The sequence below is a fragment of the Lepisma saccharinum genome, chromosome 5 (genome assembly GCF_977018435.1).
Source record: "Lepisma saccharinum chromosome 5, izLepSacc3.1, whole genome shotgun sequence".
Lineage (NCBI taxonomy): Eukaryota > Metazoa > Arthropoda > Insecta > Zygentoma > Lepismatidae > Lepisma > Lepisma saccharinum.
In genome coordinates, this window is record NC_139233.1 from 77378604 (window position 1) to 77666961 (window position 288358).

At 37.6% G+C, this 288358-nt stretch overlaps 3 protein-coding genes and 1 non-coding gene across 4 annotated transcripts; 2 read left to right on the top strand and 2 right to left on the bottom strand.

Annotated features, from left to right (window-relative positions):
* Window positions 1-13430: 13430 nt before the first annotated feature.
* On the bottom strand, window positions 13431-148429 carry LOC145988087 (peroxisomal ATPase PEX1-like). The gene is made up of 11 exons (XM_083122921.1): window positions 148235-148429; window positions 146382-146553; window positions 141854-142050; window positions 135945-136079; window positions 125552-125616; window positions 114105-114164; window positions 110909-111095; window positions 100058-100235; window positions 97699-97766; window positions 18565-18707; window positions 13431-14141 (listed from the first exon to the last, which is right to left on the bottom strand). The coding sequence occupies exons 1-11, from the start codon at window positions 148427-148429 to the stop codon at window positions 14060-14062; spliced, it is 1482 nt and encodes a 493-aa protein (XP_082979047.1). The 3' UTR covers window positions 13431-14059.
* On the top strand, window positions 140337-140407 carry TRNAT-GGU (transfer RNA threonine (anticodon GGU)). The gene has a single exon. It is a non-coding gene; the product is annotated as a tRNA-Thr (tRNA).
* A 2380-nt stretch (window positions 148430-150809) lies between the features above and the next one.
* On the bottom strand, window positions 150810-199906 carry LOC145988088 (peroxisomal ATPase PEX1-like). Its single transcript, XM_083122922.1, has 9 exons — window positions 199879-199906; window positions 195815-195941; window positions 184439-184666; window positions 181437-181551; window positions 174735-175630; window positions 160643-160950; window positions 155120-155241; window positions 153936-154043; window positions 150810-150973 (listed from the first exon to the last, which is right to left on the bottom strand). The coding sequence occupies exons 2-9, from the start codon at window positions 195914-195916 to the stop codon at window positions 150810-150812; spliced, it is 2043 nt and encodes a 680-aa protein (XP_082979048.1). The 5' UTR covers window positions 195917-195941; window positions 199879-199906.
* Window positions 199907-217565: 17659 nt separating this feature from the next.
* On the top strand, window positions 217566-260174 carry CycB3 (cyclin B3). The gene is made up of 8 exons (XM_083122688.1): window positions 217566-217766; window positions 219105-219487; window positions 222223-222424; window positions 227319-227549; window positions 244644-244799; window positions 247215-247389; window positions 255135-255240; window positions 258696-260174. The coding sequence occupies exons 1-8, from the start codon at window positions 217566-217568 to the stop codon at window positions 258763-258765; spliced, it is 1524 nt and encodes a 507-aa protein (XP_082978814.1). The 3' UTR covers window positions 258766-260174.
* Window positions 260175-288358: the final 28184 nt, after the last annotated feature.

Here is a 288358-nt window from a genome sequence, read left to right on the forward strand (position 1 = left end):
TACTAGAAAATCGATTTACTTTCTTTCAGAGAGCAATTTGTCATTTGCGATATAATACTGATATTTCTAATATTTTTTATGTACATAATACTTGGTGTTATTCCTTTCGCACATTTCAAACATCTCTTGTGCATATGGCAACACTGAAATTCAGCCTAACTCTACACGCAACCCACCCACCTCTTGTGTAAGTTGGGTTGCCTAGTATAAAATGTTGCTGTCTTAAGACTTTTGAGAGCCACTGTACAAATAAAAACTGAATTTTTCTACATTCCATGATGCGCAAAGATAATACAAAACATAACTGATTTCAGCTTCATATATAAATATGTATTTACATATAAATCCGTTCACTGATCATGATACATGTAAGGTAAGATAAACTGCGTATGGAGCAGTAAGCTAAATGTAAAATAATGCACATACAGATACAAAAAATACACAAAATTAGATGCATACCAAAGAAAAAGTGTAACTACTAATACAAAAGACAATAGTAGTAGTAGTAGTAGTAATAATAATAATAATAATAATAATAATAATAATAATAATAATAATAATAATAATAATACAATCTTCGATGTCAGTCGAAGAGAATTTATTTTTTTGTTCAACTGATCGCTGATTCGTTGTTTCCCAGTCGTCAGTTGGAAGTGCGATCAGTACATTTTTTAGAGAAAATTAACACTTTTTTTGGATGAGGCATTCACCAAAAGGAATAACAGCCAGTTTGCAACACGTTCTGGGAGTTTAAGTAATGGTAATTGAGTTTTTTGTAGCAGAGTAACTGTAATTCAGTTTCTTTTGAAAAGTAACTTTTCAAAACCTGATACCAATATATCGTTCCTTCGCTACGCCAAAATAACAAACTGAAGCTTCGCGTCTAAACTTTCCGGCATCTTGAGATGAATATTCGATACATATTCTGGAGGGAAAATTTCATAAGAACCCGTGTAATAAGGAAGATTTTGCAAGAAATGTTCCCTGAAGAAGAGGTAGAAGAGGAGAGGGATGCATTTCTCGCTCCATGAAACCGAAAAGAAGCGAAGGCAAACTTTAGTCGTTCATAATTTCACCCGCCATTACCAGCTTCCCGATGCTCCGCTCTGTCGGTCGCTCTTGTGGAGTTCGTTACGGAATTTTGATAACTTGTCTAACCTAATTAGTTTCTTTAATGGGACCCCGCTTGCACTCCATTACACTGCGGCGGGCGAACTCAAAATTAGCAAAATAGGCTCATTTATTAAGTCAGTGTTTTCCGGATCCAGGCTGGTTAAGATTACGGTATTGGATGAAATATCGAGTTAGGGCGGGAAAATTATTAGCCTCCGGATCTCTTCCGTTCTCACTCTGTGTCCGTGCATGTTGGTGGCCAAATACCACAGAATCTTTATTTGACTTTAAGATATATTTGTGTGGTTGTTTAACATGGTATTTCTTTCGGTATAGGTTCATCTATAAGGTGGTCATAACAGGGCCTCCTCGATGACGAAGTGGTAGCGTCGTCGCCTTGTAATCAAGGGGTCCCGGGTTCGATACCAAGTGGAGGCTCATAGTGATTCGGATCCCACTTTAAACTGTAGGTCCAGTCCCGATTAGCATAAAGTAGACTTAAAACACCAACTTCATCAATCAAACAAGGTGGTTATAAGATCTGAAACCAATGGTGGACGTTCTTATATTTATAACCCCTATTAAAACAAGACCTGTATGTGCCACAGAAGAATAAGCAACCAATGCCCTCAGATCAACCTGCTTAAGACAAACAAGACTATTTTTTTCAAATAGCAACCGCACGAATTCCAAACCAAAAAGTATTATACTTAATAGTAACCAACCCAATACAAGGAAAAACATGCATAAGACGATACCCATCCAGCCTTAATGAAACCACCGCCAAAATTATAGTATCACTTACTGTAACTTCTGATTACAGGTAAGTTATGGCACTGACGAAAAACGAGATAACTGTATTGGGAGAAAGAGCTCTGTGCAATGGGAGACACGATTACCTGACCTCAACCACATGGGAGATTTTTTTAAATCCGAGATACGTGCTGTAAAATTTCAGGATCTGGATCATCTCCGGGAAAGGATAGCTACTGCAACGGATGCTCTGCATTTCACATTTTGAATAGAATTAAAGCAAATATATTGAATTATCTGAGAAGGTGTGCTGAGACTGGAGGCAAACATGTGGGGGTGTTGTGCATTATCAATTCCCAACGAGTATGTGAGCGATGCTCGTTGACCAAGATTTTCGTTCGTTGAGCAGACAGATCATTTTCTTGACGGTGTTGGCCCATTGATCAAAATATCGGTGCCTTTGAATAATCTGTGATCAATGTGGCTGCGTCGAATGATCAACATTTCAGTCATTTTGACAAGCTGTTAATTATGGAAATGGTTGATGTGGACAAAACTCGATTTTCCTTTTCACAACTTTCCAAAACTTTCATTTTAATACAATTACAAAATGTGGAATATTATATTGCCTTCGGTTACTTGAACTTCCTCTGTAGTTACGTTATATCGCAATCCGTTAGTCACAAATACTTCTTCAATAGCGGCCTTCTTCACACAATTTTCCTCATCTTATTCTTTGTCTCACGAGATCGAAACATAAAAACGATATATTCTGTGCCTTAAACCTGTGGCAAGCGAGGTTCACGTTCGCTCAGTGAGCAGTGTTCGTTGAGCAACGCTTATTTAGCCGTCAAGTAGCTGAGCGATCACGTTGCTTGCGGAGCGCTCCGATACTTGACGCGCCCGAGGTTTCAGACTCGATGATAGACATAAGTTATTCTGTTATTCAAACACATCATTTTAACTCAAAATAGTTCATGTATAAAAGTAGTTTGCTTTATATGCAGGTGTTTAATTTGACCTTTTACCTATTCTATACCTATCTGTATAATTTAAGTTGGTTCTATTCTCTACTTTTTTCTCTCGCGGTGAGCTCTGTAGTGAAGTGTCGAGTGGAGCTATTGCCTCCGAAGGCTGATGCAGAGGAAAATGATGGTGGCCTTTTCTTGCTGCTGTAGCGAGAAGGGTCAAGAAGGGTGTGAGGTACATTAGAGAATTGGCAGCTATTGCTGACATGTAGAAAAGAAGAGGTGTTCGACTACGCAGTGGCCTATATGAAAGGCAGAGGTAAAATGACGTCATGCTCCTATAAATATTCCTGTTGATCTTTCAGTTGAATATAATGATGGTAGTTCCGTGTTAATTCTTCTTGAGATCAATGATATTCAAAATTTGACCCTCTCCCTTTCTTTTTAGTAAGATACCTCAGTGCGATGAATGGAGTACACCTTTAGGTACTCGTACGTGGAAGACGTCCGGAAGGTGGGAGGGAAAGTAGGACCACGCACCCCCATTTGAAAATGAAAATCAACCAAAGATTATATATTTCACACATAACAATCAGTAATAAATGATAATGATTGTAAGAGCGTTCCAGGGACATGGTAAGTTTGAACTGAAGCCTTCCTTTCTTTTTTTGGAGGAGACAACACTATTATGGGGGAAATGTGCCTCGCTTGTCCCACCGCCATTAGAAGAAATTCTGCGGACGTCCATGGTTGGGGTACGTTGACCTTTCTTGGTATCGTCCACTGCGTTTAATTGCTCTTTAGTCTTTCTCTGTAGCAGGGTTGGTATCGAGAAGAGACTTGGCAGACTATCGTATCTTGCATAAGAATGTATAATTTTTTTTTACTCATCCCGATTTATTAACACCCCCTCGTTTTCGTATTGATATACATAATATATACACATATACAGCGTGTCACTGGACTAACTTTTGCAGCGTGTGGAAACCATTAATTAAAGAAAACATTTTTTTAAAATTCACGCCTTGTTCCAACGTTACGAAGGCTTGAAAACAGAATTTTACCATGAATGCATACAACTACGATGCACAGGTTCACAGTTACCACGGATGGAGTTGCAATTAAGATACAACTAAATATATTACCTGTTGATAAATAATCAGGCAGGTACCAGATAGGTATGCTCGAATAAATCACTCAATAGAGTAATTTTGGTTTAGGTCAATTTTCAATGTAGTTCTTCGAGGTGGTAGTCCTTGGCCTCTGTGCTTCTGGAGACGAAATAGTTTGCTTAGTTTTGTGCCGTTTAGTTCTATTTCAGAACTTCTCAGGACGCAACGAAAACATTTTGTGAATGTCCTGGCACCCTCAAAAGATTTGCAAACGGGTGATGATTCTTCCCTAATTCATCCAATGTACTTTCTTCCTTTCCATCTCGTCCTCCTCTTCATGTGTTGACACTCAAATTAAAAATCAGAACCATACACGTCGTCTCTTTCTGAAGTCACACACAAAAGTTTGTGTTAAGTTTATGTGGACTCGGAACTTTATCTAGTTTAAAATGGAATCCGAAATACTACGTACCCCCCCCCCCCCGGTCTCTCCCACTTGAGGTCGAAACCGGAACCACCTGTTATGTTACCACTACACGTTCGAGGAAGCACTCCAAAACTATGTGCAACTGATGGCGTGATTCAACATTAATATTTACTCGCATTACCTGCACGGTAGGCAAGCTGCTTCACTGTTGACCAAGTTGGGTTGTCTACATAGTGGGGGAAAATTACCGGAAATTCTTCCTCATCACACCATGTTACATATCCTGTACACACTGATTACAAAACCGACCAATCTCAATAGTCATCCACACCGATTTTGTTTGTTGCATTAAGATACATTTTCAACACTATTTTCACCTAAATACCTAAACCAATTAAAAAAGATATACATAAATTCTGTTTCCCGCAGACTTTGTACTGAACTGTATAGTGTATTTAGGCCTATGCCCTTTAAATACACCATAAGAAACGTGTTTTGTTGCTATAAACGCAGTTTTAATGCACATTCTACTGTTCTTTTAGGTTATTTCGGTTAATCCGGACTTTCGTTAAACCGGTCAACTTATCCCCTCCCCATTTGTCCGGATTAACGAGGTTTTACTGTATATGGATCAGCCAACACAGCTAGTATGGGGTGGCCACAATCAAAGTTGCCTTACTCAGAGCCCTCAGGAACCTGTTCGAAGCAACAGATTAAGCTGAAACTTGGTATAGAGGCTATGGAGACTATGGGGAAGCTAATGCTGACGGAAAAAAAAGGTTCAAATTTTCACCACCAAGTTTCAGCGTAATCCGTTGCTTCGAACTGGCTCCAGAAGGCTTTGAATAGCAGGCACGTATGTATTTCAGAGGGAGTCCGAACCAATGTCTCAGAAATAATAATAATAATAAAATGATACTTAAAATAATTATATTAAATTAAAATATTAAAAGTATGAAAAAATAATTAATATTGTATTGTTATTATAGCATCAATAGGTATAAGAATATATATATAATAGCTCACGTCGTCAAAATTTGTATAAAAACAACTGCCGTGGCAAGGATATTAATGTCAAATAGATAAAGAATTGAATATTTTGTGAATAACAAAAAAAAAAAAGGATGTTAGATTCAGTTGGCGAAAAGTAAAGTTCCCGATTAATATTTTATGCATATTATCACTAGTGCATAAATCTTTTTAGTACTGCCCTTCAAAGCCTACGATCCCAATATAATCCAGGAAATAAATAAGCATCGATTATACAACAAATGTTATTAAAAGGACATTTTCATGATTTAATTTATGTACTTTTTAAGTATTTCGGGAGGGTCCGGATCCCCTGGACCCTCCCCCTAAAAACGTCCTTGCTGCGTAGGGTTACATACTTTAATTGTAGCCACCAAGTGTTAAAGATAAATCTATCACCGCACACTGCCACGTGCCATGAAGGCATATGGGGAGATTCATAACCTCTGCCATTGTGGAGGTGATGTGATCAGCACCATACACTGGCTGTCTTTAAACTCGCCGCCAGGTATCAATTTATTAAGGCTGGCTGAACCCCAGAGCTGCTCCATGCTGGGAGAAAGAAAAACTCCCACCTAAGTTATTACAGCCTGGTCTCCTGCATGGAAGTCAGACACCCTGCTGACTGTGCCACTGTGACTCAACAAGGGTTAGTGTTAGTGCACAGTGGTTGGAAATAATGTAACTTCAAAAATTTGTGTTTAGATGCAGGCGAATTAAGGGGGATGCCTGTAAGAGCAATCACCCCCCCCTCCCCTGAAATGTCTAAAACTAGCTGTAAATCGTCAGTGAACATGAATAAATGGCGATCTTACCCTTGTAACATCTAAAAAATCATTCCTCTCGACTCTCAAATTTAAGCAATAATCCTGTAGTACGTATATCTAATACTAACAATACATTGTCAATAATGGGTAATTAGACATTCCCTGCCCTCCTCCATCTAAAAACGAACCAAGATTTACACAGCAACTGGTAAGCCATAAATGAACTTAGTAGCATCAACGAAATGAATATGCTACCACAGATAAACATTGCTTATCTGTGACGCTACTGTTCAGTAAATACTATAATATGAATTCACAGGGTTGCTAGGTTCTTATAAAATATGTACACACTTTCAGCGTTATACAAAAACCATTAAACAGAAAACAGACGGGCTTTATGCTTAGTACGAGAGAAGTGAGATGAAAGTTTTTATGAATGTAGTTGTTTGTGACGCAGCATCATATGAGCAAACATTGCATTAGCTATGCAAAATGTTCACTACTCAACATTAGATGAAAAGTACACGAACACACTGTGCATATATGGGGCCGGAACAGAACACCCAAGAGAATTGGATAAACAAGTGTGGGATTTACTGAAAATGTATTTTATGCTGTATCTCATACAAAGGTACAGTATTACAACAATTGAAAGAATATACATTAACGTGCATAATGAGTTGATGCTCTCAACTCCAAGACAATGAACGCTTCATTTTCAACCTAGATGGAGCTCTATACCACTGGCACAGGTAAATTTGAAATTACATGATGAAAATCTGCCTCAACGTTGCATTGGCCACTCAATGACTGACACCGACATGTTGGCCACAAAGAAGTCTGGATCTAACGCCTTTTGCATTTTTCCTGGAGGGTTATATCATAGTTCTTGTAAGTATAAACAGTCAAAAAGAACACAATGCCGTAGTTGTTGCAACTGTTGACAAGAACATACTCTGGTGCATTTGCACTGAATTTAATTATCATATTGATATCTGCTGTGTGGGAAAACACAAGCACATTAGAACATCTCTAAGTTAGTCATACAAACAATGGAAGTCTTATGACAACTTCAATAATACTTTGGTTTTTAAACATGTTGAAAGTGTCTATTTCTTGTAGTAAATATGCAGGTGGGGATGCTTTTCATCATGCATAAATGCTACATGATTCTCAAGAAAACTTCAACAATATTTTGTTACACACACGTTCATTATTCATACTAACATTATGTACACAACATGCAATAAAAGAAAAATACGTATGTTTAGAAACAAAGTTTTTTTTATTTAAACCTTTAAAACAACATACAAAAATTATATCCCAAAAAGTATTTTTCTTTTTACTGAATACCCGCAATTTGAGTTAGTGCCAAATAACCATTTTGGACTTCAAACAAATGTCATTTACCATCTTTAATACAATCGTGAAAACAACCTGAATATTTTTTATTCTCCTATTCGCACTAAAAATATTACAAATGCCAGCAGTCAGTATCTACAGGCTGCCTGAAAGGTCCATAACCATAGGCCAAAGGTAAGCCACTGCACTAGGCCAGGGGATATGCAAGACTGGCTGGATATCACGTTTCTGAAACACTGGATTCATCACAGAGAATATGTTGAATGGGGCTCCACACTCGTCAAATTTCAATCCATTGAACTCTGCATTTTCGGAGAAATCCCTGATGCACAACACAAACATTTGCATTCTGGTCGACATCTGCAACAGGATGCAGGGATAATTCCACACCATAGCTCCAGAATATGTTCTCCATGTCGTCAACAACCTATGATTCCACCTACAGACTCGATTGAGGACATGACATATTGAACAAATCCTGAGATTTAGCTTATGTAGATTGGTTTTTCAGACAACCTGCATATGCACATTTCTTTACAAATAGTTTCTACTAAAACTGACTAAATTAGTTATTAAGTAGAAGACAATTCTTTCTTTTCATTATTGAAAAAATAATGTTCTGAGAAATGATCTAGCCTAGCCCCAAGGAGTACGGATATAGAACCAACCTCTTCTGAATATTTATGCAAAAACACGTTCTGAATTTTTGTCAGTATCATATTACATGAATGGCAGACTGCATTGAAGTCAGTGTCAAGAAAAACTAATTAGTGGTTGTTGATATGGTCCATAAAAGTTTCCATACTAGGTTTTCAGTACTGTTTTCTGTAATTACTAAGTCTGAGTTTATGTTTTAAGTCCATTTTATGCACAGATAGGCTAATTGGGACTGGACCTACAATTTAAAGTGTGTTCTGAACCAGTATATGTCTCCTTCAGGAATCGAATCTGGGACTCCTTGCTTGCAAGCCAACTACGTTACCACTATGCCATTGAGGAGATCTTTCTGTTATTATTGTCAAATATATACAAATATATGACATAACAACATATTTATAAACATAAACAAATTTGAAGCAGGGGTCTTTGGTTGTGTTTGTTCCTCATAAATGTCATTGATTCACCATTCAACCTAAAGAGGTGGAAATGGAAAGTAAAATAACAAAATATGTACATATAAATACATATATAAACAAATTTATCTTTACAATGCAAGATTAACCATGTATGTGAGTTCTTGCTTGCGCTGTTTTACCTGTGGGGTTAAACACAGGTAAAACAACGCTCTGTTAGTGATAGAATCTCCCAGTGTATAAATGTATGTTAACTTACAATTTGGCACACACAGGAAGACTCGAAAAGGCAGGTAAAACGGTGCAAGCGAAAAGTCACGCAAGGTTCAAGTCCTAGTCCACTCTGCATTTATTACTTAAATTTCCTGTGCATGTCACATCATAAAGCAACCATTTATATGTAACAAGTGCACTCACGGTCCCCGAAATGACGTGTCAATCATACCCCGGCACGGGGCCAAACGTCGTTATGTGTACGGGAGACCGGTCGTGACTCTCGTTACATTTGGCGCCGCGAACATGGGACGGCAACTTTTGTCATGTCTTTCCAGGAAAGCCAGGTTGCGAGAGCGGTAGAAATTTCATTGTTGTATACGTCACGCATAAAATTCTTGTGTTAGGTTCCTGGTTATTTGTGTGTTTTTCGTTTTGTATTTCGAGGGTTATTTTGATGTATTTGTCGTAGGTTCACGTGTAAGGACACGTTATTGGGCGTAATTGGTAACAATAGGGCAGATATTTTTTTCGGCAAAAGCAGCAAGGGCAGCTGCATAGGGCATTTTTTATGTACTTTTTGTGTACTTTTTTTTGGTTTTTGGCGTAATTTATGGCATCAGGCTGAGTTGCGGGATAAAGGATTCCCGACGGACCTCCTTTTTCTTTTTATGTATCGATTTGTAATTCACATTTTGTGTGAGCTCGCGTAAGTTTGCGTAACTGTTCCAAAGTGCGACAGAAAATCGAGCAGATATTTAGCGAAAGGCCTTCATGAGATTAAGAAATCGTCGTATAGACTGTTTGAACAAGAGTGACGTCATGATGGTTTGCGAGGCTTGTGGAAAGGAATTTGCTGATTTCGAAATCGACAGCGAGGGGGCCAGACCGGTTTGTCCCCAGTGCAAGGGGCCGTTGGAAATGGAAAGAGAGATACCAAGTGCCCAAGGGTGTACATCGTCACGTGCGGACAGCGACCACAGCAAGGAACAAGATGACGTAGGAAGTAGCAGTGTTGCCAACCAATTCCAGCTGATCCTCCAGGTGCTCCAAGGAATGCAGACCGAGATGCAGACCATGTTCCAAGGAATGGAAACCAGGATGCAAACCATGTTCCAGGGATTGCAGACCGAGACGCAGACCAACATCCAGGGGTTGGAAACCAGGATGCAGACCGACGTACGAGGGATGGGAGAACGCCTCCAAGGAACAGTTCGCGCCTCCGGAGAAGAAATGACGCAACAACTCCTCCCAACGATCCAAGAATCCGAGGCTCAAATCAAACCCAGGACCGAGGAGACCGACGCTCGCATCATGGATCAAGGAGCCAAGGTGGCAACACTGGCGCAGAGCGTACGTGAACGAGAAGGAGCCTTGCAACACATCGGCCAGCAAGGTGCACAGCTGGAGTTCCTTTGCAATCGGAGCAACGATGCCCTCGAGCGACAAGTGCGGCGAGCAGCGAACCCAGCCGAAGGGAATCCCGAGAAGATAAAGGGAATCGAGGAAAAACTACAACAATTGAACGTAGCCGACGTTCCGGGATCACCGCGAGAGCCGACAGCTATGACGTCATCGCAGCCAGCTGAAGTTCCTTCGCCTTCAAGGAGCACGAGTGACGTAAGACCGACTAAATGTGTCAGCCGAGGAAGCGAAGTGGAATCGGGACTACATCTTCCATCGCCGCGACCGTTCGAAGCCCAAACTTCAAGCCAGGACGACATACGGCCTGAACCACCGTCCGCGGGGAGAGCTTTGTTCCTGCCCGAATATGAGAAAAACTTCAAGAAGTTCTCCGGGGACGTCAGGATATCGCCGTCTGCCCTCGTCGAGGAATTCGAAGCCACAGCCCGGGAGTTAGGACTGGCGGATGGAGAGCGATTGCTTGTACTGAAAGGCTGGGTGCAAGATCGAGCACAGAACAGGCTGGATCAGAATGAGACACTTTCATTCGTACTCGGCGTTTAGTGAAGCCTTCCTGACGCACTTTCTACGCTCTATGCAAGTGAAGGGAAAGATCAAGAAGCTGTTTTTCATGTACGACGGGCCGTATTTTTGCAGAGAACTGCAAAAGGTGGAACTGCTCCGACGAAAAGCGCCAAGAGTGGTTAGCGCGATATAAAAGCACAAGCGAGTCTTTGGTTTAAATTCTGATAAGGATGTGAGGTATATTTATCCAATTTTTGTGTAAATTATTGAGTGTATAATATGCATATTTATTATGAAAATTGGAGGTATCATTTATATCATGTGTGTTGTGTTATCGAACTGGTTGACTTTTCCTGTACAGGGTGTTAAAAAATTTGTAGTCAAAATTTCATGCCCCAGAGTAGTAAAACATTTTATTCGCCTACAGAATCTTTTGATCGGAAGGAGGGCGAGATGTCACGATATCTAGTGACATGTGAAACGCAGTTCGATGTAAATTATTTTTTGTTTATTGATTCATTTTATGCACAAACATGAAAGTGTGAGGTTTGATTTATTTTGTGAATCAACTTGTATCCGAGCCAGACGTCGGGAGTTGGGGACGAGCTTTTCTTGAGTGACAGCCGCCGCTTAGAACATGACATATTTGCACCAATACGGAGATAAGGAAAGATTATTTTCGCCGCTACCGGGCTCGAGTCGCAGCAGGCGTTCGAACCCATGTTCACGGATGACCAGGAAAATCAGCTGGAGCCCAAGCTTGCAAGGATCGACGACGCGCACTTGACCGCGTTTCAAGACAATGGAGAGAGGTCATTTCCATCCCTCTGAAACAGAAGCCAAGCCACTAGAGCGTCCTTTTCAACGGAAGAATTCGAATCTCTTATATATAGGCAGTACTATGATTCCAGACACAGTTTTTACCCGGATTTCATAGAGAGAGCATCTCCGCGCTACACTCTCGCGTGATCATTGTTTTGCGTCCGTGGACTTCGTTTTCTCACGTACCGTGAACGAATCGCAGATAGAGAGTTACCAGTGTGCGCCTTATTTTGGTGAAGATTGCGCGGTGATTTGTTTTTTGCCAAGCGTTAACTACATAATCATGGGCGGCTAAAGGAGATTGAGAAGGGAGTCTGTCGACTTCCCTGACCCCGCAACGATGCATCGCCATCTTCCGATGAAGCCAGTCAGTCAACGCCAAAGACGACATCAAAACCAAACACTGCCCAAAGCCCGAAGGACGTCTTCAGAACGACGCCGATCGAAGCCCGTCACCAGAGAGAGAGATTGAAGGACGACTCCAGAACGACGCCGAATCGAAGCCCGTCACCAGAGAGATTCCGAACCGACGCGTGACCACGTACACCCGACGCTAGTGACAAGAGGAAGTTCTGAGGAGGTGCAAGTACACCATATCGTCGCAATTATTCTTCGTCGCGATCGACCTCGGAAGACAATTTCGCCACAAAGGAACCGTGTAAAAGTCCCGCGTCCAGGAGAGATGAATGACCACGCCATGTAGCAGAGTCTGGTACAGTTTACTTCAGAGGGTCTCATGTCCATGTAAACGTGCGTCGTCAGTATCAACACCGTACAGTTAACGCCGAAGTCTCACTTATTCGCAAAGTTACTCAGGAAACATTTTTGGTATTGTTATAAAAAAGAGTTATTTCATGTTCAGATGTGCTAATTTAATTGTCTGCATTCAGGGTTAGAAGCTCCATTTCATTTCTTTAATATTTAGTATAAATTGTCAAAGTGTCCTCCATTTTTTGTGTAACCGACCGCCCCGTCGCGCCATTTGATTTGTCAATACTTGACTGATGAGTCCCTTTTAATTGTGGAAAGTGTAAATTTTATTGCAAGGTCGTGCGCATGACGTAGTATTATTTGTTGCATAGTGGTTTTTAAGGCAATTTTTGCTTGCGCCGACGATTGATTAGTGTATTCCGGCAGCTGGAGCCAATTAAGTTTTTGCATCCCTATGTAATTGTGTAGTTGTTCTCATTGGACGAGAGAGGCTTATGTGTAATACCCCCGTCCGAGAAACTTGTATAATGTCGTGCTTACGACTCGATGCATACGTTCATTCGAACGAAAGATTTAACCACGCCGACCCAATTGTCTTAGTTAACCGCTTTCCGAGGGCTGGCACTTAAGTTAATTTAAAAGAGCACAGGAGCTGGCAGACAAATGCCCTAAATTCACATTAAGGTTTAAAACTAAAGAGAAATGATGTGTTAATGAGATCCGTGATTTGTATCTATACTTCACATGTAAAAATACCTCATGTGTGTGAAAGAGAGATAGAGTGAATGTTGTGAGAGTGAGGAGGCTTTGTAAACAGTTGTTGATTGCAATATTTTTTTGTTGTTACAATATATATTCACTTTTTACCGTTCGTCAGTGTTGTTATTTGACGTTTTTCAGGTACCAGATATTATGCTATTAGTGTTTTATGATTGTTCGAATCTACATATCAAAGGTAAACAAAACAGTGTAACTTTTCAAGGTATTAATCTCCGCCTCGCAATAGTATGACAATAAACGACCGTCTCAGTACCGAACTTGATAACTGGACCGTGAGTCACGACCGGTTTCCCGCACACATAACGACGTTTGGCCCCGTGCCGGGGTATGATTGACACGTCATTTCGGGGACCGTGAGTGCACTCGTTACAAAGATCACAATAGGTGTTGCAAAAGGTGGTCACACACATCGATGTCCTCCGTAGCATTTGTGGAATTATGGAGAATATTGTTGTTGAAACTGTATCCATTCAGTTAGTGATCACATGGAGATTATCTCTATACATTCTCTCTTTCAAATAATCTCACAAATATAATACAAATAATACAATCATCACCAAAGCCAGTTAACGTATTTCCTTGGTTTGGTGTGGGCAGACCACTTGATATACAGCGTCCTTCATAGGTGCCGACTTTGAGGGGGAAGGCACTTTTGCCCCCCCCCAATTTATTTTAAGTTGGCGCCTCTGGTGTCCTTTCAAGGTGTCGGAAGATCTGGTTGTTCTTACTGCATTATCTCCACATGGGTGTTATGTGATATGCATTGAATATACACTTCTGGTGTAAATGCATCACTGTCAAATTGGCACACATTTGCTCAATGACACAATACACACAGAACTTTTGGAGGATACTCCCTACTTGTGAATTATAGCCAGATCAACAACTTTAAAAAACATACATCTGCTATGTAATTATCACAGATTTGCCTTCAATCTTAAGAATTTCTAGTTTAAGAAGTCCTCTACCCAAATTCTACATGACTACTTTATAGCAATTATCAAGCAAGTGTTGCTCTTTGTCCTGTAAGATCATCAGGATCATTAAAATTTCCTCCTCTGGACTTCACAAAGTGTTCATATCTGAAAATAAAAGAAATGGAAATATATTTATTGGATGCTTATCAGATTACTGATACATCAATAAAATACTTGGTAGAGAATTGTGAGAAATCGGGTTTTGTTTTTGAGGTGAACAAATCAGGTTCTCATGAGAGGTGAAAATTTGAAATCACTTGTTCATCAAAGTTGGAACAGTAACGTAATTTTAATTCTACACAAAAAATCTTCTTCAGAAGGTGAATAGGAAATTTCTAAAGTACGTATAATAGGGTCATTCCACGCCACATATTGACAGCTCCCAACACGACCATCTCAGATTTTCGTAGAATTTGGTAGCCTGGTAGAGGACATGAAGTAACTTACATGTGTAAAATTTTAGCCCTCAGTCATACACAAGTGTTTGTACAGCAGGGTTGCCAAATTCATAAAAAATGTCAAATTTATGCTTACAAGGTAAACAAAAAAATCATAACTTTTCTTCTAATTATGGTATAACTTTCATTTTGGGCTTATTTTGAAGCATACAGCATACAGCATAGTTTTCATACAAAATAGTCTCACATGAAAATATTTTAATTTTAATTTCAAAGTCACGTCATGTGACCTTTGGCCTTGAATACCTAAAACAACGTATCTTCAATGTTTGTGGAAATAAGGCATGATATACAGTTAAATGTACACTTTGTTTGGTGTAAGTTTCATTTTGGGATGGCTTTGGGAACAGGAATAAGAAAAATCTGACAATTATATGCTATGCTACTTTCAGTGAACACCTTACAGTCTAGTAAAGTAATGTCATTTTAGGAACTAATTACAACAGAAATGAAACCAACTGCCTTTATAGTAAAAAAATATATGAAGAATCCGATTTGGAAGAGTTTATCACTCTCTGACCTTTAGGATCGCCGCCATCTTGAAAAACTGGCGCCAAAATTCACCTTCAAAATTAAAAGAAATAATATCTCGAAAACAATTAATTGTACAAAAAAGTGAAGATAATCGAAATGTTCCAGCAGATTTGCTAAAATATGGCTTTGATTGATTACCTTGAATCCTAATTGAATTGGAAATCTCCAATTATTTACTTAATATTTAGAATTGGCGTAAAAGTGGGTTTCTGACACAAATAACAGCAAATACGTAACAAACTATGTGATTACGTCCCAAAGTCACTGGACCAAATTCATAGCTCATGATTTTCTCCAGAAAATGGTTATTGTTTCATGCCAGTAGTCATGAGCTTCGATGAAATTCCGAAGATTATCTAATATTGCTTCAACTCTGAAAGATAACAGGATAGTGCTGCTCTTGGGTTTCAAAACATTAGGGTGCTCGATATTCTTCAAAAACCGAGCGTATTTGGAAGTAGATTTTCATCTGCGATCAGTTACGGATATACTTCCCTTTTTAAGTGCACGTCTGTATGTACAGGAAATGATGAAACCCATCTTGTAATCAATCATCAGCCATGTATGAAAAATCTGCGACGTGGCCCGTTTTGTGCTGGCCTGGCAACTGATCTTGTTATAGAACCGTGTTTCACAGTATCATATTAGTTAAATATTGTGCATATATTTCGAAACAACAAAAAGAGCAGCCAACAAACTCAAGTGAAAGACACACTGCAGAAAAAATACATTACATTCTCACCAACAACGCAATAAATGGAACACGTCAAGCATAGGGAAACACATGACACTGTTTTAAACTACGCATCTCCTCAACCCCTGACTCTACCGGCACAAAACAATAACCATGTTCTAGAGAAAATCATGAGCTATGAATTTGGTTCAGTGACTATAGGACGTAATCACATAATTTGTTACATATTTGACGTTATTTGTGTCAGAAACCCACTTTTACGCCAATTCTAAATATTAAGTAAATAATTGGAGATTTCCAATTCAATTAGGATTCAAGGTAATCAATCAAAGTCATAATTTAGCAATTATGCTGTAACATTTCGATTATCTTCACTTTTTGTGTACAATTCATTGTTTTCGGGATATTACTCCTTTTAATTTTCAAAGTGAATTTTGTGCCATTTTTTCAAGATGGCGGCGATTCTAAAGGTCAGAGAGTGATAAACTCTTCCAAATCGGATTCTTCATATTTTTTTTACTATAAAGGCAGTTGGTTTCATTTCTGTTGCAATTAGTTCCTAAAATGACATTACTTTACTAGACTGTAAGGTGTTCACTGAAAGTAGCATAGCATATAATTGTCAGATTTTTCTTATTCCTGTTCCCAAAGCCATCCCAAAATGAAACTTACACCAAACAAAGTGTACATTTAACTGTATATCATGCCTTATTTCCACAAACATTGAAGATACGTTGTTTTAGGTATTCAAGGTCAAAGGTCACATCACGTGACTTGGAAATTAAAATTAAAATATTTTCATGTGAGAATATTTTGTATGAAAACCTTATATGCTAAGGGAGCATATTTTGTATGCCCCCTTAGCTTCAAAATAAGCCCAAAATGAAAGTTATACCATAATTAGAAGAAAAGTTATGATTTTTTTTTTATTACCTTGTAAGCATAAATTTGACAATTTTTGTGAAGTTGGCAACCCTACTGTACGAACACTGTGTATCACTGAGGACTAAAATTTTACGCATGTAAGTTACTTTATGTCCTCTACCATCCTCCCAAATTTCACGAAAATCTGAGATGGTCGGGTTGAAAGCTTCATTTTTTTGTGATGATTTGGCATGGAATGACCCAGTACTGTTGCGAGTCTACATCTGTGTAATGTTAAGTTGAAAATCGTTTGACAGTTCATTAAAAAAAATAAACTGCATTACACAATACTAAAAAATAACAGGATGGTGAGAACAATAACTTCTTGTAAGGTCGCCAGGTTATCTAATTAAGTGTACTTGAAAACAGATCTTTTTTTTAAGAAAACCACCCAAACCAGATGAAACTTTAACATATAGTTTTGTAAATGATGGTTAAGATGTCACAACAACCAATTTTAATAAAAGGATGTCTCGAAAATAAAACCTCTGGGGTCCGGGTGGACCCTACATTAAAATATTAAGGTTTAAAGGTAAAATACAATAATACAGTATTGTTTGTATGTAGGATATTAATTACGAGCAGTTTGTTTGCTAACAAAAAATAATCTAGTTCTCCATCATATTACTAAAATTAAATTTTACTTTACTTGCGTTACTTTGCTCACTGTTCAATTTATTCATAACAAAAACTGAACTGTTCCAAAATTTACACTTGTGGTTTTACTTTCTCAGAGATCAATAGCTTCGTGACTGAAATAAAGTGAACATACACAGGGGTGTGCAGCATATTTATATATACACCCAGCATCTCCACCGTGTTAAGGTTTTCTCATTTCAGCATTTTTCTCGTCCAATATTATTCAAAAGCTCTTAATTATTACCACTGCATGAAATGCTCGAAAAGTAGCTGTTGTACAGCCACGCAAATTCTAGAGAAAACCAAGCTACACTCACCTCATCAAAGCTCCTAGCACAACCACTTCACTGTCGATAAAGAAGAGTGAATTTTATCTTCAATTCTAGCCTCACACTTTCTTCTCTCAGAGTAATTTATTGACCCTACTTCTGCTTACCTTACAGAATTTCCAAGCTTATCTATAAGGAACCAATACAAGAGGGCACCTGCATAGCCAAGTTGCTTTTGGTGCGGTCCTGGGTTCGATTCCCTGCGGGAGCCCCAAAATTTCGGCGTTGACCCAGCATCGTGAGAACAATTGGGAAACCACTTGAAAATAAGAAGTTGTGGGCTCCGGTCATGAAAGCCAGAAAACAGCGGCGATGGGATCTGATTCGCTGATCACACGTCACCCAATGAGAAAGCAGCTCTGGCAGGCCCTGGCTCTTCGAGGGCTGTTCCGGCACGGAGTTCAGTTTTAGTTTTAGAACCAATACAAGTTGCATCGCAAGTAGAGAATACCTTACTTGCCTGCTGGTTGCTATGAACTTCATGAGGATAACATTGGTTATCTTGCCCAAGTCATTCATGCCCTTACAATGGTTCAAATGAAATTGTAATGTCTACACTACATGACAAAGTAAGACTAACATATCAGTGTTAATTTATTGCATAACTTTCCAATCTCTGGTTTCCAGAAACAATATCTGACATTGGGATTGTAAATCTGTACAAACCACTAGGATAATAAATTGTTAGAAAAATTGGTGTTTGCTATTCTGGATTATTTTTTCCTATCAGTACAGGTCTATGACGAAACACCAAGTGGATTCATCCTTAATTCCACAATTTTTGAATTTCCTGATAATTACAAAACATAGAACACAGTCCATGCCTTCCATACTAAAGCAAATAGAATACCCAGAAGAAAATAATATAGCATTTTTTTTAACAACTACAAAGTAACACTTTAATAACACATAACTTCTGGAAGAAAAGTTAAGTAACATGTAAGTCTTACATTCGTTGATACTTCTTTTTCTCTTCTGCTGATAAGGAAGGCCTGGTATCCTCCAACGCTGCCAAGAGATGAGACTGAGTTAAAACCACCTCCAACTTTTCAACATTCTTTTCTTCCAGTTCTGAATTGGCACTTGTGTCATTCTGAAACACAGATTTTTTTTCAACATATGTGTATGTACATATAAATGAATTATGGATTAACACATGCACATATGCAGTAGCATGCTTCAATACTGTCCTGAAACTGTGAAGATTAATATTTGACACGTTTGGACCTACAAGGAAACAAAAGTGATGCCAATATAAATTTACAGATACTAATAACCATTATGTGTCCGCTCTGATACAAGAACTGAAAATGTCCCAGACCATAAACGTAACATCCTTATTTATTGTATGTAAAAAAATAATTGCAGTACGTTTTTCTTACAAAAACAAAATACAGTACATATTTTGATATTTATTTTACAAAACCAGTGTGTAGGAATTATTTTTAAAAATGACAGAATTTTGCACTAAATTACAAACTATATTTATGGGTATATCCGATCGGCAATTTTAATGATAAACTGATATGACTATATCGACCAATACTGATATAAAGTACTGATTAATGTGTCCCAGCTGTAATATTTGGTAAGTTGCTGTGGTTGAAAGACGTCACAGGTGGGCATTATGACTGGTATTTCTGTACATTTCCTGACACACCTAAGGAGAATGCTAGTATGGTACCTTTAATGGTACATTTCCCATCCATCAACCTCTCACTTTCATTGTAATTCAAATAATTGCACAAATAAGCAATATTAAATAAATCAACCAAAAGACTATTGTGGAAATGGTTACAAACTGATGGTAACTGATCACTATCATTATTTTTTATTAACTCGTATAAAAGCAGTATTGGGATATTTAGACAATAGGTTCTGATTATGAGCCACTATAACAATTTACTCTATAAATAATGTACCAGACTACTATCGGGTGATTCCCTCGCTAGAGGCCCCAAACTTTTGTCTATAAAACTGCCATTTACTTAAAGTTTGTCTTGAAATTTTGTGTACACATACCTTCAACAATGTAAAACAAGATCTAACCCCTCGCAATAGGTTTGGACTGTTCCAGTGACCTTAATTTCTTTTGTTCCGTGACATTGCATCTCGGTAGTGTTGGTGTTGGCTCGAATGTATAGGGATTACAATCAGGGGGTGCTCGTTCGGCGGCGCAGATCGTATGCGCAGTTGTCCGTGGTTGCATTACGTCATCGTCGAGAAGCTCGGCACGGAAAACGCTGGTTCCTTATGCAAATATTGAGATATTTGACTACGAATATCTTCTAAAATATAGTAGCAGGGGAAAAGTTACAACTTTTACTGTTAAGATTCATCCTTTCTAATCAATTTATCACAAAGTTGATTCAAATGTGTAAAATGCTTTTCAAGAAATCGTGTTACGAAGGAACCCCTGTTTTGTTCTCTCCAGGCTTCCAATGTAAGGGAGTTTTAACTAAAGCGCGTTGGGTTTCTTTTTGCTGTATGTTTTAAAATAAGATTATTTTGTTCTTGTCATCTTAATTCGTGCCTAAATGTTATGGAAAGCTGTGAAAACTATTATCAGAAAACTAACGGAAGAAATCTAAAATATCTCAGCCTTTCCAGTCGGTAATTGCGTAAGTAAACGAAAAGACAAGATTGTTATAAAAAATGCGGGATTGCCCATTTTTGTGAAAAAGGCATTGTGCGAGATCTAAAAAGCAGAAAATTTTAATATTGTATGTAAATGTAAGGATTTATAATAGAATAAAGCGAGAAGTTAACCGCACGTTTAGAAGTAAAAAAAGAGATTACTTGAAAAGCAAAATTAACGAAATTGAAACAAACAGCAAAAATAAAAATATCAGAGATTTATATAAAGGTGTAAATGAGTTTAGAAGGGGGTGGCAACCTAAAGTAAACTTGATAAAAGATAAAGACGGTGATTTTCTAGCCGACCCAAGAGATATTCTAAATAGATGGAAGAACTACTTAAATGACCTTTTACATGTTCATGTAGGAGATAAATCAGAAGTAAATGAAGTCCACACAGCAGAACCTTAAGTTCCAGAACCTAACTTGACTGAAGTTAAAGATGCTATTAAAAGGCTAAATAATAACAAAGCACCTGGCATTGATTTAATACCAGCTGAGTTAATTAAATATGGTGGAAATTCATTAATATGTCAAATTCATAAATTAATTTGTTTAATATGGAATAAAGAAGAAATCCCTCAACAGTGGAAGAATCCATAATTGTTCCTGTGTTTAAAAAAGGTGATAAAATGAACTGCAATAATTACCGTGGAATTTCTCTACTCTCAACAACATATAAAATATTATCTAACATTCTTTTAACAAGACTAACCACATATGCTATGAAATTATAGGTGATTATCAATGTGGATTTAAACGTAACAGATCAACTACAGATCAAATTTTTCACATCAGACAGACACTTGAATATAATCAAAATGTCCATCAGCTATTCATTGATTTCAAAAAAGCATATGATTCGGTCAAAAGAGATAAATTATATAATATATTAGTAGAGTTTGGAATACCTAAGAAGCTTGTTAGTATGATAAAAATATGCACCAGTGAAACAGAAAGTAAAATTCGTGTGGGTATTAATATGTCTGACAAATTTACAATTCATGATGGGTTAAAACAGGGAGATGCGTTATCTCCATTGCTCTTTAATTTTGCCTTAGAATATGCTGTTAGGAAGGTAAAAGAAACTAAAGAAGGACTAAAATTAAATGGTGTGACTCAGTTGTTAGCATATGCAGATGATGTAGACTTACTGGGGGATGATGTGAATACAATTAAGAATAATGCTAAAATATTTTTCAAAACTGCTAAACAAATAGGTTTGGAAGTTAATAAAGAGAAAACTAAATATATGCTTACAGGCCGAAACCAAGTGTTAGGTAATAATCAAAATCTAATTATTGATAACAACTCGTTTGAACCAGTTTCCAAATTCAAATACTTAGGAGTAATATTAACAAATGAAAATTATATCAAAGAGGAAATAAAAAGTAGGCTTAATTCAGGAAATGCATGTTACTTCTCTCTTCATAAATTTTTGTCTTCTCATTTAATATCTAAGAAACTAAAAGTTAAAATATACAAAACAGTAATTTTGCCTGTAGTATTATATGGATGTGAAACTTGGTCCCTTACATTGAAAGAGGAACATAAATTGAGAGTATTTGAAAATAAGATCCTTAGGAAAATCTTTGGACCTAAAAGGGATGAGGAGACAGGTGAGTGGAGAAGGTTACATAATTTAGAACTACATAATTTGTATTCATGTCCAGATATTATTAGAATAATGAAATCAAGAAGACTTAGGTGGGCAGGCCATGTGGCACGAATGGGAGAGGAAAGAGGAGTTTACAGGATTCTTGTTGGGAAACCTGATGGTAAGAGACCTGTAGGAAGGCCAAGTCGAAGATGGAGGGACAACGTTGAGATGGACCTAAAGGAAATCGGTAGGGATGGAAAAGAGTATATAGAACTTGCTCAAGATAGGGAAAGATGGAAGGCCTGTGTTGCTGCATCCATGAACCTTCGGGTTTAAGAAGGCTAGGGAGTTAGTTAGTTAAATGTAAGGATGTAATAAACGTGACTGCTTCCCGTAAAATATCACTGCACTCTCCACGTTTCTCTTCTGTTTTTTCTTTGGCGCCGTCAATAGCTTCAACACGTTGTTTTTTTTATACACATTTGTTTTAATTAGTATTCTGCTCGTTCCGCCACCTGAACCAGCAGCTAGGGCTCAAAGGGCAGTGTAGTTACACCGGAAGAAGGCTCGGAAATGGCAGGCTTCAGAAGTTAACTCATCCAAATTAAATTAAACAGATATGTGCTCTCTCTAAATTTACATCATAGTTCACAAATAATTTGATTAAAAGTTTTAAAAGTATCTGTTTTATTTAATAACATATTAATTGGTGCATTCTTCTCCAGCATAGCTACAGGCAGTGACCACACTACAAGGGGGGAGAGCAGCACAATTTCTCTCTCTCTCTCTCTTATCTGCCACCAGTATAAGGACAAAAATAAATAAATTAATGAATGCTCTTTTAGCCAAAATATGTATTTTTGTGTCGTATGTAACGGAATAATAAACATGATTGCCCCGGGAAAATATGATTTACACCTCCATCTTTTCTATTGCGCCGTTACTAGCTACAACGTATTTTGATTTCTATAAAAAGGTAAAAGTAAAGTGCTCCCCTGTGCATAGCACCACGCCATGAAGGCGTATAGGGGTGTGGGGGTAACGCCCCACACTTTCTTGATCCGGTCGTGAGTGGGATTGATGTGATCAGCATCACGCCCCTGACCGCCTTTACCCTCCAGGGTTTCCCCCAGGTACCCATGTTATTCGACGGTTTTGATTTCTATTGTTCCCGCATATGTATTTTAATTTTAGTATTGTGAATCATATTCCACTGTGTTACCTCACGTAGCCACCCCCCCCCCCCCACACACACGCATACGATATCAGTTGTAAGTTTTAGACTAAGCTTGCCAAATGTCCACTTATATCTTTGTATTCTTGAGCCATTTAAAAAGAAACATTTCGCCTCTTCTTCTGGACCATGTTTTCCCACTGGAAGCCACTTTGCAGATCGAGATCCGAGGCTATAGCCTTCCCAAGCCACCGTCCCCTCCAAATACTGTCCTGGCCTCATGAAAGAAAAATATATGTGTATTTATACGAAATATTAATTTGACTTGGCAGTTTCTTTTTTCGAACAGGAATAAGTTTTAAATTTTAATAGCTTATAAATGTACACTAGCAATTTTGAGTAAAGGTTTTGCGTAACCCTAAAAGTACATTTCGAGACTGCAAGGTCAACTCTCGATATTTCAGATAAATTAATAATTTTCATCACAACGTCTAGTAATAATTATTTGTTACTTCAATAACCTCCTCGCAAATATTTCTCGCATATTAAAACATAGATGCCATATGATTGTCATTTTCTGTTTATTTCCTTGTAATGCTGACCTCCGTGGCGAAGTGGTTAGCAAAACGCTTTACGATGCCAAGGGCCCCCAGTTTCGAATCCCCGCCCGGGCATGGGTCTACTTTCCTTTCATCAATTTCATCAAATCATCACGCATCCTCATATTTGCGATTAGCCATATGTGACAGATAAGCGAAGTAAAATAAACTAAGAATATTAATCCATAATTTTTTTAAAACTCTTTTATTTCATGCCACGTTTTTGTTAAAATTATATTACGATTTGTAAAATGACGAAATTCTAAAGGAGAACACGCAACTTTCTTTGTAGCGCATCGGTCAGAAAGTTTCAGGAACATGTATTTTCAAAATACATTTTTCACATGTACTTTGCCCCCTTTTAAAAGTAGCGCGTTTTCAATTATGTTACTAATCATTAAAAGGATGCCTCAATACCATCTTGGAGGATGACAATTAATATTTCCCCCCTCCTAAAACTAATAATATACTTTCGCTCTCTGAATCTCCCATATAAATGCTAGGGACCGTCTGCTTCAGCCGAGCTCACTCCCTCTCTGGTGACGTCACGCGTTCGTGCAAGATCGGCAATCTTCGGATGGCTTTACCTAATCTCTATCTACCTTGATTACAATGTGTGTTCCTCGTTCGTAAATACTGACAAACTGGTTGATTTAAAGCATTTCAAAGGGCATTCCAGACTGAATTTCGTGTGAGACGTGTACCTTCAAAGTGTTGTATCCAGAAATTGGTAAGAAAGTTAGAGACAATGGGAAGTCTTGTCACACAGCATTCAAGAGGCCGCAAAATGTGTGAAGAGACAAAACAAGATGCAAAGGAGCGATTACTGGCATCACCATCAAAATCATTGCGAAGACTTTCCCAAGAAACTAATCTCCCATATTCCACGTGTCAAAAAGCTGCAAAAAAATCAAAACTACACGCTTACTGTGTGTCATGTGTTCAAGAATTGCAACCGACAGACCATGAAAAACGTGTGCGGTTTTGTTTATGGTTTCAAAATTTTCTTACTCGAATCCTGGGATTTTAGACAGATGAAGCATGGTTTCATCTGAGTGGCTATATAAACTCTCAAAACAAGCGTATATGGGCAGAAGAAAATCCTCGTGCAATACACGAACAGCCTTTGCATTCTTAGAATATTGGAGTGTGGTGTGGAGTGTCTCGTAGGCGAATTATAGGCCCTATTCTTTTTGAACAAACGGTTAACACGGAAGTCTACCTGGGAATATTCACTGAGTTTGTCAATCAGTTAACAGGTGATGAACTAACTGATGATCAACACACTTCAAATGTCAGCATGAGAGAAATTAAAAGTTTTTTTGGAGACCGAATTATCTCAAAAAATCTTTGGCCACCAAGATCTCCCGATCTCACACCACCCGACTTCTTTCTTTGTGGCTTATTGAAGAGAAAAGTATACAGAAATAAACCCCGAACAATCGCAGCCCTGAAAGAAGCTATACGTCAAGAGATTGAAGTCATTACCGACACCACTTTAAGAAAAGTATTCCAGAATTTGGAGAGACTTGTACAAGAGTGCTTGCATGTGGAAGGAGACCATTTGTATGTGCATACAAATTTTCAATACAATTTTCATCAGTGACAATTGTAAGCCTCTGCTGTGTGGTTGCATATATTCAGGATAAAATTACATTTTTCGACGGGACGAAGGGTCAAAAGAGGCATCAAACAAAGAAAAGCTGTTTTTCTTAATGACCTCTTCATGACCATATTATGTTACTCATTGTATTAATGTGTTTTTACGTAAACAAAATAAACATAAAAACTTTGAAAGGTTTGCCTAGAATGGCAGTTTTAATGCGTAGTTGCATACACACGATAGAAAACTTTTTTCGAATAATCTTGGCGCTGAACCGATGCTTCAGCAACGGTCGTTTGGCTACTTTTGGCTTATTGCTATGATATGAAATTGAAAGAAACACTCATGCCCAGACCGGGGTTTCGACCCTCACTTTCAGTGATGAGATAGTCAGCTGATCATCTAACGGAAATAAAGATCTCCATTCCTCATTTGAAAGATATCCGATTTTGCTCTGGTGACTAAGTTGGCCATTTCTGAATGCGAACGCAAGTCAAGTTACTCGATACTAATCCAATTCAGTAGCGGCTCTGACGGTCATGCTAGTCATCATCTATTTTACAGCAAAATAAAACGTATTTGTGCTTATTAACATGGAAATATAAAATCCATATACTATGACATCCTTTTTGGCCTTATTTTACCTTCGAATTCTTCATTTTTCTCAGGCGCACGGCACAGTCATGCTCCTCGTTAGAAGCAGTACTTTTGCAATGGGATCATCGACTGCTGCAGAAGCTCCCGTCGCTTCGCGTTACGTGGGAAGTCATGCCATTCTCCTTAGGCCGTACTTTTCTCTGATTGGTCGAGACTTTGACAGCATCTACGCTGACACATGCGTCACCACAGTGGTTCGAAAAGGGCACGCGCGCAAGCGATTTGGGTCTGCTGCGGTTCTTCTCCCGAGATCCAAGTAGTGGTGTTAGTAGTAGAGGAATACGCTAGTGGCAAATAGTGCACGGGCGTTAATTAATTTGCATATAATTAAGAACTAATTTGCATAATTTGAATAAATTTGCATATCATTAGAATAATTTATATTTATGTATCTGCATATCATTAAGAACTAATTTGCATAATTTGAATAAATTTGCATATTATCAATAATTAATTTGCATAATTTGAATAAATTTGCGTATTATTAGAATACTCTACATTTATGTATTTGCTTATTTATAACTTTTATCAATATATAATTATTTATTTTATGAAAAATACGTATATAGACGGTAATTAGTGGAACTAAATGCTATGCATACGGTTTTATGTTAATTACTGTAAAGTATGTAATGTTTGAAACGATAATATTAATGTTTATAGTATTAAAAATTGGAATTTAGGGTTTATTCAACACTATTGCGTAATAGTAAAGTTCCAATTATGATTTAGGATGGTCCCGGTACTCGAACCAACGATATGTAACGGTAATAATTATAGTTCACTAAGGAATAATAATAAATGGCATGTAAGACATTGAGCGGAGACGAACTATGTATAACGTGTGAGCTGAGTCTGATGCCAGACAGAAGACTGTGAACTCCGCGCAGGTAGAGGAGAAAGGAATTTGGGGGATGTGCGGTCAAGGTCAAATGACGTCAGAACGCCAGAACAAAGAAAGAACCCGATTGGCCAATCAGAACCGGTTTTTCCAAGGTTAATTAGAATGCAAGAACAGGTGAAAGGTATGCAACGCCGTAGGGCATGGGAAGGGATTGATCCAGACAACAAAGGATGTCAGGGACTGCGCGATCTAAGTCAAATCTCTGAAGCTATGCGTTGCTTGTAGAACCGGTTTCCGCCGCCAATTAATATTCCGCTCAGGTTTGCCTCTAAGGCACAGGACGCTTTAGCGCAGATTTTATGGTAGAACGCTTGCATGTTAGAACAGGTTTCTGTCAAAGTAGCCCAAGGTTACCGAGAACACAAGAAAAAAGGATTTTGGGATACCCAATTAGATTGGAGCGAGAATTTTACCCTGAACAAGGAGAACGAAGCGTAAGGGTTTTATATCTGTACTAGGAAGAAGTGAAAGCTATCAGGGACTGGGCCTACAGTTTTCACTATTTGCTTTTATCACGGGGTATCGAACCTAGGACCCTTTGATTATTGATTTAGGTAGTAAATTTATGTTACTGTGTGCTATTTAACATAATATTGAGTTTATTTTTTTACCAAACTTTGACTTTATGTCAAACATTTTCCCAGCTTATCCTTATTTTTTCTCAAATAACACAATTTAAACGATTCTAGCAAGAGTTTTTATTATATTTTCAACACAAAAACTGTGAGTTTTCAACTTTTAATTCTTTACTTTTCAAGTTTTGGACAAACAAAGTGTATTTTGCCCACCTTTAAATTACTTTTTTACCAAAATAACACTATTGATACTATTCAGGCAATATTTTTTATTAAATTTTGGACTCACAAAGATATTTTTACAACTTTTTAACTTATTATTTTACAACTTTATATCTATTTTTACCAAAATAACAATATTTATACTATTCAGGAAAGACTTTTAGTTACATTTTCGACACACAAAGTGTGTGTTCTCAACTTCTATCTTTTTATTTCACAAGTTTAGGCTTATTATTACTCAAAGAACACAATTTAATCTGTTCAGGAAAGATTTTTAGTTACATTTTCGACACACAAAGTGTGTGTTTTCAACTTTTATCTGTTTATTTCACAAATTTATACCTATTTTTACCAAAATAACACTATTTATACTATTCAGGAAAGACTTTTAGTTATATTTTCGACACACAAAATGTGTGTTCTCAATTTTTATTTGTTTATTTCACAAATTTAGCCTAATATTTACTCAAATAACACGATTTGAACGTGTTTTTTATTACATTATAGACTCACAAAGATATTTTTACAACTTTTTAATTTATTATTTTACAATTTTAAACCTATTTTTACCAAAATAACACTATTTATATTATTCAGGCATCATTTTTTATTAAATTTTGGACTCACAAAGACATTTTTTCAACTTTGAACTTATTATTTTAAAAGTTTATTTCAATGTTATTTACTCAAATAACACAATTTAAGCTATTCAGACAGAAGTGTTTATTTCATTGTGCATTTACAAAGAGAGATTTTTAATTTTTAACTTATTATTTACAAGTTCAGGCTTATTTTTTACTCTAATAACACAATTTTATCTATTCAGGCAACATTTTTTATTAAATTTTGGACTAGCAGACATTTTTTTATTTGTAACTTATTATTTTACAACTTTGTTAATTTTTTACCAAAATAACACTATTTATACTATTCAGGCAAAATGTTTTTATTACATTTTGGACTCGCAAAGACACACACACACATCCACACACACACACACACACACACCATCACACACACACACACACACACACACACACACACACACACACACAGAGAGAGAGAGAGAGAGAAATATTTTTTCCAAGTTTACAGGATTATTCTCTAGTTTACTCAAATAAAACAATTTAGATGTGTTTTGAATTAAATTTTGTACACATGAAGTGTGTTTCGTCAAGTTTTACCCTTTTATTTTACAAGTTTAGGCTTAATATTACTCAAATAACACAATTTAATCCAGTCAGGAAGGATTTGTTATTATATTTTGGATGCACAAAGAGATGTTTTCAACTTTTTTACTGATTTTTTGCAGGGTATGTATTAATTTTTATTTATTTTGTTTTGAATTATATATACATTTAAAAATTTTTAACTTAGAGTTTAGTATTTATTTAAATCTTTTCAAAAACACTAAATAAAAAGTACTTTTAGCTAAAATGTAAGCCACAGAATATATTATTATTATTATTATTATTATTAGGGTTTACTGATTTCCACTATGCTATTTTTGGTTCTGAATTTCTATATGTATTTATTTAGGTCAGGTTACGCCTGCTACGTAGGAAAGTTTGTTTATTTTAGAGTTTGCTGAGTATTTTGTTACTTTTACACTAGGTAAAGTTTCCTAAATATATCAGGTAGGGCTCCATCTATATACTTTTGTTTTTGCTGTTTGGAGATGATGCGATCAGCATCACTCTTCATCTGCTTTTTATTTTATGTACCCAATATTATTTTGAGGCTTAGTGAATTCTAGAGCCTATTTATGCAGGAGAGAGGGCTTGAAAATTTTGATCTCAGATATCCCACAACTATTTGTCAGAGTATTTTAAAGGATATTTTATATTTATTAGGTGCCACTAGAATATCAAAGCTTGCTTAATTTTTATGTCTGTAACGCTGTTATTGTATCTCTAGCTAAGGCTTACTGGATAAAGTACACGAAATGTTCATCATTTCGACTATTTACCTTTATACGAGGCCAAATTTTTAGTGTAACGAAAATTATTGTGTGTCTATAAAGACTGAAATTCCTTTACCGATGGGTCCATAACTGCACGCTTACCAACATTGTTCCTTTTTTTTTAGAAAAAAATATAACCATTTATCAATATATTGACAATTCACAGGACAAGACGAAGTTCACAGAAGACTGACTATATGGACCATAGGTCCACTTGCTAAACTTTTTCTATGCTAGAAGAATAACTTAGCGTTATAGCCTTTTTCAAGGTATTTTTGAAGTATTACTGGTTTTTTGGATGCATCAACACTTGGGTTATTTCCATTTGGTTTAATATACGAGGCTACAATCACTATTTGAACACTGAAATCCTCTGATTGAAACTAAAAGCTTAGGCTGTAACTAGGGACTTAGTATGTATATCGACAATTTATAGGACAACACGAACCTTACAAAGGATTATAGTTGACGTAGGACCACACGCCAGAGCTTTGTTAATCTGCAAGAAGCACTTACAGCTAATATTACGAGGAAATGAGGTTGATTTTTACTGTTTCACAAGAATGCTATCTTTTATACACCCAATATTTGCTTTTTCAAGTAACTACTTGTACCAGAAGCACTTACAGGCCAACTCTAACTAGACTTCGACTTATTCTATATCAGGTGCTAAATTTATAAAGAACTATGATTGTGTATATTTCTGAGGAAGTACGCAAAAGCAGATTACCCGATTAAAGTATGTGAAAAACAGATTCTTCTATGCAAGTATATTTTTATTGACTGGATTATTTAACAGATCAAACAGGAAGACTGCAAAATTCATTAAATGTAGTTCTATAGTATAGGTGGTTTCAGAGATATAAAAAGAACAAATATAAGATTTCGCTTTTTTTTGCTTCTGAGGCTAATCGCGACGCTAAGGGTAAATGGCGAGGAAATGTAACGGAGGAGAAACACTCCCAAAAGTTATGGGCTGCATGTAAGTTAATACCACAGAGATATTACAGTAGGTGTAGGTTCTACCATCAGAACTTTTCTATCATAATAATACTGGTTATGCTGTACTGGTAGCTAAAGATGCTGATATTTGAGAAACTTAAAAGCTTATTTGCAAAATTTTGGATAAATAATAATCTGTTAGACTGTAAACATATTTTATATCCATTCTGCAAAAGATCCGATGACAAAATTTAAAAATTGTAATCGCCCAGACAGGGACTCGAACCCTGGACAGATAGGTTAAAAGCCTAACGCTATACCAACTAAGCTATCTGGGCACAAGGTATTCTTTTCTTGAAAAGTTAGTTATGTTAAGTAATATATTTAAACACTTGAGAACACTCTTGGTCTGGTTCGACTGAGAAGGAGACAACATTTCCAAATTTTTACAGACTGGGTGTATAATGCAAAGTTGACAGTTTTCGTACAATGCATTGTACATTTGTTATATTCTCTACTTACAATCCAAATATTATGCTTATTTAATGTATAACTAACTAACTCTCTAGCCTTTTTAAACCATAATGTTCATGGCTGCAGCAACACATGCCTTTCATCTGTCCCTGTCCTGAGCAAGATCTATATACTCCTTTCCTTCACTACCAATTTCCTTTAGGTCCATCTCTACATTATCCCTCCATCTTTGTTTTGGTCTTCCTATTGGTCTTTTACCATCAGGTTTCCCAACAAGAATCCTGTATACTCTTCTTTCCTCTCCCATTCGTACCACATGATCTACACACCTAAGTCTTTTTGATTTAATCATTCTAATAATATCTGGATATGAATACAAATTATGTACTTCTAAATTATGTAACCTTCTCCACTCATCTGTCTTCTCATCTGTTTTAGGCCCAAATATTTTCCTAAGGATCTTATTTTCAAATACTTTCAATTTGTTCCTTTTTCAATGTAAGGGACCAGGTCTGTATTTAACTTTTATTTTTTTGTAATTAACAAAAATTAAAAGCTTATACTGTAGTTATTATATCTTTTTCTATCAGCTTATTTTGAAATTAATATTATTAGGTATAGTCTTTGATTTATAAGTATTTTACTTCTTTATCAATTTATCTAAGAGTACACGCAGACAAACACATGTGTACACACTTTTATGTAAATAGATATGCCTTTTTTTTCAATATTTTAGTATGAAGATTGCACTTTAGCTATTTAAGCAAGGGTAGGAAAGATAGGATTTCTGAGAATTTGTTGCAGGATTTTGTTGTCCAAGTATAGATGAGAACTGAACTGGTAGACTGTTTTGAACCTTTTCATGAGAGTTTGCATGTGAACTGTATGCAAATTGAGCACTATTGACTGTGCATGCTTCTAAGTTTTGCTGTTATTTCACATCAACTCTGTGAGACTGTAGACAGTTTTCCCATTTCAAGTAGTTTTTATTGATTGTATTTGTATATGTTTTGGGAACTTAGCAGTTTTATGTTATGAGGCAGTTTGTTGTAGAATATTTTTACCGGATTGTTTTGATATATTGAGTGTCTGCTGTTTTACTTGTAATTATTTTCCTTCTTGTGTTGTGTATTTGACTATATTTTGTCCAAGTTCGTAGAATTCAAAGTACATTGTTAAAGTCAAAGTCAATTTTTAAAACTTTAATCTTGAAAAATTGATTTTTAATTACTTTAATTTTACATTAACTAACAAATTTTACATTAACAACAAAATAATTTGCCCTAGTGTAAAAACATCTACTAACAGAAATGTACTATTATAACTTTTAATTTTAGAAAATTGTATTTTTAAAACTTTAACTTTAACAATTATTCTAAATTCTACGAACTTGGACAAAATATAGTCAAATACACAACACAAGAAGGAAAATAATTACAAGTAAAACAGCAGACACTCAATATATCAAAACAATCCGGTAAAAATATTCTACAACAAACTGCCTCATAACATAAAACTGCTAAGTCCCCAAAACATATACAAATACAATCAATAAAAACTACTTGAAATGGGAAAACTGTCTACAGTCTCACAGAGTTGATGTGAAATAACAGCAAAACTTAGAAGCATGCACAGTCAATAGTGCTCAATTTGCATACAGTTCACATGCAAACTCTCATGAAAAGGTTCAAAACAGTCTACCAGTTCAGTTCTCATCTATACTTGGACAACAAAATCCTGCAACAAATTCTCAGAAATCCTATCTTTCCTACCCTTGCTTAAATAGCTAAAGTGCAATCTTCATACTAAAATATTGAAAAAAAGGCATATCTATTTACATAAAAGTGTGTACACATGTGTCTGTCCACGTGTACTCTTCGATAAATTGATAAAAAAGCAAAATACTTATAAATCAAAGACTATACCTAATAATATTAATTTCAAAATAAGCTGATAGAAAAAGATATAATAACTACAGTATAAGCTTTTAATTTTTGTTAATTACAAAAAATAAAAGTTAAATACAGTAAATAAACCTGGTCCCTTACATTAAAAAAGGAACATAAATTGAAAGTATTTGAAAATAAAATCCTTAGGAAAATATTTGGGCCTAAAACAGATGAGAAGACAGATGAGTGGAGAAGGTTACATAATTTAGAAGTACATAATTTGTATTCATGTCCAGATATTATTAGAATGATTAAATCAAAAAGACTTAGGTGTGTAGATCATGTGGTACGAATGGGAGAGGAAAGAAGAGTATACAGGATTCTTGTTGGGAAACCTGATGGTAAAAGACCAATAGGAAGACCAAAACAAAGATGGAGGGATAATGTAGAGATGGACCTAAAGGAAATTGGTAGTGAAGGAAAGGAGTATATAGATTTTGCTCAGGACAGGGACAGATGAAAGGCATGTGTTGCTGCAGCCATGAACATTATGGTTTAAAAAGGCTAGAGAGTTAGTTAGTTATACATTAAATAAGCATAATATTTGGATTGTAAGTAGAGAATATAACAAATGTACAATGCATTGTACGAAAACTGTCAACTTTGCATTATAAGCAGAAAATTAAACCAGTTTGCCCTAGAAATACATTTTAAAAATAGCCCAAAATAGCATGCGTAATAGAAAATTAAGAAAACTTTCTGATGCATAAAGGTACTGACTAGTGCTGAATGATTCAATTACTGTAAAATATTATTCTCTGATTCAAATGATTTAACTGTAAACATTATCTTTTGTGTGTAAAATATAATTGTTAGTTGAACTGTTAAGTACAAATATTAACTTTATACGCCTTCATACACTCTAAATAACATAACTTTGATATATAAATTAGTAACAATTTGTTAAAATTAAGTTAAACTGTAGAATTGTTTTCTTAAATAAAGTAGTAAAAAATACTAAACAAATAATTCCTTCTTTTCCTATTTAACGCAAGTGTTGATGCACCCAAAAAACCAGTAATACTTCAAAAATACCTTGAAAAAGGCTATAACGCTAAGTTATTCTTCTAGCATAGAAAAAGTTTAGCAAGTGGACCTATGGTCCATATAGTCAGTCTTCTGTGAACTTCGTCTTGTCCTGTGAATTGTCAATATATTGATAAATGGTTATATTTGTTTTTTTAAAAAAGGAACAATGTTGGTAAGCATCCAGTTATGGACCCATCGGTAAAGGAATTTCAGTCTTTATAGACACACAATAATTTTCGTTACACTAAAAATTTGGCCTCGTATAAAGGTAAATAGTCGAAATGATGAACATTTCGTGTACGTTATCCAGTAAGCCTTAGCTAGAAATACAATAACAGCGTTACAGACATAAAAATTAAGCAAGCTTTGATATTCTAGTGGCACCTAATAAATATAAAATATCCTTTAAAATACTCTGACAAATAGTTGTGGGTTATCTGAGATCAAAATTTTCAAGCCCTCTCTCCTGCATAAATAGGCTCTAGAATTCACTAAGCCTCAAAATAATATTGGGTACATAAAATAAAAAGCAGATGAAGAGTGATGCTGATCGCATCATCTCCAAACAGCAAAAACAAAAGTATATAGATGGAGCCCTACCTGATATATTTAGGAAACTTTACCTAGTGTAAAAGTAACAAAATACTCAGCAAACTCTAAAATAAACAAACTTTCCTACGTAGCAGGCGTAACCTGACCTAAATAAATACATATAGAAATTCAGAACCAAAAATAGCATAGTGGAAATCAGTAAACCCTAATAATAATAATAATAATAATAATAATAATAATATATTCTGTGGCTTACATTTTAGCTAAAAGTACTTTTTATTTAGTGTTTTTGAAAAGATTTAAATAAATACTAAACTCTAAGTTAAAAATTTTTAAATGTATATATAATTCAAAACAAAATAAATAAAAATTAATACATACCCTGCAAAAAATCAGTAAAAAAGTTGAAAACATCTCTTTGTGCATCCAAAATATAATAACAAATCCTTCCTGACTGGATTAAATTGTGTTATTTGAGTAATATTAAGCCTAAACTTGTAAAATAAAAGGGTAAAACTTGACGAAACACACTTCATGTGTACAAAATTTAATTCAAAACACATTTAAATTGTTTTATTTGAGTAAACTAGAGAATAATCCTGTAAACTTGGAAAAAATATTTCTCTCTCTCTCTCTCTCTCTCTCTCTGTGTGTGTGTGTGTGTGTGTGTGTGTGTGTGGGTGGGTGGGTGTGTGGGTGTGTGTGTGTGTGTGTGTGTGTGTGTGTGTGTGTGTGTGGATGTGTGTGTGTGTCTTTGCGAGTCCAAAATGTAATAAAAACATTTTGCCTGAATAGTATAAATACTGTTATTTCGGTAAAAAATTAACATAAAGTTGTAAAATAATAAGTTACAAATAAAAAAATGTCTGCTAGTCCAAAATTTAATAAAAAATGTTGCCTGAATAGATAAAATTGTGTTATTAGAGTAAAAAATAAGCCTGAACTTGTAAATAATAAGTTAAAAATTAAAAATCTCTCTTTGTAAATGCACAATGAAATAAACACTTCTGTCTGAATAGCTTAAATTGTGTTATTTGAGTAAATAACATTGAAATAAACTTTTAAATTAATAAGTTCAAAGTTGAAAAAATGTCTCAGTGAGTCCAAAATTTAATAAAAAAATGATGCCTGAATAATATAAATAGTGTTATTTTGGTAAAAATAGGTATAAAATTGTAAAATAATAAATTAAAAAGTTGTAAAAATATCTTTGTGAGTCTAAAATGTAATAAAAAACACGTTCAAATCGTGTTATTTGAGTAAATATTAGGCTAAATTTGTGAAATAAACAAATAAAAATTGAGAACACACATTTTGTGTGTCGAAAATATAACTAAAAGTCTTTCCTGAATAGTATAAATAGTGTTATTTTGGTAAAAATAGGTATAAATTTGTGAAATAAACAGATAAAAGTTGAAAACACACACTTTGTGTGTCGAAAATGTAACTAAAAATCTTTCCTGAACAGATTAAATTGTGTTCTTTGAGTAATAATAAGCCTAAACTTGTGAAATAAAAAGATAGAAGTTGAGAACACACACTTTGTGTGTCGAAAATGTAACTAAAAGTCTTTCCTGAATAGTATAAATAGTGTTATTTTGGTAAAAATAGATATAAAGTTGTAAAATAATAAGTTAAAAAGTTGTAAAAATATCTTTGTGAGTCCAAAATTTAATAAAAAATATTGCCTGAATAGTATCAATAGTGTTATTTTGGTAAAAAAGTAATTTAAAGGTGGGCAAAATACACTTTGTTTGTCCAAAACTTGAAAAGTAAAGAATTAAAAGTTGAAAACTCACAGTTTTTGTGTTGAAAATATAATAAAAACTCTTGCTAGAATCGTTTAAATTGTGTTATTTGAGAAAAAATAAGGATAAGCTGGGAAAATGTTTGACATAAAGTCAAAGTTTGGTAAAAAATAAACTCAATATTATGTTAAATAGCACACAGTAACATAAATTTACTACCTAAATCAATAATCAAAGGGTCCTAGGTTCGATACCCCGTGATAAAAGCAAATAGTGAAAACTGTAGGCCCAGTCCCTGATAGCTTTCACTTCTTCCTAGTACAGATATAAAACCCTTACGCTTCGTTCTCCTTGTTCAGGGTAAAATTCTCGCTCCAATCTAATTGGGTATCCCAAAATCCTTTTTTCTTGTGTTCTCGGTAACCTTGGGCTACTTTGACAGAAACCTGTTCTAACATGCAAGCGTTCTACCATAAAATCTGCGCTAAAGCGTCCTGTGCCTTAGAGGCAAACCTGAGCGGAATATTAATTGGCGGCGGAAACCGGTTCTACAAGCAACGCATAGCTTCAGAGATTTGACTTAGATCGCGCAGTCCCTGACATCCTTTGTTGTCTGGATCAATCCCTTCCCATGCCCTACGGCGTTGCATACCTTTCACCTGTTCTTGCATTCTAATTAACCTTGGAAAAACCGGTTCTGATTGGCCAATCGGGTTCTTTCTTTGTTCTGGCGTTCTGACGTCATTTGACCTTGACCGCACATCCCCCAAATTCCTTTCTCCTCTACCTGCGCGGAGTTCACAGTCTTCTGTCTGGCATCAGACTCAGCTCACACGTTATACATAGTTCGTCTCCGCTCAATGTCTTACATGCCATTTATTATTATTCCTTAGTGAACTATAATTATTACCGTTACATATCGTTGGTTCGAGTACCGGGACCATCCTAAATCATAATTGGAACTTTACTATTACGCAATAGCGTTGAATAAACCCTAAATTCAAATTTTTAATACTATAAACATTAATATTATCGTTTCAAACATTACATACTTTACAGTAATTAACATAAAACCGTATGCATAGCATTTAGTTCCACTAATTACCGTCTATATACGTATTTTTCATAAAATAAATAATTATATATTGATAAAAGTTATAAATAAGCAAATACATAAATGTAGAGTATTCTAATAATACGCAAATTTATTCAAATTATGCAAATTAATTATTGATAATATGCAAATTTATTCAAATTATGCAAATTAGTTCTTAATGATATGCAGATACATAAATATAAATTATTCTAATGATATGCAAATTTATTCAAATTATGCAAATTAGTTCTTAATTATATGCAAATTAATTAACGCCCGTGCACTAATTGCCGCTAGCGTATTCCTCTACTACTGGTGTTAACATAATTTATGTGTCTGTCTCAACACGATTACGAAATTCAAGCGTTCTGAGGACTGCGTTCTGCTAATTGGTGAGCATGACCATATTGATTTCTTTCCAGCCGCCACTGATCCAATTACCCACAAATTAACATGTTACTTGCGCTTTGTTGTCAAAACTCAAACATCAAGAACGGTAATGTATTTTTCTTTATTTGCGTTGCTTCTCTCCCACTTTTGGCCAATCGCGTGAGGATGAGGATGAACTACTACAATTATGTACATGGAACTGATAAAGGGACATGCACAAAGGAATGCATATGCCAGGACATTTCTCCGCTGATGTGTTTGGGGGGCAGGGAGCATATAATTTAACTTGGCTTATAAATTATATAATGAATAATTGATAATATTCCAACCACACACATAACATGTATGTGTTACATTAAGTTTTCATTAATATATAGTAGTAGTTTTTAATATACAATATATATTGTATTTGAGTGTTTGATTCAAGTCCACTTTATGCACAGATACGCTAATCGGTACTGGACCTAGAGTTTAAAGTGGGATCCCAATTATTATATGCCTCCACCGGGTATTGAACCTGCCACCCCTTGAATTACAAGTCGACGACGTTGTATATACATTTGTATTTTGCATTTATATTTAACTTGGTCTATATCCCAACAAGCTCAAAAACTAAAAACATGGAACTAGTTGCGTTGCACATGCAGGTTGTTTATTTATTTTTTTTTTATTTTTAACCCTCCGATGGTATACGTGTGAGCGCGGCGCTCACCCTGGGATATAACTGTAAGTTTTTCAGGCCCAGATAATGATATCACTTTCTGGTCTTGTGTAGCTGTAATTTGTAATGTATATGTCAGTCTGCGCAGACACATAATTTTGATCACAGTCCGCGTTTTGTGAGAGCCGCGCTCATAGGTATACCAACCGCGTAAACATTTTTTGCAAACATATTTTATTTCTGTGTTCACTGAATTCGTGTTGTCACTGTTTTCTGTTTCGATTCTTCGGTAATTATTTTATTTTACTCCCTTCACTTATTACGGCTACTATTTCTGGCAAAATGAACTTTGAAATCTGATATTCGCTACGCGAATGAACAACAGCAGTTCGGGGCAGGCTTACTGAATTAAATTATGAGAAAAGAAAAAAACTTTGGTAGAATGTACATATCTCTTGTCAACAAGTAATATATTATTGAATTTATTACTAATGCTTTGAAAATTAGTAAATATCAAAAGTAAGTTCTTAATAAAATTACAAGCATTGTTATGTTTCTCTTGATAAATTGTCTCTCGTAATAGGTAATCAGTAATATTACAATATAATAATATAATTTTGTTACTATACAAAAAATTTAGATAAATAGATATACATGTTATGTATGTTAGGCAATACATGTTTATAAATTATTTTTAACATGATTAATGTAAAAAAGATATTCGAAAAAAATGACAAAAAATAATACCAACCGTGTTACTCTGGAAGATGTATACCAACGAAGGGTTAATAAGGGAAAATTTCCTTTAAGCAATGGAAAATTTTAGGGAGCCACGAGAAAGTTAACGACGTTAGAGACATGGGATTTGAACCTGAAACAAAACAAAAACTGCTATTGATCATCTTTATTGCAAAGTTAGTCTGTTAGTGGCAATTGTGAGCTTTTGCAGCTTGGTTGCACACATTCGGGATGAAATTGCGTTCGTAGCATCGAAACGGGTCCTTAAAAGTTGTTTGCTTTAATGATCTCTAGATGACGTGAGATTTTGTGTTGACGCAAGACGATATTGAGGCTCGATCCTAAAAAATCGAGACCGAGACTGTGTAGAAATCAAAGCGAGACCGACTTCCACACACATACGCGAGACGAGCATTTCGATTTTTAATTGTTTCAATTTTTTGTTATTTAGCGTTGCTTTTCTAACTTTTTTTTTATAAGCGCGACGATGAGGATTAGTGACATGACGGTACTGATGAAGACACATTCACAAAGAACATCAATCCTCAGGTCGGGATTCGAACCCACGACACCTGACGTCGTAGCGCGCTGTGCTAACCATTTCGCCATGGGCTCGAACATCTCGAGATCAACCTTACGTCGAATCATGAAGTTAGTTTGATTGCCATCCCCCGCCTTTGTAGTGAATCAAGAATCATATTTTCTCACAATCGTACCAAGAAACTTGAAACCGGTACGTGCTAACTGATAAGGTAGGCGAAAGAAAGAATGGGAAAAGAAGCCACGCACATTTCCGACGAGGGACAAAAAAAAAAGGAAAAGAAAAACTCCAGCAGCCTTATCAGCCCCTAAACCCCATCGCAAAGGAGAGCTTTTCCCTTTTCTTAGGAGCCGCGAGCGATGGCAATATATTAACATCTCGGAATAATCTCAGGCTCTCTCTCTCTCTCTCTCTTTCCGAGGGAAAAAGATTTAACGATTTAATTACAAATTTAAAACCATTCTCAAGCGTTATTGGGGCTCCGTTATATTTCCTCTTTCAATTAAGTTCAGTTTTAATTACCCCCACGAGCCGGTAATGGTGGTTTGATATTGTGGATATATAAAGTCTCATTTGAGCGAAACGCCGAGTAATGACACTTGTACGATTAAAATGAAGAACCCTCCCAAGCGGCTCGCTCTCGAATTGTATTAAAACACTATGGTAACCCAAATTGGCGAGCTTCATTAACGAGGGGGAAAGCTCAGAAGGGGATAATTCCACCCCCTCCCTCCTCGGGGGGGGGGGGCTTTGTGCAGACTCCCGCTGAGGGTTATTACGAGTTCGAACTATTCTAATTACGGGCATCGCAAGTCTCGGTACGAAGAGCTCATTTCCGAACAATAAAACTGGCGAAGAAATTGCCGAGAAATGTATTCTCGCACACTTAGCCCCCCTCCGCCCAACCCCCACACAGAAGACGCCGCGCGCAGAAAGCTATTACCCCCCGTTCACGGTTTTCCTGTAGTGTTTTCTTTTCGCAGTCAAAAAGCCCGCTCGCTCAGACAGGAAGACATTTCGTGCATGCGGACGTGGTAAAATGGCGGCGAGCGGTGAAAAGGATGAAAAAAACAAAACGCGCGTTTTCTCTAATCAGAAGAAAGAATGAGAAAAAAATACCGGAGTTTGCGGCAATTACCGGTTTCTTAGAACCTCAATGCCACAGGCTTCTCACAACCTTTTTATGTTCGCGATTATTTCTTTCGACATTGTTGTTCGTGGCTGCTGAAGGAATCCAATCTTCGCAAATTGCACGGGCAACAATTGAACAAGTTTTGCACTCTTTTTATTGTTATTTCACGCAAGGATATTTTGTAACACATTCGTTTTGAAACGGTTTGATTGGGTTCGCTTTCCAATTTCAAACCGAGAAAGCCATTACCGATAGAATGACGTTAATTTAACTTCAAACAGTACAAGAAAATTTGTCAGAAAGGTTACCTCAAGCAGTGGACGACCTCCCCCAAAAGAGCGTAAAAACACGTTTGTTCCCAAATTGAACTAATGTACTTTGGTTACGTGGAATCAATCACAAGACATCAGGGCCCAACGCAATATTTTCTCTATCAGTGGCGTGCCTAGGAATTTTTAACCCGCAGGACGCGAGCTCTCCGCTAGGACAACAAGACGTGATCTAGGTAAAAAAATACCCAGAAGAAAATTGCTTCTTAAGTCCGAATTTTAATTCATTCAGAGCATGTAAATAATAATACCTTCAATGATTAACCTAATTTTATTAAGTTTGAACACTTTTATTTCATTACGCAAAGATACAGTTGAGAAAGAACGAGAAAGAAAACACTTTATGAAGAGCATTTTCTGCTACAACGTCGCTCTGGGTAAGAAATACCTAGAAGAAAAACTACATCTTAAGTCCGAATTTGAATTGTTTTAAAGCATGTAAATAGTAATACCTTCATTGATTAATCTAATTTTATCAATTTTGAACATTTGAATTGAATCACACAACTGATAAAAACTAGAAAAAAAAGAACATGTTGAAATACCAAACTGAAACATATGAAATATGAAATATGGTGAAATATACTCAGGTATAGTCGACGCGCTAGCTACGTTAACGACCGGCTGGCTTTGCAGTCCATGGAGCGCGCCCACTAGCTGCAACAATCACATTCAACGCAAAGTGTTGCCACACTCTCTACATCTGCTCTTCGCCACCTTGTCCCTCCGCGCACAATCACCTTCCCGGAAGTGATCGAAAAATATATTTCAAAATCGACTGGGTAATTTTTACCCACACGCTCGTCCTTAAGATACGATCTAGGCTGTGAATTCATTTTCTTCAAAGGAGACATTTGGCAGTCCCCTTTTATGCAAGCGTTTTTGCGGTCGACGGCACAACGACAAAAGTTGTTGCGTTTAGCGGGTTCAACTTAGGTAAGCCGCTTTTGCCTTTCATAAGAAAACCTTGGTAGCAGGGGTAGTCCAATATTTTCTCGCATATAGCGGAAGCTTTAATTTATGTATCGGTAAGTTGTTGAGAAAAGACGGAAAGATGGGATGTTCAACCCATTTGTAGATGAGGCATTTCAGAAGCTCTACGGAAAGTTAATTTATATATTTTATGTTCACAAACTTCGGTATGAGGGAGGGGGGCTGTAGCCGATCAGTCTGCCCCGCGCACGCCTTTGTTTGCAGGCGAGTGTACATACTTAAACCCAAAATCTTCAAAATGTCAGTTACAATGTTATTCTTTGGAACCATGGTATACACAGCCTACATTCGGTTTGCAATAGGATATTTGGTAGGCTAGATCAGGGGTGCCCACAGGGGGGTTCATGACGCGCCGGCGTCATGGGAATTTTTGAATGGAACAAAATTATTTTTTTAGCTACCAATTCTATATATTTTCACACAAAAATAGGGGGGGGGTCGTTTCGTTTGATTGACTCGTTATTGATTTCTAGTTATTGTTATTATGTACAGTTTTTCTACCTCTGTGGCTGTAGGTGATCGCGGCGATGGGGTTGAAGTGAAACACCAACTCTTATGCCTCTACAATCGGTTTGGAAGAGGGGACGTGCTGTTCGCATTAACCCTCAATTCAGACTCTGTATTTTTATAATGTAAATCACACTGTGGGTCAAATTTGATCCCTAATTGTTTTTTCGTTAACTTTTGTATAATTTTTCATTAAATGACACCAATTGATAACTGTTGCATTACAGTATATTTTTCACAACCTAAGGTACCAACCAGGGGTGCCGACTTGTTAAAATTATTGAGGGGGCTCTGATCACTGAAATAAATTAATGAATGATTCACTCTCTCCCTTCTTTAAGTTTTGGCTTCAGTGTTCGGAATCTCATAAAAGCTAGGGGTGTGCGAGATCCCGAAAAGTCGGGACCTGGATCGGGGAAAATAATTTCCCGTCGCGATCCCGACTCCGGGAAATGATTTCCTACTTTTCGTGATCCCGAGCAGTCGGGAAATACCGAATGGTCATTTTAAAATGTTGTTATTTATTGACGTTGTCTGCATTGTCAATTTCTGGAACTTTTCGTAAATTGTTAGTTTTTAATCCAGAAATAACTTAAAGTGAAAATGACGTGTAGAATTCGAGATTTTCAGAGCTTCGGGAAATGTCGAACATTTCCCGTCCCGAAAATTTCCCGACTTAGTCGGGAAATTGAAAATTTTTCCCGTCCCGCACACCCCTAATAAAAGCCCATGAATTCCTCAAAAATATCAATTCTTTTATTCACAGTTCGAATGCAGAATATTAATTGTTCACGGATGGATATGTCACAAGTTTCGTCAACAATAATAGCAAAATATTCCCGACTTTTAATATCTGCTACCACGGAGCGCAAAACAGATCTCCCTAATATATTAATGATCTCGTTCTGAATGTCATGTGAGAGCCATTTGTAGCCCGAACGTCCCATCCACTCTCATAGTTCATGCACATCTTCTTTTGAAACTCCTTTTAGTAAAAATTTTAACAATACTCATAATTACATACTTAGTATATAGTAATAAGTCATGTGTTTTGCTGTCTCTGGTAATAGCCTCCCCAAAGTTGATGGGTTAGCGGTCTCAGCCCACCAAAGTTGATGGTCTAGAAAATTTTAAATGTGTATTTAAAGTTAAGTTCATGTGGCACAATTCAGAGTAAACTTTACAAGAGAAGCAAAATAATACATTAGATCCTCTTAAGCAAAATTAGTTGGGGGTCTCTGCCCCCACATCGTTAATATTGGGGGGGGGGGGCTCGAGCCCCCCAAGCTCCATGGAGTCGGCGCCTATGGTACCAACATTAACATATTGAACCTTCTATTTATATAGTTTTATAGGAAATAACAAACAATACATAAGGGAAGAAATATGAAAATGAAAACTTTAAGAAGATTGCTAAGAAATGTCAGTAAATGACACCAATTGATAACCTGTTGCATTACAGTATATTTTTCACAAATAGAAAAAATAGTCTAGCACTATTAAACAACGCAATGTTACAAAACATGCTTTCTTACATTAATCAGTACAAAAAACTTTCCTCACACAAATCAGACACTGGGGTAAAATTCGACCGCACTAACAAAAACAGCCAAGAATTCACGGGAAACAAAAAAAAAATCTTCACATTTCACACCAGCACCTGACACCCTTTTTGACCAAGTCACTGACTGTCATATATGTTGTCGACAAAAATTTCGAAATGTGGCTGTTTTTTTTTAAAGGGCCAAAATTGACCCCACAGTCTGATACCAGGGTTAATACGTGGGTGACACTAAAAGTTTTTAGATGCGGCAACACTGATTGCAGCAATACATTGTCTGTAGGATATGTTGAAGTTAGTAGTCTGTGAAGTGTGATAATGCTGCAGAATTTATAGTTGTTAATTGTTGTGTGCTAGAAATTAGTCAATTATTGTGGTGTGTGTACAGTAAAATGGATTTAACACGGGAGCACTTCAGAGCAATGATTTTTTACGATTTTCGAGCAGGTTTAACGCAGCAGCAATGTTATGAAAGGCTCCGAAATGCATTTCAGGAGGAAGCCCCATGCCGTGCGACTGTGTTTAATTGGTTTTTAGAATTTCGACGTGGACGTCAGAAACTCAGTGATGAATTACGTGATGGTCGTCCTGTGACAGCAACTTCTCAAGAAAACGTCGACAGAGTGCGTCGCATGATAGAGGAGGATAAACGGGTGACATATGCAGTTATTAGTGCAACACTGGGTATTGGTATGAGTCAGGTTCAAACGATCCTGCATGACCGCCTTGGTGTCAGGAAGCTCTGTGCCAGATGGATCCCACACCATCTTACTCAGGAGCAAAAGCAGGCACGGGTCACATGGTGCATGAAAATGCTGGACAAATTTAACCAAGGACAATCAAATGCAGTGTGTGACATCGTAACAGGTGACGAAACTTGGGTGTACTGTTATGAACCCGAGAGCAAACGACAGTCGACGCAGTGGATCTTCCCGGATGAAGACCCACCAACAAAAGTCAGGAAGGGACGAAGTGTTGGCAAACAAATGGTTGCCACTTTCTTCAGTCGGACGGGCCATATTGCAACAGTGCCGCTACAGGGACGTCGGACCGTTAATGCTGAATGGTACACTACGGTTTGTTTACCGGAGATCGTACGGAAAGTTCGTGAAAAACGCCCACGAAGTCGCATTATTGTGCATCAAGACAATGCGCGCAGCCATACAGTAGTACGAACAATTGAATTCTTCAAAGCCTCCAATATCGAAGAAATGACTCATCCTCCTTACAGTCCCGACCTCGCCCTTTGTGATTTCTTCCTGTTCCCTAAAATCAAGGATACATTACGAGGTTCTTCATTTCCTACTCCCGAGGAGGCAGTCACCGCCTTCGTTCAGTGCATTCAAGAGGTGCCTGCAGATGTGTGGTCCCAGTGCTTTCACACTTGGTTTGAGCGGATGGACAAGTGTATCAACTGTCATGGAGAATACTTTGAAAAATTATAGCATTCATACTTTTGGTCTCCAGTGTTTTACTTGCGCGTGTCTAAAAACTTTTAGTGTGACCTATCGTACATGGTTTGTCAAGCAGACACACTGTTTTAAGAATAATTTCTGTACACTAACAATGGCACTGCGCCTGAGCAATTTTGTATGTTTTATGTTAAGTGAGGCTTGCTTTCGTTTTAACTGCAATGAAAGGTTTCGAATGTCATGCACCTTTCGATTGTTGGCATCTCGGCCAGTGGTGTTTACTCGCTCGGAACTTCCGACATGCGGACTTTAGTTTTTAGTGTTGAATGATTTCAGGCACGATTTGTTTCGCTTCTATGTATGTGTTCCTGTGCTACGACTGACTGGATAATTGTAAAATAGGGTCATGTGAAATCAACAAGGCTCTCAACCTTACATTTTTTGATTCATTTGAAATTTGGCATTCTGGAAGGGCCAACTGAGATAGGAAAATATGCAAAGTTGCAAATCCATGTATTTTGTATTTTCGACATTACAGTCTTGCAAACTATGAGATTTTGACCATTTTTCCATCTTGTGAACTTTAATTTGAAATATTTCGGCAACCAGGGCACCTATAGAAGTGATTCGGCCGGCGTTGGAAAGGTCTTGAAGGGCTCTTTCACACGAGATATTGCATATCCATATCAGGGTAAAAAACAATTGAAGGTGGTGTAAAGAAAACTTTGGTAGACATTTTCTCAAAAACGGGTCTTTTATTTTTTTTTTCCAAAATATCATACAAGGTAACCAAAAAATTCTTGCCGTTTTTGACGTACAATTAATCATGCGCTCAAAGAGAGGAAATGAAATGACGCACGTATAGTGGAACCACAAGGAAAGAAACCTGCGCAGACCCCATCGCGCTGGCGGGTGGGGGAAAAAGACAGAAGGAAGGAGCCTTCAGAGCGGCCAACGTCAGTGTTGCCAGACCTATTGATTTCTCGGTAGGATTCCATAATAAACTATTGCTATGGCACCTCCGACGACCTGCTCAAAAACAAGTTCCCTGGTCACCTTACTTGAACATGGAGGGGAGAGTGGAACTCCACTCGGCCATGAAAAGTGCTGTTTGAACTGTGAAATTATGCCAAACGATGTGCTAGGACATTATTATTATTTTATTACTATTACTACATTACCATGGGCGTCCGGAGGGGGGGGGCGTGGCCCCCCTGGAAAATGAAAGTCAACCAAAAATTATATATTTTTCACATATAATTTCATTTCAGCTGCAATCATGTGTGTTAATTATTGCATGAATATGATACATTGAAATTTAAGCAATGTTTTTTGAGGGAACAACACTATTATTGGAGAAAATGTGCCTTCTTTGCCCCCCTGGAAAAAAATACCTTCCTTGCCCCTGCGTGGAAAAAATCCTGCGGACGTCCATGTACATTACTATTTGTAGACGGTTGTATTTTATCCCACCCGAAAATCTATTTCTATTTTAGTTATTTCACGTCGCTTTTGTGCCTCTACGGGTAAGTACGACAACAAGGATGAATGAAAAACTGATGAAATGAATGAAGTGACACAAACACAGTGAAACGTCCTTGCCTTACTAAGTAGAAATACTGACTTCGTAGCGTGGGCAAATTATTTTATATATGTATGTGTGTGTGTGTGTGTGTGTCTATTATATATGAAATGCAGCAACATAGAGGCAGCATAACTGACGAATAAAGCATGTGAGTGTTAATAACAAGAAATGTGCTAGAGAACGAAGCGGCATAGTTCAATTACAAAGGAAATAATGCACCCCTCCCCCGTAGTTGCTTGGAACTTTCATCGGCTTGAAAATACTTAATTTTCTATCCTTAATATACTATTCTATACTTAAATATTTAATTTTCTACAAAATTATAAAGCGGCATGGACGTCCAGAAGGAAGTGCAAGGATGGTCGCCACCCCTCCCCTTCTGGAAAATGAATGTTGACATAAAAGTACGTATTATTTCAGACGTATGAGTTGATTTCAGTCACAGTAATTTACATCCATTATTATAATAGGGATGTAGGAACGTGATAATTTCAAACTCAAGTGGTGTTTTCTGAGAGGGCAACATTAGGCTATACGGGGTAATATGCCTCGTTTACCCGCCTGATAAAAATACATTGTTTCCCCCTCGCTGGAAAAAAATCTGCAGACATTCTCTTGTGCCCCAGTGCGCACGCCTATGCCGCCCCCGAGAAGGTCGTTCATCCGCTACTATTAGATCATCGGATTTTATAGCAGATCTCCCGATTTTTTCAAGTCTGACCTGGTAACACTGCCCCGAGCACCGATAACGGCAGGGAAAATGCGCGAACGCTTTTGAGGGAAGGTTTTTTTCCTTGTGGTCGAGCTATACCTGCTAAGCGATCGGGAGTTAGTCTGACCATCGACTGTCAGTAATACAGGCACGTTGCGCACACGCAGCAGTTATAACTCGTCCAGTGTCGAAGAGAAATGGAGGTATCGAAGCAGCTTGTTCGCGTGTGTTTGTTGTATGACTTTAAAGTGGGCCTGTCAGCTGCCGCATCAAGTCGCCGCATTTGCCAGGCATTTGGGGAGAATGCCGTAAATGAACGCACTGCCAGGCATTGGTTCCACAAATTCCGTTCGGGAGATGTGAGCCTTTCGGATAAACCTCTCAGTGGACGACCACATGTGTTGGATGACGAGGCCCTCAAAGCAGCCATCGAGGAGGACAGTGGTCTAACGTGTGATGAACTTGCAGAAAGGTTCCATGTTTCCGCTGAAACAGTAAGACTGCACCTGCATGGGATAGGGAAGTCATACAAGTTAAGCAAGTGGGTACCCCACACATTGTCGGCAGCCAACAAGGAACAACGAGTGACAGCCTGTTTGTCCTTGCTCACTCGGCACCTGAACACATCCATATTTGATCGCTTGCTTACTGGTGACGAAAAGAAGGTCCTCTATGACACTACCAAGCGTACCAGACATTTGTCTCCACGTGACCCTGTTCCTCACACCTCAAGACCACCTCTGCACCCACGAAAGGTTATGCTCTCTGTATGGTGGAATTGTCGGCAAGTGGTGCATTACGAGCTCCTTTAACCTGGTCAGACCATCACTGCTGACCTCTACTCTCAGCAGTTGCAAAGGGTGCACCGTGCATTGAGGCAGAAGGAGCCGGCATTGGTGTATCGCAAGGGTGTGCTGTGTCTGCATGACAATGCCAAGCCACATGTGGCAAAGAGGACCCGGGAGACCCTTCAGCAACTTGGCTGGGATACACTGTGACATCCACCATATTCACTGGACCTTGCACCAACAGACAACCACCTCCGTGGGAGATCCTTCGCAAATGAGGGAGACCTGCGGAACGCACTCACGGACTTCTTTGCATCCAAGCCCGCCGAATTTTATCACTAGGGTATTGTGCATCTGCAGGAACGTTGGCAAAAGGTGTTGGATGCTGATGGAGATTACTTCGAAACCTAAAGGTACGTACCGTTCACTGTATTGCTCTTTGTTTATCATTGCTCTAGAACGGCAAGAACCTTGTACATACATTATTACTCAGTAACTGTACAAAATTTGAAAATGGGACGCCAATGGGATCCGGAGTTATGCTAGATTTAAAGTAGGGTAGAGTAAAAAAGTAAAGTAACGTGCTCCCCTGTGCTTTGCACCGGGCCATGAAGGCGTGTAGGGGGTGTGAGGTTAGGGCCCCACACTTTCTTGATCTAGGCCGAGCTGGGAGTGATGTGATCAGCACCACGCCCCTGGCCGCCTTTACCCCCCCCGTTTCCTCCAGGTATCCACTTTATACGACGTGGGTGGATGCCGGAGTCGCTCGAACAGGTTGAAAAAGTCCCGGTTCTCTCCCATCGGGGGTCGAACCTGGGTCTCTCACATGTTAGTCAGACGTAGTAGTAGGGTAGAGTAGGTTAAGTAATGCATGATAACATATTTTTAGGTTAGGTTATGCATGATAACATATTTTGATAGAAAAATTCCTAATATTCAAAAGTATAAACGTCTAACAGAAATGAAATACAATATTGTATTTATATGAGGAGGTTGAAGCATTATCGCGCACACCGCCATGAGGATTCTTACACCACTAAAAAAATGAATGTAATTTTTAATATTTATAAGAATTATTCAATTTTTCTCCACTTCTCGATTCGTTGAAATGGAGATTTTGTAATTCAATATTTCCCCTCCCCCCATCGTTAATTCCAAACTGAATCATTCCGTTTCACACGGCGTGGACAATGAACACAATGGGATATGTCTAAAACTTACGAAAATTTTCTGCCACCGGAAGGGTTTGAACCTACGACCATCAGATTGACAATCCTGAACGGTAGCCACTACCCTACAAGATTTAGCTCCTTAAACCAGGTAGAAGAACCACTACACCACGCCTTTACCTTCGAATGAAACAACAATATTTTTTTAAAGTATTCTGTCCCTCCACTATTGTAAATGTCGTTTGGTATACGTGTAGTTGAACTTTTACTTTAATTTTGATTTGCTTTCTTGTAGTATAACCGATATCTTCGAGAAATAATTTTCGAAGTGATTAAAAACGAGAATATTGGTAGTTGTGAAAATGCGAGTTATTTCTTCTAACTTATTATTGTGATTAGACATTATTAATGGAAAATATCTAGAGGCTTGAACATTACAGGACGATGTTCTTTTCCTGTGATGCTGTAACAGACAAAATGCTTGTTTACTGATGCAAGTCTTGTGTCCAGAACAGTCTTATGAAATGTATTTGCTGTTGCGTAAGATAACACGAAATAATTACACCGTGTGCGAACTATCAAATCTGTGCAACGTTATACGTAAACAGGCGGAAATTTTTATTCATAAAATCACTTCACGTTTGACAGTGTTAGTCAAGAGAGACTCGTGGGACACTGTGTTAAGGTGCTGGACTAAATCCTTCTAATTTTTCTTCCTCGAAGAATAACAATTTCTAAGGAAGAGCAACAGTGATGATCTTTCTTATTTCTTTTAAATGCTTACACTTTCCTTTAATTGGGTTAAAAATAAATAAGAATATTGCTTGCATTTCTGTCATTGACGTAGACCAGTGAGAAAGACAGGCAGACAGACAGATATTACAAAATAGTTCAAATAGTGCGAGCGCCATTAAAAAGTCATGATAATTCTATGTTGCGTACTTAGAATTATTCATACAATAAAGAACATGTCTAATTGTGAGTTAACAAAGAAAAACAATAATAAAGAGACATTTTCGCATCACGATTAATAATATAATAATAACCCATAGCTCTACAGCCCGATGAGGGCCTTGGCTTACCTACCGACTGCTGGTCTCCCTCCCACACTGTTCCTCCGTCACCTGTTGTTTCGCATCACGATTGCAGTTCGAAAAAGTCGGGACAGGAATTGAAAATAACGTACTGTCCTGACTAAATCGGTGAATCGGACGTCTGGTAGCCTTGCATCAATGATTATAAAACTAAAACCACCCAATATTGCAACTTGAAGACTTTTGGCCAAGAAACAGATTCATTTATACAAAAGCAAAATTGAAATTTTTACACATCCTTGCATTGAACTCAAGTGGGAAAAGGGGTAAAATTAACATGTCCTGAATTGCCACACATATAAATAGTTATTTCATTAATATTTGTCAATGTCTTTGAAGCAGTACACAATTATCGCTAGAGTATCATAATCCATGATCTTATATATAAAAATATCCCGTTGAACGTGTGTCAATTCATTTATTTGTTTATTTTTTTTATAAATTCCATATGCAGAACAATGTAGCCACTATATACTGCTATTACAAATAATGTTACCATGCTCTTGTTTAATAGAAGGGATTCTTTTTTAAGGAACATCTAGTATGGAGGATCGAACGTGGGACCTCAATGCTTTCTAGAACTCTAACCAATACACTACGCCCTTGGATTTCTTGGAGCTACTGTTCCTAATTATTCTTTCGCCTCAATATTGTAAACATTATCTGCAAAAAAAAAAAGAAGTTAAATACTCAGATATAGCTCTGTAGTTCTAGAATTACTTCATACACATGCATTTGAAATTTAACTCTGAATTTCTTTCTTCGTATTAGTATATCTAAGCTTGTGAATATATTTTATTTGTAAATTTATAACGGTTTCATGAACATCTACGAAATAGTTCCTTATAACTTGGAATATGGTGAATAGATATGAAATGTCTTGAAATTAATTTTCGACCACTAGATTTTGGCAAGGGAATTATGTGTGATCCGTTTCCAGTCATTCATTGCTTAAACAAACGTTTTAAAACTATGTGGAATTTTCATTCTGGGATAAGTTCTTTACTTGCTACATGTATGCGAACTACAGTCTGTCCCACTTATCTCTGGAGCAGGTGAACGAAAACAAGTATCTGAGCAGCGATGAACACGTGAGAGGAATGGGATTGCGTGGAGGGAGGAAAGCCACTGCAGTTACCAGCCTTCCCAGCAGCGTGCACTGATTCGCTCTGTCCACTCGATCCCCTCTCCCCTCTCTCCACTTCTCTTCCGCTATGCGCGGCTTTGCTCCAGAGATGCTGGGACAGAATACAGTTAAGTGTTTCTCAAAAAGGTATCATCTATCTCTGTATACCACACATTTAATTCTTACTCACATGGAAAGAAAATGTCAATTTGTATTCAGGAGTAGTTTCACAGTTACAAACTATTTTGGCCTTGATGAGAAGTTTAGTGTAAGTAGGCATTTTGTTTATAATTTTGAAATTGACGTTGTCTAAGGTTGAAATCCTCATATTTAGGGCTTGAACTTGTCACTTAAGAGGTTGAAGATCGTCCTCTACTTTGTGCGTGACCTTCTTTATTTTTCTATTCATTATTCATCCTCATTGTTGCGATTAGCCAAAGGTAAAATAAGAAAAGTCCTCCTCCGTGGCCTCCGACTGCATGACGGCATGGATTCGAGTCCGCCTATGCTCACTCTCTAGGTTCTCGGCCTGTGTATGGGACCGGTGGCAACCCACCATCGTGAAAAAATTGGGGAGCTACGAGTGAGTAGCGTAACCCGGTCTCGGAAATCTCCTATGGGGCATGTTCCTGGGTAAACAAAAAATAATCGATCAGACAATTCGATTATCGAAGGCGATAAAATAACCTCCGGTTGACCAAGTTGCCAATATAAATAAATGGAATACAGATTGCCTTCGAGCTTACATTGTTAAAAAAGAGCGGATACACGTATTACTATCCCAATAATTATTCAATACGGTTTTTTGTTTGTCAGGAATTATCACTTAAACTACTGCATGTTGAGCTGGTGCCTACCTAGCCGCCTCTGATGAAATCTACCATTCTTCAGATTATCTTTAAAATTCGACTCTGGTCACTTGTAACGTGCTGGGTGCAGACACTGTTCATCGAAGCACAGTGTTTTGCGATAAGAAGCGGCCTTGAATAGCGTGAGTGAGTCACTTTGATCGCGAGCAAGCTAGACTACCAAGCTTGTCTGCCTTAGAAAACCAAGTCATTTTTTTCACGGTTTCCGAACGCGATTGCTATTGTAGAAGTATATATTCTCTCAAAAGAGCAAGAAAGGAAATTCGACCAATGTTCTCCCGTCGTTTAAAACCAAATATTATCTATTAAACGAAAAGTTCACGATTGTCAATAAACGGTTTAACCTATCCGAGCATAAGGTGAATGTAAATACTAAATTTAATAGAAAGGTTCTCCAAAATTTCTCTTCCACTCTCTACGTAAGGTCAGTACCCAGGAGAGGGGCCATGTTGGCCATGCTTCCCCCTCGAACCCTAAAATATTTAAATGTGAACCTATAAATAAATAAATACGAAAATAACATCGTCGATTTTTTAAATGAGTAAAAATTTCAATTTTACTTTTGTATAAATGAATCTGTTTCTTGGCCAAAAGTCTTCAAGCTGCAATATTGGGTGGTTTTAGTTTTATAATCATTGATGCAAGGCTACCAGACGTCCGATTCACCGATTTAGTCAGGACAGTACGTTATTTTCAATTCCTGTCCCGACTTTTTCGAACTGCAATCGTGATGCGAAACAACAGGTGACGGAGGAACAGTGTGGGAGGGAGACCAGCAGTCGGTAGGTAAGCCAAGGCCCTCATCGGGCTGTAGAGCTATGGGTTATTATTATATTATTAATCGTGATGCGAAAATGTCTCTTTATTATTGTTTTTCTTTGTTAACTCACAATTAGACATGTTCTTTATTGTATGAATAATTCTAAGTACGCAACATAGAATTATCATGACTTTTTAATGGCTCGCACTATTTGAACTATTTTGTAATATCTGTCTGTCTGCCTGTCTTTCTCACTGGTCTACGTCAATGACAGAAATGCAAGCAATATTCTTATTTATTTTTAACCCAATTAAAGGAAAGTGTAAGCATTTAAAAGAAATAAGAAAGATCATCACTGTTGCTCTTCCTTAGAAATTGTTATTCTTCGAGGAAGAAAAATTAGAAGGATTTAGTCCAGCACCTTAACACAGTGTCCCACGAGTCTCTCTTGACTAACACTGTCAAACGTGAAGTGATTTTATGAATAAAAATTTCCGCCTGTTTACGTATAACGTTGCACAGATTTGATAGTTCGCACACGGTGTAATTATTTCGTGTTATCTTACGCAACAGCAAATACATTTCATAAGACTGTTCTGGACACAAGACTTGCATCAGTAAACAAGCATTTTGTCTGTTACAGCATCACAGGAAAAGAACATCGTCCTGTAATGTTCAAGCCTCTAGATATTTTCCATTAATAATGTCTAATCACAATAATAAGTTAGAAGAAATAACTCGCATTTTCACAACTACCAATATTCTCGTTTTTAATCACTTCGAAAATTATTTCTCGAAGATATCGGTTATACTACAAGAAAGCAAATCAAAATTAAAGTAAAAGTTCAACTACACGTATACCAAACGACATTTACAATAGTGGAGGGACAGAATACTTTAAAAAAATATTGTTGTTTCATTCGAAGGTAAAGGCGTGGTGTAGTGGTTCTTCTACCTGGTTTAAGGAGCTAAATCTTGTAGGGTAGTGGCTACCGTTCAGGATTGTCAATCTGATGGTCGTAGGTTCAAACCCTTCCGGTGGCAGAAAATTTTCGTAAGTTTTAGACATATCCCATTGTGTTCATTGTCCACGCCGTGTGAAACGGAATGATTCAGTTTGGAATTAACGATGGGGGGAGGGGAAATATTGAATTACAAAATCTCCATTTCAACGAACCGAGAAGTGGAGAATAATTGAATCTTTTTCCATTCTCCTCACTACATCTCCTCTCCTCGTCTATCCTATCTTTCTTCTCTCCTCTACTTTTCCTCTTCTCCTTTCGCTTTCTCTTTCTCCTCTCTTTTGTAACCTTTCGTTTCCTCTCACCTCTTTTCCTTACTGTAGACTCATCGGCGATGAAATACTAGAAAACCTATTTTTTCTTTCAGAAAGAATTTTGTCATTTGCGATATAATAGTGATATTTTTAATAATTTTATACAATAATACTTGTTTATATTTCTTTCGCGTATTTTATAAATATCTATTGTGCATGTGGCAACCCTGAAATTGAGCCTAACTCTGCACGCAACCCACCAACGGCTTGTGTAAATTGGGTTGCCTAGTTTAAAATGTCGTTGTCCTAAAACTTTTGAGAGACACTGTACATGCAAGGTGTTTAATTTGTATTAGTTTTCTGTCTGGTGAATTTCCGAACCTTTCCTTCTTACTATATTTGTTTGAAGAATTCCAAATGATGCAAATGGACATTTTGTGTTAAACTTTTGTATTTCACTGTAATAACTACCAGGTGCAATAAGAAAAAATGTAAAAAAATTGATATATCCAGCTTTATTTGCAGTTGCCCATATTACTCCTGATCTATGCTCATATTACCCTGTGTCTGGGGTAATATGAGCAATTTGACATTATTTTGTAAAATATTGTTTTTACAAGAAACTATCCGTTTCTTCTTTTATCTGTTTTGGGTTAAAGTAGAAAACAAGCTGAGGAATCAGACGGAAAAGAGTTTAAAACTGTAACAAATACGGTTTTTAATGAAAAAACCTTAACTATGCTCATATTCCCCACCCTTCCCCTATACCTATGACACTTTGGGGTACTTCCGACATGCAATTCGGGACTATTTCGACACTACAGTGCTACTTAATTCAGACACAGCAAAGAGTACTATAATTGAGCTCAAAACTGTCTTATTCATTGCTTTTTTAGAGATGGTACGAAATTATAAAGAAAAACGTCATAATGTACAGTGCTCAAAAAAAGTTTTGCATATTATGATTGCATGCGGTTTGAGTCGCGATATCCCAAAAAGGTATACAATGTTCATTATGTGAGAAATGCCCGAGACAGAAACCGACATAATGCCCCAAGTGAGTTCGATATTCAGCAGATAGAGGGCAGTAGTTGCCACATGATCCTTGAGATTTGACAACAGCCCGATGGGAGGCATTGTCCGTGTAACGGTCCGCCCTGGATCGTACTTGGTTCGATGGGTCTATTGAGCCTCGGCTTCACACTCAGTATCGCTTCGGGGCTTGAGTCTCCTCGGCTCAAGGTTCGGGTTATTCCGGCTTCTTCAATCCTCGATGTAAGGTCCCTCGTAATTCTAGGTCAAAGGTTCTCAATGTACTTATAGATCTTGACCAAGATTCTATAAGCAATCAACAATCCTTTTTCCCACTAGGTTCTGTCGATATTCAGTTAAGTATCCAACTTCCTTTTCTCTTTTCAGCCTCTGACCAGAGAACTGAAAATTAATCCGTGACCACAGAATAAGAAAAGGTGTTCCCTGACCAGGGACACAAACGTTGACTACTAACAGTCTATCGACCGATCCCGAATTCTGGTATATCCTACGACAATCACAATCCTCTCAATTATATCTCCTGACCAGGAGCATAGAACCGAGAGAACATAAGCCTTCTGACCAGAAGAGCTAAGTAATTGTCCTAACGATAGTCCAGAATAAACTAATTCCTAGTAGCGACGTGGAAGTAAACGCAGAAATACGGGTGTGAAAAGAAAAGACGGTAATACAAGTTCCGTATTTATCTGGAGTTCGAATACAAAAGGCCACGGGCCACCGAGCTTCGCTGCTTATATAGGATTTCTCGGTGCCGTGAAGGATTTACAAACTTTTATCTTAACATCAATTTTACATTACAATAAAATACATATTAATAAAATATCAATGAGGAACATAATTATCTACATGCAGAAATTACTATTTTTAACCTTCTGTGAATATTAAATATGCAATATAATTTTCATTGTTACACTCAGCATTTAATTTGACTAGGGAGTAGGGCTTCTTCCAACTCCCCTCTCTCCCTGCAACGGCCACGCGAAAAGACAACAAAGAAAAGAAAGAAAGTTTACAACGTTAAAATGTTAAGCAATTTTTTTTTTAAATACAGGTTTTGTCTTGCGCGGGCATAACTTTCGTTTACCTTAACGTAACTAAATTCTGATTACACCGTCTTGCAGTAAAAGAATCAGGGATTAATATGATATTAGTTAAATTATTGTCCGCCAAGGGACACGACAGATATAGCGTTGGGAAGACAGCCTAATCTTTCGTCTTTTCCCCGGTTTCAACGTTTACATAAAGTTGAGTCTGCCGGGCTTCTACACAATAGCCATTGCTTTCTCGCATTGTTGTCCCCGATAACGAAATTCCAGCTCAGCTTGCTGGCAGAAAGAAACAAACTATTTGAACTTATATTTAACATCTGGATGTATACTCTATATACGAGGTGGGTTCCACTTTTCTTGGTAATTAACCATTAACACCCAAAAATTATAAATACCAAACAAAGGAAAATATTAAGTTTATATACATCCTTGTAACGTGAACACTGCTACACGTTACAATTGCCCCGCTTCCTAGGAGAAAATTTGAACAATTTTCTCTTTCACAGAAAAATTGTGAAAATTTTCAAAACTTCACTTAATGTTCATAAACAATTCACTGACAACTCTTGACGTTCCACACTAGTCACAAGAAATCTGGCTTTCTCCGAGGATTTCTCTCCGTCGTTCCTGGGAGCAGGTGAACTTCTTTAGGTTCTGGTAGTTAACCCGATCTACAGGCTCCTTTGTAGACGGCTGCAGGAGAAGTGCGGAGTTGTCCCTCATCTGGGTAGCGATGTATGGACCAACGTACACCTCGAAGAGTTTGGAGATGGTTTGGCGACGACTGGAGCTCAGCTTACGGTTCTTTACTAGAACCAGATCTCCTTCCTTCAAGATCAATGCTTGTCCTTGATTCTTCACTCTTCTCTTCTTCTGTTGGGCTTTTTCTCTCCCTTGAGCTTGATATAATTTAAAGGCCCAAGTCGTCTTCTCATCCTGTGGTACAGGCCAATAAAACCTTTCATGAGGTTCCTCCGGGATGGCTCTATTGAAGAAAAGTTCAGAAGGAGCATATCCCGTAACAGAGGAGACGGAATTGTTCAATAACCAAACCACATCATTGATGAAGGTGGCCCAACGAGTATGCTCTCTGTAGCAAAACAGCCGCAAAAGACGGACGACTTCTTGGTTAATTCTCTCTACCACATTACTGCTGGGATGATAGGCTGTAGTGCAGACATGAGTAATGCCCTTCCTTCTCATATACTCGCTCCAGGTTGTCGAAGTGAACTGGGTACCTCGGTCTGAGAGGATGACTTTTACTCGAGGATAGTGAGCAAAATACGTCTTCTCCAATAAGTTCACGATCTCCTGAGATGTAGCTCTCCTCAGAGGATAGGCCGAAACGAATTTCGTGCCAATGTCAACGGCGGTAAAAATGTAGGAGAACCCATGGGAAGTTGGTAGCTGGCCTATAATATCAATAGACAGCATCTCATGAGGAACCTTGGGTGAAATGTGAAGCTTCTCTCTCAGGATTCCTATCTTATCCATTTTTGTCTTGGCACACATCTCACAGTCCTTAACATACCGAATAACATCTCCGGATAGTTTGGGCCAAAAATATCTATATTTTATTTTAGCTTTGGTTTTTGTAATGCCAAAGTGTCCTAGGTTATCGTGATTTTCTCTAAGTATCTGGGAAACAAATATTGCCGGCACACAAAGCTTCCAAATAATGGATTCACCTTGAACTCTTCTGAACAATAAACCTCCATGTAGACAATAATTCTTCCTAGTTCTACCTTGAGTAATGGTATCAGTCTTTTCTGGAGCTTCCAAGATCTTCAAGATGCTTTGACAAAACAAGTCCTCCCTCTGAGCTTCAATCCACTTCTCCAGTTCCTCAGTTTCTTCCCGTTCTTGCCAAATATAGTTCACCTTAAAAAGTGTCTTCGGAATATCTCCTTCTGGTGAATCGGACACAGGATACCGGGAAAGAGTGTCAGCTATCTCATTATCCTTTCCTCTGACGTAAATAATCTGGAATTGGTAAGCCTGTAGTTTCAAAGCCCATCTAGTTAATCTGCTATTAAGATCCTGAGAGTTTTTTAACCAGACGAGTCCCTTGTGGTCTGAGTATATTTTAAATGATTGGCCTTTTAGATAAACTGAAAATTTCTCCACACCAAAAATGATACTCAGACACTCCAGTTCATGGATGGAATAATGTCTCTCATTGTTCCTCAGTTTTCGACTTGCATATTGGATAACATTTACAATTTTCTCGCCACCCTCTGGTTCTTGGAACAATATGCAGCCTAACCCTTTAGCAGAGGCGACGCACTGTAGACAAAAGCTTAAATTAAAGTCTGGCTGAGACAAGGCACCAGTAGTAACTAGCGTAATCTTAATTTTCTGGAACGCCTGTTCTTCCTCTTCACTCCAGCTCCACTTAACATCCTTCCTTAGGAGGTGACTTAAGGGTTCTACATCCTGTGCTAATCCAGGGTAAAATTTTCTTCTCCAATTAGCAAGACCTAAGAACTTCCGGAGGTCTTTCCTACAGACTGGCCGAGGAAATCTCAAAATGGCTTCATTACCAGCAGGGTCAGGTTTTACTTCTTCTCCTGATACTATATGCCCTAAAAAGCGAATCTCCTTTTTGACAAATTCACATTTCCTTAATTTAATGGTCATTCCACATTCTCTCAATCGTTCTATGACCAATTGTAAATGCTGTAAATGCTCTAGAAGCGTCTTGGAGTGAACAAGTAAATCATCCAGATACACGGTAAGATACTCCTCACTCTCTGGACCAAAATATTTGTGCATGACTGAGACAAAAGTGCTGACCGCATTCGAAAGTCCAAAAAGCATCCGAGTAAATTCATATAGGCGACCTCGATAAGAAAAAGCGGTGTATTTTCTGTGGCTAGGGTGTATTTTTACCTGAAGGTAGCCAGACGCGAGATCCAAGCTGGAAAAGAACCTGGATCCTCTGAAACGTTGCAAAGACTCATGGATGGGTTCGACGGAACTTCTTGGAACTATCATTTTGTTGTTGAGCTGACGAAAATCAATGCACGGGCGTATTTGTCCTTGAGGTTTATCCACTACAATTAAAGGATTCAAATAGGCAGAATTCGAAGGTTGAATGACTCCCCATTCCTTCCATAGATTTAGTTCCTTTTCTAAAGCTTCACGCTTGGCAACAGGGATCGGATAAGGCTTCCTAAACACTGGCTCTAAATCCTTCAACCATATCTCACACTGAACGTCTCTAGCACAGCCAGGTCTTTCTGAAAATACATGGTGATATTTCATAAGCAAATGGAACAAACTATCCTGTTCACTCTTGGACAAGAACTGACTTTCTTCAACCTTTTCCCTAATTTTATCTTCACTGGCACTCCACTTATCCAACACAGCGACGTTTACTCTGGCTTCCTTGCCTCCGTCGTAATCTATATTAACAGTGAGCGGGGTGCAGCTACTTTGCAGTGTCAACTCGTTCTCCAACAAACAGATATTGGCTCCATAGGGCTTAAGAAACGGCATGCCCAGTAAAACATCAACACCTAAGTTCTTTATCACAAATACTTCAGTGTTCAACTCCTGGTCTCTAAATTTAATGCTAATATTCCTTCTCCCACAAATCCTTATCCGATTCGAACCGGTTACTCCAACTATTCGAATTTCTGGGTCCTTCTGTAGTTTCATTCCCCTGTACTTCTCAAGTAGTTCCATCCAAATGTCGAAATTTAACAACGAAGCCTCGCTCCCAGTGTCGAGTAAGCAAACGACAGGAATGTCTGCAACTTGAGCTTTAACTTTGGGCGTACTATGGAAAGTAGTTAATTCAACAGACCTCTTAATCCCTTCTTCTACAGCTTTCTCTTCTATTTTGGTTAAGGAGTAGCTGTAATGGATTTCGTAAGCCCTGTTAAAAGTTTCGCCATTGGATACTAATCGTTCCTTACTACTTCCTTGCCCAAGCGGAACGGAACTTAAGCAAGATTCCCATTTAAACCTTGGTTAGTGGGAACTACTGGAGCACTCCAATAGAACTGACGAGTCTGATCAACGGCTTGTTGTTGTTCAAATGTCCTCGGTAACTCTGATTCATATGTCTGAGATCCTGAAGTCACGAATTGCCGGTTAGGAGAATTATAGACTCTTCTTCGAGGAGGAGATGCTGAGTTTCTTCTTCTCTCGACGTAACCTCCTTCTGGTGCTCTCGTCTCGGGATCAGATCTTGGTTCTTGTCTATTAGGACGACTTCTATACCACGTTCTTCCTCTAAACTCCCTAGTTTGACGGTAACCATTATTACCTGTCCTTGGTTCCTCATGGTTACGGACGTTGTTGTTAATATTTCTTCCCGCAGGTCCGTGGTTTTCTCGGATGACTTGTCTCACTGCTGTATTTCTCTGTATTGGTTGCTGATTTCTAAACCTTCCATTATTACTGTTCCCAGCTTCATTTCTCTTGAACAAATCCGCTCTCCAGCTTTCGGCCTCATTGACTTCATATCTCTTCAGGAATGCCGCTAACTCTTCCATTGTCTTTGGTGGGTTAACGAGGCAAAGTTATCTGACTTTATAAGACATCTGTTTAATTATCAAATTCAAGACCTCACTTTCTATGAGTACTGGCGAAAGATTCTTAAACCCAGCATAAATTCCCCACGCATACTCTTCCATGGTTTGATTGGAGCCTTTAGTGTACTTTCTATTTCTCAAGACGTCCAATTGTCTTTGTTTTGCTTCCTCTGAAGCAAATGTAGCAGTAAACTTTTTACAAAATCCATTGTAGTCCCTAAACTCTTCGTAATGGGCCTGGAACCAATGCTCGGCTTGTCCGGTAAACAATCTGGATAGTAACTGGAGACGATATTTCTCTGGAACTTGCATAAGCTCAAAGTTAACATTTAGTTCCTTCAAGTACTTCTGTGCACTTTGAGCTTCAATGTTACCACTGAACTTAGGGAGTTGATTTAAGTCAGATATTCGAGGTAATTTGACATATCGTCCTCCGATTTTTTTATCTAATTCCGAATCTGAAGATGGAGTTGAGTTCTTTCCGGGTTTCCGCCTCTTCCGACGAATCCTTGTCAGTGGTCTTTCGTCCTCGGAAGAGGAATCACAAGAAGGTCTCTTCCGATTTTTTCCTGTCTTCGAGGCTTTCCCAAACCTACCAGCATCAGAGTTTCCAATAGAGGTCACAACTTTACTGTGATGAATTCTTTCTTCCATACCTCGAACAATTAGATCTTCCACTGTGGGCCTAACATTATTCTTCCTCGAGATCTTTCTCTTACTCGGAGATCCGCGTGCACCCTCACACTCAACGTAATCTGACGTCTCTCCAGCTGACTGATGGTTATCAAAGCCATAAGGTGACTTAACAGCGGTTTCCTGCTGAGATGGATCTATGTGAAGTCCTTGAAGCCTGCCTCTCAGGGAGCTTATATTTTGTTCCACGTTTAATTTCAGCTGACGTAACTCGGTGGCCACACAAGTGTTATTCTTTGCAATGTTATCCACTTCTTCACGAACGCTGGTTATATTGTGGGTTACTTCTTCACGGAAGCTGGAAATACTAGTATTTATCTCTTCACAGAAAGAGGAAACCTTACTCTCTCCTTGACGTAGTTCTTCACCAAAATTCTCTAACCTCTCAAAGCACTCAGCAACCTTAGAACTTACTTCCTCATTTTTCCCTAGATAAGCAGTCATCTGTTCCTTAATCTCGGTTACACTCACTCCCAGAGTGTCCATGGAACGAGTAATTCCTTCTATTTCACGCTCTCGCTCAACTGTAAGCGTTGTGTGGAGTACCTCCCACTTCTCATTATTTTGGGACTGTTCCTTGCTTAGAGTTTCATGCAGCTGTTTCCACCGTTCTTCATTTTCAGATCTATCAGCTTGTCGTTTTCTTTCTTCTTCTGCTTTCTCTTCTTGTCGCTTTCTTTCTTCTTCTGCTTTCTCTTCTTGTCGCTTTCTTTCTTCTTCGGCTTTCTCCTCTTGTCGCTTTCTTTCTTCTTCGGCTTTCTCTTCTTGTCGCTTTCTTTCTTCTTCGACTTTCTCTTCTCGTCGCTTTCTTTCTTCTTCGGCTTTCTCCTCTTGTCGCTTTCTTTCTTCTTCTGCTTTCTCTTCTTGTCGCTTTCTTTCTTCTTCGGCTTTCTCCTCTTGTCGCTTTCTTTCTTCTTCGGCTTTCTCTTCTTGTCGCTTTCTTTCTTCTTCGACTTTCTCTTCTCGTCGCTTTCTTTCTTCTTCTGCATTCTCTTCTTGTCGCTTTCTTTCTTCTTCGGCTTTCTCCTCTTGTCGCTTTCTTTCTTCTTCTGCTTTCTCTTCTTGTCGCTTTCTTTCTTCTTCGGTTTTCTCTTCTTGTCGCTTTCTTTCTTCTTCGACTTTCTCTTCTTGTCGTTTTCTTTCTTCTTCGGCTTTCTCCTCTTGTCGCTTTCTTTCTTCTGCTGCTTTCTCTTCTTGTCGCTTTCTTTCTTCTTCTGCTTTCTCTTCTTGCCGCTTTCTTTCTTCTTCGACTTTCTCTTCTTGTCGCTTTCTTTCTTCTTCTGCTTTCTCTTCTTGCCGCTTTCTTTCTTCTTCTGCTTTCTCTTCTCTTAATATACTCCAGAACTGTTGCCACCTGTTCTCTTCAGCGATTTTTTTAGCTTTCTCTTCCGCCTTCCGGGCTTTCACCTCTGCAGCCTTTTCTATTTGACGTTTCCTTTCTTCTTCTACTTTCTCTTCTGCTTTCTCTTCACGTCGCTTTCTTTCTTCTGAGGCTTTTTCTTTCTTTCTTTTCTTTTCTTCCATTTCGGACCAAACTGTCAACCACAGAGGAAGTTCAATAGCAGGTTCCTTATTCTCATCGTCATTGCCCTGGCAACCTTTACACCGGACGGCATCTAAATTTTGCCCTTCCACGGATTCAGCCTCAAATTCACAAACGAAATGCTTCCACTGGCTGCAGGAAATGCACCGAAATGCCCCCTTATCTTCATCTTGATCGGAGCAACAATCAAAGTGCAAATTTCCGTCTTCCTCTACAACCGTCGGCAATGAATTGCGTTTAGACTTTCTTGTTGCCATCTCGATGTTTCGTAATTTCAGAAGAACCACCGGATATATACTTCGAGCCCCAAACGTTGCAGCGCCACTTGTAACGGTCCGCCCTGGATCGTACTTGGTTCGATGGGTCTATTGAGCCTCGGCTTCACACTCAGTATCGCTTCGGGGCTTGAGTCTCCTCGGCTCAAGGTTCGGGTTATTCCGGCTTCTTCAATCCTCGATGTAAGGTCCCTCGTAATTCTAGGTCAAAGGTTCTCAATGTACTTATAGATCTTGACCAAGATTCTATAAGCAATCAACAATCCTTTTTCCCACTAGGTTCTGTCGATATTCAGTTAAGTATCCAACTTCCTTTTCTCTTTTCAGCCTCTGACCAGAGAACTGAAAATTAATCCGTGACCACAGAATAAGAAAAGGTGTTCCCTGACCAGGGACACAAACGTTGACTACTAACAGTCTATCGACCGATCCCGAATTCTGGTATATCCTACGACAATCACAATCCTCTCAATTATATCTCCTGACCAGGAGCATAGAACCGAGAGAACATAAGCCTTCTGACCAGAAGAGCTAAGTAATTGTCCTAACGATAGTCCAGAATAAACTAATTCCTAGTAGCGACGTGGAAGTAAACGCAGAAATACGGGTGTGAAAAGAAAAGACGGTAATACAAGTTCCGTATTTATCTGGAGTTCGAATACAAAAGGCCACGGGCCACCGAGCTTCGCTGCTTATATAGGATTTCTCGGTGCCGTGAAGGATTTACAAACTTTTATCTTAACATCAATTTTACATTACAATAAAATACATATTAATAAAATATCAATGAGGAACATAATTATCTACATGCAGAAATTACTATTTTTAACCTTCTGTGAATATTAAATATGCAATATAATTTTCATTGTTACACTCAGCATTTAATTTGACTAGGGAGTAGGGCTTCTTCCAACTCCCCTCTCTCCCTGCAACGGCCACGCGAAAAGACAACAAAGAAAAGAAAGAAAGTTTACAACGTTAAAATGTTAAGCAATTTTTTTTTTAAATACAGGTTTTGTCTTGCGCGGGCATAACTTTCGTTTACCTTAACGTAACTAAATTCTGATTACACCGTCTTGCAGTAAAAGAATCAGGGATTAATATGATATTAGTTAAATTATTGTCCGCCAAGGGACACGACAGATATAGCGTTGGGAAGACAGCCTAATCTTTCGTCTTTTCCCCGGTTTCAACGTTTACATAAAGTTGAGTCTGCCGGGCTTCTACACAATAGCCATTGCTTTCTCGCATTGTTGTCCCCGATAACGAAATTCCAGCTCAGCTTGCTGGCAGAAAGAAACAAACTCTTTGAACTTATATTTAACATCTGGATGTATACTCTATATACGAGGTGGGTTCCACTTTTCTTGGTAATTAACCATTAACACCCAAAAATTATAAATACCAAACAAAGGAAAATATTAAGTTTATATACATCCTTGTAACGTGAACACTGCTACACGTTACATCCGTGTCTTATTCGCACTTCTGAGTAGGAAGCTGCACAGAGAGCGGGTGGAAAACGAAGGGCAGCATGCCTCGAGCAACAGTTTCTGCTACGGACCGGATTCGAATTGTAACGCTGCTGCAAGAGGCGTCGCTGCCCGTGTTGGAGTGAGCCAAGGTGATGTCTCTCGAGTGTGGAAGAAGTTCAGGGAGACACAATCAGTTGCTAATCGATCAAGGACAGGGCGGCCACGCAAAACAACACGCAGGGAAGATCGGTACGTGGTGATTTCGGCACGTCGTAGACCCACTGCAACTGCTACCAGTTTGTGCCAAGATCTGTGGACGGTCTCAGGAGCGAATGTTTCCCATCAGACAGTGCGGAATCGACTTCATGAGGAAGGATTGAAGTCAGGAACACCCATACCCAAGGTTCCTCTGAAACCACACCATAAGAGAGACCGTGTAAGGTGGGCAACAATGCACAGCGAATGGAGTCAGGAACAGTGGGAGCACACGCTCTTTACAGACGAAGTCACCATCAGTTTGCACCCTTTAAGCAAAAGCATAAGGGTTTGGAGACGATCAGATGAGAGATTGAACGAGCCCTTCATCCAGGAACGTCACCAGCAGCAGGGGGGGTCCATCATGTTTTGGGGTGGAATCATGTTTCGTCGACGTACGCCCCTAATTCCTCTCCTGTGTCACATGACTGGTCTGATGTACAGAAACGCTATTCTCGAACCTATGGTAGCAGGTTTCTCTACAACTGTGTGGGATGGCTCCACGCTGATGGATGATAACGCTCGACCACATCGAGCCAGAGTGGTTCAAGAGTTCCTTGATGTGCATGGCATTCGACGCATGGTGTGGCCGGCATATTCACCAGACATGAACTGTGTGGAACATGCATGGGGACACCTGAAGCGAGCAATTGTCAACCTCGAAAATCCTCCTGTGAACAAGGTGCAATTGCGGGAGGCTGCCATTCAAGAGTGGGACAGTCTTTCTCAGGAATGTTGAATGCTCTTATCCTTAGCATGCCCTGTCGTGTTCAAGCATGCCTTCGTGCTCGAGGTGGCTATACACAGTACTGAACTCCCATCTGTTCGATCCCAAGCATGCCTGTGAGCCGTAGGTAGGTATTGCACTGCCTTTCTTTTGTGTTTTGCATCCCACATTTTCAATTTTGTGTTTCTGGTGTGATTTTGTTTCTTCTGCATGACTGCACTGTTTTCTTTCTGTTTGTATGTCTCCCCTGTACTCTTAAATATGATTCCATGTATCTAGTACAATAAAATGATCACAAACCCTGAATATGCAAAACTTTTTTTGAGCACTGTAGTTTGCTGCCGGGAAATATGAAGTCTGCGGTTGAAGCTGTAAGAAACTGGATAGCTCTTGCAACTGCAGATCGAACATTTGATGTGTCCAGCAGTGGCGTAGCATGAGCATTTCGGGTGGGAATGCCAAGTCAAAAGGAAGGCTACGCCCTTATTTGCCTAATACCGTGCGTCCATTTCGATCTGCAGCCGAGAGATTGGGAGAAGCGTGGCGGGCGGCACTGACGGAGATGCCGACATTTGCGGCCTGAAATGCCCGCTTATTTTTATGGACATATGCAGACATTTATATAAATATTGCAAAACGAGCACTAACCTGTGTTATAAGAGTATGGTTTTAATTTTAGTAGCTTAGTGACTGTATGTGCCGATGATTTTGACACGCCCACCTCTTGTGAAACACGGCGTAGAGGTTTGTTTGGAGAACGTTCTAACGCTGCACCAATATCATCGAGTTTTGCTTCGGTTAGAATCCGTCGTTTTTGCTTAGGTGTTTTAAAATTTAACGATACAGTTTCTCGTAATTTAAGGACAAGATATCTAACCGTATCTCTGTGTGGAGTTGAAACGCATGGGAATTTCTGTACAAATTACCTACACACGTCTCGACACGAGTTTGTTTTCACGTAGGTACGTGTCATACATAAAAAATCTTTGTTCTAACGTGAATCTTGCGGCTGGCATTCCAATCGTCTCACTGACACGTCACACATACACACTACAATAACACAAACAAGTAACTGCAAGTAACCAAGAATAACACTCTTGCACACAGTACGAAATTAACACGCTCTTGGTTTACATTGCTCGCCACTATATTTACAACTCTGTCTTCATCTAGTCGCGAGGAACAAAAAACTCGAGCTCGGATATTTCGGATTGCGAGGAAGCTCACGAAAACCATTCACTTTTATCGGTTTCGTTTGCAGTGTAATCCTGATACAGTGTTGCACATTCGAAACCTCCAAACGATTCCCATCGCCACAAAACTCTTTCAAGGATATAAACTTAAGCAGGACGTTACTGATCAAAACAATGATTAAAATGCTTTTTATCTGTGGCTCTTAACATCGTTTCTATAGCGTATTTATTTGTGTATATAAGAGCAGAACTTGGATGAATTACAGAAGAACTTTTGCGTGTTATAACACAGGTTAGTGATCGTTTTGCAATATTTATATAAATGTCTGCATATGTCTATAAAAATAAGCGGCCATTACAGGCCGCAAATGTCGGCTTCTCCGTCAGCGCCGCCCGCCACGCTTCTCCCGATCTCTCGGCTGCAGATCGAAATGGACGCACTGTAGTTTACTTATGGGATTAGTCGATATAAGTATTGTCTATTTGAAAGAATAATTTCATTGTGTTTTCGTTGCCTGAAGTCGGCCGCCTTCCGACAAAACATGATCCATGCATATTTAAAAGCTAGCAAATGAAATTACTCACTATGCAACAAAGGTTTTGAAGACTGGTATTTTATAGCATTCTTTTTAATTAGGTTGTTCAACTCAGAACACCATACACCATTCGGAGTATTTTGCCCAAAAGATAGTACCGTGCGTCCATTTCGATCTGAAGCCGAGAGATCGGGAGAAACGTGGCGGGCGGCGCTTACGGAGGTGCCGACATTTGCGGCCTGTAATGCCCGCATATTTTTATGGACATATGCAGACATTTATATAAATATTGCAAAACTAGCACTAACCTGTGTTATAAGAGTTGTTCAAAGTGATGTCCACCTACACGCCTGGGAATTTCTGTACAAATTGCCTACACACGTCTCGACACGAGTCTGTAAGTATCATACATAAAAATTCTTTGTTCTAACGTGAACCTTGCGGCTGGCATTCCAATCGTCTGACTGACACAACACACATACACACTGCAATAACACAAACAAGTAACTGCAAGTAACCAAGAATAACACTCTTACGCACAGTACGAAATTAACACGCTCTTGGTTTACATCTGCCTGCCACTATATTCACAGCTCTGTAGTCGCGAAGGAACAAAAAACTTGAGCTAGGAGATTTCGGATTGCAAGGAAGCTCACGAACACCATTAGCTTTTAACCGTTCGTCTGCAGCGTAATCTTGATACAGTGTTGCACATTCGAAACCTCCAAACGATCCCCATCGACACAAAACTCTTTCAAGGATATAAACTTAAGCAGGACGTTACTGATCAAAACCATGATTAAAATGCTTTTTAATCTGTGGCTCTTAACATCGTTTGTATAGCGTATTTATTTGTGTATATAAGAGCAGAACTTGGATGAATTACAGAAGAACTTTTGCGTGTTATAACACAGGTTAGTGATCGTTTTGCAATATTTATATAAATGTCTATGATTAAAATGTTTTACAGAGTATTATCTGTGGCTCTTAATATAATTTCTAAAGCGTATTTATTTTTGTATATAAGGGTGGAACTTGGAAGAATTACAGAAGAACTTTTGCGTGTTATAACACAGGTTAGTGCTCGTTTTGCAAGATGTCCACAAAAATAAGCGGGCATTACAGGCCTCAAATGTCGGCATCTCCGTCAGCGCCGCCCGCCACGTTTCTCCCGATCTCTCGGCTGCAGATCGAAATGGACGCACTGTACATGTGTAGCAAAACATTATTTTGTTTCTCTCAGGACACCCAGCTAACCAAGGAAACCTTTCGGAATGACGCAAGTCATTAAAAATCTACCAGAATCATAGGCGCTTCTAGAACAATAGTAGACGCATTATTATTGTGGATGATCTAACTATTGATTGATTTGGTTTATTTTACTTCGCTTTTCTGACACTTTTGGCTATTCGCGAATATGAATATTATAAGTGATGATATTGATGAAGTTGAAGGACACTCACAAAGAATACCCATGCTAACCACTCCGCCACAGAGGTCGGCGGATGATCCACCTATCGTACACTCTACTGATATAATAGTGCTTATTATAGCAATTCAGACTACTGTCTGGCATACATCACGTTGCGACATAAAAAACCTGATAAACATTTTAAAATAATTCCGTCCAGAGATCATTCGATGTTAAGAGGTTTGAAACGAATGTTAAACATTTCCATTGACAAAATATAAAGGATGTAGATATTAACGAACAAATAAACTTTCTTAATGATATATTAGTTTTGCGGGTTAAGTGGTAGAGCAGCAACAGGCTGAACTTCGCCCATGAATAAATTAATAATCTCTGTTTCTAACATTTCATACCGCGAGGAGTGAAAACTCTGACGAAAACTTTTTTTTTTAATGCACATGGCTGTTTGTGCAATAAATTACACAAAGAAGTTATATATTGGAGTTGTATAAACTTAAGTGAGTCATATTGCGTATTGTAGCATCACACAGCACCAGCGCGAAGAACCGGGTAGGTTTTTCGTCTGCATCGGAAGGAAGGAACCAATCACAGCCCTAGAACCACTCAGGTTCTCCGTACGCCGGCGTTCGAGAGAGCATGTCGCCCGTGCTGTAGAGATTCAAGCTTTCCCTCGAGCCAGGCAAAGTCCTGTACGCCAAACCTACCCGACGTCCGGCCATCAAAGGCATTAGAAAAATGCTATAACAAGAGCTGTTTAGTGGAGCGTTGTAGGCGTACCGCGATAAATAGCTATTATAATACCATATAGCTCAAACACATATTAATTAGTAATATTTTACTTTTTATTTACAGCATTCACTCATTTTTTACCCATATTAAATCAGGGCGTATTGGCATTCAATAACGGTACGCCACTGGTGCCCAGGCACATAAGAGGTTGGCGTACGTTCTCCGATGAAAAAGAAAAGCAACTCGAGAAAATTGTTTGATTGATTTGGTGTTTTAAGTCCACTTTTTGCACAGTAAGGCTAATCGGGACTGGACCTACAATTTAAAGTGGGATCCGAACCACTTGTGCCTCCACGGGTATCGAACCCGGGACCCCTTGTTTCCAAGGCGACAACGCTACCACTGCGCCATCGGGGAGGCCCCAACTCGAGAAAAGGATTATAGGATTTGATGCTGTTTCATTTGATTTTACAATAACAGATTTATAATTCAGCCATTTCCTGCGCACAAGACGCAAGCGCAACCACGGAATACTTCATCATTTAAACCACTCAGCCAATTACAATGAATAATGCCAGCTCTGGTTGCGGTCTAACTCAAGCAGCACCACAATCAAGTACACCTTTGGAAACAGTTTTAGAAAAATTCTTTAGCAGAGCTGCGGCTGCTATTAGCGCATCGTAATGCATTTACTCTCATAAATCATATATCTCATTACGAACCTTCACTTAAAAAAAAAAAAAAAAAGGTAAAGTGCTCCCCTGTGCATAGCACCACGCCATGAAGGCGTATAGGGGGTGTGGGGGTAACGCCCCACACTTTCTTGATCCGGTCATGAGTGGGGGTGATGTGATCAGCATCACGCCCCTGACCGCCTTTACCCCCCAGGGTTTCCCCCAGGTACCCAATGTTATTCGACGCTGGGTGGGCGCCGGGGCCGCTTCCAACCTTAGAAAAGTTCCCGGATTTGAACCGGCCGGGGATCGAACCCGGGACCTTGAGCATGGTAGTCAGACGCGTTACCGACTTAAGCCACCTTCACTTATCCATTGCATTCATTACTACTATAGGATTAACAATTATGGATACTCGAGTTTGAACTCAAATTAAAAATTAAACAGTAGATCTATTTAAAAACGAGTTGCATCAAAATCTAACTAATTTAATTCTGTTAAGCTACGGCAATCAAATTTATCTTCGAGTATGACTTCGATTTTTTTCGACGTGAGAACAAATAAGTGCCGTTTTTTTTCGAGTTTCCCAAACAACCGCTCTCTTTGGAATTCAATAAATATAAAACTTGTGGTCAGATTGTGATTAGATTTCAATACACTGCCGGTAGGAAGGTTTTAAATAGAATTTTTAATTTTCACATTTTTAAAATCGATCTAAAAAAAGGTCTTATCAAATTTATGAAAGAACTCTTTTGTAGTATTGGATAGTCCTACAAATACGATCTTGGTCTTGTTGTGAAGCTTTACAGATGTTTTTAAAACACATTACCATTGTCAATTCCGAAACCGCAATGTGAAAGATTTTATACGGCTTTTATTCAACGGAATAAAAATGTGCTTTGAAAGTGGCAACACCGCACGCGCTGTTGTTACCCGCTCGCAGTTCAACGGACATAGCCGTTAAACATAAATGCTACATTACGGCAAGGGGGGGGGGTGGTCCCTCGCCCATGTTTTCACGCTACAATTTCACTATTCTAATTATATGAAGTATTTCCAGATATCTCGGGGGGGGGGGGGGGCGAGTGACCACCCTGGCTTCCCTCTGCGGGCGCCATTACATTACAGCATGTTATTGTATTTTATTTTCTTGTTGATATTGCTTTTGTGAATTATTTGTTTTACTCCTAATTACACCTAAAATGAAAAATTGGTAAAATACTTATATACACAGTGTATAAAGGGGCCAAAAAATGAACAGATTTAGCAACAATTCTCTCTTATTTTTTCATTCTCTTCGGTTTTAAAAATGAAACACAACAGACCTCAAGCGTCGCGTTTAACAACAAGTCTTTACTTCTCAAGTCATGTTAAGTCAAACTTTAACGTTGGTTTTTGATAACAAAAGGCAGATCTCATATTCCTCAATATCTGAACAAAGAGATCAACTAAGCTAGCAAAAGTTCTGCTAAAACTAACTGTACACATTTCTGCAAATTAGGGTGACCATACGTCCTGATTTTCAAGGGACAGTCCTTTCCTGAGAGTCATGTCCTGTTGTCTGCGATGCTACTCCAAAAAACTAAATATGCCCTATTTTTCAACAGCGTCCTGCAAAACATCCAGACGAATTGTTTACATCTGTGAAACTGTTAGTGCCTTTTAAATTAATAGTATTGTTAGTTTGTCAAGAAATACTTGTAGATCTAAAAAAATTCAAGCTCGCGACCTTAGTCTTACGGTAAAGCTTATAGTTATTGCTTACAAGCACATATTGCATGCAGTCTGTTCATGATATGATATGCAAGGTACCGAGTGATGACTAAAAGTATATGCAGGGGCGCTTTAAAAATTGAAAATAGCCCAATTCTGGGGATTCGCATGTTTGATGCATTGATGAGATGATTACTACAGCTGCGACAAGAGACTACACAATATGGATGTTTCATGGTAAGCAGGGGTGCCCATCCCTCCCAAAATCATGTCATGCGCCCCTCCCAAATCATATCATTCGCGCCCTAAAACCATATCCTAACTCCCACAAAGTATTTAATTACGACAGCGTGTCTAACTTTTGTTAGCTTTACTGAACACCGTACTTGATCTGCCCCTCCTCCATAAACAGGTGTGCCCATCATTCAAGACCGCTCCTCATCATAATCCCCTCAATGAATGAATACGTAATAATTGATGTCTATTTGAATGAAATACCATGTTAAACTCTCCATATTTTTTAATTGTTCGATTTTCGAAAAAAAAAAAAACCCTTAAAGGTAGCACATTGATAGGTTAAATGTAATAAATTAAATTATGTAAATATGCATATAAATAGTGTTTGTGAGTGGGTCAATAAAACGCACAACTTAAATATTGAACACAAATTGTTACACAACTTAAGATAAAGATAGAAAATTCAACCTTGGCAAACCAAATAACATGTTCCAGCCTTATGACCGATTCAATTATTGTTTCACGAGAGATTACAGAACCCTAGCTAGGAATTCTTAAGCTCAGGGCGACAATATTATACTATTCCTCTTTCAAAGAGCTCGCCTACCCTCCCCCCCCCCAATACATTATTGCGAGCGAAGCGATCAAGAAAATTTTTACTTCCATTTCTTTGCAGGCTTACAAGAATATTAATTTAATGGGATGTCAATACTTTCTTAGGATCCAGATATATTTAGTCTTTTCTAGCTTCTGTTTTCGCACGTTCGGGGTCAAAAACGTGTGGATACCATATCGTTAAATACAGTCTCCAAAATATAATGTTTGAATACTCTCTCCACTACAGAAATCCTTTGGTAACATAAGATTTAACACTTTATGAAGAGCTTCCTATCTCCCCCTTTAAATTTAATACTCAATCCTACCATGCCAATTTTAGACTTACTGTTGATATTGAAGAGTGGATATTGCCTCCTCCCAAAAATTAATTCTCAGTCTCCACACCAGAATTTCCTCAATAGTCAAAGACAATAGCAACACACAAGAATTGAATACACGCCTCAATTTAATGCTCAATCCCCCTCTAACTAAAATATCCGCCATAATCTAAGACCTAGAGTTGGATATTGTCCTGCCAAAATCGTTTAATTCAGAATCCCCCCCACAGGACGCACGTGTCAATTAAGGCCTAATATGTAAAAGCTGGATATCTCTTCCCCTCCTCCTCCGATAATACCCTTAAAACTTTCTTTTCTTCATTTAATGGATTAAATATGGTGCATTTAAGGTGTAAAATTTTCACATATATTTTTGAAAAAAATATAAATATTAAATTTTATATTATTTGAAGGGAAAAAAATCCCCACAAAAAATCTCATTGGCGCAGCCTGCGTCATAATCCCCCCTGTGGGCACCCCTGATGGTAAAAGAGTAAGGAAAGATAAAAAAGGAAGAACGAGAGAGATAGGAAAGTTAATCTGTAAAATTAAAAAGATAAGCAAAAGAAGGAACGAAAAAGAAAGACCTCCGTGGCGGAGTGGTTGAACGCTAGTACGCCAGGGGTCCTGGGATCGAATTCCGGTCTGGACATGGATGTTCTTTACGAGTGTTCATTCATGAATTTAATCATATCATCACTCATATTCATTGTTGCAATTAGCCAAAAGTGACAAAGGCGACGTTAAATAACAAATAAAATAAAATCAAGACGAAAACGTATTAAAGACAATTGTGTAATATTTCAGGAGACATGTAAGCAGCATTACTTTTCCTTTGCCAAAGAGGGGATGAGACGGGTGTACTTGGTACTTGACCCTGGGCTCTTTTAGTTATAGCTGCAATCCCCCCCTCCCTGTACGCATCCGTGGATATCCTGCTTTTCGTTTCAGAAAATCTGGTCACCCTACTACAAATTGTTATAGTAGTCAAATGATGGCGATGAAGTGCTAACATGCACCATGTATTCATACTCTCCCCCCCCCCCCCTGTTGTATTACCTGGCCTCCTCGATGGCGCAGTGGTAGCGTCGTTGCCTTGTAATTAAGGGGTCCCGGGTTCGATACCCGGTGGAGGCACATAGTGGTTCGGATCCCACTTTAAGCTGTAGGTCCAGTCCCGATTAGCCTTACTGTGCATAAAGTGGACTTAAAAACACAAACTCAATCAACTTGTTGTATTACCAACCACAGTAATATGATATAATAAATCAGGTGGGTTCGATTTTATACAAAATAATAATTTAATCCATAACTAAGAATATACAACATGGCTAACTCCATGCTTGACAAACAAAACAATTAAACATCTATATTCAAAGATATAATAACATCATAGATGTTTCACAATCTAGCTACTGCAACTTTCTCCTTCTTCCAAATGACAGCTGCAACCTGTCAGGTGGTTTCCTTCTTCTAGAAGATCGTCGTGGACTGTTCACTGAGGAGGCACTAACAGCTTCCTCTCGCCCAGTCTGCGGTCTCTCCTCACAGGCCCTGTCCTGCGCTGACACGGAACCATCAAAGATCCAAAAGTTATCTTCTCCACTGTCTGTATCCGACCTGTTAGATTTAAACTTCACTTGATGCAGGTGTACCCTTCTCGTTGTTCCACCGGCATTGACCAATAACAAGTGTCTTCCTAAATGACCCGTAACTGTAGCTCGTACGTACTTTGGAAATCTGAATGTATAATTTCTTGTCCACACTGTACTTCCGCTTGATGGTAATTCTTCGTTCTTATTGGTCTCACTTCTCACCACTTCCTTCTCCATTATTTGCAACCAGGACCAATTATAGATATTACGAGGTTGATATGACAACAACTCTGCAGGAGTCATCCCCGTAGCATGGCAAGATGTAAACCTGGCTACTCTTAACGCACCTTCCACCGCTTCTCTGAAATCGAAACTTCTTCCTAGATGGCAATCTTCTAACCACCTCTTCTTCAGAGTACTTTTTACGTTTAGGACCCACTTTTCGGCTAAACCATTACTGGGTGGATGATATGGTGGTGAATGAATAATTCGTATTTCTAACTTAGTGCAAAATTCTTTAAGCTTCCTTTCCGAACTACACTAGGATATCCATATCTTTCAAAACATTCTTTGAGACAATTTATAGTTTCTTCACTAGATGTAGACTTAACTTTCCAAACCTCTATCCATCGTGTGCATGAATCAACTAACAATAAACATGTGCGACCAGCGAAATGAAAGAAATCCAAATGAACTCTTTGAAATGGCTTATCTGTGTGCTCCCAAGGTACATATTTATTTTTCAGAGCATTGTTCTGAAGTGCTTGACACTGTGGACAGTTAATAACTTCTCTTTCTAAGTCAATATCAATTTGCGACCACCAATACATAGATCTTGCTAATTGTTGTAATTTCCACAAACCTAGATGATTTGCGTGCAGTTTTTTCAAGACTGTATCATGCAACGATCATGGAATAATTAACCTGTTGCCCCATATCAAACATTCTTTTACAATCACTATTTCATGTCTTCTTCGGAAAAAATGTGGAAATGGTGAAGTTTGTTGATCTTTATTTAGCTTTGCTGGCCATCCTTCAGTAACATACAACTTTATCTGCAGCAATAATAAGTCTTTGGCTGTTTCTTCCTTAATACATTGTAACAAGACTGGTTCACATTCTAAGTGAAATACATACTCACCGCTAGGAACATCATCTTCAGTTACTTCCATTTAGGGTAATCTTGATAACAGATCTGCTACTTCCACATGCTTGGTGTACTCAATTTTAAAATCATACGTTGATAAAAGCAAAGCCCATCTTTGAAGTCTACTGTTACCCGTAGAAGGAATTTTAGCTTTTTCTCCAAAAATATATTTCACAGGAAGAGAATCGCTATGTACAGTAAAAGTTCTTCCATACAAGTATTTGTGAAATTTTTTCATGCCATGTATCAGAGCTAAAGCTTCCCGTTCAAACTGACAATAGTTCTTCTGAGTTTCAGTTAACGTTTCTGATGAACAAGCTACTGTGCGTAAATTACTTTTGTACACATTAGACAATTGACAACCTATTCCTACAGGACTTGCACCTGTAATTAGTACAACTTCCAAATTCTGATCGAAAGGAAAAATGACATCTGCTCTCTTCACCATTTCCTTTACTAATTCATATTCCTGTTGATGAATATCAGTCCATTCCCATTTATGTCCTTTCTTCAGCAATTCATGCAAATGAGGTATATGCATTGACAAGTTGGGTATATGCCTATGGTAAAATGAAATACCTCCCAAAAATGACTTTAATTGACTGACATTACGGTACAGCACATTTTAATATTGCTTCTAAGTTCTTCACAGATGGTCTAATTCCTTCACCAGAAATGTAAAATCCTAAATACTCAACTTCCGTAGCAAAAAATTGACACTTCTTAGCATTTACCTTCACATTATATTTCTGAAGACGATCTAGTACATTCCTCACGTTATTATAACACTGTTCCAGTTCTTTACCACAGATAATGATGTCATCTAAGTAACATTTAGCGAATGGAATTCCTGTTAATATCTGATCCATTACATGTTGAAATATCAAAGGACTACACTGCAAACCAAAAGGTAATCTGTTGTAACCAAATAAACCAATATTAGTATTTATTACCAAATATTTCTTCGAAGCTTCATCTACTTCCAACTGTAGAAATGCATTCTTCATGTCAAGAACCACATATGTATCAGAATCACCTAATGTGTTCAAAATATCATCTATTTTTGGTAATGGATAAGTTACTTTCTCAAGTAAAGTATTCAGTCCTGTCTTAAAATCAGCACATAACCTAAGATCATTTGACTTCTTGACAACTACTACCAGTGGTGATGCCCAGTTAGAATAAGTTACTTCTGACAGTATACCATTGGAAACCAATTTACTTATATCCTTTTTAACCTGTTCACTTAACTATAAGGTACTTCATAAGCTTTCCTAAAAATAGGTGTACTGTTAGGTTTAACCGGAATCACAGCTTTAAAACATTTAATAGGCTCCCTAAGATCATCTGAAAATAGTGCCTTGTACTCAGACAACAAATTATTCATCAGTACCTCCTTATTATAACAACTCTGAACTCCTATCTGCTGTAACATAAAATTCTGCCTCCAGTTAGGCCATACAATGTCCAGCCAAGTTCTTCCTATAATCGTTTGTGGCAGATTTTGCTTACAAACAAAAACATTCATATTATATTTCTTATCTTTCCACAATATATCCAACATAACTGACCTTCTAATGCTAATGGTCTTCCATCAGCATTTTTCAGATTGATATTTGCAGGTTGAATCTTTAAATATGGAAAAGATTGATCGAGAAATCTTTTATCAAACACACTTACAGAAGCTCCAGTATCGATCTCAAAATTAACTAATTTACCATTACAATTAAAATCAATTGTACATTTGTCAGCATTATGCAAATTTCCAACTACTGAGTTTAATTCAAATTGCCGTTCTTTAGTAGAACCATACTTGTACAACGGTAACTGAAAAGTGTGCAAGGGATCGTTTGAAATTAACAATTCTTGATGTTCCTTATCTGCATTAAACTCAATAGAATCTTTACATTCTTTCGAAATTACATCAAGAGACATCTTACTGAAGCAACTGTTAGATTCAGTGGATTCAAACTGTAAACTTGATAAGTTTTTATCTGTCGGTATATTACGAAATCTACAAAATTTCTGAATATGTCCTAAGAATCCACAATAATTACATCTAACTTGCTTTAAATAGCATTTACCTTTTTCATGCGTCTTTCCACATTTATAACAAATCCATTGTGTTGAAGTTCCAGGTTTCTCAGTGACTATGCTCTTTTCAGTCTGATTATTAAAGTTAGTTTTCCTATTGGACAAAGCTTGGAAAGGTTTAGACTTGCTTTCATGAAGCTTATGTACATTATAATCAGTAGCAAAACCTTCCTTTTGATGGAATAGCCGTACATCATTCTAAACCATTTCCATATTCACGGCAATGTCGCAAGCTTTAAGAAAGAAAACGTCGCCTTCTGATAACAATTTCTTTCTTGTAACTTCACTGTTAATGCCAAACACCAGCTGATCTCTTAGCATGTCATTTAAGAATGCTCCAAAGTTACATTTAGTCGCTGCATGTTTAAGAGAAACAATATATTCTGATACAGGTTGACCTAACTCTTGCTTCAGAAGATGAAAACAGTATCTTTCTGTGACTACATTATGCATCGGTTGAAAATGATTCAACAATACATCTTTTATTACTTCGTATGTTTTACTAGCAACAGAGTAACTAAATCCCTTAAAACATCATATAAATAACCTCCACAGAATGCAATAAAATGACTAATTTGCTTTTCCTTTGGAATGCCATTAGCAACACAAATCTGTTCAAACCGCTCCAAATACGAATCAATGTTACCTTTATCCACATCGAAAGGTTCCAGAATATGTCCTTGAATCCCATACATAGTCGCCAAATTGTTGTATTACCAACCACGGTAATATGATATAATAAATCAGGTGGGTTCGATTTTATACAAAATAATGATTTAATCCATAACTAAGAATATACAACATGGCTAACTCCATGCTTGACAAACCAAATCAACAAAACAATTGAACATCTATATTCAAAGATATAATAACATCATAGATGTTTCACAATCTAGCTACTGCACCCCCAGCATTATGTTCCCAATCACGTGAAACCAGAAGTATTTGACTAAAAAGCTCACTGGAGCAATGGCGAGATTACATAAATAAATATAAATGAAACGAAAGTACAAGGTATATGCATCATACCGGAAGGTATTCTTTAATGAGTTAGGTTAACCAGAGGGTATATGGCATATGCTGCCTTATACTCTCGACTACAGCCCTGCCAACAAAACCTTCGGCACGCCATTGTCTCCAGAGTAATAATGTTAATCACGAGACAGGCCTTTTTTCGTATCTTCTCGAAAGCGAGACGGAACAGGCTTTTTAGAATTCGAGATGAGACGGTTCGTGAAACATGTCGTCTCGAATAAATACAAACAAAGTAATTCATCATTTGCAAATACTTATTTACTCGGAATAAAGAATTTTCCTTGGAAATTCAAATAAGCGTATATTACACACACACAAAAAAAAAGACTACCTACTACTGACCATTTTTCAATACTTGTTATCGTGAGAACACGTCATAATATTTACGGATTTCCACACAAGGTAAAACGAAAATTCCACTTAATCGTGCCATTTAAGGAATTGACCAAAAACAAGTTTTGTAGTCTTCTCATTAAAGGAACTGAGTTTTGACATAATCTCCCCTGTTGCTTGTAATGTTTCCCCCTTCCACCCCCTCATGATCAGGAACTTAAAATGGAGCACGGGAGTGCCTGAATCCCCTGAAGGAATATAACAAATTAAAGGTAAAGAACTGATTTGTGGCATGACTTCTCCGTGTGTTTATTCTATCCCATCCTGCTTGTTGCATCACTTATGTTTGAAAGATTGCATTTATTACTGACAATTCGTTTCCAAGTGACTCTTCTCACTTGCCTCCTCCAGACTGTAGTAACAAGCGACATGGACTAAAGAGGTTTGTGTCATTGTTGCTTGCGAGCAGCTTGGATTAGGCAGTTTTCTGAATATCGTGTGACGTGTTGCCTTGACCTGTTGTTCACATATGCACAGTGAATACTATCCTATAGACTGTTGCTTTGGTTTGAAACTTCCGTTATCACTTGTTGCCTGTTGGTTTGTCCCGAACGCTTCCAGACCAAAGTGACATATGTCGGTTGGAAACAAATCCTTAGTAAGAATGCAATTTTCCAAACCAGAGCGACACTAAAAGCTGCATGTGTTGCTTGTCGCTCATACTGGGTCGTTTTCTTAGTGAGATTTCACACCCAAGCGATAAGCTACATGCGACATGTGTCACTTGTCACTTCGGTCTGAAATCTCCCATAATATCATCCAACTTGTCACCTCTGTGTTTTGATAGAGCATGCGCAGTGGTTACTTGCTTATAGATGGAAGGAGCATGTGTTGCTTGCTCTCTTGTCACTTCGGTGCAAACTCCCCGTTTGGCTTCCTGCGTGTCGCTTTGGTCTGAAAGTTCCCTAAGTGTACGATGGATACAAATGGTTGGAAGGAATAAAAACAACTACCTAGCTATCGATAATCAGCAAACTGTATTGTAAATATTAATGTTCTTGTGTCTAACAAACCTTATTTATTCTCAGTATATAGTGAGCAAAGTGTTTGAAGATTTAATCTACTTTCAGGAATAACATTTTGTGATGTCTTGCCCCATTCTCGTCACTTCCTGTACCCTCCAAATTCACACCGTCACTGGCAAATCACCCTCTACCCTAAAGGAACCTGTCACGTCTCTAACCTCATCTATATCCTTATCTGCAACACCTGTGGTGGCTTCTACCTGGGGGAAACATCCTCCACCCTAACATCCTTTACTACCTTTTTCCTTCCCCATATTGTACCCCCCCCCCCCCACTCACAGTTTTCGACAAGCCTGGTGAAAGAACCACATTTTCTCTTATAATGCGTACAACTGTGATCTAGTCCTGGCAATCCTGCAGGTTGCATTATCGTTTCTGTCATCTCTCTTACTTTGCTTCTACACCTGAAGATGCAGCTTGCGTCCACGAAAATTTGAATTTTTCCACTGAACTGTGAACTACATATCGAGCCACTAGAATGACTCATGAAGGACAGTGCATGCACTTTAGATGTGTATATCGCTGCCAACAGTCAAATTGAGTAGATGACGCAGGCTGATTGAGGCTGAACAGGGTATCATTATCGGTGCTTACCTATTCGGGCATTTAATCCGTGAGATTACAGAAATGTTCCAGATACCATGTGCAGTCAGTGATGTAGTGGTGAAATGGAAATGTGAGGGTGTGATAAAACCACAACCGCGACATGGGAAGGCAAAAAATTTACCGATAGGGATCTATGTGTGGTTAAGTCAAACTGGCAGGGTTCACTGGACACTGTGGCTACAGACCTTTGAATGGCATCGGGAAGTGAGAAGGCACTGGGATTCCATGGGAGAGCTACAGCACATAAGCAAATGATTACAACCCGGAACTTGGCACATCAATTACAGAGGTGCAAACATCACCATCGGTCACTAGAACAATGGTAAAATATCCTGTGGAGTGATGTCAGGATGTGATGGACGTGTGTGGACATAGCGAATGCCCGGGGAGCGGTTCTTACCAAAGTGTCTTGTCCCAGTTGTGAAATTCGGCAGGGGTGGGACCATGGTATGGGGTTGTTTTGCTTAGTATGGTGTTGGTCCCCTGGTTTTGGTGCCTGGAACTCTCAATGCTGATGCCTATTGTGCAATATTAGACAACTATGGTCCCATCTTATGGCAATAGTTCAGAAGTGAGCCTTTTCATTTCCAGCATGACAACATGCCTGTCCATAAAGCAAGGGCCATAACCGAATGGTTTGACAATTGGGAGTAAATTAATTTGACTGGCCACCTCGGATCTCTGATCTCAACTCAACTAAACATTTGTGGGATAAGTAAGAGTGCTGGTTGCGATCAAGGCAAATCTGCCCAAATATACCACAGAGCTGTTCACCATTTTTCAGGAGGAATGGAAGCGATTACTGGCTGACATTTACCGCAACCTGGTGGAAAGTGTTCCTCGAAGGACAGAGGCTGTGATAGTGGTGAATATCGGACCTACCCCGTACAGACACCAGACCAGCTCCAGGTAAGCATATTCCTACAGTTGTCCAGTCATTATTAGCAATAAAGTGTGTGTGTGTGTGTATAGAGAGAGGGGGAAGGAGGGGGGCAGGCCTATATTATTAAATTGTTTATTCACTCAATTCCAGTTCAAATAGAAGAAAGGAAGGCAATAAAGTTAAATTAGTGATAATGCTTTATCACCCATGTTATTTCCTTTGTACAGTTTTAAGATAAATACGTATAAATCCTATTTATGATTTATTGTGTACTTTGTTAGAAACCCCCTTTCCTTGTTGGAAAGATGAAGAGAAGAAGGATGGTTTACATTGTGGGAATCCTACAGAATCACTAAGAATCAGTGATAGTAAAATATTTAAAAATCCTGCAAGTGGTACAATGTGAATTTTAAACATTCATGGAAAAAAGCTTTCATGCTCCAAGTGGATAAAAATATAACTCAGGAATGCAATTTCACAAGAGAGTCTTTCTTCATTAGCGAATATTGCATTCAGATAGAGTTAGTTGTTTCTTCAGTTAATTAATAAGCAGCCATTTCACAATGACATGACTGACAGATTTGTGGCCTCAAAGGACAGAAGGTTTGATATGATGTACAAGAAAAATGTAAGTTCCATTATTAAAATAAGTATGTGTAACTATTGATCAAATTTTCTCTATTACCCCATTTTTTTCCTACTAGCCCTTCATCTAACTTCAGAGCCACTAACCGCTGCTGGTATTTGTCAGTGTCATCAATTAATCTACATAGTTTGGATAACATATCAAGCTTTACAAGGGCTCACAATATTAAAACAAGCCCTCAACAGCCAAAAGTTATTAAGACCACAAAGAACAGTTTCAGTGTTCAGCCAGACAAGAGGTTCTGGAAAGACCCCAAACTGCCCCTTCCAACTGACCTATTCCGATGATGAGCTGGAGAAAGAGAGGTGTGTGCGCTGGATGGTTTGAGGAGGAAGAGAAAACTTAGCATTACACTTGTTTTTTTATTGTATTATTATTTTACTTGTTTCACTTGCTCTCTTGAGAATATCAAACTTCCGATGGTGCAGGAGAATAAATGACCAAAAAGAGGACACATTGAAGATTTTACCTGTTGGAAGAGTTGAAAACTAACATTTCATTAGCCATAACTTGAAGTTGTTGCATTTTTTCTCCATAAGGAATGCATAGGTAAAAGTAAAAGATAGATAAAGTTTCGCATGCATATAGCACTGTGCCATGAAGGCACATTTAGGGGATGTGGGGGTAGGTTCCCGCACAATCACGATCTTGGCCATTTTGGAGGTGATGTGATCAGCACTATGCTCCAACCACCTTTACCCTCCATGGTTGCCCCCAGGTAGTCATTGATTTGAGGCTGGGTGAGCCCCAGAGCTGCATTACATGGGGACAAAGCTGGAAATATTCCGACCTTACATCACCCAGCCTGGGAATTGAACGTGGGTCTCCAGCCTGGCAGTCAGGTGCCCTATCAACTAGACCACTGCGGCTCTTTTATAAGGAATGCATGGGATTCTGAAAACACTTTCATTATATTCATATATTCTGAAAATATTTTCATCATCATATCTAGCTTACATGCCCGTCAACACAGGATGATTTTGGAGTCCAATAAGGAAAACAATCTGGGAAAGCTGGAATAAATTTTATTATGTTCATAGGGCTTTTCTTAATAGCACACTAATTTGCATGCATCTATCACTGCAGCTCTGGCTGCCATCTTAAAAAAATGACACCCAAAATCAGTTTTTTTTAAAAAATATCAGTTTTGGAAAGCACTTTATAGCAAAACAGGTTATGACAAAAATTAATCTACATAAAATGCTCTACAAAAAAGGTTCTGTGCATTTTTCTTCTAGGATGCGGCATTTGTGTGCTAGAGAAGAGAGTAATTTCACATTTTTTCCCTGCCCCATTTTGCAAGAGCGAATCTCAAGGAAATATTCTTTCATGATAACTTAAGGTGCTTATTTCTTTTTAAAATACCTATTCTAAACGTTCTAAGCAGGGTGGATAAAATCATGATGATAAACACCCCTGTAAAATATTTGAACAATTTGATTAAATCAAATAAAAAAATGTGTAAATATTCATTTTTTTTCTGATACCGTATGTACAAGTCTACTATGGATACTATGGAAATGTTTGTTGAGTGTGTTAATGAAACTATAATAACTGCAACTTTTCTTCCAGTGGAAATAAAATACTCTGGATGTATTCTATAATTGTAACTTAAAATATTTTTTATAGTTTTTTGTAGCTGAATTTTGGCAGTTTTAAATGACAGTGTGCAAAATATAAGCTGCCATGTTATTTACAGTTTAATGATGATAACACTATTTTCCATTTAACATGATTAGTAATTTGTATATCTTTACTACACAAAATGTTTGTTATTTTTGGCTATTAACATTATTGAATTTTAAATCAAGACAAATTAAAGTATGTTTATAGATTACATGTTACATTTAATTTCATATGAGCATCACTCCATCAGTACATATATTTTGTTTCCTTTCTTTTCATGTGTTAGAGCCTAATGAACACCATTAAATGATTACGAGATTAATGTATTTGGTCTAGGAATTAATTCGTGCACCTGGACAAGAGATGGCGTAATGAGCGTATCGTCCCACAGTTCCGTGTATCCACACATGCATTGAAAACTCCTGTCAGCGCGCATCGTTCGTAGTATACAGCAGTTGATTGACGCATCAACAACAGCATTTTGTAGTCAACTGAACATGGCGCAATTCGTGCCAGATAAAGTGTTTTTGCGGGGTGTTCTGCTTCATTACTTTAACATGCAGAAAAGTGCTACTGAAAGTCATCGTATTTTGGTGGAATTGTATGGTGACCATGCGCTAGCTGAGCGAACGTGTCAGAAGTGGTTTGCATGGTTTAGAAGTGGTGATTTCTGCCTGGAAGACCAAGAGCGACCTGCACAGCCAAAAAAATTTGAAGACGAAAAATTGAGAGCATTGCTCGATCAGGATTCATGTCAAACGCAGGAAGAACTTGCAGAAGCATTAGGCATTGATCAAACAACAGTTTCCAAACACCTCAAAGCCATGGGAATGATTCAAAAGATGTCACATTGGGTTCCACATGAATTGAAAGACAGAGACGTTGAAAGACGAAAAACCATTTTCGAATTGCTGCTTCAAAGACAGAAAAGAAAGGGGTTTTTGCATTGCATTGTTACTGGCGATGAGAAGTGGATCCATTACGAGAACCCGAAACGAAAAAAGGCCTGGGTGAAGCCAGGTGAACCAGGTCCATCACAACCGAAACGAGATATTCACTGTGCAAAGGTTATGCTGTGCACATGGTGGGATATGAAAGGTGTGGTGTACTATGAGCTGCTGCAACCGGGTGAAACTATTAATGGAGAACGTTATCAACGACAATTAATGTGTTTGAAGCAAGCTCTGGCCAGGAAATGACCAGAATGGGAGAACAGACATGATAAACTTATTTTTCAACATGATAACGCTCCCCCATATGTCGCAAAACCGGTCGAAACGTATTTAGAAAATGTCGGATGGGAAGTTTTACCCCACCCGCCGTATTCATCAGACGTTGTTCCTTCGGACAACTACTTGTTCGATTGCATGAATAACGATTTGATTGGACAGTGGTTCACTTCTTCAGAAGATATCGAAAAATGGGTCTCTGACTGGATCGCTTCAAAGGATGAGGCGGAATCCGTAACTTGCCTGACAGATGAGCGAAAGTGGTGGCTCGCGATGGACAATATTTTTCTTAAGGTATTTATGTATTTTGTGTTTGAACTACAGCTTCAATGTGTGCGTAACAACCACACGAATTAATTCCTAGACCAAATACTTTCACCAAAAGTGATTCTGATATCCACTAAATCCAGTGGCTGTGCCCGAATTAATCATCTATGCATGCATGTTGTAGTCCCTAAATCAAATATCAATCAACTTTTTGTAAGCATCTATGAGAATATGCTAATGAAAGTGAAGAATACTAGTGACTTGCTTCATTCTTGCCTGATTTTAGCACAACAACGGCGTTTGGAAATTTGAAATGAAAAGCTTCTTCAAGGGATGCCAATGACAAATATGGATGACTGGAGGATTTTTTTCCACGGAGAGGGGACGAGGTCCACTAATAGTGATGCTCACTCTCTCTCCAAAATCCTTAAGTTTGAAGTTGCCATATGCCTTTATAATAGTTAACATAAATGACCGTGACTGAAATGTTCAATTTTAAATTGACATCCATTGTTTTAAGTCCACTTTATGCACATATAAACTAATCGGGACTGTACCTACAGTCAAAGGTTGGACCCTAACCACTATGTGCCTCCATCTGGATCCCTTGATTACACGACACAACCTATTGAGGTACAAAATTAAGTTATTAATCACAACAGCAACTTCTTAGTTAAAATCCCTTGGGTCACACTATCCCCAACAACATTTCTTCGCGAATTTTTTGCCTCTTCGTAACAGTCTTTGAAAAAGTCTGAAATGGTATGTTTACTAGAACAAATAGAATGAATTAACAAGGAAACTACCGTCACGATACAACTCGCGTTAAATAATTTCTAGATTACAATCTGATGATACTTGAAAGCAACTAAAATTTTTGTTCCAACGTGACTTGAAGAAATGAGGAAGACCAAGTAAACGTATAACAAAACCGTGCATCAACAGTGCAAAGGATAGCATACAACTGACACTGAGCTATGTGCATTTATCGAAAAACACAAACAGACTACTTGAACACAAGAAGTAATTCTCAACAACAAATCTGAAGAAATAAAGACAAGGGCCGCTGATCTTTATAGACTGCTGACAGTTCAGGAAAATAAATGCGGAATTTCTTTGAGGGTAGGACCAAAGCCTGTTGTAAATTATAACAGCAGTCTCACTTCAGTACCTAACTTTTGGCCCTCAATATGACAACGACATGACATAATATGACATGGTAAGAGGTAATCTTTTCCGTGAAATATAGGTTTTAGATAGGGGTTGCTGAAGGGGGTTCGGAAGAAAATTCAGGGGTGCGTAAGCACACCTTCGTGCCCCCTGTCATGGCCCCTGACTAAATTCTTATGTACATTATTCTATACATTATTTATTTAAAGTGATTTATATCAGTGTTTTTTTTAAAAAATCATCTGATTTAAATCAATCCACCTTGGTTCTAAGCATGTGTGATTCTAACTAACTCTCTAGCCTTCTTAAACCCGAAGGTTCATGGCTGCAGCAACACAGGCCTTCCATCTGTCCCTATCTTGAGCAAGATCGATATACTCTTTTCCATCCCTACCGATTTCCCTTAGGTCCATCTCAACATTGTCCCTCCATCTTCGTCTTGGCCTTCCTACAGGTCTCTTACCATCAGGTTTCCCAACAAGAATCCTATAAATTCCTCTTTCCTTTCCCATTCGTGCCACATGGCCTGCCCACCTAAGTCTTCTTGATTTAATTATTCTAATAATATCTGGACATGGATACAAATTATGTACTTCTAAATTATGTAACCTTCTCCACTCACCTGTCTCCTCATCCCTTTTAGGTCCAAAGATTTTCCTAAGGATCTTATTTTCAAATACTCTCAATTTATGTTCCTCTTTCAATGTAAGGGACCAAGTTTCACATGCATATAATACTACAGGCAAAATTACTGTTTTGTATATTTTAACTTTTAGTTTCTTAGATATTAAACGAGAAGACAAAAGTTTATGAAGAGAGAAGTAACATGCATTTCCTGAATTAAGCCTACTTTTTATTTCCTCTTTAATATAATTTTCATTTGTTAATATTACTCCTAAGTATTTGAATTTGGAAACTGGTTCAAACGAGTTGTTATCAATAATTAGATTTTGATTATTACCTAACACTTGGTTTCCGCCTGTAAGCATATATTTAGTTTTCTCTTTGTTAACTTCCAAACCTATCTCTTTAGCAGTTTTGAAAAATATTTTACCATTATTCTTAATTGTATTCACATCATCCCCCAGTAAGTCTACATCATCTGCATATGCTAACAACTGAGTCACACCATTTAATTTTAGTCCTTCTTTAGTTTCTTCTTAACAGCATATTCTAAGGTAAAATTAAAGAGCAATGGAGATAATGCATCTCCTTGTTTTAACCCATCATGAATTATAAATTTGTCAGACATATTATTACCCACACGAATTTTACTTTCTGTTTCACTGGTGCATATTTTTATCATACTAACAAGCTTCTTAGGTATTCCAAACTCTACTAATATATTATATAATTTATCTCTTTTGACCGAATCATATGCTTTTTTGAAATCAATGAATAGCTGATGGACATTTTGATTATATTCCCACTTTTTTCAAGTGTCTGTCTTATGTGTGATTCTTGAAAATGTATTTTCATGTGGAAAGATCTGTATATTAGTTAAACAATTTTGTAATGTTTCATGTAAAATAAATTAATATAATGACTGTATTCTTACTTCTGTTGGAAACAAAAAACTTTTTCTTATACTTTTATTCATTCTGTAAGCAAGAATTATTCCAAGTGCATATCAACAACAGCATCACAGTTTACAGAAGTTGTCAGACCCAAGAGGCAGAGGGACAAGCGACAGGCCACAAGTGATATGGGAGTTCTATACTGATGCGGCAAGCGACATTGAACACAGGCTTATGAGGCCTGTCATGCTACTACAGTGTCAAACATTGCTCTTGATTGGCTTGTCACTTTGGTGTGAAAGCTTCCTAAGTCTAAATTGAAATATTCACCATGCATGTGTGAACAACAGACAGAGGCGACATGATGCACTTTCGTAGAGATGTTACTTCATTAAATTACGCAGACACAGGAGATGTATTATGTAGAACCTTAAGCGTAAAATGCAGGTTCGACCAGGACTCGAACCTGGGTCTCTGGCATTCCGTGCCATTGCTCTACCACTGAGCTACCGAGTCGGCCTGGCTTCACCTGATTTTTCACTTCCGCTGTTTTACCTGTGTGGAATCGTCTCTGCCAGTGCTACCACAATGGGATTTGTTGCCTCTTTCCTCCCAGCATAGAGATGTTATCCCATTGTGGTAGCACTGGCAGAGACGATTCCACACAGGTAAAACAGCGGAAGCAAAAAATCAGGTGAAGAAAGGCCGGCTCAGTAGCTAAGTGGTAGAGCAATGGCACGGAATGTCAGATACCTGGGTTCGAGTCCTGGTCGGGCCTGCATTTTTCTCTTAATGTTCTACATAGACATGATGCACGGTATTAAGAACAGCCCAGTCAGAGTGACACACATGCAACATGCGTAACTTGCCGTATTGCTTTGGTTCGAAAAGTTGCATTTATTTCTGAAGGTTGGTTTCAAAGAGACAAATGCTGCTTGTTGCTTCGGTCTAAACCCTCTCCCCCCATTCCCCTCCTTCCTCTTCTAGACCAGTGTCAGATTTTGAGCACAATAATCTAGTACAAATGTTCACATTACACAAATGATTCACAAACCATTGAACACTTTAGCCCAGCTTTCCTACAGCTACATGTCCCCTTGTGCAACCTTTAAGGCATTTACGAAATATAATGTGGAGAAGCCGTGGAGGTACTTTGTTTCCTAGAGCAGGGGTTTTCAAAGTTTTTGTTATCACGGCTCCCCTCAGGTGCCAAAATCTGCACGCACCTCTCCTCAATAATAATAGATAAATATATGAAAGACCAACACAAAATCTGTTCATGTGTTGATTTACTGTTGTTACACATAGAATGAACATAACGTGTGATCAATATGGGTAATGCAACTTTTTTTTTTTTGTTTATAAGCTGAGAGGTAAATACAGACAGTAAGAAAACCAAGATAACAGGCAATAACTCTGCAATGTTTAGCAGTCAATGAGTTGTATGGGCTTGATTGGTGGCACACATGTATCGAATCTGGGTACATATTTGGAAATAGCAAAGTGCATCTCATTCTGGATATTTACTCTTGATCTTTTTTTGGACTTGATCACCATCATGGCCAAAAATCCAGTTTGACAAAGATAAGAAGTCGTAGACAGAAGCAGAATGCACAAGGCTTCCTTATTTAACTTTGGATACTTATACTTCACGATCGAAAATTCAGGCATGGTCGCAGAGAGAAACATATACTTCACTATGTTGTCTGAGGAAAGATCACTAAGCTGCTCCTCTTCTGATGTGGTGAAATTTGATGAAGGGTCTGCATTGAATGAATCCCTGATTCAGTTGGAACACTTTTCAAAGTGGATGAAGTTGTGATAAGTGCTCCATTTAATTGTAGTCCTGTTTGTTGTATCAACATGCTCAATATATGAATGTTTTCATCTTCAATCTTTTTCTTCCAAAGCAGCATCTTCCTATTGAAGGCTTGCTCAGAATTCTAACAACTATTGTGAGTCATGTACTCTTGCCAGAACTGTCCTCTGCTGTACCTGTGTGTTCGGATTTTGTCGTACGAGTGCATAGTTTCTCTTGAAGATCAAGGTATTGATACATATTTTTTACTACAAAAATGTTGATTTCTCCAGAAACATTACACAAATGATTCTCAACACGATTAGGGTTGGTCTACTCACTATGGCCTTCATAGTCGAATATTAAAGTAATTTAAAGATTACCAAAGTCTCGATCAAGACCAAGACTTATGCCAATCTCTGTGGCCAAGTGGTCAACACTACGAACCCTGGTTAAGGCATGGATGTATCATTGTGTTTGTCTCATCATGAAGTTCATCAGTTCACCATTCATCCTCATCATTGCATTTAACTCAAGATAACTGAAACTGAAACAGAGAGTATTCAAACTAAGTGTTGGTCTCATCTCTATGGAGGTCCGTCTCGTTCTTGCTGTTACAATTCATGTGGGAAGTGCATAATAGCATGCGTTTCCTAGATCTTTGTATTGTCAGGGTATGAACAATGTGCCTGGTATGCATTTTCATGATTTTGTGATTGTTGTATTTCATGTGTCTGGCAAGTCCAGTGGTGCGCTGGCCTTTATTTTCCCCATCTGCTGCTGACGGGTCTGTCAACATAATGTGCCTTACACTCACACTCTGAAAAAAAGGGGGAATATAATCAAAATGTCCATCAGCTATTCATTGATTTCAAAAAAGCATATGATTCAGTCAAAAGAGATAAATTATATAATATATTAGTAGAGTTTGGAATACCTAAGAAGCTTGTTAGTATGATAAAAATATGCACCAGTGAAACAGAAAGTAAAATTCGTGTGGGTAATAATATGTCTGACAAATTTATAATTCATGATGGGTTAAAACAAGGAGATGCAATATCTCCATTGCTCTTTAATTTTACCTTAGAATATGCTGTTAAGAAGAAACTAAAGAAGGACTAAAATTAAATGGTGTGACTCAGTTGTTAGCATATGCAGATGATGTAGACTTACTGGGGGATGATGTGAATACAATTAAGAATAATGGTAAAATATTTTTCAAAACTGCTAAAGAGATAGGTTTGGAAGTTAACAAAGAGAAAACTAAATATATGCTTACAGGCCGAAACCAAGTGTTAGGTAATAATCAAAATCTAATTATTGATAACAACTTGTTTCAACCAGTTTCCAAATTCAAATACTTAGGAGTAATATTAACAAATGAAAATTATATTAAAGAGGAAATAAAAAGTAGGCTTAATTCAGGAAATGCATGTTACTTCTCTCTTCATAAACTTTTGTCTTCTCGTTTAATATCTAAGAAACTAAAAGTTAAAATATACAAAACAGTAATTTTGCCTGTAGTATTATATGGGTGTGAAACTTGGTCCCTTACATTAAAAGAGGAACATAAATTGAGAGTATTTGAAAATAAGATCCTTAGGAAAATATTTGGACCTAAAAGGGATGAGGAGACAGGTGAGTGGAGAAGGTTACATAATTTAGAACTACATAATTTGTATTCATGTCCAGATATTATTAGAATAATTAAATCAAGAAGACTTAGGTGGGCAGGCCATGTGGCACGAATGGGAGAGGAAAGAGGAGTTTACAGGATTCTTGTTGGGAAACCAGATGGTAAGAGACCTGTAGGAAGGCCAAGACGAAGATGGAGGGACAAGTATATCGATCTTGCTCAAGATAGGGACAGATGGAAGGCCTGTGTTGCTGCAGCCATGAACCTTCGGGTTTAAGAAGGCTAGAGAGTTAGTTAGTTAGTTAGTTAGTTACTCACACTCTGCATCATATACACCTGCGATCAAGGGTGGAGGGAGTATTGTTTGTGTTTGATAAATTTGGTGGCTAATTTGGCAGTTGATTTGTGAGATACATAATGTCATAAGGATGGTGGGTTTTAGTTAGGTGGTTGGATGTGGTAGTATGATAGGGGAAGGCAAACCACGTTTTCTTTATGCTGGATGTTGGTTGTGTCTGGCTGGGGTGTCTAGCATGCATTGCAGCCTTGCTACACCAAGTGGATAGTTGGAACTCAGCATGCCATGTTTTAGTCCTAATTCTGCAACAGTTACTATCTCTTCCCTTAGATCCTCCTCTTTGAGCAGTAAGAGAAGGCTTTTGTTTGGGAGCATGCTGGAGAAGGCACAAATGTATTGATTGCCTGCATCTATAGTGGAGCCCAAGTTAAGAGTTCAGTATGGGCTCTTATGCGATTTTACTTTTGAGATCACCACCCCTAAACAATAGTGTTTCTGTCAGAAACAAAAGTCGTTAACATTCGAAGAGAAAATAATAAATAAGCAAAAACCAGAGGAAATGTAAGGCTTTGATGGTCTACACCTTCTTTTGCAATTCGGACCATCAAAACAAGATGTTTTCCTTTCTTGTGTTTACCGCGATTTGGGGAGTTAAAACTAACAGCCGTCCAACGGTTGCCACTTGCTGCAAACACGTGTTGGGAAGAGGAAAGGAGGCGGGGAATCTTCAGGCAAAAGTTCGTGAATAGGTACCTGTTGGGGGTCAAGTGGTTTGTTTGCGTACGCGCTTTCTCATTTTGGGTATTTCTTGAAGGAATTTATTATTATAATTATTCTACAACAGCAAAATGGCAATGGGTGGTACTATTAAGCATAAAAGTGTCCAGAGTCTTACAAGTAAAGAGAGACAAATTGTAATAAATATAAATATACTTAAAGCAGAAAAATCCTGGTAAAAGTGTTAGTTGGACTTCAAGCGAAAATGTGGAAATGACTGGAATTTCATTCAAAACTGTTTACAAAATTAATAGCGAAGCGATTAAAGGTTCTCTTGCAACACCAAACGAGCAGAAAAACGTCAAGAAACAACAGTATGCAAAAATCCAACGACTTCGAATATAACTTTTATATGAGGCGATCTGCGGCGAAAAGTCCCAGGCACATTGTATATAATACATTGGCGGATTTTTCGGGAGGAGGTTCACTTGGCCCTCCCAAAATGATGATTAAGTATTATGAAAAGTATTGATAGCATCATATTAAAAGATTAAAAAAATGATCGAGCCGTTTTCCCTAGATAGTTAAAACAATGCCAGTCTCCTTCTTTCTGTAATTATCCTTCATATGAGTACAAATACAATAGAACTCCTTGTATTTCACACCTCTACTAATAATTGATTGATTGAGTTTTAAGTCCACTTTTAGGTACAGATAGGTTAATTGGGACTGGACCTACAGTTTTATGTGAGATACGAACTACTATGTGCCTCCAGCAGGTATCAAACCCTGGATCCCTTGATTATAATGCGATGACGGAAATTCTGATAATGCTATATCCTTATAATCAAAGGGCCCTGGGTTCGTTTCATGACGGAGGTACATTCTAGAATGGATTATACATTGAAGGTTCAGTCCCGATTAAGTTCATCTGACCACAAATTAGACCTAGAACAAACCCTTGTAATTGTATTGATGTGAACGACGTAACGTGTCCAATGTGCGTATGTGCTGGTCATAACTCCCCCTTGGATAAGTATTCCTAAAAGAAGAGGGTCAACGGCAGGAGAAGATGGCATATGAGGACCGTCTACTAAATAATATACGTACTACCCCCCCCCCCCCACCCTTCTTCGAAAACACTGGGCACAACACTGATATAAGGGCACTTTTTGATGTGTCGAATAAGTTGCAAATCTGTACATTATATTTCCAATATTAAGTAATGCTCTGCACTTCCCAGAAAAAAATCTAGACCCGCCTATGACTGTCGAGCTGATACTGTGCAAAACGAATGGAGGGACAAAACAATAAAGACACCACAAGACTTTCTGTGCGGCCTTAGGAGTGGTTTTCGAGCACCTACAGGTTGGGGGGAGAGATTTTCTTTGGTGCATGCCGGTAATGAACACGGTTTTGTCTCAAACGAGACAGTGTGCCGATAATTGTGAAACAGGCCTCCCGGGTGGCACAGTGGTAACATCCTGGTTTGATACCTGGTGTTGGCATATAGTGGCTCAGATACCAGTTTAAACTGTAGGTCCAGTCCCGATTAGCCTTTCTGTGCAAAAAGTGGACTTAAAAGAAAAAACACGGCCAACTTACACGATGAAATGGACAGCAAGACGTATGACAAGTATATTCGGGAACAGTTATTTGCAAATCTCCCTCCATGGACCGTCATTACTCTGTACCACAGCTGCATGAAAGAACAGCTTCCCATCAAATCATGGCAAAAGGATTTTTATTCTTGTATTGAACAGTAGTATCAACCAAGCTGGCAAATGGGAGACAAAAGAATAGTTTTCTTAGCAACGAGTTTATCAAGAAAACATTTATTTATGTAGTCATATGGCGTTTGCGCATTATGTAAATAAACTCGTCTCAACTGTGACAGTGTTGTGTCTGTACATTCGTAAAGTACTGCCTCATAGCAATTTAAGCAGGCCTATAGGACCTAAATGTTCCACTGTGTGTACCTACAGGTTCGTATGCATTAAACAAGACAGTTTAATGTGCATAACTGCAAGAAGAAGAATTGCTGTACCCTGTGGTTATGAATGTTTGTGTAAGAAGACTGTTACATTGATGTCATTATGCAGGTATTAAATAAACACAATAATCGTGTTCTTTAACAGTAGCACGTAAAGTATTTTTAAAATAAGACTATTAGTTTTCATCACTAAAATTGTAAATATATAACATGGTCATGTTTTTTACTGGAGGAAGGTAGAAAGTAGGAGGACCACAGTAGAAAGATGGGGGCAGGGTGGAAAGTCAGGGAGCCTCCAAAAATCCATCTTGCCTGGGTGAAAATTTTATCTTGAGCTGCCTCTGTCTACAGCACTAGGGAACAGCCATTTTGTATCCTGTTAGCGAATATGTGTTCTTAACTAATTTCGGCATGCTGATTTTGGATTTGCCACTAATTTTTCTCCATGATGTACCATTTTCGAGATGCGTGTGACATTATATATGGTATAACATGGGTAATTTATACACCACTGAATTCCGCTTTTCTTGTAATCTGGCAACACTGCAAACTGTTCGCGTGCAAAATCATCACGTATTCCTTCAACTGTCTCTTATGTGTATGTAGGTATGTGAGGTTTATTGTAATGCTGTTTGCTACAATAAAGGATATTACTATATACCATAATAAATAAACATGCAGTTTACAGCGTTTGATTTATGCAGTGATAAACTATGCCAACTGAAAGAACCCCTTAGCTGTGTATATCATCCTAACACATTCTGTTACATTTCTGACTAATGCAGTCCAAAATTATGTAAAAACATCACAGATTGTGCAAATATAGTGTACCGACTGTACTTTGGTTGTCGCTGGGAGATCAAGACCACCCACGAGCCTCACATAGTACATGTTGTAGTTGTGCTGTAACACTAAGACAATGGTTGAATGGTATTCATTCAATGTCTTTTGATGTGTCCATGATATGGCTTGACCAAGGGACCATGTGACAGATTGTTATTAATTGCCCAGACTGTAATGCATGGTTATTCCTCAAAGAATAAAAGCATATGCATATTCCGATGTGCACTCCGCAATGAAGTTGGTACCACATAGTGAGGGATTCCCAATTCCTAAATCACCATCCACCACAGTGGAATTGAACATTTCTCGTGACCAGGAATGTTCTTTTAAATAAAAAAGGCAGCGTTAGAAAAATATTACTTTCTTGCACGATAAATTTCAAATATTTTATTTCATCTTGAATTTAATTGAATAACATCACCAGATGAAGGCACAACTGGTACTGCACCCTAACAAGACCAATGTTGCCAGTATATTTCATAATTTTTTGTAATAATTTTTTTATGAATATGATATGATTAACCCCATAAATCGTCTGTAATGCATAAAATTACTCCCACATCCCCTCATGTGCCTTCATGGCACAGTGCTATATGAACGGCAAACTTTACCCTTTTTTAACTTTTATGTACAGAATGCATAAAAATTTATCACTTTTTTATCAAATTGATAAATACCCATTGAGACCATCGACACACATCGAAAACTATTGCAAGCGACTCCATATCTGTCTTTTATCCATGTCTTTATTTTCTTTGTGCAATATTTTTTTTACACCTTACAAGTTTTAATTTAATAATGAACGTTCATGCAGAGAATTATTTTTGTGATTAATGTTTAAAGAATATCTATATAGATAGAGCTAATAACTAATGCACGGTTCATGTGTCTATCGTTTTTTTGGACAAAAGTTAAGTAAGTTCAAAGTCTCGGTTGCATGATGTTTGGGACACCCTGTATATTTCGGAATTGTGACATGATACACAAATTTTGAGACTTTCTCTGAATTCCTTGCACTGAAATTAGTAAAGAACACTTTATTTCATCCAGGATACAGAAAAAAAAAGTTTAAATTTGTTCCGTAGTATAATGTGAACAAGAATAAAGCGATTAAAAAAAATAATATTAGTACTTACATTTGATGAAGCATCTTCCTTTGATGAACAATCCCCGAGTTCTGAATATTCTGCTTGAAGACCGTCACCTACAAATTGAAAAAATAGATATAAAATAGACACTTTCTCAAATTCAGTTTTCAAGCTCTAACACAATGGAGTTATATTGATAATGCTACTTAACTCTTAAATGCATAATGGGGAAGGAACTATGAGGTCCAGTAAGCTATAAAGAATGTAATATTTTATCATTATCAGTGATATTGCTACCTTGATGTTGAATGGCTTGAGTGCCTTGTATAGTCCATCTGATACTGTGTGGTGGGAATAAAGTCTGTTTGGGTTCTTGGTTTGGAGTATCTCTGCATTGCGGGTGTTGAAGCTGGGCTTCAGCTTTTGCTTTAACCTACATAATAATAAATAAAAGAAACGAGTTGGGAGGAAAAGGTAAAATTTGTTTTTTGTTTACAATCCTGGCAAAAATGCTGACTTCTTCATGATCTATTTTACTCCTAACTTTATTTTCATAACTTTTTCATTTGTTCAAGGTTAGCGAGAATCCAGTGATACAAAAGCTCATCTATACTGATAACTACTCTTGTATAGCTCCAATACAAAAAAGCCAACATCTAGTTTACAAAAATATATGCAATCGCCAATCAGATAGCTCTGGTGGGATTTATCTTAGAAAAATAAACCATACATTACATACAATTTGGGTTCGGGAGGTCCAAATTTTGATGTTGACCCAATTTCAATTGGGGAGTTAGTTGAAAAGAAGTAGAAAACGAAAAAACAGCAGTGATAAGACTTGATGTGTTTACATACTCCAGGAGAAGACACTTGGCAGATCTTGATACTAAATGGGCGACTGCAATATGGAGTTCAGTTTTTTCTTTTTTTGTGTATCAACTTTACTTTCATATTCATAAGAATAATACAACTAAGGGATTACCTAAATGACAGGCTATATTGTACCACTAAGGCTACAAATTTATAAATAGTAGCAAGTAAATACTACCTTCAAGGAATGCACACTATAAAATTTTACCTTTGCCAGAAGTGTAATTGATATACATTTAGTAATATCAATAACCAATAGAGTAATTCTTCTTGATATTCAAGTAAATTTTTAAGGTTCGCATAACCTCAGCTTGCAATTATTAAATAAAACACAAATCACTTGTAGTTTAACAGGTTCTTAAAAAAAACACACGTTTTGGACTCATCAGATCCTCTCTCAGGGTAGTTCAAATAAATCACATTGCAAGGATAAAAGCAGGATAAAAATGGAATAAAGGATAAAAGCCATAGGACACCAGCCATCTTGTGTAAAAGATTTATGTCATTATCTACCACCATGCAGCACTAGCCCTACTTTATAGATGTCTTCCTACTGGCAACTTCCCTTCCTTTCCCTATTCTTCTTACGTCATCAGGATCAGGTAAGCAGAACTCACAGTTGCAGTTAAAACTGATGGGAAAATTTGGAAATCAGGGGATTGATGATTTGTTCCTTTATTAGATTGATCCTTTTCTCCCCGATATCAGCATTGTATCTATTCCTTCTATGTGCACTGGTGTCACAAATTACTTTTGAACACTTTCCTATCTAATTCTATTTCTTGTACAGATCTGGGGTTTCCCTCCTTGATGTATTTTTCATCTCACTAAATCTCGGCAAAAATTCTGCCCCATTTCTGCTATGTAACTTTTTTAGCATAGGTTACATTTAATTTCATTTATGCCTGGGGAATTGTTTAAATGTTTATCTTTTAACAAATGACTTCCTATACTGCAGGTATCTCATCTGTTATTATCTTTTTAATGTGAATTCTTTGGACTACCCTGAGGTAGGATCTGATAACTGTCTGTTACCTTGCTTTTTAGAAAAAAAACAAAAAAACTGTTAAACCACACCTAAGTATGACTTGTGTTTTATTCAATAACTTCTTGTTGCACATTAGAAGATATTATCAGTAATACAGCTATTTGTTGAGATGGAACTAAAGGAAATCGGTAAGGATGGAAAAGACTGGATTGATCTTGCCCAGAACAGGGACAGATGGAAGGCTTGTGTTGCTGCAGTCATAAACCTTCAGGTTTAGGAAGGCAAGAGAGTTAGTTAGTTTCTGTTATTTCATTACAAGTTAAACAAGCATAAAAGTATTAAGTAGCAATGTTTCAGCTTTAAAAAAAAAAACTTTCATTTTACAACTACATGCTTTCTGCACAGGTTAGTAATGCATAAGTTGTTATAATTGCTTTAACATTTTTTTAAAAAATGGTGAACACTTAATATTTCACAAAAAATATTTTAACACAAGAGTAAGAGAGAAAAGATCACACCGAAAACAAAACAAAAGCAAATAGCACAAACCTGGATCTGCATTTGGATTTTCTGTAACATGAATGGCAAGGATTTGTGCAGTGTAGAGAACAGCTTGAAGATCAGCTCCAGAAAATCCATGTGATTTCTCAGCAATTTCTTCAAGATCACAATCAACAGAAAGTTTCAGTTTCTGGCTCAAAGCATTCAGTATGGAAAGACGGTCATCCTGGGGAGAAAAGCAATTTTGTTGAAATTCTGTACATACATACCTTACACTTTTGACACACATTTTAATTGCATAAATACTAAGTGCTCATTTTATTTTATGGTTATGGGCTGAGTATAAGAAACCTGCTTTTTCACTTCATCATTATATTAAATGAGGGTTACTACTCAATGACCAATATAGCATTAAAGTATAAATGCAGGTCTGAAGGCAAATTTTCTAAAATTTCAATTTCAAGGGCAAAAATTAAATGATGTACAAAGACGTTTTTCCTAATTTGATACTACTTGGCACCTAAATATCACCACTGTAAAGTTTTAGTTGTGTATCCAAGATCTCTAATGCAATATTGTTGTCAAGTTGACAAAATAAAGATTTTGTGGAGTTCCTTCCCACTGCCAACATAAATACAGTGAAACCTTAATATTACTTTCCTGGTTTTATATTTTCCCCCATTTTAAGTTTTTCCACCTTGGTCCCTCGAAAAACATAAAATCAAGGTTCCACTTTGTAGTGCTGCCTCCTGGAAGAAGAAGCAAGCAACTATTGCTAGACAATAATCTGTGCAAACAAGATGGAATGGGGAACGTAGTTTTGTTTAATGTAAAGTGTTATGTTGTTTGTGAGTTTGTTTAATAAATGCAGTTAATCTTGTTACAATCTTGTACAACATTATGGTGCAGTCAGTATGAAAGAACATCTCACTTCAACAAACTGTTGTAACAATCATAAACGTGTCGGTTTGACACAATTTGGTATAGCACGGTAAGCATAAACCATTTAAGTCTTATAAAAAATAGTGTGATGTAAATATCTATAGCAAGATTCCTTCTAAAGTGGAAGAAAGTCATAATCATGAAACGTACAAGGGCTTTGTCATGTTCATAGATACATTTTGATCCGATGCAGATCAAGTATAATTATAAGTGGAAACTCACTTTCCATAGTTATTAGGCTCCACGTTTTGGATTTACAGTCATAAATATGTACACAAGCATGACATTTACTGCTTTCGGTGAAGAGTCAGAAGACATTGAAGATTATCTCTTACGTTTCGAACAGTTGTGCATTATTCAAAAGTTCAGCAATGATCAGAGAGTTCCTATACACATCGCTTTTATAGGTGCAAAGGCATTTAAAGTCTTGAAAAATGTAGTCGCAACAAACTTTGTACAGAATCTGTCATCTTCTCGTCCAAAGGAGAGTCTTTTGTCACACTACAAACCTGTAACTAATAAGTTTGTTGAACGATTTAAGTTTCAACATTGTGTACAAGGGAAGATGAAACAGTTTCTGATTATTTCATTAGACTAAAGCAACAAGCCATAAAATGTAACTATGGCAATTATCTGGACAAAGCTTTGGTTGAACAGATAGTATTAGGCATTCGATCTGATGTTACTAGAAGAAAGTTGTTTTCAGTACAATCACTGAACTTTCAACGATGTCAAGAACTGACATTACAAAACGAAATGTTGGAGAAAGAAACCCGATTGTTAATTCAGTCAGAAAATGTGAAGCCAGAGTCAACAGTTTCACACACCTCTACACAATTTCCAAGAAGAACAGTGCAAGAGGACAAACATACAAAACGACAGTGCTTATGGTTCATCTGCTCCAACGATTCATGGAATGAAATATACTACTTACATCTGTCTTAACTGTACAGACATGATTCTAAAGACAACTGTCCAGCCAAGGATTCTGTTTGTGCATTCTGTAGGAAACGTGGTCACTGGCAAAAGCGGTGTAGGAAGAGAGGGAATTTAATCTGAAACCCAACAGTAATAATAACGTAGGGCAAACTACTGAACGCACAAATTTGCAGATGTCAACATCTCAAACTTCCCTTGACGAGCAAACAGCATGGTTACGTAGTGTCGTGTCATACAGTTGTGATTCACACATCATTGGGTCACCTACATCACATTACCCTTTATCAAAGAATCCAATGTTAAAGGATTTACTTTTACTTTGCAAGTTTATGCAGTGTGAACTTGACACTGGAACTGCTGTGACTCTATTCCAAGCAGATTCACTCAGGAATTGGCCAACGACACATATTAACCATTCCTCTATAAAAATATATGGCATAGGGAAACAGGCTCTATCAGTGCAAGCACAAGCTGAACTGGAACTTACACACTCTGGATCGACTTGCTCACTTCCTGTGATTTTGTGCAAGGAACATCTAAATTATCCACTCATAGGTCGTTCCTGGTAAGATATCGTTACTCCGGATTGGAGAACGCTACTGTTACGCTCAGAGTTGGCAAGTTCTATGGTAGTGATATCCACAGAGATTGAGCAACTTCAACACTTGCAGTCGAATTCTGATCAAGGTAGATGTATCGAAGCCAATGTCGAACACCATACACGTGCTGTTAAGTGAAGATGCTGCACTACATCAGATACACTTAGCAGATTATCTTTTAACAAGGAAAGATCAGTTGATGAGGAAACTTGTCAATCCTCAAGTCCGAAGGTCATGAAAGGTCCAGGTAATAGGTGGCCGGAAGCTAGATCTGTAGGACAAAGACTTCACGGGGACTATTTCTTCTTGGCTGGGAGGAAGTTCCTGTTACTTCTGGATGCTTACAGTCACTGGATAGATGTCTGGCCAGTATTGTCGTTAGATACACCGGAGACCATACGCTGGATTCTTCAGTCATGCTCTACTCTCGGAATTCCACAGACAATAGTTTCTGACAATGGTCTAACATTCAGCAGCCTCATGTTCCGTTCCTTTTGCCATCAGTTCGGGATAACACAGCGTAACACAGTCCTAGCAACGAGCTTGGAGAGAGGTACGTACGGATGGTGATGACTGGCATGTTGAAGGTGTTGCATTAACATCCACATCTATCTGACTTCTTTACAATTCAATACAAAGTTAGCAGAGTACCTGCTGTTTTTGAGGAATTCCCGGTTGGGAGAGGAACATTGTCTTCCTACGCATGGACCCCTAAAAATAACTAAATAATTACAAATGACAAAGCCACGGTAATGATTATTTTAATTCTTTTGTATTATTGAAGTGTTAAAATATATATTTTATTTTATATTGTTAATCCTTTTAAGATTTAATAGTTCTTCATGAATAGTGGTTCAAGTTTCTATTATTTTTGGTTGTTTTTTTGTTTTTGTTGATAGTGTGAGTTGGTAAGCCTCAGTCCTCACCTTCAGTCCAAGAACATGGTGGAACTGTGACACGTCCTTTCCCATTGCACTAATATTTATTGTTATTAATTACCTTTTCTCTTGGACAAATGTTTATTGTTCTTTAATCTTAATTTCTGTAATTTACCTATCACTGATAATGTCAGGATAGTGACTGACCTGTATATACTTATCTTGTTAAGAGCTGCTACTATGGAAATTATGATTGTGTTTTGTCTTGTTTTTGGAGTTCGGGCTTAGAGTTTTTTGAATAGAGTGATCAAGTGGAAAGTTACTAACATAATGTCTAATGCCAATAATATTAGTAGATATCATGGAGGCGACATAAGCAGTGAATGGATAACAGCATTTTATCAAACCCTAATACCAGACTCCAGCGACTGTGATTTTAATGCCATATTAAATTCAATAAATGAATCGACACCATCAACATTCGAATGTCCATATACCAGTGCAGAATTAAGAAAAGTTATAAGTGAAAGGAAACCTTCGTCGTCACCAGGAATGGATGGCATATCATATGAATGTATACAAAACTTACTGCAACTGGGGATAGATAAATTATTATAACTTTATAACGTGATATGGAATAGTGGACAAATTTTGTATAGTTGTTTTTCTGGATCTTTCTAGTGTATATGATGCAGTCCTTATAGATTTGCTTGTTAAAAAACTAAAAAATCTCAATCTTCCTAAGCAATTTATTAAAAGTATAGTTGGAATATTACTACAGAGAAAAAATTATGTTCATTACGGTCATCAACTTCACTTTTGAATCCTTGCACAACTAGTCAAGGACTTCCGCAAGGTGTGGTGTTAAGTCGAACATTATTAAATTTGTATACTTACGATCTTGTTATATACAAAAGCAGCAAGAACCTATCTGATGGTATAGAGAAAACACAACTGGCTTTAAACGAATTATGCACATGATGTGATAACAATGGCATACACATTAACGTAGAAAAATCATCTGTAATTGTGTTCCATAGAAGAAGATTACAAACTCCAGTTGTGTCAGACATTAATGGATCACACATAAACTAGGACACACAAATTTCTTGGCATTATGTTGAATGATAAATTGAAATGGAAAGCCCAAGTAGAACACATGGAAGAAAAGGCGCTTAAGCTGTTTAACATTATAAAATGTCTCACAGTCAAGAAAAAGTGGGGAGCAGATCCTAGACTACTCCACATTGTTCACAAGCAAATGCTAAACTCAAGATTAGAATATGGCTCTTTCTTGATTAACAATAATCTAAATTGGGCATTTGGGAAAATATCTTCAATACAATATCATAGTTTATGTAGAATCTTTGGTCTAGAAAGGAACACTGAAACAGGCTACGTTTGTTGAAGTACGAGAACCACCATTTTATCTACGGGCACAATATATTGCAAGAAAATTCCTAATGAAAAAGAGATGTCTTCCATATCCAGTCCGAGAATACCAAAATTATCACTTTTACAAGCCTTAACGTCATCAAACCGTACAGCTAAATATAAATTAAATCTTCCAATCTTATTTCAAGCATACAAGTCGATTAAGGATTTCATACCGAAAGTTATTAGATTTTCAACGTCTGCGTGCTTTACGACAGACTATTTTAAATTAGCATGGAGTATGCACGCTCCGTAGTGCATGAAGATTTTTATATACATACAGACGCATCAAAGTCTGCAGCTGGTAACACTGGAGCTGCAATATATTTCAATAATCTAATGGAATACAAAATCTACCCATTACCAGCAGAATTTTCAATATTCACAGCGGAAGCGTTTGCTATTCGTCAATCATTGTTGTGTATATATAGGAGAAAAACCTCAAGAGAGTAGTGATCAACACTGATTCAGCGTCAGTCTTACACTCCCTGGGGTTGATAACAGCTGATTACTATGTAGACTCGTACATTGTTAACATAAAAATTTTGTATCATAAACTAACCAACTCAGGTTACAAGATTTCATTTGTCTGGACTCCTGGGCATACATCCATAGAAGGAAACCACATAGCAGACGCATTAGCCACGTACGCAGCTGAAGAATCAAGTCACCGATCGCTTCGGATTAAATTTTCTGCAAAAGCACTAGAGTCGCATGCTAAAACAGAATTGTTGAAAAGTTGGCAGACACAATGGACAATTACAGGGAAGACTAATGGGAAAAAATATTATTCAATTCAACCAATTATACCTAAAGAACCTTGGTATCAAGGCATTAACCTTTCAAGAAACTCTTTAACAAGTCTTCTTAGATGTCGGCTAAATTACACCCTAGACCCTAAAGACCTGTACACTAGGAAGATTGTGCAATCCCCAATCTGTCAGTGTGGTGCAACTGAAGGAACACCTGATCATATTATATTTGAATGTCGTCTTAATGTAACTACGCATGATTATTTTTTAAGAGATCTAAAAGAAGCAGGATATAATGATGCATACGCCTTATCAACACTTTTGAGGAACCCAACTAAGAAAATAATATATGTACTTACCAACTATATTGTGAGAGAAAATATTGTATTATAAAATTATGAAATGTAAAACAAATGTAACTGATGCATAGCTGAAAAGCTACAACCAAATATACATTTATATACAAAAACAAGAAGAAGAAGTTGAATTATAAGAAGTTTAATTTCTTGGAGTGAAATGGATTTTTATGTTAGTATTTAGTTTGCTAAGAAGAAAAATATATACTTTTTCTCTTAGTGAAAACTTGACTTTGATTTGGTTTGGCCTGAGGCATCATGTGAATGTTTTCGAGTCTTCATGTGAACTTATTATTTGGTGTTTTAGTTAAACCGTGTTCTTGTGACTAAAAAAACGTGTCAAGATTTTGGCGCAACAACGTGGGGCCCGAAATATGTTGTTTTGTTCGTGTTTATTTTTGTGCTTTCGTGAAGTGTAATTGATTTGTGATTGTGATGGAAATTCTGTACTAGAAGAATATGGATAAGAAGATGTTGAGAAGTGCAAGTAAATCGTCGGCTGAGGAGAATGAATCTCCAGTGCAGTCAGTTCCAGTTACAGCAGACCTGCTTTCTTCATTACGGATTATGTTGGAGGAAAGTACAAGGGCTCTGGAAACAAAGATGCAAGAAAACTCCAGTCCTCTGGATTCTCTGGAATCAAGAATTCAGGAAACCATTACAGAAAATTCCAGCAATCTGGAAACAAAGATGCAAGAAAACTCCAGTGGTCTTGAATCAAGAATTTGGGAAAACATTAGTGAAAACTCCAGAAGTTTGGAAGCTAAGATTCAGGAGAATGTAACCATGTTGGAACACAGTATGAACATAAGGTTAGAGAAAAGTGGTAGAAATGTGGTGGAAGTGGAACGGCAGTTAGAAGAAAAGTTTTCGCAGGGATATTCGAAGCTCACAGAATCTGCTTTGGATATGGGACAGAGACTGGAGAATTTGACAGCCAAAGTGGAAGAAAATCAACAGAAGATAAAAGAAAGCATTCAAACAGAGATTGTTAACTTACGTCAGACATGTGAAACAAACTCTCTACAAGTGGAATCAAACGTGCAAAAAGAAATTACCCTGTTGAGAGAAGAGGTTAAATAGTTGCAGGGAAACTTCCATAAGGAAATCACTGAAGAACAGAGCAGTTTCATGAAAGAATTGTTTGAAAATGTGAATCACCAGGTAACTGTTATCACAGATAAGTTAGAAGATACAGTTAACAAGAAAGTGAGAGAGAAATTAGCGGAGAATATAAATGAAACCGAGGGATACAGAAAAGCTGACGAAGAATGGAGGAAAACAGTTGAAACTAAACAAGACAAATTTTCCTCAGATGTTGGTCATATCTGTAGTGAAATTGTTCATATTTCTGCCCAGCTGAATAGGTTGCAGATACAGACAAACTCTAATCATCCTCAAATCCAAAGTGTAGATGAAGGTTCTGGAAGATTGACATTTTATCCCATCTGTTCAGGCGAAGCTTCAAACCAACAAAGAAAAACCGAAAGGAAAAAGAGGTATAAGAAGTGAACGAATCCAGCTCTTCAGATGGTGAATCAACTTCTCGCAGCAGAAGCAACAGAAAAGTTGTACATACTGGTGTAACTCCTAGGATGGCAGATATAAGTTCCATGAGAAAATTCGACTGCAATATTATCGCTACTTCAGCTGAAATATGTTTAAAGGAATTGAATACTAACCTTGAAATTCTACAGATTCCTCAACATTATAGGCTTGAAATCATTCCATGTTTGTTAACTGGAAAGGCCTATCACTGGTTTTATTCCCATAAGAACGATTTCCACACTTACTCTGATTTCTGCAGAGAGTTCAAGAAGCCTTTTGATTCAACAGAGGCGAAAGAGAGGGAATTGGCGTCTGTGAGGACTAGGCGGTACAATAAGCAGAATGATAATAATATGGAGGAATATATTTGGTCCGTGTACTCTGCCTATAGTAATCTAAGTAATCATTACACCGACCAAGAAGTAGTTAATCTAATTATCGGACAGCTACCTTGTAGAGTAAAGCAATTGTGCCTGGCTCATGCTCCGAACACTGTGGATCTCTTAGCAGATTTTGTTAAGAGATATGAGCAAACAGAGGAACAAGATGCTTCGCGGCCGACATGGAGACGAGAGAATGGCTCTCAACAAAACAGCAGAGATGTTCGAAGAACATTTAGAGTTCGTTTAGTTCAGCGGCAAAACAGCAGTAGCCAAGCTGAGAGTTCATACCCAAGAAATGGAAATAATTACCGTCAGCAGCATCAGTTTAGATCACAACAAGAATATCCGGCATCCAGAGGTAATTCTTACGAGAGACCATATCCTAACAACAGTTTTTCCTCGCCAAGACAACGCTTATCTCCACCGAGAGAGAGTAATAATTCTCCAAGGACTCAAATGATGAGCAGTGGCATGCAGACAGACTTTGTTGAACCATATCCCAGCGCTGAGCAAGTGCGTAGTGTGAACGTAACGAGGAACTTCTGTTGGGACAACGGATCTAATCTAGATCAGGTGCGGGATTTTACCCCTCGCCTAGCATAGAACTATTCTATATGTTAGGCAGTGTTGGATGAATCTGGTGGCAAGAAGAGACATATCCCAGTCTGGTGACGAAAAATGAAGCTGATACTTTTAATAAATCAGAATTTATGTGTAAATTAAGGCAGGCCTTTCATTATAAAAATTCAGTGAGCTAGAACTAGAATTCAGAACTTGAGTTGCTGGCAAGCGTAACTTAGTGCTGGAAAGTACTGAAAGCACCCTTCTGTAGTGGAAATCTTAACCTTAAGATTTACTGTTAGGTTATTTGTTTCTGTGAAGGTATAAAACTGAGATCAGTCTTATACGTAGTATTATATTTAATGGTGGATTGAGTGTCGATTGAAAAGGAGCTAGAAGAGGATAATTCCGTAGACACGCAGATAAACGTCCGGAAATTTAGAGCTAGCCATGACAAGTGAACACATTCACCAGACCAGAAGATATGAAAGGAGATTGATTCTAGTAAATTACTGAAAATGGGAACGAAGAACCAATTTAAGTTGAAATCTTCACGATCAATAGGAAGGTGTCTTTGGAAAGGCCTGGCACGTTTTAAATGAGTTGGTGGTTGCAATATGTTATACAATGAGAGCATATTGGAATAGCCTGCTGAATCTTTATTTGATCTGGTTTTCTTATTTGTATGAAGTGTCATCGTTTATTGTAAATTCTGTATCAGAAGTCCAATCCCATTGAATCCTTCTTCAAGCATCCAGTTTTATACTAGAACCTGCAAACTATAAACTGTTATTCAAAGATTGAAAACAAAATCTCCTAGACTGGTAGAAGTTTTTAAGTTCGTCGTCGATTTTGTTTTTTTCTTTGGAGGGGGCAATTGACACGTCCTTTCCCATTTCACTAATATTTATTGTTATTAATTACCTTTTCTCTTGTACAAATGTTTATTGTTCTTTAATCTTAATTTCTGTAATATACCTATCACTGATAATGTCAGGATAGTGACTGACATGTATATTCTTATCTTGTTAAGAGCTATTACCATGGAAATTATGATTGTGTTTTGTCTTGTTTTTGAAGTTCGGGCTTGGAGTTTTTTTGAATAGAGTGACCAAGTTGAATTATAGAAGTTTAATTTCTTGGAGTGAAATGGATTTTATGTTACGCACATACGTATTTAGTTTGCTAAGAAGAAAAAAATATACTTTTTCTCTTAGTGAAAACTTGACTTTGATTTGGTTTGGCCTGAGAGGCATCACGTGAATGCTTTCGAGTCTTCACGTGAACTTATTATTTGGTGTTTTAGTTAAACCGTGTTCTTGTGACTAAAAGAACGTGTCAACTGTATACATGATGATCATACTAGAGATGCCGAGAGGACAGAAGGTCCTCCTTTCTTGAAACCTAGGAGCAACCACAGCAAACCATACAGGACATTTTCACCTACCGAAACATATGGGTTCAATCACCGAAGCACTTGTCACCTAACTTCAAGGAGGCAGATATTGTAGAAAGGTTGGGTGGAACTCACCTTTACAAAGTGTGCATTGTCGATGGAACTCAACGAGTGGTACATTCACGTTGGATACGTCGCAGGACACACAGACAAACAACAAAACAGTCCAGAAACCTGGAATGATGATTGTCCACCTAGACCAGAAGGTGCTGCAAGGGATCGAAATTTGGAATCCAAAACTACCCCACCCCAATCAGACGTTGGTGACAATCAACTCCACGATGCTGACGCTACTCCACAACCAAGATCCACATCGACTGCTCATGTGCCTCGAAGATCGACCGGGGTTAAGATACAGATACGGTTAACATTGCTAATTATTATTTTTTTTTTTTTTGTAACTCTGGGAGGGATGTAGTGCTGCCTCCTAGAAGAAGAAGCAAGTGACTGTTGCTAGACAATAATCTGTGCAAACAAGATGGAATGGGGAACGTAGTTTTGTTTAATGTAAAGTGTTACGTTATTTGTGAGTTTGTTTAATAAATGCAGTTAATCTTGTTAACGCATGTGTTTGCATAGCACAACACACTTCACTAATAAATCTTTGGAATATTACTTGCATCTTATGTCTGACTACATCAAAAAGATTTGATTAGTAGATGACAGGATTTCTCATGTTTGTAAAAGAAAATTCACACAGATTGCATGCATAATTTCTGGACAATTCCAAGAATTCAAAGAATTCTCTGTGAGTGGACATTCTGCAAATTATTACTGATGATGATCATTGTTTTCCTTGTCCAAAAAAATTACACTTCTGCACTGATATAGATGTTAGTAGTTCTCTACTTATGGTGAGGTGTAAGAAATTATGTTGATTTTTTTTCTTTCAGAGTTCCTTTTACAATTCTAGCACTGCACAAATGTTAGCTTTGCATTAATGACTTCCATTTACGGACCCCGACGCCTAACAGCACGAAGGGGAAGAAGAAGAAGAATTTACAAATTTTCAGATTTTGCATTACAACAAACTCTCCTGAAGCCTACTTACCTTATTTGGCAGAGGACAATATAAAGCTTTATCCAAACGGCCTGGACGCAGAAGTGCTGGATCAAGCAAATCAGGTCTGCTAGTGGCAGTCATCACCCACACACCAACAAGAGATTCAACTCCATCAAGCTGGGTTAAGAACTGATTCACTACACGATCTGTCACTCCTGTATTATCATGCCCACGCCTGGAAAAAAGAAAATTAAGGATAAATTCAATAATTACAATAGTTCCTTGGGTGTAAGAAGAAAAACTGTGTTGAAACATGAACAGTGAATTGAAGAGCTCTGGTGTAAAACATGGTAAGTGACATTCTGGTCATTTCTGAGTTCATTAAGAAAAAAGGTTATTAGAAACTATACTGTACAGAGTGATCACAAAGTCCCATTACCCCCTATGTATTACATAGATGTTAGTGAGCACAAAGTCCCATTACCCCCTATGTATTACATAGATGTTAATGAATTGTTGTTTCTTATTGTTGTTCGACGTGCATTTACTGCCATCACGCCAGCAATGTTGAGGAGAATTTCCCATCGTACATGGCGGAGAATCATACTCTGTTCTGAAAACGATGGTGTACTCACAGACACTCTGGACTAAATCATAACGAATAGTCACACTACCTCCGAGTTGTTCTCTGCCATGATCTCACATTAATACAATACGACCATCTATGACGATTTGGACACGCAATAGGGGGTAATGGGACTTTGTGATCACTCTGTAGATAAATTGTTTTCGTGTTGTGTTTACCAATTTCAGAAGGCTTCAGTGAGTCCAATGCAAATTGTATGACATGGCAATTTTACTGGAAAATTGAAGGATGGCACATTTTACTTTGTAACTCAAAAATAACCAAAACGTCACTTACCATGTTTCACATCCGAGCCCTTCAATTATCAATCTAATAGGAAAGGGGGCCATAAATTTGCATTGCAAAACTTTTAGGTGGTGTCACATTTTAATTTCAATAAAACTCCATGCTTATTGTTGACTGGCATGAAACAAGGAAATTACAAAAAATGTACCTAGGTACAGAGGTAGAAAATACAGGGCAGATGGTCACCATGATGTCTGAAAATTTTCAACTGCTGCCTGAATTTTCAAATTCAGTTCTAAAAAAAACTATTCTTTCTAAATATTTCAAATTTGCTTATGGAAATTTCCATTACCCTTTTTCTTTAAAAAAAATAATAATGAGTACAGTATGTGTTTTCTGTAGTACATGTATAATTAAATCACAATAACAAACATACCATTAAAAATGTTTGCACTGTGGCTAGCTGAATTTTAAAATCTGTAGTTATATGGTATAGTCGGCCACATATTGGAATATATTACATAGTTATTCATGCTGTTACCAGTTGAGTCTTCTTTCAGAAGGCTACTCCAGTGCAAGAATTAATTACTTTTAATCCAATCCAATTAATACATTAATGTTTTAAGGTCACATTTCAAAATGTGTAGCTTTGGCCTTCTTAGTGTGTATTTAAAAAAAAAAAATATTAAAGAGAGTTGGCTCCTGAAAAAAAAGGGGGGGAGGCCAGCATCTAAATTATTTTTAGTTTTGTCTACGCCTGCCTATATATTGTAGCGTGACGTCGGGTAATACCAGCTTGTAATGAGTGTTCCATTTTGTCACAATGCCTGCTGCTGGGGACCTTAGCTTTGTCTCATGATCAAACATACACATTTTGTCAGCAATATGCACATTATATCAAGTAACAACCAAGATCTGGATATTGTTATTATTTCCATATTTCATGCATGTCAGAACTAAGTGTTTTATTGAAAATAAAATGTTTCGAATGTCTGTTAAATTAGGCTTACCTATTTAACGTGTTTGTAACATTTAACTGTATCACTTATTTAACATGTTGATAATATTAGCAGCAACTACATTTGAGCACAGTACATTTAGAAATGTGAGGGAATTAGAAACAGAAGGAACAAGCTACTAGCTAGCTGCCAGAAACTAAGACTGGAAGAATAACTCACTGCCCCCTGATGGAATCTGAGGGTGTCCACTCTAGGACCATCATAAAACACAAGTATAATTTCCAATTTTCAAGGCGAACTTTCCAAAAATTCAAGGGTGCAAGCACATGATTTCTCTATTTCAACCCTACGTATATTTGTACAAAAACTGGACATATTGCGGGATCAAAATCGGTATACAGAGTGGCAAATCGGTGTTAAAATGATGAATAAAACCCTAAATTTAATTTAAAAACTGCACTTATTACACAAAATTAACATTTCACTTTTAACAGCACATTTATATGGTCATCAAAGTATTAGGTTTATTCCTGTGTAAAAGAGTCCATTGTTGCTTCTCAGACCTCCAAGTAAAGCATAAAAACAGAGGATCAAACAAATATTTACAGCAGAATTACCATAATCAATTTCCTGAGATTTGCATAACTCACAGGGTAATTGAGACCTCAGAAGTGTCACATCGGTAAATAAACCCTACATTTCGTGTTTAAGAGTTTATTTTACATTTTGCAGTTCATTTCATGACAAAATATGGTAACAATGCACCTCACATCTTTCAAAAACATGAAAAATTAACATTACAATGTGTTATTTAACATTCTGTGCTTTCATCAAAATCGAAATATGCATGCCTGCCTGTACTGATTGATTCTTGCTGATTGTTGGACTTTTAACCTCTGTTTTTAGTTTTTATTCATACCTACATTTCAGAAAGTGGTTACGTCTCCATCCTCAGGGTCTTGTATTTGTGTCTAACTATTCACAACCTTGAGGATGGAGACAGAACCAGTCTCTGAAATGTACGAATGAATAGAAAGTAAAAACGGTGGTTAAAAGTTCTGGAAGTCAGACCTAATCTTCTTCACAATCTTGATGAGGTGTGTGGCCACATGCCTCTTCATGCCATTGTGAGGAAGATAAGGTCCAAGTTTATTTAAGTTTGTTCAGAACTATACTGATGGTTGACATGAATGTTTGGCCAGGCATGACCATTACAAATCGGTACTTTTTTCAGCTTATGCCCATTCCTAGCCCAGAAGTAATGGAGAATTTCAGCCCTTTCAATCTAATGTTTCTTATGCAGTTTCAATATTGTCCAAATCATTTCACTTAATGGTGATGTGTTAAGCATGTTGCGATGTAACAGGAAAATAGATGCTTCAAAACTTATGCTATGCTCTATCACAGTACATACCTTGGAGCTAAGCTGTCAAATTCATCAAAGAAAAGAATACAAGGCTTCGCACTTTGAGCTCTGAAATAAAAGAAGAAAGAGGATGCACTGTAATGAATGAAATTAAAAATTACTTCAATAGGTAACAAATAAAGTTAAAGAGAGTCAAGTGTAATCCGAGCATGGTGAAGACATCAAAAGAGATTTCATAATGAATAAAAATAAGTTTAATTTAAAATAACCAATGCTGTTCAGTGCAAGGCTTGCTGATACCAATTTGAACTGACACCAACACTAATGCCAATATTCTTAGTGATTCCCACAGATATTGTAACCAATGCCTGAATATTGTAAAAAAAAATTAAATTTCAGAATATTAATTAATGTTAATAAATGATTATTAAAATTAGGATTTTTATGATCTAAAACATTAAAAAATATATGTCCTAACAACAATATAATATTCTAATTAGTAGTGTTTTCTCATGTAGCTTACTTCACAGAGTGAACTATTCATGTAAGAATAAAAAAAGGGGAACAGAAATAAGTAAAAACTATGTAAGTCTGTTTCTCAATATCATATGCTCACATATGCTGCAAATATTTATGAAAAATTATACACTTTGCATAATTTCCAGGCTATTTAGACTGTATGAAAGTGTCACATGGTCCAACGAAATAACCAGAATTGGGGAAAATATCAGTTGATAACAGTGATTGATTTCTGCTTGGTTCAAAATAAATGCAGTTTGAAATAAATAAATGAATAAATATTAGAAAAACAGCAGTTTTCTCACCAGCAAAGACCTTCCTGCCGCGATAGTAGGTCAGAGCTGTGAATATATGCTTCTATGACAATGTCCGAATTAACAAGGGGATACCGCGGATTTCCCCCTCACAAAAAGTTTTATCCCTGGCAAAAGAAAATTATGGTGGCTCAGTCGGTAACGCGTCTGACTACCATGCTAAAGGTCCCGGTTTCGATCCCCGGCCCGTTCAAATCCAGGAACTTTTCTAACATTGGAAGTAGCCCCGGTGCACACCCAGCGTCGAATAACATGGGTACCTGGGGGAAACCCTGGGGGGGTAAAGGTGGTTCAGGGTCATGGTGCTGATCACATCACCCCCACTCACAACCGGATCAAGAAAGTGTGGGGCGTTACCCCCACACCCCCTATACGCCTTCATGGCGTAGTGCTAAGCACAGGGGAACACTTTACCTTTTACCTTTAAAAGAAAATTATTTTCATCCAGGCCCGTAGCCAGAATTGATCTCGGGGGGGGGGGGGAAGGGGGCTCATGGGTTATGAGGGGGGGGGGCTTTGTAAATCAACTCCATTTTTCAAAAGTTTAACATTTTTAAATTAAGGTAAATTATGTGTGTGGGCGGAAGGGGTCATTAAGTTACATAAAGTTTAGAAATATCACACAAATACTACATTTTTTCTACATCTTTTAAAATATCACTTGAAGTGTTAATTGGCTGCTACTGAAATCATCCCTTACTACACACTCCATACTACGTTTATTGATACAGATATCACACAACAAAAAGGGACAATCTTCAATCATAGTGCCTAGCGTACATTCCACTCCCCGGCAGAAACAATAAAACTCCCCTTTGTTCCCAAACCTTTGACGAAGATGCGGAGGGAATTTGCATAATGACATCAAAGTCACAGATTTCTGTATAAATGGGAGGTTGCAACAGAGGCAACGAAGGTACAGATAAAGAAGCTCCCCTGTGAAGGAACTTTCTGAAGTCTAGAGAAGAGAATCTCCTAAATACTTGCCCCTACTAGACATCTTATAAATAAGATGAACGAATGTAATAGCTGCTGTTCATGTTCTGTGAATTTATCCTTCACCAAAGTTGTGAGCAAAATAATATCGGCTGTCTACATATTCACTCTTCACGCAAAGAAATTACACAAAAAAGTTTTATCTAATGTCAAGGGGGCTGACCTCAGTGGCAGGGGGGACTGATGGCAGTTCAAGGGGGGGAGGGGCTCAGCCCGTCTGGCCCCTGCCTGGCTACGGGCCTTTTTTCATCCCTGTCAGGGATATTTTTATACCCCTCAAAAAAAATGGAATTTAAGATATACGTATGTAGTATATGCTTAACTATGTGTAACAAACACAATTGAAAAATCATTTGTATATCCATTAATGGTCCAGTCATTAAAGATTTCCTTTTGAAAAGCATGCATCCATGTGGATTAAAAAGGAACACCATTCTGTAAATGAAAGACTCACCAAGCAGATACAACAACAGGATGTTTTCACTCAAGTTCTCATGGCATACTGCTGATATTTTACAGGAATTAAAGTGTTTATAAGAAACTTGTAGGTAGGCTAGTTGGACATTAATTTATACTTGACAATACAAATTTGGTAAAGTTTTTCGGTGTTGCTAGTTCAATAGCTATTTTTGTTTATGAGTTCGAGTTTTCTTAGAATGTACATATACTGTTGCTAAATTACCTTTAAATGTTATCATAAGATTTAATGGCCTAGGCTAGAGCCAGTGGTCCAGTAGTGGCTCGTGCCTAAAATAACAGGTGAAGAAGTATATTTATAGGCAATGAAAACAAATAGTAAGTGCCAGTGCCCCCCCCCCCCCCAATTTAAAACGTCTTTTTTGTCTTCATCCGTCCATCTGGAAAATGGTGTCTGCAACAAATTACACACTAAGTCATTTACTGGGTTCATTGTAGAAACCACAGCTCAACACATGAACACAACACACGATAGGAAACGCGAAACACACACGTGGAACATGATCTCGCGAGAACGCGAAGATTTTGCCACAAGCACTGGATGCGATATTTCTCCGACGAGAGAACTGCTTCATCTAGAAGGCGACACCCGTTCAAGGCCAACGCTAGGTGACGTCACCGTTGCCATGACAACCGGCTAAGTTTTCCGCAACCTAGCGGTGTTTGCTCTTGGGTTGGGACGAACTCAATACGTGTGTAGCGCCGAGCGGCGTGTTATTTGAGTATTATCGTGTGCGTTCTGCTGGGAAATAGTTTAATTTAACAAGCAAATGAAAAATGTCAATATTAATTTGAAAATTAGGTGAAAACATCTGCACTTGTTGCACTTGGCCAGCCGCCACTGCAGTGGTCGGAAGTAGCATGCTACTTGCAGCGATGCTACTGTAGTTGTAGCGACCATTTCGCTACAGCTACATTTCTCCCCGTAGTTTTGAGGTAAATTTTCTATGTGACAACAGTGTCAAAAAATCGACAATAACACTTACTTGTGTAGGTTTCAAAATACCATGTCTATTATAAGATAATGGCAATACGATAATCTAGATGATAAATGTTCTAATACAGCAGATTATAGATATCCACGTAATTTATTTCATTGGTATATGAATAATTTTGATATCCAGATAACCAAATGACATACATCAATATAATCCGACCAAATGCTATTTATCTTCAAGATAAATATGTTGATATAATAACATAAATAAAAATATGTTTATTGAAAAATATGTCAAATTTGAGTAACACCCTAATTGTAATACTTGGATATCAAATTTGTACTAATTTGCCACTTATATATGCACACATCATTCTCAAACTTTGTAGTAAAAATAGGTTACTGTGGCAACACTGCTATCAAAATGATAGAATGATGGGTATCATGATAATAAATCATGGAATCTAGTTTCTAGTAAGTACTACTGCTAGGGGCTTCTATTCAATACCCTTATTCTTTTTAAATGAAAAAGTAGTACAAACGTAGCGAAGTAGCAAGTAGCGAACAGAAGTAGCATAGCAAGCTACTTTTCGGTAAATGTAGCTGTAGCTGTAGCGAAGCTAAAGTTTTGGTAGAGTAGCTGTAGCGAAGCTAAATTTTTGGTAGAGTAGCTGTAGTGAAGCTAAATTTTTGGTAGAGTAGCTGTAGCTGTAGTGAAGCGAATATATGAGAAGAAACAAAATCTACTTTGAAAATAGCTAAGCAATGAAGAAAGTTACTTAATCTTGAAAAAGCGCAAATATTCTGAATATAACCAAAAAACTGTTTAAAATATGCCCAATCATGCGGAAAGGGCCAATACATGCATATTCCCTAATGAAGCACCTTATTTTAATGATTTTTTCAAAATATGAATTCCTATATCCTTACCAAACAAATATGCAAAGTTGTAAAACTCGTAGCCTTACTAATTATTGTAAGTTAGTATACAATAAAATGTAGATACATAAAGGTACTTACGATAGTGAGTATTGATTTTAAGAAAACTACGTTTCAGGATTCCACTGATCCCTTCATTAGGTTACCAAACTAGGCCAATGTAACTACACCTTAGCCTCGTCAGAAATGACAAGGACTTAGGAATTTATGGTGAGGCTGGGTAAAAAAGAATAAAAAGGAACATTTGGTCATCTGACCCCACGTATGTTAAACTGCCATGTTCCCAACTGTAAAACACCGATCTAAAGAGCCATTTGAGCATAAGGCTTAACACACAAACACGTTAAAAGACTGATCTAAAAAGCCGTGGGGACACAGGACTTGACACACAAACACGTTAAAAGCCCACTTGGGCTGAAAAGTTCGTAGGCTAACATAGTAAAAAATATTTTTTTGACAAAATTCGATTTTATTATTCAATATAGTTGCCTTCGAGGGCGATATAACGATTATAGCGGTCATACAATTTTTCGATGCCATTTTTATAGTACGATTTCTCTTTAGCCTCAAAATAGGCCTCAGTTTCGGCGATTACCTCTTCATCAGTGCTAAATTTCTTTCCAGCGAGCATTCTTTTAAGGTCTGCAAACAGGAAAAAGTCACTGGGGGCCAGATCTGGAGAATATGGTGGATGGGGAAGCAATTCGTAGTCTAATTCATATAATTTTGCCATCGTTTTCATTGATTTGTGACACGGTGCATTGTCTTGATGAAACAGCACTTTTTTCTTCTTCAAATGGGGCCGTTTTTTCGTGATTTCATCCTTTAAACGCTCCAACAACGCTATGTAATAATCGCTGTTGATGGTCTGGCCCTTTTTGAGGTAATCGATGAATATAATACCATGCGCATCCCAGAATACTGATGCCATAACCTTGCCAGCCGACTGTTGCATCTTTCCACGCTTTGGATTCGGTTCATCACTTGCAGTCCACTCGGCTGACTGTCGATTGGACTCTGGAGTGTAGTTATGGAGCCATGTTTCATCCATTGTAATATATCGACGGAAAAATTCGTGTTTATTACGGTTGAATATCGCTAAACATTGCTCCGAATCATCAAAACGTTGTTGCTTTTGATCGATTGTGAGCACGCGCGGCACCCATTTTGCACACAGCTTTTGCATGTTCAAATATTCATGCACAATATGTCCAACACGTTCCTTTGATATTTTTAAAGTCTCAGCTATCTCGATCAACTTCACTTTACGATCATTTAAAATTATTTTGTGGACTTTTTTGATGTTTTCGTCGGTAACAGCCTCTTTGGGGCATCCACTGCGTGCATCGTCTTCGATGCTCATTTCGCCTCGTTTAAATTTAGCAAACCACTTCTCAACGGTTGATTTTCCTGGTGCAGAGTCCGAATAATGTTTATCAAGAAAAGCCTTGGCTTCAACAGTATTTTTTTTCGCCAAAAAGCAATGCTTTATTAACACATGAAATTATTTTTCATCCATTTTTTCACAATAACAAAAGCTGCTTCACTCACAATGCTATATCTCACGAACTAATTATCAGGCAGCTGTGAAATTTATACACGTATCTTTTGAAGGTTAGTACTAAGTAAAAATCACATGGATTTAATTCTAGTAACGCCATCTATGAGTCAGCCTACGAACTTTTCAGCCCAACTGTTAGATGTGCACGTTGGTGAGTTGTGCAACGAACTGGCGTGGCCTCCCGTAAAATGCCGAAAGTCCTTCGGTTGATGTCCCCGCCCCCTACCTTTCCTCTTCTGTATTCGGTAAGCTACGTCATATCAAGTTTGAATTCTTTAATCTCTTGGGCTGCGCTAATCAGAGTCGGAGTGACCCACAAACCGATCTTTTCTTTAGTTGTACCCATCGCTTAAACATTTTGATCCATATTTCGTCGACATTCCCATCTTCTCTATTAAGCTTATTACTCCTATCTTTGCCGCTTCGTAAACATTCCGACTTATCAGTTTGCTATCAATCCTGACAATCTCTCGTTTTTTAATATCGTGTTCTTCTTCGATTATATGTTCCGAGAACCTAGTTCTCGGTATCCCTTCCTGAATATCTTTGTCATGTTCACCCCATCGGGTTTTCATGTTTCTGCTGGTTTGCCCTATGTACTCTTTATTATAAACACACTTGATACTATAAACCCCTTTTTTATCCTCTTCTTCATTCTCCTCTTCCATACCATCTTTCTTATATTCCGTGAAATACTTCTCTCCAGTACGCAGAGCCCTCATCCCACATTTGATACCATATTCTTTAACCACTTTTTCTATCTTTTCGGATACTCCGTTGAAATAAGGTATATACATACCTATGTACTTATACTTCTTTTCTTCTCCATTGATTCCATTCTCTTTCCTCTCCCCCTTCCAATCCTTATCCTTATTTTCCCTGTCCTTCCCACATATTTTGTGGGCTTTTCTCCGAATCCTATTTAAGTTATTCTCCTTATATCCGTTCTTTTTTTTCTAACATTGTAAATCCATTCCTCTTCCATTTTCTTTTCGTCCTTATGGTTGAACAATCTTATACCCCTTATAAAGAAGTTAAGGAACATGTTATTTTTAATCCTTCTAGCATGCTCTGATTTATTGTGGATAAACATATCTCCAGCTAAGGTTTTATGAAATACCCCTGTCTTAATTTTTGTTCCCGTTTTAATAACCTTCAAATCCAAAAATCCCATTTCATTTCCTACCATTTCTTCTTTGGTGAATTTAATTCGGTCCTCTTGTTCTGCCAGCAACTCAAACATTTTTGTGAGATCTGTATTTCCCCTGATTACAAAGATATCATCGACGTATTTTCCGAAGTATTTGACGTTACTCCTCACTTGTTCAAAGACTGCTTTCTCGAGGTAATGCATAAAAATCCCCGATCCTATCCCGGAAATTGGGTTACCCATTGCTAGTCCCTCCTTCTGTCTGTATAACCCTTTATTGAAACTAAAATAGTTGTACCTAGTGCATAAATCGAACCATCTCATATACTCTAATCCCACGACGATGTCTACTCCTTTCTCCCTGAGCCATCTATAAATAAGCAATCAGCGGCCTTGTCCCTAGGGATACTGGGGTAAAGGTTTACGACATCGAAGCTCATTATTTTATCTCCTTCATTAATTTCGAGTTTTTCAATCGCTTCCCTTACTTCACTTGAATTATTAACACTATATTCGGTATTACATCCTATTTCTCTAATCTTGGTTACCAGAGTTTTAGCCAAGTTATACCATGGGTGGGAATACATGGGGATAATCGGTCTTAATGGAACACCTGCTTTATGGGTTTTAGGTATTCCAGAAGCGATCGGTTTATCTCCTTTCTTACATCCTTCGAGCAATTTCTTTTTCTCAATTCTGACTAGCGTAATGCCGGTTTCAATTTTTTTCTTGGTTTCCCTTCTTATCTTGCCTATAGGGTAGGGATGGCCAGATCCAGATCCTGGTGGATCCAAAATCCGGATCCGGTTGGTTCCGGATCCTTAGGATCCGGATCCTAAAATTATTCGGATCCGGATCCAGAACTTTCGGATCCGGATCAGGTACTTTCGGATCCGGATCCGTTTTGCCATCCCACATGCGCTTCTTTGGAAAGCAAGAATGTGCTTATAACATATTGTTACCTGCTAATATACATATATATATAATATACATACACATATATATATAGTGTGTGTGCGCGCGTGCGCGATTTGTAATTAATTAATTAATACACTTACAAGGGAGGTCTAAGTCTCCCCCTCCGATTTCCATGAAACTTGGCATTTGTATAGAGCCCCCCCCTCAAATGTCAAGATGAGGAGAAATTGAAGTGGGGATCTGACCCCGAAACCACGTAAATATGGTATAGGAAGAAACAGGGGGCATAGGGCCTCTCTATACACCTGTCAAATTTCATGGGAATCGGAGAGGGACACAGGGGTCAGATGATCCCCACCTCAATTTGTCCTCATCTTGACATTTGAGGCAGGTTTTGCCCCTAAAACAGTTTTTTAGCCGAAACAAAAAAAAAAAAAACACGTATTTCTTCCTTTGGGCCCCTCTATACACGTGCCAAGTTTCATGAAAATCGGAGGGGGACACAGGGGTCAGATCCTTACTTCAATTTGTCCTCATCTTGACATTTGATGGGATTTTGCCCCATAAAACAGTTTTTAGCTGAAACAAAAAAACATGTAATTCTTCCTTCGGACCCCTCTATACACCTGCCACGTTTCATGGAAATCGGAGGGGAACACAGGGGTCAGATCCCCACTTCAATTTGTCCTCATCTTGACATTCGAGAGGAGGTTGCCCCCTAGAACAATTTTTTTTTGCCGAAACAAAAAAACACGTATTTCTTCATTTGGGCCCGTTTATACACACACCTGCCAAGTTTCATGGAAATCGGAGGGGGACACAGGGGTCAAATCCCCACTTCAATTTGTCCTCATCTTGACAATTGAGTGGGTTTCGCCCTGTAAAACAGTTTTTTAGCTGAAACAAAAAAAAACACGTATATCTTCATTTGGGCCCCACTATACACCTGCCAAGTTTTATGGAAATCGGAGGGGGACACATAAGTCAAATGCCCACTTAAATTTGTCCTCATATTGATATTTGAGGGGGGGAGGGTTGACCCCTAAAACAGTTTTTTAGCCGAAACAAAAAAACACGTATTTCTTCATTTGGGCCCGTTTATACACACACCTGCCAAGTATCATGGAAATCGGAGGGGGACACAGGGGTCCGATCTCACTTCAATTTGTCCTCATCTTGACATTTGAGGGGGTTTTGCCCCCTAAAACACTTTTTTAGCTGAAACAAAAAAACACGTAATTCTTCCTTTGGGCCCCACTATACTGCCAAGTTTCATGGAAATCGGAGGGGGACACTTAGATAACCTCCCTTGTTAGTCTTACACTTTGTAATTATTTAACACTGCATATATTATAATGTTTTATTTTAATTTGTAAAACTGTAACTGTAGAACAATTGTATAATTTTTGTATAACATTTCTATCTTGTTATATGTGTTAAAGGTTTCATCCTGGAATGGAATGTCTCACATTTATGTGTGTTTCCATTTCCAATATATTCGAATGAATACATATTCGTTTCAATGGCATTTACAAAATCACCTCGGACATTTGTGCACGAGTGTGTTAGCCGATGCGTAGCAAAGTATTTTAGGAACATCACTTGAAAAAAATTCTTGTAGGACTAACGAAAAATTTCTTTGTAATCGAAGATCATAATACCTTTTAAGGTGTGGTAATATTATAATGGGATTGAGATACGAAACTCTCGGATCCAGATCCGGAACTCTCAGATCCGGATCCAGATCCGAAACTTTCAGATCCGGATCCAGATCCAGATCCATAACTTTTTGGATCCGGATCCGGATGGATCCGGATTTTTCGGATCCGGATCCGTTTGGCCATCCCTACTATAGGGCTCTACCTCACTACTTCGAAATCGTTGCTACAAAAGCATTCTTTCATTTTCTTTCTGTATTCATTCTGATCGATAACTACCATTTTATTTTCTTTGTCCGACCTAATTAGGAAAACATTATTTTCTTTAACCCAGGTTTTAACATTGCCTAATTTCTTTTTATATTCTTTATGTATGTTCTCTCCTCTTTTCCCCCCCTGTCTATCTTTTTTTCCCTTTCATTTCTCTTCTAATCTGGTTTTCAATAATATCATGTATTTTAATGTTTAGCCTCGCTTTTGTCTTCTCTATCATCATCCCTATTCCCTCGGCTGCTACTATGAAATCTTCTTTGGAGATCTTTTGATTCCCAATGGCAAATTTTTGTCCTTTTCCCAAGATTTCCTTTAGGTCTTTAGGTAAAATTAAATTAGTTAGGTTTAATACGTTGTCTTCCGCCTTCCCGTTAACTACTTATTTTCGTTATGTTTCTTGTTTTTACATTATTTCTGTCCAATCCTAGTTAGCTTCTTCCGAATAATGGTTCAGTGTTTACTTTTAGCTACTTCTACATACATATGGTGCCTTTCTTCGATTCTCATCCAAGTCACTCCGTCCATAATGGCGCTAAGCTCCAAATGTAAATTTATACACTCTTTGTTAAGCCGGTTTACTGTGGAGTAAGCCTCCCTAATACATCTATTCACCATACACATTTGCAATCTCTTTTTCTTCTCCTCCTCTTTTGTACTTAGGGGTTGAAAGCCCCATTTTAAGAAACTCGGGACTACCTCCATCTTAATACATTCTTTGAGAAACCATATTCTATTGCTAGTCGCGTTTAACATAATCCTTGTCTTTTGAAATTGGCGCACTTTTTCCCCTGTATCGGGGTACACTATCATATTTTGTGCTCGTGCAACTTACTCCCGTTAAATAAGTTAGCATACAATAAAATGTAGATACTTAAAGGTACTTACGATAGTGAGTATTGATTTTAACGAAAACTACGTTTCAGGATTCCACTGATACCTTCAGCAGGTTACCAAACTAGGCCAGTGTAATTACACCTTAGCCATGTCAGAAATGACAAGGACTTAGGAATTTATGGTGAGGCTACATTTTATTGTATACTAACTTATTTAACATGAGTAAGTTGCAAGAGCCCAAAATATGAATAATTATTGTATTCAATCGTAACTACACTATATCAGTCTACAAAGATTGGCGGTGATAAAACCATGAGAGTAAAATTAATTAAGGATGTGAAGAAGCCTGCAGTGACTTCATGGAACACTTAGCATTTAATATCAAATTTGTAGAATATCAATTACTGGTACCAGTAAATTTTCATCGGGATCTTATTGGTAATGATTAATAATGATTCAAATAAAACAATGGACTTTTTAATGTTTCAGCAATATTGATTAAGCACAGATTAAAAATTTAGTAAGGATAGCACAGATTATCACATCACTATCATGCATAAATGCCATGCAGGTACATTGATAAATAATAAATTTACCATTCTAGCACTTCTGTAATTCTCCTATTCTGTTATAAACATTACAAATAATAAAATTTCAAGCATGACTACATAATTAACATGATTTCTTGATTCCATATTCCTAATTACACTAAAAAAATAAGATTTGTAGCTGTCTCTATAGATTGTATACAAGTACAAAATGTGGACAATTCCCTGCTAATGACGTTTTTATTTACTATTTATAATGCTAGTTATGCATTAAAGTATTTTTCTTAGGAAGTATACCAAAATCTAGTAAGTTTACGAAACAAATAATTTCTCTAATTTAACATACGCAATGATAATAGTACAATCCTTACCTGTCAAATGTGTTACGCACTGCTTCTTCACTTGCTCCAATATATTTAGATAGTAACTCCGGTCCCTGAAAGTAAATACATTTTATTTATCGCTATATGAATGATTATGTTAGCATATACACTACTTGCACATATATCACAATATGTAAGCAAGATCCTTAGCAAAATTTTAAAATGTTGGTGCAATAAAATAATGCACATCTTCCTAAAATTCAACAATTCTTTAAAAATTAACACAGACTTCTTATTCTTAAACCATGAACTAAAAATAATGACTAAAATCTCAATATCCATGATAACAGCTGAGGCTGTATCGAAGCTCAAATGGCAACACAAAACCTCAAGAGGATTATCCTGACTGCAGGTGTAAGGGTTCAAAACCATACCTGCATATTGTCTGACATGTGTTCCATTGTCGTGGCATGAATTGCAAACTTGCTGCTGATACTTTCAGAGGTAAACAATTCTATTGTAAAAGCCATGCTTATTTTCAGCAAGAAATTTAAGTCCCCTCAATGACTTCAAAGAAAATTTATATCTCGAAAACCATGTATGCTAGACCTTGTTTTATTCAGTACAAACTAGGCTACAAGCCTTCGGTAAAAAAAAAAAACAAAAAAAAAAAAAAACTAATTTTCATTTAAGTAGAAGATGATGAAAGAAAAAGAAAATTTTATTTTCTTTACAAGATTTGAACGCCAAGACATGAAGGTTCAAAACAGTACCTGCAATTGCCTGATATGTGTTCCATTCTTGTGGCAAGAATTGTGCAATTGCTGCTGATTCTTTCAGAAAAAGGTCTAATGCAAAAGCTGCAAGGTTGTCTTTTTTTGTGGGAATTTGAACCCTTCCTCCCAAATATAGCCAGAATCAAATTAAACATTATTAATTACTATAGGCCTCACGCGACAACTTGAACTCTGGAGAAAATGGAAATTGGAGGAGGCCATGTGTGTATTGTCAAGAAAAGGGCAGGTTGGTGCAGCAAAATTCCAATGTTGCAACCTACCATTATAAACAATATCTGGTCACTCAGTTTAGATGTAGATTTGCATAATTGCAAAGCCAGGCAAGAAATGTGAGAAGAAAAGCACAAACCCCGTTTCCAAAGAACCCCCCCCCCCCCCCCCCCCCCGACCTCCGTGGCAGATAGATTATCACAGCACGTTACGATGCCAGGAGTCCTGGGTTTGAATCCTGGCCTGTGGATGATATTTTTTGTAAGTGTCCCTTCATCATTATAATAAATTGTCATCTTCGCGATTAGCCAAAAGTGGCAGAAAAGTGAAGTAAAGTAAATCAAATCAATCAATTCAAAACCAACGATGCCATTGAAGCAAACCCAAAAGAGCTGGCTACACTTAAAATGATTAAAACTGAATTTCATGAAATAAGGGGAAAGTTCAACTCCTGAGGAATGGAGAAAATGTGCAAGAACACAGACTTCTTATTCTTAAACCATGAACTAAAAATAATGACTAAAATCTCAATATCCATGATAACAGCTGAGGCTGTATCGAAGCTCAAATGGCAACACAAAACCTCAAGAGGATTATCCTGACTGCAGGTGTAAGGGTTCAAAACCATACCTGCATATTGTCTGACATGTGTTCCATTGTCGTGGCATGAATTGCAAACTTGCTGCTGATACTTTCAGAGGTAAACAATTCTATTGTAAAAGCCATGCTTATTTTCAGCAAGAAATTTAAGTCCCCTCAATGACTTCAAAGAAAATTTATATCTCGAAAACCATGTATGCTAGACCTTGTTTTATTCAGTACAAACTAGGCTACAAGCCTTCGGTAAAAAAAAAAAACAAAAAAAAAAAAAACTAATTTTCATTTAAGTAGAAGATGATGAAAGAAAAAGAAAATTTTATTTTCTTTACAAGATTTGAACGCCAAGACATGAAGGTTCAAAACAGTACCTGCAATTGCCTGATATGTGTTCCATTCTTGTGGCAAGAATTGTGCAATTGCTGCTGATTCTTTCAGAAAAAGGTCTAATGCAAAAGCTGCAAGGTTGTCTTTTTTTGTGGGAATTTGAACCCTTCCTCCCAAATATAGCCAGAATCAAATTAAACATTATTAATTACTATAGGCCTCACGCGACAACTTGAACTCTGGAGAAAATGGAAATTGGAGGAGGCCATGTGTGTATTGTCAAGAAAAGGGCAGGTTGGTGCAGCAAAATTCCAATGTTGCAACCTACCATTATAAACAATATCTGGTCACTCAGTTTAGATGTAGATTTGCATAATTGCAAAGCCAGGCAAGAAATGTGAGAAGAAAAGCACAAACCCCGTTTCCAAAGAACCCCCCCCCCCCCCGACCTCCGTGGCAGATAGATTATCACAGCACGTTACGATGCCAGGAGTCCTGGGTTTGAATCCTGGCCTGTGGATGATATTTTTTGTAAGTGTCCCTTCATCATTATAATAAATTGTCATCTTCGCGATTAGCCAAAAGTGGCAGAAAAGTGAAGTAAAGTAAATCAAATCAATCAATTCAAAACCAACGATGCCATTGAAGCAAACCCAAAAGAGCTGGCTACACTTAAAATGATTAAAACTGAATTTCATGAAATAAGGGGAAAGTTCAACTCCTGAGGAATGGAGAAAATGTGCAAGAAAAGCTATAATAGACAATTTCGATATAGGGGCTATTATGTGGCTTGCAAGAAATTCATACGTTGTGGACAATACTGTACCTACACCTTTTAAAGAAGCTGCGAGAAAAAATCAATTTTCGATTTGGGACCACATTAAGGAAATGTTTACGTAATTTTAGTTTTCCTCATGTCGACCCCTGTGGTGGAGTGGGTAGCATATCGCACTACGATGCCAGGGGTCCTTGGTTCGAATCCTGGTCTGGGCATGGTGTTTGTGAATGTTAATTCATCAATTTCATCACATCATAACTCATCCACATCTTCGCAAATTAGCCAAAAGTGGCATAAAAAGTGAAGTAAAATAAAGCAAAGCAAAATGAAAACGAAAAATAAATGGTTTCTCTCACAAAAGAACTGAATCCAATAGGAAGGTTTTGATGGAAAACCAGATATTGTTGTATTGCATGTGAATTTCTTGAGATATATTCATGACTGCAGAAACACTGGAAGAGCCTTTTACTATTTAGACGAAACACACACAAACGAACATCATATGGTGCCAGTGGTAATGTGACAAAAACTCTGCAGGGCCTCTACCACCAAGTGGAAAATGCAGGAGGCTTATAATGGCAACTATTGACGTAGGACAATTTCCTATGGACTTCTGAAAGTAAAATATTTGGGCCCATAGTGAAAAATACATACAGTCAACTCTCGATTCTACGACCCCGGGTATAACGACCCCCTCGAAGTAACGACCCTTTTCCCGGGAACCGTGAAAAATTTCGAAAAAAGTTGAAAAATTGAAGGAAATCGGCCGAAAAATGCGTTTTTTTCCCCAATCATTCCCTTCACCAGCGCTCTACCGCTCACAATTGGGTCTGAACTAAAAATAGACACCACCACACCATGCTTGAGTGATATCCAATAGCACTTGACCTCTGCCCCCCCCCCCCTCCCTCAAGTGCACCAATGTTACCCCGCAACCGACAGCCGCTACCCAACGCGCCAGGCTTGTTTTGCCACGCTTTCTCTTGGATACGCGAGAAGAGAAGATCGAATGTGCTTGGATGTTATTTTAAATCGACCTTGACTTGTTTCCTTGTCCTAAGAGCTGCTGAAAACTCGCAGGTGAGGGGGGAAGGGGCAGCCCGAAATGACTGCTGGACTTGCAGTCTTTGGCAATGTGTATGGTAGGTCAAGCTCTTTCATCGATAAATACACCACCTTGAGAGATAAGATCGCAGGAATGTTCCAAAATACAGATGCCTGGCACCTGGAAGTCTGGCCCATCTGTCCAGCTCTGACCTACATTTCAGTAGGTTCCCGTGAGTGAGCAACTCTCGACCTTGTAGCCGACAAGTTCCAGTAACCGCTTTCATTCAAAACGTGTTCTTTGTTCCCTGCAACACTTCATAAAAAAGCGAAACTGTTAGAGATAATCAAAGCCACATAGGCGAACTGAAGATCGTCAACCCGCTTAATGCGTTGTCATCCAGGTTTCCACAAAAGTTTACTTCGATCTTACGTGCATCATAACTCCCGTTTCCCACTTCATACGTTTTCCTAATTGTGTCGTAATATCTGCCAAAAAAGTGTTGGCTGACTGACTTCCTCCCTTTTTCCTGTCAACAAAGGGGGGAGGGGCGATTTTCTTGCTCGTGTGCGAACACGGGCTGATTACAGGCGAGGGTGGAAGTGGACCCACCCTTCTTCCTTTAACATCTAAAATGGGGCAACCAGTTCTGGATATATTCTTGAAAACGAACAAAAACAGAATAAAAAAAATTAACCCTCCCCCCCTTTTCCCAGCTTATTTTCCGCCACTAGTGTGCACGGCACTTCCCCCTCCCTTTTCCCAGCTTATTCTCCGCCACTGGTGTGCACGGCAATGTTGATAATTGCAGAATTCAGGTCTTTTTTTATGCTGTTGTCTGCATAGGAAATATTACCCGTATTATTGTCTGTTGCATGGTAAAACGTAAAGCAAGGGACATTTCCTTCTTCACACACTCCTGTTAAAAGTTCCGTCTTCGACAGTTGCGTTATCTTTAAAATGCTGGGACTTTTCTCTTCCGCCACCTGTTGCTCGAACTTCCAGCCGGTCTCCTTTGTTTTTACGATGCAGCTGGCGCCAGTGCTTTGTCTAGCGTCTTCAAAGCTCTTGCTTGCCGATAACAGCAATGACTCATCCAGCGCGAAGGAAAAAGTTATTGTTTTGAATCTCGCAAAGCTGTTTTCATTTGACGATAACGAAATTCGATCTCCAGAAAGGAAAACAAGAGTTAAAACAACTTCATGTTCTGCGCCTTCTGATAAGCAAAACTGTAAATTTAATTCACATCCGCTTTTCTTCAGAACCATTCATGTGAAGAAAAAAAAAGTGCTCAATGTAGGAATGGTCGCTGAGATCGATTAATAAGACATTATTCAAGGGGAAAACTTTTGGAGGAGTTGGTGTTTGACATCAGGAATACTCCTAAATCCAACATTAAATCATCGATTAACGTGAGAGTAAATAACGATCTACCATTTTGATATGTAAAAGTGCGCAGTTTCATAAAGCTTGTTCATTTTATGCTGATGGGCTAATCGGGACTAAATATACAGTTTAAAGTGAAATTCAATTCCAAACCTAAATGACTTTCGACTGGGACGCTGTTTAATGACGTGTCCTAGAATACGCATTGGGTGAAGACAGATTGCAAGTTGCACGTTTCCTTTTTCTGGATTACAATGCAAGTCAAGGAAGGAGTTTGGACTGCTCCCTTCAATGGGGAAGGGGGGAGGGTGAATGAAGTTGGTTGAAGCAAAGAAAACGTGTTTTTTTTTGTGATGTATTTTACACAGCCGAAACAGAACGAAAATTACAGCCCCGCTTTTTGCTTTTTTTTTTTTTTTTTTTTTTTTTTTTTTTTTTTTTTTGGTGCCTATAAAGGTTGTGTTGTTTCTCCCGAGAGATCTAATCTTACCAGTTAATCTTGTAACAGACAATGCTCCACTAGACACGTATAAAATCCAACATTCATTCTGCCCCATTATCTCCCGACTTTTGCTGGCGCCAGTGTAACTGGTGTCAAGATTCTTCGAGTTTCGCTTGCAATAAGCGAGAGATTGTTTTCCTTTCCATAGGTCTCGGTGCAAACGACTTTCTCATGAACTATAATTGTAAGAATTTCCTGGAAAAGCAACGACTGTGCACAATTGAAAGAAAGTAACATTATTTTTTTGTGAAAACGTTTTCATGTTCTATTTTCCTTCTCGCAACACGCGTCCTGTGCATAACAGGTTGTATAACTACCAGGATAAATTGTGTTACCATCTCCTATGCATCTTTGTGTTCGTTTGATCTCCGTTTAAGCAGAAAATTGGGGCAAATTCCAATAACGACCCCTTCGAAATAACGACCCTTTTCCCGGGAACTGTGAAAGGTCGTTGAATCGAGAGTTGACTGTATATCGAGAATACCGCAACGCATATACCTATTGATGATGTCAGAGGGGGTGGATGGATACTTCCGTTACGAAAGGGAGAGGGAAGGAAATGGGGGAAGAGGAGCTCGCAGCATTGCGTACAAAGTAAACATGGCTGTAGTAGGTAAGGTTAGAAGGTTGATATACTTCTCTTGTCAATTAAAACAACATACTCTATGTATACGGCTTTGTTAAGAAATGCTCCTGCTTATCAGGCATTCTGGTAACATTTATTGGGAATAGCAAGAATTTAGTGCGGTTGCAAACACTGTTTTTGAAGGGCGGAGAACTCATTATGAGGGTTGTCACTGCCTCTGTGGTCAACTCGAATACTTTCTCCCCATAGCTCAAGTTATGGCGCAAGACCTATAATAAGATGCCTCAAGGTTCATGTAGCACCAAAATATGTATCTCTAAACATTACCTGAGTCACAGTATGTTCCAAAAGTGAAAGAAAGAAAGAAAAAAATGCAACACATGTGTCACATCATGGAATTAGTGACCTCACCTAAATGTGACATGTACATAACATTTCGGCATTTAAGGGTTAAGGATTAATTTTTAGCCCATTTTTGGAAATTCTATTCATATTAAAATTCTACAGGGAGGTTATTTCAGTCGTTCACCGTCAGACCGTCGGCCGTCGAGCGCCTCCTTCATGCAACAGTTCCCGGCAAATTGACTTACAGGAAGCCCGTAACAGAAACCGCTTGCTTTGTAATGTTTCCACTTTTCACAATTACAGTTACAATTACAATTGAAATAAGCACGTACCTTGTCGCAAGGATGCTGGAAAAGGTGTCCTCCCAAATACAAATATTTCTGGCACCTTATTTCTGACATCTAAACCTAGATTAGACATCGCTACTTTATCCTCAGTTGTCGCGACAGCGCCGGCAGCTTATCGGGGGTCGGGGGAGTTGTCAGCCGCGAGAAGGCGCTTCATACTGAACAAACGCGACACCTGTCGCCAGTGATGCCAACCGTAGGGACATGTCCCTACGCATAGGGACTTTCACTATATTTCGCCCGCGTAGGGACAGATTTTACCAAATAAGGGAAAACGTAGGGACTTTTTTCAATCTTGGAAAACAACATTTTATTGTGCAAAGGTGCAAAGCTTACTCGCCAGTCAGTTGCACTTTCTTCGTGCTCGGTTTGGAATGAATGGATTAGTTTATCTGGATACTTTAGCGAGGAGGAGAAAAAAGAACTAACCAACAAATCTCCATCAGAATTTTGAAACATGTTATCGGTTACCAAGAACTTTCAAGGCAAGTTATTTTTTGAAAACATTTTCACTCTCGCGAAAATAGTGCTAACATTGCCACATTCTAACGCGGAAACGGAAAGAATATTTTCAATGTTAAGTGATACAAAAACAAAAAAAAAGATAAATAAAATGGGACCAGAATGGTTTAAGACTGAAGGAAATACAGCATCACCAACCAACATCTATCTCTTGGCAGCAGCAGCATGTATGACTTCAAATAACATAATCAACAGTAAACGACTCAACGTTATTCATTAGGGGTGTGCGGGATCCCGAAAAGTCAGGACCGGGATCGGGAAAAAAAATTCCCGTCCCGATACCGACTTCGGGAAATGACTTCCCGACTTTTCGGGATCCCAAACAGTCGGGAAATAGCTACCGAATGGTCACTTTAAGAAGTCGTTAATTTTCGACGTTTTCTGCATTGTAAGTTTCTGTAACTTATCGGAAATTGTAAGTTTTTAATCTAGAAATGCCAAAACAATCACTTAAAGTGAAAAGCAAATTTTTTCGTCCCGACCCAAAAAATTCTGTCCCGCACACTCTAATTATTCATTAAGGCAAGAATTTACAATACCGGACCATTCTGTAATTTCTATGCTACGTCTTATACTCACGAAATAATTAGTCGTGATGATTTATCTCAAGTTAACATGTTGGGGTGAGGTAAAAAAATTGGGTCATTAACGTGTATAAGTTGTAAAATAAGCTTTTTCATTCTCGCAATGATTCTCAGTATACAAGTATGGTAGCCATATTTGTTGATATGAACAATTGACGACGTTCGCAATTAGTTACTCTGTCTACAGCGTTGCCACACTGTTGATTTCATACTTGGAGAGCATGGATCGTGTAAGAATGGCGGAAGAGAACAGTAAAAATGTTGTTAATGTTGTACAGATTGTTCGGTGGAGTGTGCAGGAGGATGGCCGTGGGCTAATTAATAAACTTATGGATTTCGGTATATTGCCGAAAGAAGGTGCTTACATGTGACAGCGACAATCACGATGTAGAAGAACATGTGGAGTGTGGACTGATTTGATTACAGGTAAGTTTGGTAATAGTGCATCGATCGTAAAAGTGCAGAATACGAAAATGGCGTCTTCGATGATGAACGTTTGCCGTTAAAGTGCTACGAAAATAAGATTTCTTTTATCGGTTCGTAATCACAATTAACCCAAAACTATTCACGTATAGCCCCACTGACCATTCTCGGTAAGTTTAGGTTAAGTTAGGTTAGGCAAGGCAAACATAGTTAAAAATTTGGGGTCGAAAAACCATGCACAGGTAGCCCCACAAACGTTTGACGAATAGCCCCACGAACCATTCAGGTAAGGTTAGGTTAGGATAGGATAGGCAAACATAGTTAAAATTTGGGGTCGTAGTAATATCAGGAATGTATATTTAGTTTTTAAGTATTGGAAACACAAAATCTTCCAGTAAACAATGAGCAATCGTGCCGATCGCGGACCACTCAATTTCACTTATTTTGCAATTTCTACACGTGACCCCCAAATTTTAACTTCAAATTCGTGATTAGGAGGCCTCAATTAGTGAGTATGCGAAATATTACAAAAATCAGGGAGGGGTCCTGTATTGTAAATTCGCTCCTTCATTAATTGTGGAAGCACCGAGCAGAAAGATTTGGTAAGTAAATGTGTATATTTTATCTTCTGTTTTGCATGCTCATGAGGTGTTGTTTTTTTTAGTCGCTTTACTTGGCGTAGGGACATTTGGTCAGTTGTAGGGACATTGCCGAAAAATGGTTAGCAACACTGTCGGCTACCAGACGTAGTGAGTGTACCGTACCCTCATGCACACTTCTGTTTGCGTTTATCAGTACGCGTGTTTTTTATACGGTTTTATTCATTTATTCAGTGCTAGTGCTTTATTGTGTGTTAATTGTTATTCATTCATTAGTTATGCCGCTAAACAAATATAGTCTTGAACAAAGAGTTTTTATGTACGATAATTACGTGAAAACGAATTCTTGCAGAAAAGTGGTCAGGCAATTACGAGAGACAGGATCTCTTGAACCTAAGAAACGTGTTGTATTGCTGTTGAAACATCTCTTATAACACAGGAGGTTAGTGATCATCATTATTATTACTTTTAAATATCATTTTACGCTTTCGGTTTGCTTTATTTGCCGGGATGCTCTCTTCCATTTCTGTCATACTGAGGATAAAATAGCGATGTCTAATCCAAGATTAGATGTCAGAAATAAGGTGCCAGGAATATTTGTATTTGGGAATACACCATTTCCAGCATCCTTGCGACAAGGTACGTGCTTATTTCAATTGTAATTGTAACTGTAATTGTGAAAAGTGGAAACATTACAAAGCAAGCGGTTTCTGTTACGGGCTTCCTGTAAGTCAATTTGCCGGGAACTGTTGCATGAAGGAGGCGCTCGACGGCCGACGGTCTGACGGTGAACGACTGAAATAACCTCCCTGTAGGTGTCAATCGTGTATATTTTTAATTGTTAATTTGAAAACAAAACTAAGTAATGCATAAGAAAAGTTTACTGTTTCCGAGATGGGAATTTGGATTTTTTTTTTCCAAATTAATTATGAAGGCCCACTGCCTTCATTGAGGATTACCCAAATTCACGACGTGGAAACACTATTCTTCATGTATGCAATACTAAAATCACATTTACAGAATTCATCATGAAAAATAACTAACTTTAAGAAAACTAAATTGAAATATGTGATACTTTAAAATTTGGTCTCTTTGGTTAATAAAATATAAACAAATATTTTGTTATTTAATAAATTTCAATTCAATAATGGTAAAAAGAACTTCATTTAAGAATTAATACTATTAATAGTTGTAGAGTACTTTTAGTAACTAAACAATTTATGTCTTTTTAAAAAGAATGTAACTACTTTTATAATCTCTAATGTAACTGGTGAGTGTCAGAAGAGGGTAGAAGTGGAACACTGTAAAAAGAGGGTAATAACAGAGAAAGGTGAAGGAGCCTTCAGAATCACACTAATCAGAATTTCCAACCTTAAGATAGAATGATGCTTACCTTTATGCTAATAAAGTTTAGGCTGAATTCTCGAGCCACAGCTCCAGCCAATAAGGTCTTCCCTGTCCCAGGGGCACCGTATAGCAACACTCCAGACTGGTGTCTCAAAGGAGAGTGTTCGAACAACTCAGGATACTGAAGGGATAAAATGAGTAAATAACAATTAAACCAAAATCTTGCACTCCAGAACAAAGAAATTTCGGTAAAACTGATTTATATGTTAATATATACATATAAGTATGAAGCTGAAATCACTAATATTTTGTATTATCTTTGCACATCATGGCATGTAGACTAGAAAAATTCAATTTTTATTTTCCATATTTGTACATACATTAGGTTTTGGTTCATATTTTACATATTATTTCCATATTTCAGAACATTTCCCAACATATACTCCATATTCGTGCAATAACTATGAGGCGCATTTCAAAACAAAGGGCCGATTCATTGTATCAAACAAGAAAAGAAGTGTAGCAACACTGTATTAGTGGTTACAAACACCTACATACCAACTTCATTTTTCAACTGAGTCACCATGTTTTTCAAGCATTTTTGATACCGTGGATCAAGGTTTCTTATACCCTCTGCATAGAACTTCGCCGCCTACGAGTTGAGCCAATCCAACTCCTCGGTTTCTTCAAATCCTTGAGACTCAAGCCACTTTTTGAGCTGCAGGAAGATGCAATAATCACTTGGTACAAGGTCTGGACTATTTCAGGAGTGATCAACAAGTTCCCACCCTGAACCTCTGAATCGTCTAGAGAGTGAGGGTGACAGTGTGGTTTAGCATTGTCATGGATAAGAACAGTTCGAGGGCAGCATTCCACTTCGTCGGTTGTGTATGATTTTGATAGTGTTTTACAGTACCCCTGTGATGTGATTGTTTTCTCCGGCACCATCAAATTCACCTTAAGAACACATTGTTGGTCCCAGAAAACAGTTGCCATGACTTTTTGTGCAGATAAAGTTTGATTGAATTTTTTTGCCTTTGGTGGGTGTGTATTCACGACACCGTTGGCATATTTTTCCTTCGCTCATTACTAGGGGAAGAATTTTAAGGTGCAAAATTATGGTTGGGAAAGGGGGGGGGGGGGGAAAGGTACTGAAAATGTTTTAAAAAAGGTGCTGACAAAATGCCTTTATTCAGTGCTCTCTTTTTCTGCACCTTCTGTATATAATACGCGCGGACCGCATAGAGAACTCTGGTTCTGCCGAATAGGCTTTGTTGAAGTTTGTGTTTTCTCTCGCGGGTTTTGTAACATTTTCTTGGGAACTATTGAGGCTGCAATGACTATATTATACCATTTTATAGTTCTCGTTCAAACAGAGTGAAAATCTTTTATTATTCTGTCCAATTTTTTAACAAATCATGAAAGAAAAGGAAGGGAAAAGGTGCTGAAGCATCAAAGAGGGAGTAAAAAGGGGATAAATGTGCTAATCTCACGAAAAGGTCCAAAAAGGTGCAACAAAGTGTGTTCATTTTACTTGATTTCATGTCCTAAAATACATATTTCAAATGATCGGTTTGAAAACAGCTATATTTTTGGAAAGGTGCTGCACCTTAAAATCCTTTCCCTACTCATTACACTCGGAGCATACACTTCACACAGTTCTCGGTGAATTTCAGCACCATTATGATCTTTGGCATTAAGAAATCGAATCACAGACCGTATCTCAACTGAAGGAATTGTGTAATCATGCAGCCATAGTAACACACTCTTATTCACAGGATAACCAACAACAGACTAGTAAAAATATAATTGTTGGGTGGCCAATGGACCAGTTGATGTTTGTGCACAGGCACGATTCGATCACTGTTACCAGTCACTTTTTAAAAATAATCGGCCCTTATTTTTTAAATGAACCTCGTACATGTCTCCATGTGACCAAAAGAGTTTGGTGAATTTCTTCCGAATAACTGATAAAGTCCGAAGCAACATTAACCAAACGAAAGTTTACGACCTTATATATACCCTCCAATTGGGTTAATTACAAGTTTTCTGTCAACCAAACAATAATATATTTTTTCAATTTTACACCTCACAACTATTTGCTTTTGCTATTGTAAAACAATTGACATTCCTATTTATTTACAAATGGTGTCAACAATAGAGAATGAGTGCTGGAGCATCGGCTCCTGGTTGTTACAAACATTATTTTGGCAACGTTGGAAGAGAGTCCCAAGTCAAGCAGCGCATTGCTAACCCCACCCTCGCTACTAGTATGGGATTCGCTTCTGCTTTATTTTCAAGACAGTTACATTAATAGTTACAATGCAGAGACTGTACATTATGTAGCTCATGTAGTGTCTCATATTATTAAAAAGGTAAATGTTTACAATTTTAAGTCAATATTTAACTCCATATTTTGGTGAAAATAACTAAATACGTATTTAGTTACACATTTGGCACATTTTTACTACATATAAATCCGTTCCCTGCCTATTATATGTATGCCAGAGGCGTGGCGTGCATGTAGCCGGTGTTACCGCAGGTAACAGCAAAATGTAAAAAACTAAAAAGTTGTTTCAATAAAATTACAACATTGTTAAACACGTTAATGAACACCGTTGCCGTCCAGTAGATATTGCCTAGGACATTTTTTCTGCAGCTGACAGAAGGGAAGAGGGAGGCCATTCAGCTACCCTAAAGAGGCAGCAAGGGAGAAGAGGGCGCCAATGCAAGGAAAGAGTGGGGAAGGACTTTGGGGCATAGTGTGCTATAGGGTTATTCATATGCCTGTTAAAAGGCCCTGTTGCCATTCAGACCCACCGGATCAGCCAGTGTTGTCATATCGGATTGGCAGAAAAGAGCTAAGCCCCACCTAAAATAGGAATACCATTTCTGCGAAGCAACTATAGGTAGACTGCAGAGCCAAGGCTGGATTGAACTCCAACTGAGACCAGATAGGTAATAGACGAAAATATAGTTCCTTGGTGTGATTCGTGATTTGGACAAACCTTGCTCCAAAATACTAAGTTGGCAACAGCAGTACGTACAGCTGTGTGCTTCCCTTCCACAAAGGAGCAGAGTTCTGTCGTCTGCTCAGTACTCACCACACAAATGTCAAACTGACCCGAGAAAAGTGTGAATCTTCTTCTTTCCCTTCGCACCTCATTGCAAAGAAACAGAGACAGATGAAGAATTAACAAGGGTCTACCACTACTCATTGGATTTTCCTGGTAACTGTCTCATGAGTGGTAGTTCTTTCTAGGAGTGTTTGTGGCTAATCACTGTGCTAATTGCAAAACAAGAACGAATTGAACAAATATCTAGCTCGAAGACATGTTTTCTTTGCCGGGGGGGGGGGGGGGGTGATAACATCTAGCAGGCATAATTGTCAATTCTCGTACTGAGAGCAGGTAACACTTTTGAAAAAGTCACGCGATATTCTTAACTGCATTAAAATGAGGAACAGGGAACACAACACAAAACAGCATAAAAACAAAAGGTCAAAAGGGGCTATCAAAGTTTCAGGGATATTTCATACCTATCATCTAGATTAAAAGGAAAGGTAAAAAATGTAAAAAATATATAATTAAAAAATAAATATATATATTAAAAAAAAACAAGTCAAAAAAGTAGGCAAGAACTGAGCTGATGTCAGGTCTAAGGTGTGATTGAAATAGTTACACTCGTAATTTTTTGTGTGGAGGGCAGGATCAATTTATTAGTTCTCTGTATTTGTTAGACGATGAAGAGCCAAGGAAAGTAAATATTGTCAAAATCATTAAGATCATGTTTTGTTCTGATTAATGTTCTACTTTCCTTTACATTTCTATCCAGCTTGAACCTAGGATGGGCAATTAGTGCTTCATTTTTCTTAAGAGTCCTTTGTGGCATTTATTTTCAAGCTGTTTTGTACACAATGAATGAGCTAATACTACTGAAATCGAAGTTTTCTCAGCTTCTTTTTGTTTCGGCTATGAATATGTTGCTGCTTCTGGCTACCTCTATGAGCAATGGAAAAATATACATTAAAATGCTGACACATCTTTTTTCTGTTTTATCTTCCATAGAGACCAACATGAATTCTCTTTGAGGACCACTGTTGAAAGTGCACTTTTGAATCTTTCACAATTTCAACTTTCGCTCATAAAACAACAACAAATGTAAAACTAAAACTTACATTATTGAAGATTACGCACACACAGATGTACTACGTAGAAATTTTCAGCGGAAAAAAAATGCATTTTGCTGAAAATTTCTACGTAGTACATCTCCTGTGTGTGCCTAATCTTCAATAATTAACATCTCTACGCTGGGAGGAACCAGGCAAAGTCGAAGTCTACTGTCTTTCAAAGGCAACAAACCCCGTTGCGGTAGCACTGGCAGAGATGATTCCACGTAGGTAAAACAGCGATAGCAAAACATCAGGCAAGGCCAGGCTGGCTCGATAGCTCAGTGATAGAGCAATGGCACGGTATGCCAGAGACCCAGGTTCAAGTCCTGGTCGAGCCTGCATTTTTCGCTGAAAATTTCTACGTAAAACTTAGGTATTTTTGTTATTTTACATAACTTTTCTGCCACTTTTTGCCTAATGAGGATGTATGATGATTACACAAAATTGATGGGAGGGACACTCACAAAGAACATCCACATCCAGGCTGCGATTTGAGCCTGGGAACTTTGGTAGCAAGATGAAGAGTTGACCACTTAATGCGGATTGGCCATTCTATGTGCATTTTATATGCTGCACCTAGCTAATGAATAGAATAAAAGTGAATGCTACAAAACGGACACAATCCATGAGATATACAAATGTTGTAAAAATATTTTTTTTTCCTTTTCTCTCTCGATCTTGTTCAAAGTATTAATAAAAATGGGACAATATTGACACTTTCAACAAAACAACAGGACAGATGGGACCCAGCAATATAATGGTGCATTCTCATTCTGATGAAATAGCAGATAAGTATTCATAAATTTTATAACAGTACATTGTCAGTATCAGTTAGAATTTCATATTGGTTCATCCCTAATTTATATTAATTTATGTAGAATTAGAATACAGCCATACACAAGCTGGACCCAATAGGAGGTTATTTATTTATTTATTTATTACGTCTTGTTTATCATGGTGAAGTTAAGGCTTTGTAGCCTTTTCTACCACTTAATCATGTTTACATCAAAATTTTAGCATATCAAAATTAGAAAACAACATTTAAAGCATTACATACAAAGATAAATATTGAAAACAAAGAAAGAACAATATAAAATTACAAAAAAAAAGGGGGGGAATACATACGGGAATAAAAGTCTAACCTATACTCACGTGCATACAACAAAACACACACACACACCCACACTCACTCACATATTCATAAGAGTAGTCAGGGATTTGAAATATTAGGTGAATAATGGTTTTCAGTGTTCTTTTTGCAATTAACTGTATTCAAATTGTCACTAACATATAAGCTTACACTAATGTGCTAACTATGTGCCCAATAAAAAATGTTTTAATTGTGTCTTAAAGATATGTGCTGAAGATGAGTTCCAGATTTCGAGGTGCAGTGAGTTCCAAAGACGAGAAGTGAAAGAAGAATGGTGAAAGATTTTGAATAAAAATTTGAGTTACGAAGGGATATGAGTAGTTGAGTTCTAACGTGCGATCTGGTGTCAAGGCTGTGTGATTCAGAAAGCATGGAGAATGTGCTCGAGAGATGAGTCGGTTCATTTGAACTGATTGCCCTATAGACAAGGGTGAGGTTGTGTACCTTTCGCCGATCAATTAATTTCAGCCAATTCAGTTTTGCAAAGAAAACAGATAAATGATCCCTACATGGATCTGTTTTGCAGTAAGAACATGAACATACAGTATTTCAATGGCAATTTGCATATACTGAGAACTTTCTTCCTTTTCCCTTCATTATAGTTAAGAAATGTTTCTAAATATCTGTAACTTACTTTAGAAGGCCACTGGAGTATTTCTATCAGCTTCTCCTTTACTTCAGTCAGTCCACCCACATCTGCCCATGAGTAATCAGTTGTTTTAAACAATTCTACTTCTCGCAGAGAAAGAGGAACATAATTTTCCAAGGCTTTGTCCAGGTCACAACATTCTATGTACGTTTTTGGTAGTGAACATTCTGCCGTAATTTGCCCTGAAATTTAACAAATACGTAAGTTAATAAATAAATATAGCACTAAACACACGCCCATGAAAATAAGCTGTTGAGCAGAATTCCACTGGTGCCACATATGGGAAAAGCAAAGCGAGAGCAGGACAAAAATTGCTGGTTCCTGTACACTGTGTGGGAATGTCAACCGGGCTGCATTTCCTAGTTCAAGAGTCAGACCGACCTCTCTCTGGGCATACATTTGTCATCACTGATCTTTCGAGCAAATACGAGGGCAAATCAAAAAGTCCTTGGGCCTAACTATTTATTGCCAGATTACACACCATAAAAGAAAAACAAGATATACACAATCTTCTACGTACTTTTTGCTTTTTTTCCACATAATCACCACACTTGTTGAGGTACTTATCCCACCGTACCACAAGTTTCACAATGCAAGTTTCCGACTGATCACGGAACCAACAACGAACAACATTCTTCACTTCGGTGTCGTTCGTGAACCTCTGTCCTGCCAGGAACTTCTTAAATGGACCTGGCTGAACGGGGATGCTCCATAATCTCCCACCCACATGACTGAAGTTTGGCGATTGTTTTTTTCACCACGTGTGGCTCCGCATTGTCATGGAGGAAGACCACATTGCTCACTTTACGAATATCCTGACACTGATACATTTTCCTAATGGCTGCTTGAAGATGGGAGAGTGTGCGACTGTAGCTTGTCCCCATACACTGGCTCAACTTCCCTGTGGATATCTGTGGCTGTTTGTCCCTTGCACCATAAAAAACTAATAACACTTTGCTGCTCATATGGCATGGACTTCCTGAGCACTCCGGCTATCTTTACCAAATGATAACAGCGCTGTGCCGTGGAAGAAATAAGAAGTTACAATAGGGCCGTTCCAAGAAAACCCTACTGCATCGCTCGTATATCTCGCTTTTGTAATAACACTTATAACAAGCTAGAAAAAAAATTGGTGCGAAGACTTTTTGATTTGCCCTCGTACTGTCAGTTTGTATCACATTGATTACAAAGATGAACTATACAACTCTACAACGATATCTTTCATGCTCTTAAACCTCCAAACACACGGGGTTGTGCTCTGATGTGACAAAAGCGTGAACATCTGCCACCCACCAAATTTCATGGCCATGCGTTTAAAACTATCTGAAAACAGAGAAAAATGAATATCACTGAGGACCAAGCTAAACATGGTAGCACAAAAGATTAATATCAGCCTTTGGAAGCAAAGAGTTAGTTGTCATGCTAACAGTGAATGCAATGCAACTACTTTTTCCTCAAGTAGCTACTAACATTTACTTTATCTTCATGTTTTTATAGGGAAGGACATTTGCTTTAGGCAGATTTTTCCAAAATCTTGAATCAAATGCTCATGTTAAAAAATGGGAAAGTCAATGATGATTTAAATGAACACAAAAACATTTAACTTTGATCACCCAACCACTGCATTGTCTCAAGTGTAATTACTCTAGAACACCTCTTCCTTTTCAAATATAGGTGCTTACTTTCATATTTTTCATGTTTCGGTGAATGAAAGACGTGGTAAGTTGCATAGAAAAAGTTAGTAATTTGTTTCAGTATAGGTATTAATATATTAAATAATACATACTAAAGGAAGTACTCAATTGTCTGCAAAACTGGTTTTATGGAGTTCTACTAATTAAGTGGCCACTGACACCATCTTTTTGAGAATTTGTTGCAGTGTGTCTTGGTGAGATTTCAAACAATTAAGGCAAAATGAAATACTTCTTACAAGTTGCACTGATAAATGTTATGTGCTTGAATATATCATTTACTCTTTGGTTCATTGTATAAAACGTGTTTATAAAATAGTATAAAATAATAAAACAACTTTCATGGATGTGTGTGTGTTTCATTTAAAAATATTAATCTTCTATCACATCTTCAGCCCATCCAAAACATGAATATATTTAAAATATATGAGTAATGTAAAAAGTAAAGTGCTCCCCTGTGCTTTGCACGATTGATTTGCTTTATTTTACTTCGCTTCTTGTGCTACTTTTGGCTAATTTGTGAAGATGGGGATGGGTGGTGATATGATGAAAAATTGACGAATGGACACTCACAAACATCCATGCCCAGGCCAGGATACTGATATGATTCCAAATTTAAACTAACTTCTCCGTCACTGCAACACTAGTGGTAGTGTCTGGATCGAACCCTGGAATGTGGAGTTGCACAAACACGAAGCTAACAAAACCACTGTTGCATGGAGAGAAACATACATAATCCGTATAATAGGAAAGTCATGAACTACAGACCACCAATTTAAAAGCTCATTCACAGCTCTCCCACAGCAACACTATGGTCAAATGGCTCGGGACCAACTTAGTTTTCGAACAAAAACAAAACCCACAGAGTGACCATGTTGCAGAGAGCGATGTTAAGGAAAACATAAATAACAATAATAAAAAGACAAAATAACTTAATAAAAGACGAAAAAGTAGGGGAAACTTCTAACGACACACACACGGTTCTCTTCGGCAGCACAGTGGCGGATGGATCGGACCCAACCTCAGGTCGAAGCTAAACGAGGTCCACGTTGCGGAGAACGATGTGCCTCTACTATTTCATCAAATAATATAAGACAATAAACTAGGGGAAAAAAAACGAAAATAGAGAAATCCCAATATCACATACACTGTTCCCCCACGGCAACATTGATGACCAACAGCTCGGGCCCAACCTCATCCGGAGGCAAATCGAGACCCACAGAGCGACCACGTTGCGAGGAACAATGTGAACCCTACTAGATATGATGAGCAACTGAAAAGATTGCAGTGCATACACCATATTTATAGAAAATGTATGCTACATGATCTACATCATCCGAACAGTTCCAAACACACACGAAGCTAAAACAAATATTATTACATACTGATTGAGCATAATTAACAGTTAATAAAGTTCAAAGTACACCAGAGGCGGACCAGCCGAAAGGGACATCACACCCGGGACCCCTGGCATCATAGCACGATGTCCTAACCACTCTGCCACAGGGGCCGGCTGCTTTTCACGAGGCCATGAAGGCAGATGGAGGGGGGGGGTGGAGTTAGGGCCCCACATTTTGTTGATCACGGACGAAGGTGGGGGGATGTGATGAGCAGCATGTCCTTGGCTGCCTTTACAGCCAAGAGTTTCCTCCAGGAAACGATGCTGGATGGGTGCCAGAGCCGCATGAATAGGTGGAAAAAATCCCGGTTTTCCCCGGGGATCAAACCTGTGTCTCTCCCATGGTAGTCAGATGCCCAAATGACTGAGCTACCACAGCTCTTTTTAAAATATATGAGGTCAATTATAATTGAGCAAAAATGTCAATTTATTTTTTACACCCCCTATACGCCTTCATGGCGTAGTGCTAAGCACAGGGGAACACTTTACCTTTATCTTTTTTACATCTGTGAAAAATGAACAGCCCACTTGAAGCATTTTATATAAGTTATATCTTACATAGAATAAAGGACTGTAAAGCAACTTTCCATATCTTGATTCGTATGAATTATTTAATACAATACTGTAAATAATTACATGATTAATAAAACAAGTTTATTTTACTCTTGTTGGTCTGAATCATGAAATTGTCATAATTTTGAAAGTACAGAAAGCATGAACATATGTACACATTGTCACTACATAACACGAACTTTCACAGCACATAGAGGACTCCAAGAACAATAATTTCTCTCAGTAACGTTTTGCTCATTAATGCCTCATTTTAACAATCCGAGAACATGAAAATCGTCAAATTTAATCCTGCATATATGCAGCCTTGCATCACAGATTCATGGTTGCCACTGTAATTATTACATTTTTTTTATATTTTCTCATGAAACACAATGAAAATGATTGAATGTTATGGAAACATTATCATGGCATCAGAAATGCTCCTACTTATATCATGCACCATCCAAGCAGAGCTTCAATATTCTATTTCATGTTTTTGCACTAAAGAAGGGTTATGCAAGTTTTGCTCCAAGTCATTTACACTCCAGAAAGAGGCCCGGGCATTGATTGTTGGTCCATAGCACACTAAAATTTCTCACAAAAATATAACTGTAAGTATATTTGTAGATGCAGAATGAAAAATGTCAGTTTTCAAGGGTTTGTAGCATGTATTCATTATAAGAACCATCATGAGAAATACAAACACCACATTGATTTATTGATTTTCTGTTTTAAGTCCACTTTATGCACAGTAAGGCTAATCGGGACTGGACCTACAGTTTAAAGTGGAATCCGAACCACTATGTGCCTCCACCGGATACAAACAATACATGAATGAGCATTTATCCCTAACACATCTAAAAAACCTTACCCATTCTTCTCCAAGATTCAAATACAGCTTTGTCAATTAAAGCTTTCATATCACGCAGAACATAGCCTTCTGATCTTGATGCATAATGTTCTAGATTAAGGTCATCAATGTTCTCCAAAGATGCAGCACCTTCTTCCAAAATAAGGGATTTTAAAATTTCTTGACGATTTGACTAAAATATATGCAATGAAAGATAAATATAATTACTTACAGTGGTAGTGCAAAGAACAAAACAGCAGCATGCAGTGATGCACAGTATTTACATGAAAACAACGGGTAAAAAAATAGTTAGTGCAATGAGTAGGGAAAGTACACCAAGCACCAACTGTGAGCAATATTAAGAATAGAGTAGGAATGAGACAGATACTCTATCGGTATCAGCCTATATATAGGCATATCAGTGTATTGGTAAAATTGCCAATTCTTTTACGGATCCAATATATCTATAAAAAATCTTATAATTTAGTGCAAAATTCTGCCATTTTGTTATAAGTTTTATGGATAATCTCCATACCCTATTTTTAAAATCGTAACTGACTAAATATGCAACTTTTGTTGCATTGTAATCACCTGGAATACATTTAATATGGAGGTGAAAGAACCATTCAGGTTCTTCAAGGACCGTTTGCAATTTTATATCAGATTGGTAGAATATCGGTTATTGCTATCAGTAAATTTCATATCGGTACTTTATTGGTGTTGGACAGAATTTCATATTGTTCCATCTCTAGAATAGACAAAAATAGCAACCTGTGCATACTTGCATCTGGGACACATCTAAAGATACGGGGTCCAAACTGAATCATATGGGCGTGACACATCAAAAGAAGTATGTTAACCCTTTCACTTCTGAATATACATCCCTGTGCTCTTTGCTGAATAAATTTTCCCAATCATTAATTTAGTTTAATTTAATATAACACTTATCTTACATGATGTGTGATCAAATAATATCCCTTGTCTTGGAAGTCACATTTTCTTACACAAGATTAATTAAAACAGACTTTTAATGAGTTTTATACTTTTTAGAGGTGTCCACGAAGGAGCCACATCAGCATCATGTGAATCATCACTGTTGAAAGTAAATAATTCACAAATATCAAAATGCTCATTGCCTGCTTCATCTGTAGCTAGTAATTATACCATTTCTGCTTCTGAAGGTAGAGTAGATAACGAAACTTACTGGTAGATGCCATCTTTGACATCCCTGGGATTCCTGTAGTCACATGGTTAGCGAGGTGCAATAGTAATGATGACTTGCACCACTTCAATTATTTTTTTCCACTACAAGCCTCTCAAGGATGTTAATAATATTTTCAACAAGAAAAAATTGACTGGCTAAGCGGATCAGGATCAGCATGGTTTCAGCATGCCAGACATGCATTTCACAGAATTATTACAGTTTCAGGAGAGAAAAGCTTAACCACAGTTTAAAGCAATTTCAATTACAAGTTTTTAAAAAGATTTTTAAAAGTGTTCCTGTATTCATCACTTTCAATGTCTTGCAACAATTAATTGCAAATACTACAAAAAATGTTTAACAATTTCAAACAAATGATACAAATACAATGAAAAAGCAATAGATATCACTTTAATAATTCTCCAAATGCGAATGACATTGAAACGTAGCATTAGAATAGGTATAAGTAGTAGAAGCACTAGACAATGGATAATATCCAATTAATGCTGCATGTTAGTTATCACTCTCTAGTAAAAGCTTTTTTTGAAGCTTTGCAGTAAGCACCTTATATTGTTTCAAATGGCTAAAATCCAGATACATTTCATGTACAGTGTTATCTGGATTTTAAGCATGATCTATAAGCAATGTATGACTGCATCTTGGGCCTACATACCTTTTCCATTTCAGGGATTTCCAAAAAGACATTGAAGATATGCTTGCCTCGTGGTGAGGTTACCAAAGGATTTAGTTTTCTTTTGGATACTGCTGTAGCAATCACTGCCACAAGGCTATCAGCTTGATAATCTTCAATTATATCTAAGATGGCCTCAGATAACCTAAAAAGAGTCACTGTTAAAGCTTCCAACATTATATGAAATAGAGATAAAGAAAATCTTAAAATGTATAATTTTGCAATAAGTTGCCACTTAACACAAATGTTTTTCAACATTTTGAATTTACAAAAGAAGGTAGTTAATTCAATAGATGGAACCAAGCAATGTATCCACAGTGTTAACAAAGGGTCCCTGTACATTATGGCAAAACAAATTCCCACACTTTTCAAGCAATTTTAAAATAAATTCCTAGACCATTCTGTGTGCTTTAACATGCTAGCAACAAAGTTTAAATGTTAAATTGCACTTGGTATTCCAGATAATAATTGCTTAACTTTGTTCAAAATAAATAAACAAAACAAAATATAAAAACACTTTTATGTGGAATATCTCCCATCAAGAAGTTGGTGCAAGAAAAAGGTGGAATTTATTAATCTTCCGAATTTGTGGCGAGTGCAAACAATGCTTCATTTTCCTTCACGTTTCCAGTCTAGAAAGCCAGATAGTCCCAGGACTGGTAGCAGAGCCTGTTAATGTAAATACATTATATTGGAAATATGGTTGAGCCAATTCCGATGCCAATACTCTCACTGATACAGATACTTGAAAATTGTAATAATTAAAAGTTGTTCAAAATATTGAAGTAAAAAACTTGGTAAGTTGATGCATATCATAGGAGTGGAATAGTTACAAACAAGTATTAATCAAAATACTTGAAAATTACTTCAGAATACGAGGGTCACTGTTTATATTTTGAGCCTAACAATGAAAAAAACAGGAATTTGGCATTGAAAACTGCTTTATTGTTTTTCAAAGTATTCTCCTTTATGGTCAATACAATTTTGCATTCATTCGAACCATTTGTCAAAGCAGTTTTTCCAATCTTCTTGAGACACCTCCATAATATGGTTTTTGAACGCATCAACGGCGTCTTCCACAGACGAAAATTGTTGTCCACGCAATTTATTCTTGACATTCGGGAACAAGAAGAAGTCATTGGGTGCCAAATCAGGACTGTACGGTGGATGACCCATCAATTCGATTTTTTGACTATTCATAAAGTCGGTTGTTAGACAAGATGTGTGACAGCTGGCATTGTCTTGATGAAGAATGATCCGACGGCGTTTGTTTGTTTTCCGTATTTGACCGAAGACCTCTGGCAAACAAATTGTTGTGTACCATTCAGAGTTAACCGTTCTACGTTCCTCTAAACGCACAGCTGCCACATGATCAGTTTTCCCGAAAAAACAGGCGACCATTTGTTTCGATGTGCTTCGAGCGCGAACAACTTTTGTTGGATTCGGTTCATCTTGAAACACCCATACAGTCGACTGCTGTTTACGTTCCGGCTCATATGCATATATCCATGATTCGGCACCTGTTACAATCTTATATACGTCTTTTGAAGCACCACGATTGTATTTATTGAGCATTTGTTTGCACCAATTGACGCGAGCGTCTTTTTGAGTTTTTGTCAAATTGTGTGGGATCCAACGAGAACATACCTTTCTCACAGTTAAATGATCATGTAATATTTTATATATGCTGGTGGAACTAATGCCTATGGTTGTCTCAATCTCACAGTATGTCACATGACGATCTTGCAGTATTAGGTTTTGCACAGCATCAATGTTTTCTTGAACAACAACTGATTTTGGACGACCTTCGCGAATCTCGTCGGTGAGCGAATGGCGGTCACGATTAAATTCGTTATACCAGCGTTTCACAGTGGCAAAGGATGGGGCTTCATCGCCAAATGTGGAAGTAAGTTGATCGATGCACTCTTGTCTTGATAATCCATGTCGAAAATCGTAAAAAAGTCATCGCACGAAAATGTTCACGAGTTAATTCCATTTTATTGTTGTCGCGCAATCTCCAAGGCAACATAAACAACACAAATCAAGAGCTATTGACAAAACATTTGAAGTACGTTATGGTCAATAATGCCAGACGATTCCATGCAAACGTCAAATCGCACGTAACTTCAATCAGTGTTGCTAAGGCTCAAAATATAAATAGTGACCCTCGTATTAAACTACATATTATGTTATCACAAAATTACTTTTTCCACACAAAACTGGTGTACAATAAAAAGAAACTTTGAATTTTCCTTAATTTCCAGGAGAAATCACTCTGCCAAAGTGTTGCGTGGAATTTTTGAGGAGCTCGTGAAAGACCAAAATGCCAGAAAATTATCAGCTGGGATCGATACATAAATTCCAACCGATACTTTCTGATATCAATAACACTGGTATCGGTTGATACCAATACATCAGCGTCGGTATTGGTTCAGCCCTAATTGGAATGTGTGTGATGTATGTTACCATAATGTACTAACTTTGATTTACTGAGAAAATTTCACTTAGCATTTTCATTCCTATAACTTTCGTTAGAAGTAATAGAAATATACATTACTTACTTCCTGTAATAAATACTCTCAGCTGAAATGTCTTGATCAGGAGAGGAAGGAATTCCAGCTAAAAGCTGAAGGTCGTCAAGTACTAAAACTGAAGGCTGGTAATAGATGCATTTGCGAAAGGCCTCTGCAAATTTCTTCTCAATTGTTTCAGACTTTTTACCTGCAAAATAATGAATAATTGTAATGTTTTAATCTTATGAAAGTTTGATTACCTGATTGGTATCATTATTGTATTTGAATTTTTGTCTTGCATCACATTTCTGCTAATAATGAAGATGGGTGATGTTAAGATAAAACTGATAAAGGAACACTCAGAAACACCCATGTCCATGCTTAGATAAGAACCTGCGAAAACTTTGATGTTGAGTTTGAAAGTTGACCACTTAACATGCATGGCTACCAAGCTGCCAACTCTTTAATTATGTAACAAACTATGATTCCCTTGATGTGAACAAGAAACTGGTAAAATTATGATAACAAATGGGTTCCAGTAGCATTCTTGACTTGGTGTGATTTGGCATGCATTTGATCTCTGGGTGGGAGTCCCTACATTTTGGTGCTGAACAACTATTGTGAGTACCAGTGGCAACTTGTTTGAGGGAAAGCAGCAGTTTCCAGTCTAGAAAGCACTGGTAGTGGAGCATGTTAAGTGGTCAATTTTTGATCTCACCATCAAAGTTCACATGTTGCAATCCCAACCTGGGCATGAGTATTCCTTGGGAGCGTCCCATCATCAATTTCATCTAAGCATTATTCATTCTCGTCATGATTAGCCAGCATTTATCACTCATCACTAGTGCTCAGAAGATGATGGCCTAAAAAATGTCAAAAAATGACCTACAGAATGACCTTAAAATTCTTAAAAAATCACATAATTTTTTTTAAAAATGACCTAAAATTAATTTTTGCTCTGGAAATGAAAGCTTGATTTTATCATAAATTACAAGAGAGCAGTTGAATAATTCGATAAAACACGTTTTGTGGTTTAAACTACTGAAGCAAAGGGATAAAAGCAATTAAGTGCTAATGTAGTTTCTTCATTTTTACTTCAAGGTTACATAAAATACACAGCAAGGTTTTTCTGTATAAGTCAATCATCTTCCTTCAGAGTGGATCTTCCACGATACAGTAATGTATCTGAAATTACGGATGTGTTTCGCATACATCAGTTTATATTTTTTTTAAATATTGTGACCAATTTTACTTTAAAACCACAGATTAATGCAATAATAGAATCCACCCTGGGAATGTCAAAGTAGTCTTCACACAAAGTATTTTCAATTTGCTGGAGGAAAAATAAATTTACCGCAATAAATTATTTAATGGCACTGCCAAACATTTCAGTTACAATAATAATATAGCTTTCCATTGCCTGTATTTTCAATTAATTGCGTACTTGCTAAAAGGACCATGTCAGGAAATTCGAATATTTAAGTTATGCTAGCAAATTTACGAAACAACAAGAAAGGAGGAAAAAAAGCCTCAAAAATGAAGAAAAATGCAATAAACATGGCCAAAAATACTGAAAAATGACCCAAAAGCAAAAAAAGGCCAAAAATACAAATAAAAATGAAAAAATATATATTTTCTGGTTCTAACTGAAGGGAAACAGACTGATATCAGGTTTAGCATTGTTTTCAAGGCTCAGAAAAAAAAAGATGATTTGTCATCACCAATGAAAAACTGTCAGGTTCGCTTTGGCCCTCGAACGACTGTTGTGTCACAGACTTTAATTACTTTTAAGATAAATTAATTTACTCAGATGACTTAGTTTCATGGCTACGTGTCTATTAATAATATTTAGACAGAAGTGAAAGATTACCACCTGACGATTCATGTGAATGCTCTAGATGAAAATTTTGAAAGCAGCTGCACTGGCATCAGCCAAAGTTCCATTTGAGCCTTCTGAAGGGGTCTTGCAAGTTTGTCTACATGTTCTTGAATATTTGCATAACCCCACACAGACAGTGTCGCATATGTGCAAAATGCTATTTAACTAACAGTTACATGATAATTTTGCTTGAATTTATCAGTTAGCATTCCTAGACAAAAACTTCTGAAGTGAATATAATAATCTCCAATTTTGCCCTAAGTTACTTAAGGAGATATCCGTGTATTTTTAAAAATATTTCTGAGTAATTTGTTGCCCTCTATACACAATACTATAGTCAGGGAAAAGTAAGTGAAGGGTACAAGTGGACAGAATGATTTCAGGTGTGCTGGTCAAATTGAAAATGTATATTTGAGGTAGAAGTTATTTAAGTAGTAATTGTTTTGTCTGTTATTGAATAGGGGGCATCCACCTTATACCCACTGGCATCACTGGTACACGATGAACCTCTAGGATTTTGAAGTGATGGGAAATTAAAACGAACACACCTGCACATTTTTTGGTAATTTTTATTGCAAAGAGCAACTCAAAAATTTCTTACAAAAAATTACCACACTTCTATGTGAGCACCTTTAGTGGCACGAAGAATGTCCAGCTGGTAATCCACTTCGTGCCACGTGCACTGCAGCAAGCCGTCAGGGGATTATCAATGGCAGCAACAATTCGGTCACGCAAAGCTCTCACGTTTGGCACCTTTGTTGAGTAAACTGCATCCTTAACATACCCCCAGAGGAAGAAGTGATATCTAGACTACGTGGTGGCTTGTCTGATCGACTTCCACGGGCTTGTCAATGCTTTCTATTGAGAAGACGTCATTTTCACAAAAGCGGCAACAGCGCTGCAAAGCATGAACTACGCGAACTAAAAAAACACACACAAACTTGAGCATACATATATGGCACAAAATAGAAAAGACTGCATTGTTTTCTCATTTTTAACATTGAGTCGAAACCTCGGACGTTCATCATGTACACCCTGTATATTTACTCCATTATGGATATTTTTCACTAATGGCTTTGCATGTTGCACCTGCAGAGAAGGGAGAGGGGTTTACAAATTCATGCTCTGCCACTGGTTATAAAAATAATTAACTATGAGAACTATGGACAAGTGAATTAAATATTATATGGATAAAATAATAAAATTCTTGCATCTACCATCTTGTAATGGAATCAATGTTTCACTGTTCCCTAGCATATGTGCTTTAAGAAAGAAGTAACATGTAAATTACCTTTCATGGTTTTACATTCTATCCAGTGGCAGTATGTATAATATGGAGACTTTCTTAAAGCACAGCAAACCATTTTAGCAACTGAAGTTTTGCCTGTTCCTTCCTTTCCTGAAAAAGATAAATAAAGCTTGTTTTTAGTCCACTTTACGCACAGATAGGCTAATGGGAATTGGGCCTACAATTTAAAGTGAGATCCGAAACACTATGTGCCTCCACTGGGAATTGAACCTTGCACACCTTCATTGCAAAGCTTTGGAATTACCAGAATATTAAAGAAACACCTGACTTTTGGATTTTGAAGAATTACATTAAAAGATTGCAATTTTTAAGTGAATACATTCATGATGAATGAGGTAAACACAGTTTTAGTATTTCATACATGAAGTTTGGTGTTTACGCATTGCGAACACAATGCAGAAGACAACCCAACCTGCCAATCACCATCCTGCAATGTAGCCAGGTGACGAAAAACAAAAGAGCTGCCAGCGGAAAGCACAGCAGATGATGGAAACCAAGAAACATGCCCTAGCGCTCCCAGATGGGAGAAAATGGAATTACCAACACCCGGGAACAAAGCAGTAACTTACTACCATCTCCATCCCAGATGCCACATCCGCAGTTAGTGAAGGCAGTGGGCCTTCAAAATTAATAAAGAAACATCTAAATTCACAACCGGAAAAAAAACAATCTTTATGTTTTAAAAGGTGAAGACATACAGGGCAATTCAGAAGTCCAGCACCATAGGACAACTCTGATATTAGTGGAGATAGCGAAAATGGAAAGATAAAAAAGTTTTTGGAAACATGGGCTTTTCAATTTAATGTACTTCAATCTTAAATCAATTAAGAATGCACCCTTGAGGCTGTACACTGGAACGAACCCCAATGACAAATGGAGATGTCTTGTTGCCACATGCTTCGTATTTAAAGGAGGTGGTTACATTATTGCAAAACAATTTTTTCTAGTTACAAAAACTCTAATTAAGATCACAGATTTTCAATTCATCTAGTACAGTATTTTTTCACATTTCTTCTTTAATGATATCTCAATGGTTACCACAGTACCTTTTTCAAATCACGTAACTTAAATTTAATGTATGTCACTGACAGTAGAATTATAGTGCTTGATAAACATAATTTTCATGTGAAGCCTAAGATTTACATTAAAAATGCAGAATAACAGACCGAAAAGCAATAAATTTTGCATCTGCTTCCTGATTTGTCCTTGAATGTTCAATATTGAAGGTTCTAAACATAGACTTAAGATTAGATTGTGCACTCCTTCATTCATAATGGTACTGAAGAACCTGTAAAGAGAAAAAAGTAACTTACATTGTTACATCCTTCAAAGTCTTATTATCAATATACAGTCAACTCTCGATTCAACGACCTTTCACAGTTCCCGGGAAAAGGGTCGTTATTTCGAAGGGGTCGTTATTGGAATTTGCCCCAATTTTCTGCTTAAACGGAGATCAAACGAACACAAAGATGCATAGGAGATGGTAACACAATTTATCCTGGTAGTTATACAACCTGTTATGCACAGGACGCGTGTTGCGAGAAGGAAAATAGAACATGAAAACGTTTTCACAAAAAAATAATGTTACTTTCTTTCAATTGTGCACAGTCGTTGCTTTTCCAGGAAATTCTTACAATTATAGTTCATGAGAAAGTCGTTTGCACCGAGACCTATGGAAAGGAAAACAATCTCTCGCTTATTGCAAGCGAAACTCGAAGAATCTTGACACCAGTTACACTGGCGCCAGCAAAAGTCGGGAGATAATGGGGCAGAATGAATGTTGGATTTTATACGTGTCTAGTGGAGCATTGTCTGTTACAAGATTAACTGGTAAGATTAGATCTCTCGGGAGAAACAACACAACCTTTATAGGCACCAAAAAAAAAAAAAAAAAAAAAAAAAAAAAAAAAAAAGCAAAAAGCGGGGCTGTAATTTTCGTTCTGTTTCGGCTGTGTAAAATACATCACAAAAAAAAACACGTTTTCTTTGCTTCAACCAACTTCATTCACCCTCCCCCCTTCCCCATTGAAGGGAGCAGTCCAAACTCCTTCCTTGACTTGCATTGTAATCCAGAAAAAGGAAACGTGCAACTTGCAATCTGTCTTCACCCAATGCGTATTCTAGGACACGTCATTAAACAGCGTCCCAGTCGAAAGTCATTTAGGTTTGGAATTGAATTTCACTTTAAACTGTATATTTAGTCCCGATTAGCCCATCAGCATAAAATGAACAAGCTTTATGAAACTGCGCACTTTTACATATCAAAATGGTAGATCGTTATTTACTCTCACGTTAATCGATGATTTAATGTTGGATTTAGGAGTATTCCTGATGTCAAACACCAACTCCTCCAAAAGTTTTCCCCTTGAATAATGTCTTATTAATCGATCTCAGCGACCATTCCTACATTGAGCACTTTTTTTTTCTTCACATGAATGGTTCTGAAGAAAAGCGGATGTGAATTAAATTTACAGTTTTGCTTATCAGAAGGCGCAGAACATGAAGTTGTTTTAACTCTTGTTTTCCTTTCTGGAGATCGAATTTCGTTATCGTCAAATGAAAACAGCTTTGCGAGATTCAAAACAATAACTTTTTCCTTCGCGCTGGATGAGTCATTGCTGTTATCGGCAAGCAAGAGCTTTGAAGACGCTAGACAAAACACTGGCGCCAGCTGCATCGTAAAAACAAAGGAGACCGGCTGGAAGTTCGAGCAACAGGTGGCGGAAGAGAAAAGTCCCAGCATTTTAAAGATAACGCAACTGTCGAAGACGGAACTTTTAACAGGAGTGTGTGAAGAAGGAAATGTCCCTTGCTTTACGTTTTACCATGCAACAGACAATAATACGGGTAATATTTCCTATGCAGACAACAGCATAAAAAAAGACCTGAATTCTGCAATTATCAACATTGCCGTGCACACCAGTGGCGGAGAATAAGCTGGGAAAAGGGAGGGGGAAGTGCCGTGCACACTAGTGGCGGAAAATAAGCTGGGAAAAGGGGGGGAGGGTTAATTTTTTTATTCTGTTTTTGTTCGTTTTCAAGAATATATCCAGAACTGGTTGCCCCATTTTAGATGTTAAAGGAAGAAGGGTGGGTCCACTTCCACCCTCGCCTGTAATCAGCCCGTGTTCGCACACGAGCAAGAAAATCGCCCCTCCCCCCTTTGTTGACAGGAAAAAGGGAGGAAGTCAGTCAGCCAACACTTTTTTGGCAGATATTACGACACAATTAGGAAAACGTATGAAGTGGGAAACGGGAGTTATGATGCACGTAAGATCGAAGTAAACTTTTGTGGAAACCTGGATGACAACGCATTAAGCGGGTTGACGATCTTCAGTTCGCCTATGTGGCTTTGATTATCTCTAACAGTTTCGCTTTTTTATGAAGTGTTGCAGGGAACAAAGAACACGTTTTGAATGAAAGCGGTTACTGGAACTTGTCGGCTACAAGGTCGAGAGTTGCTCACTCACGGGAACCTACTGAAATGTAGGTCAGAGCTGGACAGATGGGCCAGACTTCCAGGTGCCAGGCATCTGTATTTTGGAACATTCCTGCGATCTTATCTCTCAAGGTGGTGTATTTATCGATGAAAGAGCTTGACCTACCATACACATTGCCAAAGACTGCAAGTCCAGCAGTCATTTCGGGCTGCCCCTTCCCCCCTCACCTGCGAGTTTTCAGCAGCTCTTAGGACAAGGAAACAAGTCAAGGTCGATTTAAAATAACATCCAAGCACATTCGATCTTCTCTTCTCGCGTATCCAAGAGAAAGCGTGGCAAAACAAGCCTGGCGCGTTGGGTAGCGGCTGTCGGTTGCGGGGTAACATTGGTGCACTTGAGGGAGGGGGGGGGCAGAGGTCAAGTGCTATTGGATATCACTCAAGCATGGTGTGGTGGTGTCTATTTTTAGTTCAGACCCAATTGTGAGCGGTAGAGCGCTGGTGAAGGGAATGATTGGGGAAAAAAACGCATTTTTCGGCCGATTTCCTTCAATTTTTCAACTTTTTTCGAAATTTTTCACGGTTCCCGGGAAAAGGGTCGTTACTTCGAGGGGGTCGTTATACCCGGGGTCGTAGAATCGAGAGTTGACTGTATGTTCATATCACAAATGATATCACATAAAAAGATTAAAGCTCTGACGTGACTTTCCATCATTACTAACGAAATCCTAAGCTTTGATCTTTCTTCAAAATTGAATATCAGTTTCGGCCTTAAATTTCAGCCATTTGCATTTTGAGATTGTGAAAAAAGGCACAGGACATAAAATAAAGCTTGAAATGTACTGAAAACAATGTTTTTACCACAGCTTTCTATCATTTTTCTTAGCTGAGTTATCATAATTATCACAGTTGTCTGCAAAGGCTAAAAATGCCGGTAGTCATGAAACAAAAAAAGGCCACCATTTTTAAACAAAGTCAAGTTTTAGAAAAATAATGCCTGCTTTGAACTACCCTTGCATAGGAGTTAGAGCAACAAAAATATGGATTTTTTAAAGAATGGTCAAGCAACCAGTGCTGGACCATTTGATATGGACTGACCCATATGCATGCTGGACAAAAACTCTGGTCTTAGTTCAATTTCTGTGAGCTAGAAGTGCATAAACATCATAGTATTGCTTCTCCCATGTATTCAACATTTCTAACAATATTATGTGTAATGATATTAATGGTAATTTGTGAGTATTTTAGGGCCATTTGTCAAAAATATAACTGTGTGCCAGTGGAAACAATGGTTCATACATTGAATACTGAAACCTGTGATATTATTATTATGAACAATATTACATTTCTGATTTTCGAATACTGTATTTACGCATGTATAATGCGCACCCTGGTTTTGGATGGGGGAAAGTGACAAAAAAAATTATCTCCTGTATAATGCGCAGTATAATCCAGGTTCAAGAAATGGCTTCTTAGTTGTAGGTCATAAAGCTGTTGCTATGTGGACCAAGAGGAGAATATCCTCTTGTGTAAACAGTAAGTCACCAACCCAAGCCACCTCCCCCATCTCCCTCCACTGTGTTAGCATCCCAAAGCTTTCAGTCTTTAACCACCTTATTTATTCTGTAATAGTAGAAAGAGAGATCAAAATTACAGTATGGATTTGCAGTGCTCAGGAAGTTATTTTCTGTTATTTCTTGCCGAACAAATACCGCTGATACATATCCCATCACATGGGAGGTGCATGCTCGAAGTCTGTCAGAACCACACTGCTTTTCTTGTATTGCAGAACATTATATTACGAAGTGAAAAATCGTGGAAAATGCCCTTTAAACTTTTATGCGTGGTTTTGCTAATTTTGTCTCTACATTTTCTAAAAAAAAAAACAACTTCAAAATATATACTTTTTCCATGACTGACGTAACATTTATAAGAGGCCCATTCAGGACCGTCAAACTAGCAGTTAGCAGAACAACATTGCTTTCATTAAGGCATTTACACACTACATATGTGTCATATTATAGGTATTTGGCCAGAAATACATTTTAATTATTATTTTCTTTCTCCTTATCTTTTCTTTCATCTAAAGTACCACAAAAATCAGAACGTTCTGATTATTGTGATGAGTTTATTTCAACTGCTTTCACATTAGTGTCGCCATCTTGAATGAAATACTGTTGCCATATTCAGAAACTACAGAATTCAAGCTTTACAACAATATATAACATGATATGGTTCCGTAAACATGAAAAAAAAATATTCCGTCCATAATACGCACCAAAGTTTTGGGTGCAAAAATTTGGGAAAAAAGTGTGCATTATACATGAGTAAATACGGTATTATGTTGAACGTGTATTGATTATGGTGTGTAACAATTATCATTGTGGTAAAACCTGGGATTCCCTATCAAACAATTAGCCGAAGTGGAATGTTTTTTTCATCACAACATATTACTTTCTTTAAAGATTTTTCTAATTTCTGAGCAGGTAAGAATGGACTGTGCTTCTCCTCCCCAACGATACCTAAATCATCACAATATTCCACATAGTTTCCAAGATATGGTACATTTTGTGTCATGTGGTGCATTCAGTAGTCCACACAAATTATGAAAATCTTCAAATTTTCAAAATTTGTAACTTTCAACATATTTGTTGGGCAAGTCTAATATTACGTATTTGTCATATTGGACCAAGCATCTATTAATTAAAAAAAAATGAAGGGAATCCATGACTATGAAGCAACCTGCTCTGGGTGATTTCATGTGGAATGACCCTGTTGTGAAACACTACTGCAGTATATCACTTGAAATATTTTATATTTCTTGCATATATACATGAACTAAAGAGATTGAGGATATGTAGAATTTTTACTCATATATTTTGCAATTTTAAAGAAACAAAATTTGTAATATACTGCAAATGTTATTTTATTCTTTCATACATTGGTATTGGGTATATATTATTTGAGGTATAATTTACTGAATAAGTATGATGTGTTAGGAGCTAAAAACAGACTTAGGTGTCAAGATCTACATTACTGTGCATAGAACTAAAATTAACAATACAGTAGATTTTCCATTTTCAGGCATTATACATTCAATCCTCATGGTCTCATGAAAAACGTTAAATCGAAGTTCCACAGTACATAATATAAAATTGAAAAACATCCCAAATTTCATTAATTGATCTCTTACTAACTGACAAAATCATTATTTACTTCTTAATACTTATGTCCATGTTAGTTAACATACCTTGTACTGTCCTCTGAAGAAAGAGCACAAAGATCATTCACATTTGCATTTGGTAGCTGACGACGTGCAAAATCATATTTGCTCAATTCTGTCCATCTTACTTCTATGCCACAGTTTTGCAAAATGTTACTATCTATGAATGAGTATTCCAGTTCAGATGGATAAAGCTTTATCAGAAAATCTTCTAATCTATTCCCATTAGTGCACATTGTCATTACACTCAGACTGTTCATCAACAAATCATGTATTCTGATCATATCACTGACATGCAATCTGAATATTTCTTCCACTGGTTGTCCAATCATTTTCTAAACAAGTAATGGAAGAGAAAACATATTGAAAGCAAGTTACATTTACATTTACATAAATACACTAGAGCCTCCACAATGGCCTTGTAATCAAGAGGACCAAGGTTTGATCCCTTGTGGAGTCACACAGTGGTTCAAACCCACCTTAAAATATAAGTCCAGTCCCGATTAGCCTACTTGTGCACAAAGTGGACTTACAACAAACTTTTTGACTCAAAATGTACCAGTACCATAGTGTTTCAAAAGCTGCACAACTCAACTGTTTAAAACATGAAAATTAGGAGACATTCACACCAGGTTTTCTCTCTTATGAAGCCTCTTCCACTGAGATATTTTAAAATTCATCTCACTGCCAGTTACCTCCATACAGGAAATTCTAGAAATTAATTAATGGATTATTAATTCAGTCAGAGTATTTTCTTTCCCAAAATGGTAATTTTTGGAGAGAAAAGGGGATTAGGGGTTATTGTTGGCTCATACTTTGACGATTTGTTATGGTCTGTGACCAATAGGGGGTTTGAATAGCAATTTTATGAGTGAAGTTATGTTTTAGTGGCATATAATCTTGTTTAGCAAGACTAGCAATCCAGAATTTGGATGACAAACACAAGCAACATGTACCCAAGCACTGACTACACAACCAAATGAGAAATAACAAACCATAATTTTATTTTTTGGTGCAAATTTTTGCAGCACCTGGCAACAGCACAAGATATGCTAGTGAACAACACATCTGGTCTCGAAAAATGTGAACTACACTGAACAATCATGTTATTAGGAACACCTGGCGCATAACATTCCATGACCAATGATGCGATACCACGTGATGACGGTGTCACAAGCGGCTCACAGATAATGTGTTGACCTCACCTCTGCACTGCAGATGGTAACATTAGGCAGTTATGGGTAAACATGGTGACTTAAGCAACTTTGATCCTGGACAGATAATTGGGGCCCAGAACTGTGGTGCTAGTATCTTGGCAGTAGCCACTCTTGTTGGCTGTTCCCGTACCACAGTATCGAGGGTGTACCAAGAATGGATGAATCGTGGACAGACATCGAGCAGAACATAAAACTGGGGCTGGGCACAAGTGGTTGATCAGCGAGGGAGCATCGGGTGTCACAACTGATACCATAGCAATAACGCTTCACAGTAGAACATTTGACCCACCAGTACAACAGCAGGCAGGTACGTCTAATTTCAACAATAACCAACGTACCTTGCGTCGACTGGGTTTCCATAGCCGTAGACCAACAACGACGCCCCTGTTGACCCCATGTTATTCCAAACAATGCCTAATGTGGGCCAAAGAAAGGTGTCAATGGACTTTGACACATGAAGGAGGATTGTTTGGAGTGAAGAGTCCCATTTCCTGTTGCACCGTTCTGCATCTGGTATAAACAGCGTGAGGTTGCATCCCCTGATTGTATAGTTGGGGTCCAACAGGCTGGTGGTGGTGGTGTCGTGGTCAGGGAAGCATTCTACTGGCATGTCCTAGGCTCATTGATCATCATACCATAAACTTCGAGAGGAGAAGACTGCAGGAACCTGTTAGCTGACAATCTATACCCATATCTCCAGGCAGGCTTTCCCGACAACAAATGCCACATTTCAACCGGACAACACACCATGTCACCAGGCTCGAGTCACTACAGAATGGTTGGAGGAACACGACAATGAATTCTCCACTCTGCCTTGGCCTCCAAACTCACTGGACTGTAACCCCATCGAACATGTCTAGTATATGCTGGAACAGGCTGAGAGAGCTGATCCCACTCCTCCGCAAAATGTGTATCAACTAAACGATGAGATGCTGCCCTGGGCATGGCTTGAGTTGAACATGGAATATGTGCGCCCCCTTGTGGAATCTGTCCCCCGACGTCTGCAAGCCATAATCAATCACAAACAAAAGGGGTACCAACAGGTTATTAGGTAGGTATTCCTAATAATATGATCATTTAGTGTACAATAGAGTATGAAAAATTCAAACCAGGGCAACCGAGTACAACTAAAAATCATATTAGAAGTATCATTTAGAGTAAAATTATGGTTTATAATTATTCATGCAATTGTATAGTCAGCTGGACCCATGGCAGAGTGGTTAGCACATTGTGCTAGGATGTCAGGGGTCCCGGGTGCGAATCCCAGCCTGGGCATGGATGTTTGTGAGTGTCCATTCATCAATTACACCCCATCTTCGCAAATTAGCCAAAAGTGGCATAAAAAGCAAAGTAAGCAAATCAATCAATCAATTGTATGGTCAGTACTTGGATACATGTTACCTGTGTCTAGTGACAAAAATCTGGACATAGTGTACTATAATCAAGTTTTTATGTCACATCTTGATAATAATTGATATTCCTAAATCCATTAAGTGAAGCACATACACCCCATGAATTGCAAACTACAGATTAGCATGGTGCCAATCACACCAATAATCTCTTATCCCTTTTTCTCCTGTGAAATAGCCATTCTGGGTAAAGGGTACTCTGATTTAAGCATTGTGCTAGTAATTAATTTCTAGAATTTGTTTTAAGAAATAAATTGGCAATGAAAAGTATTAAAGATATATCAATTCATAACAAAGAAAATCGAGTGTATATCTCTCAGCTTTCATGTTATCACTTCAAATTCAAGTTGATTTTTAAAATACCCTGTACTTAATTGTTTATTCAATTGTTACTGATTATTTGTTCTAATTAATACTACATTTCATTCTTTATTCAGGGTAATTCTCTTGCTGCAAAACCCAAGCATTCCTCAGTAACTTTTTACATTTTGTATAGTTCACTATGAAAACTGGTATGTAGTTCCCTTGTATGCTACAAAACAAGGTCTGCCTAGAGCATGGGCCAAAAGTAGCTTCCTTGAGCATCTGAGCACTTTTGTATAATAGTTTAAAAATTGATGAAGACATGTGCTAATGCAACATTGTTATTGATGGCAAACTTCTGCCATAGTACACCTTTGAAGGTGTCAGTTGTTCAATGTTTATTGCTATACATAGTCCTTTAGGTTTGGTGAGCTTGACAGTTGTTTGAAACTAAGCCAAGCGTCAGGTTAACCTTGCAGCAGGTTTTCGCATATGTAGATCCAAACGTGCGCGCAAGAATATAGTTCCACTGAGACGGGTTCTATTCCGACACAACTGCATACTTGCAAGAACACAGTTATTTGATTTGTAAAATACAGACAAAATAATACATCCATTAGCAGGTGTGGACTTGATCGGTTGCAATCACTGTGCAGACGAACTTGGATCCGCAGATTCGCCAACTGGAGTTTGTATTGAGCTCAGGAATCCCTGAAGCCCAAGTGCGAGTCGAGCAAGACTGAATACGTTGCAGAGCGCGTGGAATCCGTGAAACCAGTGTTGCACATCCCACTATTTTAACCCTATGTTTATTGTGATTAATAATCGTGCTATACAGCGGCGAGAATAGCTGAATCAAGCAAGGTTTCCTGTTCAGCGAGTGTTATTGTGGGCTTCATCCGAAGGGAAAAGCTCTTCAAATCAAGCAAGTTGTTTAAAATGCATAATCCTCCTTACGGAAACAAGATCAAAGTAAAACAGGCCGTGAGGTGATTTGCCGTCAATGGGCGCACGAACTGTATCCCGGGTGTTGAATGATTTGCGGTTTGAGTTTAGGAAGAGGAAACGATTGTTTGTTGTTTGACTACAAAAGAATGTCCCCGGTATTAAAAGATATCACCGTGAGAAGACACATGTTTATTATTTGGACCAGACGTGCTTTAACTCTGGGAGGGGCGTGGGCGTTATATTGATTTTTTTTATTATATATATATCACCATGCAAAACCACCGCCAGGGCTGAAGAAACCGACGAGAAAGGGAGAGGGGAAGGGGGAGGCTTATTGTTTCACCTACTGACGGCAATGACGTCTTTGTTGAAGGCGCATATATTTACTGTTCCGTGCAAGGAAAGGGATGGATGATTAGCAAGAAATGGACAGACCAAGATTTGAATCCTGGTTTAGTGAAGTGATTCATAAATTGTAACCAGAATAATAGCAGCAGACAATGCACCTGATTGTATATATCCACAATAACAAATCATACTTTTTTTTTTGCTGGTATAACTTGAAGTGCGTGTGTCTTACAGTAACAAAGGTTTTCATAAACGTATTTTTTTATAAACCAAAAACAATAATTTGTCATTAAATTCAAGAGGGCCTGTCGTTGTTTACTTATATCTTTGTTTATTTTTATTTTTGCGTGCTCGAAATATACACACATGCTCATGGGCATCCGGAAGGAGGGGCAAGGGGGCCGTTCCCTCCCTGGAAAATGAAAGTCAACCAAAAATTATGTATTTCACACATATAATTTCATTTTAGCCACAATAATATGTTAATTATTGCATTAACACAATAAATTCAAATTTAAGCAATGTTATTAGGGAACTACACTCTTTAGGGGGAAATGTGACTTGTTTGCCCCCCTGGGAAAAATACTCTCATGTTTCGAAGATATTTCGCATTTATATTAAGTAATGACACATTTTTTAAAATAATTTATGCGCCGAAAGTACTTCTAAAATGTTATGTTTCAGGAGACAAAAAGAAACACAAATATATTCCGCTTGACATGCATGCGGGTTTTGATGTGTTGTGCGGTTGGCAATACTGTAGATTTTCTCAGTGTCTGCGATGTAAGCAGCTCGGCGGTTGAGGCAAGACTGGCACGGAAGATTCTGTGCTCAGTTCCCGCGCGGATTGATACATAAAACCTGCTGCAAGGTTAACCTGACGCTTGGCTTAGTCAGTTAGTGGTACATTGCACCATCTTGTTCAAAGTAACATTTACTTTTTGTCATCTGTTAACTGATTAAAAAATTCACTGATTATGATCAAGCACATCTCTGTAGTGACAGTTTGATTGAAGAATCTGAGACAAGGTACACCACACTCCAATTTCCTCTGAATTTCAAGGCTTCATGTTAATTTTATGTAGGTTTTCTTCTGCTTGTTTTGCTAGTTTATATAGCCGCCCGGAGAAAACCAGGCTTCATCAATCAGCCATGTAATGTCAAAATCCTCAAGTTTCCCAACTGTAAAGGTAACCAAGAAGGTTCTGTCGGATTTTCACAGGACACCTTCAAATGCCAAAAAGCAATGTCACATGTCAGGACAAACATAGACCCTATCAGCAGCGATAACTTGTCTCCAACGTTCTGAAGGTCATGGATTCCACTGGTAGTAAACAGTCAAGGCATGTGGGAACCAGAAGCGTATACTCTGGGCCATCGAGGTAATCGGAGATGACCCAGCTATAATTTAAAGAAGGCCTTTTTTTAGTGTTTTTTTTTTTTCAATATTCTTCCGAAGCAATATTTGATTCACATATTTCTTTGCTTCCAGCGTGCGAATGTTTTCAACCGTTTGCCACGGAATGTCCGAGAAGCTTTCTCCAGCTGGTAGACTCTTCTCGGCAGGGTGAGATTCCACCGGCTCCCTCTAAATCCCTTGCAAGGAGGGAGGGGAGAGAGGAAGGAAACACTGCTTCTCAGGCACGATTATTACGTGGCCAGGTAACCTCCTTCAGGAAAGTCGTCAGTTGCACTCTCCAACCCAGAGCCTTTGCCCTTCCCTCGGCTTGCACCCTCTTATGCCATTCTTCCCCAATAGCCTTTGTATCGTAGCAGCTGTGTTGTTTACGAAAGGGAAATTTCTTAGGGATGGGAATTCTGGATTTACAAATTACATACTGAAAAGGGAAGTAGGGAAAATACATCCTGAAGTGCACAATTGATTGATTGATTTATTGATTGATTTAGTTTATTTTACTTCGTGTTTCGTGCCTCTTGGCTAATTTGCGAAAATGAGGATGAGTGATGAAATGATGAAATTGATGAATGGACATTCACAAACAACCAAGCCCGAGCGAGATTCGAACCCGGGACCCTTAGCATCGTAGCACAATGTGCTAACCACTCGGACACACGGTCCAGCTGGAAGTGCACGAGAAACAGGGAAATCTGAACAGTTGCGAACCAATTCTATGTTAATTCTCATTTTGCATTTGCTTCTGTCTTCTTGATATCTGCTATTTGAACAGAATTTGTCAAAGGGAAAAAGCTTAAATATTGAAGATCAAGGTAATTAAATAAATTAAAATTTAAACTAGATATTCAAGAAATTACACTGACCTCCATACTATACATGCAACTCCATACGATGCCAGAGTTCCAAGGTTTGAATACCGGCCTGTGCATGGGTGCTCTTTGTAAATGTCCCTAATTTCATATCACTCGTCGTGATTAGCTAAAAGTGGCAGAAAAGCGACGTAAAATAACAATTTAATCAATCGATCAATGAAGTAATTAAACTATGTATATACTTACTTTTTTCCATTTTTGTATTTTAAAATGCATGATTACTTTCTCTTTGTAACCTTCAAAACCAGTGAGAGTACTTCTTTCAGGAAAATGAATGATTTTTAAAAGGGAAAGCTCTCAGAAAATATATATATATATATTAGTTAATTTACATTGCTTTTCTCCCTTCTTTAGAATAAAGATGTATGAATGTAAAATATATAAAGAACAAACACAATAATTCCAACTTGGAGAACCTCTCGCATTGCAGGGAATTTAAAGCTGGGAAAGGGAAATTTTCAGCATCCATAGGAAATTTCATTCTGAGTCAAGCAGGAACACAACAGATGATTGGCGCAAGGAATTGAATGCATGTAGAAGGTGGCTTTGTGTTGTGTTTGGTGTTCCTATTGGCGGTTCGAAAACATAGTATTTGTTAAGGTGTTAGAGGTTTAGTATTCGTGCTAGTGCTGTGTTTACTGAAGTTAAAGGAAATTGATATAATTGAGCATTTGCGTGTGAAAATATTTGGAACAAGATTTTTCCGGAGAATTTGCAAATCATTAATGCAGGTAGGCCAGCCAGTATAGCATTTCTTGTACCACAGCGACATGTTTTGAATTTATACTTCCATGTATAAAAATAAAAATCGGGAACGCACTGAGGTAACTTGAATTTTACACTTGGATTAATATTGAGGGTTTTTATTTCACTAGCACATTCCTCTCATGTTACATGTTACAGGTTGCTTTTTATTAGGTTTATATATTTTCGTGTTTTATTATTTGAAATTCTAAACGTAGATTAACTGCAATCACAACAATTAATTGATAGTGGTCGCAACAATAAGGCAAAATTTTCCACAAATATATTCATAAATCCTGTATGGATGCTGAGGTAAATTTGCAGGTAGACTTCAGGAGTGGATGGATGAATCAAGGTATGACGTATGTTGTCATAGGAGTTTTTTTTTTATATATATATTCATTTGGGCCAATATGTTAATTCATGTTTACAATGGGTAAATTTTATTATAACTGCTACGGCACACTCGTTATAGACATTTGTGGGCTATTCAGATCAATGTCTGTACACCTGGTGACAGCAGTGTACAGGACGTATGAATCAGCTGATCAACTGAACAGTTCGCAAACAATACGTGTTCTCAGCCGACCTGGTGTTTACAAACAGAACAATGGTTGTTTTCTCTTTAATTTATGTAAATGATTTATCATAAAAGCAATGCAATGGTCGAATAATCTGTTTTTGTTAAGAAGACACAACTTAAATTGGGTTGTGGATGCATGAAAAATTGAACCTTATCAGGGAACCGAAGAACGGATTCGTTTTCTGAGGAACGGGTAAAAGAAGCGATTCAGGGGTTCGTTCAAGAGGTCGATTGAGATTTCGCTGATCAAACATATCGGTGATCATCCCAATGCACAAATTATTGCAATGGAATTTGATTGAATCCAATGAAACACAAAGGACTGTGTAACATGTTTTGCCAAGAATTTATGCACACAATATTAAGTGTGGACAGATAATTGAAATTTTCTTTGGCTATTATGAGCTTCTATATGAGGTAGCCGGATGGTCGTAAGTACAGTATCTTTACTTATCTAAGTGTCATCGGAAGTCTGCAGGATATTTCGTGGTACGGCGGAATCTATTGGGTTGGTGCGAATGAAATGTCCGCTTTGACGTCTGGTGGGAAACTCACCTCAACAACACAACACAGGGATTGACTGGGGTCACAGGTCTAACGTCATAAACTCTGTACATGTCCAGCAAACAGGCTGGAGCACCCACACAGTCAGGAGGCAGTGTGTTGCTGAACAGGGTCGTCTGAAAGTGCACCATGGAGAACACACAATTACGAGTGATTTGTCTTTACGAATTCAAACTGGGACATTCTGCTCAGCAAGCCGCCAAAAACACTAACAGTGCATTTGGGGCAGGAATGGTAAATGAACGCACCATTCGCTGCTGGTTTGTCAAATTTCGTTTCGGTGACACAGCATTGCAAAATGAACCCAGTGGCCATCGACCAACATCATGTTCGGATGAGCTCCTCAGGAACCCCGTGGAAGCGGACCCTTGGAAAAGTGTTCGTGCCATTGCAGACGAGTTAGGCATACACCATACCACTGTCGTTTGGCGGCTCCGTGCTATCAGTAAAGTGAAAAAGTTGGACTCATGGGTACCACACGATTTGACACCGGTCAACAAGACTCGCCATCTGGAGGTGTGCAGTTCTCTGAGTGTAGGGAATAACTGGGATGGTTTCCTGCATCGCATTGTCACTTCAGATGAAAAATGGATCTGCTATGACAATCATAAACGATCAGGACAATGGTTGGATCGTGATCAACGTCCAGGGCGGTTTCCGAAACCACCTCTCCACCCACGGAAGGTGTTGTTGCTGGTATGGTGGTCTATGGTGGGTGTGATCCACCATGTCTTTTTCAGGCGAGGTGAAACCATCAATGCAAATTGTTACAGTGCTGAACTCCATGAAATGCACCACAAACTTCTCCACAAGCATCCAGCAATGGTCCACAGACATGGTGTCCTCGTGTTGCACGACAATGCTCACCCACATGTCGCACAAAGGATGGTGCAGGCTCTCCATGAGTTGCAATATGAAACCCTTCCTCATCCAGCATATTCTCCCGAACTCTCTTCCATTGACCATCACTTCCGGCATCTCGATCACTTCCTAACAGGTAAGACCTTCGCTGATGATCGGACGGTGCAACATGCCGTTGAGGAGATCTTTGTGTCGCAGACTCCAGACTTCTTTCGCCATGGAATCCAATTGTTGGCTGAGCAATGACAAAAGTGTGTGGCTGCAGACGCGACTATTTTGATTAACCAGGTATTGTAGTTTTGATTTTTTTGGCCTTTGGCAATGACACATCTGGGCCGGACATTTCATTCGCACCAACCCAATACTTGCATCTAATTATGAAAGCTAGCATTCCTGTGCATCGAATTTTGGCCATTTTCGTCGACGCGTCGCATCGTTAATTTGGGCGGGAAGGGAGCACGTCAGGCAGCCATCTTGGCGAGCTTAAGCGAACGGTCGAAAATTGTGGTGTACATATCAATTGTTGTAAATATTCTTTAATTTTCTTATAGAGTGTACTCAGAGCTTCTCATGAACATGTTGTAAGGGTAAAGATTTATGTTTAAGTATAGGGTAGGTGACGTATGATAATATGTAATTGCATCACAAAGAGTGAATGGCTGACATTTCCGTAGCCAAGATGTTACCGTAAATGTTCAAATTTTTATTGAAAGATAAACTCATGATAATACAAGTCACCTACAAACTGCTTGTTTTAGGGGTGTTTAAATTGTAATTTCACATGTGAACACCAGCAATTCGTCGAATAGATTATAACAGGGGATATAACACGTCATGTTATCTTGAACAGCTGAGTTCTATAAATAACTGCACTGTTTGTTTATCGGGGTCAACGGACACAAAGTGCTAACTGGATAATGTGACATGTGACCTTGTCGTTAATAATTGAGTATAGAAAGATCGCTTGATCAGCTGGATTTATCTCTGTCTGTGTTCAGCAAAATAAATATATATTAATTGTACTTCGTTGTGTTAACATTTCACCACAAAGAAATCCCAGTGTTAAATATATTGCTATGTATGTACTAATGACAGTGTTCCTTTTCAGAGGGGGAAGGTACAATTTGCACTAGTCACTCAGGAATGATAAATGCCAAATAATTGATAAATGGGGAAGTTATTATTGCAGTAAAAGGATTGAGTAATGTTCACTTAATTTGGGTTCTATATTGCTAAAATCCACATGTCCACAGACATTCTCAGGCATTAATACTTAGGAACCCAGGTTTCAAGCAGGTTAGCTATTGTTGTTTTCATGCATGTGATTCGGTGAATGAAAGGTTAATTGGCATCTTGAAAAGAATTCACGTTCATCTCAGCCATAATAAGAAATAATTGAAAATCAGCTTACTGGCTATCCAGTTTTGTACAGGGTGTGCTGATGAATAGTGGTACAGTGCTTAACAGTTAAAATTAACAATCGGAGTGAAACATATTTATTCTTAGTGGGAATAATATAAATTTATCTATTAAACCAGGTTTAAATTTGGGTAGAGTCCAACACAGATATTTCTGCCATGCGATGAGCGACAGAACTAAAGAAGCAGTGTTGCTAATGGAGCAGATAGAAAAATCGCTGCAGTGCGCCGATGCACAGCTGTTACGTACAACAAGGAAATTAGAGAATTCAGGTCTATCTAACGTTGAGTTTTAAACGTCATGCATTATACCAGGACTAGGATTAATATGTACTAACAAGTGGCTTTGTATGTAGCTACATACGTATGGACTAAAAATTTGCAAAATATGAACTAACACATACGTAAAATTACCAAAAATGCTGCAAAGAAGACTTCTTCATACGATTCCTTATTTGAGTGATTTCAAACAAAATAAAAAAATATTATTTTTCATTGCATTAATGCACTGGTGGCGTTCTAACTGTTCACTCCCAAAACCCGAATACAATGGTACGGAACTGCAACGGCAGATAACAACATGCCAACATGTTAAACCGCGACAATTAGACCACAACACTCCTCCTCACGCAGTATTATTATTTTCTCACTGTGATCGGCAACAGTCGGTTGCCTTTGTTGCACATTTACAAACGATGCCGGCTTCCACAACAATAACAAGTACATATACTGCCACTAGACGATAAGCTGCACGGCTTTTTCTTTTGCTATGAACCAGGGCTGACGCTAGTCATTTTGCCTCCCTGGGTGGTGGTGGTAGATGATGCTCCATTTCGAAGCCCCCCGTCATTATCCAGCAACGGGAAATTGAAAATCAATATATTCCTAAGTAAAACATCAAAATATAAAATAAATAATGAGACTTCTTATGCTATTTCAATACTATTAAGTGCAAAAGAATATCTTGCACGACCACAGTTTTCAATAGGCTTATTTTTTTCTTCTCTTCAAATTTTGCCCCCCTGGCCGTGGCATGGTTCGCCCTCCCCTTCCACCGGCCCCGCTATGAACTTGGTCACCCATCATAGCATGGCAATTTTAACACAGAAAACAATATGCATCGCATTAAGCAGCAAAAATGACAGCCTCCTCTTCCTCCACCTAAATCCCATCTTTTGCAGCTAACGTCGCAAACTCTCTTGACTTCCCGCAAAATTTATGTCCACCTGTAATTTGACATGCAATTTTTTCAATGTCAGCACTTCATTTTCACGCAGAGCGTAGTCGTATATGCGCCTACGGATAACGTTTTCATCGAAAGCGCCCACTGACGATTTGGTCGCTGGTCTTTGTCGTTCTTTCCCGGGAATGTGGAATGATGTGGAGGGGTCTTCTGACATCTCAAGAGATTGTCTTTCATTCATGATAACCCTGATTGTTCGTTCAGGAACTCCAGTCGCAGCCGCTGCTCTCTTGCCAAAATGCTGTATTGGGATGCTAACACCTTGACTGGCTTCCTCCTTCATGAACTCGTGAACGTTGCTTCCCGAGCTTGGCTATGCAAGGTTTTTGATTTCAACTTTGACAGAACTGGAGGCATTATGGAATTTAACGTTCATTAACAAACACACACTTTCACATACACACACGCAATACACGCACACAACGTCAAACCGGTAAAATACTTAGTATAAAATAAAAATATGGTGCTTCCAATCAAACAAAATTCACCATCATTTTACCTGCCTTTCCCCTTCCGTGACAGAAATAGTGCTTCATTATTACAGTTGGCAACACTAGTTACTAGCTAGCCAATGAACATGCACTGCATAAAAGAAGCAACCACTATGGCATGCTATATTGCCACATTACCGTCCCTGCCGAACAGTGTGAACCGCGAGCTGGAGCGCTATTCAATTGTTTTCAATGATGTTTGCGCGAGTGTGTCCAGGAATGGAATGACAATATGGCAACAATAGCGAAGGTTTTCGAGCAGGGTAGAACACGTGATACTAAGAGAGAGGGAGATGAAACGAAAATTGGTATCTACGCAACGGCAAATTTATGTGTGTTGTACTCTACCTATGTTTGATCTGCCTGGTCTAAGATGGTCATTGTAGTTCTATCGTCATTGCAACCAGCGCTACCAATGAGATGGGTGGTTCTGAAACTCAGCGAATAATTGGATGCGGTTTCAGCGTTTCAATTAAATTGGCTTTGTTTGTGGATTTAATTGCTCCAATTTAATATATCCATCATACGAGGCAAAACGCTCAGTCTTTAAAGATTCCTATCATATACAGGGCTTCCTGTGGAGTTGTGGATTTAATTTGGGGTTCTCAGCACTCACCGAGCATTTTAAAGGGTCGGAGATTACCCACTCGTTAAAACCAGCATACGGCACTGGTGGGAACCATCGACCTACTGTATTGAGTCTTTTAAATCATTGTTGAAATGTCCCCTCATCACCAAATCGTTCCTACTACTGTGGTGATCGTTTCAAGTATGTATACTCACATAGCATAACAGCCGCGGAAGCTGTTGTTAGGGCATCTGACTACCATTCGAGAGACCCAGGTTCAATCTCCGGCAGGAGAACCGGAACTTCTTCAACCTGTTCAAGTGGCTCCGGAACTTACCCAGCATCATATAAAGTGGGTACCCGGAGGAAACTCTGGGGGATAAAGGCGGCCAGGGGCATGGTGCTGATCACATCACCCCCACCTTCGGCATTGATCAAGAAAGTGTGGGGCCCTAATTCCCTATTCGCCTTCATGGCATGGTGCATAGCACAGGGGAGCACTTTACTTTTTTACTTTATAGCATACAGACCCTTATCATGCCAAGTACAGGCCCAATAAACACAAGTTTTGTCTATCAAAATTTTCATAAGGAACCACATAAAATTAAAAAGTTATTGAGGAACCTTTGAGATTCCTATCAAGAGAATCACCTTGGAGAAACTCCTGAAAAAGACACATTGCCAGCTGAATGCTAATTTGTTGTATCTCCACTTTTCGTCAGAAAAGAGTTGGTCATGTTATCGTGTTTCATGCATGTTAATTTGTCATGATCTGAAGCGACGTATCTGGTTGTCAGGTGGTGTGAATTATCAACAATAATAAAATGTTTGTGCAAATCTTGTAGTGTATTCCAAATCCACATAAGTCAAACTTTAATCAGCTCTCATGAGAAGTTAGTGCAGATGAACATACTACAAAATACAAGTAGTAGTATTCAGCCGGCGACATGTAAAATGCGATGAAACATTACATATTGAAAAGTATTTAGTCACAACAGGAAAAAACAGAATGTGTTATTAGTAATGCCATCAATACTAAGAAGACTCTTTCTAACACAATAAACTGCACTATGGATGTCAAGTGACTCCTCCATTTGTTATTAAGTGTGATCACTGAGTATGACGTAACTTACTTTTGGTTCCAAAGGCACTATTTGTATCTTCTCTAGGTCTGGTGTAGAATGGTTGGGAACTCTTTCAAGCAGCACTTTGCACCCAATATTTATCTGAAGCACTCGCTGCAAGGTATTTGAAACATAAACACACTTCTGTGAGTCATTATTTATCACATGTCTCAAATATGATCGTGCGTCTGTAGAAAGTCCTTCACAAACAGACTCAAAAACAATCAAGTTCACATACAGAGATGAACTTAAATTCTTTGGCATGGAAGAACTACCTTTATCATTATTGTTATCTTCATTAGAAGATATTTTGTCATGGGATGCTTCTTTGTTTTTATCTTGAGGCTCTTGAATGACTGTCATTCTGCAGACACAAGGAATATCTATATTTTCATTGAATAGAAAATGGTTCACATTCTTCCTATGTGCAAACACCGCAAATGGATGAAAGAACACAGAGTCGCTGCAACTTTTATGCAAAATATCTAGTGAAATATCTAAAGGATGGACTCTTAATATGCTTTTGCACTGAGGTCTTGTACTTTTATCTACATCAGCTGCTAAGTGAGAATCCTGAACTCTATTCCTTGCCATGGCTGCACTATACTCTTGACAATCACTTGTCCACGTGAAGCTAAATATCCTTTTGAAGGAGTTCCACAGGGTCATGAGCAGTGGCTTGTCGAACACACCACCAAATTCATTTTCAGCAGAAGGTTCATTGAGCCTTTGATTTTCAACTTGTCCAGAGCTGTGAGCTATGGACATGCTACTTACTTCATAATTCATAACATCTGAACTAACTTGTTTATGAAAATCAGAGGGTTCTTTGCTGGATACACTGGCAACCACTACTTCTGTGAGCTGTTCCAGCTTACCAAATGTGCAAGATGGTTCAACCGATTCTACAATGCAAAAGAAAAATATGTATTATGCATTATGATAATTCATTCATCACACACAAAAAAAAAGCTATTGATTTTGTATATTAAGCCAAAATGCTATTTACACAAGGTCAACTTAAGGAATGTTTAGACTAGCGAGCATTCCCCTAGCAGAGTTAGGATCTGTTCAGTTAGATGATCAATTCTCTCTCTAACACCTGTTTCCCCCCTCCACAAGTCATAACAAGCCTCCCTAACATCTTCTCAAACAATATCATGGACATTCCTTTGACTCTCTTATTGGGTCTGTCTATGGAGTATGGATGGTCAAATCAGAATAAAATTTTATCTGGTATTGGATAGTCTTCTGTCCAGATTTCGGACATTGGATATTCTGATATCTAGATATCCAACTTTCGAATTATTCTAATTAACTGGTTATCTGAACTCTCCAGATATTCAAATATTTTTAATCCAGATGTCCAAATGTGTGCATTATCTGGATAGTTTTGTAGTTTATCAGTGTTACAGACCGATATTCTTTGTCATGTCAATATGTCTACTACAGTGCCTTTCACGGTCAAGTCATCCACGGAGTGGAGGCAAGCTAGCTGGGCAGGTGGGGGCGCATCTGCTGGCATTTAGATCCACAGCTGTAAATTGACCTTAGCACAAGACACACTAGTGCTTCAGTGTTCAGATACCTGGTGTCCAGTTTGCACCTGTTTATGAAGTGTTAAGGTGTTTACAAATGTTTTAGATTGTTTTGTTTACCTTACATATTATAGATGCTTTTCTAGTCTAATAATACCACTAACTAACTAACTCTCTAGACTTCTTAAACCCGAAGGTTCATGGATGCAGAACACAGGCCTTCCATCTTTCCCTATCTTGAGCAAGATCTACATACTCTTTTCCATCCCTACCGATTTCCCTTAGGTCCATCTCAACGTTGTCCATCCATCTTCATCTTGGCCTTCCTATAGGTCTCTTACCATCAGGTTTCCTAACAAGAACCCTGTGAACTCCTCTTTCCTCTCCCATTCATGCCACATGGCCTACCCACCTAAGTCTTCTTGATTTAATTATTCTAATAATATCTGGACATAAATACAAATTATGTAGTTCTAAATTATGTAACCTTCTCCACTCACCTGTCTCCTCATCCCTTTTAGGTCCAAAGATTTTCCTAAGGATCTTATTTTCAAATACTCTCAATTTGTGTTCCTCTTTCAATGTAAGGGACCAAGTTTCACACCCATATAATACTACAGGCAAAATTACTGTTTTGTATATTTTAACTTTTAGTTTCTAAGACATTAAAAGAGAAGACAAAAGTTTATGAAGAGAGAAGTAACATGCATTTCCTGAATTAAGCCTACTTTTTATTTCCTCTTTAATATAATTTTCATTTGTTAATATTACTCCTAAGTATTTGAATTTGGAAACTGGTTCAAATGAGTTGTTATCAATAATTAGATTTTGATTATTACCTAACACTTGGTTTCGGCCTGTAAGCATATATTTAGTTTTCTCTTTGTTAACTTCCAAACCTTTCTCTTTAGCAGTTTTGAAAAATATTTTAGCATTATTCTTAATTGTATTTATATCATCCCCTAAAAAGTCTACATCATCTGCATATGGTAACAACTGAGTCATACCATTTAATTTGTCCTTCGTTAGTTTCTTTACCTTCCTAACAGCATATTCTAAGGCAAAATTAAAGAGCAATGGAGATAATGCATCTCCATGTTTTAACCCATCATGAATTGTAAATTTGTCAGACACATTAATACCCACACGAATTTTACTTTCTGTTTCACTGGTGCATACTTTTATCATACTAACAAATTCTTAGGTATTCCAAACTCAACTAATATATTATATAATTTATCTCTTTTGACCGAATCATATGCTTTTTTGAAATAAGTGAATAGCTGATGGACATTTTGATTATATTCCCTATTTTTTTTCAAGTGTCTGTCTGATGTGAAAAATTTGATCTGTAGTTGATCTGTTACGTTTAAATCCACATTGATAATCACCTATAATTTCATTAGCATATGGGGTTAGTCTTGTTAAAAGAATGTTAGATAATATTTTATATGTTGTTGAGATAAGAGAAATTCCACGGTAATTATTGCAGTTCATTTTATCACCTTTTTTAAACACAGGAACAATTATGGATTCTTTCCACTGTTGAGGGATTTCTTCTTTATTCCATATTAAACTAATTAATTTATGAATTTGACATATTAAGGAATTTCCACCATATTTAATTAACTCAGCTGGTATTAAATCAATGCCAGGTGTTTTGTTATTCTTTAGCCTTTTAATAGCATCTTTAACTTCAGTCAAGTTAAGTTCTGCTGTGTGCACTTCATTTACTTCTTATTTATCTCCTACACGAACATTAAAAAAGGTCATTAAAGTAGTTCTTCCTAGAATATCGTTTGGGTCAGCTAGAAAATCACTGTCTTTATCTTTTATCAAGTTTACTTTAGGTTGTCACTTTTCTAAATTCATTTACACCTTTATATAAATCTCTGATATTTTTGATTTTGCTGTTTGTTTCAATTTCGTTAATTTTGCATTTCAATTAATCTCTTTTTTTACTTCTAAACATGCGGTTAACTTCTCGCTTTATTCTATTATAATTGCTTAGATTTTATATCATCAGAGTTATTTAACCACCTAAGTCTAGCCTGATTCCTTATTTCTATTAGATTATGACATTCATTATCAAACAATGGCTTACTTTTTCTTGGTTTATGGTATCCAATACTTTCTTTAGCTGCTGATTCTATTGCATTACGTATGTGCTCCCAATTCTTATTTACGTCTGTTTCATTTATATTTTCATCATCATTTAAATCCTGCAAAACATCAAATATATTTGACAGTTTAATTTGGTAATCTTTCTTAATTCTTTCATCAGCAAATTTTCCTGTATTAAATTTAAGAACTTTTAGATTTTGTTGCTTATGATTTATCACTGGGAGTCTTTCTCTTAATTTAGCAATTACTAAATAATGGTCACTGGCACAGTCAGCACCTCTATGTGTACGAACGTCAATGATACTAGTATGCCTTCTCTTATCAATGAAAATATGATCTATCTGATTATGAGTTTTACCATCTGGAGAAGGCCAGGTATATTTATGGATATCTTTAATGCCACGCTATCTGTATAATTTAAAACAAGGAATTTTAATGCATGACTCTTAAGGCATTACTAATTGTTGTAGGGAAGGAAGTTATAAGGTGTTCCGCAGCAGAATTCTCAGATGTTCCTGATCTGCACAGAGACAGTGTTCGAAACTTGTGAACAAATTTAGGGAAACAGGGTTTGCCCTTGATAAGAAGCGAAGGGTGAAGCAACATATGCTTACTGAGGAGAAAGTAGACGACGTCATAGCAGGATTGGAACATACTCCTCAAAAATCCCCCCCCGATGCCTTGCACAAGAAACATGCATTTTTAAGTCATCTGCGTGGCAAGCTACCAAGCTTTTAAACCTGAAGCCATACATTAGAGGAATTGAAAGAAAATATCAAGAGGGAAATTGAAGCAATTTCGGAAGAGAAATTTGATAAAGAAGGTACCGTAAATGTGTGGATGGAGGAGGAGAACATTTACATCGCCTCTTGTAACAACAACGTACGTCTTAATTCTAATTGTAACTGTCCATGTAATAATACTATCTTATTTCATAACATAGCTAATGTTTCCAGTTACGTGGATGTTGCACCAAGTTTGCCGGCAGACGAGCTGTCGCTGTCAGAGGCGCTTGCCGCCGCTCGGCAGACAATTTGACCGTGAAAGGTACTGTATATGGATTCTCAACAAATGTGTCATTAAATCTGTCTGTTTTACACATTCTCCTTACATTTCACATCCAACCACACAAACAAAAAAGTTTATGCAGGCTTATCTCTTTTATTCACTTATCTTCCAATAAGGTTATTTGTGCAAGGATATTCTTAAATCTTTATTTGGTAATTATTTCCTCAACATCTATGGGCCGGACAGTCAATATTTTGCCAGTTAGTGTTAACCGGATATTTTTTTCCCACAGGAAATGTTCTGGATTTCCTGATACTGTAACTTTCAACTTGTACACACTGTTTCACCAATAATTGTTTTTGCATATCGGGAAAGAAAACTTCCATTTCTCAGAAATCTAAAATTAAGGACTTTTAATACATAACCTTTTGAGAATTCCAAAAACCAGAAAATCATTCCTGAAGTTGGAAAAAAGGATAGGAATTATTTTTAGCAATCATAGCATGAATATTTTGGGGTCTTGCACACCTATGACCATTACTAGCTATCTCTTCTAGAGTCTAAGTATCCTGGGCAAGAGGGGGGGGGGGGTAAGCAGAGGAGCAGAAAGTGCTGGCAATATTCAGAAATAACATATTGGTTACGTGCGTGTTACTCACTATCTATAAACAAAAATACGTTAGAGTATTCAAATTGGTCTACTTACGCAAGTGAGTATGTATTCTTATGTGGACGACGTTTCGGAAGCTTTACTGCTTCCTTCCTCAGGTTGTCGTTTTCAGCTCGGAATATCAAGCCATGTCAGAGAAGTGTCATGTAAGGATACTGGGTGAAAGGTTTGGGTTAAAAACACTTCATAGTGCTTGACCTATACAGAATTAAAACCACTTTGCTAAAAACCCCTTAAAACTCACAATAAAACATGTAAAAACCACCGCTACGGTAAACTGGAGTGGCCGTTGAGAGCCTAAACTCCCTGTCAAGGTGAAGCGAGCGGGCACTGTTTTTAACAGTGAAAAAGTATGGTGTGAAATGCGGGACGAGAGCACCTAGAAATATTGAAAAGCATTTCACGGATTATAAGAGGGGGGTAAAAATTCGAGATAACCCTGATGAACAAAAAGGGGTGTATAGGATTGAATGCAATTGCGGGATGGAATATATTGGACAAACCGGCCGGAGCATGCGTATTAGATGGGGCGAACATGATAAGAACATCAAAGAAAGGGATCCGAACACGGGGCTTGCAGAGCATATAATAAACAGTGGGCATAGAATAATAAAAAGAGAGGTTATCAAAAAAAGTAATAGTAAATTGGATAGGAACGTGTACGAAACGGCATTGATATGCGCGGGACACCGAAATAAACTGAACCGGGACGAGGGCAATTTAGATGATGTATGGATTAGCTTTTTTAAAAAGTGGGACAATTTGAATAATAAAAGGGCCCCGATGGGGTCCATGTCACATCGGAGGTAAGGAAAGCAGCCGAGGTGGAACGGGAATTCTCCTTGGATTGGTGACGAGGGGAAGAAAAAGAGAGGGGAGGGATCTCTCGTGAGAGGGGAAGTACAACTCCGCTGCGCGGCGCCATCTGCCCGCTCGCTTCACCTTGACAGGGAGTTTAGGCTCTCAACAGCCACTCCAGTTTACCGTAGCGGTGGTTTTTACATGTTTTATTGTGAGTTTTAAGGGTTTTTTAGCAAAGTGGTTTTAATTCTGTATAGGTCAAGCACTATGAAGTGTTTTTAACCCAAACCTTTCACCCAGTATCCTTACATGACACTTCTCTGACATGGCTTGATATTCCGAGCTGAAAACGACAATCTGAGGAAGGAAGCAGTAAAGCTTCCGAAACGTCGTCCACATAAGAATACATACTCACTTGCGTAAGTAGACCAATTTGAATACTCTAACGTATTTTTGTTAATATTCAGAAAACATAGCTGCGGCTGTTGTATTTCATGAGCAAATCAAATTTCATAAAATGTCTAATGTAGTTTAAAGCATAGCGCATGCATTTTAGTTTGTCTTACTCACCAACAAAAACTCTCACACAAATAGATTTTGATATCCACACAACCAAGGTTTGCTGTGGCCATACTATTCTCACTTGATTCATTAGAGATGACTGTACTGCTATGCTACTGAATTCCTATATAAATGCAATAAAATATTTTAAACTTGTAAGGAAGAAACAATCATTCATATTTCAGCAAAAATTATGATTATTAGTTTCAAGTAACTCACAATATTCAGACATTTATATGCATATTAACAATTTTGAATTTCAGTCTATCATATGAACAAAATTTGATGACTTTTATTAATTTTACATTCCTGATTTTATATAGAGTAACTATTAAATAATACAAAACATTTTTGAGTGATGGGTTAATTAGAGAAAGAAATTTTCATATTTAGTCATAAAATACATTTTACTGCTTAATAAATCTGAAATAAAAAAACATTTTAAGAAATATGACAAATATCACAAATCCTTTTATTCACTATTCAATATTTTAAAAAATACACTTTTTCGTAATACACGCAGTAATGTTTCAGAAACTTGAACTTAATGATAAGGCTACAATATGAGGTATTTTGGATATTAGGGACAAACTCAACGAAGGTAGATTTTTCTTTTTTGTTGTACCATAAACATTGAAGACTGTAGAAACTCGTGCAACATCTGACAGGAGTCTCTAACTTTAGAATAGGACATACATTTGGAAAACTGATGATTTCAGAAACCTGCATTTTGTGAGTTCGCCCTTAATATCTGCAAAGCATCATATTATACATATTAAATTGGGATTGGGGGAGGGTTCATCAAAATTACAAATCTGAAGGCACAGTATGAGAATCGGGATTATAGTGGTGGAAAATGTATTTGGTACGGTCAATAAATAACAGGATTAATGCCATGACAAAGCAAAATAAAGTGACAGAGCGATGAAACTTACAGGATATGTAGGCTAGGATGGTTACGCCACATGTTTGCGAGATGAGTTCCAGAGCACCTCGCTAGGTGGCAACACTGGCAGGGAAGGGAGGTTGTGTATTTGCAATTTGCCTCAAAGGTGCCAGTCAGTCATTCAGTGAGGTGAGCCATGGCTTTCACAGTGTCAGGTGCACAAAGGAGGTTCAGTGATCCGTGATACAGTATTTGACGGCAGAAGGCAACACCATAGTGAAGGTGATCATGAACAATAGTGCATGCTGTACCATGACTAATGACGAGTTCGGTTGCAATCTGGTTCACACTGGACACTCCCATATGAGGTCATCAACGGCAGAAATGAACTCATCCATAATGGCATACTCAACGCACTGAATGACTGACTGGCGCCTTGGAGGCAAATTGCACATACACAACCTCCCTTCCCTGCCAGTGCTGCCACCTAGCAACGTAGTCTGGAACTCATCTCGCAGACATGTGGCGTACCATAGCCTGGCCAACATATCCCATAAGTTTCATTGCTCTGTCAATTTATTTCCCTTCTTCATGGCAATAATCTGGTTATTTATTGACCGTACTAAATACATTTTCCACCACTATTTAATATAATTCAGTTCATGGTTTGTTCCTTGCATTTGAACTTTAAGTCGCTGTAAACAATCTACAACCTGTGAAACAGTAAAACTTTGGATTATTTTGTATGTGTATTATTCTTATTTTACATTACTACTGTTGCCTTAGTTTTCGCTGAAGGAGAAGGTGCCGTAAACTCTCAATTTTGAGATTGCACCAAAAGCAATGAGTTTTGGATAGTCCCGAAGATGCTTAACAACAACACGGGAAACAGAAAATCCCCATAACTTGTAATGTGTCACAAAACTTGTTGAGTTTCTCTAAAAAACTGTAAAGTTACTTCATGACATGTTCAATAATATACGTACAGTAACATCATGAAACCCCTTCAATCATTTGTAGACACCCTGTATTATTATATTATTATTTGTAAATAAAATGCACGCCACACACCAGATTTTAACATCAACAAATGTAGTTTATTTTTCAAAGCAATTTAAATATAAAATAATATGGGGTGCCCACTCTGTGTCCAAGAATATTAAATGTCAACTTTTGCTCTCTGCACAGAAGTTCACAGTTTAGAGATCCATCATGAACATGGGTGTTCTCTGTGAGTGTACCTTTATCAATTCAATTTAATCATCACTCATCCCCATCATCAAATTAGCCAGAAGTGGCCAATAAGTGATGTTAAATAACAAAATACAAACACCAACCTCCTGGGTTGAGCTCCTTGGCCCTTGCTTACTTACAAGTGTGATTCATAGTAAATAATTTAAATAAGCTAGCTTTAACTTTGTTACAAACAGTATTTGATTTTTGTTTATTTTCTGTGTTTGTGTATGATTCTGTATGCTTGGATTTCTTCCATGGTTCTGTGTAGTTTAAAAGAGCCAAGATTTGAACTTTCAACTCCCCCTTGCGACAAGGGAGGAAGTATAAATATGGCCTCTGGCAGAGGACAAGAGAGAGAGTGTTTATGAACTGGGTAGCAGAAGGGAGAGTGATCTTCGGTCTCCAGTGGCCTCCCATGAGAAAAAGCATCCCGAGGCAGTTCTGCCATGGGGCTCAAGTTAGAGGAATGTAAATAATCTAAATTAGAGAATTATTGGAAGAATCCGAGCCTTGTTTTGTTGAATTGTAAATAAATGTATAAAGCCCATTTCTGCGAGTTTTCAGCAATCACCCTGCAACATTAAGTCAGTAAGTTTTTGCCTGTGATTGATTCTTTGGTTCCGAGTGCTTTGGTGAGGAACGGGATGGAAACCCAGGACTAACGAGCCTATTTGGTTGTTTATTTGGGTTTTTCCTGCCAGAAGCAGCCCGGTAAGGGTGGAGTGTTGCGGAACAACTTATACATTGAATGCAACTGTCCAATTTCTAACTCTGAAGATTTAAACAGGTTTTAACACGGTACTGAGAAGGCAAGCCTAATATTTAATACTCAAACACTATTTTCACTATTTGTGTATTGCATCAGGTTGTCAAAAATAAATATACATACCAATATTTCCCAATCACTAGATGTCAGAGGATAAATTTGGATACGCTTTACAGAGGGAACATGGGTAACAGTTGACAAAAGAACAGCAGAATTTTCTTTTAATCCTAAAGCCTGAGCATATGTTGCATTGATTTGAATAATGTTGTTGCCCACTCTCGCCAATGGCTCATGGCTCCAAGAAAAATATGCAAGTTTACTTCCTTCATATTGCACTTGCAACACAGCAATCTGCAAAATAAAATACACAGAAATGTTTCGATAAATAGATCTGAAGAAACTTGAAGTTCATCTTGCCAAATGTTCTTCATCAGTGACCAAGTTATTACATGAAGAGTATACTGATCAGTGCTTGCCCTAAAATAATACATCAGTTGACAGATAATTTGACACAATAAACTCTGGAAAACACATTATTCTTCACTACATAATGCAGGGTGATTAATAATTCCCTCCGGGGTTTCAAATGTTTATAGTACACGAACTGCAACACATACAGCAAAAAGCTGCATATCAGTACGTAAAGAAGGCCTCATCACGTAACTGTGAATTTATCCTCTAGGTGACAGTGTAATGCAGTTAACGCAAACATGGTGAACACAAAGTGTTCTGCATCTCACAAGTCGCTAAATGTGAGTAGGTTGTCACGTATGAAATATTGAACTGAACAATTTATGCGTAGTACAACAAGTTCAAGGAGACTGGCTGCTCCCATTGTGAAATGTAGGGATGTATGTGGCAGAAAATTAATTTCAGGATTGATGTCTGTTGCATCAACAGGGGTGCATATATAGAGCACCTGTAACGTACATATCAAACTTGGAGAGATTCTTTATGTACTAATATGCAACTTTTTCCTGTATGTGTTATAGTTCTTGTACTTGTAACCCTAAGGGATTATGAATTTTTTTTATATATATAAGTATTGTTTTTATAACAGGTATGTTACACACATTTGCTTGCATTACCAGACCCAATGAGATGGGTTTCTCAACAACATTGGTGTCAAAAGTATTTTTTTGAGCATCAGAATAACTGTTATATTTTAGATATTTCACTTCATATTTTTTCTGTATTCTGTAACTTGCCAATTAGTTATTGGCAAACGTTTCCGAGCGTTTGGTCTATTAAGACAGCTAACATGTCCATGGATACATCAGCCAAATAGAGTTGGTAAAACTCGCTGACCGCGGTCACACTCTTTTCAAGCGCTTTGCGAGGTGAAAAGTTACTGTTTTTCTGGCGGGTGAATTTCTATTTGTTTGCTTCAAAACCTTTAGTGTTGGCATTGTTTACTATTTACTACGGAAAGAACTACGTGGTGCCAAAGTGTATTTGTGAATATTGCAACGTGTGCAAGTCTTGAAAGTGTATCCGCGATCCTCTATTGCATACGTTTGACAACAGACCAACTGAATTTTTTTTTAAAAAATGAACAACTGCGTCAGGACATTCATCTTTCTCCTTAGAGACGTTATGAACACAGTATCAGGTAGAGTGCTCATTTTTTTTCATTATAACGTACCATGTAGAAGAAATGTATTATTGGTTTTCTTAATTTTTCGGGATCTGCTTCCTCAACGGAAAATGTCACAATTATAACAATTCTGACTACCCTGCACGAAACAATTCCTTCAAAATCTCTATAGACATTGATTATTAATCATACTTTGATTTGGACTTTTAACCACTGTGTTATTTTTAAAATTCAGGGTAGTGTGTGATCCTGAAAATAAAATTTGTTCAAATTTGCACCTGAAAAATAATTCCTAGCTGTGGGAATTAATTTATGATCAAGAATGTCTATGTACTTTTCGCTGTTAACAGACCCAGTACAAATTTCAATCATAACACTTGCGGAGAACTTCTGTGTCTCAGATACACATTCATCAGTTAGTTCCTCCCCACTACGCATCCAAAGCTTCACTCCAGCATAGTTTCCAACAAGACTAAACTTCTTTTCGTCCGAAAAAATCACACAATCCCAGTCCTCCTCTGTCCAATCTCCGTACCTTTGCATAAATGTTTTCCTTGTATTCTTATGTTTCTTTGTCAGGCGCAGCTTCTTCTTGTGAAATCCAAAATACTTCAGTCTAGACACTACTGTTGAATAGCTTACCTTAATACCTGTCTCCAGTTCAATTTGTGCAGCCAGTTGACGTGAACTTATGCTTCTTTTCTGCAACGCTAATGACTTCAGTTTACGATCAACCCTCGCAGATGTTTTCTTCTTCCTTCCACACCTGTTTCTCAAGGAACATTTTCCGAACTGTTGTTGTTTCTTAATGACTCTTGATACTGTTGACTGGTTCATGTTAACTTTTCTACCAATTTCTCGTTGACTCACCCCTTCCTTGTGTAGAGCTTAAAAATTTGTCCTTGCTTCCGAGGTGAAGTGTCTTTCAAACTCATCATTCCTCAAATCAATCACAATCCACAGCACTACTTAAACTGCTTATGTGTCCGTAAACTTCACAACACTATAAAAGCAAACAATGCAGCAACAATCAGGCAAACAATCACAATAAGAACAACATGCGATACTTTGTCAATCTCCCGCCGAGCCGTATATGAAGTTTCTCAAGGACACTAGGCAACAACAGAGACGCCTGAAGGTAACAACAAACAACAGACAACAAAACAAAAGACGTGCTAGAGGACCCCATGATATTTGTTTTTATGCACATTTGTGGTGTGCTTGTATGTGGGTTTGTCTTGTGTAGTAGTTGTGGTGTGCTTGTATGTGGGTTTGTCTTGTGTAGTAGTTGTGCTGTTTAGTGTGGTTGGGATTGTCTTGTGTTGTAGTTGTGCTGTCTAGTATGTTTGTTTTGTCTTGCGAAGTAGTTGTGCTGTCTAATTTGTTTGTGTTTGTCTTGTGTAGTAGTTGTGGTGTGTAGTTTATTTGTGTTTATATTGTGTAGTAGTTGTTATGCGTTTGTGTTTATATTGTGTTATAGTTGTGATGTGTTTATGTTTATATTGTGTTATAGTTGTGATGTATTTGTGTGTGTCTTGTGTAGTAGTTGTGCTGTCTAATGTGTTTGTGTTTGTCTTGTGTATTAGTTCCTCCATTCATATTGGGGGTTAGGAGTAGAGCTGACAACTCTGCACTGTAAAAAAAATGTCAAGAAACAGCAATATAAGGCCATGGATGTTCCCAAGGTAAAATATTCCCCCATTCGGATATCCGGGTGGGGACTACTTTGGGAGGTCCCTGGACTAAGGATAAGATCTACATTAGGAATAAGGATATTAAATTAGGCACCTGGAATGTTCTGAGCCTTTACCGGCCTGGGGCATTTCAGTGTACAGTTAATGAGATAGTGAAGTATAAATTAGATGTAGTAGCTGTCCAGGAAGTTAGGTGGCCAGGAGAAGGGAATTGTAAAACTAAAAATTATACTTTTTTCTATGGTGGTACTGAAAATCATAATTTTGGAACAGGCTTTTTCATAAATAATAGAATTACCTCGGCTCTTAAAACAGCAGAATTTATTAATGATAGGATATCATATGTAGTTTTACAGGGTAGGTGGTGTAAAATTATTTTAAAAAACATACATGCACCAACGGAAGATAAGATGATAATACTAAATATAAAGATGATTTTTATACAGAGTTAGAACAGGTCTTTGATAAATTTTCTCATTATGATATGAAAATTCTGTTAGGTGACTGTAATGCACAGATTGGCAAAGAAGAGACATTTAAACCCACGATTGGTAAAGAAAGTCTTCATGAATTAAGTAATGATAATGGTATAAAATTGATTACTTTTGCAACCTCAAAGAATTTAATTGTGAAAAGTACCACTTTTAAACATAAAGATATTCATAAATATACCTGGTCTTCTCCAGATGGTAAAACTCATAATCAGATAGATCATATTCGCATTGATAAGAGAAGGCATACTAGTATAATTGACGTTCGTACACATAGAGGTGCTGACTGTGCCAGTGACCATTATTTAGTAATTGCTAAATTAAGAGAAAGACTCTCAGTGATAAATCATAAGCAACAAAATCTAAAAGTTCTAAAATTTGATACAGGAAAGTTTACTGATGAAAGAATTAAGAAAGATTACCAAATTAAACTGTCAAATAGATTTGATGTTTTGCAGGATTTAAATGATGATGAAAATATAAATGAAACAGACGTAAATAAGAATTGGGAGCACATACGTAATGCAATAGAATCAGCAGCTAAAGAAAGTATAGGATACCATAAACCGAGAAAAAGTAAGCCATTGTTTGATAATGAATGTCATAATCTAATAGAAATAAGGAATCAGGCTAGACTTAGGTGGTTAAATAACTCTGATGATATAAAATCTAAGCAATTATAATAGAATAAAGCGAGAAGTTAACCGCACGTTTAGAAGTAAAAAAAAGAGATTAATTGAAATGCAAAATTAACGAAATTGAAACAAACAGCAAAATCAAAAATATCAGAGATTTATATAAAGGTGTAAATGAATTTAGAAAAGTGACAACCTAAAGTAAACTTGATAAAAGATAAAGACAGTGATTTTCTAGCTGACCCAAACGATATTCTAGGAAGAACTACTTTAATGACCTTTTAAATGTCCATGTAGGAGATAAATCAGAAGTGAATGAAGTACAAACAGCAGAACCTTTAGTTCCAGAACCTAACTTGACTGAGGTTAAAGATGCTATTAAAAGGCTAAAGAATAACAAAGCACCTGGCATTGATTTAATACCAGCTGAGTTAATTAAATATGGTGGAAATTCATTAATATGTCAAATTCATAAATTAATTTGTTTAATATGGATAAAGAAGAAATCCCTTCAACAGTGGAAAGAATCCATAATTGTTCCTGTGTTTAAAAAAGGTGATAAAATGAACAACATATAAAATATTATCTAACATTCTTTTAACAAAACAGATCCACTACAGATCAGATTTTTCACATCAGACAGACACTTGAAGCTTGTTAGTATGATAAAAATATGCACCAGTGAAACAGAAAGTAAAATTCGTGTGGGTATTAATATGTCTGACAAATTTACAATTCATGATGGGTTAAAACAAGGAGATGCATTATCTCCATTGCTCTTTAATTTTGCCTTAGAATATGCTGTTAGGAAGGTAAAAGAAACTAAAGAAGGACTAAAATTAAATGGTGTGACTCAGTTGTTAGCATATGCAGATGATGTAGACTTACTGGGGGATGATGTGAATACAATTAAGAATAATGCTAAAATATTTTTCAAAACTGCTAAAGAGATAGGTTTGGATGTTAACAAACAGAAAACTAAATACAGTAGAGCGTCGATTATCCGAACGTCGGTCAACCGAACGACCGCTTAACCGAACTGTGTACTCGCTCACTTTCAGATATCTGTAATGAAAAAAGTACGTGACTTAGCTGCTCGTAAGCGTGTAGGCTTGCTTAGACAGACCAAAATAAAGGATTTTTAAACGTTAATTTTGTGTACTGTGTGTATTGTTCATGCAAAATGCGTATGTAATATGTACATATTTTTGTTTAATAAACTGTACCACATACTATATATTCCTACTAAAGTTGCCTTTGTATGTTACTTTGTAATACATACTTAAAGAGATGCCTGTTTTTATGAATAAATTTACTGTACGGTACTTCTTTTTGGCAAATAAACATGTACAGTTCGATTATCCGAACAAACCAGTTTTCCGAACACCCATGTCCCCCAATTACTTCGGATAATCGACGCTCTACTGTATATGCTTACAGGCCGAAACCAAGTGTTAGGTAATAATCAAAATCTAATTATTGATAACAACTCGTTTGAACCAGTTTCCAAATTCAAATACTTAGGAGTAATATTAACAAATGAAAATTATATTAAAGAGGAAATAAAAAGTAGGCTTAATTCAGGAAATGCATGTTACTTCTCTCTTCATAAACTTTTGTCTTCTCGTTTAATATCTAAGAAACTAAAAGTTAAAATATACAAAACAGTAATTTTGCCTGTAGTATTACATGGGTGTGAAACTTTGTCCCTTACATTGAAAGAGGAACATAAATTGAGAGTATTTGAAAATGAGATCTTTAGGAAAATATTTGGACCTAAAAGGGATGAGGAGACAGGTGAGTGGAGAATGTTACATAATTTAGAACTACATAATTTGTATTTATGTCCAGATATTATTAGAATAATTAAATCAAGAAGACTTAAGTGGGTAGGCCATGTGGCATGAATGGGAGAGGAAAGAGGAGTTTACAGGATTCTTGTTGGGAAACCTGATGGTAAGAGACCTGTAGGAAGGCCAAGACGAAGATGGAGGGACAACGTTGAGATGGACCTAAGGGAAATCGGTAGGGATGGAAAAGAGTATATAGATCTTGCTCAAGATAGGGAAAGATGGAAGGCCTGTGTTGCTGCAGCCATGAACCTTTGGGTTTAAGAAGGCTAGAGAGTTAGTTAGGTTAGTTAGTTAACAGTTAACATGAATTAGGTGTGATTCATTTTCGGAAGTGTGAAAACTGCCACATCAGGAAATCACTTACATATGTTCTGCAGCCTTGTTGCACCATAGAATTATAGCTATGGATTCTACTGATGATAGCTACAGTGCTGACCATGAACAATGAGAGGAATTACTATTTTTGAATTCCTGATTACCATCTCAACTCCACATGCTGGGGACACTAGGTCAGTGTCAACTTCCTTTGGGCAATGCAACAGTCCTTCTGTGACAATCAGCTACTCAGCTCCTGACCAATGCCCGAGTTGTGCAACACGATGAAGGATGAGGAAGACACTGGGAAGGTGATCGAAAGGACAAACATTGGATGCAAATACACTGGTTTCATACCCAACTGTGTGTGCTTGCCGGAGCTGCTGCTAAAAGATGCTTGGCATCGTTTGAAATATGCATTTTAGTTATTACAAATAAAGTGGACAATTTACACAATTGTGTTTTAGTCTAGACAGTCTGAGCAAAATTATGTTTAGTTTGTTTTAATGATTTGGTTTATTTTACTACAACTTTGTGCCAATTTTAGCTATTGCAAAGATGAGGATGAGGAATAATATGATAAAATTGATGGAGGGACAATAACAAAGAACACCCATGCCCAATTTGGGATTCGAACCCACGACCCCTGGCATTGTAGCAGACTGTGCTAACAACTCCACTACAAAGTTAGGCTCAGTTTGTTTTAAATCCATTACATGTTCAAACAGGCTAATCAGGACTGTACCTACAGTTTAGAGTGAAATCGAAACAACTGTGCCATATGCCTCCACCAGAGATCAAAACCAAGGACCCCTGAATTTGCATTTATTCCTACTGTAACACATTAACATAAGCAGATGTATCAAGTGTGTTGTGGGTATTTTCTTTGTTTCTCCTACCCCATTCAGCAAAGAGTGTCTTGTCACAGGAAAATATATTCAGCAGTGAAAGGGTAAGAATGTAAGAATGACACTGGTGACACTGGTCCCTAAACAAATACCATGAGCACCCTCAAACACACTTACTAACCACCTGTACTCATCACCCAATATCACCCCCACCTCAATGAAACCAGGCACATGCTACGCTCCCTACTCCCCATTCTCCACAGTGATCCAAAAACAAGAAACATCTCCTGACACAACCACCAGAGTTGTTTTCAAAGCCTCATCCCCAAACTCCAAAACATCCTGGTCCACAACACTCCTTCAGCACACAGCCAATATCATATACAGGGTGTTTCTAAAGGTCGTTTACAACGCTTGGGAGGTGATTCCTCACACGAAAACAAGCAAAAAGTCTAAGTTCCATTTTTACGACTGAGGCTTCGTTTCCGAGATAGGAGCCTCGCAAAAGGTGACAAAGTGAACGTCACACCTAACTGGGACGAATACTATCACAGATAGAGAGGCGGTTCCAAGGGAATCATAAAGGAATCGTATGTGCTCAGTCCGGAAGTCACTATGAAAAGTTCACTGCACGCATGCGCAATGGAGTCCTCAAAGGAATTGGGGATTTCCAGCAACAACAATGCATGGAAAAGGTATGTAACGCAGCAAGAAGGACCGTGACAATGAGAAATGCGTTCAAGACAACACATCCCGACCTCAAACATCAAAACATGACCACCGAACACAAAATCCGAAAAGTTGAGCACGGTTGCATACCCCAGTTACACGCGAGGAATGAACGAATCATGTCATGTGGCATACGAGAGACAGGAGGAGGGAAAGAAAAACACAATATCAGATGATTGCGACAACGTGTATTTTTACACGCGACAACTACGTAATATCCCCCCCCCCCACACACACAACAAACAACAAATGCTACAATATCTTACGCACAGACAGTCCGTGTCACTGTACACCAACTGAAGATGTCACTTTCACCACACAAAGGGGGTGGGGAGCAATACCAAAAGTGTTCGCACGCGATCATTGTGACGTAAAAGAGACCAGTTTTGGAAGCGCTGCACAGGCAAGTCTGGCTCTCGTAGTCTACGTTTGACCTTCATGACTGCTGTTCCCGCGAGAGGAGCTCGAAGGGTTGGTTCTCTCCGGCAGTCGTCCCAATCGTGTTGCAGGTGCTGGGATATGATCAGCAGTTCGCTCTAGGTTGTCATACGCATTGAAGAGTACTAGTATGTTGCATTGAAAGAAGTTGACGTGGTGGAGTGGGCAAGTCAAGTATCGCAACAATTGGTCTGTGGTATTCGTACGGTGATACGGCCAATTTGTGCAGTGTGCCAGTGTTAAACAAAAACAATACTTTGCAGTTCCAGCTCCCTATTACACAGATGGCTGCGTATACGACCAGCAGCTAGCAGACATGCATCTCATGTATGGGGAGGCACGTGGTAATAGCCGTGAGGCAAGGCGTCTTTATGGAGAACGCTTTCCACATAGACGTTTACCGTCTCACACCTTCTTTCAGGTAGTGGACAGTCGACTGCGTGAAACAGGGTCAGTGTTACCACCGCGACAAGAAGTTGGAAGACCCCGAAGTGTACGCACACATCAGTTTGCAGAAGATGTGTTAACAGCGGTCGCAGAACATCCTGGCACCAGTACGCGAGTGCTCGCTCGGGCACGAAACACGTCTCATGTGAATGTTTGGCGAGTGTTGTCAGATGAAGGAATGCACCCTTTTAAACTGCAGAAAGTACAAGAACTGTTACCTCGTGACTTTCGCCCTCGTATGGAGTTTTGCCAATGGTTGTTGCATCAGCTGGACACAAACCCTCACTTCGGGGCAAACGTATTGTGGACAGATGAAGCCATTTTCACCAGGATGGATGTCTTCAATAGTAGAAACAGTCATGTATGGGACTTTGACAACCCACATGCACTTTTTGTGGCCCATCACCAGCACAGGTTTTCAGTGAATGTGTGGTGCGGGATAGTACATGATCATTTAATTGGACCATACATTCTCCCTGTTCGCCTGAATGGTCGCACGTATCATGCATTTCTTAGTGAGGTTCTGCCTGAACTGTTGGAGACCGTACCTTTGGCACTGCGGCAAGAAATGTGGTACCAACACGATGGTGCACCAGCTCATTTCGATCGTAATGTACGACATTTCCTGCATAACGTGTTTCGCAATAGGTTCATTGGTAGGGATGAGCCTGTGCCTTGGCCACCGAGGTCGCCAGATCTCAACCCTCTCGATTTTTTCTTCTGGGGAGAAATGAAAACCCTCGTATACGACACACCTGTCACATCAGCTGAGGACCTCGTTGCTCGCATCAACGTCGCCGCCGCGACGGTAGCAGATACACCTGGCTTGTTTGCTCCTACTCGACAATCCTTGATTCGTCGCTGTCATCTCTGCGTAGAAGTAAACGGCAGACATTTTGAAAACCGTCTGTGATTATTGCCCTCGGCAAATACCAGTGAGAACACTTTTGGTATTGCTCCCCACCCCCTTTGTGTGGTGAAAGTGACATCTTCAGTTGGTGTACAGTGACACGGACTGTCTGTGCGTAAGATATTGTAGCATTTGTTGTTTGTTGTGTGTGTGTGTGGGGGGGATATTACGCAGTTGTCGCTTGTAAAAATACACGTTGTCGCAATCATCTGATATTGTGTTTTTCTTTCCCTCCTCCTGTCTCTCGTATGCCACATGACATGATTCGTTCATTCCTCGCGTGTAACTGGGGTATGCAACCGTGCTCAACTTTTCGGATTTTGTGTTCGGTGGTCATGTTTTGATGTTTGAGGTCGGGATGTGTTGTCTTGAACGCATTTCTCATTGTCACGGTCCTTCTTGCTGCGTTACATACCTTTTCCATGCATTGTTGTTGCTGGAAATCCCCAATTCCTTTGAGGACTCCATTGCGCATGCGTGCAGTGAACTTTTCATAGTGACTTCCGGACTGAGCACATACGATTCCTTTATGATTCCCTTGGAACCGCCTCTCTATCTGTGATAGTATTCGTCCCAGTTAGGTGTGACGTTCACTTTGTCACCTTTTGCGAGGCTCCTATCTCGGAAACGAAGCCTCAGTCGTAAAAATGGAACTTAGACTTTTTGCTTGTTTTCGTGTGAGGAATCACCTCCCAAGCGTTGTAAACGACCTTTAGAAACACCCTGTATATATTAGGGATGGGACAATTGAAATTTTGGCTGATACCGATAAAAAATTTCCCGATACCGATATTCTACCAATCTGATATAAAATTCTAAATGTTCCTTGAAGACCTGAATAGTTCATTGACCTAGTTAATATGTGTGTGTTTCGAGGTGATTGCAGCGCAAGAGAAATTCCATATTTAGACATTTACTTTCTTTTATAGTATGACATGGGGATTATTCATAAAAATTATAATAAAATGGTATAATTTTGCAGTAAGTTATAAGATATTTATAGATATATCGGATCGGTAAAATCATCAGTGTTGCAGCAGCCAGCGTGCCAGGTAGCCGCATCTTTTCAAAATCTTTCTCAGAATGAATTTTTATGGTCATCGATGAACCGATATTGGCTGATAATGTTAGAGTACCAATTAATCTGTCCCATCTCTAATAGAATAATAGAAACTGATGACTATTAGAAATTGTGGTATACAGCATAAGAGATAACCAAAAACTTGATTAAAGTGCAGACTACATTAACACATAGTGAGATACATAAAAGTCTCAAAGAATTTCAGAACATCCCCAATACATAAGGGTTAATTTTGTATTAATTCTCTTCAATAAAAGCAGGTACCATATAGATCTATTAATTTAAGGATATGTATCAGCAATGAAACTGAACATGACTGAATGTGAGGGACAAACTGACTGACAAGAACTGTGAAATTGTTATATAGGCTATTACTTGTAGACATAAAACATAGGCAAAAAAAATTAAAAAGAAAGGAATGATCTGACTGAATAATAAAGTATGCAATAAAAAATAATTACCTGATTGCCGATTCCTTGTAACTTTTTAAGCCATGTATCTGGTAAGTAGATGAAGCAGTTTTTTGCAGAATTGTACTTCACTAAAAACTCTTGACTTCTCATCTTTCCTAAACACCAGCCATTAAAGCTGCAATCAAAATCAAATAGAGAGTTTTAAAACTAGTTATGAGAGAAGAATATTCATAAAATCTCTGTCTTGCTTTCAATAAAAGTCACTCTCTCACACTACATCAGGGCGCGAAATTTCCGGTCGCCAGGTCGCCATTGGCGACCAAAAGTTTTGGGCTGGTGACTAAAATTTCGTTGTTTCAAATGTGCGTCAAACACGCTTCAAGACTTCACCTCTTGAGAGAAACGGCAGAAGTTATAGAAGAAATTCTAAAACTGAGTGATATCCACACTATTAGGTGGTTAGCCAGCAAAGAACGTGCAATAAGAGCTCTCTTGCAATCATGGAAAGCTGTTGTGACCCATCTTGAACAGGTGGCCCATAGAAGAGACAATGATGGCGGCGCTAAAGCTAAGGATTTGCTGAAAAGTTTGAAGCAGGGCAATTGAAAACTTTAAGCGTGGCACTACAAAATAAGAATCTTTTGATTTCATCTCTGAAAATAAGAATTGAATTTTGAAAATAATTTTAGTTTTGGCTGACCTGGAATGTAATGTTGGACCAAACGAACAAGATTTCTTGGACCATGTATCCATTTCAGGGAAGATCAGGGATGTGCAAGAGTTTCAGACTGTTAGAGGAAACTTAATTATCAATGTGAAGGTGTACATCACAGAATCATTGCCGTCTATGTTAACAGATGCGATTGCATCTCTGCATGTTTTTCGACATCTTGGGTTGGCCTCCCAAAGAAAATATTCTTCAGTTTGGGATAGAAGAAATAAAGAAGCACTACATATACTTGAACCCGAGCCTTTATAATGAGAAAATGGATGTTCTGTCAGCAGAGTGGACAGAATACAAACTTTTGTTTTCTTCTGACTTTGAATCAGACACTGGAGAAGATTCACAGTGAGGAGTGTTCAGCAAGATTCCCCAATTTGCTCCAGATTTTGACATTTTGTGCTGTTCTACCAATGAGCACAGCCTCATGTGAGGGAGGTTTCAGCTGTCACAACATACTCAAGACTACTAACAGGAACTCTCCGAAGACAGACACTGGATGATTTGCTCAGAGTTTTCGTAAACGGACCCCCCCCCCCCCATCCTCCCTGTCAGAGTTTGACCCAGCAGCTGAGATTGATAAGTGGTACTTCAGTGCAGAACGACAGCGCTACACAACCATTAATTCCTAACTTTTTATTAATTGCTCATATTTTCATTATTTATCAATATAAAATAGTGGCGACCAAAGATTTTAGTCTGGCGACTGACTTCAAACTTGAAATTTCATACCCTGCACTACATGAAGCAAAATATGTATGTTTACTTATGTCACTAATACATACCATCATTAGCTAATAATCTCTTTTAATTTACACATACACACATACACACTACATGCTCGTACCCATGGGAAGGTCATGGCCCCCCTTTCAAACTATGAAATATTTAAATATGAACCTATAAAAACCAACAAAAATAACATCGAAGGTTTTTCAAATTTGTAAAATTTTTTAATTTTGTCCTGGCATTAATGAATGTATTTGTTGCGTGGAGAGGCAGGCTCCAGAAATCTGCACTCTACTATATTGGGTAATTTTAGTTTTATAACCATTGATGCAAGGCTATCAGCAGTGGCAGCAATTAGGAGAGGGATAGGCAGTTGGCCTCACTATTTTTCTTCACTTTTGCCTCTGCACTATGGCCTCTTAATGCTAAGCCTTGTCTACCAAGAGAAAGTAAATTGCCCTTATCCACTGCCCAGTTTTGGCATCCAATCACCGCTACTGGCTACCAGACATTCGTCCTTTATAACTGAATATGGAGGCAGTGCAACAGGTTAAATATTTCTTAGGGTGTGGGGGAGTGTGAGATAAACCGAATCTTGCCGACACTGTCCAGAAAGTAAGAGTGGAAGCAAAAAGAACCTGGCTGCCTAACATATTTCCCCCCTCTTTTTTCAGTGTTGATGAGTTGGAAACAATTTTGTTTTGGTACCACTTCCGTTTAGTGGAAACACGTAGAAATCACTTCTCTCGTACTTTTTTACATTGATAACGTACTATTGAGCATTGCGGAACATTTCTGTAGGTGTAATAATGAATTTGTAACGATAATTATGTGTATTTCTTTACTTTACGAGTACTTACTGTTCTTTATTTTTTTCGGTTCTGTAAACACAATATGGTGAGAGCGTACTGGTTCTTCGTGCATCGTGATTCTGTTTTGTCGATTTCCAGACTCTATGCAGTGTTTCCAACCTTGAGAATGTAAAACTTCCTACTTGCCACGAACCATTCACGGTAAGGTTAGGTTAGGTTAGGCAAACAGTTAAAAAAAATTCCTGTCAATTTCCAGTGTGTGTGCAGTGTTTCCAACCTTGTAAATCTAAAAATTCAAACTTGCCAAGAACCATTCACGATAAGGTTAGGTTAGGTTAGGCAAACATAGTTACCAAAATTTCCTACATTTAAGTATGATATTCTTGCGAAAACACAGCGTGGTTTGAAACACTTATTGGGGGTTACGTCATCCAAGACACGGAACATCGTGTTTATGTGCAGAAAGCAAATGGCAGCAACAGCAATTCAGTGTCGGAGACATATTTTCCCATAACAAAACATGAATTGGCGTTCAAAAGGATAAAAAATACGGCATGAGTTTACAATACCGGACCACTCTCCAATTTCTATAAATTTTCGCCTACTTACAAATTTCGGTGTCCTGATGACGTATCTGTAGTTCATATTTGGCGGTCACTTGTTAAAATTGTACATTTACGTGTACAACTTGTAAAATAACCTTGCGATTTACCAGGGTGATTGTCCATACACAGCAATTCGGAACCATCTTTCTTTCGCAATTAATTAGCTAATGGTCTTCCTTTACACACAACAATCTTGTTCACGACAGACGAGGAATGCCTACGAGGTTAGGTTAGGCCTGTTAGGTTAGGTTCCATTAGCATAAATACAAAGAAAAATTAATATTTTAGCTAAGAGAACTATACCTTGTCTTGCCTGTTGATTTCTTCGTTGGGAAAATGGCATCTTCCGTGGAGCTATTGTTCTTATGGTAGGGTTACGTTACGTTAAGAAAACATAGTTTATTTCGTTTTTTTCTCGATTTCCATACTTGACCGCCAATTATTACATGCAGATTCGTGATTAGGAGTTCACAGTTAGTGAGTAGGCGAAATTTCATAGAAATTGGAGAGTGGTCCGGTATTGTAAACTCGTTCCAAAAATACATTCCCGAACTTCAACAACGCTACAGAAAATCATTTGCATAAGTAATTTCTTCTGTAAAAGTAAGAAATCCGTTTCCATTATACAGAAGTGTTACCGTCACATTTTATGAGCATAATTATAATCCTATGAGCACCAAATCTATCTGCTTAACCTACTCCCCGACAAGTATGTGGAGGCAGGATGGAAAAGTCGTTCTGTACAAAAAACATGATAAGTAATCCTAAAATGTGTTCTTAAGAGATGCACAGAATTGGATTCATGCAGAAAATGAATGTATCATAATATCGGAATCTGGTCGAATATTTCATGAATTGAAGGTGGAAGAAGCGTATACAGGATTTGAAAAATCAACTGAGTTATGGAAGGAAGGCACCAAAATCATTAGCACTTACAAGATAATCAGATTAGATTATCGAAAATAATAAATTTAATGTGACGCATGCAGCAGGTGGCTAGCTGTGTAAATCTTAAGTCAAAAACTGTAATTTGAAAAGATTTTGAAAACGGTACACTATAAAACAGTATATCCTGTAAATTGTAATTTAATATAGTCCTTGCACTTGACTTTTGATCATCTCTCCCAATCTCATTGCTGATTATCAGAAACAACATGTTTATATCTAGGATGCCAGATTCATTGTGCTAAAAACTTTTTAATATCAACAATTATTTTAGCGTACGTACGATCTCAAAATACCTACTCGTAGACACTTGCACAACAAAATATAAACATTCCTACAACTCAATTTGCCCACGAACGCAATGCCAACATCAAGTATATTTCGGAAAATAAAAAATATGGAATGAACATGAAATGTTGCTTCAATTTTCTCACATTCTTCCTTTCATATCATCGGCTGTTTATGAAAATCATAATGTCAGTATACCACTTCTTCTGCTTGCGGTAGGGGCAATTATTCGCTTTTCGCTTCCGTTTTTGGACAAGATTCATGTTACTTGCACACCACGAATGGAAGTCAATCTGTAAAACTGCACAACAGAAAATTATAAAATGTTGTTATTATACATTTCAAAATACATCCATTTTTCCTATATGTTCTTTAATTAAGCAATGAGTTTATTTTATTTTTTTATTCCGTCTGCAGGAAAATGGTAACTGTTTATCAAGCAACAATTTTTCATAATATTTTACTTTAGGGATAATTTTAAAGGAATTCCGTTTGTGATTGAGTATATTTGAAGATATGACTTAACGCAATGCTATTATAAAATTTACTGTTTCACTTTCAAAAGTGTAGAAAAAATATATAGAATATCAATCTTTCGAATAACTTTGCAACTGTAATCTTAGTCTCATGAATATTCTCATAGGAGCACAACGAGATTTCATTGGGCGAGCTTAAAAATTGTTAGCCAATAAAATTTCAGGAAGTAGGAAGCTGATTTAAAAGGTTGCTGCTTTGCTGGTGTTCTTTAACCAAGCTGAAACAATCGTTACGTGTATTTGGTAAGGTGCGTTCTCAAGTAGTTTGCTAATTCATTTAAGTAACATTAATTCTCACGTTTTTCCTCTACTTATCTTTGCTACAAATTATTTTAGGAAAATATATGTAATAGTGTTCTTGAATTTGCTGTTTGTGTAACCTCTGAGATTAGTTCGTTGGGAGTATTTATTCCCTTTTCAGTTTTAATAATGAGGATGGATTGATCGTTATCTTAAATGAAATTCGAAATTCTTGATAAGTTTCTTATAAAATAATAATATTCGTTGAATACTATTAATTACGAGGCGTCTTCGATATGTTGGTTCTCCATCTTGGTTTTTAAATCTTCCGCTGAAAATTTGAATTTAGTTTCGGGTGTAACTGCCGTTTGATTATATTATCATTTCTTTAAAAAATGTAAGGAAATACAATATAACATACGAAATTTATGATTGTCACTTATCTCGTTTTGTAAGTACATTGCACGTGTAGTTAGAATAGTGGGGCACTATTAACAGGCGACAGTCGCTCTGAAAAAATAGTATCCTACGTATGTTCCAAAGTAATGAAATGGTATTTGTGACATTGACACTTAGAGCTGAAGCGAGGACTTATTCAGAATTATGGGTCTACTCGTAAAAAAAAGTTTTTTACATTATAGACTAGTATGTAATTTGTGCATGGTGATTGGAAAAATCTATAATTTACATTTTATGATGGGTTGTTATATTTTTGTACACATGCGTGTATATATTTGCATCTACGCAACACACGTGTTAGTGGTACTTGTATTGGAAACAATTTACTTTTCATGTCCCACTTTTTTCACAATAGTGATATGTAAAAAAATGATGCAATTGGGTCATTCCACATCTGTTAAACCAGATCATAGCACCCGTGATCTCAGATGTTGATGCAACTAGTCACATTCAATCCTTCCATGGTGCGGAGAACTTTTTTCTCTCCATAAATTGTAGTTTTATTTTTATAACCCCTCAAACTTTGCTATTTCCTCTTTCCTTAGGGTTACTAGATGATAAAACTTCAAAAAAGAGGACATAATTATGTTTTACACTTACAATTATTATAACATAATATTGGAATAAATTTGAAAGATTGGTAAAGGTAATGAAGGTTCCTTAATACCAATGAGTTAGCCAGGTAGTGAAGGAACTCCAACGTATTTGGACTATACTGCTGTGCAACTGAAATGAATGTGCCTGGTATGGCCAAGACATTCTGCCTTGAATTGTTTCTTTGAGGTTTAAAGTCTGGAGAGACATTTGTGTTTTGGCATGGTTCATCAGGTCACTGATCGACACTACTTCTCCATTATTAGGTAACAGCTAAGAGTACAGCAGTTTAAGATTATTGTTTATTTCTGAATTCTGATATCATGATACTCAAATCATTAAAATTTCAATCTCCGCGAAACTTCTCAATTTTTTTATTTTCTTTAAAATTGAACACTAAAACAATATTAACGGTAACAGTATGGTATAGTGAAAACACATTTCACTCGTTTATTTCCTAATTATTTACGTTTGTACTTACCTGTTATGCATATCGGAACATTTTTTGACGTGCAATTTTGCTTTTTTCACTGAATAAAGTGTAATTTTTCACATTACAAGTATTTATTTTTCGTTGCTAATTCGCTTTCGTTATACACAATATGGTGGGCAAATCTTGACTCACGTTGTCTATCGTCAGCTGATATCCAGTTTTTCCAAACTTATTAACCGAAAAATGCCGCACAAACTATTCACAGAAGGTTTTTAAGCGAAAATTGATCCACAAACCATTCACGGAAGGTTATGTTCAGTTAGGTTAGGCAAACAGAAAATTAAATTGGAAAAAAAAACTGCTCACACGTCATCTTGTAAAACTACTGCATGGTTGCAACACTAATAGGGGGTTACTCGCATGGAATATTTCATTCACGTAGTCGACGGTAATGGTGGCAATAGCTATCGTGCATTGGAGATACATTAATGTAGAAAAATACATGATTTACCGGCCGAATAAGTTCCACGAGCTTCCTAAAGTCTACAGAAACTCATTTCCGTAAGTAGTTTCTCCTGTAAATTTGAAGAAATGTGTTTTCACTATACCATACTGTTACCATATTAACAATTATTTACAAATATTAGATTATTATTATTATTACAAATCTTGATGTTGAAGTTGTCTATACCCCAATAAAGAGGACATTTTCGTAAAAACCCACCCAGACCATTTTCAGGACCCGAAAAAGAGGACTTCTGGTAACCCTATCTTTCCTTCAACTCCCGAAGCCTCCAGTGCAGGCTGCACTGCCTTAGTAAAAAAAAAAATATATATCCTATCTCCCTTACGAATAAGTCTTTTTGAAATTTCACAATGTCAACCAAATCATAATGATTTCAGAACAAAATATGACATTATGCACCACACTTAAGGTGTGGCTACGGTGAATCAGTCGGTAACGCGTCTGACTACCATGCTAAAGGTCCCGGGTTCGGTCCCCGGCCGGTTCAAATCCGGGAACTTTTCTAACGTTGGAAGCGACCCCAGCGCCCACCCAGCATCGAATAACATGGGTACCTGGGGGGTAAAGGTGGTCAAGGGCGTGATGCTGATCACATCACCCCCACTTACGACCGGATCAAGAAAGTGTGGGGTGTTACCCCCATACCCCCTATACGCCTTCATGGTGTGGTGCTATGCACAGGGGACCACTTTACCTTTTTTTTTTTTTTCACCACACTTAAGAGTTGAGTCCCATTCAGGTCCCCAATCCTTGGCCCATTGTTATTCAAGTTCTTGTGTTTCCACATGCATTTCAGAATGACAGGATGCAATCACACTTTTGATCCAATATTTGAAGAACATAAGCGATTGGTGTGTGCTTCAAATGGACCAATATAAATTCAAACAAATCTTGTGACCAGCTCTGACTTCTAACACATTGACATTGCAGAATGAAATATAGTTCTTCGCATGAAGAATATTAAATTTTCTCAAACAGTACTAAACGTAGAACTAGGATACAACAGCTTTATTGGTCTGGACATATGATGAAAGAGGCTAGTGGGCACTGCCCAAGGTCTTCAAAACGCTTGCAAAATTCACGAAACAACTTCAAAAATTTTCCCACCAAACAAGATAAATCAACATGAATAATCAAGATATTCCTGTAAATTGCCAGAAATTATTTCCACATCACTGTTAACTTTCTTACTTTTTATTTTCTAATTCTTATATGTTTCTATTGTTATTTTATTCTTATTGTATTGCCATGTTTGATTCTTTGTAATCTTTAATTTGATTGTTAATTTATTACTGTAGTTTTTAGGGTTATGTGGCAGACCCAGCAACAGCTGAACTTCATCCATCATTTCAACATAAAATATGGACCAAGTTCCTTTTGTTTTATTGCGATTTCATCATGCTACGAATGCAATTTTTACAGGGTTCGATTTCGATGTACGTCTGTTAACACATACTGCGGAGTTTTAATGATTACTTAAGGTTTTGTTCAATATATGCTTTCGTGGTTAGGTTAGGCAGGTTATGTTTGGTTCCCTTACCATTAAAATAAAGTCCCTAGATGCATTCTACTAAGGTTCTGATTCATTCCCACGCTTCTACGATATTTACTGTCGCTTGCCGACTGAGAATATCTTGTCCTTGAGAAGTGCGTAAGGTAATTTTAAAGTTATTATTTTTCAACATAAATAACTTTTTTAGAGTCCAAACAGTGCTCGTTACTTTAAGTAAGGTTCAAATTTCGTGTGACAATGATTTCCAAAATTCTACGATAATTAGTTTTTGTGCTAGGAGAAATCATAAAACAATCTGAACCGTTACCGATGAAACACAAACACAAGTATATTTGAAACAAACTGTGATATGTGATCTAACTTGCCCAACAATAATATTGATGGTTTTATCATTACTTCTGAAAATTTATGCAATGGCTACTGGATGTAGATTTTTAAAATATTTAAATTTCCTAGCTTTAGAAGATCATTGAAGCAAATTTTTAGGACATAACAATTTTACCTAATGCTTTGTTTTTATTAATTATTTTATTTCAAACATCCTGTTACATTTATTTCAATTAAAAATGAAGATTATTGAAGAAATATGTGGTAAAAGTAAACAATTGCAAGTGCTTTGTTCTTTTGTAACTAATAATTTGAGGCTGTGCTGTCTGAGGCATTAGGATTTGGGCTCGATTTACAGGATGCATGCTGGTTCAAGTCTCATTGGAGAAAGCATAGCAACTTTTCTCCTGAGATTTTGACCAGTGGCCATTCACCAAAGTGCAAAAATTGCGGAGCTACAAATAAGTAGCATAACCTGATCATGGAAAATATACAACTGGGGTGTTGTTATGCTGACAACACATCACACCGTAACTGGTTAGATGATTGATCACTCACCTCTGTGCTGAGACATGTGGGAGTTAGGCCGGCAGTCTGTAGGTAGGCCCTGCCTCTCATGGCCTGTTGCACCATGGGTTGTTACTATTACTAGCATGACTCAGGAAATAATAAAAACAGGAAACTCTGTGGCATTTAATGTCTGTGTTTACTGCTAATTTATCATGTGTTCTTGGTTGATGACAGATGGACTGGCAGGTCACATGAATCAACTTTCATTCCATACCAAGTGATCTGAAATATTGTTTTAAAAAACTTCCCACGAACATGACTGATTTTGTTCAAATTTTGCTTGCAGTGACATTGTCTTGAAGTTTTCCCAAAATTTTAAATTTGTATCAGCATTGGTTAGTTATTGCCTCTTATTCAAAGGGGGCTACACCAAATGAAGTTATGTGGCATTTTCTAACTCTGATAAAATGGACCATGAAGAATGAGTCTAAACAAATCCGCACCTGTTTTTTTCCTATTCAAATCCACAGTGTTTACCATTGAAAATGGTAACTTTAAGAATCATGACAGCAGTTACAAAACAAAATTGTCGTGTGTATCGTACATCAAAGTAAAGATGAGATTTCGGAGAATACGTCTATGTATTACACATACCTTACAGAGGAGAATAACAAGAATAAAGGAATTAGAATATAGAGTAAAGTGAATGCTCCTACCGGCTTCAAATCCGAAATAGTAGCTATAGCAACATGAGCCTCCTGACCTCTCATCCCTAGTGGCATCACTCTCGTTGGCTACGAGTCGAGCTTGAAAGTGGTTCGGAAACAGAATGACCGTAATTTCTTTAAAATGAACGATTTCAATTTTCCAGGTATTCTTTACCTTATGATCTGTAAGGTATATGTAATATAGAGATGTATTCTCCATATCCAGGGCTCGAAAAATTCCGGTCGCCATGGGGACTGATCTTTTGCTATAATATGTACGAAATTATGATGATTCTAAGTTCAAATTGCAGTACAGCGTAAGTTAGCAAATTATTTTATTTTTTTATCAACGTTGTGAACATTCCGTAGAGTCAGTAACAATTTCTTATCCTTTGTCCCCCATCCAAACCGTAAGAGATGTTTACACCGGGTTTTCTGCATTATAAAGCCTCATCCATTGAGATATTTTTCAATGCTTAAAATTATCAGTTCACTCCGTACAGAAAATTACATAAATTAATAACTGACGGAAAGTAGCTTTCAAATTTTTCCAGAAATGAACTTCTGAGTAAGAAAAATATGTAAGAAATTATCGAAATGTCATAGACATTTGATGACTGTTAGCATTTTTCTGTCATTTGCGACCAATATTGGTCATGTGCAACATTTGATGAATTTTTGTCTGGTGATTTTATATGTTGAGTGAAAAGTGTAATTTTTTGGGACATATATGTCAACACTAGCAGGTTGAAATATTGCCAACAGTTGCATGCAACATGTCTTAAGTATTGGCTATACATTTACGTGAAAAATCGTAAATCAAGATTTTGTACCGAAAATGGACTCTTTCCTATGCTGCCCTTGGATCACTTTAACGCTACTGTGCCTGTTTTTTAAATTGATTCAGCATGGCATATTCATTGGAGCAGTGCGTGTGCATTGCTGAAGAGTATTTTACTACTCATTCTTACACTCATGTGCAAGAGGTTTTCCAATAAAAATGTCCTGCTTCTGCTGAACTTCACAAAGCAACTGTTTTACAACCAGTCAAACACCAACAAATGATCCCACAAATTGTTTGAGTTGGTATTTATTGTAGAAAATCAGTTCTCAGATGTTTTTCAGCAAATTAACAATGATTTTTAAAATAAAGTAATTGGTTTTATTTAGATAAATGCTAACATAAATTTATTAACCCAGTGATAGACTACAGGATTAGTTTAGTGCAGAAAACCCGGTGTAAATATCTCTTGCGATTTTCAAAGTTTGGATGCGCAACTTTTGAAACATACTGTACGTAGTATGCACAATTGCTAGTAGGTGGTTTCCTGGCACCTAGCTTTGAAGAAAATTTTTCGAGCACTGTCCATATCTAATCTTTACATTGATGTATGATATGCATCACAATTTTGTTTCATAACTGCTGTCACAATAATTAGAGCTACCCCTTCGGTGGAAAATTCAATGGATTTCAATAGGAGAAAAAACATTGCCACTTTTTTTAGACTCTACACATGCTTTGTCTGTTGGAACATCGCCACTAATATGGTCCATTGAGACTAGGTTATAAGGCTAATAATTAGTGGTTGTATAAAGTGTTTTCTGCTGATTCTAACAAAGTTAAATTTAACATATCTTTGCTCAGTGTGTTTTGAAATTTGTTGGAATTTACTATAGAAGATTTTGACCAAACTTTAAGGATTAATAACACACATAAAAAGGCCGTTACTGGTTTGATATTTTTAACATGCATTGTACTTATGCTTGATGCTATTTGACTTGACTGGACAAGGCAGCTTCACAGCATTTATTCCAAGCTGACATCTTTACTGTGCAGGGTAAAATTAACTAAACTTTAGTTTTGTGACTACTAAGGTAGGAGTCATCATTCCATGGCAAATGGCCTAGGGGTCCGTGTGCGACCCTCTTCAGTTTTGATGAAACTTCCACAGGTTGTGCGTATGTATCCTACATGGAGACCTGCATAGTTTCACATTCATAAGTATTTTTGTTGGGTTGCCAGGGCTGCAACTGTGAAGATCACTTTTTCAATGCTGTGGCAAATACAAATGTCCTGATGAATTTGCCCAAAACTTTACTATGCTGTAACTACTGAATAAATTGCTTTGAGAGGCTGTTTTCTCCAGTTCAAGGTCCATAGGAATGTCGTAAAGCTGTTTAAATCGTATTCTGCACTCAAATACTTATCAAATCATTCATCCTTAACCCCCCCAATAAATTATTTGGTCTAGGAATTAATTTGTACGCCTGGACAAGAGATGGCGTAACGAGCGTATCGTCCCACAGTTCCGTGTATCCACACATGCGTTGAAAACTCCTGTCAGCGCGCATCGTTCGTAGTATAGAGCAGTTGATTGACGCGTCAACAACAGCATTTTGTAGTCAACTGAACATGGCGCAGTTTGTGCCCGTTAAAGTGTTTTTGCGGGGTGTTCTGCTTCATTACTTTAACATGCAGAAAAGTGCTACCGAAAGTCATCGTATTTTGGTGGAAGTGTATGATGACCATGCACTAGCTGAGCGAACGTGTCAGAAGTGGTTCACACGGTTTAGAAGTGGTGATTTCGGCCTGGAAGACCAAGAGCGACCTGGAAAGCCAAAAAAAATTGAAGACTAAGAATTGAGAGCATTGCTCGATCAGGATTCGTGTCAAACGCAGGAAGAACTTGCAGAAGCATTAGGCGTTGATCAAACAACAGTTTCCAAACACCTCAAAGCCATGGGAATGATTCAAAAGATGCCACATTGGGTTCCACATGAATTGAAAGACAGACGTTGAAAGACGAAAAACCATTTGCGAATTGCTGCTTCAAGGACAGAAAAGAAAGTTTTTTTTGCATCGCATTGTTACTGGCGATGAGAAGTGGATCCATTACGAGAACGCAAAACGAAAAAAGGCCTGGGTGAAGCCAGGTGAACCAGGTCCATCACAACCGAAACGAGATATTCACTGTGCAAAGGTTATGCTGTGCATATGGTGATATATGAAAGGTGTGGTGTACTATGAGCTGCTGCAACTGGGTGAAACTATTAATGGAGAACGTTATCGACGACAATTAATGCGTTTGAAGCAAGCTCTGGCCAGGAAACGACCAGAATGGGAGAACCGACATGATAAACTTATTTTTCAACATGATAACACTCGCCCACATGTTGCAAAACCGGTCAAAACCTATTTAGAAAATGTCGGATGGGAAGTTTTACCCCACCTGCTGTATTCACCAGACGTTGCTCCTTCGGACTACTACTTGTTCGATTGCATGATTAACGATTTGATTGGACAGCGGTTCACTTCTTCAGAAGATATCGAAAAATGGGTCTCTGACTGGATCGCTTCAAAGGATGAGGACTTCTTTCGCCACGGAATCCGTAACTTGCCTGCCAGATGGGCGAAAGTGGTGGCTCGTGATGGACAATATTTTTCTTAAGGTATTTATGTATTTTGTGTTTGAACTACAGCTTCAATGTGTGCGTAACAACCGCACGAATTAATTCCTAGACTAAATAGTTAAGGAATTTGAGCCAATTTTCAGAAGTCTATATCTCAGAACTGACACTTCAAATTTGATCCTTGCACTGGAGAGAGCACATCCAAGTTGTCTAGGAACCTTGTGTTTTATTTTGTTGTTAACCCTTAAATGTGCAATTTTTTGTATTAAATTCATAATTTTTTGATGTTGGAATCACTGAAAAAAATAGTTAAAAAATTTTGTTCTAAATTTAATGTTTTATTGACATTTTATTGAACTTTGCATATGTGCAATGCTGCGCATTTAGGATACATTTGCATATATATTGCAGTTCAACATGAGTGTACAATAACAGAATTATTACATATTTTTGATAAGATTCACTCCAGACACATTAAACCCTGATCACTACTCATGGAAAGCCTTGAAGCAGTTTTCTCTTTGTTGAAGCATACATTTTTGAAAATTCAAATTTTTGAAATTCCATACACGCAAGAATTACCTCTTAAAGTAGGTGTAACAAACCCCATACACATTCTATACACAATTCAAATTTTTCCTCTGAATGCAGATTTTAGGTTTGTAAAATACCTCGGTTCTAAATTTCTATTTTTTGGGTTTAAAATAAGCCTGACACGCCAAAGTCAGATTTTTTTCTAGTAAACCGCATCAAAAACTATCATTTAAGACGTGTCAGATTGCAATCGGAGAGGTACCTCGGAACGCCTGTGAAAAGTTGATTTTCCTCGGATCTACATCTCGCAAACGTGTGTGTTTGTGTTTGTTTGTTTTTTATATTGTGTAGTAGTTGTGGTGTGTGTGTGTGTTTATATTGTGTTATAGTTGTGATGTGTTTGTGTGTGTCTTGGGTAGTAGTTATGCTGTCTAATGTGTTTGTGTTCATCTGGTGTAGTAATTGTGCTGTCTAATATGTTTGTGTTTGTCTTGTGTAGTAGTTCCTCCATTCATATCGGGGGTTAGGCGTAGAGCTGACAACTCTGCACTGTAAAAAGACATGTCAAGAAACAGAAATATAAGGCCATGGATGTTCCCAAGGTAAAATATTCCGGAGGTAAAATAGTCCCCCGTTCGGATCTCCGGGTGGGGACTACTTTGGGAGGTCCCTGGACTAAGGATAAGATCTACGTTAGGAATAAGGATATTAAATTAGGCACCTGGAATGTTCTGAGCCTTTACCGGCCTGGGGCATTTCAGTGTACAGTTAATGAGATAGTGAAGTATAAATTAGATGTAGTAGCTGTCCAGGAAGTTAGGTGGCCAGGAGAAGGGAATTGTAAAACTAAAAATTATACTTTTTTCTATGGTGGTACTGAAAATCATAATTTTGGAACAGGCTTTTTCATAAATAATAGAATTATCTCGGCTCTTAAAACAGTAGAATTTATTAATGATAGGATATCATATGCAGTTTTACAGGGTAGTTGGTGTAAAATTATTTTAATAAACATACATGCACCAACGGAAGATAAAGATGATAATACTAAAGATGATTTTTATACAAAGTTAGAACAGGTCTTTGATAAATTTTCTCAGTATGATATGAAAATTCTGTTAGGTGACTGTAATGCACAGATTGACAAAGAAGATACATTTAAACCCACGATTGGTAAAGAAAGTCTTCATGAATTAAGTAATGATAATGGTATAAGATTGATTACTTTTGCAACCTCAAAGAATTTAATTGTGAAAAGTACCACTTTTAAACATAAAGATATCCATAAATATACCTGGTCTTCTCCAGATGGTAAAACTCATAATCAGATAGATCATATTCTCATTGATAAGAGAAGGCATACTAGTATAATTGACGTTCGTACACATAGAGGTGCTGACTGTGCCAGTGACCATTATTTAGTAATTGCTAAATTAAGAGAAAGACTCTCAGTGATAAATCATAAGCAACAAAATCTAAAAGTTATAAAATTTGATACAGGAAAATTTGCTGATGAAAGAATTAAGAAAGATTACCAAATTAAACTGTCAAATAGATTTGAGGTTTTGCAGGATTTAAATGATGATGAAAATATAAATGAAACAGACGTAAATAAGAATTGGGAGCACATACGTAATGCAATAGAATCAGCAGCTAAACAAACTATAGGATACCATAAACCGAGAAAAAGTAAGCCATGGTTTGATAATGAATGTCATAATCTAATAGAAATAAGAAATCAGGCTAGACTTAGGTGGTTAAATAACTCGGATGATGCAAATCTAAGCAATTATAATACAATAAAGCGAGAAGTTAACCGCACGTTTAGAAGTAAAAAAAGAGATTACTTGAAAAGCAAAATTAACGAAATTGAAACAAACAGCAAATAAAAATATCAGATTTATATAAAGGTGTAAATGAATTTAGAAAGGGGTGGCAACCTAAAGTAAACTTGATAAAAGATAAAGACGGTGATTTTCTAGCCGACCCAAGCGATATTCTAAATAGATGGAAGAACTACTTTAATGACCTTTTAAATGTCCATGTAGGAGATAAATCAGAAGTAAATGAAGTACACACAGCTGAACCTTTAGTTCCAGAACCTAACTTGACTGAAGTTAAAGATGCTATTAAAAGGCTTAAGAATAACAAAGCACCTGGCATTGATTTAATACCAGCTGAGTTAATTAAATATGGTGGAAATTCATTAATATGTCAAATTCATAAATTAATTTGTTTAATATGGAATAAAGAAGAAATCCCTCAACCTAAGAAGCTTGTTAGTATGATAAAAATATGCACCAGTGAAACAGAAAGTAAAATTCATGTGGGTAATAATATGTCTGACAAATTTATAATTCACGATGGGTTAAAACAAGGAGATGCATTATCTCCATTGCTCTTTAATTTTGCCTTAGAATATGCTGTAAGGAAGGTAAAAGAAACTAAAGAAGGACTAAAATTAAATGGTGTGACTCAGTTGTTGGCATATGCAGATGATGTAGACTTACTGGGGGATGATATAAATACGATTAAGAATAGTGCTAAAATATTTTTCAAAACTGCTAAAGAGATAGGTTTGGAAGTTAACAAAGAGAAAACTAAATATATGCTTACAGGCCGAAACCAAGTGTTAGGTAATAATCAAAATCTAATTATTGATAACAACTCGTTTGAACCAGTTTCCAAATTCAAATACTTAGGAGTAATATTAACAAATGAAAATTATATTAAAGAGGAAATAAAAAGTAGGCTTAATTCAGGAAATGCATGTTACTTCTCTCTTCATAAACTTTTGTCTTCTCGTTTAATATCTAAGAAACTAAAAGTTAAAATATACAAAACAGTAATTTTGCCTGTAGTATTATATGGGTGTGAAACTTGGTCCCTTACATTAAAAGAGGAACATAAATTGAGAGTATTTGAAAATAAGATCCTTAGGAAAATCTTTGGACCTAAAAGGGATGAGGAGACAGGTGAGTGGAGAAGGTTACATAATTTAGAACTACATAATTTGTATTCAATGGGAGAGGAAAGAGGAGTTTACAGGATTCTTGTTGGGAAACCAGATGGTAAGAGACCTGTAGGAAGGCCAAGACGAAGTTGGAGGGACAACGTCGAGATGGACCTAAGGGAAATCGGTATGGATGGAAAAGAGTATATAGATCTTGCTCAAGATAGGGACAGATGGAAGGCCTGTGTTGCTGCAGCCATGAACCTTCGGGTTTAAGAAGGCTAGAGAGTTAGTTAGTTAGAAGCATAAATTAACCTTACACTTTTCACAGGCTACGTATGTATATCCTCTGCAGTTAGTGTATTACAAGTTGTTCTTTTCTCTTTCCATTGAGGCCAGTGACTATGCAAGTCCTTTCTAATTTCTGGACTTGGTAGAGTTACTTTGTATTTGACACACCGTTCATCACCAATATCAGTAGTTTTATGGTCTACCTCTTTTTTGACTCTTTGGTCCAATTCTGCACAGTGTGTGTGCTAATTCATTCGACTCTGAATTGCATCTGTTTTAGAGTATTGCCATTTGCTTTAGAATGGACTTTCCGTTGCAAAGTCCAAGCATTTATAATTGTAATGTCCACAAGGTGATAAAATAATCGAAAATACCACTTTCGAGATTTCATTTTGATACAAATTCTTCCTATGTTACTGTCCAGGAGTACTATATAAGTACATGTCCCATGTGCTTGTTGTAAACACACAACTGCTGGACATTGGATCTGAATATACTCCTCCTTTTTGTCATACCTCTGAACTAATTGATTCGGTTCTTCACCAATGAGTGTTGAAAGCAATGCAACATTGCTATTATCCTTGAATATAACTGGAGATCTCTACAGAATCAACATTTGCACATAACATAGAGAGATTCCACGAGGATGCTTCTTCATATCTTCGTCCTTTGGTAATTTACAGTTTGGTATTCTGTTTCTCTGAATTGTGCCTACACACTGAATTCCTCTTTTATACAAGGTCAAAGTAGTGTAAAAACGATTAAAGTACAATTTATAATTTTTATAATTTGGTATTTCTCTTGCCAACAACATTGCCACTTGAACCAATGTCAGGTTCAGACTGAAGCCTAAACTTTGGATCAATGACCTTATTTTATCAGCCATGAGTCTCTTATTTTTCAGTTCCTTCCCATGTGTGTGATGATCCAAATTGCTAGTTCACAAAATCAAAAAATGAACGAGAAAATAATAGCATAATCGAAGAGTGCTGTATGCTCCAACAGACATGCCTCGTTCTGAAAAGGAAGCTGAACTTGCAGCTTTGCAGATATGCAAAGTGCATAAAAAGTAGTAAAAATCACATACAATGAAAAGTAATTCCCTGCTCTATAAATAGTTGGCGAGGTAAACAACAATGCTAAACAGAAAAATTGCCAGGATTGCATGTTGAATACTATGCCGTCAAAAGCAGCACAGTGTACATCAAAGAACACAACAATCAAAACTTTGCACCTGAAGGAAAACACTGTTTAATTATTGACTCGGTGTATGCTTTTTGATAAAGTCGGTAAGAACTATTGAATGTCGCCATCTTCAAATATCTAACACTCGTGTGAAGAGAACTGGACGAACTGGAAGTTTTATGCGTATTTAAAGACAGCTTAGCATAGGCAAAGCTGCGCATTTTAGGGTTAAGCTGCCACATTGGATTCAAAATGGCAGAATTCATATTTTTATATCACTTGTTTCTTGGCTATTTATGAACAGATTTAAATTTTCCTTTTTTTAGTTTGAATACTCTAAATAAGATCTCGATCGTTGTTCTTATAATTTATTAGCCTCTAAAATCAACAATACTGCTAGGAACTTGAAAATTAAAAAGTATGTAGAAAATTTATAGTAATATTACCAATTTATGCTTTATGGGAGAAATTCATCTGTAATGCAAGGTTTTCTGGTTTCTTAGATCAGGTAAATCATATTTAACTACGCTGGGGACAGGCTGTTTATGGTGGAGGGTGCCCACAAAGTAGCATGTTCTGATGCCGGATCTCTGCAGTTTTTGGTACTAACGATGATGAAATCATGTGCTTCCAGTTTGTACCCAATGGATATGTCTGCACAAATGTAATGTAGGATTAGGACATATACTGTAATGCGAGGGCTGCCCAAACTATGTGCCATGTAGGGTCCACTGTTGCTTTTTGCAGCAGCCCTGGAACCCCAACCAAACTACTTATGAATTTGAAGCTTTGCAGTTATCCATGTAAGATTCACATGCACAACCTGTAGAACTATTGTCAAAATTGAAGAGGATATAGCAGGGACCTTATCTGGCATGGAATGACCCTTAGGCCACATGAAATGACATGGAGGGCCGGAAGTGCCCAATCTCTACAATATGGCTATATTTTCAAAGTATGAGACTGAATGTATGCTTGGCATGATACTTATTATTACACTTGGGGGTTGGGAAAGGATGTGACTCGCCTGACTTGGACGTAAAGATCCCACAGCATAAACTTGAGATTTTTGAGTGTGCTCGACAAATTCTCTCCTTGCCTCAATACATCAATGCCAATTGTAATCTTCAGAAGTGCCCAATGGAAACAGCCTTTTGGGTGGTACAAAACAAGAGTGGTCAGCCTCCTGTAAGGGTTTGATCGATGAATTTCTGGCTACTTACTGGCTCTCTCATGCTGTTAGACCGGGTTAAATCAGATGGTGCAAGGTCAGTCAAGTATGGAGGCTGTTTGAAGACAGTATACCCGAGTTTGCCCTAATCTGAGCAGACTATGGGGCCTGCCTTTATCGTATCATGAACATTTTGGCCCATTACCCATGTCAATGTTCCTGAATTCTCTAAGACTGTGGAGGTGGTCACTGTGTGGGAGCCATTCTGGCAGCAGGGTGCCTTAAACATCCCAGAATAAATATGCAAGCTGTATCCCACATGTGAAACTTGACTTGGTTTTTTTGGCCATGGGCTGTTGGCATGCTTTCTATTTCTACTGCATTGATTGTTGCTTCTTTAGGTGTTTCAAATAGCTAGAGATTCAGGTTACTGTCACGGAGTTCCAGGAGCACCCTGAAACCTCCCAGCATGGTATAGTTTTTGTTGCTTGTGAGGTCATGTGACACCTATTGAGCAGATGTTTCTCAGTTTCAAATCTTTTATGATTCCATGGAGCATTGCTTGTCATTCCCCCGTTTCATGCTGCAACTGAAGTGTAACATGTCTGTCATGTGAGATGCAGGTGTTGGAATCTTTCTCAATAATGGTTGGGATTTGGGGTGTTTATTGGAGCTCTGGACTGACTCCCATCCTTGAAAGCCTGCACCCAACAAATCACAGTTGCTCAGCTAGAGCATTTTTTCCACACTGACCATAACAGATTCACAGTCTCTGATGTTACACCCTTTTTCCACAAAAACTTGGTTGTCCAATGGTGTCCATGATAGTTACGTTCAAGAGCACCTCACTTGTCCACATTGTGCCTGATGCTACTGGGAAATATAGTCTGCCCCATGGCGCCAACTTGGGAAAAATCTCTGCACTTCCACTTGGCAGCAGGTCAAAGTCACTAGTTATGTGGACAATCTCTTTTCCCTAACACGAAACACATTCCATTCACATAGTTATGTATGGTAATATTCTTAACTGACCTAGTTAAATACATCTGATATTTTTTTATTCTTGTTTTGGCAAGTAATACAAAACTAAGCATTATCATTGCATTAGAAATTTATTTCAGCTGTGGACCCTGTTATTGTAGCCATCTATTCTTCAATTTGGCATTGATAAGGTATTTTTAAATTTTTCAATCTACATAGAGCCATGAGAAATAAACACCCCACCCTTGAAAATTTCGAAGCCCAAATCTGCTCCGTGTGACATTACAGGGAACTGTATCATACTTCATGGGTGAAAAAGTAACTACCAGAGTTCGACGAAAATCTGTAATGAATGAAAAATGTAATTGAGATTTTTATTTATTTTGTATGAATGATTGAATATAATTAATAAACTCAATATTACATTTTATGACACATTGTTTGTCTCAAGTGCATATTTTAGGTATTCTAAGTGCAAAATACTAAATGACATGTTAATAAAAGTTTGTTGTAATTTCATGAGATTGAAGGAGTGACCCAAATGCCAACCGCTTTCCACATAGTACATCTGGACTGCATTTTGCAGTTTGAGACTTTGGCATCTGGACATCCAGTAAAATCCCTTTGTGTGCTGTCAGTGTTTGTGATTTTGCCTTCATTAATTTCATCTTCTTTCCATTTGCCCTCATCTTCGTAATTAGCTGAAAGTGGTAGAAAAGTAAAGTAAAAACCCAACAAAACAATCGAGATTGTCACGTCAACAATGAGAATGCAATAAATGTTCTCCAATTTGTAATAGTGCCTATCATCCTGAATCAAATTGTGCTTGTCTTAAGGCAAAGATTACGCAACGGTTGTGCATTTATTTCAATATCATTGGATTGGGCACTGCTATTTAAAAAGGGGAGTAGTATGCAAGAGAGAGTTAATTTCTCTCAATGTTGCAAGTGGAAGCTGTACTAAGCTAGACACTGTTTGAAAAATATGATTAAGTATTTACAGAATCCCATGTATTCCTTATGGGAAATCAACTTCAAGTTATGGCTAATCAAATGGGAGTTTCGACTTTTCCTACTACTATGACAGTTCAATGTGTCCTTTTTCCGGCCATGTACTTTTCTATGTCATTGGAACAAATAAAATAATGGCCCCCATAAGCCTAATACATTTCTCCTTGCCTCCTATGGCCATCCTGGCAGTGTTGCCACACCTGATGTGTATAAAAGAACATGCCAGTTTTATTACTTATTGTAAGAGATAAAATAATTTTTGCTTTAACCTAGCATTTTTAAAATAAATCTTTTTCCCCCTTTAAAATAGGACACACCATGGCCCCTGGAAAGAGTCAAAAGAATGCAAAGGCTAATAATAAAATTGGAGCATCCATTTTTCGCAAATCTGGTTTGAGCCAAAACCAGAATAGCAACAAGAGAAATGTACCAGCTGCTAAAAGGAAAGCTGATGGTTCTCCAAAGAAGGAGAAAGCAACCAAACGATCAGCATTTGGAGACATTACAAATGTTAAAGAGGTATGTATATAAAATGCACATCTTGCAACTACGAAGCTATTTTTCTTGTGGATAAAGTTTACTAGCATGCATCCTTGTGTTACCACCTTTTCTCATTTTTATCAAATGTTTAATGCGACACTTAATAAAAATTTAATTTAATCAATGCATGGCTTTGAAACAATTATAATTAGGGCTTACTTAAGAAGTAATTTCTTTTTTGCATCTTGGCAGACAGTTTGTGTCCTCACTAGTAAATGAAGGCAGTAGTCCTTTGAAATTAATTGAGAAACCAGTAAAAACCACAATGCGGAAATAGGACCTTGACCTATGTAACAAGGAATATTGTCCATGACTTTTGGCATGCACCTATTATATTGCTGAAGCTTTCCTCACACCTTCCTTAGGAGATTACTGTATTGAAGGGATGGAACAGTTTAAAGCTCGCTCGATCAAAGAACAAACTTCGAAGTCAATTTTTTCCTTTTGCTTCAGATGACAGATGGTCGATGGACCCTTGAACCAATCATGTTGGTGCAGTTGCCATGGTGATGGGAAATTCTTTTGGTATGCTACTTTGTCAAACTTATGCCTCTGGACTCCCCAACTGTTGCTCTAGGTGTGGCTAAGTCTAATGGCTACTGCCTGAACTGTGAGCAAAGGGTGCATGTTGACAGCAGACTCTTGTGTATGGCAGGACAAAAATGAGGCATCTGGCAACACCACTTTTCATACTTCGAGACTCCCAACATCTGGAGACGAAAAGTCTGTGTAGGTTCTTTGACCGTGTTCGCTTTAATCACTGCTATATTGATATTGGTTGATAAATACACATTAGTTTATCAGTAAAATTGTTGATAATTTTACCATTGTAATGTATCTGTAAATGACCTATAATTTAGTGGTCAAAACTCACCCAATTTATTATAAATTTAAGCTTATAATTCGTGTGTCCTAGTTTTGTAAAGTCTGTAAATATGAACTTGCTCTCTCGAAGGAAACCCCATTGCAACCACTTGGTTAGATACATTAGTTAATGAGCCATGCATGTTCAAGGAGCATTTGCAGTTCTGTATTGATTATCGGCATAAGTAAGTTTTATTTGTACTTTATTCGTATATTCCAAAATATATTTCTTCATCCCTACTATGTATATAATATACTAATTCCAATAATTAGCAAAGCACTATGGGTTTTCCTATCATAAATATATTTCAAGTCCTTTTTTACATTCTTGTTCATTATAAAAGATACCCACTGAAATTAATAGAACAAAGAAAGAACTGTTTCGCACATAAAGTGAGTACTAGTTTGTCTGAATTTAAAAGATTGTTGAGGTAATTGTATTCTATTGTGTAGGCTGGGGATAAAAGCAACGCTAAAGAAGAAACCAAAAAGATTATGGTTACCCAAGGGAAGATGGTCACTGTTTCGAAAGCAAAAGTTGTGAAAATTGACAGATCTCAAAATCAGAGAGTGAAGGGCAGGCCCCAGATTCGAGAGAATGTGTCACCGCCAGCAGACGGAATCAAGCCAAAGGAGCCTTCGGATGGAACCTCCACTTTAAAATCGGCCACCAGCTTGGCAGAGCTTCCTGTCATTGAAGAGTCGAAGGTTCCAATTGCAGGTTTCAAGTTTCCCACTGAGGGCAAGTCTAGTGTGGAATGTGAATCAAGACGGTCAAGTGCAGGAACAAGGACGAGTGAAGAAAACTCTCTTTATGTGTCCGCACTTGAAGATGTGTAAGTAATGTTACATTCTCTTGTTTATTTATTCCAGATATTTGTATTCCTTTTGTTTAGTTGTCCTAGAATATCTCTCATTTTGTTGATTATTTCATTAACTATCTTTTCTCTTTAGTTTGATCTTCTCTGCCTCTTTTTCTTACTATAATTTGTTTTTCCTCCCCCCTGTCTCCCTCCCTCCCTCCCTCTCTTGCTCCCTCTCCCTCTACAAAAAATGCTTGAGGATGAGTTTGCAACTTAGAGATGCAATTACAGTGGAATCCCGACTTTGCGTTCTCTGATTTTAAATTTTCCCACATTAAACCTTCAATTTTGATGTTCCCAACATAGCAACATAGCATTAGTAGAGTTTGGAATACCTAAGAAGCTTGTTAGTATGATAAAAGTATGCACCAGTGAAACAAAGTAAAATTCGTGTGGGTATTAATGTCTGACAAATTTACAATTCATGATGGGTTAAAACAAGGAGATGCATTATCTCCATTGCTCTTTAATTTTGCCTTAGAATATGCTGTTAGGAAGGTAAAAGAAACTAAAGAAGGACTAAAATTAAATGGTGTGACTCAGTTGTTAGCATATGCAGATGATGTGAATACAATTAAGAATAATGCTAAAATATTTTTCAAAACTGCTAAAGAGAAAGGTTTGGAAGTTAACAAAGAGAGAACTAAATATATGCTTACAGGCTGAAACCAAGTGTTAGGTAATGATCAAAATCTAATTATTGATAACAACTCGTTTGATCCAGTTTCCAAATTCAAATTCTTAGGAGTAGTATTAACAAATGAAAATTTTATTAAAGAGGAAATAAAAAGTAGGCTTAATTCAGGAAATGCATGTTACTTCTCTCTTCATAAACTTTTGTCTTTTCGTTTAATATCTAAGAAACTAAAAGTTAAAATATACAAAACAGTAATTTTGCCTGTAGTATTATATAGATGCGACACTTGGTCCCTTACATTGAAAGAGGAACATAAATTGAGAGTATTTGAAAATAAGATGCTTAGGAAAATATTTGGACCTAAAAGGGATGAGGAGACAGGTGAGTGGAGAAGGTTACATAATTTAGAACTACATAATTTGTATTCATGTCCAGATATTATTAGAATAATTAAATCAAGAAGACTTAGGTGGGCAGGCCATGTGGCACGAATGGGAGAGGAAAGAGGAGTTTACAGGATTCTTGTTGGGAAACCTGATGGTAAGAGACCTGTAGGAAGGCCAAGACGAAGATGGAGGGACAACGTTGAGATGGACCTAAGGGAAATCTGTAGGAATGGAAAAGAGTATATAGAACTTGCTCAAGATAGGGAAACATGGAAGGCCTGTGTTGCTGCAGCCATGAACCTTCGGGTTTAAGAAGGCTAGAGAGTTAGTTAGTTAGTTAGCCAACATAGCAAATGTTATATAATTTTACTAGATTTTCCTTTTCCTGCATTTTGTGTTTTTTTTTTCTTTTGGTCCTCTGATAAACGTAACATTGAGGTTCCACTGTATCACTGATATATTGACCCACCCACAGTCATGAGGAAATTGGGGAGCTACAAAATAATAGCATAATTCCGGTCATGGAAACCTGTGACTGAGGATTCGTAGTGCTGATCACGTATCGCCCCTTAACTGGTCGGATGATCTCCACCTTGACAGGTGGGAGTGAGCCCAGGCAGTCGGTAAGTAGGCCTTGGCCCCCTCGGGCTGTTATGTCAGGGGTTATTTAAGTACATTTATTCCAATGTGATAGATAAACTCGCATAGAAGTTACTTATCATGGTGCAACATAAATCAGAGTGAGACACATGAATTCTTAGGCAAGGAGTGGGCAAGTTGCTTCTGGCAGTCTAAAGGCTGAGAATTTAGCCTGCAAGAAGCACTTGATAAATGGCACACCACAAGTTATGTCTACAAATAAAATGTCATTCCTTTTTCCTGGCACATAGAAACTAAAAAGCAAAGTTAAAACTCAGCTACCCAACATGGCCCATGCAAAACCTTTCCTAAGTAACTAACAGATGTATTGTGACATTAGCATTCTACCATGGCTGTTTTCCTCCTTGTTCTGTATCACAGCACACATCTAAACTGCATGCTGAGCAAGAACTGGCACTTCCCTTAGGTAGCAGGTCTCATTAACTCTGCACAGGGAGGAAATGAGAAAAAAATTACTTGCGGTATGGTCATGCAGTCTAAAGGCTTAGGGTTTTGGCTTGGGTTCCTGGTGAAAGTGTAACAACTTTTCTCCTGAGATTTCAACCAGCGTCGTGAGGAAATTGGGGAGCTATGAATGAGTAGTGTAACCCGGTCATGGGAACATACAGCAACGACTGGATGTTAATCGTGCTGACCACATGTCACCTTGTAACTTGTTGGATGATTGCCCACTGTCCTGAGACATTTGGGAGTGAAGCCACCAGTCAGCCAGGTCCTACCTGACTGCTGGCCTGTTGCTTCATGAGTTTAAAAAGATTGCCTTCTGATCACTAGAAGTAAGCATGAATGACTAGTTTTGCACAAGAAACAGACTATCTAGCTGTCTATTAGCACAAATTCCATACATTTCTGTCAAGAAAATTGACTACTGTGAATTAAAAATATTTCAACAAAACCTACACTATCCTGTCCCATAAAAAAGTTGCCATTAACAGTAACTGCTAGAAGCAATTAAAAAAACAAAACAAGCACCAGTGTATGTCGTATAAAATGTAATACTAACTATATCCATTTTTGTTTTCCAGCTCAGAAGACACACTTGTTAAAGAAAACAATGAAAAGAACCTGGAACATAAAGATTCGGACAACCTATCAGGAAAATCTGATATAAAAGAAATTGATTTGGAAGCACTAGGGATCCATGATTTTGATAAGGAGAATTGGAATGATCCTTTCCAAGTTTCTCACTATGCAATGGATATCTTCAATTATTTGAAGCGCAGAGAGGTAAGCAAAGTTCTTTTTTACTGTGTAGGTTCTTCACAAATGTCTGCATTGCTGTATGATCTATAATATCAAAAGTTCTATGTATTAATGTTTTTTTTTCTTCATATTTTTTTAAAGATCTGGGAAACTTGCTGGGATGACACATACATTCAAAGAAATTGCCCAAAGGTTTTTGCTCACTTTTGGTTCAAGTGGTCCTGGGTTTGATCTGATCCCCAGTAAAAAGTCACTTGGCAAGCCCTCAGATGTTGTACCATGATTTTTTTAATTTAGCATTCTAATGACAGTGCAAAATATAAGTACATCCACTGCATTGCACTTTCTTTTGCATGGAAACTGCGAAACAAGATGGAAGACAGAGATGAAAAATTTTTGATAGTGTTTGAATCATTGTTATTGTTCCTTGATGAGGTGAAAAAAAAAAAAAGAAACTAGGAATAGAGAACCTGTGTCAGATGAATTGTCTTCTTCAGGCTACCAAAGCCATTGTGAATAATCCAATGACTGAATAATTTATCTATATATATATATATAATGGATAAAAGCAAGGAGGGCCAAAAGGGCTAAGTAAAAATCAAAGAAGGTAAAAGGAAACACTCACCGGACAGTAGAAAAATTCAAAATTTTCGCTAATTTCATAGCATCATCGGTGTGAGAAGAAATAGACGGAACCGGAAGTTGGGGCACTGCAGAGTAATATATGTTGCATATAGTCGGGTAAAGACCTGGGCTGTCTTACCATATCATAGTGTTCAAGTTGACAAAAATTTGCTTGGGGACTCGTTAACGTTTGGGTGGTTTTGTAGTGATGTGACATTGTGATTAAAATAACTTACAAATATTTATGAACATGTATCATAAAAGAACAGGAATGGCAGGATTTCAAGTATTTCATGCTTATTTATACAGAGCATTCCCTGACATTCGCTACGAGACTTGGTGGCAAGCGGCCCGGCGTCAGTGCTTGTATTTCCGGGTAAACGAGGGCCAAGACAGTCGCTACAGTTGACTATTAAAATTAGTTTTCATATTGTGTACTAACCTTGACTACAGAAGGTGTTGAAAATGATGTCCCTCTGCTGCAACACATTCCTGGCATCTCCAAAGGAAATTGGCATTTACACGTGCAAGTTCGTCTACTGTAATTCTCCCAATTTCTCGTACAATACTCTCCTCCTTTAAGTCACGGATGGTGTGCGGATTGTCTTTGTATACTTTATTTTTTATATTTCCCCATTTTTCTTTCCACTTTTATTCAGAAATGACCCTGTTACTCAACTTTTTTTTACGAGGTTTAATATAGTGGTCCTATGTGCAACGGGAACACCAGGAAATTTTGTTGCAAAACGTTGTCGTACTTCTCCACAATTCCTCTTTCCGAAGTAACACTGACAAGATAAATCCTTTGTTGTATTGTAAACTTTTGTGGTGCCATACTAAGCCACAATCTTCAACACACGGACATGACACGACACAACACAACTTCTGAGGGAGGATTATACTGGCGTCAGTCTGCAACATCAACAGAGGGAAAGAGAGCGAAAAAAAACAGACTGTAGCGTGCGACTGTCGCGGACCCCATTCGCCAGAAAGATGCTGGCCTGCTTGCCACTGAGTCTCGTAGCAAATGTCAGGGAATGCTCTGTATAAGAAAATAGGAACTACCTTTGTTGTCATATTTATGTGGGCCTACGTACAAGTATGACATAAAATTTCAACTTCTTACTTTGAATTCTTCATTTGAAGAGGAAATCCATTCTTCTCGTCTGGGTGAATTTCAGTCAAGTGTATTCATAAAATGTTTCTGGTGGCCACACTTCCATTTTCTCAAGAATGCTTTTCAGAGGAATTGCTCAACTGACTTGACCTTGTGTGCCTCTGATATGACTTGATTCTTTTAATAGCAAGGAAACTAACTCATTACACACACTACCTGTCTTTAAAAATCGCATGCACCAAGGAAACAAATTGTCTTAGAACATCCCCTGATATAAATTCAACTGAAACTTTTATTTGTTACTTTCTAATTTTTTAACTTCAGTCATAACCATGCACAGTCAGCCGTGGTAAGCCCTTTCTAGGGTCACTCAAATGTGAACCTCACTTCTGCGTAGTATATCCTGTACTGCATTGTGCAGACTTAACAAGACTGTTTCATCCTCTGTGGGGCCCGTCGGGCATCATCGTTGTTTGTGATCTCATCACCATTGATCCCTATCATTGCAATTAGCCAAAGGTGGCAGAAAAACGACTTGAAATAAACTAAATCCAACGTCCCCAGTCAGCCATTGTCTCTTGCGACTTCAAAACAAAAATTTCTCATCACCACACTGGCTTTTGAAGAGGTCAATGATCTCATTCTCCACTCATCTACAAGTGTTCATTGGAACAATAATATTCTTGGCCCATAGTGAAATATCCCTTTCACATGCCACCTTTATTTCCTTTCCAGTAATTTTCTAGCTCCAAAATACCATTCCTGGAAAAATTTCCATGCTGGGAACAATCGATTTGTAAGAAGACTGGCTACATTCAATGCACAGACCCCTATTCATCTGTTATCTTGCATCATGAATTCAAAGAAAGCATACAAGGTTGCCAACTCATCTTATTGCAATAAACAATTTTATGGAAATTTTCAATTTTATTTTTCTTCCGTATTTTAGTCTCTCGTCCTATGTAGATACGAGGGCTGCTGGAAAAGTTTCTGCAATCAATGTGTAAAAAGACGTGAAATTCTGGGAATGACTTGTTTTTCAAAGTATTCATCCTTAAGATAGATAAACTTTTGCATATGATCAAACCAATTTTGAAAGATTTTTTTTCCACTCTGAAGATATCTAAGAAACTGCTGTTCGGAATGAGTCAACAGCTGCTTGAGGCGACACAAATCACTCACCACGCATCTTATTTTTCATGTGTGGGAACAAAAAGAAGTCATTAGGTGATAAATCAGGTGAGTACGTACAATGCGTCATTCATTCGACATTTTTACTGGACAAAAAATCAAGTTTGGTGTGCTGAGTTGGAACTGGCGTTGTCGTGAAGAATAATACGACGATTAGGGTTTGTTTTACGCAATTCATTGATGACTTCTGGCAAACAAATTGTTGTATACCACTCAGCATTTACAGTCCTTCGATCTTCTAAAGCTATTGTTGCCACATGTCTGGTATAACCGAAGAAACAAGCAATCATTTGCTTGGCAGCACTCCTCGAACGAACAACTTTTGTTGGTTTCGGCTCACATTGAAACACCCAAACAGTGGATTGCTGTTTATTTTCGGGTTCGTATGAATAGATCTAAGTTTCGTCCCCTGTAACGATGTAGTACACCAAATTTGACTTGCCTCGGTTATTTTTTTTAGCATTTCTTTACATCAATTTACATGAGCCTGTTTTTGAGCTTTGGTCAAGTTGTGTGTGATCCAATGGCTTGAAAGTTTCCGTACGTTTAGATGACTATGCAAAATCGTATGTATTGGTTTCATGTCAATGTTAAAGGATGCCTGAATGTCACATGCCGATCTCTCTCAATCATTTCACGCACAGCATCAACATTACTGGCAACAACAGACGTGGATGGACGACCTTCACAAAATTCATCACATAAATGTTCGACCATGGTGGAATTTGGAAAACCAATTGTACACAGTCCTATTGGATGGTGCTTTGTCCCGAAAAGCCAAATGAAGCCGCACGATGCATTGTTTCGTTGTTAAACTACATTTTAAATCATCATGAGAAATTTCAATTTCTCACCGAACTACTACTTCAAACTGCTGTGAAAAATAAACGAATAGGTTTAAACAAAGATAATTTATACATAAAAGAAAGGTCTATTCCAATTTTTGTAATAGCGGAACACAAGCGTCACTGTTGGTGGTAGTTTGCAGAAACATTTCCAGCAACCCTCGTACAAGGGTGCCTGCAGGAGGGACACTTGCCCACCCCTGAGATTTCTGGGGAGAGTTAATGTAATTCGAATGGTGAAATTGTAGTGATATTTTATGACTAACAATATTGTTTTCTGTGACTTACAGGCCGTAAGTTACAGCAACTATTTTTATTATTTTACAGCACCCTTCGACACGTAAAAACATGGATCAGAGGTACCATAAAGGACAGAAGGTTAAGTGGTCTCTGACTCGAGATTTATATCTGTGCATTTTTGAAAAGTACAGAAAGACAGATATGTTCATCAACAAAGTGATAATGTTTATCATCTAATTAGTAGACTCGAGTCTGAACTTGTATAAAACACCAAAGTATTTTCAATTCAATTTGAATATTATGATCTGTAAAGTAGCAGTAACTAACAATAATAATAATAATTATTATTATAATTATAATATGAATAATAATAATAAATGTTTCTATGACTGCCCCCCCCCCCTTGAGAAAAAATCCCGTAGGTGCCCTTCTGCAGATACCCTAAGATATATGTACAGTACATAGCAAATGAGAAGGAAATAGTTCTATCTGCAAAGTTGCAATGTCCAGATCAAAGATACACAGTGGAATGCTTTGGATGTTTGCTCTGCACTCGGCAGCTTGCTTCCATTCCCTTCATGTTTTAAGACTGCAAAAATTTGAATGTCTGCAATGTCTAGTGTTTATTTCTTCCTTCTCATTTGCTACATAGCCCTTATGGCCCTCCTCCCTGATATTCATCTTTTTACAGTGTTAGAAATCAAATTTGAACTGATATAGGCAAGAAGATACAATAGAGGGATTTGAAAAAGCACAAGAGATATATGGACTTTGCCTTAAAGTCCAAGCCAATATACACACACAAAAGCATGGAATCATAATTTAAGTATGCGTTTTAGATTATTTTGAATAGTTTAATTGCACAGATGTTTGGATATAAATTTTCTTTTATTCATTTCAGGGCAAGTTCGTTGTCGCAAAGTATATGGACAAACAGCCATACTTGAACAAGTGGATGCGAGCCCTTCTGGTCGACTGGATGGTTGAAGTTCAGGAAAGTTTTGAACTGAACCATGAAACATTATACTTGGCTGTGAAGCTTGTGGATATGTATTTATCTCATGTTCAGGTGCCGAAAGAAGCTCTTCAGTTACTAGGAGCTACCTCCCTGTTCATTGCCTGCAAATATGATGTAAGTCCAAATCTTTTTTTGTGGTATCTTTGTTCATATTTACATTATTGGGTCAATCCATATGAAGTCGTACAACATGGTTGCTTGACCATTTTTTAAAAAGTTTATTTTTTGTGTGGCGAGAGCCTCATATGTTGACAGTTCAGAACCACTGTTATTTTATTTTTACTATCACCAATTTGAAGATGGCGGGCATTTTTATCATGGTGCGCGTCATTTTCTCCATTCGTAAGCATCAGCGGCAACTTTTTTATCTCAGCTCTGGTAAGTCCTACGACAATGAGACAAAATCTGTGATAGATTTTCAGCGAAAAATGCAGGCTTAACCAGGACTCGAACCCGGGTCCCTGGCAATCAGTGCCATTGCTCTACCACTGAGCTACTGAGCCAGCCTGGCTTCCCCTGCATTTTCGCTAGCGCTGTTTTACCTGTGTGAAAAATCTGTGATGTTAATCACATTATAGGTTACAATTATATTTCTGTGTAATTTTCTAAATATTATTCCTTCATAATAACGTATCAATCCCTAAGATTATATGTTTATTTTATTAAGTCTCTCTGAATGCTTCACGTTGACCAGGGCATTCACTTGTTTTTCTCAGTTGTCTCAGCCTCTAAGGCATGTTTACAATGCATTGTGTTGTGCCATGCAAACCTCCTGAGCATTCAGGAAACAGGTAATTACTTCTGGTTATAGAGTCAGCGGTTTGCATGGTGGCAATTAAAAACACGATTCGGCATAGAGGAAGAGCTCGATGGCCTAGTGATATGGAGTAGAGACAAGCTGAGAGGGGACTGACTTTTGGGATTGGAGTGGAGAGAAGAGGTGTTTAGCAGGGCAGTAGGTCAGAAGTGGAATGACGCTCTGGTCGACAAATTGGAGAAGCTAACAGAGGACTTCGCATATTCTATTCAGCCTAATACTTCAGATAGACAGGTAATTATCCTAACACCCAGCCATGATTCAGGTTCAACGGTTCACAAAACCCAACGAGTGACCATTGTCTTTTCTGTAGTTTAGTTCCTTAGCGTGATTTTGTACCTTTCGCATTGCCAAGCGTTAACTCGTCATGCCAATGACGAGTGCTCTCATCAGAGGATGAATGATGAGTAATTTACATCACCCAGCAATTAATTGCACACACACACAGGTTTAGATCAGTGGCGATTTCTCTGGGTGTGTAAGTCGTGTGTCAACGGCCAAAGGAAAATGAAATAAAGAAGAAAGTATCTGTACTTTTATAAATTACGATTTTGAGCTTTTTTCTTCAATTGTAAGTCTCGAGCGCCCGGTAGTTTTCGAACGCGGCGCAACTCGCAGTCGTTGTCAGGCAGGCAGATCGGTCCGGCACTGCCAGGATGTTTGAGAGGAAATACAACGTCTTCCCACTGCCAAAACATAGGATGACCGCGCATGCGCACCCTGCCACCCACCAGTATGGTTACCTTCTCAAGGCGTTGTATTTGTTCCCAATGGTTTGGCTTTCATTCACCCTGCGTTCCGCGTTGTTTTGCTCGTGATTGTTGTGTATTATTTTTTTAAACATGTGATGTGAAGTGATGTGATTATTTTAAGATGGAGAATAGTGAAAGTGTTGTGCAAAAGTCTTTAACAATGGTCAACCATGTCCGAATCTCACGATGTCAAGAAGTGTTAAAGGAAAAAGATGTGCTGGAAAAGGTTTTGAGACATTTTCGAAAAGAACTCTATGAAATTTCAGACTGGCTTTGCGGGTGTGATGTGGTGAATAAATTTTACTGTTGGACATGTTTATTATTCTAGACTAAAAAAGGTGTTGGGAATTATAAAGGGTATGCGGATTTGAATCATCTCAATACTGCAGTGAGAAAACACAGTGAGTCTGAATTGCATCTTTATAGTTTCTTTAAATTTAGTAGTTTTATTGCCACCCCTACTAGAATTGACGTTCTTTTGGATACTCAACGAAAAGCTGAAATAGAGCTACATAGTGAAAAAGTAAAAAAGAACAGGGAAATATTAAAGAGGTTGATTAACGCCATCTGCTATTTAGCAAAGCAAGAACTGCCATTCCGAGGCCATGAGGAAAATGCAGCATCTCTAAATAAGGGCAATTACATGGAATTCCTTATTGCAAGTGGGAATTCCTTATTGCAAGTGCCGAGTTTGATCCCTCATTAAAAGAACATTTATTAAATTCTACAGTTTTTCGCGGTACTTCGGCAGGCATTCAAAATGATTAATAAATTCAGTTTCGGATGTTCTTAGAGATGAAATTTGCAATGAAATTCAAAACACAGACTTTGTGGCTATTATGGTCGATGAAACATCAGACATTAGCAAAAAATCTCATGTGTCAACAGTGTTAAGTTTTTTTTCGGCCTCACAGAAAAAAGTAATTGAAAGATTTCTTGAATTTCATGACATGAGCGCCGATAAAACTGCAGGAGCTCTTTTTAGTCACGTGACTGAAATAATGGATAAATATAAGTGTGAGGATAAATTAATTGCCCATACATACGATGGATATGCATGTCATGAACTTGGTGCTGCAACAATCGTTAGAATGTAACAAAGAGCTTAAGGTGTTCTTTTGTGGTCTTAAATCACTGTCGACGTTTTTCTCTCATTCTCCAAAGAGGTTACACGAACTTTCTGCTTTCATGTCCCAGAAAGTTCCCGTCATTAGCTCCTACCAGATGGAATTTTACCTCTAGGCTAGTGTGGACAGTCAATGACAACAGAGAAGCACTGCTTATGTTTTTGGAACATGTTAGTGAAAGTGGAGACTTCGATGATTTGACTGCAATGACTCCAATGACTCTAGCTTCCTGAAGGATTTCGAAAATATATTTTTAAAAAAGGCTTTATCCAACTTGCGTGCCTTTTCAGACGTATTATTCAGTATATTGCAGTCTAAAATTGTTGATATTTTGAATTGCAGTAATAAAATAACTGAATTTCAACGACAGCTGAAAAAGGAAAGTGAGAATTTCGAAACACTATGGAATTCTATAACTGGTACAGTAGAAGAGGAAGAGCTTGTTGAAATTAAAAGGAGGCGACTGAACAACGAATCACAGAAAGACCACTGTCGGAGGCTTTACTTTGAAATCATTGATGATGTCAGCAACCAGATAACAATTAGATTCGCATCATTTGAAAAATTGCAATACTTTGATTTACTAAATCCCACAAAACGGGGCTACTTGAATAAAAGAGAACTTTCCTCACCATCTCGTACATAAATTGCAGGAAATTTATGGTAGTCTGTTTAATTTAACCAAACTACAGAATAAACTTTGTTTGGTATGCTTCCACTGAAGGATCAGAGAAAACACCAATTAAGATTTAAATTATCTACTAGACACGAATCTAGTGGGTGGGTTTGGAAATATATAAAATAGCATTGTTGATCGCAACAATTCCTTCCACAACGTCATCTGTCCAGAGATCATTCTCATCACTGAAGAGGATCCACACATTTTGCCGATCTACTCAAACTCAGAACCGGATGACGAATTTAAGTCTTATCTCCATCCAGAAAGAATTACTTTCTAAGCTGCGAGAAGGGGATAAATCCAAATTTTATGAGGCGGTGATCAGCGCATTTCTCTCTAAAGAAAGAAGAATAGAGCTCGAATTCAAGTAACTATAAGTAATAAGCAGTTGATTTTTTAAAATTTACTTTTTGGAAGGATAAATGAAGGGTAAGGGGAGAAACTGGGAATGTGCATTTTAGCGATATTTCAATGAACGGGTTATTCTTACGTCCACGGTTTTTTTTAGTGGTGATAGGTAGGAGTTCCACCAACCCCTCTGGTTGCAAACTCGTGCTTTAAAAATTAATTGTATGGCGAAGTATTGAACATATTAATTTTCTCCTTACCCTTCAAATATATTAATACTTTAAATGAAGTATTTACTTAATTTAAAATAATTTATGTAATTTAATATTTTTCTAAAATATTTATAAAATGACACGAAAAAGGTATGGAGAAAATTTGTAATATTGGTTCACAGAAAGGAGAGGGGGAGTGGTTAACATTCCTTCTTTGCCAACGCCTGAAGTTGTGTCGGGAGACGCCACTGGTTTAGATCCCTTCATTCTTTAGAATGACACGTGGTGGAGTGCTTGAGGCCTTTTCATTTTTTTTTATTTTTTTTTCAGAAAATGAAAAGAGTTGCAGTTAATTGTTAGCTATGAAATTTTCCCCCTATCTCCATTTTGACACGTGATGGAAATGTTTAGGGCTTTCATCCATTTTTTCGGAAATGAGATGGAAAATTGTTAACCAGTTTTTAATTAAATTTAACCCCACCCCAAAAATTGACACGTGGTTAACCAGTTTTAATTAATCCCACCCCAAAATTTTGCTCACTTGTTTAGTTTTTTTTTTGTATGTCCTTGCCACAATTGATTTTGAAAATACATAGGGATTAAAGTTTTTTTTGTAACATTAATGGGGGAGAAGAATTTATATATGCCATGATAGATGTCGAGCTTTCACCTTGCTGATGAACTCTATGAAACATTAGACCAGTTATTAGATATAGCACGATGGACTACAAGTTTTAATTTAGATGTCAGCGGTCCAACTGCAAGTTCCACCCCCAAATTTAAACGTAGCCCACTATTAACTAGATGCCTTCAGCGACAGTTATTAGAACAACAGGAAGAGGAAAAGCAATTAGAGCACCAAGGTCAGGATATTAGAGATTTGCAAATATGGCTCAGTCTCAGTTTGTTCCCCCAACTATTCTAGAGGGTATCCCATTTCAGGGGATAGCCGGGGAAGACGTTTCGAAATTTTTAGACAAAGTAGATAGCCTTGCCATTTTAAATGGTTGGAATAGTGCCAGAAAGCAGGAATTGTTCCCAGCCCTTCTGGCAGGGCCAGCGGTACAATGGTATCAGACTTGGAAAGATGTTCCAGAAAATCAAGACAGTTCTTACGAGGATATACATATATATATATATTTTAAGGTCAAAATTGTGTATTTTAATCGCTCAAAATGACATTTTTGGACATTTTTTTAGGGGGAAGGCAGTTTGTTTGACACTTGAATTTTTTTGTGCAAGTACCTTTGTACCAATAGTGTGTGCCAAAATTATTTGAAGATTGAGTCTTTAACTTTTTTTTTCTACAGGGTCATAAACATGTACTTTTTGTTAACAAAAAATCCAAGTTCAGGGTTAAATATCTCAGGTGGGCAGTTGTTTAAAAATCTGAAATTTGTACACAATACAGTATTCCATGATAAGTAACTTCAGTAAAAATTTTGAGTTTGAGATTCAATTGGTTTAAGAGATACAAAACTCGTGAAAAATTCAATATTTTGCATTAAATATGGTATGCCTCCTAATTTCATTTCTTAACATTTTGTGTTAAAATTTTGCAAACTGTAATTTGGAATGTAAATGAACAACATTACAATCCTGAAATGGATCTACAATAAAGTATATATACGAGGGCATGCTGAAAAGTAAAGCTTCCTATGTTTTTATTTTCTTTGTTACCTTGTAAATGCATTTAGGATTTTGAGCAACCATACAATGCAGTTATAAGACTTTCCCGCTTCTCCATTGAAGATTTCAAACTTCTATCGCCAGGGGGTGCTGAACTATTGCGAGGAAAATGGCAGCATGTAACCATGCAATGTTAGTGAAGCGCCTGAAGTAGCGTGCAGTTATCGAGTTTCTAACCGTAGAAAATGTGCTACAAATTGACATTCATCTGAGACTAAAGGCATTTTATGGGGATGAATGTGTAGATATCAATACTGTGCGATCTTGGGCTATTCATGCTTGTATAGAAAACCCAAGCTGAAGAATTCTCAGCATATGTGAGAGAATGGAGTGGAAGGCCGCGAACTGCAACTGATGGAGGTCATCGGGATCTTGTTCAGCTATGGTTTTCTTTATGAGCATGAACAGCCCAAGATCGCACAGAACTGATGTCTACACATTCATCCCCATAAAATGTCTTCAGTCTCAGATGAATGTCAATTTGTAGCACATTTTCTGCGGTTAGAAACTCGATAACTGCACTATACTTCAGTCGATTCACTAACATTGCATGGTTACATGCTGTCATTTTCCTTGCAATAGTTCAGCACCCCCTGGCGATAGAAGTTTGAAACCTTCAATGGAGAAGCGGGAAAGTCTTATAAGTGCAATGTATGGTTGCTCAAAATCCTAAATGCATTTACAAGGTAACAAAGAAAATAAAAACATAGGAAGCTTTACTTTTCAGCATGCCCTCGTATATATACTTTATTGTAGATCCATTTCAGGATTGTAATGTTGTTCATTGACATTCCAAATTACAGTTTGCAAAATTTTAACACAAAATGTTAATATGAAATGAAATTAGGCATACCATATTTAATGCAAAATATTGAATTTTTCACGAGTTTTATCTCTTAAACCAATTGAATCTCACTCAAAATTTTTACTGAAGTTACTTATCATGGAATACTGTATTGTGTACAAATTTCAGATTTTTAAACAACTGCCCACCAGAGATATTTAACCCTGAACTTGGATTTTTTTTAACAAAAAGTACATGTTTATGACCCTGTAGAAAAAAAAGTTAAAGACTCAATCTTCAAATAATTTTGGCACACACTATTTGTACACAGGTACTTGCACAAAAAAATTCAAGTGTCAAACAAACTGCCTTCCCCCTTAAAAAAATGTCATTTTCAGCGATTAAAATACACAATTTTGACCTTAAAATTTATTATGAACGAATAATATTTAGAAAATTACACAGAAATGTAATTGTAACCTATAATGTGATTTACATCAGATTTTGTCTCATTGTCGTAGGACTTACCCGAGCTGAGATAAAAAAGTTGCTTACGAATGGAGAAAATGACGCATGCCATGATAAAAAAAAATACCTGCCATCTTCAAATCGGTGATAGTAAAAATAAAATAACAGTGGTTCTGAACTGTCAACATATGAGGCTCTCACCACACAAAAAATATTTTTTTTAAAAAATGGTCAAGCAACCATGTTGTATGACTTCATATGGATTGACCCTATTGTTATAACGTTTCTGGTATATGTTACTGAGGGTGGGGACAGACCTGGAATACCGGGAAAATTCAGAGAATTTGAGGTGTCAAAAAAAGTCAGGGAATTTTGTTGATTGACTTTTCTTTAAAAAAAGATATCGTTATGGAATTCTGCACGGGAACAGGAAATCTTGTTGTGAAGTTTCGGCATCAGCTTTTAAGCCCCTTTTATGCACAACACAACCATGGCACCAGAAACCAGTGATGGAAAGGGGGGCAGAAAAATGTGTTATGCCTCTAAATATTACGTGGAAAATGTATTGAATTATCATTTTTTCTTGTCCTTATGGGAGTAGTAAGGGGACAGAACTGATGGAGGGAATTTCAGTGGGTGGCGCCGTCAGATAGTTGTCGGATGTCGTAGTAAGGCATTTTGTTGGACAAACTGAAAGAACATTGAAACAAATAGGCTCCATTGATGTATACGATTTTTGTCTAATATCGCCACCCGACAAAGTATCTCACTACAACATGCGACAGAAATTGGATGCATAGCACTCTTATAGAATTGATTTTTGTTGGATGTCTTCGACTGCAACATCCAACAAAAATCACATGCATAATCAAGAGCTTTAGACTGCAAATGTGCTGCTGGAATTTTATTACTCTTCTGGCTCAGTTCACCTTATTTAATGTAGCAGTCCTTACGAAGGTTTCCTTTTATCATACTGACGTATTCCTAGTTTCACACAAGTTAACATACGTTTACAATGACATTGCACTATTCTTAAATGTCAAGAAAAATCCAACAAAAAGAGGTATCACGAAAAATAAATCTGCATTGGTGAACGTTATAAAAATTTGGCAAGTGCATGTTCCCAACCTCAAATTTGCTGCAACACTAGTATTGCAATGAAATTAACACCACTCTCTGTCCTGTGTGATTAAACTCATGAGAGATGGTCATTAATCTCTCACTGACTGAAGTTCATGTCCAATATTATGAAATAAAATACTATAATAATAAATACGTAAATATTTTAATATCATATTTACTTTATACTATGTGAATGAGATATGCGGTAATAGATAATTAAGGTACTCATGTTTTCCGCGAAGCTGTTTTACATTATTTTCTATTAATTTTGGTAGCCACTGCCACCATCCTCGTTGGAATTCGTTATGTTGTTGTTTGGCAAGTTTGTTTTTTCCTATATTGTGTTTGTGAATGTGCAATGATGTCTGGACACATTTTTTGCCCATTCCAAAAATCGAAATAACGTGAATTTGGCATAAAATGCGAATTGATGGCATTTTTAGCATTTTCTTTAAAAAAATTGTCCTAAAACAACAAAAAATCTCCGTGAAATTTAATATTCTTGTCTTTTCTAGGCTTAAAGAAACAAAGTGCCATATTTGTGTACATAGAACTTGGAAGTTTTTCAACATTTTATTCAAGAGTAAACTATAATGCTTGTTATACATGGAACAATCCCGACAGTCACATTAAAAAATGTATTTCCCACGATTTTTTCAACTTCTATGAAAACCATTTGCATTACAAATGCCTGGGTTCTAACAGAAGATGAAGTGCGTATCTACAGTCACACGGGAGCCTCATTTTCAGTATTTGTCGTGCGAGATGTGTCTTGAATTGCCAAGCTAAGTGCGCACCATTGGCATTTGTCGAGCGAGAAATAATGGAGATGTCGTTAGGGTATCTGACTACCTTGAGAGACCCGGGGTCGATCCCCTGCAGGGAAGAACCGGGATCTTTTCCACCTGTTCAAACTACTCTGGCGCCCACCCAGCATCTTATTAAACAGGTACCTGGAGTAAACTTTGGGGGGTAAAGGTAGCCAGGAGTGTGGTGCTGGTCACATCACCCCCACCTTCGGCCGTGATCAAGAAAGTGTGGGGCCCTATTTATTGCATTAGTAACATTGAGTCCTAACCTAATTTTCAGCATAATCACCACAGTTGTTCTGGCATTTGTCGTAGCATGGCACTAAATTTTGTATGCCCATGGCGTATGTGTCTGACAGCAAAGACTGGAACTATCTCTACCACAGTGTATCTCTCAAATCCTTGTCCTGCCAGAAACCTCTTCAGTTGAACAAAGAAATGAAAGTTGGTACATGCAAGGACAGGTGGTGGTCCAAGATCTCTCACCTGAAGTGATGCAAAGGGCCTGCCTGTACTCAGCTGTATGGGGTTGTGCACATTCGATTGGCCTTCCGTGATTTGTCTGCACAATCAGCTGACCATACTATCACTCATGACGTTCGGTCTGCACATGTCACACAATTGCTGGTGGCTCCTGCCAAATTCTACATCGCAGTTGGTGGGAGACTGATGAGAGCTGCAATCTTTAACGTAGAACTGTCCTAAAGTGGCTGCATTGCTACTGTACCAGATTACAGCTCATGCCACTTCTTCCTGCCTGCATGTGTGTGTTGCTCTCCGGCCACTAGTGCTGCGTACAGGCACCATTGAATCTTTTTCAAGATTGCCCTCGTATATGAACTTTCAGAAGCTGTTATTAACAGTGTGTTCCTGTTTTAATATTTGGCTAGCTAAATGTATGCAATTACATAAATTGCTTACGTTTAAATTTCTAATACCTACATACCCTTTTTGTCAGCAATAATATAACTGCATGTTGTCAGTTTCACAGTTCTTCACTTGGATATACTGTACTGAAGCAGAAATCCCATTGTATTTCTTAATCACTCGAATCTCATATAGTCGTAACTTTATAAATAATAAAGTATTTTATTTTAAACTTACTGTGTATGATAAAATTCCATAATCCTTCCCTAGCTTGTGAATTGTAATAATTTTCCAAATTCACTATTTTGCAGTTTGAATTTGAAAAATAGATAATAGAGAAATTAAGTCAATTTCATGGAAGATAATATTGGTACTTAACAAATCCATACCTGGATCTCTATGAGTTTATTATTTCCATTTGCAAAAAAACATCGATTTACTTTAGTTTCTAATTGTCAGGGGAAGACTTAAATTTTGTCCTGGAATGCCTGGAAAAGTCCGGGAATTTAATTTCTGCTTGTTTGTAGCCACCCTGGTTACTGTTAAGTCAGAAATTTCTGCCCCCTGTTACCATGTTTTATGATGATTATTTACATATTCATTATACAAATTTATCACTTTCCTATATCCATGTGGCTGCGAATGTGCATGAAATATGTACTACAGACTTCTACATACATATATTTAGACCTGTATCAGTATTGGAAAGTATTAGCACTGCATAACTGAAGTGCTCTTCACAAGCAAATCGGCATCAGATTTGTAATGCAGGATGTGCGTAAACAACATAAAATGATGTATAATTAGAGCTGGAAGTGGTCAGCAAAAAATGCTTTTTCTAAAGCTTTTTCTCCAGTTGTTTTAAAACAATGAAAATACATTGGTTGTCAGAATCTTCTCTTTTCACAGATTTCTTATATGTAGTGTAAAGACAAACTTTCTAAATTTAAAATACAGCTTTTTGATTTTAGACAAACAGTAGTTGCAAGAAATGTTGGTTTTTGAATGTTTTTTTCTGGGTATTATATTTCAGTAGGATTATCCAGGCTGTAGTCAAGAGTATATGGTGGTATACGCTCTAGTTAACCTTACTCACTAGTGTATACCTTGTGCTTTTAGTGTTAGCAGTATGATTATACAGTCAACTCTCGATACAATGACCTTTCACAGTTCCTGGGGAAAGGGTGGTTATTTCGAAGGGGTCGTTATTGGAATTTGCACCAATTTTCAGCTTAAACGGACACAAAGATTCCTAGGAGACGGTAACACAATTTATCCTGGTAGTTATACAACATGTTGTGCACATAACGCGTGTTGTGAGAAGTAAAATAGAACATGAAAACGTTTTCTCGAATAAAGTATTTAAATAATGTTACTTTCTTTCAATTGTGCACAGTCGTTGTTCTTCCAGGAAATTCTTACAATTCTAGTTCATGAGAAACCAGTTTGCGCTGAGACCTACTGAAAGGAAAACAGTCTCACTTATTGCAAGCGAAACTCAGAATCTTGACACCAGTCACACTGGCGCCAGCAAAAGTCGGGAGATAATCGGGCAGAATGAATGTTGGATTTTATACGGGTCTACTGGAGCATTGTCTGTTTACAAGATTAACTGGTAAGATAAAATCTCTCGGGAGAAACAACACAACCTTTCTAGGAACCTGACCAAAAAGAAGGCGAGGCTGTAAATTTTGTTCTGGTTTGGCTGTGTAAAATAAAAGGTAAAAAAAGGTCATGTTTTCTTTGCTTCAACCAACTTCATAGTCACCCCCTCCCCCATTCAAGGTAGCAGTCCAAACTCCTTCCTCGACTTGTATTGTAATCCATGTGAAAAAGGAAACGCACATCTTGCGACCTGTTTTCACCCAGTACGTATTCTAGGACAAGTCATTAAACAGCATCGCAGTCGATAATCATTTGGGTTTGGAATTTGATTTCACTTTAAACTGTATATTTAGTCCCGATTAGCCCATCATAAAATGAACTCAAAACAAACTTTATGAAACCTGTGCATTTTTAGATATCAAAATGGGAGATCGTTATTTCTCACGTTAATCGACAATTTAATGTTGGATTTAGGAGTATTCTCGATGTCAAACATCCGTTCCTCCAAACGTTTTCCCCTTGAATAATGTTTCTTTAAATTGGTCTCAGGGTCCATTCCTCCATTGAGCTCTTTTCTTTTCTCCCACATAAATGGTTCTGGAGAAAAGTGGCGATTATATTGTGTGCATTTCCTTCCAACACTGTGTTGAGGTGGTTTATTCTTGTCAGATGCAAAATAAAATTTACAGTTTTGCTTATCAGAAGGCGCAGAACATAAAGTTGTTTTAACTCTTGTTTTTCTTTCTGGAGATGGAATTGCTTTATCTTCAAACCAAAACAGCTTTGCAAGGTTCAAAACAATGACTTTTTCCTTGGCCCTGGATGAGTCATCGCTGTTATCAGCAAGTGATAGCTTTGCAGACGCTAGACAAAACACTGGTGCCAGCTGCAGTGTAAAAACAAGGAGACTGGCTGGAAGTTCGAGCAACAGGTGGTCGAAGAGAAAATCCTCATCAATTAAGATAACTCAACTGTCAAAGACTGAACTTTTATCAGCAGTGTGAAGAAGAAAGAAATGACCCTTGCTTTAAGTTTTACTATGCACCAGGCAATATTTCCTATGCAGTAAATAGCATTAAAAGAAAAAATAGGACCTGAATTCTGCAATTATCACATTGCCGTGCACATCAGTGACTGAGAATGAGCTGGGAAGGGGAAGGGTGCTTTTTTTTTATTTTATACTTGTCCTATTTGTTTTTTTTTTTTTTTTTGTTAGTTTCCAAGAATGTATCCAGAACTGGTTGCCCCATTTTAGACGCCAAAGGAAAGGAAGAGCAGTCGACTTCCACCCTCGCCTGAAATCACCCAGTGTGCACACACAGGCAAGAAAGAGCAAGAAAATCGTGGCTGAAACAATCGTCATCGCTGTCGCCCCCCTCCCCATACATGTTTGCTGAGAGGAAAAGAGAAGTCACTCAGCCAACGGAACACTTTTTTGGCAAATATTACGACATTGGCACAGTTAGGAAAGCGTATGAAGTGGGAAACGGGAGTTATGATGCACGTAAGATCGAAGTAAACTTTTGCGGAAGCTTGGATGACAAATCATTAAGCGGGTTGACTATCTTTAGTTGGCCTATGTGGCTTTTATTATCTCTAATAGTTTCGCTTTTTTTTTTTATGAAGTGTTTCAGGGAACAAAGAACACGTTTTGAATGAAAGCGGTTACTGGAAGTTGTCTGCTACAAGGCCAAGAGTTGCTCACTCACGGGGACCTGCTGAAATCTAGGTCAGAGCTGGACAGATGGTCCAGACTTCGTCACCACGCATCTTTATTTTGGAACATTCCTGCGATCTTCTCTTAATTTCTCAAGGTGGTTCCCCCCCCCCCCCCCCCATTCAGTTGTCAGCAGCTCTTAAGACAAGGAAACAAGTCAAGGTCGATTTAAAATAACATCTAAGCACATTCGATCTTCTCTTCTCGCGTATCCAAGACCAAGCGAAATTGTGTCATTCTTTAGAATGAAGGGATCTGAACCAGTTAATTGATGGGGTGATGTAAACTACTCATCATTCATCCTCTTGATGAGACCACTCGTCATTAGCATGACGAGTTATTGCTTGGCATGCGAAAGGTACAAATTACACAAAGGAATTAAACTACTGAAAAGACAATGGACACTCGTTGTGTTTTGTGAACCGTTGAACCTGTATCATGGCTGGGTGTAGGATAATTACCTGTCTATCTGAAGTCTCTTAGCTGAATGAAAATAGCGAAGTCCTCTGTAAGCTTGTCTCCTATTTGTTGACCAGAGCGTTGTAGTCCTCCTCACCTACTGACTTGCTGACCACCTTCACTCTCCCCACTCAATCTCCAAAGTCCGTCACCTCCCAGCTTGTCTCACCTCTATCTTCCCTGGCCATCGAGCTCTTCCTCGATGCCGAATCGCCGAATCGTGTTTATTATAATTGCTACCATGCAAACCGCTGACACCAAACCCAGAAGTATTACCTGTTTCCTGAATGCTCAGGAGGTTTGCATGGCACAACACAATGCATTGTAAACATGCCTAAGAGGCTTGAGACAGCTGAGAAAAACAAGTGAATGCCCTGGTCAACATGAAGCGTTCAGAGAGACTTAATAAAATAAACATACAATCTTAGGGATTGATACGAAATCACAATGGCAAAACAAGCCTGGTGCCTAAGTAGGGACTGTCGTTGCGCTTGGGGGAGGGGATGACAGAGGTAAAGTGCTATTGGATATCACCGAAGCGTGATGTGGTGGTGTCTATTTTTAGATCATGCCCACTTGTGACCCGCAGAGCCTCGTGAAGAGAATTGCAACACAACGAATAAAATGAGTGCAACAAACGTATTTTTCTGCCAATTTCCTTGAATTTTTAAACTTTTCTTTTTCTCTCCTTTCAAATTTTTCACAGTTCCCGGGAAAGGGTCGTTACTTCGAGAGGGTCGTTAAATCTGGGGTCTTAGAATTGAGAGTTGACCAGTGGCGTGGCGTGGATTTTTTAAAGTGTTACCGGTTATCAGTAGGACATTTAAGGGAGACTTGGGCGCCTCCCCACCTCATGCCCCCCCCCCCCCAATGTCTTCCAAGTAGTTCATATAATATTAATCTGGTACGTATGCAATTCAATACTAGATTTTGGTAAAGTTATTAATCAGAAAAAAAAATGTTGACATAAGGACTAAAGTGAAACCGCAAACATTGGTTGTTGACACAATAATACGTAATTTGATACTTACAGAAACATCGAAGGCTACTTATAGAGCAGATCAATCCGACTTTGAAAATAGTTATATGATGCTGGGATCCCGGGTTCGAAACCTAGCTTGCCCGACCCTGTGGCCGAGTGGTTAGCACATCGTGCTGCGACGCCAAGGGTCCCGGGTTCGAATCCCGGTCGGGCTTGGTTGTTTGTGAATGTCCATTCATCAATTTCATCATTTCATCACTCATCCCCATCTTCGCAAATTAGCCAAGAGGCACAAAACGCGAAGTAAAATAAACTAAATCAAGAATCAAGAATCGAAACCTAGCTTGGGCATGGGCGTTTGTGATGTCTATTCATCAATTTAATCATATCATCACTCATCCCCATTTTCGCAAATTAGCCAAAAGTGGCACAAGCGAAGCAAAATCAATCAAATTAAATCAAAAAACTTCTATGATGCTGTCATAAAGAGAAGTTTTTCATTTGATTTTGAATTTTTGGGTGCGTCATGGTCCATGTTATCCACATCTGAATTCGACACGTTTTTTTTGTTTTTTTCACCCGAAAATAGAGTACATGGCCAACAAAAGAGTTTCGACAACTGCACACATCCACATAACCACGGATAGTGGTTATACCACGAAACATTGAAATGTCTGTCATATAAAGCAGACGACTTGGTTTTTAAATCGTTCAAAATAGGTTTTGGCCTCCCTTTCGCCACAATTTCGATGTTTTCTGCAAAATAACGAACCGAAAGATTGCTTCAAAATATCTTCTATCGCACGATTACACACACTGTCCAGATAGGATGAACCTGCCACCTCGGAACTCGGAGCAAGCTTCATAAATTAATTGACAATGCCCGAAAACAACATAAAGACGAAAGACACCAGTCACAAAACTCCCACTGCACAGTCCCTCCCACAAACCGTTTACTTTTGTAACACGTGAAGCACCCTCCTTGCCCCCTCCCCTCTCAGCATCGGCCCTTCCCCAATATTTCCTTCGGAACCTGCAAGATGTCCAGTTCTACTAATGTTGCCATCTTAGTTCATTTGAAACCAGATTTGCCCAAATCGCGAAACATTTTCGTTTCAAATAAGACGTATGTAGAGTAGATGTAATCTTCATCTGTTTCCTAACTACTCCCACTCCCATGTTTCGCTAAATCCACTGAAATCTCATTTCTGACACCACTACTATTTCGTATATTTTACGTCCTTTGCTACCTTTAAGGCTTTCGCTTTATAGGATAATCGTGACGATGACGATGCGTGGTGAATTATTGAAATAAAATTATTATTTCTTTGTGTATGTAATTATTAATTTTTATAATTATGTAAGTAAAATAATAACAACGAACATTGAAATAACCATTTCTTGCTGAGGATTCGAACCTGCGACACCTGACACTTCAGAGCGTGCTAAGATAACAATCGGGAAATTATGCTTGTAAGTATTGTTTTCACCCAAAAACAGTTCTACCACCTCAAAAACATTGCTTCAATCCGAAATTATTGCATTCCTGCGACAACGTATGTCAATGTCAATCTGTATTATCAACAATTATCACAAATTCCTGTAACCGAAATAATATTATATGTGTGAAATATAGAATTTTAGGTTGACATTTTTAGAAGGACGGCGGACCCCTTGACCATACCCATCCCTCTCCTCTCCTTCTCGCCCATGATGTCGAAGAAGGACAAAGAGGACTTTCATAATCGCTGATATTTAGTGTAAATACAAAATATCACTTGGTAGTTTGCTTTTGCCCCAGTGTGATTTGATTTTTTTAAATTTTGATTTGGCGATTTAAGTCCACTTCATGAACAGTAATGCTAATCGGGACAGTTTAAAGTTGGATCCGAACCACTTGTGCCTCCACCGGGTATCGAACCCGGAATCCCTTGATTATAAGGCGGCGACGCTACTAACACTGCGCCATCGTTCCCCAGTGTGACTGGACACCTTCAGAGTAAGATAGACCCGATTAGGCGACTTAGCTCTTTTCTGTCAATTGAATATGGCAACACTGGTATGTTTCCTGTAAGGATCACCGGCAACTGCGCCGGCTAAACAGCCCGCCTCCTCCTCCCGCCATAACAGTCTTTACCGCTACGCCAAGTCTTCCTTTGGTGGGCTCAGGGTCCTTCCATCATGTTGCCTGTGGAGCGTACCGGATCAGTCCTCCTCTTCGCTTTTGCGGTGTCAGAAAAAATGTCAGTCTGCAATGTTTACTTTACGACAATATTACCAGTTTATGTACGTAATAATATTTTAAGACAGGTTCTTCAATTCTTTATATTTTAGTGTTACCTGCGGTAACAGCGGCTACATGCACGCCACGCCTCTGGAGTTGACTGTATTAACATTATGCCATCTGAAATGCTCATTCCTATAAATAAAACATTCAATCATTGGTTAATTCTCAAAATTGGTTCATTGGTTAATTCTCGAAATTAACCAATAGGATCTCTCCCAAGTAATGTGACTTTGTTTAAGTCTACTTCAAACATGCTCTGGGCTGAGAATAGAAGGAATTCTAAGCAGATGTGATATTTCAGAATTTATAATAGCATAGTAGTTTTTTGAAGAGGGGAAATTGCAAAAACTGCTTTGCTGGTGGTGTTCAATGTCCAGCCAAGCCTTAAGACTGTAAGAAATTCCATTCCTGCAACTCTGAAGATTTGTATTTGTAATATATACTTTTATTTTTATTTTAAAATATTGTTATCGATTCTTTCCAGGAAAGGGTGCCACCTCTAATAAATGATTTCCTCTACATATGTGATGATGCATACAGTCAGAGAGAACTTCTAAAATTAGAGAAGAATATCCTAAGAGTACTGGATTTTGATTTGGGCATACCACTCTCATACAGGTTTTTAAGAAGATATGCGAGGGTATGTATTGTTTACAATTCCTGGTTTTCTTCGTTGTAAGTGTTAACAAATTATGTATTGGACAGATTACTTGGCACTCAATACAAACTGATAATAGAAATATGGATGTATCTGTTCATTGGTAGAAATTGCACATAATTACAGCGGAACCTTGATTTTACCTTTTTCAGGGGACCATGATAATTGAATGTATAATGCAGGAAAATATAAAACCAGAAACGTAAAATCGGGGTTCCACTGTAACAGTAATATTAATAGAAATTATACTTTTTTGTAGAGAATAACAGCAGACAACAATCATAGCCAGCATCAGAATATTTAAGTGTTGTACAATTTAAACAGGGAACATCATTCAGCATAATATTTGTCATTAGAGGTTTCATAGGAGTTTGTAGGGTTGTTCAATTACATTAAGAATATGATACACCCGTGAAGTAACTACAGTTGTGAATGTCATTAAGATTCTCGGAAACTCAACATAAAATGCAAGCTTGACAAAGACGTGAAGCTGAGTCTGTGTCATACTGCATTGTTGCTCGAATGTTATGCAAATACTGAGGTTAAAGTGCTGTTTGAGCCTGTATCATTTACTAGGTGTCAGACATCTTCCGTGCGTGCATAAATTAATGGAATGCCATCTGCATAAACAATTAGTAGAGGCATGCATATTTAGTTTTTGACAAAACACTAAATGTGCAATAACACATTGTAATGTTAATTTTTCATGTTTCTGAAAGATGTAAGGTGCATTTTCCTACCCTGTTTTGTCGTGAAATGACTGCAAAATGCGAAATAGACTCTTAAACACGAAATTTAGTTTATTTACAGACGTGACACTTTCTGAAGTCTCAATTACCCTGAGAGTTATGCAATTCATGTGAAATTGATTAATTCTGCTGTAAATATTTGAGAAACAAAAATGGACCCCATTATACAAGAATGAACTTAATATTCTGATGACATAAATGTGTTATTAGAATTGATATGTTTATATTGTGTAGTAAGTGGAGTTTTAAATCAAATTTTGGATTATATTCACAATTTTAAAACTAAAATGTCTGTATATACCGCTATATTTTATTTACCGCTTTTGAACTCGAAATTGACCATTATTGTACCGAAATTTTGCTTTTTTATTTACCAAAAATACGTGCGTCTAACAATTAGTATTTTAATCATTCTTCATTGTTCAAGTAATAATATTTTGAGATATTGTTTTGTTTAGTTTTATCCTGGAATGTATTAGGTGGCCTTCTTTGAAGGCACCCACAAGTTAACAACTTCACGCGTTAGGCCCTGGCACTTGGACATGCAGTGAGTGGCAGTCTTGTGGAATGTCATTCTACATCCTCAGCTTTTATCAATGGCATAGTGAAAAGTTTTCACATGTGTTTTACTTTTCTTCCTGATAAGGAATTCACCTTCCAAATATTTATAGTTCTGGGAAGCTATGTGACTTGTCCCCATACTGAGTAGGGTGCATATAGCCTCAATGCTGAAACATCCATTACAGTTGAGACTGCTTATTACTGTAGGTCCCGGCAAAATATAATTTAAGACACGTTATTTAAACCTCATTTGTACGTAATGCATTTATACGTAATTCGGGGCTATACGTACTAATTTTTATAAATTACAGTTGAATTGTACGTAACCAAGCTACAATAATGTAAGAGAAGGATGAATTTCTTGTCATTACAAAAACACAAGGAGAGTTTCAAAACTAAACAGGTAAGGTGATAGCTCATGTTTGCTATGTTCCATAATAAAGACAACCACTGTTCCTTCAGTGAACTTTTTCAGTTGTTACTAGTTGGCTATGGGGAACAGAAAGAGGAAAACGTACACGCCTTGACCAGAAAGTACAATTTTATACGAGAACCCACAGTTTCACGCTAATTCACATAAGACTAAAACTGAAATAGCTGCAGATTTGGGCATCGTATCTACCACACTTTCCACAATCATTAGTAAAATACTATTTTAGACTATTTTTAAAATTGGGTTGTAAATTGACAAAACGTAGCAGTCAACAAGAGGGAAGATATGCAAATTTGGAAAAAGGGCTTCTTACCTGCATTTAAGAATCAAATTTTCAGATTTGTTAATTTACCACTTCATGACAGAGATAACCTGTATTACATATATCTTGTTTCTCAAAATGCACACAATTACAGTATTTTAGTAATGATATGACATGGTATCTAAATCTGATTTGTACGTAATTCTCAGTTTACGTATTATTTTATCTTCACCTTGACATACGTATAACTCAGGTTCAACTGTATTATTATTATATCACAATTAGGAACTTGAGGAAAATTGAGATCAATGATGGGTGAAAATGTGGGAGGTAATCTAATGCCATATGGTGAGTATATTTATTAATTAAATTTTCCCTTTTTTCCCTTTTAGTGTGCAAAAGCATCCATGCCAACATTAACACTAGCTCGCTATATTCTGGAGTATTCTCTGATGGAATACCAAATCATACACCATTCTGACTCCAAACTTGCAGCTGCTGCTCTGTTTCTCGCACTGAAGATGACAAAGATCAGTAACTGGACACCAACATTAAGATACTACTCAGGTATGTTTTTCTTTAATTTCTGCATATGGAAATTTATCACTCAAAATTTCTCATACCACTTCTTATTCTGGATACTCACCATGCACTTGTGCAATAATAATTACAAAGAGCCTAACATTTCAATGCCCGGAGGGGGAATTTTCATTGACAGTACCATATTTATTGTAGTTATTTTGTTATTTCTACTTAACGATGCTAACAAAATGTGTTTAGCATTGCATTTTACCAACTTATAATAGTCTTCTAGCAATAACCAACATTTTTCAGTGTTACTTTGCAACAAGTTAAGGTACCTAGTAATATAACATTGATTATAAAAAAACTAAGACAAAGTCCAAATGTGTACAGTGCAACCTCAATTTTACGATATTCAGGGGATCAAGCTGAAAAAACTTAAAATGCAGGAAAATGTAAAAGCTAGGAAAATATTTATCAATTTGCCACGTTGGAACCACCAAGATTGAATGTAAAATACAGGGAAATGTAAAATTGGGGTTCCGCTGTACCTTTGTTTTGTTCATATAGGCTGACAAATTTTTTACTTGACCTCAATCTTTCTTCAGATATGGAAGGTTAAAACTAGTTAAAGTAACTTTAAAAGGAAACTGCTGGCCATTCAACTGGTAAAGTAATTTTTTTTTCCTTTTTAAGTCATTCCTAAGGACTTTCATTTCATCTTGACATACACGTAATGGGAAATAAGACTATGTAACATTCATTTTTCATGTTTCTGAAAGGTCAGGTTCATTTGCCTACCATATTTTGTAAAATAATTATGTGAAATGAACTCTTTAAGAATGAAATTTAGTTTATGTACAGACATGACACTTTCTGATATCTGAATTATTCTGTTAAAATTGCAAGTTATCCAATTGACAATATTTATTAATTCTGCTGTAAGTATTTGAGAAGCAAAAATGGACTCTTTTTATGCAGGAATAAACTTAATAAAGTGGAACCCCGATTTTTACATTCCCAGGTTTTACATTTTCCCACATTATACTGAGACGAACTAACTGTGGAGGGTTTATCCAATATTCTACCGCGTGATAAGGAACCCCTATCTGTTTTCCCAAACTTGCCCCTTAACTTCCAACTAAATACCGAACCGACAAACCCGTCCCTATTCGCCTCGCCAGTAGCATAGGTAGCTATGACAAGTGAGCCACCGCTGAATATTTTCCAAAATTTAAAGTATTAAACGTGAAATTTACAGAACCTGCCAATCCAACTGAACCTTAACTTTAATCTATCATTACTATCTGGGACACCCTATATATATATCTCTCACACGTGTGCAATTTCTTAATTATTCTTTAATTAAATTGTCAATACCAACGATTTTTTGCAAATCACTCTAAGTTGATAATCTATGAAGATTTCTGTTTATTTCTAAAGAGGATAATTAATTATGATCAGTGTGAACCTCAATTCCCCCCCTCCTGGAAGAGAAGACATTTATTAGCACACAAATTATTAAATCTCTTTACACTGATAAATTATTTAGGTGAATGTGTAACACCACGGTTTCGAAATGCACATTTATTAACACAGCAAGTAATAAAAATAATGATCACTTTCAGACATGATTTCCTTTGCAATAGGAAAATTAAAAAAAATAAAAAAAAAATGGATAGATTTCAAGTTTAACTAATTTATGAAAACATGTCTTCAAACAGCTTGTTTAACACATTAAAGCTGATAACAGCGGTGATAGATTCCACACTTCAACTATAGGTTACTCATATGTTTTAGAAAAGGTCACATGACCTGGAGTGGCAATCACAACAATTCACTTTTACAATTAAGAAATATGAAATGTTAATTTTATTCACATTATAGGTCCATATTCATATCCCTTTCAAATATTATCGTTCAGCAAATTCCCGTAATCGAATTGTTTTCAATATGACGAAGCCACAGCCTTTGTTATATTCCTAGGTTCGTGACTCGAGAAGTTCCCATATAATGACCAATGCAAGCATGCTTCAATGACTGAAACGTTATGTTTCAAAGCTTCTTCAACAACCATCCAGTTGTCACTTCAATACTAGAAGAATTTGGTACTTTCATTATAGTTCCGAATACAAACCATGTGACTCTGACAGCCGGCAGTGAATTTCAGGTATCCTGCAATCTGACAATCGTTCGTCTCGTTACATGTTCATGTCCGTATTTCCCCGAACTCTTGCGCTTAGAACTTGATATCAATAATAGCTTGTACTATCTTTACAAATCCGATATCATTTGATTCTTCACTGTTCGTATTTGCTTGCCACTTCCTCGTTCTCCATCTTTCTTGCGAGTTTTTTTTCTTTTCCCGCGTTCCAAAATTCCAGTTCCGGTCATCACTTTTTTCTTCTTCCTTTATTCCTGAGAGATTTTATGCACACTAAGTCTCATTGAAGTCAATCACCTTCTTTCAATTTAAGCTCACATTAAAGACATAATCTTTCAATTAGTTACATAATTATCGCTTTGCCGTACCAGTTATCTCGATGACCAAAAATAAAAAAATGAAGTAATCAGCCTTAATTTTACATACCAATACACATCATCTACGCACAGAGAAACCGCAAAGCCCATCTATTGAGCAAAAATCAAACTATTTGCGACAGCGCTGCAGGCTACTGCCATCTAGTGAGTAAATACTGTACTCATTCAAACAACACGTAAACTATTCACATCGAGTCATATGAAAATTACCTACACTTTTGACATGAATTTTAAAATAATAAATACAGTCTGCATTTTAAATAGTGTTTATAACAATATTCGTTATAATACATTCAATCTTCATGGTCCCAACGCATCAAAATGCTATAAAGATTACCTCGATTTTATATTTTCTCGCATTTTATGTTGTTTTTTTTCCAGTTTGGTTCCGTGAAGAATGTAAAATCGAGGTTCCACTGTACTCAGATAATTACATAAATGTGCTATTAGAGGAGGGGAAATGTTTATTTTGTATAAGATGTGTAGTTTTTAAAATCAAATTTAGGGTTATATTCACCATTTTAACATTGAAGTGTCATTTTATGTATCACCTTCGATCCCAAAATGTTTCCAGTTTTTGTACTAAAAATCTTGGGATCTTTTATTCACTGTAAATGTGTGGCCCTGTTGATAAGGCACAAGCAGATGCTGATATAAAAACTTAATTTATAGTTATTTTATGTTCTTCTCCCCATGCAAAAGAGTGTAAAATTTTTTTGTCGCTGGTATATACTGCTGATATTTTTATATAGAACACAATTTTACCACTCAGTTTTTATTTACCATAAATTTGTGTCCCTATTCATTCATTTTTACTATACCTTGTAGAGTCAACTCTCGATTCTACGACCCCGGGTATAACAACCCCCTCGAAGTAACGACCCTTTTCCCGGGAACCATGAAAAATTTAGAAAAAAGTTGAAAAATTTGGAAAAAAAGTTGAAAAATTGAAGGAAATCGGCCGAAAAATGAGTTGTTTTTTTTTTCCACTCATTCCCTTCACGAGTGCTCTACCGCTCACAATTGGGTCTGAACTAAAAGTAGACACCACCACACCATGCTTGAGTGATATCCAATAGCACTTGACCTCTGCCCTCCCCTCCTTCAAGCACACCAATGTTACCCCGCACCGGACAGCCGGTACCCAACGTGCCAGGCTTGTTTTGCCATGCTTGCTCTTGGATGCGCGAGAAGAGAAGATCGGATGTGCTTCGATGTTATTTTAAATCGACCTTGACTTGTTTCCTTGTCCTAAGAGCTGCTGAAAACTCGCGGGTGAGGAGGGGGTTCTTTGCCAATGTGTATGGCAGGTCAATTCTCTTTCATCGATAAATACACCACCTTGAGAGATAAGATCACAGGAATGTTCCAAAAATACAGATGTGTGGCACTTGGAAGTCTGACCCATCTGTCCAGCTCTGACCTAGATTTCAGTAGGTTCCCGTGAGTGAGCAACTCTCGGCCTTGCAGCCGACAACTTCCAGTAACCACTTTAATTCAAAACGTGTTCTTTGTTCCCTGCAACACTTCATAAAAAAGCAAAACTCTTAGAGAGAATCAAAACCACATAAGCGAACTAAAGATCGTCAACCTGCTTAATGCGTTGTCATCCAGGTTTCCACAAAAGTTTACTTCAATCTTACGTGCATCATAACTCACGTTTCCCACTTCATAAGTTTTCCTAATTATGTCGATGTCGTAATATCTGCCAAAAAAGTGTTCAGTTGGCTGACTGACTTCTCCCCTTTTTCCAGTCAGCAAAGGGGGAGGGGTGATTTTTTTGCTCCTGTGTTCACACGGGGTGATTACAGGCAAGGGTGGAAGTGGACCCTCCCCTCTTCCTTTCCTTTAACATCTAAAATGGGGCAACCAGTTCTGGATATATTCTTGAAAACAAACAAAAACTATAGAACAAGAAAAAAAATTGACCCCCCCCCCTTTTTCCTAGCTTATTCTCTGCCACTGATGTGCACGGCAATGTTGATAATTGCAGAATTCAGGTCTTTTTTTTATGCTGTTGTCTGCATAGGAAATATTACCCGTATTATTGTCTGTTGCATGGTAAAACGTAAAGCAAGGGTCATTTCTTTCTTCTTTACACTGCTGTTAAAAGTTCAGACTTCGACGGTTGCGTTATCTTTAAAATGCTGGGATATTTCTCTTCCGCCACCTGTTGCTCGAACTTCCAGCCGGTCTCCTTGTTTTTACGATGCAGCTGGCGCCAGTGGTTTGTCTAGCGTCTGCAAAGCCCTTGCTTGCTGATACGGTAACAGCAATGACTCATCCAGTGCAAAGGAAATGTTATTGTTTTGAACCTAAGCTGTTTTGATTTGATGATAACGAAATTCGATCTCCAGAAAGGAAAACAAGAGTTAAAATAACTTCATGTTCTGTGCCTTCTGATAAGCAAAACTGTAAATTTAATTCGCATCCGCTTTTCTTCATAACGATTCATGTGAAGAAAAAAATAAGTCACGGAGACCAATTAAAAGACATTTTTCAAGGGGAAAACTTTTGGAGAAGTGGGTGTTTGCGCATTTCCTTTTTCACACTGGATTACAATGCAAGTCAAGGATGGAGTTTGGACAGCTCCCTTGAATGGGGAAAGGGGGAGGGTGAATGAAGTTGGTTGAAGCAAAGAAAACATGGCTTTTTTTTTTTTTTGCGGTGTATTTTACACAGCCGAACCAGAACGAAAATTACAGCCCAGCCTCTTTTTTTTCTTCTTTTTTTTTTTCCTGGTTCCTAGAAAGGTTGTGTTGTTTCTCCCGAGATATCTAATCTTACCAGTTAATCTTGTAACACAATGCTCCAGTAGACCCGTATAGAGTCCAACATTCATTTGCCCGATGATCTCCAGACTTTTGCTGGCGCCAGTGAGGCTGGTGTCAAGATTCTTCGAGTTCGCTTGCAATAAGCGAGAGATTGTTTTCCTTTCCATAGGTCTCTGTGCAAACTGGTTTCTCATGAACTATAATCGTAAGAATTTCCTGGAAAAGCAACGACTGTGCACAATTGAAAGAAAGTAACATTATTTTAAATTATTTTTTGTGAAAATGTTTTCATCTTCTATTTTCCTTCTCACAACACGTATCCTGTGCATAACAGGTTGTATAACTACCAGGATAAATGGTGTCACCATCTCCTAGGCATCTTTGTGTCCGTTTGAGCTCCGTTTAATCTGAAAATTGGTGCAAATTCCAATAACGACCCCTTCGAAATAACTACCCTTTCTCCGGGATCTGTGAAAGGTCGTTCAATCGAGAGTTGACTGTACTCATCTTTCATCCCTAAAGGATCGGTGCTAAAATTGAAACTATTATTGACAAAACAATGGTATGTCGTAGACTTCTTACCTTAGTAGTTTTCATATTGATTGCTCATTATATCTTGTTTGGAGTGATGCAGATAATTTGGCAAGTTACTACTGTCTTCTTATTATGCATGATTTTTATGAGAATATGCTAGAACTGTTACCAGTTTGTCGAGAGGTTCACGGTGAATCAACTTATGGTAAAAATATTTTCAACCTATCATGCATACCACTAAAGGCCCTCCTGACAACAAATCACTTCCCACACTCATGTTCCATTGTTTCGTGCAACACCATTTGCAGAATTTAAAATTACATTGCAGTTATTATTTTATTACTTTCTGTTAATTTGGGAGTTTGAGAATTGCACTTTAATCTGAATCATCTAATTTCAAGACATTGTTTTTTGGCATAATCTTCGAAAATATTAAGGGCAGGAGCAGAATGTTCGTATTTCATTAATATGGATATTGATTTTGGGGATACCCTGTAGTCTATAAAGTTTTTCGATGGAAAAGTAAGTTCTTGTACCACAATGCAGAGCAGCAGTGGTCTAGCTGGTAAGGCATCTGGCTTCCATGTAAGGAACCCAGGAAGGGTGATCTAAGGTTGGAATCTTGCCAGCCTTGTTCCCACATAAAGCAGCTCTGGGGCTCACCCAGTCTGAATTAAATGGCTACCAGGGGCAAACTTAGGGTGTAAAGATGCTCATGGCATGGTGCGAAGTGCACAGGGAACTTTCCCTCTACCCCAATGCACGTGTGTGTGTGTGTGTGTGTGTAATCTGAAGCCATGGAGGTTCATTTGGCATGCTATATGGGAGACCTTGGTTAATTCTCAGGGTGGGTGATTCCAGGTGGAAATATTTCCAGCAATATGTCTGCATGGAGTGGCTCTGGGGTTCACCCAGACTAATAAATGGGTTCCTGTTTACAACTTGATGGGTGGGGGGGGTGTTAAATGCTGCTCTAACATGGTGCTGATCACATCACATCCACAAATGGTCAAGATTTTGAGTGTGTGCGCGTTTGGAGCCCCACATCCACTTACCATATTTACACATGTATAGTGCACGTGCGTGTATAATGCACACTCTCCTTTTGGATAGGTAAAAGTGACAAAAAATTATATCGTATGTAATGCGCAGTACAATCCAGTTTCAAGAAATGGCTTTCTTAGTTGTAGGTTGTAAATCTGGTCCTGTGCTGATCAAGAGTGAATGACGTCATACCTATTCAATTGCTCATTCCTTCTTTTTCAAAATATATACTTTTTCTTTCCGTGACTAATGTAACTTTTATAGGGCACATTCAGGACCTTCCAAATAGCAGTTAGCAGCACAAGATTTCTTCCATTATGGAATTTACACACTCCATGTATGTCATATTATTTGGCCAGTAATACATTTTAATTTTTATTAACTTTTTCCTTATGTTTTCTTTCATCCAAAGTACTATAAAATCAGAGCGTTTCTTCATTTTTTGATGAACTCATTTCACATTAGTGTGTTACCTTGTATGGAATACTGTTTCCATATTCAGAAACTGCAGGATTCAAACTTTACAACTATATATAACATGATAGGGTTCCTTAAACATGAAAAACCAAGCAAGTGTCCGAAAATCATGTAACGACCTTGTACGATTTCATGTTGGCTGTCTGAATTATTCAGTGCATAATATGCACCACAGTTTTTGGGGGCAAAAATTTTGGAAAAAAGTGCACATTATAATGAGTAAATACGGTACTTGAATGTTGTGGGAGTAGCTTTACCTTTTACCTTACTTATCCGGCAACTATTGTTCGGTTTACTGATTCACAATATTTTCCCTATTTTTTCCCCTGAATAATTAATAAAATTTCATACTTGAATTAAATTTCCATGGTATTGGTTCATTGTGGTTGAATTAATTCATAACTTGATTTTCTATTTCAGGATACGATTTGGAAGATATCATTCACATAGCAAGGGAGCTAAATGCAATGCTTCATCAGAAACCAAAGGAAGCACTGAAGACAATAAGGAACAAGTACTCTCACAAGTAAGTTCTTGTCAGATTACCATTAGGTGTAAAAATTCAGTCTCTTTTTTTTTTAAATAAATATAATGTAACAATGTTTATTCATGAAAATAGCCTATTTTAATCATCAAAACAATATTCATTGCAATTTTTACTGTTGCCATCTTTCAGGTAGCTTTCGAATATCCTGGTGGTTTTTAATATCATTCGATGGTGGTTTTTAATCTATTTTCCACCTCCTTGAAGGTTTCTGAAGTGGGAAGCCACTAGGTGGTGCTGAAGGAATCTGAACAGGTGGTAGTCTGAAGGGTCAAGGTTAGGGGAATAAGCTGCATGAGACAAACTTCACAACCGAATGAATAGTGCCTCCTTAGTACCTTTTGCCATGTGCAGCATGGCGTTTTCATGCAGCAATATCACCTGCATAGTCCTAGGTCTTTTCAGTTTCATCACTCGAACAAATTAGTTGACTTTGATAACACTCGGCAGTAGTAGGAAAACCAGTGTCATACTGTCTCCACAGATTCTGCAGGTGGTTGGAAGTGACTTGTTGGGTCACTCCCAGTGCTGTGGCAAGTTCGTACTGTATTTAACATAGTTGCTCCAATTCTTCATTCTCCACTTTTTTTGGCTGTCTAGAATGCTGTTCATCTTCCAGATCGAATTTCCCTTCCCGGAATCACTGAAACTGCTTGTTGCTGGTGCTGAATAATAAGTAGTGAACAGATTTGAAAATGCAAAATTATGGTCTGGAAAGTGAAAAAAAAGGTTCTGAAAGGTTCTGAAAAAAGGTTCAATCAATCGTTCTGCTGTACAAAATGAGACTATAGGATGTTATGTAGCTGCTCAAAAAGAGTGAAAATCATTTATGTTTGTCCAATTTTTTAACAACTTGAAATGAAGGAAAAAGGTGCTGAAGCATCAAGAAAGGGGATAAATGTGCTAATATCACGAAAAGGTGCAACAAAGTGTGTTCATTTTACTTGATTTCATGTCCTAAAATACCTCAAACTATCTGTATGAAAACAGCTATATTTTTGGATAGGTGCTGCACCTTAAAATCCGTTCCCTATTAATAAGACATCTTCACCCAAGGCTGAACAAATAATTTCCTTCACCTCAGACATTTTTCTTCAGTTGATATGCAAGAAAAGTGTGCAGTGTCTGACATACTGCTGCTTTGTTATGGCATCTGCTAGTTGGGAATTTTCATTTTTAGGCTGGTATTTGAGTGCCCAAACATAGCGGGAAAGTTGTAATTTGAACAATCACAACAGTAAAATATAATAGATGAATTGATTTAGGTGCCAGGAATTAATTTGTGCACTTAATTAATGGGAGAAGTCAACGGTTCTTAAACTTTCCTAGACCACGGACCCTCTTCAGAGATCACTGGGATCTCGGGGACCCCCAAGAATTAACTAAAGGCCTGGAATTTGCATCATACATATTTATTTCTAGTGTTTCATCACTGATTTCCACCATTTAAGGAAGGGCAAATTAAATGAACGTGCACACTTTATTTTTTTTTTGCATTTTATTGTAATGTTAATTGTAGCAATTACATTCAATTAATCAAGAGTATATAAAATACAATTTTTGTATTAATAATAAATACTAACAAGAGATGACACAACACTACTTGTTAATATTATTTCCTGTGAGAGGGATGATGCTGCATTTCACAGACAAGTCGTGATATATCAAGCTTAATGTTACAAACCTGAATCCTAAATTCTGGTTCTACATTTTCCAATCGGTTTCTGTACTTGTTTTTAAGATAGATGAGAGCAGAGTATGATTTTTCACATAAGTAGGTTGTTACGAAAGGCATTAATACTTTCATGGCCTTCTTTGATAGTCCAGGAAAATCATCCTGTAAGTAAGCCCAAAAGTTTGCAAGTGTCTTTTCTTTGAACTGCATTTTCCAGTCTTCTGCTTCTGTAAGCCCTTCTACTTCATGCACGCTAACTGAAAATGGATCCCTGATCCAATTTTTGCTTTCATCAGGCAATTTTCATTAGGTTGTAAATCTGGTCCTATGCTGATCAAGAGTGAATGACGTCATACCTATTCAATTGCTCATTCCTTCTTTTTCAAAATATATACTTTTTCTTTCCGTGACTAATGTAACTTTTATAAGACACATTCAGGACCTTCCAAATAGCAGTTAGCAGCACAAGATTTCTTCCATTATGGAATTTACACACTCCATGTATGTCATATTATTTGGCCAGTAATACATTTTAATTTTTATTAGGGATGTGACCGATTAATCGGTACTCTATCGGTATCGGCCAATATAGGCATATCGGTTTATCGGTAAAATTACCGATTATTTTACTGATCCGATATATCGATAAATATATGATAATATATTTGGTACTTTATTGGTATCTGCCAAAATTTCATATCGGCCCATCCCTATTTTTATTATCTTTTTCCTTGTTTTTTTTCATCCAAAATACCATAAAAGTCGGAACGTTTCTTCATTTTTTGATGAACTTATTTCAACCGCATTTCACATTAATGTAGTTATCTTGTATGGAATACAGTTTCCATATTCAGAGACTGCAGGTTTCATGATAGGGTTCCATAAACATGAAAAATCAATGCAAATGTCCCAAATTCATGGAATGACCCTGCACTGTTTCATGTTGGCTGTCTGAATTATTCCATGCATAATACGCACCACACAGTTTTTGGGGGCAAAAATTTTGGAAAAAAGTGTGCATTATACATGAGTAAATACGGTATACTGTATTTATATTCAAAATTTGGATTCGATTTTTAATAATGAACAAATAATTATTTTGCATACCCTGAGTGGCATCTATCTTGCTATCAAGTCTCATCTTCAAATGTTCTTCCTTGTTTTCATTTTTTTTAAATATAAATGTGTCAATATGGAACAGCAACAGGGATGACAAAAACTGGACACATTCCGGGATCAAAAACAGTATATAAAACGACATTTTGGTGTTAAAATAGTGAATATAACCCTAAATTTGATTTAAAAACTATACTTATCACACAAAATAAACTTTTGCCTTCAAGTAGCATATTTATGTAGTTGTCAGAGTATTAAGTTTATTCCTGTGTAAAGAAGTGCATTTTTCCTTCTCAGATATTTACAGCAGATTTAATCAATTTTCCAAGCTTTGCATAACCCTGCAGGATAATTCAGACTTCAGAAAGTGTCACATCGGTAAAGAAACTAAATTTCGTGTTTTAATTTATTTTCGCATTTTGCGCAAATCATTTCGTGACAAAACATGGCAGGAAAACTCACCTCGTGCCTTTCAATAACATGAAAAATGAACTACATTGTGTTATTTCACATATCGTGTTTCCGTCAAAAATGAAATATGCATGACTGTATGTAGTGGCATTGGTTCAGCCCTAACCAAAATATAATTTGTTGAATGTGCAGACACATATTGTATCTCACTCGTGCATTGCTTTCTCTTTTTCAGGTTGTTCTATGAAGTTGCCAAAACTCCTCTGATTTCAAGTTTGGATGACAAAGTGTCAGACTTATGTTGAGTCTTCTTGCGAGGAACAGTGGGCATGGAGAACTCCACTTTGTAACAATTGCAGTATTGTTCCTTCTTGTAGAAGGGAAAGTTGCGTAATAAGTTGTGTTAGGAAAACTTCATATAAATTGAATGTGTGTGGTGTACAAATATGACGATGTAATTTTCCAAAATGCTGAATAATGGTACAACATAAGTTCTCAGATTGTAAGGTTATTTAATTAGTTTAATTTTTAAAGATAATATAAACTTTTTCACACTTTTTTAAAAAAATGGCATGGGAAGATATACCAAATTTATTTTAGAAAAGTAGTTAGAACAGTCTTGAAATGCAATGAAGTATCATTTTTTTAAAATATATATGTAGCATTTACACCATACATGAAAGTGAGTGTAGAATATATATATATGTGTGTGTGCAAGTGTAGAAAGAAAAGACCATGAAAAACTCTGCAAATAAAACTAAGCTCAAGTACAAAATTGGTGACGTAAGGAAGAAAATGTCGGTAATGTATTTTTTGTATATTAAAAACTTAAATTTTTCCAATTTATTTTTGCATTGGGTTGTACCTCGGTTTCCTTAACCCTTGTGCTTAATATCACTGTCTCCCATTCCTCTAATTTTCTATATATGATAGGAGTAGAATCTTTATTCGTGAAAAAAATTGTTTGAGATTTTTTTAAACAGAACTTTTATCATTCTAAGCTTTTTTTGTAAATAATGTCACTGGTTTTATGTTGACTTTTTTTAAGGACTTATTCACAATTTTTTTTGAGTACTTTTGAGAGGAAGTTGTAATAATTTGTTAGGCATTTTTTAATTTTTATGTATGTACATGTTCGAATATTTAGTATTTATCAATGCATTAAGTTCCATTAATTAGTATATGGGGGAAAAATTCAAAATAGTAAAAGCACCCCTTCAAATTGACAATATGAAAACAGTAAGGAACATAAGGAGAAATTAGGATTGATTTTACACCAGTGTTTTTAAAATGTTACCCATCAAATATATTTATAAATAGAGATTGTAAATTATGTAAGGAAAATGTGGGTTTTGCAATGAAAAACTTTGTTTCTTGTGTATATTTCCAAAAAAATTATAGCTTATCCTGTTTCATATTTAATTAAGGTAGTTTGGACTAGCTATTACTTCAAGTCTGTAACTGAAAATGTGATTTTTTTTCACAAATAAGTAGATCTTCAATAGGCATTTAAATCTTCGCATGAAACTGTTTAACTGTGTAAATCTTGGTGTTTTTCTTGGATTTTTCATTAAGCATGTATTGTGTATATAAATGGACCTTGGCCAAATTCTGGTTTGTTTGTAGCAATTCATGACCTTGTTCATGTTGAACAGACTGTTCGTGCATGATTATGTATATATACATATATAAATATTTTTGAAAGCAAATTAAATGAATGAATTTCTTTAATTCTAAATAAGGTATTGAATTCAATCTAATACTAGTGGGGTGTCTTTATTTTGCAACTAGCTAGCATCATATGTTCAGCCATTCAGGTCAGTGAAATGTCGTTAAATACCACTAGCCAACATACTTTTTGTAGAAGTTTGGGAAATGGCTGATTCGTATTGTTCCATTCCCAGAAGCTTTAATACGGTACAAAAATTTTCTGACTCAGTTATTTCTATTACATTTATAAGCTAGAAAAATGCTACTCTTTTATGTAGCACATGTTGTTTTTACGCTTTCAGGGTTGCTACGCATCTGGAAAACCGGGAATTTTGAAGATTATCTGGAATTTATGTGCATTTTGGAGTGTGCAAGAGAACCAGTTAAAAATTGAACAAGTGGTTCATTTCCACTTCTGAATTTGGTTCTTGTGATTCCACTCCCCTCAAAAGATTCAGTTCAGAAACTTGTTCCTCTTGTCCTTATGACTTCTAGTCTGTTACATACAAAATTATGATTCAATCACATTTCGATTCTGCATTTATTCATTCCCGGATCTAGGTTCTTGGATTCGTTGAGACTGTCCGTTCATTTTGCGACTCGTTCTAGAGAACCTGTTCTAGATCGGGATTTGTAGAGGCACGAGATTTTTCCTTTGAGAACAAGCTACTCAAGACGAAACCTGCTGCACCAGCCATCCTCAGAATTTCTTGCGATAAAAATGTTGCTTTAGCTGTGTGTGTGGTGAGAAAGAAAATTTCCTTTCTTCAAGAAAACACCCATTCGGAAAAAGTTCTCTTTTGATACGTGAAGCGGAGCAGGTTGGTTTTTGGACAGTTTATTGGTTTTGGATCTGCAATAACTGTATACTCCTTGAACCAAAGAGAATGTAATACTTTTTGCCTTGAGCAGAATTTCACGTAACTGGCTGTAGTTGACATCACACTGGACAGGTGCAGAGTAAAAACAAAGGGATTTACTACCAGGTAGGGATGGGACTGATTAATCAATACTCGATCGGTATCGGCCGATATAGGCATATCAGTTTATTTATCAAACTGATTTTTTTGACAGAATTCCTCATATATTCCTCTGAAAACAGACCTCAGGAATCTGTCAATTTAACTTTTTTTTAGCGGTGTAATGTTCATAATGAAGACTTATAAAAAAAACTGCAGCCGGCAAATCGGTTCCAAATCTCACGTTCATGTTGTCAAGTTAACTGCTATATATTTTTTTTTAGAGGAACAGTGTGCAGAATGAATCCGACCATAAGCAACTGCAGTCAATAAACCAGTTCCAAAACTCTCGTTCGTGCTTTCTCATTGAAATGTAATGAAGTCTTCGCTACAATACCTTGCGTACATCTTCAAGCAGGTTGATAAGAAACTTCACCGCTGCTTGTTCCCTTCGACTTGTTACATTACGAGAAGTTCCATGTGTTAATGCCAAGAAATCTTAACAAATAAATTTGTTGTGACATCAGAACACAGAGGGGTGGGGCTTGTGTTGGTTTTGGTGTGCGACCAGATATACCGCTTTCTAGATGGAAAAGCGAGCAGAGGGGAGGGAGCATGGAAGATTTGCAAGCCAGTTGTTGGCCATGCGTTGCCAAATTGCGAGTCGTTCTTCAACTTATAGTTGTTTCCTTTATTCGATAGCAAGTGTTTGTATCATAATGAAAGAAAAAGGGACACAGAAAAACTAGACATAATATTTGACCTTGATAAAGGTTTGACAACAAAGGAAGGGCAGGAATTTATTCAGATGGCAACGTGGCACTCGAGCGCAAGAAAGGGAAAGCAAGAGGAGACAACAAACTTATTGCAGTAGTCGTGCAGTATTGCCATACAAACTAAACTTCCCCTAGGAACAGGGAAAGGGGGTATTTTCATTTTGTGGCAGTTGGAAATTGTGTCAAGCAGGTAGTACACCCGAGCCGACTGAATCGAAACTAGTGATGATGGCCTCAAGAGGAATCCAGGTTCTGTGAAAATCTGCTGCTACTGATAGAACATTCCAATTATCCCGTTTATGTGTTTTCAATTTCTGCAACAATGTCACCTTTTCTGAAACTGTTACGCTCCTTTTGGTTTGATTTCACTCCGCATGGAAAAGTGCTCAAAGATTCAAACTTAGTAAATAATATTGCATTTTCTTTTGGAAAAAGCTCGAATAGAAAACTGATGGTGCCAAACAGAGGCGGATCCCTCCCCCCCCCCCCCCAAACACACCCACCCACATACAACTCTCCTTAGTCGGCAGCTGTCCTACAGAGGAGAAAAATTGAATAATTAGTGAACTTTCATATTGAAAATGCATTTTGCGTGCAACATTTAGAGATATATTAAATTTGTCTGCTCCCGTGGGAATTTCTCCCACCTCGACATTAATATTTTTTGGTGTGCCGTTACTGATCTCGAATTATACTAAAATTCTCAGTTAGAATAGCCTATTTTTGCATTGTATTTCATATTTTTAAAGCACATTTCTGGGGGTGTGCAGGAACTGGAGAAAGTCTGTTCCAGGATCGGGGGGGGGGGGACCTAATCTCGATACAGACTTCAGAAGTGTCATTTCTTGAAAATAGCAGTTTTTATTCCAGAAATGCAAAAACCATTACTTGAGGGGAAAGTAATGATTAGAATTTGAGATATTCACATTGCTGGTGAATTTCAACATTTCCCACATCGCAAATTTCCCGACTTAGACTGAAAATGGAAAATTTTTACACTCAGAACATTCTTTTTGTAGGTTACAAAAAAAAGGCCCACCCCACACACATTAAATATTCGATCTAGCGACAATAGCGAACTTTGCAGTCCAGTTGTTGGAAACACTGTCTCAACTGTGCTGCACGCTCTCTGGTCCTGTTAAGTTAAGTTTCTGCGTAGAGACATGCCAAAAGGGAAGAGTACAGTGTGGAAACGTTTTAATATAATAACCAATGTTTCTAAAGTTGTGTCAACATTGTTCTGCCGAAATTTCTAGAGGCGGGAAGTAGACAAAATCATATACTACGTCTAACATGCAATATCATTTGAAACGATGTCTTCCACATCTGAGAAAGCTGAAAGATTTATATGGTGAAGCATTTGCTGAAAGTGAAAACTCCAATTCCGGTGAAAATAATGCTGAAAAAGAAGAAAAAGTACCTCGTGTGCAATGTGATGTTTTTGAACCAACACCTGGCCCAAGTTCATCTGTTCTTCCTATCCCTGACACGCTATCAGGATATCAAAAAAACAATTCAAAACTTACCATGCAGCCGACAATAGCCTCTTTGTTAAACAAGAAGAAAAAATATTCAAGAAATGACCCAAAATGAATAGCAATTGATAAGAAAATATGTGAAATGATTGTTCTGGACATGTTACCGATGCAAACCGTAGAAAAGGTTGGATTTCGAAGGTTTATCAACTTTTTAGGACCACTGTATCAGATAATGGGAAGGCATTGTCTTCCTCACTGATACCTAAAATTTATGAACGTGTATCACAGAAGGTCCATATGCTGGAAACGTGTACATTCATTGCTGGACAAGATTTTTTGAGTGTGACAGCGCACTTTATAGACACAAATTTTAAATTAATAACTTTAAATCTTGAAGTGGTGCCTTTCAGTGGCACCAGCCACACTGGATTGAACATTGCAGAAAACCTCAAAGAATGTTTCAATAAATGGGGAATTTCATCGTCAGTAAAAGTAATCATTACAGACAATGCTCGCAATATGAAACGTGCTGCAGGCTTGTTGGATCAGGGACGTCGTTACGGGGGCCTGGGGGTGCTCTGGCCCCAGCAGTTGTAACTCTGGCCCCCGCAAACAAAATTTTGATCTCTTAAAAATTATCCTAAATTAATACTACGTATTATTTTCTGGTAAATTTGTAGCAGAGTTGGAAACACTGAGCGGGAACAAACCTGCTATTCCGAAGAAAATCTTCGGAAGCAAATGTAGGACAGCAAAATTCCACCCTTTCGTTGCTTACCAGTTTATAACCAGTTTATAATCTGCCTGCTTTGAGGTTATTACCCTTGCCCTACCCTAAGTTCCTGAAAACCTTTTGCCTTTTGTTGCAAATGACCCTTCCGTTACAGATGGAATCAAAGACTCCGCCGAGGCCGAGCGGTCAACAGTAGGGGGTCGAGCGACATATGGAGAGAGTTCTTCAGTACTGACATTGTTCTGAGATTTCAAATTGCTCCTTGCTTCAGCTTCAGAGCCACGGATTAGCTTTGTGTTCTTGCTTGCGAGCAAGGTCTGCTATCGGGTTGCTACGGTCACTGTGTTTTTATTCGTGTGTGGGAAGCGTTCTAGCGTTGTTGTGCATTTCAATTTTGAATGGATAAATTTATCAAAACTGGATATTTTAAAACTATCTCAAAACATGTGGAACATGACAACAATGAAGATGATGTTGATCCAAGTTCTGACGTTCCAAAGTTAGGCAAAACAAGTGAATGTACTAATGTGAAAATAATTACTGATCTTGGGGTAGATAATCCTAGGCAACCACTTTTGCAAAACTATCCAAATACTACGTTCGGAAAGCGAAAGCGATTATTTCAAAAATACTGGTTTGCATCTGCGCCGTGGCTAGAATATAGTGTGGAACTTGACGCATGCTTTTGTTTTCCATGCCGTAAATTTGGCACAGATTCAGGATATGCAGAATCAAGTTTCAGGAAAATAGGGATTCGCAACTGGAAGAAACCATGTGAAAAAATTAAGGAAAACGGAGGAACGTCCTATCATCTAAAATGCATGGAACTGTGGGTGAATTACAAAGTGAGTACCAATCAGTTTTGATAAAACAATTATATGTGTGTGTGTGTGTTCGTAGTTTAACTTAAATAATGAAATATGTATATGTCTGTATATCGAGTGTTCAAATTGAAAAAATGCTGAGGAGAAAAGTCATATCAGCTTCCCTTTTCAAATTTTGAGATTTGTACCTAAAACATACGGACTGATGGTTCAAAGTAAATAACACAAATTTTCCAATTAATGTACAAGAGTTCAGTAATCACTGATCTCGTCTCAGTGGACTTTTATTTCATATCAGAATTATTTTTCTTAGAGGAAGGCAAATTAATCAGGAAATATTTTCTCATCAAATACATATTGTAATTTGCAAACCAACAACAGTATTAATTTTAATGTAAAATTCAGTACAGAAACTGACAATTTATATGCTGATATTAATGTAATATTTACTTGAAGTTGAAAGAAATGATTACGTCAAATTCTTAGCAATAGCAAAATATGATCGAGAATATTTAAGAGGAAAATTCTTTACCTGGTCAGGAGTTAAATTAAAAATTTCAATTTGAACACTGGATGTACTTTGATTTTCGTTTCCTGATTTTACATTACTTTACTGACACTTCTGGCTAATGTCAAAGATATGCAACGGTGATACAAGAAATTAATGCATGGACAGTAACAAAAAAAGCGCCTGCCTCTCCAGGCGAGGACATCGCGTAGCGGTAATGTCATCAACATATAATTAAGAGGTCCTGGCCTGGGTTCGATATCTAGTGGATGCACATAGTGGTTTGGATCCAACTTTAAACTGTACGTCCAGTCCCGATTGGCCTATCTGTGCATGAAGAGGACTTAATACAAAAACTCACGGACTCGAACTTAGATCAATTTGGGACAAAATCGTAATTCGGTAGCTAACGTGCTCAGCCACTGAGGTGGCTAGAATTCAATAGGTTTTCATTTTGGCTATTTTACCTTTTTTCCTACCTCGTAGGTTAATTTTTACAAGTCGATGTGGATGGATGAATGATGGACGGATGGAAAGGTGATGGGAGCATAGACAAACAGAATGAGTCACCAATGGCTGGTGGAGGTTTGAACATGGGATCTCTGATTCCGTAGCCCTTTACGCTTACCACTCCGCCACGAACACTGGAATAAATAAAATAAGTAATGCCATTGTTTAGAATGGATGTCGGGGAGAATGGAAGCCTAGCTAATAACAATGTACACTAATGCATTGTTGGCATTTCTAGCAGATGTTAACGGTCTACCGATACCTCACACAACGGAGAAATAATATTTACCTATATTTGCATTGTTTTAAAAAATATATATATAGCACTGACGAACGAAGGAACAAAGCTAATCTCTCTGGTCTAGAGCAGGAATTTCCAAACTTTTTCGTTTCGCCGCGCCATTAGTGTTTCAAGATTTTTCCACGGCGTCCAAATCAGAATGTAGGCCTATCTAATACTTGCTTTGATTGATTGAATTGATGTTTTAAGTCCATTTCATGCACAATAAGGCTAATCGAAACTGGACCTACAGTTTAAAGTGGGATCCGAACCACTATGTGCCTGCACCGGGTAACGAACCCGTGACCCCTTTATTACAAGGTGGCGACTCTAACGAACCCGTGACCCCTTTATTACAAGGTGGCGACTCTAACACTACGCCACCGGGGAGGCCCTATCTAACACTTGTAACGCTCTGTTAGTGTGCATAGGTTGCTTTCCTTAAGTTAAAAAATAAACATATATTTCAAATTCAGAAACATTTTTTATGTAAAATGTTCTAAATAAGAACATGTATTTGGAACAATCATATCAATGACTGAATTTCAGTGAAAATATTGGAACATCTCGCGGCAGCTCCGTACGCCTACCAGGGCGCCGCGATGCACACTTTGGGAACCAATGGTCTAGAGATTCCAATTTCTGTAAAACTGAGTCCGAGGTTTGAATCCTGAAGGAGATATTATTTTCTTTCACTATTACAATAACTGATCCCATTGTCGTCGTAATCAAAAATAGTTTAAAGTCCATTTTATGCTCAAATAGATTAATTGGAACTGGATTTATAATTTAAATTTGACTCCGACCCATTGTGCAATGTGTCTCCATCGGGACTTGAACCTGGCACTCTTTGGTTACAAGGCAACGTGGTAAACCACACCGAGGAGGTCCGCTGTGGTAAACGTGACGTTATAATAAATATGCAATATAAAGCAAAAACAAGAATTTATTCTTGAGAATGTTAAAAAAACAACAACAACAAGAAACAGAACATTTGAGTCGCCAATAATATTCTGCATATTACATATCATAATTGTGATGGCGATTTGTGAGTTTTCCTTCATTAATTGCCATTCATGATCGTCAACATTGCGATTAACTAAAAGTAACAGAAAAGCGGCACAACATTTTAAAAAATATAATATACGTAGAATAAAAAAAAATAGGTGTGAAACTGAAAAAGAAAGGTAATAACAAGTTTATATTTACTACCTATTTTTTGTGCTTTTTGAAGTTGTCAAATTTTGTCATTTTTGGCGCCAATTTACCTGTCTATTTAGCATGCTTTGTGGCTATTATAAACCCGCTCCCTACTGATAACACGAACTCAAGACAGAAATAAACAAAGTGTGAAAACACCTACTTCAGTGTCTTTGTGCATGATACTTGCACAAACCATCAACGTCGTTTTGCGAGAATGCAGGGTGCAAGTTAAGAGGTGCACAATTTTCGAAATTGCCGCAAGAAAAGTGGCACGCATCTATTTTTCCTACTACATCTCGAGGCTCTGGTGTACACATGGGGGAGCTGATGGGGCTATAACTCTCCCTAAATTTCTGTCTTTGAACAACTTTCAAAAGGAAGCTTAAAAGTGGTTAATTATGAAATATGTTATACTGTCTCTCATCCTCTCCTCTGAAAAAAACCTGCACAGGTTAGTGTCTAGAGGAGAGTTACAAATCACTCGCATAATTTAAAGTGCTGTTTGCGCTGGAATACTACTAAATGTGCTAGAATTTAAATTTGACAATAATTTCAATGTTAAAAGCATCATCATTATTATTATTATTATTAATGTTTTTATAACGTCCTATTATTGTTATAATTACGTCCCTGCCTAAATTCACAGCCAGAAATAAGATTGATTGATTGATTGAGTTGTTTTAAGTCCACTTTGTGCACAGTAAGGTTATTCGGGACTGGACCTACAGTTTTAAGTGGGATCCGAACCACTATGTTTGCCCACCGGGTATCGAACCTGGGACCCCTTAATTACAAGGGAGCGACGGTACCACTGCGCCATCGGGAAGGCCCAGAAATTAGAATAAAACGCGATCTTCTTTCTTCAGGAAAGCAACATCTTGACAAGCGGCCCTAAGATCAGCACAAAGCTTGAATGGAGACAATACAACAAGCTTGTTCAACAAATGTTGGCGAGATGGTTGCGGACAACCAAAGGTGGCACTGCGTCCCAAATACTCTCTGAACTGCCCATCATAAAATGTTCCTGCGAGACCTATTTCTAATCTGTGGTCGTCACTGTATGTAGACCCCTTTGTGTCGAACCTGACAAATTGCAGGGAGCGGTCTTTCTTGTTTTAAGGGATTAAGGGAAGGAAATGGCATTCAAATGGCAGGGAAGACTTATCCCTGGGTTGAGTTATTGTACCCCTGCTGTTTCAGAGCACCGTTTCTGTAAGGCAATACGCAAATACGGTTAAATTTTCCCTTCCCAGTAAACCTTTGTTTTCGATTCATTTTGTTCATTCTGCTAGATTTTGTTTCTATCCAGGGTGCCAAGTACCAGAACAGTCCAATGACCTCGCTGCCTTCGAGCAAGCAATAACTTTAGTGAGGAGGTAGGAGGGCTTGGGGAGGGAGGAGGGGCAGATGCAAGACGACGAAGAAAATGTAGCAGTTTACTTACACGATGACTCGTGAAAGTATTTGTTATTGCCTGTTTGAAAGAATGAAAGGTATGAAATTAGTATAATTTTTCTTGTTCGCTTCGCTTTCAATATAAGCATTTGTAATAAGTAACAAGTTATAATTGTTACCCCAAAAAACTGTGTATATGTGTGCGTGTATGTAATATGATTTGTTAGTTATGACGTACTGGATACCAAATAATGAAAAAAGTAAAGTAATGTGCTCCCCTGTGCTTTTCGCTATGCCATGAAGCGTATAGGGGTGTGTAGTTAGGGCTCCACACTTTCTTGATCACGGCCGAAGGTGGAGGTGATGTGATCAATCAGCACCACGTCCCTGGCCTCGTTTACCTGCCAGAGTTTCCTCCATGTACCCACTTTATACGTACGACGCTGGGTGGGCACCGGAGCCGCTCGAACAGGTGAAAAAATCCTGGTATCTTCCAGAATGAATAGGAAAGATCCTACACAGAATAATTTATCAGTTTAGCACTTCCACAGGGGATAGGTATATAGTTTTGATAAAAAAGAAGAGGTTGTCATTGAGACAAGCAGAAAGTAAAATACATTAAGGAAAACTGTAAAGTAATAGTTTAATAGTAATTACATAAATTGATTTGCTTACTGAAAATTGTTGAACTCTAATTTTTATTTGACCTCCAGTATTCACATATACGTATATTATATACACTTCTTAGTAGTTAATATACCAATGCACTATATATGTAGCAATATTATAATGTAATATTATATATATATATATATATATATATATATATATATATATATATATATATATATATATATATATATCTGTGTGTGTATGTGTGTGTGTGTGTGTGTACATTACACACACAGAGTTATTTACCTTTACTGTCTGGAAATATTTACATAGGAACAAATTTCAGATTTGGCCCCCCCGAACTGATCAACCTAGCTACGTCCCTGTGTTGGATGATCCAGTACCTATATGGATACCATGTATGGCACATTTGCTTCAACTTGTCAAATGTCACCAGAAGACCCCAGAAAATTAAAGGAAACTCAAGAAAATCTAAGACTTCCAGCTCATAGTTTGATCCAAGATGTACCTACTCGATGGGATTTAACATCTTATGTTGGAGCGTTTCTTTGAGCAAAGACTTTCTGTAACAGTTGTAACATCACCTTTGTCACTACCAGTCGAAATATCATCACCACAGTGGACCCTCATCGAGAGTTTGGTAAAGGTGTTAAAAATCTTCCATGAAGCAACTGTATCATGTAGCAGTAATAGTACATCGATATCGGACATAATCCCAATGAAGAACAGTGTTGTGCAGGCAATGAACAGTTTTGCATCTCAACGCAGAGTGAAGAACTTAGCAGAAGATTTGAAATCAACACTAGAACGTCGATTTCAAGAACTTCAGCCTGGGACAAAAGAAGTCTACATGAAGGCAACAAGTCTGGATCCTCGCTACAAATTAAAGTAAGAATAAATCAGTAACTTTACAAGACCTGTCACTTTTTACCAATTTTTTTTCCTTTGCATAATTTCAAAATGTATTAAGAATAGAAAAAAAGTATCTGCTATCTAAGGTGTCACTTATGTATTATTAATCAGAACCCAGCAAATAATGCCGGCAAATAGCAAGAAGAATTAGGTTAAGTCTCAAAGTACCAAAATTGTGTCTGGTAGATATTTTGGAAGTTGAGTTTGGCTTCAAATTATCAAAACAGTCATCATACACAAATTCCTTTTTTTTCTGAATTTTTAAAAAATATATATATTTCTGAATTATGCCTTCATTAAGGCAATTTGCCAAAACTGGCAATAAATCAGTGCTAAATAACAAAAAAAAACAAATACAATACAGCAGTTTGTGATCTTTTTTTTTTGTTCCTGCATTTCAGGCCACAGCAGAACATTACTTTGTTTGTTTTAAGTTCACTTTATGCACAGAAAGGTTAGTTGGTACTGAATGTGCAGTTTAAAGTGGAATATGAACCCTGTGCAATATGTGCTCGTGTTGTGTGATGCTACAATACCCAATATGACCGTAACTTTACCAAACTCCAATATTATAACTTCTTTGTGTAATTTATCGCACGAACAGCGATGTGAAAAAAGAAAAAGTTTTCGTCACAGTTTTCAGTCCTCGTGGTAGGAACGGCTAGAAATAGAGATTGATTATTCATGGGAGAAGTTCAGCCTGTGGCAGCTCTACCACTTAACCTACAAAACTAATATATTATCATGAAAGTTTATTTTTTCATTAATATCTAAATCCTTTATATTTTATCAATGGAAGTGTTGTGCATTTGTTTCAAAACTCGTAACATCGAATGATCTATGGACGAAATTACTTTAAAATGTTAATGAGGTTTGTATTTTTATGACTCAGCGTGATGTATATCAGACAGTAGTCTGAATTACTAATCGGCGCTGTTACGTCAGCAGAGTGTACGATAGGTGGATCATCCGCCAACCTCTGTGGCAGAGTGGTTAGCATGGGTATTCTTCGTGAGTGTCCCTTCAACTTCATCAGTATCATCACTTATAATATTCATCTTTGCGATTAGCCAAAAGTGGCAAAAAAAACTAAGAAAATAAACCACGTCAATCAATAGTTAGATCATCCACAATAATAATGCATCTACTATTGTTCTAGAAGTGCTTATGATTCTGGTAGGCTTTTTTATGACTTGAGTCATGCCGAAAGGTTTCCTTGGTTAGCTGGGTGTGCTGAGAGATACAAAATATTGTTTTCCTACACATGTACTATCGTTTGGGCAAAAGACTCCGAATGGCATATGGTGTTCTGAGTTGAACAACCTAATTAGAAAAAGCTATAAAATACCAGTCTTCCAAACCTTTGTTGCATGGTGAGGCATCTCATTTGCTAGCATTTAAATATGCCGGGATCATGTTTTATCGGAAACTGCCTAACTTCAGGCAACACAACGAAACTTTACTTTTAAATAGACAATACTTATATTGAATAATCCCATAAGTAATCTATTATGGAAGAAGGACTTTGGACTTGGCATTCCCACCTGAAATGCTCATGGTACGCCACTGGTATTTATGAGCAACCATTCATTTACACTTTTCATGTGTATATATGGGCTGCTACTATCTACTTCACGTGCTTGGGTTACAAAGAGTTATTAATTACATTGCAAAATGCTTTTCTTTGGTTAGGTGAGTCAGGTTTGGACTCTTAGCATTAATAGAACATACCTAAATGCTTTCGGTACTAACTAACTAACTAACTCTCTAGCCTTCTTAAACCCGAAGGTTCATGGCTGCAGCAACACAGGCCTTCCATCTGTCCCTATCTTGAGCAAGATCTATATACTCTTTTCCATCCCTACCGATTTCCTTTAGGTCCATCTCAACGTTGTCCCTCCATCTTCGTCTTGGCCTTCCTATAGGTCTCTTACCATCAGGTTTCCCAACAAGAATCCTGTAAACTCCTCTTTCCTCTCCCATTCGTGCCACATGGCCTGCCCACCTAAGTCTTCTTGATTTAATGATTCTAATAATATCTGGACATGAATACAAATTATGTAGTTCTAAATTATGTAACCTTCTCCACTCACCTGTCTCCTCATCCCTTTTAGGTCCAAAGATTTTCCTAAGGATCTTATTTTCAAATACTCTCAATTTATGTTCCTCTTTCAATGTAAGGGACCAAGTTTCACATCCATATAATACTACAGGCAAAATTACTGTTTTGTATATTTTAACTTTTAGTTTCTTAGATATTAAACGAGAAGACAAAAGTTTATGACGAGAGAAGTAACATGCATTTCCTGAATTAAGCCTACTTTTTACTTCCTCTTTAATATAATTTTCATTTGTTAATATTACTCCTAAGTATTTGAATTTGGAAACTGGTTCAAACGAGTTGTTATCAATAATTAGATTTGGATTATTACCTAACACTTGGTTTCGGCCTGTAAGCATATATTTAGTTTTCTCTTTGTTAACTTCCAAACCTATTTCTTTAGCAGTTTTGAAAAATATTTTAGCATTATTCTTAATTGTATTCACATCATCCCCCAGTAAGTCTACATCATCTGCATATGCTAACAACTGAGTCACACCATTTAATTTTAGTCCTTCTTTAGTTTCTTTTACCTTCCTTACAGCATATTCTAAGTCAAAGTTAAAGAGCAATGGAGATAATGAATCTCCTTGTTTTAACCCATCATGAATTGTAAATTTGTCAGACATATTAATACCCAGACGAATTTTACTTTCTGTTTCACTGGTGCATATTTTTATCATACTAACAAGCTTCTTAGGTATTCCAAACTCTACTAATATATTATATAATTTCTCTCTTTTGACCGAATCATATGCTTTTTTGAAATCTATGAATAGCTGATGGACATTTTGCTTATATTCCCACTTTTTTTCAAGTGTCTGTCTGATGTGAAAAATTTGATCTGTAGTTGATCTCTTACGTTTAAATCCACATTGATAATCACCTATAATTTCATTAGCATAGGGGGTTAGTCTTGTTAAAAGAATGTTAGACAATATTTTGTATGTTGTTGAGAGTAGAGAAATTCCACGGTAATTACTGCAGTTCATTTTATCACCTTTTTTAAACACAGGAACAATTATGGATTCTTTCCACTGTTGAGGGATTTCTTCTTTATTCCATATTAAACAAATTAATTTATGAATTTGACATATTAATTAATTTCCACCATATTTAATTAACTCAGCTGGTATTAAATCAATGCCAGGTGCTTTGTTATTCTTTAGCCTTTTAATAGCATCTTTAACTTCAGTCAAGTTAGGTTCTGGAACTAAAGGTTCTGCTGTGTGTACTTCATTTACTTCTGATTTATCTCCTACATGGACATTTAAAAGGTCATTAAAGTAGTTCTTCCATCTATTTAGAATATCGCTTGGGTCAGCTAGAAAATCACCGTCTTTATCTTTTATCAAGTTTACTTTAGGTTGCCACCCCTTTCTAAATTCATTTACACCTTTATATAAATCTCTGATATTTTTATTTTTGCTGTTTGTTTCAATTTCGTTAATTTTGCTTTTCAAGTAATCTCTTTTTTTACTTCTAAACGTGCTGTTAACTTCTCGCTTTATTCTATTATAATTGCTTAGATTTGTATCATCCGAGTTATTTAACCACCTAAGTCTAGCCTGATTTCTTATTTCTATTAGATTATGACATTCATTATCAAACCATGGCTTACTTTTTCTTGGTTTATGGTATCCTATACTTTCTTTAGCTGCTGATTCTATTGCATTACGTATGTGCTCCCAATTCTTATTTACGTCTGTTTCATTTATATTTTCATCATCATTTAAATCCTGCAAAACATCAAATCTATTTGACAGTTTAATTTGGTAATCTTTCTTAATTCTTTCATCAGTAAACTTTCCTGTATCAAATTTTATAACTTTTAGATTTTGTTGCTTATGATTTATCACTGAGAGTCTTTCTCTTAATTTAGCAATTACTAAATAATGGTCACTGGCACAGTCAGCACCTCTATGTGTACGAACGTCAATTATACTAGTATGCCTTCTCTTATCAATGAGAATATGATCTATCTGATTGTGAGTTTTACCATCTGGAGAAGACCAGGTATATTTATGGATATCTTTATGTTTAAAAGTGGTACTTTTCACAATTAAATTCTTTGAGGTTGCAAAAGTAATCAATCTTATACCATTATCATTACTTAATTCATGAAGACTTTCTTTACCAATCGTGGGTTTAAATGTCTCTTCTTTGCCAATCTGTGCATTACAGTCACCTAACAGAATTTTCATATCATACTGAGAAAATTTATCAAAGACCTGTTCTAACTCTGTATAAAAATCATCTTTAGTATTATCATCTTTATCTTCCGTTGGTGCATGTATGTTTATTAAAATAATTTTACACCACCTACCCTGTAAAACTGCATATGATATCCTATCATTAATAAATTCTACTGTTTTAAGAGCCGAGATAATTCTATTATTTATGAAAAAGCCTGTTCCAAAATTATGATTTTCAGTACCACCATAGAAAAAAGTATAATTTTTAGTTTTACAATTCCCTTCTCCTGGCCACCTAACTTCCTGGACAGCTACTACATCTAATTTATACTTCACTATCTCATTAACTGTACACTGAAATGCCCCAGGCCGGTAAAGGCTCAGAACATTTCGGTACTCATTTACTGTTCCACAAACATATTTCTTAATTTTTACACAAACTACTTATGGTAATAAGTTCCTGTAGCATTGTCTAACATCTGGAAAGTGTTTTCTGTCATGTGGGAAAGTATCATAGCGGAAATTCATTATTTTTGTTGAAAAGTAATTCTAAGACGCACAATAGCCTTTGGTGCATACACCTCCGTAGATTGTCGTGCTTGTGTTTTGTCGATTGCAGGGTTTCCAACCATGCCATTGTTTTCCGAAAAGATGATGTGTCTTGGATGTGTGGTGAAATTCATACTGGGTGTGGAAGATCCACTGGATTTTACTTGGGTACTTGAAAAATGGGTACCCCACAAACCATTGACAGATAGCCCCAAAAAACATTCATGCATAGCCCCACGAACCATTTCCGGCAAGGTTAGTTTAGGTAAGCATAGTTAAAATTTTGTTCGTAAAATAATGCGAAGAAGCTTTAAAAAAAACAAAAAAAACTTCATGAGTATTTTTTGGGTTACGAAGTTTGGAAACACTGAATCGACAAAACACAAGCACCACGCGCAATGATGTACAAAGGTGTATGTGCCATACTGTTTCTTACGCAAATAAAAAAGTACTCTTAATGTGAAAAATTGAATTTACTTTCATGAAAAAAAACAAAAAAAAAACGTGAATACACCTTCAAGAATGTTCCGTGAAGCAGATACGTAAGTATGAATGTTAAAAGTGACGAAACTAAGAAGTTACATGTGTTTGAGGAATAGTAAATTTTTACCATGCTTTCATTGTTAGGTTAGGTGTTTCAGGTTTAGGGCTATTAGTATTAAAATGTCCCTAAATGCTTTCAGCATCTCATCACGTAAGATTCAGTGTAAAGCACAACCCCCCCCCTCCCCCCTGTTGAGCCTCACATGATAGAACTATGTATCCAAGACATGAGTAAACAGAGAACAACTTCTCATTGTGAAGTGCAAACAATCATGTACACTACTTTTCAAATCTTACTTTATCTGGTAAATAATGCTTTTGAAGCTTTTAACTGCTACTTAGTTTCCAAAACTGTTTCCAGTATTCTGAGGCATTTTCTAATTAAAGAAAAAAAAAACTTGTAAAGGCTTGTATGGGGATCTGGAGGCTAGGTAAAGCCCATTTCTTTTAAAGGGCTAATTTATTGCTAGGCTTTAATTAAACTAGTCAGTAATTACACAGTTTTTTTTTTCGGTATTTTGGTGAGTTAAGTCAGTAATTTTGACTGACTAGTTTCCATCCCTGGGATGAAGTTGTAGTAATGGTTGTTGAAAAAGGTAACTAGTTCTCTCAAAATAAAATCTGAAATACACAACCCAACAAAAATATTATGATTTAACACATCTTTCAATTTCTAATTCAAATTAGTAAGTGTGGACAGTGTTGATGCAGTTTTCAGTGTAGGATTATTGCAAAATTTGTATTTAAATCAACTAAAAGTTCATTTTTCTAATGTACATGCTCATACACATCAGAAGTAAAGTTTTTTCATTTCATTTTACAGGATATTTAGGGAAGCATCACAGTCGACTCTAGTAAAAGTTGCTACAGCAAGAGTTTGAAGCCTCTACCTCATGTACGGAAACTGGAGGAAACCGTGATGAACAGATTTCAAGTCAGTCCAATGCTGAATATGGACTTTGGGGTATTTGTACCCAACTTCTTGAAGATTGTGCCCATAGTGAAACACGTTCCACATCTCCTCTGGAAACTGAAATGGATTTTTTCTTCAATGAACCATTGATATCTCATAGTAACAGTGCCCTTGGTTATTGGGAAGGAAACACTAAGTATCCACTTCTGAGAAACTTGGCAAATAAATACCTAGGTGTGCCAGCATCTTCAGTTTCGTCTGAAAGACAATTCAGCACAGCAGGATATATCTGTAACAAAAACCGCACAAGACTGAATCCACAGAAGGTTCAGCAACTTACATTTTTGAATAAGAACCTGCCAGTTGTAGACTTCAAGTGGGACTAGTTTGTGTTATTTCTCTTTCCATTCAAGAAAAACAATTGAAAATCTGCATGTTAAATGCGATTAAAATTGAATTTTTATTTGTCAGATCAATGTAAACAATGCAATGTTTCTTCGTTTGTTGATAGTGCACATTATATATGTGTAGTTAATATATGTATTTTTATCAATATTTCTAAATATAACTTAATTTTTTCTCAGATATTGATTGAAGGACTGTATAGTATTCCAATTTTCCTATACTTGCTACTTTGTATTGAAGGAACACCATGCTCAAGGTGTTGAGATTGTGAGTTGACCACTCCACACGGCTACTACTTTATATCGGATCGGTTATCGGTATCTGTAAATTTCATATCGGTACTTTATCAGTATTGGCAAATATCGTCCCATCCCTACTACCAGGTATCAAAAAAGTTCATGCCGTATTTTGCAGTGAGAAATAAATACTGTAATTTCTGGCAAATGTGTTTTATTCAGCAAAATAAGGTCCTTCAGCTTCAATTACATGTTCCCAACAAGATACAAGCTTATAAATCCCACGTTTGTAAAAGTTCTGGTCCCTAGAAGCAAAAAATTGTCCTATGATCTGCGTGACATCATCTCGGTTTCGGAACTGTTGCTCACGCAAATGGTTATCCATGGCCAAAAACAAGTGAATGTCTGATGGGGCAATGCATGGGGAGTAAGGAGGATGAGGTAAAATTTCCCAACAACGTGTGTTGATTACCTCCTTGGTCGCTTTTGCCGTATGAGGTCTAGCGTTGTCTTGAAGAAGGATCACTCCTTTCCTGTTGACTAGTCTTGGCTGCTTCGGACGCAGTCAGCTGCAACCCTTTGCAACTGGGACGAGTATACCTCGGATGTGATGGTTTTGCCATGCTCTAGCAATTCAAGTGCACAACACCAGCGCTGGTCCACCAAACACAGAGCAGTACCTTCTGTTGATGAATGTTTTCTTTGGGGGTCAATGCAATAGAACCAGGGGATGACCAATGATGTTTTCTTTTGCAGTTACTGTATAACACCCATTTCTCGTCACATGTCAATATCTGGTCCAGGAATGGGGCTTTCTTGTGGTGTGACAGCAATTATGTGCAAATGGTGAACCGCTGGCATTTGTTTTCCTCTGACCAAACTTGAGGAACCCACCTACTGAGCTTCCAAGTCTTTCCAAGGTTGTGCAGATGCAATCGAATGGTTTCCTTCAACACTCCAAACCCTTGTGCAAGTTCTTTGCATGTACAGAAGGTTGCCCACGATAAAAATAATATATTTTGAACCTCACAATTGGCTAGTAAATCCACTCGCGCCATCACTGATTGTGTTCGATGTGACGACCACAGGCCCGAACGATCACCCGGCAGCGTAGTTTACACTGTAGCAAACTCCTGCGTAGAATCGGATGGGAAATGTCTTGCTATACCCCTTTGGCAACTTTCCCAAGACCCTGCAAGGGGACGGCGTCGAGCAAGTGCCTGTTTGAGGAGTCCAAACCCACAGTAGTCCATTTGTGAGGTGTCCGGGGATTTCACAGGGATGGACTAAAATGGGTTCACTCGAATTCCTGTCTCTTTTACCTTCCTTGCATAGAATGCCTGGGATGGTCGAGCGGTATGTCTGGAGACCTTGTTCATGTGGATCCATACATGTGTGGTCTCGTCACCGTACAGGTGGCGAATGTATGTGCCATACAGAGGGGCCATAATGTTCTCCTGGAAGTAAGCTGCATTGACTTTGGTGTTGGCAGGCACTTTGATGAGTGGCAGCATTCTCAGACTCTCCGGCCACCACCAGAAATCCCTTGGAAAACTTTTCCTTGCACTGCAGCACAAAGTCAGAACGGCTCTTCTGGTCTGTTGGAAGGTAGAAAATGGATCGCACTCTGTGTTATAATGTGACTGCCCCCTACAATATTTTCTCCCCCCGTCACTTTTCCCTGGTGCCCTCACTAGTTTGCGACTGGAGGCTTTTGATTTTCTTTCCCTGCTGCCACCCCAACCCATGCTTTTGGCACCAGGAATGTCATTAGGTTCTACTTCTATTGCCAAAAGTGTGTTTTGAAACACCAAAATTGAGAAAGAAGCAATGTTTTTAAAACCAATGAAAACAAATTGCAAAAAAAAAAAAATTTTTCGGACATCACCCCGTCCCCCTCCAAATAGTAACAATGAAATTAAACTTTACTAATCGTTAATTACATACCTCTAGACTCATGCACAACTCGAAATATGTATCTCCGATCATTATCCAAGTTACAGTATGTTAAAAAAGTAACATACTACGAGAAAAAGCTGCTTGTGACAATGGTGTCGCAAGCTGTGACACCAGTGTCACGGCCCATCCATCTCCAAAAGAGGTTTCTCCATACAAAACCAGATATACGGGTGTCTACAAATGTAAAAACATCCCCTGACTTTTCTAGTTTTCCAGACCAAGTCATTAGGTCAATTTCTGTATTTAAACAATAGTGTAGAAAGATTACTATATTTTAACTAAACACCACACTTAGAATTCAACTTAACCAAGTTTTTAGAATATTTACTTAACATGTTTAAAACCAAAATGGAAACAACAGAAATTGATTGTTGGATTTCTTTCTGAAGTCTCCGTTAAAGTCTGCCCATCTTTCAATTATACCGCAACTGAAGTGCACAAAAGTCCAGTTGGTGGGGCATCTGTCTTTCATGCGGGAGACCCACGGTGGTTTGTGGAACTTTTTCAAATATCCTGAGTGGGTCCGGGGTTGACTCAGCCCATGTGAGTACCTGGGGTAAAGGCGGTGAACCACATCACCTTCATAATATGGCCTAGGTCAAGATCTAGAATGTGTGGAGCCCTACCTCCACATCCCCATATGCCTCCATACTTTACATTATATGCATTTGTTTAAAATATGGCTAAAAGAAAGATAAGACAAGTCAGTTACATCAGATATATAACATAAGATAAAATTGTGCTTCGTAATTTCTCTGAGGAATCTACAGCGCCATGCAGAAATGTAAGGTTTCTCCATCAGTATTTTGCATTCATTATTTTTTTTGTATGAGAATCCCAGAGATTTTATGATTGTCCTTAGATATTTCCCCACTTTGAAAAAGTCCCGAATCTTTCAATGACACGCACACTTTCCCAACAGTGGGATGATCTTTCCTCCTGTAATAAGAGTAATATGGCAACGAGTAGCATCTTGCTGAAAGGTATCTAAATTTGTCACACATTTACTGATATTCCTCTTCTTTCCTGGGGTTCCAATTTTGAAGCCTCACATTGATTTATTTCCACCACATTATATTTTTTCCCTATGTTAGCAATAGTGTTCTTAGACACGCCGACAGCAGCAGCAGTCCTGTCCAGAACTTTATTTACAGAAATGATTGGACCCCCATTGTTTTTCTCTTGCTCAAAATATTTGCGTGCAGAATAAACCATCTCCCGCGTTTAGCCTTCGAGAGGAATTCCTTTACCGAAGGCTTTCTTTCTTTAAGTGAATGGTCTCTGCTACATTGTCATCTCGAGTATTGTCTCCTGTGTTTGACATTCTTCTCACAAGCACACGGACACACAGAAGCAGAACACAGAAAATTATGTACCAAAAAAATAATACACTAAAACAACACTAGATACAACAAAGAATACGCTAAATTCAGTAAACACTAAACAAACGGATTGGTTAAAACATCAACGCAAAAAACACGTCCTCTCCAAACAAAATGAAAACTGATCACAAGAACAATCGCCCGATAAGTGGCAACACCATGATAAAAGTTTTCTGTTGCTAGGTAACCAGAGCTTGGATGAAGAACTGGGAAGATTTTGATTGGCTCGCAAGCCAGCAACCCACCCTCTTGCAGCGATGTAGACCCGGTTTCTCCACGTGCTTCACAAGCGTCAATACGAAACTAATTTCGCGGCAGATATAATACATATGCTACTAAATTTTACTACAATTATGTATTATTTATAATATATTTGTTGTGATTTTATTCAAAAAAAGAATTCTTTGTTTCTATAAGTCGATCCATGGCAAGTATTATGTAAAAGCTCAACCCTGGTTTCTGTATCCAACAGTTAATTTCTGTTCAGTTTCCTTTCTTGTTATTACTTTTAACTTTCTTATACACAGGCATAAATTAGGGCTGAGCCGATACCAATACTTGTATAATTCCAAATTTAAAATAACAAATAATAAGTTATAATGTGTGTCTGTGTAATTATTACTATTACATTTTATACATATGCATTTCTGACGAGGGGCGATGCATAAATTAACCCACCAAACGATGCTCTGTTGCAATGATGCATCTCATCTTTACATTTTTTTTTAAGTGACAATCTATCAGATGTTTCAAATATTGGAGAAATATTAAATGAAGCTAAAAGCCAGGCAATCTTATAGTCGTCGTCCTCCTCTCCCTCAATGTTGAAAAATGAGATCATGCCTCTTCATAGGGTTACCAGATCGCTGTAAGGGAAATGTAGGACACAACACATTCTCAATAAATAATACATATTTCACATTAGGAAGTAGTTGAAAAATGACACTTCAGTTTTTTAAAAAATATTTCCCAACGAATGTTTAAATGCAAAATTTCAAAACTTGCAATCATACTAATCAATGCATCTCTTACTACTTGATTTAAGTGGTACTTCTCAGAGGTGACAGTTTTTATCAAAATTTATAGGGACCAATACCAAACATTTTACAGACTTTATGAAAAAATAATTCTCTCGTGAGTCTGTTGTGCTGATGGTAATGAAAGTACTCTCTCAACATTTGAATTATGACCTGTAATGGCAAACAAATATTCAGCAATTACTGTAATTTAAAATGGTTTCATCTTGGGTAGTTTTTATTTCAATAAGAGGGTGTCTACCAAAATAATGCATCCAGAAATCTTGACTTTTCTAGATCCTACTTAGGTAAAGTTGGAAATTAGTAATTAAGAAAATAAATATTTATTTAATGAAAATCCCTACCAAAGGGCCACTTAAGATGAAAACTGAAGCTGAATTTAAGAAGAGAATTAGATCTGCTATTTCGTATTAATATATCCTGAACTGTGATTGGCAGACAAGCGAGGCTTTGGCATCTGAACTCGCAGCCAGTATAATCTTATGTGGGGTTTGTGTCGGTTGTCCCTATATGTTTATGACTATCCATTCATCCATCTTATCTTACCATCATTCATCCTCATCTTCGCTATTAGCCAATGGGACAGAAAAAAGTGAAGTAAAATAAACTAAATCAACCAATCAATAGCAAAAATTCTTGACCACAAGAATAATTTATTGCCTTTTTAGTGACTTCTTGACCTACTTGTTGATTTTTTACTTTTTCTTGACTTCCATGACTTTCTTGACTGGCAGACACCCTGAATAACTGTTCTCTATACCCCTGCTTTACAATCAAATTATATTGAATATTGAATAAGAATGGGCAACACCTTGTTCCATCCGTATAAACCCTAAGGCAAGAAATTCTGCTCAGGCATTGAACAGTGACATCAGAAAGTGGTCCCAAGACTTTGTTCATTAATTGCTTCCATTGTCCTGTTTGTTTAATAGCAGGACAAACTTTATTGTTTTTGTGCAATGACTGAATCAAAATAAATTTCACTATTGAGTTTGGAAGCGCAGTCCATAGACTTGTAATTGCATGATTTTTTTCTGTTACATATTTTCCTAATTAATATTATGTGATGCTCAAAATGTAGAACATTTATGATATTTTTCAAATTCTTCCCAGACGTCGGACATATGGCTAAAATATAGTACATATCCGGGAAAATCTGGACCTCTTCTAAAACTAAAGGATCACTCTTCCCAAACTAACATTAAATCATCCGTGAACACAAGAATAAATTGGCGATTTACCAGCCCCGGGCACGACATCTAAAACTAACAGTAAAGCTGTAATGTGAAACCAATCTCATCTCTTTTTTGTCCTTTAACAAAGAGAATAATAATTAGTAAACAAAATGTAAGGTGAGAATGAAAACTTACCAGTCTCTTGCTTCTACCAGGTGTAGAAGTATGAAACCGGAATTGGCCAATAGATGGTGCTAGCCGGCAGTGGAGGGCGTGGAAGATCGCATAAGCAGTGCCAGCTGCTGCCCGCCACTCCCGAGGACGTTATATCGGAACATAGTAACCCGAGTGCCAGACAGAGGAAGGTGTTGCACATCCGGAACATGTCGAGTTTTGTGCCTACGAACTACGATTTGCGGACATCATTGGTGTTCTGTTATCATTTGAAGAAAACCACCGCAGAATCGCATCGAATGCTTGTCGAAGCTTACGGCGAACATGCTCTCGGGAAAACACGATTTTGACTTGCGAAACGAGGAACGTGGGAAACCTCCGAAAAAGTTCGAAGACAACGAATTGCAAGCCTTATTGGCCTTATTGGATGAAGATGATACCCAAACGCAGCAGGAGCTCGCGGAACAATTGAATGTGACGCAGAAAGCCGTTTTTCTTCGGTTGAAAGCTATGGGAAAGGTGCAGAAAGCAGGCAAATGGATTCCGCATGAACTGAATGAAAGACAGCAAGGATCCCGCAAGACCACTTGTCAAATGCTGCTCGCCAGATACAAAAGTAAGTCGTTTCTCCATTGCATAGTGACCGGCGATGAGAAATGGATATATTTCGAGAATCCTAAGCATCGTAAATCGTGGGTGAATCCAGGCGAACCATCGACATCCACTGCAAGACCAAATCGCTTTGGAAAAAAGACACTGCTCTGTGTTTGGTGAGATCAGCGGGGCGTCATCTATTATGAGCTGCTAAAACTCGGTGAAACCGTTAACGCAGATCGCTACCAACAGCAAATGATCAATTTACATCGAGCATTACGTGACAAATGGCCAGAATATAAATCAAGGCAACACAAGGTCATCCTGCTCCATGACAATGCCTCACCACACACAGCAAAACGGGTCCGGGAAACGAGCGAGGCGTTGAAATGGGAGATACTAGGGCATGCGGCGTATTCTCCCGACTTGGCTCCTTCAGATTATCAGAACAGCGCTTCAATTCGTATGAACATGTACAAACATGGCTCGCGGACTGGTTCGCTTCAAAAGAAGAACTTTTTTTTTTGGCGTGGCATTCATAACCTGCTGGAAAGGTGGGAGAAATGTGTAAATAGCAATGGAGCTTACTTTGAATAAAATATTGTTTCTCAGTTGCAAACACCAGCCGTTTACTTCTTGCAAACAAATTCCGGTTTCATACTTCTACACCTGGTGTATCAGGTGATTGACTTCAGTACAGTGATATTCCGAAGTGACTTTGCTTTTGATATACTTTCGGCAAATGATTTCTAAGAAAAATTAAATGCATAGTTCTATCGCTTGGCATGTGAGGAAATCCAAACCCATCACTACACTTTCCAGAAACTGCCGTTATCTGTTGTTCAAAGAAAATTATTCCACTGCCACTGCAATGCGTATGCTAGGCTTACTTTACAGATTCACCGAAATCCAGAACCCTAAAGCACTTTCCATTTACTTCAAAACTTTTGTGTCCCCCATTCTAGAATACTGTTCACCCATCTGGAACATGGCTGCCCCTTATCATACCTCCAAGATCGAGCGTGTTCTCAGCTTTTTCCTCTCCATCGTTCGATATAGAGTGGCGGCCCTGACACACCTACCCAAGAAAGATCTGCTTGTAAACTTAAACATAAAACAAATGCACAACTATTTTTAATTTTTTTTTCAAAACCAAAATTAAATTGGAAAAGGTGAACAAAACTTTGAAATGTAAAAAGACAATTTGTTTTGTCAGCGCCTCTAGCTACTCAAAAGCAATGGTATCGCTAGTATCGGTGCAAAATTATCGATTGATACATCGGTATCGGCTCAACCCTAGTATAAATACATAAATTGCCCTAATGATTTGGTCTGGGAAAAGTCAGGAAATTTTGTGTTTACAAAATTGTAGACACCCTGCATATCTGTTAAGACAAGGACATAATTCATATTGAATTTCCTTTGTATAGTACATGTCTTTGTTTCTCTGGAATTCAGTGTACCATTTTCACATACTCGGGCTGTCGGGCACACTGTATCAGTGCCAGATGATTGGTAACTAAGTGATACCAGGTGTGCCGGTTAATAATTCTTCATTTCATCGCTGGATGGCGCTGGAAGCAAGGGTTGGTGCACAGTCTCAACTGTTACGTCAGTGTGTTGCCAGGACAGTACCTGTCAAAACACCGTGGCTGTGCAACCGAGTGATCGTGATATTGGGTTTGTGTGGTAAACATGTCAACCTTGAATCCAAAGAAGCATGTCCTGCTTTTCTTGTTCAACCAAAAGAAAAAATGCAAGTGAAAGCCATCGTATCCTTGTGGAAACGTACGGTGACAATGTCATAATGCAAGATGCGTGTGTGCGTTGGTTTTGACGATTCAAAACTGGTGATTTCGACTTGAAAGACAAAGATTGCCTGGGCCAGCCAAAAAAACTCCAAGCAAGATGCCGAATTGCAAGCACTGTTGGATGAAGACGATATGCAAACGCAACAACTGGCAGAGAAGTTAAATGTTGGTCACCAAACCATATCTGATCGTCTTCATGCCATGGGAAAGATCCAGATTGGGTGACAAGACACAGAAAAGTGATTTTGCAGCACGACAACGCCTCATCACACACAGCGAAAGGCGTCGAGACACACCATTTCTACACTTGGCTGGGAATTCTTGCCTCACCTGCCATACACACCAGACTTAGCCCCTTCGGACTACCACTTGTTTTCATCGATGTCTCACTCACTTTCCCAGCAACACTTCAACAATTACGAAGATGTCGAACAATGGCTTGCTGACTGGATCACCTAAAAATGTGAATGATTGTTCTGGTAGGGCATCCACAATTTGATGGACAGACGGGCAAAATGTATAGCTAGCGATGGTGCATACTTTGAATAAAGCATTTGTTACCTTTCCCGCCAGATACACTTGTTTTCTTTCGGATCAATTAAGAATTATTAACCGGCACACCTGGTAAGCTATGTTATTGAGTGCTATGTGCACTTATCCATGATTAAGATACACATATACATACACAGTAGTTTTAATTTTGAGTTTTTCAGGGGTCCATAGCATTTTGCTTTGTGGGGACCATAAAGATTGAATGTATGTGAGAAAACATTAAATCCAGGAATGTCAAATTGGGGTTTTACTGAATATGCATGTTGTTCAATCCATGAATTTTTGTTCATCCGTACGTTTTGGACATGTGTATATTATAAATGACAGGATGAAGCAGAAGCAATTGTATTTTTCAGTTGATATTCTTTATGGGTTGAAAGAGTAGTTGATTAAGTCTAATGACTGAATGTGAATTTAACAAAACATGCACATTAATGTTTAATGTTCGTACTGCTGTCCATTTGAGTGCAAGGCATCGCATACATTCACAGTTAAAATTGTTTCACAAATAGTCTTTCAATTCAGGAATGGACTGGCTAAACGAAACATCACCATAGCCAGTGTCCCAGAGGTAAACGGTGTGTCTACAAAGTTTTAGACTGGCTTAATAAAAAGTGTAAATATGCGAGACTTGCCATAAGCCTTGGTAGTATTCGATGTACATCCCTCCTAAATCCACACACTTAATGGCATAGCTGTACAATTGCTGGATGCCCCTGCGGATATCTTCTTTTGGGTTTGTGTTTAGGTTTCTCGTCACAGCTTCCTCAATTTCCAAAATGGTGTCAAAACAGCCCTTGAGGTGGGATTTCAATTTGGGGAATATAAAGTAGTCAGCCAGTGCCAAGTCTGGCAAATAAGGCAGGTGGTTTAACAGAATCACTTGTTTCTGTGCCAAAAACTGTTGGACAATAATTGCCTTGTGGCTTGGTGCATTGCCGTGCTGCAAACAAGCACCAGATTCAACCAGCTCTGGTCTCACTTGTAATCTCTCTAGCAAGTGCTCTAAAATGGATCTACGCCCAGCTGCAATCATCCTCAGTGACTGTGCCCGGTTTCCATTCAATTTTTGTCGAACTTTTTCAACATTACTGCCAGTTAGAAGACTGCTGGAGGGATGACCTTCACTGGAATCATCCGCCACATCTCCTGACCATCACGGAATCGACGATGCCAAATGAAAACATTGAAATCACAAAAGGCTCATTGCCGTAAGCAGTTTTCAGCATTTCAGCAGTTTCTGAAGGGCTGAGTTTTACACAAAACTTAATCGCCACTCTTTGTTCTGTTTTCAAATGAATGACAAGGGTACAAAATACTGCACTAGTTTAAAAGCCGTAACTCAATATTGCACCGAATCAGACACCAATTTCACTACATACTCACTACATAATACATGTACCAAATGCCACATTGCAGCATTTATCCTGTTACAATCTTGCCAGTCTAAAAACTTAGTAGACACACTGTGTATGTTTCCCAAACAAATGTTCATGTTGCAAAGCTCCTGCTTCGGCATTGCAAACTGATTGCAAAGGTGTTAATTTAGGAAACAAAGATAATGTGCATCATACATCCAGCAATTAGGAAACAAAGATAATGTGCATCATACATCAATGTAAAGACTAGATTCGTGAGAATACCTGGATATTTTACTCATTCCTCATGGATAAGAGGTTAGTGAAGAAATAACAAGAAAATCTGGTGGTTTTTCAAGGAACACAATAATTTATTATGGGAATACCAATATAGTGTTTATAACGATATGTAATAGGCATCAGTATTTTGTTTCTAACTAGTGATGGGTTCAAGCCGTTCATTTGTGCGAGTCGACTCATGAGCGCTCGCTCACTGAGAAGAGTCGTTCAAATGAGTCGTTCAAAAGAGTCGCCAAGCTTCTTTTTCTCGAAACACATGCCTGAAGAGGGGGAAGGGGGTAGGAGGTGTTGAAGCAGATGATTGTATTTAAGTAAACGAACACAACGTACGTCCTTCAAGATTAATAAATTGTATTGCATTTTTGTGTATGTGTGTGTGCGTGTAGCCGACTAGATGGCCAAGATTCTGAAGTAATCGACATTTGATCTTGCCACAGAAGTTCCCGGGTTCTAGTCCCGGTCTGGGCAAGGATATTCTTTACGAGTGTCCCTTCATCTATATCATCACGCATCATCCTCATCGTCGCGATTACTTAAAATTTGAAGAAAAGCGGCATAAAATAAGAAAAATACAAATACGATTCTGTATGTGTGTGGATATACATATATGTGTAAACAGTAAACACACACACACACACAAACAAAATTTATTGCACATACTTGTTTTCATTACTCTGCCTCATGAGTGAGATT

Coding starts and splice junctions, on each gene's coding strand:
- LOC145988087 (XM_083122921.1), bottom strand. CDS start 148,429: ATGTTGGAAGCTTTAACAGTGACTCTTTTTAGGTTATCTGAGGCCATC. Junction 142,051..146,381: donor TGAATCTTGGAGAAGAATGG/GTAAGGTTTTTT, acceptor GTTAAATTTCAG/GGCAAATTACGGCAGAATGT. Junction 18,708..97,698: donor AGGAAGATGCTTCATCAAAT/GTAAGTACTAAT, acceptor TCTGTGTTTCAG/AATGACACAAGTGCCAATTC.
- LOC145988088 (XM_083122922.1), bottom strand. CDS start 195,916: ATGAGAAGTCAAGAGTTTTTAGTGAAGTACAATTCTGCAAAAAACTGC. Junction 160,951..174,734: donor TAGTGCCTTTGGAACCAAAA/GTAAGTTACGTC, acceptor TTACTTGTTTAG/AAAATGATTGGACAACCAGT. Junction 155,242..160,642: donor TCTTCAGAGGACAGTACAAG/GTATGTTAACTA, acceptor TTCTCTTTACAG/GTTCTTCAGTACCATTATGA.
- CycB3 (XM_083122688.1), top strand. CDS start 217,566: ATGGCCCCTGGAAAGAGTCAAAAGAATGCAAAGGCTAATAATAAAATT. Junction 217,767..219,104: donor ACATTACAAATGTTAAAGAG/GTATGTATATAA, acceptor TCTATTGTGTAG/GCTGGGGATAAAAGCAACGC. Junction 244,800..247,214: donor TTTTAAGAAGATATGCGAGG/GTATGTATTGTT, acceptor TTTCCCTTTTAG/TGTGCAAAAGCATCCATGCC.